The sequence below is a fragment of the Diadema setosum genome, chromosome 19, assembly GCF_964275005.1.
Source record: "Diadema setosum chromosome 19, eeDiaSeto1, whole genome shotgun sequence".
Taxonomy (NCBI): domain Eukaryota; kingdom Metazoa; phylum Echinodermata; class Echinoidea; order Diadematoida; family Diadematidae; genus Diadema; species Diadema setosum.
The window spans coordinates 380487-668844 of record NC_092703.1 but is presented as its reverse complement, the minus strand read 5'-3'; the positions used below and the strand labels follow the sequence as shown (position 1 = coordinate 668844).

At 38.3% G+C, this 288358-nt stretch overlaps 5 protein-coding genes across 8 annotated transcripts; 3 read left to right on the top strand and 2 right to left on the bottom strand.

The window, feature by feature from the left end:
- Positions 1-108090: 108090 nt before the first annotated feature.
- On the bottom strand, positions 108091-115945 carry LOC140242566 (c-Myc-binding protein-like). The gene is made up of 4 exons (XM_072322309.1): positions 115806-115945; positions 112612-112733; positions 111709-111838; positions 108091-110765 (listed from the first exon to the last, which is right to left on the bottom strand). The coding sequence occupies exons 1-4, from the start codon at positions 115821-115823 to the stop codon at positions 110718-110720; spliced, it is 318 nt and encodes a 105-aa protein (XP_072178410.1). The 5' UTR covers positions 115824-115945; the 3' UTR covers positions 108091-110717.
- Positions 115946-118603: 2658 nt separating this feature from the next.
- On the top strand, positions 118604-188793 carry LOC140242867 (serine-protein kinase ATM-like). Its single transcript, XM_072322613.1, has 56 exons — positions 118604-118824; positions 119411-119564; positions 120194-120277; positions 120785-120949; positions 121435-121600; positions 123534-123693; positions 124601-124705; positions 125353-125432; positions 126545-126605; positions 127856-128034; positions 128990-129097; positions 129515-129649; positions 130465-130593; positions 132091-132297; positions 133225-133480; positions 133880-134005; positions 134682-134921; positions 135383-135596; positions 136703-136896; positions 137647-137682; positions 138603-138685; positions 139279-139443; positions 140323-140550; positions 141666-141765; positions 142424-142594; positions 144275-144438; positions 145085-145334; positions 150589-150825; positions 151525-151836; positions 152804-153019; positions 153737-153884; positions 154500-154610; positions 155417-155597; positions 156321-156465; positions 157167-157355; positions 157911-158079; positions 158336-158423; positions 159655-159789; positions 161316-161516; positions 162993-163098; positions 163540-163691; positions 164190-164417; positions 166186-166408; positions 167421-167594; positions 168616-168738; positions 169839-170047; positions 171216-171696; positions 172252-172396; positions 172848-173071; positions 174158-174274; positions 176045-176203; positions 182069-182237; positions 182772-182858; positions 183861-183975; positions 187379-187442; positions 188247-188793. Exons 1-56 carry the CDS (start codon positions 118753-118755, stop codon positions 188586-188588), a joined length of 9282 nt encoding a protein of 3093 aa, XP_072178714.1. The 5' UTR covers positions 118604-118752; the 3' UTR covers positions 188589-188793.
- A 5026-nt stretch (positions 188794-193819) lies between these two features.
- LOC140243155 (kinesin-like protein KIF25) lies at positions 193820-214925 on the bottom strand. Its single transcript, XM_072322884.1, has 18 exons — positions 214814-214925; positions 214187-214252; positions 213430-213552; positions 210130-210271; positions 209056-209159; positions 208288-208379; positions 207479-207521; positions 206788-206855; positions 206106-206180; positions 205046-205204; positions 203870-204031; positions 203024-203173; positions 200156-200277; positions 199492-199647; positions 198675-198821; positions 197716-197781; positions 197396-197455; positions 193820-195756 (listed from the first exon to the last, which is right to left on the bottom strand). Exons 1-18 carry the CDS (start codon positions 214883-214885, stop codon positions 195683-195685), a joined length of 1881 nt encoding a protein of 626 aa, XP_072178985.1. The 5' UTR covers positions 214886-214925; the 3' UTR covers positions 193820-195682.
- Positions 214926-215300: 375 nt separating this feature from the next.
- LOC140242686 (cilia- and flagella-associated protein 298-like) lies at positions 215301-227814 on the top strand. 2 transcript variants are annotated; one of them, XM_072322446.1, is made up of 8 exons: positions 215301-215461; positions 218116-218301; positions 218803-218970; positions 220417-220484; positions 220985-221143; positions 222065-222196; positions 223255-223350; positions 227061-227814. In XM_072322446.1, exons 2-8 carry the CDS (start codon positions 218163-218165, stop codon positions 227169-227171), a joined length of 873 nt encoding a protein of 290 aa, XP_072178547.1. In that variant the 5' UTR covers positions 215301-215461; positions 218116-218162; the 3' UTR covers positions 227172-227814. The 2 variants fall into 2 exon arrangements, with proteins under 2 accessions (XP_072178547.1, XP_072178548.1); XM_072322447.1 differs by lacking the exon at positions 215301-215461 and adding an exon at positions 216068-216094.
- Positions 227815-245779: 17965 nt separating this feature from the next.
- Positions 245780-287521, top strand: LOC140242633 (E3 ubiquitin-protein ligase E3D-like). Of its 3 annotated transcripts, XM_072322387.1 has the most exons (9): positions 245780-245919; positions 247541-247870; positions 248995-249244; positions 249881-249947; positions 250421-250599; positions 251277-251479; positions 252295-252538; positions 253717-253836; positions 287328-287521. In XM_072322387.1, exons 1-7 carry the CDS (start codon positions 245798-245800, stop codon positions 252461-252463), a joined length of 1320 nt encoding a protein of 439 aa, XP_072178488.1. In that variant the 5' UTR covers positions 245780-245797; the 3' UTR covers positions 252464-252538; positions 253717-253836; positions 287328-287521. The 3 variants fall into 3 exon arrangements, with proteins under 3 accessions (XP_072178488.1, XP_072178487.1, XP_072178489.1); XM_072322386.1 differs by lacking the exon at positions 287328-287521 and having other exon boundaries at positions 253717-255294; XM_072322388.1 differs by lacking the exon at positions 287328-287521 and having other exon boundaries at positions 245784-245919; positions 247606-247870; positions 253717-255294.
- The last annotated feature ends 837 nt before the right edge of the window (positions 287522-288358 follow it).

The window sequence follows — 288358 nt, the reverse complement described above, 5'->3', positions numbered from 1 at the left end:
CTTGTAACGGCTTCGACAGATCAAAGACTGGAAACCTCGGCCGTTTTCTTTCTTGAACAGCCAAGAAATGTGGTTACTTCTCTCGGGGAGATTGTGAACTTTGCCTGTCTGGCTGGCAATGTCGATATCAGCCGTCATCGTATTAGATGGGACTCTGTGCAAAAGAAATGGCAAGGTCTCGAACAGAACACATTTACCGTCTGGAATACCAAAGAGAGGAGAACAGCCTACTCTACGCTGATAATTCCAAATATTTCAGAGGATCACCAAGGGTTGTATTTCTGCGAAGTCTATGATCATGAAACATTAATCAATTTTACAAGTGCTTCTCTGGCTTTACGAGCGGTGGAGAAAAATCTGACCTGCTCAGCATCTTCCCGACAGGGAAATGTTATTCGTCTGTATCCCGGACGTGCAGCTGAGTGGATCTCTTGTAAGATTCCCAGGGGTTTTGATGAACTGTCTTGGAATGCACTCCATTACACTTCAGACATCAACAGCAAGCTCAGTCACAACAGGTTTGATAGGAGTAAGTTTGTTCACACGAGAACATTCACACATACATTGTATTTGTGACCGTGCATCACAAAACGAACAAAACGTCGCACCCCTTGATTTTACAGGAGGACTCAAAAAGTGAAATGGGTCAACCGAGTCAATCTAGAGTTTTTCATATATTCTGAAAGAGCTATCCTTGTTCTACGTTATTCTTCAGTTTGGGATCATATATGAATGGGAAAGTGTGTTTTGAGCAGTTTTTCTACAACTTTTTTTTTTTTTGGGGGGGGGGGGAGTAAAATGATCACCTATGTATTAGAAGCCTCCTTTCATTTTTTTTAATCCTTTGCATACTCTTTACTTTCAAGTTTATAACGTTTAAAATCCTTTGCATACTCTTCACTTTCAAGTTTATAACTTTTAAAAGGATAATACTACTGTGTTTAAAGTTGGCATTAATTATAAACAGAATGTGTTAATAGAACATGCTCGATTTCAGCTTAATCTGATAATCCCTTCATTGTTGTTGGTCAGGTTGTTTACATCCTGTGTTCTGTCCCTCTCATCACACAGCTAGCACGGCTTGGTAAAGATTAAACGCTTAAATAGACCCTGTATTTCAGAGCCTCTTTTCTCAGTATACACTGTTCCAGAGTGTGTGTTTTCTTTTTAGTATTTAGATAGGTTAGGGAAGTCCATTTGAACTGAGTTATACATCATTTTAAAGCTTAGACTCTGCCATTACCTAAAAATTCATGTCTGGCAACTTTTTTGTGGTTTTGTGATACAGGGTCACATTTGTAATTACATCAGATCCCATTATTCAAGGTGTCTTTGAAGAAGTGAAAATTCACTCTAATTCTAAAAAATAATCACGACTACAGTATCTTATCCAGTATTGGCAATACTGTATATATTTTGATATCTATATTTGTTTTCAGATGGATACAGGCACAAAAACACAACGTTGTCGTGGGACCTGGAGCTTGACAATGTGATTCTTTACTGCACCGGGCTCAGCTTCAAAGAGTCTTTTCCCGCTAACCCGTGCGTTTTTGGATTGATTAAGGTTGTTCATTCTGCCAAGGTTAAACCAGCGACTCACTCTATCATCCTGGGATTGGTCAACTCCGCCGAATTCCTTTGTGAAGTTCGTGGATTGTCATCATCGTCCTGCTCCTACTCGTGGACTTGTGAACCTTTCTTTGACGGATGCCATAGTGATACCAACAAACTCAACTTGTACAATAACGCTTCAACACCTTTACCATTACAAGATGACCTGTTGAACATCACGTGTACAGCTGAGTGTGTCAAAGGCTACTTGACTTCATTTTCAGCAACATTAAACGTGCAAAGCTCTAACGAGTCTAAATCCTCAGGAGAACGTCCAACACCCGTGACTTTTTCTTCCGATGAATTTGGCTCACAGAATCTTTCGCTTTCTGGAATTTATGATGAACGTGGCGGTGTTCTTGCTTTCAAGTGTTCGTTCAATTCCGAAAACAGAGAAGAGCCGTTGCTCAGGTGGTACATAGATGGTGAGCTGCTTTCGGCTAACAGTGGAATTATTAAAGAAGACCAAAGGAATGCATCCATAATTTATGCATCATACCTTAATCACACAAATTTGATTGCTTGTGATGTGGTCATTGAAGCTGAAGTGTTAAGAGTGTGGGCGCACATTGATGAAGTGCATGTGACATCGAGCACGACAACTGAACCTTCTGGAATGACAATTAACAATCAAATGTCAACTACAGATTCCATACCACCTACACTATTTTCTACAGGTACCCGCACAACATCACACTTTATTCAGCTTATCAAAGATTCTTGGCAGGTTGTTGTCGTAGTGTGCTCTCTATGTTTGGTGTTTTTATTCGCCGTAATCGTATGTAATGTCATATTTCGTCGGTGTCGAAGCTCTGATGATATACGAGATGATAGAAATTCAATGAAGAACCAACGTCATCAGGAGCACGAAGAGAAAGAAGAATATGACGACGTATATTTAGAACCCGGTGAGGTAGGACATACAAGGGAAACGGATTTTTTATCGCATGCCGATTCTCCAGTTGAACATGATTACGCTGACTTAGATTATCAGAGTCCCTTCTATGTCACGGACCTCAGTAAGAACCGTGAAAACCCAGGTTCAACCTTTTTGTCAAATGTCGGGTCTTCAGATGCAACCGACTATGAATACGCCTTTAGTGGTTATCATGGCCCCATTTATGTCACAGATCTCAGTAAGAATCGAGGAAAATAGTCACGCTCAATACTCAAAAGAGTAGAAGAAGTGCCGATCGACGCATCGCCTTGCACTCTGAATAGCGAATGCAATCATGACCAATCCAGCCCTACTTCACCGACAATATGCGGAAGGATGCAACCCTTACAGTGGACACATCCGTCGTCCTCGGAATGACCTCCGTCCAATATTGTCCTGGAACTCCTCGTCGTCATTACCAGAACTAAATCTCCTCTACCCTTCGCTATATCTTAAGGGAGCTCAAGGGAGAGTTATTCGCTTACCTTCAAAGCTGTGGAAAATGCTTTAGATGAAGAGCTACTGACAGTTAAAGTCTCGGTGATCTTTACAAATCATGAATTCTATCTTCCTCGAATGGGGAAACTGCAAAGTCAGGTATCGACTAAAGTTGCATAACTGCATGGACCCCAACAGGAGATTAAATGTGAAACGATAAACCACGGAGTCCATGCAAACGAGACGGTTGCTTGGAGGGAAGAAAAGAGGATACCAAAACTCGCTTGATAAAAACTTTCTGTAGATCGATAAAAGGACAGAAACAAACCGTTGCAAACGTGGGAAAGAGTAAAATGAAATGTCGATTTGAGACAGCCTGTTCTCTGGTTAATTTGGTGCTTATTTTTTCCTTCGTGTGTTCCTCTGTTTATTTGTTGATTTTTTGTAGACTCAGAATTCGAAATAACCAGAAATAGGTATCGTTAATCATGTTTCAGTGTATATTGTCCTAGCGCGATTTTCTTCTTTCGAGCTTATAATCAAGAGTTAGTATAACAAGTATTTATTGATATAACACAAATGAAATTGGGGTATCAACTGCATAAAAATGAAAACACAATATCATATTCAGTAGCACATTCTTACTTACCCTCGGGCAAAGCCATGTATGTGCAGGTTTAGCTGTAAGAAACAATCTACAGCTACTGTCCGCATGATTCAATGTTCGGTATATAGTTTCCATATACATAGTAGAAAACGGTTGCTATAGGATGCAGAATTCGATGTTTGATACCAGACTATTTACATACTATGTATCGGTAGGTAAATGAGGGGACATAAGTGCATGCACACATACACATAGTTTTTGTGTGTGATGAAATAAAAAACGATACAAAATTGTATGTAGTTCCTATTACTGCAAAGCGATTTACCTTCTGATTACGGAATATACAGTAAGAGAGGGAGGAATAGGTTAGAGTAAGCATCTAGATTTCCCGTAATGTTTCCAAACTGGTAAACTTGGGACTTATTTACTTACAGTTTCACTTAATTCTATTGTATATAATGATATCTTATTTACTTGAAAATGTGTTTTTCAATGGGGCTCTGTTTAAGCAAACACTTGAACGCATACATACACTCCTCTTTGATTATTGATGCCCTTAGGTATGATAGAAGCTTAGCTTCTTAATGTTTTGGAAAGTAAAAAGTAAATTGTTACCGGAAATATTTCATCAACAGGAGTTTTCAGTTACTTGATATGTACAGTCTCCTCCACAAACATATTTTGTAATTATGTTTCTTTCTGCACTAAGGAGGAAAAGACTGGAATTATTATGGAAATCTGTTGAAAAGCCTGACAAGATATGTTGACATGATAGCAGCTCTAACTGCAGGTAATCTGAGTAATGTAAGTTAAATGTTCATTCATTATTTTTTTTTATTTTATTTATTTGGCAAAGTATAAAACAACATTCAACTTACAAGTCATTACAAAAAACGGATACTTGCCAGAACTCTTAAGAAGCAATTGTGCGCTTGTGGCTGGAGCCCTCAAACCAAAAAGATAGAATACAATACATACAATCACCCAAAACTTATTGTGACATGGACAAATACATACAGAAGATTAGTCTAAATTGAAATAACATATAACTATGTGTACTGAAGTCATCTGTTATCAAACACAAGAACATATCTGAGTTTAATTTGTGGTAGGCACACACACACGCACTCGCACACTCACACACATCCATCCTAAGTGTACGGAGAAAAAGAGATGAGAAAAAATAAGTTAGAGAAAAAAGGAAGTTAGTATAGTCAATCATGGATACCATTCATGGATTCATTTTTATAACCCATAACACATATCCTTCAACCATAACATTTGGTCTGAAATGAGGGAAGTCGAATAAATTATACTCTGTGGTCTTGTGCCATGGGTATGAGTACCATCGTAGTGAAGTAACTTGAAAGACACGTTTGTGCTATTTTTAAAAGCGAACAACAAAATGTAAATGCCCGGTGTGACATATAGGCCAGAATTCACGAAGGTGAATCATTGAAAGGCTCTGTCAATGGTTTGAATCATGGACAAAGACCGTAGTTTGTACGGTGCGCCAAGTGTCGTATGGCCTATTTCGTCGACGAAATGACCATTTCGTTGACGAAATTAACATTAACAGAAGGCAATACCAAACGTATCTTATGTATAAATTGATCAATGATATGGTGCCAGTGTATTTAAAAGAAATAGTTGTGTTTCGTAAAGTCAATTTGCGAACTCGATATGCACTCTCTTGCCCACTAAAAACCAATACACCCCGCACGGAATATTATAAGAGATTTCTGCATTATCAAGGGTTAAACCTTTGGAACAACTTACCTCGTTTTATGCAAGTTTTGTCATCTTTTCCTATATTTAAAAAACAGAGTAGAATCTTATCTCTCAAGTTTCGACCCTATTGCGATTTTTTACTAGGAAAAACAGAGTGCAGTACATAATATGTTTATTTCTGTGACACCGGGAACTGACATATCATTTGTTCTGTTGTTGTTGTTGTTGTTGTTGTTGTTGTTGTTGTTGGTATAGTTTTTTTTTAAACTCACGTTTCATATTCTCTCGCTTTCTTTTTTTTTTTCTTATTCATGCTGTATTTTAATCATAGCATACTTTTTGTTACACATATATATTTTTTCTTTGCTATCTGGTTGATGTGTTTATGTTTGTTTTGATCGTAACATTGTGCATTTGAATATATGTTTTTGTATCTTTTTACTGTGCAGGGCCCCTTGGTAGAGCAGTTTTTTTCACTGAAAGGGCTACCCTGTTGAAATAAAACGGAAATAAATAAATAAATAAATAAGATAAATAACATTTCCTCGACGAAATGACCGATTTCGTAACGAAATAGGCCATGCGACACTTAACACTTCATACAAACTATACGGTCTTTGTCCACGGTTTAAACTCACAAGTTTGATTTCTCTTGGATCCTGCTCCATTTAATTTTCGAATGGATTTGCAATTTTATGTGTGAAAAGTAACCGAAGATGAAGACACACGGTCGTATGCACGGTGGAAAATGGTATATACATGTATAAGGTATACGAGGTATTAAGAGGGCAGGTGGTAGCAGATAGCTACCTGCAATCATGATTAAAGTTACATCACTAGGAAGAATTAAAACGACGACACGAAATCTGATGAATTGGACGCGTTTTGTATATCACTGTTTGAAAGGTCCACATTACTCGGGGAGTTGCAAAAGAATCGTAAGCCCCTCCCTTGAGGGTTGTACTTTGGAAAGTTGAGCTGACACACACACTGTCATAAAGTTCCATTTTGCCTGATGTATACTAGTAGTTTTATTTCACCTAGAAAATATGAGGCACAGATAAATCATGAATTAAAAATCAATTGACAAAAACAATGTTGTATAAACAAGGTTTCATAAGGTAGAAGAATCCACTGTTCATGAAAGTCAGTCTTGATTATATTGATAATGTAAACGTGGTTGAGTGTATGTCCTGCTAAAGCTGACGTGGAACCTTCACATGGATGAAAAGAGCAAATTAAACACTCTTGACTATAAATGTTAGTGCATTTGTCATGTAAAGGCATTAACCAAATTGAACCAAAGGAGGCATCAATCCTTTGGGGAAATGATCGAGAGGTTAAGGACGACAAGAATTTCCGTGATGGAAGTGACAATCATAATGTCATCGGCGTTGGGAACAAAAAGATGAGATCCATTCGCATGGAATCAGAGCACAAAATTATATCAAGGATATATGACATATATGAATGATGTAATTCCTTGGTAATATAAAGAGTTTCCTTTACAGTCATGAAGAACCAGCAAGATGTCCTTAATATTTATCGCACAATACAGACTGTCTTAAAAGGAAATCAGAATGAGGCTGTGATTTATTTCGTACATAACTAGGACGGTGTTATTAATGTGGTATAAAACGGAAAAGATAAGATGTGGTATAAAACGGAAAAGATAAGATGTGATATATTCCAATGACTGAGATCGAAAGCACCAAATAATTCATCTTACCTATAAGAATAGAGCAAATGCTATGTAGAGGTGTCTTATCACTAATAAATGGTTGAACTTATATTGGCTTGTCTTTTTGGTGTTATCAATTGTATATAATTGAATGAGTTTTCAACCTTTTACCTCCAAGCGATGTTAGTGGCTATAGTCGCTGGTATTCTGGAGGTAAAAACCAGTAAAAACATATTGGTCTGCACATTAATTACCAAAACTTTACAGATGTTTTCTACAATTGATCGTTCATTTTAAGGTTGTATAGCACTGCGCATTAAGATTTTTTTTTTAACTATAGCCATTCGTATGTATGTGCAGAATTTAGAAAAAGGAAATACAGTTTTTGAAATTTTGCTTGTATGAAAACTCGAGTCAAAAGGGCCTGAGCTTTCAAACCTGGCAGAATCTTCGTCGGAGGCAAAATGACCCTCTGATGAAGATGAACGTATAAAGTCCATCCATACTGACAAGTTATAGGTTTTGGCTCATAGTGAGTTTATAACAACTGATTGAAAAATTGCCTTACATCGACGAAAAAAAGGATTTGATAAGCAGCGTTTTAGAAGTAGCCATGACAAAATAAATCACGGGCATACATTCTCGAACAGGAGTCGAACCTACGACCTTCTGATCACAGTACAGGCGTCTTATCCACTTGACCGACGAGCTTCAGCCCGACAGCCAGTGCTGGTTCTAATCCTTGCAGCGGATACTGGTCGTAGGCTCGAATCCTGCTCGAATACGTGTGCCCATTATTTCTTTTATCATGGCTACTATTAAAACACTGATCAATTCAGTGCTTATTTCCGCCGATATAGGGCAGTTTGTCAATCAGTTGCAATAAAACAACTAATGCAAGAATTTCATCAAGTTGATAATTAAATGCAATACCCGCTGCATGCTCCACGGATTAGAACCTGAACTGCTTGTCGGACAGAAGCTCGGTAGTCTAGTGGAGATGACGCCTGTCCGGTGATCAGGAGGTCACATAGGTTCGAATCCTGCTCGACTACGTATGCCCAAGATTTCTTTTGTCATGGCTACTACCTAAAAAAAAATGATCAGTTTAGCGCTTATTTGCGTCAATGTAGGGGACTTTGTCAATCAGTTGCAATAAAAACAACTCGACGCAAGAAATTCATCAATTTGAATTATAGTGAGTTTGTTTGACCAAGGAGGTTCAAGAGATTGAGTCAGTATTCTATGGATCCACAAAATAATTCCACTGGTGCATTTTTTTTTTTTTTTTTTTGTGCCTGGCCAATCGGGGTTCGATTTCGCAATCTTTCTGAGCAATCTCAAGATTCTTTTTTGACTCTAAAGTTAATAAGGTCAAAACTCGGAAAATGCTCAGCTATGCCCGAGCGATTCCCCGTGGACTTCCTGTCGGTTGCAAATTGAATTTAGGTCAAAACTTGGCAAAATCGCGGGATCTCCAGACGGCGTCCGGACAGTGACCAACATATGATTTACCACCTTTCACTGGCCGATATCTAAGAAATCGAAGAGTGGCCGGCCGGTCATCGGCTTAAAAAGATAGTTAATCAACATTAGGCGCTTTAAATCACCGACTTGCGCAATCATTCATTCATTCATTCATTCATTTTTCCATCTCCAACAGAACTTGTAAATACTTTTTTTTCACAACAAACAAAAGGACATGTATGTGTCAACATTACAAAATATGAAATGATTTTCACGGATAAACAAATCATAGGGTGAAAAAAAAAGCACAAAAACATTCTGACGTTTAGCAAGTGCAGGAGATGGAGAGGAATGCTGAAGAAGCAAAGCTTGTAGAGTGCATTCCCCCCACCCCCCAAAACGTAGTAAAGCATGTAAAACATGCTAAGCAATGACCGGAGGTTGTCTCGTGCGTAGGATGGGTGATGTTTGTTACCCGAAGTCTCGTTATTCCGAAACACCACAGCTTCTGTACATAATTTGTGCAGAGATGATCTTTAGGCTCTTGTCACTACTCCTAAAGTCGACGTGACTCAACAGCGGCCGGGCATCGAGGTACTTTTTTTTATTATTATTGTTATTTGGACGGGTTATGACTGCCGGTCGTCAGACATGCTGTTTTTCACGGTCCATCGTTTGGTCGCAAGGAGTTAAAATCTCGCTCAAAATACCCTCGGTGGTTTCCGCCCAGGCACCGGCCGAATACTACGGTTGTCGTCGAGCGATTTGAACTTGTGGTCTATGGATCTCGATAGCTGTTGTAGTCGTTTAGGTTGAATCAACGGCATCGTAGACCTCGTTGATCTCTCATCTACAGAGCAAAAATGAATCCGAACATTTGTGGTATTATTCTGAGAATCGTTTTTCCGACGGCTCGTTGATCAATGCATAAAATAATGGAGAAACAGGAAAAATTTAAAAAGAAGACATTTTAAACGCACTTCTCACACCAGCCCGACAAATAGATAACGTTAATGAAAGTCAAAGAGAATGAAGCAAACTCATTAGTCGATCAGATGCTCGACCTATGCTATTGCACTTTTTTTTTGCTTCCCTTCATTTTTTTCTGCTGTTGTCACAGGAAAGTTTCAGTTTTACAGGATACCTATTGTTATTGAACAGAACAATCGGCTATATACTTTAGCAGTTTAGTAGAAAAAGAAAAACACTATAGAATGTTACTCTTGTGCTCGGTGCTGCACATAGTTTCAAATCTTTTGAAGGTCGCGTGAGAGTACACAATAGAAGCTTAGACGCATAACAAAGACGAATCTTTAATGTTCAATAGGATATCAATTTGCATCGACGTTTGCTATAAGTTCAATTGCGACTGAGCTTCACCATCAATATTTGCCAACCTCCGGCTGGGTAGAACTCAATGCTCCGCTCACTGAGAATGGTATCTTCAAAGAGTGCTAAATCCAAGAGCACCGTTGGGAACGGCCAATTTTCACATAGTATGTCAAGTTTCTGCTGATTAAGAGGTGCTCTGTGGGTTGCATCTGTGTAACACTGCAACGCAAGACGGTTTATCCATCTCAGTCACACAGAGCAAGCGTTGTTTATCGTCAAGCGTAACACTCACAATATTTTAGTCCGTAGAATACTTGGTAATTAAAACAAGAGCAAAAAAGATGGCATTTAGAGCAGGTCTTTTATTTCTGAAATTTTTATACTTCTTTGATATTGTTACGGCTTCCTCGGATGAAAGATTGGAATCTTCGGCCGTTTCCTTTATTGAACAGCCAAGAAATGTAGTTGCTTCTCTTGGGGAAAATGTGGCGTTTGGTTGTCAGGCGTCAAACGTCAACATGGACAGTCATCGTATTAAATGGTACAACTCCATGCAGCAGGATAGATGGCAAGAATTCGAACAGTACACATCTGTCGTCTGGAATCACAAAAGGAGAACAGCTTACTCTTCGTTAACAATTCCAGATATTTCAAGGGATCTCTAAGGGCTGTATTTCTGCGAAGTCTATGACCATGAAACATTGATCAATTTCACTAGTGCTTCTCTGGCTTTGCGAGTGGTTGAACAGAATCTGACATGTTTGGCATCTTCCCGACAGGAAAATGTTATTCGTCTGTATCCCGGACGTGCAGCTGAGAGGATCTCTTGTAAAGTCCCGAGGAGCTTATTTGTTGAACCCGCTTGGAACGCTCTCCATGGCACTTTTGACATCACGGAGAAGTTTGGTTATAACGTCGAAGATAAGAGTAAGTTAGTTAAATTCACACAGACTTATTTTCACATCAAATGAAGATTAGCACGCACTATGCCTGTGTATGCGGAACTTTTTTTTTTCTTTCAAACTGGTCTGGTTGATTTTGCTTGTTGATCAAAGAAGAAAAAGACGGACATAAACGTCATGAGAAAGTCTGTCTTAGTTTACAATAACAGAGATATTGATCGGCCTTCATTATTTGTTTTCAAATGATCATTTAAAGTTGTTTGATAAATTTGAGGATGAATCATGATTTATACCCACTGAATATCGAAGAGTTTGTTAAAATTCTTTGCGTTGGAAGATATTTGAACGAACCTCAACACAAACAAATTTTCAAATTGGACCATAGGCATATACCTCTATTAAATAGTCCTAAGTAATGCTACAAAAATGCTAGATTATTTTGATACGCGTGATATGTTCTACACTGGCTAAACACGATCAAAGAGATAATGATATTTCAGTTTTTAAAAAAATGCTCTTGGAGACCTTTCTCTTTCTCTTTCTTTTTCTTTCTCCTTTTGCCACTAAATTTGTCTCCGGAACGTCCGGGCTAGGAGTCACTATCCTGGCTTTTCAGTGTTTGTTTTGTGATTTGTTTTGTTTTTGCATGTACAGTATGTATGTTGACCTTGTATTTGTCAGATGAAGTATAAATCTTAAAACTTCACCTTTAGCTATCAGTTCCAATAAACCTGTGCTCTACGTGAATAAAATAACTAAAGTTCATTTGTATATACCTCGACTGCGACAAATTCTTTAAGTAGTCATTTTATTAGCATGACTGGATTTTTAGTCAGATGACACACTAACAGATACATGTAGGTAATTCATAGCACATGCATACATGCGGTTTCTTCCGTGTAAGATTTTGTAAGATCCAATACAAGCAATTTTGTACATGTTTTGATTTCCACATTCATTTCAGATGGATACAGACATATAAACGCCATGTTGTCGTGGGACCTGGAACTAGACAATGTGATTCTTTATTGCACCGGACATAGTTTCACAAATTCTTTTCCCGCCAATCAGTGCGTTTTTGGATTGATCAAGGTTGTTCATTCTGCAAGAGTTAAACCAGAGACTCACTCTATCATCCAGGGACTGGTCAACTCTGCCGAATTCCTTTGTGAAGTTCGTGGATTGTCATCGTCGTCCTGCTCGTACTCGTGGACATGTGAACCTGAGGGTTTCATTCACGGCTGCCATAGTGACACCGACAAACTCAACTTGTACACTAACGCCTCGATGACTTTACCATCACAAGATAACCTGTTCAATATCACATGCAAAGCTGAATGTGATAATGACTACGTGACGTCTTATTCAGCAGCATTAAACGTCCAAAGCTCGGCAGGGTTTGAACCCTCAGAAGATCATTCAAGATCCGTGACTTTTTCTTCCGATACATTTGGCTCACAGAATCTTTCGCTTTCCGGAATTTATGATGAACATGAAGGTGCTCTTGCTTTCACGTGTTCGTTCGATTCCGAAAACTCAGAAGAGCCATTCTTCAGGTGGTACATAGATGGTGAGCAGCTTTCGGCTAACAGTGAAGTTAACAAGGAAGACTGGGGAAATGCATCCGTAATCTTTGTATCAGATTTTAATCACGCGAATTTGATTGCTTGTGATGTCATAATTGAAGCTGAAGTGCTAAGAGTGTGGGCTTCCGTTGATGAAGTGCATTTGACATCACACATGATAACTGACCTTTCTGGAATAACTGTTAGCAAACAAATGGCAAATGCACTTTCCATACCACCTACGCCATTCTCTACAAGTAAGTCCAAGACATCAAACTTTATTCAGTTTATCAAAGATTCTTGGCAGGTTGTCGTTGTCGTGTGCTGTCTTTGTCTGGTGTTTCTATTCGCCGTGATCGTATGTAATGTGATGATTCGTCGGTGCCGAAGCTCAGGTGATACGCGAAGTAATACAAATTCAGTCAAAAGCCAGCGTCATCAGCAGCACAAAGAGAAAGGAGACTATTATGACGTATATTTAGAGCCAATTGCGGCTGGACATACACGTGGTACGACCTCTCTCGCACATGCCGATTCTCCAGTTGACCATGATTACGCCTATGTTGATTATCAGAGCCCCTTCTATTTCACGGATCTCAGTAAGAATTATGAAAAGCCAGATTCTACTTACATGTCCAACTTTAATGATTCTTCAGTTGTATCCAACTATGAAAACGCCGATAGTGGTTATCGTGGTCCCATTTATGTCACAGATCTCATCAAAAATCAGGGTAAATAGTCACACTCAAGTTAAGAGAATGGAAGAGATGCCGCCAATCGCATTGTCTGGCACTCTGAATAACGAATGCAATCATCGCCGATCCAGCCCCGACTTTCACAGACAGTCATTGGAAGGATACGACCCTTACAGTGGACACACCCTTCCCTGAAATGACTTCCCTCCAATATCATCCCGCAACTCCTAGTCGTCATTACCAAAACTAAATTACCTCTACACTTCTCTATCCCTTACACTTCAAATGAGAGTGATCGACCCTTCAAAGCTGTGAAAAAAAGAAGATTTCAATGTCCAAGAGAGACTAACAGATAAGAAACGGCAACGTCAGGTATCGACTGAACTACTTGCAAGACTGCATTCACACCACCAGGAGATTTAAAGTGAAATGATAAATCACGGAGTCCATTCAAACGACTCGGACATAAAAGACATAAAAAACCTAAAGTCGCTTGATAATAACTTTCTGTAAGTTGATAAAAAGGACAGAGAAAAACCGTTGCAAACATTCGGAAAAATGAATAAGATTTCGATCTGCGACAGTCCATTCTCTGGGATAGTTGTTAGTTATTTTTCCTTTTTGTGTTTTTCTGCTACTTCATTGGAATTCTGCTGACTAAAAATTTTAAACAACTAGAACCAGGCATCGTATGTTTCAGTGCACATTCTTTTTTTATTTATTCTTCATTTGAGCTTATAACCAAGAGTTAACAAAACAATAACTATTGATAAAACAGAAATAAGATTGGGCATCTGTTGATAGCCCATCAATGAAAACACATATGAATTACAGGAATACATGTATGATTATTATCGGGCAAACCTACATAGTGTGCAGGCTTAGCTGTAAGAAACAAGTCTAGAGCTGCTTTCACTTCCGCATGATTTCATGATCACCATTAGTTTTTGTAAAAAGCGACTGCTGACAACGATGCTATTAAAATTGTTACTCTGTAACAATTTTTGTTGGAGAATTCGATGTAATCGATGCGGTTAAAATCAAAATGTTGACAATGACCTCATGTAAACTTTACGCGAGCGTTGAAAGTGATTCAGGTAATTTCAATGTTGATAAACAAGGATTCTGGAAACAAGTTTTATGGATTATGTTCTTACCTGAATATTTGCATAAAAATGTGTAGATATCCGTAGATAAGTGAGAGGAAATAATAAGTATGCATTTATATAAATACACACACACATACACATATTTTTCATGATAAAAAAAAACTGAAAAAACTATATACACTGAGAAGCACTTTAAAATCTTATTACGAAATGTACTGTGAGAATAAGAGGGATCCCATGTGTCATACGTCTCCAGCCTTGCCTTTATTGCATGTTTAGAAACTGATAAACGTGGGACTTATATTGCATTTCTCTTCCGTTGTAAAGTGGTACGTCATTCAGTTGAAAATGTGTTGTTCAATCTGGCTCTTATAAACAAAACACATACATACACTATACACTGTCTTTGATTATTGATGCCCCTATGTACGATACAAGCATAGCTTCTTAATCTTCGGAAAGATAAGACTGGATAGTTAAAAGAAACTTTTTATATACACGAGTTATCAGTATCATTACTCGACATCATGTACTGTTTTTACATGTAAGTTTTATAGCATGTTTCTTGATGCACTAATGAATAGAAAGCGGTGATTATAATTATGAACAGCTCCTGGATATCCAAATACTGTATGTCATTCCTGCTGGAAAAGAACGGTGTCCCACAGTATTGACAATGTATTTACAGTGTGTTCACATATTTTGCTATGTGATTTCTAATGCTCGAACAATTAAGTGTGAAGATGATTTCACACTGTGGTAAGTTTTTGGGGCATTTTTTTTTCAAAGAGATCCACATAGTACACGTGTAATAGTCTGTTTCACACAATGAATTGAGGATTCATAATGTGTTCACATTGCAACAGTGAAGAGATTTCACACTGCATGTTCCACATCGTAAAACCCGGGTTGTTCTTTGCCAGAGTGACTCGAGCCCACACGCGGTTACAGGTACACGTTCCATTTTGCCTGAAGTACACTGATGCTACTAGGTGTTTCAAAAAACATTTCCCACTTTTGATTCTTAATAATTCAAAAACTATGTATTAGATAACACTGTCATTGATATGAATGATAGCTGAATAGTGTACAATTAAAACAAGAGCAAAAAAAAAAGGTAGCTTAAATATGAAAGCATATATAAGTTTCATGAAATCCATGATTAATTTCAAAGTTAGGTTCCAGACTTTGCTCTATTTTCAACCCTCTGTACAAAATTTCACTTTGCACAGGGGTCAATGGGTGTGTATGGGAGTGTGTGGTTAACACTCTGACAATGGTCCTGAACAATGGCCAGGGTTTGAATGCTTCATTATTCATTCATGAGAAATTCCACTATCACAGTTAGGCTTTATTCAGCCTCTGGCAGTATCTGTCGATACTGTCGTTGAGTCGCGTCAGTGCTCTCCCTACTTCTGAAAAACAAAATTACGATGAATACCTTCTGTTCTATCGTAAACGTGGTGACAGGAAATAAAGAAAATCAGTTAGAGTATAATACACTTGTGTATATGGAGCCTTAAATAAATCTACTCTGAAACAAATCGCCCCAATGATAAATGCTGCTGAACTCTTTACCAAAAATGATTTCTTTTTATCGAAAAAGTGAAAAATTTGTCAGACTATTTAATTAGTAGACAGTTGTATTAAAATGAGGAACTTTTGATCATTCATGCTTATTTATATCCAAAATTTAGTGATATGTCAGAAGCAAAATTTGGAAATGATTGCCAACTGGAATGAAATGTGGTGTTTGCAAGCACTTTACCGTGCATGAATTCAGACTAGCAGTGCCCAGGGCAATCCACATGAATTATTGATTAAGCATTCATGTGCCAGGGAGCGCCAGACTGACTCCGAGTCAACAGGTGGTTCAGGCATGTCCATTGTTCAGGGCCATTGTCAGCACACACTCACATACACATCATTGGTTCCTGTGTGAAGTTCAATTTTTGTACAGAGGGTTAAAATTTGACCAAAATCTGAAACCTTACTTCAAAATCAATCTTAGATTTAATGAAACTGATTTATGCTTTCACGTGCAAATTACCTGCAACCAAATTGTACACTATCCAGCTATTACTCATATTAATGACAGTTTTATCGAATGGATAATTTTTGAAATATTTATGATCAAAAGTGGGAAATGTTTTTTGAAACACCTAGTATTTTAATTCACCTAGAAAATATGAGGCACAGAAGAATAGAACTAATTGAATAGCAATGTTAATGAAGTTGCATAAGGTAGAAGAATACACTGTTCATATGAAACTCTACTTTGTATTATACCAAATGTTAGTGTACAGATTCATGTGTCATTAAAAAAAATCCCTAAATTGAATTAAAGGAGACATTAGTCCTTGAGGAAGATAAGAGGTTGAGGGCGACGAGAATTTTTTCTTTTCTTTCTTGATGGTAGTATTTGGCGTTGCCACGGTCAATTGATTTTGGTCGTGTAAATGGAATGTATGAGCAACAAAACACGTGCGACTGAAACAAGGAAAAATCCCTTGTCTGATTTGAAAAAGAGCTAGTGAACAATTTTTTTTTTCGCAATGCAGTCTGTCAAAAAAAAAATAGCAGAAATTTGATTAAAGGCTTTGAATTTTTCAACATATCAGCACAAGGGTGATTCAAAAGTAAAGAGTCATAATATAGGTATTCGGATGATTGAAATCTGATGCACCAAATGATTCATCTTACCTATTAGAATAAAGTATGCTGTAGAATATGTCTGATCGCAAATAAATACTTAGAACTTATATCGGATTGTCATGTTATCCTTATCAGTTGTTGAGTGAGTTTTTAATTCAATACCTGCAGTCGTTGTTAATGACTGGATGAAAAATAATAGAAATTATACTATTCTCTTTCATAAAGCTCAAAACCTATAACCATCTGTCACATGGGCGGACTCAAATAATACTCAATCACACTCGTGCCATTCACTTCAATGTACAATTTAATATAAGCATTTGTGGAATATTTACAGGACTGAAATCAAGGAGTTGTGACCAACATAAAATGCAAAATCAAAATTCTTAGTGAGATAAATTAAATTACAATACTCTTATATTCGACAACCATGTGAACGGGACCCTGTCTTGGTCCGGTTCCACCTGTAATTTTGGCTTGACACTTGTTCAGAATAATTATGACAGCTTCACTATCAATTTGTTATCCCTGACAATACACTATCTGCTATCAAGCGCAACACTATTTGGTTCACACCACCGTAGTGCTGATCCTGAGATGACCAGCCTGCACGCACGACGGTTTACCGCGGTTAGAACACTTGTCTTCAATTACACTGCTTCCGTTTACCTCCGGGTTCTGTGCTAACCCGCAATTATCATGTAGTGTATAACTACCAATATTCGAATTATGTGCACATTATTTTCATCGTTTTACCAATTTAACCTGACCTTCATCTCTCTACTTCAGCGACACTTCCACGTCATAACCAATCATATCTACAGGGTGTCATGCACCCGCCAGGTTCATCGCTCACCTGCGTTGTCCACAGAGTCACCTTAATTGTCAAACTATTCGCTTCCAGAACATAACTGATTCGTGGGTGGAGCGTCCTTGTATGCGAGGTTGCTGTTCCAGCTCCAAAGTCTCGCGAGGGACCCGCGTTCCGTATTCTTTGGCGTCCAAAGTCCTCCCTAGCGAGGGGCGGACACAGTCGCTCTGCTGCGAATGCGTCGGCCTGGGAGTAGGCTCGTCCTCGGCCTCGGCGCCATCTACAAAATTATTTAAATGCAACATATACCAGTGGGGTGTGTTCTAATCACACACACACAAAGATTATCAGCTTAAAATCCTGACATCACAGTGGAAATTTGAGAACTGCATTATTATCCAATTAACATACAAAATTCACATAATAAAATGTTTCAAACATTGGAAATATAACAGTGCATAGCTTATCAAACATCACCGCATCGTTTTCGAAAACTGTACACCATTATAACATACTTGACCACTTATTCACGGGGTTCTCCGGGGCTATATGTGGTGCCCTGAAACACATTCATATCCTTTTACACGACAAAGCAGAAATCAAATCGCAATTTAACTTACCAATGACCGGTGTAATATAACCAAAATGCCTCTTCTTCTTGGCTACTGGAAGGCTGCAAAGGCTGTTGGAATACGCCTTCTGGCAGCAAACAAAATCTGAACTCTAATCAGCCAGTGTACAGGCTGACGGTAAGGTGGACGGGCGGCTCCTGGCCGCAAACGAAATTGGGCTTAGACACAAAATTATCTTGCCAACTGGCGCCTGAGTGTGGTAGGTTGGTTTTCTGCCATCACGGAGCTAACTCAATGTTCTCTCGGTGAAATCAAAATGGTGTCTGCCACGAAAAGATCCAACTCTACTGTTAAATTGCTACTCGACTACGACACTCCTTTTCGAGGCATTTGGAATATTTGATACAACTAAAAGGACTTGAACGAAAACACCTATACAGCACTCTCCCGGAACTGGAGCTATTTCCTGTCTTTTCTTTCTACATTAATTGACATGCAAAAATAAATGAACTCCTCTCGGTCATCGATGGCGCGACTTGTAAAACATTTACACCTGTCCTATCACTTTCTCTCTCTCGCTCTCGCTTTCTCTCTCGCTCCCTCACTCGCACTCTTTGTCTCGTTATCCCTACCCGTAAACATGTTTGTCTAGTTGAATGACCGATAGGTGATGTACATGAAACAACCTGGAAATGCATTTTCAATGTGACACCATCATATATCTCTAATTAACTTCTATATTGGCTCTGATGGAATTTCGACCTCGGGGAAAAGTTTACTAGACCATCAGAATGAAAGCATGATGAAAAGTCAGTGGAATGGACCACCATCGGAGACCATGTCTGATAATGGTATTATGCTTTGATTTCCCCCCTAACAAAGACAAAATGTTCTGAAATTACAATTAAAAAGGTTCCAAAAGGGAACAAACACTCAGAGCCACACAACACATTGCCGAACCGAAAAGGAAAAAAAATATCGATGATGTTTCACACTATTCATTTGCTATGTATGTATTTTTCATTTTATGCATGATGTATCATTTTCCTTGTACCTCATGTTGTCTTTTATATCTGTATGTATGTTTATGACGGAAATAAAACAAACAGACAAACTGATATTCTTTCAGTTTGGGCAATATTTTCTGGTATCTCCCTCGAGGCCAGTCAATATTATCTAATTATTTCTAGAAATATGAGGAACACTTTTTACAGAAACGTCATCAAAAACAATATTTGTTGGTATTTCGTAGGTTGCACCAACATGGTACATGTACCAGTGAAAGATAGAAGACTAGTGCACAATAATATTTCCTAATTAAGTGCACATTGTATTGATGGAGCCAGGAGAGAAGAACTTAAAAAAAAACTGTCCCCGGTAGGGATTGTTGCTCATCTGATAATATTTTACGGTACGATACATACGATTGTTTATTATTTTGTTGTTCTTGAAGTGTTTTCTTTGAAAATGTTTATAACAGACATGACAGACCCTCCAGATGTCCTTTGTCCCTTTTGATATTTTTTTTTTCTCTTAATTCTTTTATCCTGATCTTATTCAGTTCAGGTGGACAGGGATTGGAGTGTATAGCACAGACGGTTTGAAGAAAGTTTACCCTAACACACCATGTTTATACACAGTACAAGTACAATGGACTGTACAAATGAAACTGATAACAATTTCTTACACTGCATCACTATCAGTACAATGAATTTCTCTTTTATAAAAGTTTTGGAAAGAGGCTGTGCGAAAAGCGGTCTGTTCAGTTCTTCACTTGCGCTTTTTCTCATTTCTTGGCAGTTATGTATTCCTTCAATTTTTTGTGATAGTGAAGGGTAACAGTCGATATGATCGATATGAAATACACAAACAGAACAAACAACAATAATAAAACAATGTCATGATAATTCTTGCACACGCTTTTCACACTGATCATGTAAGTATAATATGAAATTGATGTTAAAAAGCATGAAGCAAGTTCATTGGACGTTCACAAAGACCTCTGCTACTGCTCTTTTACTTTTGTTTGTTTGGGTTTTCTGTTGTTGTCACATATGCTTTAGTTTTAATGGACAATTGAACAGAAAGGAAAACCTATGGGGCCTACTTCAGCAGTTTAGTGGGAAGAAAAAACCACTATTTTTATGTTGACATGGTTAACGTGGAAGCTCCTTTGATCATATCAAAAACAAGTCTTTCCAATTCAATAGGACACTATTTTGAATCGACATGTGCCATTAATACTGTGACTGAAACTCTTTTAAACATTTTACAGAGTTTCGCCATAAAAATGGGGCATCTTTGTTTTAATTGTGAGAATAAACCCTCGCTGAGAATGGTATGTTCAAGGAGAAAGCCTATCTAGAGTCACGGAAGGAACGAATTGTCCAATGATGTGAAAGAACTGTTGGGTTATAGTACATATACAATAAAGAGCCCTGAAGGCAAGACAGTTTATACTTACTATACGTATCTCTATCGCATAATTGAACAGCCAGTGGTGTTCATCGTCAAGCAATACATTTTGGCAGAATATTTTAGTTCATGTATAGAAAACTCGGTGATTACTACCAGTATAACCTGTATAACCGAAAATGCCGCTGAAAACAGGACTTCTACTTCTGAAATGTTTATATTTCTTTGGTCTTGTGATGGCTTCCGCTGCTCAAAGATCAGAATCTTCGTCTGTTTTCTTTATTGAAAGGCCAGGAAATGTGGTTGCTCCTCTCGGGGGACAAGTGACGTTTCTTTGTCAGGTTGGCAACGTCGACACGGTGCGTCATCGTATCGAATGGGACTCCATGCATCTCACAAATGTCGACTCGGTGCGCCAGGTCGACAGGTACTTTGTACATAAGAGTTGGAGTGATCTCGAACAGTATTCCTATGTCAACTGGAATAACAAGTGGAGAACAGCGTACTCCACGTTGGCGATTCATAATATCTCACGGGATCACGAAGGCCTGTATTTCTGCGAAGTCTATGACCATGAAACATTAATCAATTTCACAAGTGCTTCTCTGGCTTTAAAAGTGGTGGAGAAAAATGTGACATGCTCAGCATCTTCTAGACAGGGAAATGTTATTCGTCTGTATCCCGGACGTGCAGCTGAGTGGATATCTTGCAAGGTTCCCAGAGGCTTTTTTGACCTCATCTGGAGGGCTCTCCATTACACTTCAAACATCAATAGGAAGTTAGATCGCAACATATTTAACCTGAGTAAGTAAGTTTACAAGATAACGTTCACACAGATTTTGCATTCACATCATATTATGGCCTATGCTGTAATAATTACTAGTATTGCAGAACCTCTTTGAAGACGTAAATATGGACTGCAATTTTAAAATATATTTTGTTTTCAACCAGTGCTGTCATAATACCGATACGAATGATCTTTCCAAATTCGGGAGCTATCTTTATCTCCATGTCCGTTTATATGCTTTGCACTGGTTCTGTCAAAGTTCTTTTACAGGCTTTGACTATTTGTGTGTACGCTTTCTTCCTGTGTTGTTTATGTATTCTATGTTCTTTAATTATGTTGCCTAAAGTCTATGTTTTCGTGAATTTGCCTACTCGTTGTACTATCCGTGAACCCGGAATTGTCCGTGCATCTTTTGTGCCAAAAATTTTCATTCCTTTGCTAACTCGTCAGTTGACATGCCTTCATATACGTTATGCCTCTTTTTATGGCTAATCGACTTAATGTAGCATTTGATTCCCTAGATGATGATGAACTCTTTGATCTGTTTAGATGTTCCCCTTCGGAATTAAGTCGGAATAAGTCACAATCGTCTGCTTTTTTTGACGATCTTATTGTTAATAATGTAAACTCATCTTCAAAAGATATATATAATGATTTTGATTTTGAATATGACTCCCCTCAAATTCCTTCTAAATATGTAACTGTTGATCAGTTTAAAGATTATACAAAAAGTTTTTCACAAAGCATATTTTCTATGTTACATATAAATATAAGGAGTATTGATAAACATTTTGATGAGTTGCAGATATTATTAGATAATCAAAATAAACAACAAATTTCAGTAATAGGTTTAACTGAAACATGGTTATCATTTGACGTTAATTTGCCGTATGCATTAAATGGTTATGAGTTTATTGTTAATATCAGAGTAAACAGGACGGGTGGTGGAGTAGCTTTTTATTTATCTGAAAAATTTGAATTTAGTGTTTGTGATGAATTAAATGTAATGAATGAAATTGTAGAGACTTTGTTTGTGGAAATTTGTATTCCGCAAAGTAAGAATATTATAATTGGTATTGTTTATAGACCCCCAAGTCCTAGTTCCAAGGATTTTTTGAATTGTATGACAAATTTATTAAAAAGTCCTTTGTTTATCAATAAAAGCATTTTCATAATGGGTGATTTTAATATTGATTTGATTAGGAATGATGATATCACATCTCAAGAATTTCTTGAAATGTTTTTGTCAGCCTCTTTCTTGCCACTAATTTCAAAGCCAACTCGTGTTACAAATCACTCCGCAACCCTCCTTGATAATATTTTTTCTAATTCTGTGCAGATTTTAAATTCTGCTACAATTTTATCTGATATAACTGATCATTTCCCTATCATAACATGTTTTGATCTTAAACATTTGGTTAATAAGTTTCAATTTTCTTCATTTAGACGTAGAGCTTCACCGGAAAATTTGGCTAGCCTTGGTGCTTGCTTAGATAGGGCTGACTGGTCTAGTGTTTATGATAATGATGACGTAAATGCATCATTTGAAAATTTTTCAGGGATTATAAATAAATATTTAGATGAATATATTCCTAAAATAAAAGATAAGTTAGTTAATTATAAAACGTCTCCTAAACTTCCATGGATTTCAAAATCTGTTCTTCGTTCAATAAATAGGAAAAATAGATTATATTATAAATTCAAAATGAAATAAACTGAGAAGTCAAAAAATAAATACATTTCGTATAAAAATATCTTAACGAAGATTATACGGTTGGAAAAGAGGAAATATTATATGATTCAGTTACAGAAATATAAACATGATATAAAGAATACATGGAAGATATTGAAGCAGGCTATGAATATATCAAAAAAGAAATTAAATATTACAAAGTTAAAATATGATAATAAAATTGTTGAAGATCCTAATGATATAGTTAATATTTTTAACTCTTATTTTTCAATGATTGGGGAAAATCTGGCAGAAAAAGTACCACAGTCAAATATGCATTTTTCTACATTCTTAAGTCAACCTAATTCTAGTTCAATTTTTTTTTTTGTTCCAACTACCAAATATGAAATAATAGATATTGTTACTGCAATGAATAATAAACGAAGTGCCGGTTATGATGATATAAGTAATTTTATTTTAAAGGGAATTATATCATCAATTGCTGACCCACTTTCATATATTTTCAATAAATCTATACTAAGTGGTGTTTTTCCTGAAATTATGAAAATAGCTAAGGTTTTTCCTTTATTTAAAAAAGGAGATGAATTTGATGTAAGTAATTATAGACCCATTTCTTTGCTTTCATCCTTATCTAAAATTTTGGAAAAATTGGTGTTTGTAAGAACAATTAATTTTCTTAATTTTCATAATGTTTTTACAAATTCTCAATTTGGGTTTCGTCAGAAACACAGTACCATTCATGCCCTTTTGAAGTTTAGTGACCACGCCGCGCATACTATTGATAATCATTCTCATCTTATTGGTATCTTCCTGGACTTCTCCAAGGCCTTCGATACGATAAATCATGACATTTTATTATATAAATTGTCTCATTATGGAATACGGGGGAAGGCCTTGGAGTGGTTCAGGAGTTACCTACAAAATCGAAAACAATATGTATCTCTGAACGAGAATGACTCAAATCTAGAATTTACTAAATGTGGCGTCCCACAGGGTAGCTTATTAGGACCATTACTTTTTATTATTCATATTAATGACTTTTGTAGATCATCTTATATACTCTCATTTATACTTCTTGCTGATGATTCCAATGTTTTCTTTTCTCACTGAAATCCAGATACTCTCGTAAGCATTGTTAATTCTGAACTGAAAAAAGTTACTCAGTGGATAAGAGCTAATAAATTATCACTTAATCTCAAGAAAAATAAGTATATGCTTTTTAGCAATTCTGTAGAAGCTTTGCGCACAAATATCATTTTTGATGACACTCTGTTAGAACGTGTATCTCATATAAAATTCCTTGGTATCGCAGTGGATGATAAACTTTCATGGAGACCGCACAATATTAACATTAGTACAATCATTTCACGTAATATTGGTATCATAAATAGACTCAAGTCTCATATTCCAATGTCCTCTTTGTTGACCTTGTATTTTTCTCTGATTTTACCGTATCTTAATTACGGACTCCTAGCATGGGGTAGTGCCCATCAAACTTTATTAGATAAATTACTATTACTGCAAAAAAAAAAAGGTACTTCGTATCATATGCGGCGTCCCGCCACGTTCCCATTCAGAGCCATTGTTTACTAAATATAAGATTTTGAAAATCAAAGATTTGTATTTTTTTTCAGCTTGGTCAGTTTATGTTTAATTACAATGCAAATGCACTTCCCAGTATTTTCAATTCAATGTTTCCACGGAATCAGTTTTTTCATAATTATCCGACTAGACAATCTAATGAGTTTCATTTGCCCCTCCTGAGAACTTTATTAGCTCAGAGTACATTTATATACACCGGTCCTAGATTTTGGAATTCATTAAGCTGTGAAATAAAAAATTCCCCTTCTTTGCATTCTTTTAAGCGCAAGTTGAAATCATTTCTGTTAAATCCTCTTTGATATATTTCGTCATTAGTCAGATCTCATCAACCTCAGGGTTCATCATCCATCCACCAATCTTTCGTTTACTGACTTCATTATTACGTAATGGATTACATGGATTATCATGCAATAGCCATTAAATCCCTGCACAGCTGCGTGCGGTACCAGCCCTCTGAAGCACATTCTCAATCACCCCCTGTTCCATTTCCCTAGTTCAGCGTGTAGGCATTCTCTTATTCTCTTTCTCTTTTTTTCTTTTCCTTTCTCTCTCCCCATTCTTTCCGTCTTTTTTTGTCAAGTCGTGTCATGTCTTTTGTATTTCTCCTGTCTTGTTCCGTTCTGTCGTAAATTATAACTGTGATAAGTATTTGTAAATAAGTAATTCATAAGTTTTTTTTGAGTGGTTCACAACATACAAGCTCGCTTTTTAGTGGACCTCTCAGTTCTTTTTTTTTTCCTCAACTGAAGCATAACTTTGTACTTTTTTGCCAGTATGCATTCTTTTGTTTATTTGTATCATTTATCTTTTACAAAGTCGAATGTTTATGTTTATGATGTAATTCCAACTATATTATGCGTTATGTTTTGTTGAAAAAAATAAGAATGAAAAAATAAATGAATTGAAATTGAATTGAAAAATTGAAATTCATTGATTAATTAAGAAAACGATGGACCCAATGTTTTGGAAAACTTGCTGAAAACTCAGCGTGAAACGTGGTTTGTATCTGTTGAATATTGAAGACTTTTGCTAAATGTCTTTAGATTTCTAGGAAAAAGTGCTTTGTTCTTCAACCAAATTTGCCTCCGGAGCCTTAACCCTATTTTAACTGGGGAGGGGGGGGGTCAAATTGCCCCCCCCCCACCCTCGACATTTCGCCCCACGATTCCGCAACGCGCAATGATTTTGCCGCATCGTTTCATGACTTTTTTAATTGAAGTCTCCCACATAAATTATTTTGAGACCAAATTTGCGACGTCCGGGTACACCGTTCTGGTTACGTAATGTTTTACATAATTTATGCATGTCAACCCGAAAACAGCTCAAATTCATGATATCGTGTGCAAATTTAATGCAACTTGTGTTTTGTGGTTAAATTGATATAAATTAAATTATTTCAACTTTTAACCATTGAAATTAATCAATTTTAATGTAGATAAGATTGAAAAAGTGCCTGCTACAAATTTTAGTAAAAAACAATATAAAACGAAATGTCGAAAAAACATTAAGATACATAAGAAATTAAGAAAACAATAAAAAACCCAAAAAAACTGATTTTGATTGTGCTTTTTTTGCAAGAAAATTGTTCAATGTGTCTTGAGGAACTCAAAAAAATGAAGCAATCTTAAAATTAAGCAATCTTTCGGTCTTTTTAATAGTGAAAATATGACTTCATGCATAAATTTGCATTATCAATTTATCAAAAATAGAAAGCCAATATTTTTCGATTGTATGACCATGTAATCTTGTAATTGACATCCAGCTCTATCTTCAGGCAAAATTTCGCGGCGATCGCGGGATCGGCGGCCGAGATCTGAAGTGACCCCCCCCCCCCCGTAAAAACTTGGTCTGAAATAGCCCAGTTAAAATAGGATTAAGGCTACGAGCCACTTTCCTGTCTTTGAATTGACTTTATTTTTGTCAAAATAAGTGTGCAAAATTTCACAACAGACAATTTGTTCCAATAAACCTTGCGCTCTATATACAACTGTACGTTACTATTAGCTAAAGTGCATGTGTATTTGATATACCAAAACATGCCACAGTTCCTTTAAATAGTAATTCTGTAGGCAAAATTGGATTTCAATTTATGGAAAACACTGTCAGTAACTGTGTCAATTAATACATGGTATACAACAACAGCATTTTCTTCCATGTAAGCCTTTGACTGTGATTATCTTGTCTATTATAGGCACTATTGTGTATGATTTGATTTCTGTGTTCATTTCAGATGGATACAGATCTATAAATACGACGTTGTCGTGGGACCTGGAACTCGACAATGTGATTCTTTATTGCTCTGGGCTCAGCTTCATAGAGTCTTTTCCCGTCAATCCGTGCGTTTTTGGATTGATCAAGGTTGTTCACTCTGCCAGAGTTAAACCAGAGACTCACTCTATCATCCAAGGATTGGTCAACTCCGCCGAATTCCTTTGTGAAGTTCGTGGATTGTCATCGTCGTCCTGCTCGTACTCGTGGACATGTCAACCCGAGGGTTTCGTTCGCAATTGCCAAAGTGACACCGAAAAACTCATCTTGTACTATACAGACCTTACAACTTTACCATCACAAGATGAACTGTTCAATATCACGTGCAAAGCTGAATGTGGCAATGACTACGTGACTTCATCTTCAGCAACATTAAACGTGCAAAGCTCGGTCGAATTTGAACCGTCAGGAGAACATTCAAGATGCTCAACATTTTTTTCCGATAAATTTGGCTCAAAGAATCTTTCGCTTTTTGGAATTTATGATGAACATGCCGGTGTACTTACTGTCACGTGTTTATTTGATTCCGAAAACTCAGAAGAGCCGATCTTCAGTTGGTACGTAGATGGTGAGCAGCTTTCGGCTAACAGTGGAGTTAAGCAGGAAGACCACGGAAATACATCCGTAATTCATACATCAAGCCTTGGCAACACGAAATTGATCGCTTGTGATGTGGTCATTGATACTGAAATACTGAGAGTGTGGACTTCCATTGATGAAATTCCTTCACCATCAAACAGGACAACTGCATTTTCTGAAATTATTAGGCCTACCGTTAAAAGACGCATGTCAACTACTACTGATGCAAGTAGGCCCGAGGTATCAAATTCTATCATCAACCAGCTTTTCTCAAATTCTTGGCAAGTTTTTGTTGCAGTTTGTTGTTCGTGTCTTGTGTTTCTAACTGTCGTGATTGCATTTTATGCCATGTTCCGCTGGTACCGAAGCTCTGGTGATATACGAGATATCAGAAATTTATTAAAGATGCAGCCTTTACAGCAGGACAAAGAGCAAGATGATGATTATTTAGAACCAATGGCGGCAGAACATACACGGGAAACAACCTCTTTCTCACCTGCCAATTTTCCAGTTGACGCTGATTATGCTTACATAGATAATAACAGTCCGTGCTATATCACGGTTCTTGAGGAAAATCAGGAAACAGAGACACACTTAACTCTAGAAATAGGAAGATGTACCGATGCATCGCCTAACACTCTGAATAACGAATGTTATCATGACCGATCGAGCCCCGACTTTCACGGACAGTCATCGGAAGGGGACGATACTCACAGTGGACACACCCATCGGCCATCCTGGAGTGACCAACCACCCAGTTCGTCCTGGAACTCCTCGTCTTCATTACCAGAACTATATCATCACTACCTCTCTCTGTCTATCAGCAGCTCAAAGGAGAGCATCGCTCCACCTCAAAGCTGTCAAGAAGATATGTTGAATGGAGAGGCTATGAATTACGCATGCTCTTTATCACACCATCATAATCTTTCTCTTCCTTGCATGACAAAACATCGGCAGGAATGGACCGGACGGGCAAGGTCGCATTCACTGCCACAGGAGTTTACAACTGATCTAGTAGACCATGGAGTCTACACTAACGCTAGGGTTGTTTGGAAGGAAGAGAGGCGAAATGGGGGCCTTTGAACTGCTTGTATGGATAAAATTCCATTAGCTTGACAATAGTTGGGGGCCTAAGGGCTCAAAATGGGCTGTTTGGTTCAAATTCTTCCAAAAGCACCAAATTTGGCTCATAGGTCCCTTGTACCATACTCTTTCGATTTTTGATGGGCGCCAAGACTAAAAACCCTTGGGGCCGCCATACTGGTGAAATCCAATATGGCCGCCATCCGGGTTAAAGGTCAACTGCAGTTACAAATTGAAAAGGTTGATCAAAGTAATGAATCCTATGTGGAAGGGTTTACGGGGTTAGAGAATGTGATTCTAAATGTCACTTCTGCAATTCAAGGTCACTAAAATTACCTCTCAAGGTCACTTTCAAGGTCAAATAAGGGTCAAATCAGGCATTTCGGGCATTTTTGGAAATGGCGTCTGTGAGCATTCAACTGGAATTTACTGGTACACCTATTTTGTCCCACTTGTCATTTCTTCCATACTTCTTCAATGATCAATTAGGGCCAAGAGCGGTTCCATCCCCCTATATATCAATAATGATTATGACAAATAAATGAAAAATTTTATATGTAATATGTGTATATATATATATATATATATATAGTGAAAACTTTGAGCACAGAAAATGGGTTTCCATCGGTTTCGTTTTCTTTTCTCATTTTCTTTGCTCAAAGTTTCGCTATTTATCATTTGTTTCTGGTCAGTTTTCCCTTTCTTTGTTTCAATATATATATATATATATATATATATATGTATATATATATATATATATATGTATATATATATATATATGTATACATATATTTATATATATATACATATATATATATACATATACATATATATATATATATATATATAAATTATATATATGCTTAAATACGGCTGCCATCCTATTCCAAGGTGCTGAATCAGGGTGCAATGGCAAAGAGGGTAGTAAACACACCTAATCTTATTTTGTCTTCATTTTTCCTTCCGACGAAGATAGCTGGATAGCCCGTATGTAACTAGATGGTCTGTTTGTAAAGCTGGCCAGTTGTATGTGTACTTGGGGTGGACCACTTTACCGGTTTATGCACCTTGAGTTTTCCGATAACGGAATGCCGATTCGGGATCTTTTCATGTGTCTGGGTTTGTGATTCTTTCACACATGGGACTTCCACTTTTTATATCCAAGTGATGAGGTGCAAAGTGTTGTGCCTCTACTAGAGGGGACGGTATGACAACACACACCATTGCTTAGCTAGACTTGAGATAAGTGGGATTCGAACCCGCGCCGGGACACAAGTCCCTAGACCGCAAGCCATATGCTACTGACTGAGCCACCTCGTCACCTTTCATGGTCAATTATATAATTTTCCAGCTGGCAAGCGATATGATTCTCCTCCTGCTGAAATCGGTGTATGCCTGCTCTTCCTTGGCAAGACAGCGTCTGCTTCTTCAGTGAAGGAAGCAATGGCCGAAGCTTCCAGGGAATCGAGTTCCTCAATTCAGGTCAGACCAGTTTTCTAGGGGCAGTAAATTAAATTTGATCATGAAAGTCCTTTAATGGCAGTATCTTATCAGAGTAGGTTAAGACAATTCAGCTGAAGGTTTTTTCTTATTTTTTTTATTCTCTTTTTATCAATCGAAACTTTTTCTTAACTGAAAGCGCAAATGACTAGGGAAACGGAACACCTATTGATGTTGTATGGGATACTGATCCTGAAGAAAATAATCTTAAAATTTTTGCGCAGCAACACTGTGCAGTCCTCTGACAACAGATGGTGATGGCACCACTCAAATCTCAAATTATGATTGGAAGAGCGTAGGGGCTTGCTGAAAATTAAGATTGAAAAATAAAGAACTGCCCTCATTTATCAGCGCACAGATATCCAAGAATAAATGGGACAGACAACTCATCCTGAGCACCTGATTCGAGACGGAGATATCCGACAGGAATTGTGATCTCACAATCCTTCACCTTTCCAACAACTTAGATGCGATCTCCGCAAAGATATCCTTACAAAGGATGACATAATATTTTCTAAAAGCATTTTCTGAATACAGTATACAATCGCACGGATGAGCATAACATCACATTTTCGGTAGTGTGCTTTTTTAAATCCCTTTGATCTGAGGGAGTTACGGATGGGTTGTAGTATTGAAAAGATAAAGGCCTTTTCAGCTCTTTCCTGTACAGCATATCTCTCTTCCAGAGCCCAACATCAGGCACTGACAGGGTGCGACATTACTTCAGACTTGCTTTGATGTGGCATGCAAAATGCCTAAGTAGTATGGGTCAGCAAAGCAGAGCTCACTGACACATTAACTACTTTAATAATCGTGCTCATGTCCAGCAAGGACTGATGAGCAACAAGGTTTATGGGGCAGCCGGCGTCAACGAGGGTAGGCATCATCTCGTCATAACGTGGGAGCAGATCATCAGAAACTACCCTATCTGCTCAAGCGGCGCTGTATCAATATTTCGAAGATGAGTGCTGCTGCAAGTGAGTTTCTACTGGAATCATGACAGCATAGGTCATGGTGTGATCCCTGACTTCAGGGAGTGGAGTTGGAGGAAAGATGACACAGGTACATGGCAATTACTAGTACTATCAGCCACCCTCCTCAATGTTTCAGTCAGTACCAAATTTCATTCTTCTGCACCACAGCTGTTTCAAGGCATGCATTGGGAGGTGGAAAACATGGAAATGAAAAAAAAAATAATGAAATTAATGAATGAATGAATTAATGAATGGATGGATGGATGAATGAAGGTGAAAATGCACAATGTAGAGCAGGTGTCAGAGGAGTCATGGTCAGTAGTTTGATATTGCTGCAAAATTAAAGGGGGTGGGGGAGGGGATTGAGGACCTATCTTACGGGGGGAGACATTGTCGCAATGCCAGCGTCTCGAAGAAATTATTTTCGCTGTCAGCTAATGCAATTTCCAGGGCGACGTCCAGGACGTCTTCAAACAAAGGGTCAACTTATTTGCTTGGAAGTCACGGGGGTGTTGGCACGGGTTTTGCAGTCGCAGGGACTTATCAGAGACGTCTCTTCTCAGCGACTTCTCCCTTTCGTCGCCATTATGTTATTACTGTACGGTCTCCACAAGATGCGGGGACATCTCGAAGATGTTGCAGACAAATTTAGTCCCCACGACATGGCCACAGTGATGGAGACTTCGCAGAGACGTCTCGGTGACAAGCTGGAAGACGGAAATACTCTCTTAAAAAATCGAAAATGTTCGATTCTCCTGCGAATCGTGGAGATTGGGCTCGTCTCCAGGAGACGTGCGTCGTAGAGATGTTGCGGAGAGTAGAGTTGCAACCTAGTGTTCAGACCAACGAGAAACCAACTTATAACGTCTTGTGATATCATACCAATTTGCTTCCAAGCACTTTGGATACAATCTTAATAGGCCCTAGAAGGTGTCATTAAAATTATACTATAGCATATCTAATCGGTACCCTGTTAATGGTGTCACTGTGGCACCTGTGAAATATGCTTGTTCCCTACATGGCGTCACCAGGAGCGTCATGTTCTCTGAACGGCATATTTAGGGCTCACACCCGTAAATACAAGGGAATGCCCCAGGCCCCTTCACAAATTCGTACCAAAGATACCAAAATAAATGAAGAAAAAAATTAATTAAAAATCAATGATGTAGTTTGGCAAAAAACTGAATAGCTGTAGATATTGAGTATGAATTCCTCTACAAATTGCATTTTGGTTAGAAGATGAAAGCTTTTCTGGTGGAATTTGAGGGGACTATATTTCATTGGGTACGTGTACGGAAAATGGGTGACTTTTGAGTGACAAGAACTCGTAGTCTGGCTTTTCGGACCCCTGAACAGAATTTGAACTGAACTATCCAACCTGAGAATTTGATGGATGAAAGGGTACATCTAACTTATCCAGGTTAGTGAAGCTGAAACACCTCATTTCTCCCAGCTATTTTACAGAATTTTTTGAAATTTGATTTTTAACACACGTCCCTATGGGGAAATATTTATGGGTGTGAGCCCTATAGCTGTGGAGGCGCATAAAAATTCCTATAAGGACTTTAGAATCGAACTTTGATACACAAGTTCGAAAATAGCAAATTTATGTCAACCTGATGTACTAAAAACTCTCTTAAACACGACAGATTTTTTTTCTTTTTTTCATCCAGATTAGGAGTGATCTTCATAATCATTATTCCATTGAATTTAAATCTGAATTGTGAATATCTGCTGTGATTGAGGATCCCTGAACTGCAACAGAGAAATAAAAACACTTCTCTTTATAGTGGCAACGTCAAGGACGCTGGTAATATAGAGAGTAGCCCCCCCCCCCCCCCCATTGCTAAACTATTAATATATTCGATAGCAAGAGGATTCTATTTCTCAAATATGTATGTTTTTGATTGCATTCCTTGCAGATGAAGATGAAAAGAATAATCCAATAATCAAATCTTGAAAATTACCCATAATTCTAACTAGCTCTTTTGGCTGTCATTAAAGCAAATGCAAATATATTGAATTCCGCAAATATGACCAGTCGGCGAGGACATTTCCTCTTAGCGCCTGTAATGTAAAACTAATTAATGGAATGATTGTGACATGAACTATGATATTCCATAGGGAGACCTTATAAGAACCTTTAGGGAGACCTTATAAGGAAAAGTTGACATCAGACCATAAAAACAACTTCAGAATCGAATTCCTTGACCCATAAAACCTGTAAAGCTGACTTTTCAAATTATTGTAACACTTTAAAGGTTTTTAATACTGGCCTTTAAACGTAGGTGGCATCCATATTGGATTTTGCAAATATGCCGCCACGGAGGGCGCCCTTCACAAGAAATACGCCCTTTTTTTCAGCCGTCGACAACTGCAATTCTATTACTAAGGCTGGCATTCCTGGAATATTGTCTATGCATGGGCAAGCCATTTTTTCAATAAACTGTTATGAATACAATGGCTTGACCCCTAAATGACCTTAAGTTGACCTTGTAAGGAAAAATTGACTTCAGACCATAAAAACAACTTCAGATTCGAATTCCTTGACCCAGAAAATGTCTTAACCTGACTTTTTAAATGATTGTAACCCTTTTATGTTTTCAAATGCAAGTGACCTTTAAACCTATATGGCGGCCATATTGGATTTTGCCAATATGGCCGCCCCAGAGGGCGCCCTTCTTGGCGCCCATCAAAAATCGAAATAGTATGGTTTGGGCTACATGTGTGCCAAATTTTGGTGCTTTTGGAAAAATTTGAACCAAAAATCCCTTGCGCCACCCACTACAAATAAGAGTGATGAATTAGGGCGAAAAGCATGTTGAAAGAGGGTGTAAAGTGTGTAGATATGAGTATGATGAGGGATTTTAAAGTGTTTCTCTCGAGGTTTCATTTTGTCGTTGTGATAGGATGTCTGTTTAATCAGTCGTACATGCGAAAGAGTACAAGGGAGGGGTTCGCAGAAGATTTTCCAATCTAAATCATGAATTTAAGGGAACCCGAACCCAAAGAGCAATGTAGATTGAGTTCTAAAGCAGCAACATTAGTAGAGCACATCGGTGAAAGTTAGAAAAATCGGACATTCGATGCAAAAGTTATGAATTTTCTAGATTTTTATGACTACCATAGATTATAATGTATTTGTGGCCAACTATATGGTCTGAAGAAAATATAAAGAAATTTCCACAAAAAAAAAAAATCTTTTCAAGCATTATGAAGGAGCTAGCACTTGACTAACCGCTTTCAGAAAGTAGGGGAATAAATTGCTACCCTTTTCATGTCAATATCAGTCACTGTCAGTTAAGTTGATGGATTGTGTAACTGTTATGAAAGATGGATTTTGTGAAATTATCTTGGTATTTTCTTTATTATATCGTCATAACCTTTAGTAGTCTCTTCATCCATCGGTTCCAACATCAAAACTTTACAAATTCATAACTTTTTCATCGATCGTCCGATTTTTCCTCAGACTTTCACTGATATGTTTAAAATGTTACTGCTTTCACTCAATCAACATTGCTCTTTGGATTAAGGTTCCTTTTAATATCCTCTCCCATTCACAGAGTGTTTGTTTTCCTTATGGAGGTCGCAGTCCTCGCATAGCTGTCCCCATCGTTGTTAAGCCCCATCGCATGTAAACGCGGATTCTCCAGGATCTACATCCCCAGATCATGCGTGCGTATGGCAAGCCGTTTTTACATTTAAAGTTAATTTCTGATATCACAAATTCCATTTTGTGATATCAAAAAATCAAATTTTTGATATCAAGAATTCAATTTGTGATATCAAGAATTGAATTTGTGATATCACATAATCCCGTAAGTGTAGCACATGAACTTAATTTGTGATATCAAGATATCGAATTCGTGATATCACAAAATCCATTTTGGATATCACTAATTCAATTTGTGATATCAGAAATTCGAATTTGTGATATCTAAAATTCAATTTGAGATATCACTAAATGAATTTGTGATATCAGAAATTCGAATTTTTGATATCAAAAATAGGTTTCACGTGAAAAACCAATGGTAATTCGTGATATCACAAAATGATTTTTTGATATCACAAATTCGAATGTGTGATATCACTAATTTCAATTTGTGATATCAAGAATTCTTATTTGTGATATCACAAATGCGAATTTCTGATATCACAAATTCCATTTTGTGATATCACGAATTGAATTATTGATATCACAAAATCAACTGTGAATTCGAGCGTTAGTTGAGCAAAGAAATACACGGGGAATTCGAGCGTTAGTTTAGTGCAGTAAATCCCTGTGAATTCGAGCGTTAGTTGAGCGCAGAAATACAAAGTGAATTCGAGCGTTAGTTTTGCGCTGAAATTCAACTGTGATTTCGAGCGTTAGTTGAGCGCAGAAATACACAGGGAATTCGAGCGTTAGTTCAGTGCAGTAAATCCCTGTGAATTCGAGCGTTAGTTGAGCGCAGAAATACGAAGTGAATTCGAGCGTTAGTTTTGCGCTGAAATTCAACTGTGAATTCGAGCGTTAGTTGATCGCAGAAATACACAGGGATTTCGAGCGTTAGGTCAGTGCAGTAAATCCCTGTGAATTCGAGCGTTAGTTGAGCGCAGAAATACAAAGTGAATTCGAGCGTTAGTTTTGCGCTGAAATTCAACTGTGAAGTCGAGCGTTAGTTGATCGCAGAAATACACAGGGATTTCGAGCGTTAGTTCAGTGCAGAAAATCGCTGTGAATTCGAGCATTAGTTTAGCGCAGAAATACAAAGTGAATTCGAGCGTTAGTTGAGCGCTGAAATACACAGGGAGTTCGAGCGTCAGTTTAGTGTAGAAAATCGCTGTGAATTCGAGCATTAGTTTAGCGCAGAAATACAAAGGGAATTCGAGCGTTAGTTTTGCCCTGGAATTCAACTGTGAATTCGAGCGGTTTTGTTTGTTGTTGTTTGTTTAGCGCAGAAATACACAGGGAATTGGAACATTACTTTTGAGCTGATATTCAGATGGAAGATATACTACTGCTAACTTTTTTTAGAACAATATTCAAAATACCAATAACTATATATGAGAGATTTACCTATCCATCATTCCCTAAATGATCGTCAAGGTATATTCGATGAATTATTGATACAAATCAATTGTTTTGCAACATGTTATCATGAATTCAATGATACTATGTTCACTTAGGGCTTACATTTATTTCATCGTTTTGGTCCTCAAATTGTCATCTATTACTACATTATTGTTAATTATGATACATTTTTCATGTGGTAATCCCCTTTACAGTAGACTCTTCCACCAAATCGATGATAATTATGTGTGGTTGTATGTGTATGTGTGTTATAAAAGCATATACCATGTGTTTGTATTGCGGAGGACCGACCGAGGGCAATCAACCCTCTGGTCTGTGTATGTCAGCAGCGGAGAATAAGAGAGAGAGAGAGACTGTGAGTCATGCGGGGAGCGAGAGGGAGTCGTAAACTTGCCAATTCAATGTCCACCACTGGTGTCGGCTGGTGGTCACATAAAGCAACGTGTTTCTCCTAAAGACATTTTCTCACTCCTCAAAATCAGTCCTCCAGAAAAAAGGGGTGTATCCATTAAGACCAATTGTGTTGGGTGTACAGTTTGCCTGCCCCAGTATGTTTATGATTTTGTAAAATAAGTTAGAGTGTAATCATATAGGCAAGTTTATTCAAGAACCAAAACCGGGGAGAACAAAACTGGAACGCACAAGCCCAAAAGTCTTCAGACCAGATCAAGAAGAGTGAAGATATCCAGATCTTATGTGGAATATATGCAGCAGTATGCATGGCAAACAAACAGTTAGAATTTGTAATGAGAAAAAAACAGTGGTACGAAGGACTTCAATTTTGTTAATCTGCACAATGAGAAATCTCTCTTATTAACTCGGAGGAGTAACAGGGGGAGGTCGGGAGAGAGTATCTTTCACATGACAGAGTAAAGAGAAACGCAAACAAAAGTTGTAAGTCAACCAGTCTCTGCCAAATCAGTGGCGAGAAATGGAGGAAAAAAAGAATATAATAATGACTTTGAAGTAATTGACAACATATAAATAATGGCATTTTAGATATGTTGCTAAACGATTTATTTTCATCGATTCTTTTAAAACCGATTCCTAATCACTTTAAATAAAGACGAGTTGCCAAAGCTCTTCATTTAGGTTTTTATGTAACTATCGTTATATACTATGTAAAGATAACACCTGAAATTCCATAGGAATATCTGCGCTAAACTAATGCTCGAATTCCCTGTGTATTTCTGCGCTCAACTAACGCTCGAATTCACAGTTGGATTTCAGCGCAAAACTAATGCTCGAATTCCCTGTGTATTTCTGCGCTCAACTAACGCTCGAATTCACAACTGAATTTCAGCGCAAAACTAATGCTCGAATTCCCTGTGTATTTCTGCGCTCAACTAACGCTCGAATTCACAGTTGAATTTCAGCGCAAAACTAATGCTCGAATTCCTTGTGTATTTCTGCTCTCAACTAACGCTCGAATTCACAGCTGAATTTCAGCGCAAAACGAATGCTCGAATTCCGTATGTATTTCTGCGCTCAACTAACGCTCAAATTCCCGTTTGTTTTCTGCACTGAACTAAAGCTTGAATTCCCTGTGTATTTCTGCGCTCAACAAACGCTAGAATTTACGGTTGAATTTCAGCGCAAAACTAATGCTCGAAATCAAATTATTTCTTTGCGAAAGATATGTGCTGAAATTCAATGTAAATCAATGATATCACAAATTGGAATTAGTGATATCACAAAATGTATTTCTTGATATCAAGAATGTGAATTCGTGACATCTCGAATTGAATTCGTGATATCACGAATTGAATTTGTGATATCACTAATTCGATTTCGTGATATCAAAAATTGGTTTTACGTGATAAACCAATGGGTATTTGTGATATCAAAAATTGAATTTGTGATATCAGAAATTCGAATTTTTGATATCACGAAAGAATTCGTGATATCAGAAAATCTTTTTAAAAAGTAATATGGCTTGCCATACGTGCGATGGTCCGAGGAGATCCGGGATAGATTTGCCCCGAATGGAGCGTCGACGAGCATTTATGACTGTAAACACGGCATCAACACGGCACTTACACGGATGAGGCCGGACTAACACGGCATCTGCACGGCGCTAATATGGCCCATGCCGGACAAAACCGGCATCTACAACGGTCCATGTAGGCAGAGCAAGGCGTCTACATTTATCAACACGGCAGCAACACGGACTAACGCGGCATCATCACGGACCAACATGGCAGCAACATGGACTAACACGGCAGTAGCACGGACCAACACGTCCGACGTCCGACCAACAACTGTAGACGTAAAAGCGAGCAAATTTTGAATTCAGGATCACAGACTTCATTCATTTTTAACCAATTCAGAAAAAAAAATATCTTGTAGGAAAATGTAACTATCAATTAGTGATATTTTAAAGATTTTGTTTTCAAGATACATTTCAAAAGCAGAGTCTTTTTTTCTAAGTCACGTTAAAACCACATGTCAGATACGTTACCAGAAGGAGCATCTTAGAAAAATGTTGATTATATTCTTATTTCTTGATTTAAAATTTCAATGCTAATGTGAAAGTACAAGCCTAAACGTAAACAAATATGATGGAAACATTTTTAGGTAGCCTTGATCTAATCGGTAATAAAAATGATCGTGATTTATAAAGTGAAGGCTAACTAGAAATCAAGAACATAGTTTAATCTAAATCGGCTTAAAATGTGTTACCCTAATTTTACTTTTACCTGCATTTGAATTATATAAATAGTCGGATTATTTTGTAGAAAACATTATGAATAAGTATTACAGTTCTCATAAACAGAAAATGTCAGGTAACATCTCTGCTAGATTAAATACATATTGGCTCAGAAGGAGACCAGTGCCTTAACGTATCTGACGCATTAGAAGTTCCGTTAGCATACGTTTCAGACCCAACGCCAATCATGCCAATAAATTCATGTTAACTTGTAAGAACATCACAATGTGGCCATTTTAGTTAAAACACCGCACTTCTAATCGTTAAGAATGATCTCGTCACAGATAGAAGATTAGATAACTCTTCATTCATGTCACTAAAACTTTGAGATATACATAAGATACTACAACCAAACAAACATAAATTCACAATTTTTTTTATACTTCAAAAATTTTGTAATTACACGGAAGACGGTAAAAATAAATTGGAACCGTTTTATATGAAAAAAAAAATACAAATGAATTCGAATTGCCTTTGCTCCTGTCTCCTATATTAGATAAATGGTGGTAACGTATCTCACAAAGCATGGTGTTGAAATGTCCACCAATCTATAGGAAAGTCCAGTGGGACCATGTGATCTTGATGTTAAACAAAAGAGTGATGGACTGCCAAGGATATTCCCGGCACCGACACGGTCAACACGGACCTTCCCGGCATTTACACAGCAGCCACACGGACCACGGATTGCTCTGTAAACACGGCAATCCCCGGATGACGCCGGATGTTTTTGACATCCAAAAGTTGCCGTGCTGGCATCCCTGATGTCATCGGACATACACGGATGTCCCCGGCGCCAACACGGATCTCTCCCCGGATCACCCCGGATCAGATCCGGGGTGGTCCGGGGTAGTCCGGGATGTCTGTGTGACTTGGGCATTAGGGGCCTACATACTGGGGGTGTTTCATCATTTTTGTCAGCGCTGGCAAGTTGTCAACGCTGACAATTTCAGTCAAAACCTTGGTTTTGATTGGCTGAGAAGCTCTGGTCACTGACTGTTACTATGGTAATTGTCAGCGCTGACAACTTTCGTGAAACGGTGCACCGGTCTTTAGCCGAATTCCCCAATCACATAGACATCCCGGATCACCCCGGACCACCCCGGATCTGATCTGGGGTTATCCGGGAAGAGATCAGTGTTGATGCCTTGGACATCCTTTGACATCCGTGAAGATCTTGGGACATCCGGGAGGCCAACAAGGCAATTAACTTAGAGGTCAAAAAGATCCGGCGTCATACCGGGATTACTGTGCTGGCAAAGCAATCCGGGGTGGTCCGCGTGGCTGCCGTGTAGCTGCCGTGAAGCTGCCGTGAAGCTGCCGTGTTGATCCGTGTATATAATATAATATAGATGCCGTGTTTGTCTGTGTACATACGCCGCGCTCTTCTGGCCTTATCCGTGTAGCTGCCGTGTTGATACCGTATGTACAGTCATACCAACTCTCGTCGACACTCTATCGAGGTCGAAACCCATCCCGGATCTCCCCGTACCTCCCCAAGTCTCCCCGGGTCTCCCCGGATCACCGTGTAGATCCTTGAGCATCCGTGTTCATATGTAACTGGGAGATATGTCGTATGTAGTTATGATTTCGTTTGGCGTATGTTGCCAGTAATTTAACGAGTATACACTAGAACTGTAACATTATGTTAAGTGGTTTCATTTCAATTTTTTTTCGTTTCGTATGGAATGTAATTATCTGAAAGTGTATTTAAACTGTTATTCACAGGTTGTAACATCTTTGTTGGTAAAGCGCTTTGAGGACCTATTTGTGTTGAATTGCACTCTTATAGAAATATTGTATTGTATAATTATGTAGGCCTAAGTACCTATAAACGTTCACATATAATATATGTATCTTGTCAGCGGCGGATCCAGGAATTCCGTAAAGGGGAGGCGCCTTTGCAAAATTAAAGTGGGGTCACATACAACCCCCTCTCATTTTTCTTTTTATTTATTTTGTTTTAAACAAAAATAAAGAGGGGCGTGCCCCCGGTGCGCCCCCTCTGGATCCGCAGCTGCTTGTATAATTCTTGTCTTGCAAATCTTCTAATTACTCGTTATGTTCGAGCAGAAAATGTCGAAGAATATCAATATCATGAAAAGCCGCACGCAGACGAGGAATAGATTTTTTTTTTAATTGTAGAGGAGTACCATCTTTTCTCATCATGATTCTTCCTGCACTATATACCGTTGAACTAGTGCACGTATTTCGAAATATATAAGAGCAATAAACATCTAACAACTTGTCACTGTGTTTATCTTTATAGTAAGAGTACATCTTCAGTCAAGTACGAAACTGAACGCACGATCAAGCCAAAATCAATGATCAATCAAAGTTACAAATTACATGCATGTAAATCTAACTGAATATCTTGTTTTCACTAACCTATCATTTATACAGTGACTGGGCTGTGTATTGCATGTGTAGTTAGTTTCCAGTAAAAGCAGAAAACTTGATACAATGTAGGCCTATGTACATGTACAGTTTTATGATAAAGTATCAACAAGGTCACTGGCAACCATAGTCGTTGGTGGTAGTGCATTCTTGACCAAATGAATAATAATATTTTGTGGTGAACAAACTACTAAAGAGAGTTGTGAAAGTCAATATCCGCCTCATTTGCAATGCGGTTGCAGATACGTTTTTTGATATAGTAATGTCACTGTTTGGTGCAAGCATGAAAATCAATTTTGTCATACCATCAATTTTCAGGTTTGCTAAAATTGTTTTCGTGATAGTTTTCATGACAGTATAGCTGTGTCGTTTTGAAAGCCAAATCAACATTCAATTTGAAGTTTTACAACACAGTGACATTATTTGCAACATTACGTCAAGGCAGACGTCGAAGCGATGACGCCATTACCTCATACCAGTCCTCGCTGACTATGAGAGCGCTCCCATGGTAATGAACAGGGTGAAATCTCCTTACGATAAGTCAACATGCAAACCCATGGTGCCGGTTATAACCAAATTTCGATGAAATGAAACGAAGCTGCCGGTCCGGAGGACTTCGTTTTAATGGGAGTCACGACTGTAAAAAATCTTATCTGATTTTGAATTATCTGACAAACACAAGAGCAAGTTATCTATTGTATTTCCAATTTTACTTCTAATAGTTATGGTTGAAAAAGAAAAGAAAAGATAAACATTTTATCAAAATATCAATAACTTTGTCTGTTTGAAATTGACTGTTCACCAATGTCATTTCAGGAAATTATTGTATGTTTATTCATTTTCATTGTTCTCGGTGAATATTCCCAATAGACATTTATGATAACTAGAATTATAGATGGTCTCTCGGGCTTTGCTAAAGGTGTTGCAGGATTACAGAAACCTTTGTTTTTGATCTCTGATTATACAGTACATTCCTCATTTGTCAAAATCTCATAGTGTTTAAAAGTTAAACATTGCCTCAGTACAAAAGCATTAATTGCACCAGGCCCATTCTTTCATTTTGTGTTGTTTTCCATCCCACACTATGTATTGACCCAAAGTTCTCTCTAAGTCGATGTTTTTTTCCTGCATTCCTAAGAGATTCAACGTTAGCATTTAACTGTCTTGGTATATATATATATATATATATATATATATATATATGTATATATATATATATAGTTATATATATATTGTATATAACATTATATATAATACAGATATACATACATACATATACATACATGTAAGAACAAGAAATATTTGCATGTATTTTAACAGAACTGATGATTATGTAAATTATGATTTTTATTCATAGTAGAGTTATATGTTTGTTCCCTTTTGTTATTAAATTGTAAAGCACTTTAATTTGCTATCAAGAAGCAAGAATCTAAGCTGAGGGAATTTTATTCTTCATTGACAACAAAGCATTAAAGCACCATGGCTGAAATGATGTAATCTTTAGTGATGGGTACATACAGTACAGGAGTTTCCTTTTTTTCACTGCAAGTACAATAGTGCTCTGATGAATTATCTGCGGATGGGGTGAGGGATATTCGAATGTAGGTGTGTGTGTGTTAGTGCGTGTGTGTGTGTGTGTGTGTGTGTGGGTAATGTTCATAGAATATTGAAAAATCTAGCTGGAATAGAGGCTGAGTTAGACAATTACATGAATGTTCTCAAAGCTGGCAGCTGAGTAAGCTTTAAGATACAAAGGGAGGTGTCTGTCACGTTGTGGGCTCTTTGTACTTTGACCATTTTTTTTTCTCTGTCAAAAGAAAATTTGGTCATTGTAAGTTACTGCCACCACCCAACGCTATTTTATCGGTGCAGAGACTGGAAAAAAATCACAGGGAGTGTTGTGAGTTGACATGAAATTACTGGATGTGATGTCTGCAGTGGAGATGAGAATTGGTTACTAATGCCTTTATCCACAGATGTACAGTATATCTAGAGAGGAAGGAAAAGGTTAGGCATGTGTCGTAAGTCTCTATTTCCCATCATGCCCATAATGTTTCCAAAGTGGTAAATTTGGGACTTACTTACTTATCATTTCATTTAATTCTATTGTATTCAATGACATTTTATTTAGTTGAAAATGTACTTTTCAATGGAGCTCTGAGCAAACACATTCACTCTTGTTTGATTATTGATGCCCTTACGTACGATAGAAGCATAGTTTCGTATGAATCTTTTGGAGAGCAAAAACAATGAATAGTTATCGGAAACATTTTATCAACAAGATTTTTCAGTATCATCACTTGATATGTACAGTCTTTTGCAAAAGCATATTTTGTAATTATGTTTCTCTATGCACCAATGAACAGAAGACGGGGATTATAATATCAAAAGCTGCTGAAAAGCCTGACATCACTTATTTACATGGCAGTTCTTACTGCATGTAATCTGAATAATGTAAGTTAAATGCTTATTATAATTATGAATTACCCATATATCCTTCAACCATTGACATTCGGTCGAAAATGCCGGTAGTCGAAAAAAAAAATCATATTCTGTGGTTTTGTGCCATGGGTATGAATACCATCGTGGTGAAGTAACTTGAAAGACACGTTTGTACTATTTTTAAAAGGGAACAGCAAAATATTACTTGCCCGGTGTGACATATAGGCCAGAATTCACGTAGGTCATACAATCTTTGTCAATGCTTAAATCATGGACAACGACAGTAATTTGTATGGGGCGCCAAGTATCGCGTGGCCTATTTCGTCGACGAAATGAACATTTCCTCGACGAAACGACTGATTTCGTAACGAAATAGGTCATGCGACACGTAACACCCCATACAAACTATACGGTCTTTGTCCATGGTTTAAACTTACTAGTTTGACTTGTCTTGGATCCTGCTCCTATCAATTTTCGAATGGATTTGCGATTTTATAATTGAAAAGTAACCGAAGGTGAATAAACAAGATCGTATGCAAGGTGATAAATCAATTGAAAAAGCAACGTTGTAGAAACAAGGTTTCATAAGGTAGCAGAATTCACTGTTCATGAAAGTTATTCTTGATTACATTGATACTGTGTACGTGGTTGAGTGTATGTCCTGATAAAGCTGTCATGACACCTTCACATGGTTGAAAAGAGCAGATTAAACACTTTTAATTATAAATGTTAGTGCATGTATCATGTAAAGGCAAAGACAAAATTGAACCAAAGGAGGCATCAATTCTTTGGGGAGATGAGAATTTAAGCACGAGAAGGATTTTCATGATGGAAATTGACAACCATAATGTCATCGGCGTTTGGATCAAAAACATGAGGTCTGTATGCATCGAATCATACCTATAATAAGGATATATTACATATAAACGATGTAGTTCCTTGGTAACAAAAAGAGTTTCATTTACGGTTGTGAAGAACCAGCAAGGTGTACACAATAATTATCGCACTATGCAGACTGTCATAAAATGAAAACAAAATGAGGCTGTGATTTATGTCCTACATAATTAGGACGGTGTTTAATGTGATATAAAACGGAAAAACTAAGATGTAATATATTTGGATGACTGAGATCAGAAGCACCAAATATTCCATGTCACCTATAATAATAGAGTAAATATTATGTAGAAGTGTCTAATCACAAATAAATAACTGAACTTACATCGACTTGTCTCCTTGGTGTAATCAATTGCTGTTGAGTGACTTTTCAAACTTTTACCTCCAAGCGGTGCTAATGGCTGTAGTGCCTATATTCTGGAGGTAAAAACCATTACAACCATATTGGTCTGCACATTAATTACTAAAACTTTACAGATATTTTCTAAAATTGATCTTTCATTTTAAGGTTGTATAGCACTGTGCATTAAGATTTTTTGAAGCTATAGCCATCCGTGTGTATGAGCAGAATTTAGGAACGGAAATACGTAGTTTTTTGGAATTTTGTTTGAATGCAAGCTCGAGTCAAAAGGGGCCTGAGCTTTTGATCCTGGCAGAATCTTCCTCAGAGGCAAAATGGTCATTTTGTCTCTGACGAAGATGAACGTATAAGGTCCATCCACACTCACGAGTTATATGTTTTTTTACTCATAGTGCGTTTTTTACAACTGATTGACAAATTGCCCTACATCCATTGACATCGACGTAAAAAAACACTGAATGGATGATCAGTGTGTTAGAAGTAGCCATTGACAGAAGAAATCATGGGCATACACACTCGAGCAGGAGTCGAACCTACGACCTGCTGATCATAGGACAATCGTCTCAACCACTGCACTACCGAGCTTTATCCCGACAGCCAGTACTGGTTCTAATCCTTGTAACATGAGGCGGGTACTGGTCATATGTTCAAATCCTGGTCGGAGGTTCAAATCCTGCTCGAATTCGTATGCAAATGATTTATCTTGCCATGGCGACTACTATAACACCGATCAATTCAGTGCTTATTTCCGTCGATATAGGGCAGTTTGTCAATCAGTTGCAATAAAACAACTAATGCAAGAATGTCATCAAGTTGTATCTATACGCAATACCCGCTACACACTACAAGCAGTGACAAGGAGCTGGCTGTTGGACGGAAACTCGGACGCCCAATGGATGAGACGACTGTCCGATGATCAGGAGGTCATAGGCTCGAATCCTGTTCGACTACGTATGCCCATGATTTCTTTTGACATGGCTACTACCTAAAAAAAAACCCTGATCAGTTTAGTGCTTACTTGCGTCGATGTCGGGGACTTTGTCAATCACTTGCAATAAAAACAACTCGACGCAAAAATTTAATGAATTTCAATCATAGTGAGTTTGTTTGACCATGGAGGTTCAAGAGATTGAGTCAGTATGCTATAGATCCACACAATAATTCCACTGTTGCATTTTTTTTTTTGTGCCTGGCCAATCGGGGTTCGATTACGCCATATTTCTGAGCAATCTGAAGATTCATTTTGAACTCTAAAGCTAATAAGGTCATAACTCAGAGCCATGAACGGCCGATTTGAAGCTAAAGAAGGCGCCGCTAGAATTTAGGCATCGCCCAAGGATTTTTGTAGAAATCAAGCTGGCTGTTAAGGCCCGGCCGATGCCCTGCCGAGCGAAGCCCTGTCGACTTCCCTTTAGTTGCCAATCGAATTTCGGTCAAAACTTGTCAAAATCGGGGGATCTCAGTACGGCGTCCGGGCAGTGACCGAATGATTTCCCACCGTCTACTGGCCGAGTCTTAAGAAATCGATCAGTGGCCACGTCATCGGCTTAATAAGATAATCAATTAAAATTTGGCACATTAAATTACCGACCTGCTCATGCTTAACAATGACCGGTCAGTGACTCCGTGCAAGGGAGGGGTGATGTTCGTTTTCCGAGGGTTCCTTATTCCGAAATACCAGATTCTTTACGTAATTTGTGCCAAATCATATTTGAGCTGTAATCACAACCCGCAAAATCAACCTGCTCGACGGCCGGGCCGCGAGATTATGGCCAATTTCCCCTAGACCCTGACCGCAGGCCGCCGGGTACGCTGTTTTTCAGGGGCCTGTCGTTTGGTCGCCCTGAAATTTAACCACGGAGTTAAAATCTCGCTCCAAATACGCTTGATGGTTTCCGCAGGAGCACCGACCTAATAGAACGGTTGCCGATGAGCGATTTGGGTTTATGGTCTCTGCAGGATCTCGATAGCTGTCTTCGTTGTTCAGGTTGAATCAACGGCATCGCAGATCTCGTTGACCTCTCATCTACAGAGCAAAAAATATTGTGGTTGTTGGACACGGGGCAGTCATATTTTCCGCGATTTCCCTCAGAGACCGGCCTCCCGCAGCTGATTCACCCACGAACACCGTAGATGCCCCGCCAATTACCGGCCGACCGACCGCGATGCGGTTTTTTTTTTCCCCCACAAATCGCCCGGTGGCTGTTTGGAGATTGTCTAGTCAATAGTCATTGATAGGTCACTCATTCGGTTACTGCCCAGACGCAGGGCCGAGAAGACCTCCTGATTTCGCAAATCTTCGCAAATCGACAGTCGACCGCCGGGAAGTGACAGGGCATGCATCGCTTGGGCATCAGATCGCTTTGGCCCAAATTCCAGTGGGGGTCTGGCAGGCTGCAAATCGGCCGGTTGCCGCTCTGAGTTGTGCCCCAACCGTTCAGCCGAAAGAGAAAGAGGGCTCATGAATCCGAATATTGAGAATCATGTTTCCGACGCTTCGTTAATCCGAGCATAAAATAATGGAGAAACAGGAAAAAAAAAATTTTAAACGCACTTTTCACACCAGCCCGACAAATAAGTCGATCAGATGCTCGACCTATGCTATTGCACTTTTTCTTTTGCTTCCTTTTATTACTATTTTTTCTGCTGTTGTCACAAGAAAGTTTCAGTTTTACAGGATACCTATTGTTATTGAGCAGAACAATCGGCTATATACTTTAGCAGTTTAGTGGAAAAAAAGAAAACACTATAGAATGTTACTCTTGTGCTCGACGCGGCACATAGTTTCAAATCTTTTGAAGGTCGCGTGAGAGTATACAATAGAAGCTTAGACGCATAACAAAGACGAATCTTTCCTGTTTGATAGGATATTAATTTGCATCGACGTATGCTATCAGTTCAATTGCGACTGAGCTTTGCCATCAATATTTGCCAACCTCCGGCTGGGTAGAACTCAATGCTCCGCTCACTGAGAATGGTATCTTCAAAGAGTAATCCAAAAGTTCCGTAGCGACCAATTCCCACATAGTATGTCAAGTTTCTGCTGATTGAGAGGTGCTCTTTGGGCTGCATCTGTGTAACGCTGCAACGCAAGACGGTTTGGCCATAATAGTCTCTGTCACACAGAGTAAGTGTTGTTCATCTTCAAGCGTTACACTCAGAACATTTTAGTCTGTAGAATACTTGGTAATTAATACAAGAGCAAAAAAGATGGCATTTAGAGCAGGTCTTCTGCTCTTGAATTGTTTACATATCTTTGATATTGTTATGGCTTCCTTGGATGAAAGATTGGAATCTTCGGCCGTCTCCTTTATTGAACAGCCAAGAAATGTAGTTGCTTCTTTAGGGGAAAATGTGGCGTTTGGTTGTCAGGCCTCCAACGTCGACATGGACAGTCATCGTATGAAATGGTACATGTACTCCGTGCAGCAGGACAGATGGCAAGAATTCGAACAGTACACATCTGTCGTCTGGAATCACAAGAGGAGAACAGCGTACACTTCGTTAACAATTCCAGATATTTCAGAGGATCACCAAGGGCTGTATTTCTGCGAAGTCTATGACCATGACGAATTGATCAATTTCACAAGTGCTTCTCTGGCTTTACGAGTCGTTGAACAAAATCTGACATGTTTGGCATCTTCCAGACAAGGAAATATTATTCGTCTGTATCCCGGACGTGCAGCTGAGAAGATCTCTTGTAAAGTCCCTCGGAGCTTATTTGTTGAGCCCGCTTGGAACGCTTTCCATGGCACTTTTGACATCACGGAGAAGTTTGGTTATAACGTCGAAGATAAGAGTAAGTTAGTTAAATTCACACAGATATTTTCACATCAAGTGAAGATTAGCACGCAACGTGCCTGTGTATGCAGAACTTTTTTCAAACTGGTCTGGTTGAAAAAGACGGACATAAACGTCATGAGAAAGTCTGTCTCAGTTTACCATAACATAGATATTGATCGGCCTTAATTATTTGTTTTCAAATGATAATTTTAGTTGTTTTATATATTTGAGGATGAATCATGATTTATATCCGCTGAATATCGAAGGGTTTGCTAAACTTTTTTTAAAGCGTTGGAAGATATTACAACTACCCTCACAAGCAAATTTTCAAATTGAAATAATCCTAAGTATTACTACAAAAAATGCTAGATTACTTTCTATCCTGGCTTTTCAGTGTTTTTTGTTTTTGCATATTTGTATGTTGACCTTTTATTTGGCAGATGAAGTATAAATTATAAAACTTCACTTTTAAGTATCAGTTCCAATAAACCTGTGCTCTACGTGAATAGAATAACTAAAGTTCATGTGTATATACCTCGACTGTTACAAATTATTTAAGTAGTCATTTTATTAGCATGACTGGATTTTTAATAAGATGAAGACACACTAGCAGGTAGGTAATTCATAGTACATGCATACATGCGGTTTCTTCCGTGTAAGATTTTGGCTAATAACTTACCTTATCCAATACAAGCAATTTTGTACATGTTTTGATTTCCACATTCATTTCAGATGGATACAGACATATAAGCGCCATGTTGTCGTGGGACCTGGAACTAGACAATGTGATTTTTTATTGCACCGGACATAGTTTCACAAATTCTTTTCCCGCCAATCCGTGCGTTTTTGGATTGATCAAGGTTGTTCATTCTGCTAGAGTTAAACCAGCAACTCACTCTATCATCCAGGGATTGGTCAACTCCGCCGAATTCCATTGTGAAGTTCGTGGATTGTCATCGTCGTCCTGCTCGTACTCGTGGACATGTGAACCTGAGGGTTTTATTCACGGCTGCCATAGTGACACCGACAAACTGAACATGTACACTAACGCCTCGATGACTTTATCATCACAAGATAACCTGTTCAATATCACGTGCAAAGCTGAATGTGACAATGACTACGTGACTTCTTCTTCAGCAACATTAAACGTCCAAAGCTCACTCGAGTTTGAACACTCAGGAGAACATGCAGAATCCGTAACTTTTTCATCCGTTAAATTTGGCTTACAGAATCTTTCGCTTTCTGGAAATTATGATGAACATTCTGGTGTACTTACTGTCACGTGTTTATTTGATTCCGAAAACACAGAAGAGCCATTCTTCAGGTGGTACGTAGATGGTGAGCAGCTTTCGGCTAACAGTGAAGTTAAGCAGGAGGATAACGGAAATGCATCCGTAATTCATACATCAAGCCTTGGCAACACGAAATTGATCGCTTGTGATGTGGTAATTGATGCTGAAGTGCTGAGAGTGTGGGTTTTCGTTGATGATATGTATTTCACATCAAGCACGATAACTGAACTTTCTGGAATAACTGTTAGCAAACAAATGGCAAATGCACTTTCCATACCACCTACGCCATTCTCTATAAGTAAGTCCAAGACATCAAATTTTATTCAGTTTATCAAAGATTCTTGGCAGGTTGTCGTTGTCGTGTGCTGTCTTTGTCTGGTGTTTCTATTCGCCGTGATCGTATGTAATGTGATGATTCGTCGGTGCCGAAGCTCAGGTGATACGCGAAGTAATACAAATTCAGTCAAAAGCCAGCGTCATCAGCAGCACAAAGAGAAAGGAGACTATTATGACGTATATTTAGAGCCAATTGCGGCTGGACATACACGTGGTACGACCTCTCTCGCACATGCCGATTCTCCAGTTGACCATGATTACGCCTATGTTGATTATCAGAGCCCCTTCTATTTCACGGATCTCAGTAAGAATTATGAAAAGCCAGATTCTACTTACATGTCCAACTTTAATGATTCTTCAGTTGTATCCAACTATGAAAACGCCGATAGTGGTTATCGTGGTCCCATTTATGTCACAGATCTCATCAAAAATCAGGGTAAATAGTCACACTCAAGTTAAGAGAATGGAAGAGATGCCGCCAATCGCATTGTCTGGCACTCTGAATAACGAATGCAATCATCGCCGATCCAGCCCCGACTTTCACAGACAGTCATTGGAAGGATACGACCCTTACAGTGGACACACCCTTCCCTGAAATGACTTCCCTCCAATATCATCCCGCAACTCCTAGTCGTCATTACCAAAACTAAATTACCTCTACACTTCTCTATCCCTTACACTTCAAATGAGAGTGATCGACCCTTCAAAGCTGTGAAAAAAAGAAGATTTCAATAAAGAGAGACTAACAGATAAGAAACGGCAACGTAAAGTATGGACTGAACTACTTGCAAGACTGCATTCACACCAACAGGAGATTTAAAGTGAAATGATAAATCACGGAGTCCATTCAAACGACTCGGACATAAAAGACATAAGAAACCTAAAGTCGCTTGATAATAACTTTCTGTAAGTTGATAAAAAGGACAGAGAAAAACCGTTGCAAACATTCGGAAAATATGAATAAGATTTCGATCTGCGACAGTCCATTCTCTGGGATAGTTGTTAGTTATTTTTCCTTTTTGTGTTTTTCTGCTACTTCATTGGAATTCTGCTGACTAAAAATTTTAAACAACTAGAACCAGGCATTGTATGTTTCAGTGCACATTCTTTTTTATTTATTCTTCATCTGAGCTTATAACCAAGAGTTAACAAAACAATAACTATTGATAAAACAGAAATAAGATTGGGCATCTGTTGATAGCCCATCAATGAAAACACATATGAATTACAGGAATACATGTATGATTATCATCGGGCAAACCTACATAGTGTGCAGGCTTAGCTGTAAGAAACAAATCTAGAGCTGCTTTCACTTCCGCATGATTTCATGATCACCATTAATTTTTGTAAAAAGCGACTGCTGACAACGATGCTATTAAAATTCTTACTCTGTAACAATTTTTGTTGGAGAATTCGATGTAATCAATGCGGTTAAAATCAAAATGTTGACAATAACCTCACATAAACTTTACGCGAGCGTTGAAAGTGATTCAGGTAATTTCAATGTTGATAAACAAGGATTCTGGAAACAAGTTTTATGGATTATGTTCTTACCTGAATATTTGCATAAAATGTGTAGATATCCGTAGATAAGTGAGAGGAAATAATAAGTATGCATTTATATAAATACACACACACATACACATATTTTTCATGAAAAAAAAACTGAAAAAAAACTGTATACACTGAAGAGCACTTTAAAATCTGATTACGAAATGTATTGTGAGAGTAAGAGGGATCCCATGTGCCATACGTCTCCAGCCTTGCCTTTATTGCATGTTTAGAAACTGATAAACGTTTGACTTATATTGCATTTCTCTTCCGTTGTAAAGTGGTACGTCATTCAGTTGAAAACGTGTTGTTCAATCTGGCTCTTATAAACAAAACACATACATACACTATACACTGTCTTTGATTATTGATGCCCCTATGTACGATAGAAGCATAGCTTCTTAATCTTCGGAAAGATAAGACTGGATAGTTAAAAGAAACTCTTTATATTCACGAGTTATCAGTATCATTACTTGATATCATGTACTGTTTTTACATGTAAGTTTTATAGCATGTTTCTTGATGCACTAATGAATAGAAAGCGGTGATTATAATTATGAACAGCTCCTGGAAATCCAAATACTGTATGTCATTCCTGCTGGAAAAGAACGGTGTCCCACAGTATTGACAATGTATTTACAGTGTGTTCACATATTTTGCTATGTGATTTCTAATGCTCGAACGATTGAGTGTGAAGATGATTTCACACTGTGGTAAGTTTTTGGGGTATTTTTTTCAAAGAGATCCACATAGTACACGTGTAATAGTCTGTTTCACACAATGAATTGAGGATTCACAATGTGTTCACATTGCTAAAACCCTCGAATCAAACTGTGAAGAGATTTCACACTGCATGTTCCACATCGTAAAACCCGGGTTGTCCTTTGCCCACATGCGGTTACAGGTACACGTTCCATTTTGCCTGAAGTACACTGATGCTATCTTAATTCACCTAGAAAATATGAGGCACAGAAGAATAGAATTAACTGAATAGCAATGTTAATGAAGTTGCATAAGGTAGAAGAATACACTGTTCATATGAAACTCTACTTTGTATTATACCAAATGTTAGTGTACAGATTCATGTGTCATAAAAAAAAAATCCCTAAATTGAATTAAAGGAGACATTAGTCCTTGAGGAAGATAAGAGGTTGAGGGCGACGAGAATTTTTTCTTTTCTTTCTTGATGGTAGTATTTGGCGTTGCCACGGTCAATTGATTTTGGTCGTCTACATGGAATGTATGAGCAACAAAACACGCGCGACTGAAACAAGAAAAAAAATCCCTTGTCTGATTTGAAAAAGAGCTAGTGAACAAAATTTTGTTTTCGCAATGCAGTCTGTCAAAAAAAAAAAATAGCAGAAACTTTGATTAAAGGCTTTGAATTTTTCAACATATCAGCACAAGCGTGATTCAAAAGTAAAGAGTCATAATATAGGTATTCGGATGATTGAAATCTGATGCACCAAATAATTCATCTCACCTATTAAAATAAAGTATGCTGTAGAACATGTCTGATCGCAAATAAATACTTATAACTTATATCGGATTGTCATGTTGGCTTTATCAGTTGTTGAGTGAGTTTTTAATTCAATACCTGCTGTCGCTGTTAATGACTGGATGAACAATAATAGAAATTATAATATTCTCTTTCATAAAGCTCAAAACCTATCATATGTCTCTAATTAACTTCTATATTGGCTCTGATGGAATTTCGACCTCGGGGAAAAGTTTACTAGACCATCAGAATCAAACTATGATGAAAAGTCAGTGGAATGGACCACTATCGAATACCATGTCTGTATGATAATGGTGTATATCATTTGATTTGAGTCCTAACAGAGACAAAATGTTCTGAAATTACAATAGACAGATTCCACCTGACCATTATAAATTGTCTGGTTGTTTCTAATGGTACTGTCTGCTCCACAATCAGATTGTATTAGACCCACATAACCGTAAGTAAAGTTCTATGACTGGACCATTAGAAATTCTCTTATTATTTCTTTTGGAAAATCTCCTTCACCATAAGTATTAGGCCTATGACATACAGATACTATTATAGGACTCTAAAAAACAAGTTAGATTTTCCAACATCAGTAGGCATTATCTAGTGGTTTTTAAATTCATAAGCTCCTCAACCATTAGATACCATTAGATCAATGGAAGACAACAAAATCTTACTGAGCATTAGGAACTGCTTAATGGTGTTGGACGACGTGTTGGCATGACGTAAAATTTAAACGGTCTCAACCTAAAACATTAAGAATTTACAAAGGTCTTTACACAAACATTCGATTTCTTCTAATGGTTTCCATTTTCATTAGTTTTTCGACCTGGGTTGACGCTTAATATTTTTTTTGTGTGTGTGTACTTGATATGTAACATCATACGGAGTAAAATTCGTAAGTAGGAAGATGAATAATATTGTTGTTTTTCCAATTTCATTTTCCTCCACATCATCATAATCCATAACATAGGCACATTGTAGATGAAAGTGAACATAAATATCAACATAACTAATCAAAAAGAGAATGTATACATGAACGCAGTATACTTCAGAAGGGGATTGCAGAAATGTAGGCGTTACAGTGAGATATGATTGGAGAGTGGAGATGTGTTGGGGGACCCACTTTAAAGAGAAGATTGTAGATTGTGAGTCCGCCATTTACAATATACGATGTACATTTAAAAAAAAAAGAAATTCAAGGTCACCAAACCCATTTAATATTGCTTAACCAATAATGACCAAATTGAAATGTATTTACACTTTTCATGAAAGCGCATTTTGCCTTAAGATTTTGTATAATATTGCATTATAAATTAATACTTCATGAAACTGTTATAATTTTGGATATATATAATATGTAATCTTCTAGTCTTTTTTCTTATCTATACCTCTTTACAACTGGTCCCCTCTTTATTCTTTTATATGATCCCATACTCAGTGCAGGTGGACAGGAATTGGAGTGTATAGGACAGACAGTTTAAACAAAATTTACCCTAACACACCATGTACACAGTACAAGTACAATAGACTGTGCAAATAAAACTGATAACAATTTCTTTCACTGCATCACTATCAGTACAATGAATTTTTATTTTATAAAAGGTTTGGCAGGGGGCTGTGCGAAATTTGATCGAAAAGCAGTCATTTCAGTTCCTCACCTGTGCGTTTTCTCATTTTTGGCAGTTTTTCTCAACCGATAGACCTTGTAATCCTTTGTTTTCGTGATATTTCACACGCTTTTCATAACAACCATGTAAGTATAAAATGAAATTGATGTCAAAGAGAATGACGCAAGCTGTCGCTGTTGTCACATATTTGTTTCAGTTTTACTGGACAATTGAACTGAAAAGAAAAAATATAGGACCTACTTGAACAGTTTAGTGGGAAGAGAAAACCACTATCTTTATGTTGACATGACAAACGTTCAAGCTCCTTAAGAGCATATTAAAAACGAGTTTTTTATTTCAATAGGACCCTATTTTGAATCGACATTTGCCATCAAACCCATTTCATATTGCTTAACCAATAATGACCAAACTGAAATGTATTTGCACTTTTCATGAAAGCGTATTTTTGCCTTGAGATTTTGTATAATATTGCATTATAAATCAATACTTCATAAAACTGTTATAATTTTGTATATACACTCTTAAAACATCCGAGTCAGAACTGACCCGGAACTGGGTCCGTTGGGGTCACACACCGTTCCGGGTCAGAAATGACAAGGAATGGGGTCAGATATGACCCATTCAGAGTCATGAATTGGGTAAGGGTGACACCATTTGGGGTCTTCATGACCAAATTCCAAGTCATTTTGGACCCGGAACGGTGTATGACCCCAACGGACCCAGTTCCGGGTCATTTTTGACTCGGATGTTTTAAGAGTGTATAATATTATGTAATCTTCTAGTCTTTTTTCTTTGTTATCTATACCTCTTTACAACTGGTCCCCATGGAAGACCAGCGGCACCAGAAAAGTGCAGCTGATTATGGGCTATCCAGCCGTTATGTTCCTATAATCCTACATTCTATTCTTTCTGTATATCGATGATCGATGATGTGTAACACTATTCATTTGCTATGTATGTATGTTTCACTTTATGCAGGATGTATCATTTTCCTTGTACCTTATGTTGTCTTTTACATCTGTATGTATGTTTATGACGGAATTAAAGCAAACAAACATATACATATACATATACATAAATACATATACATATACATATACATAATTATACATATACATATACATATAGCTTTGAATTGTCTTTAGGGATTGATACAACTAAATACAGTGTATTAATCCAGCAGATTTGATGAGCGTTCCCCATAGCCAACAAACCGAAATGTAAATGAAGTAGAATCAGGGAGGAATACAGCATAAGTAATGAAATAATTGAAAAGTTTAACTCTGTTATTAACACCAATATAAATTTTGAAATATAATTTTGGAAATATTATCAAAATGACATCTCCAGGAGAGTTTATTATCAGTGATTATTTGTAGAAATATGAGGAACACTTTCAACAGAAATCTCATCAAAGAACAATATTTGTTGGTATTTGCATGCCAGGTTGCACCAACATGGTACATGTACCAGTGAAAAAATAGAAGACCGGATGCACAATATATTTCTTAGTTAAGTGCACAATGTATTGATGGAGCCAGGAGGGAGGAACTTAAAAAAAAGACTGTCCCCGGTAGGATTTGTTACCTCATCTGATAATACATGTATTTTACGGTACGACACATGCGGGTTGTTTAGTATTTTGTTGTTCAAGTATTTTCTGTGAAAATGTTTATAAGAGACATAACAGACCCTCGAGATATGCTTTGCGAGATATGATATGCTTTTACTATTTTTTCTCTTTATTCTTTTATCTGATCCCATAATCAGTGCAGGAGGACAGGAATTGGAGTGTATAGGACAGACAGTTTAAGCAAAAAATTACCCTAACACACCATGTACACAGTACAAGTACAATGGACTGTACAAATAAAACTGATTACAAACATTGCATTGCAATCAGTACAATAAATTTCTCTTTTACAAAAGGTTTGGCAGGAGGTTGTGCGAAAAGCGGTCTTTTCAGTTCTTCGCTTGCGCTTTTTCTCATTTTTTTTTGGCAGTTATTCTCAGCCGATAGACCATGTAATCCTTTGTTTCATAATAGTTCAAGAGTAACAGTCGATATAATCTATATAAAATTCACAAACAGAACAAACAAAAACAATAAAATATAATAAATCTTGCACACGCTTTTCACACTAACCATGTAAGTATAGAATATTGTAAGTATAGAAATTGATGTCAAAGAGAATGAAGCAGTTCATTGGACGTTCACATGACCTCTGCTATTGCTCTTTTACTTGTGTTTATTTGGATTTTTTCGCTGTTGTCACATATGTGTTTCAGTTTTACTGGACAATTGAACGGGGAAAAACAGGATGGGACCTACTTCAGTAGTTTAGTGGGAAGAGAAAACCACTATTGACATGGTTAACGTGCATCTTCTTAAGAGCATATGAAAAACAAGTCTCTCTGGTTCAATAGGACATTATTTTGAATTGACATGTGCCATTAATATCGTTACTTTAACTCTTTGAATATTTTACAGAGTTTTGCCATTATAATGGGGCATCTTTGTTTTAATTGTGCAAATAGACCCCCGCTGACAATGGTATCTTCAAGGAGCAAGCCTACTAAGCATCTATAAGAGTCACGGAAGGAACGAATTGTCCGATGATGGAAAGTACTCTTGGGTTATACAATAGTATAACAGTGATATGACTGGAGGCAAGACAGTTTGCTCATCACTATCCCATAACTGAGCAGCCAAGTGGTGTTTATCGTCAAGCGATACATTTTGTCAGAACTTCTTAGTTTGTAGAAAATTTGGTACAACTGTAATTACCACAAGTAACCAAAATGCCACTGAAAATAGGTTTCCTACTTCTGACATTCTCACATTTCTTTGATTTTGTGATGAGTTCCGCACATCCAAGATCGGAATCTTCTTCAGTTTTCTTTATTGAACAGCCAAGGAGTGTGGTTACTTCTCTAGGGGAATCTGTGACCTTTGGTTGTCAGATTGGCAACGTCGACATGGGTCGTCATCGTATCAAATGGGACTCCATGCATCGTACGAATGTGGACTCGGCGTCTTGGTTCGGATGGTACTTCGTGCACAGGAGTTGGAGTGATCTCCAAGACTATTCCTCTGTCGTCTGGAACAGCACTAACCGATCCGTGCACTCTTCGTTGACAATTACAAATATTTCACAGGACCACCTCGCGCTGTACTTCTGCGAAGTCTATGACCATGAATATAACGAAACACTGGTTAATTTTTCTAGTGCTTATCTAGCTTTAAAAACGGTCAATAAAAATCTTACATGCCTAACACCTAATTTCCGACAAGGAAATATCATACATGTGTATGAAGGGGGTAGAGATCTTTCAATCACTTGTAAGGCTCCGAAGGTAAGCCCTATTCCTGAACCCCGATGGAAAGCGCTGCACGGCAGAAGAAATCTTTCACACAAACTCCGGATGTTCTTTAAAAGTGATGAGGGTAAGTTATATATAAATGAACATCTTCCTTGGTTTTATGCTTATATTTAGGTAACATGTTATATATAGTTGGAATGTACGGGACCTTGATGAATAACAGCACTCACCTTCTGATCTTGTTATCCTGTCAAAATATGTTGAAAATGATAAAATTAAAAAAAATAGATTAATGGTTAAGGACCTTGTTTTTACTTCTTACTCAAAACAAGTCGACTTGCTGCGTTCCTATAACAACTCATTTTCTTGTCTTCTTGTCCTTAACAAACCGACTTGCCAGGTTCCGACAACTCGTCATCTTGTCATTTTGTCTCAAATAAGTCTACTTGCCGAGTTCAAACAATTCATCATCTGGTCTTTTTGTCCAGAACAAGTAGACTACCCGAGTTTCAACAACTCGTCATCTTGTCTTCTTGTCACAAACAACTAGACTAGCCGAGTTTCAACAACTCGTCATCTTGTCTTCTTGTACAAAATAAATCGACTTACCAAGTTTCGGCAACTCATCATCTAGTCTTCTTGTCCCAAACAAGTAGACAAGCCAAGTCCTAAAAACTCGTCATCTTGTCTTCATCTCGAAAACAAGTCGACTTTCCGAGATCCAACAACCCGTCATATTGTCTTATTGTCAACATCAAATCGACTTGCTGAGTTTCGACAAACTCATCATTTTGTCTTCTCGTCCAAAACAAAGCAATAACTCGGCTTCGTGTCTTCTTGACCCAAACAAGTCGACTTCTCGGTATTTAGCTTGTCTTCTCGTCTTCTTATCTCGTCATCTGGTTGGCACTTATAAGTTTCCGTATTCTGGACATAGTCATTGAAATACTAACACATAACTTACATGGCTACATCCATGCAAACATGCCATGTAAAAAGTCATTGTGAGGTTTCAAGGAAGTGTGTATGTGCGCGTGCACATGATAATTTAGTGTCCGTTTGTGCGTGTGTGTGTGTGTGTGTGTGTGTGTGTGATGGAGCGCTGCGCGTGTTGTGGGAATTGTGTCGCTTGAATGTTTCGTTCCTATCATCTCCTGCGTGCTAATGCAACAGTCACACAGTGCTTTACGATGGGTTACGTACGCCGCGGATAGATGCGGATGAGTGGACGCAGGGGGACGCAGCGTGGACGCAGGCATCCGCAGGGAAGTATGTAGACGTAACTGTCCGTAACTCGTCTGTAAAGAAACGTAAAATGAAGGCGGCAAACCTGCGAAATTTTGAAATGTTCAAATTTCGCAGAGGGACTCCACGGACGCAGACTTACGTAAGGTAACCGTAACCAAACGTAACTACCCGTAACTGAACGTAACTCTCCATAGCTTGAACGCAGACCATCCGCAAAACATTTTACCTCCCTTCCGTTTGCGTTCGTTTACGTCCACCGTAAGTATTCGAAATCAACCCCAAGTTCACGTATCACGACACTTTCGTCCGCTTACGGATATTTGCGGAGAGTTACGGATGCTGTACACGATTACGTCCTTCGAGGTTTTCTGTTTTCCACTCGCATGGGAGCACAGAGACGCGTGGGAAGCCACACAACTCGTGTTGCCAAGCTGCAGCGCATTTACCTGAAGGAATGCTACAACACACCCGCGGAGCGGTGGAGAGGCAGAACCGCAAAGTCAAGTTACTAAATTTCTCCCACATATAATATGGTCATTTTAGGTGGCACCCATATACGCATGACATCGCTTGACCATTGGTGCTGAACATTTTTCCTTGTACTATTTGAATGTATAGTTTTCGAAACTCGGAAAGCAAATTTTAGGTTGGGGATGAGGTGACAGCATTTTTTTCACTTTTCTGGCCGGGAAGGTGTGGGACAGCGATAGTATTTCCCTATAGTCTTACCCACTTTACGCTCCATGGATATTACATTTTTTGAATTGTATTTGGGTGTGGGAGGGGTGTCCGAATGTCCTAATGATTTTTTTTTTCTGGAAATGTAATAGGCTTTGCTTTATTATAACAATCTCCTTAACATAACCCAGAAAGTCAGGAATATCGCTGCACAATGACAGCGTAACCACAGTTTGTCTATTCCATGACTGTAAGTAATATTTTCTTACTCTGTTTAACTTATCGATCTAGACAGTATTCTATTTGTATGGTATGGTATGGTATGGTATTTATATCCGTATAAAAAATAAAAAACGGGTAGATTGCTCATATTCAGCGTTGCTAACATGGCAACGCTGTTCTTCCATGGGGTCCACATACAATGAGTACAATAATTATGGACACGTACACAACGAATTATACAAACATGCAGGTGGAAACACATACAGTAAAATGAGGGAGAGAAAAAAGAACAACCGATAATAGAAAAGTCTTAAAGGCAATTAGATATAGCAATGACCAAATCAGAATATGTTTAGATATAAAATGGAGTGTTTGAAAACAAAATTATCAAACATATCTATGCAGTGAAAGAAAAAAAAACAGATTGTTGTAAAATAATTACTTTGATAAATTTAGATAAAAATACGTAGTAACGAAACAAAAAGTAACTGGAGACTTGTGTAAAATGCTTAGATGAATCTATGACAATTTAAGAAAAGTAAAATTCGTGGCAAGTGATATGTCAATTACGGAAAACTAATGGTGAGGTATATAATGATTGTATCGAAATCAAAGAATAATAATTCAATGGATAAAAACAGGTACAATTTGTAAAAAGTTTGAAGAAATATTTTGAAATATGGAATAAGTTGGAAAGCTGATTCAAAATTTCAGATGTCATGAGTTGTTAGAAAAACGAAAATAATAAGATATTATTAACTGATATTGATTGCATATACTTAATTGCATGGGGTTAAAATCATAAGTAAATGATAAAAATTTAAAAGCAAATCCAAAGAATAGATAAAACAACTGAAAATTAATACTGGGCATGCTTAATCGCAACATTACGATGAAAAGAAACAAGTTCAGAAAATACAACACCAAAACAGATTATATCACATTATATATAACTTAATGAAAGACAGTTGAGTGAGATTTGAATAAAAAGTACGAAATATATATAAGAACAGTAAAAACACATTGAAATCAAAAGATAACTTCAAGAAAAGAATTGACTGAAACTTGAATAACAAGTATGACATAAATCTGAAAACAATAAAAAAAACGCAATTAGAAAATCAAACACGAGGATTGAATTACAATAATTGTTAGCTAGTAGGAAATATGCAGTGGTTATGGTGAAGATTTGCACAGTAGTTGAATAGCTTGAAAATTTTACCTCTTGGGCTGAAAGGATAATGACAAACAAACAAACATATGAACAAATTTAAATTCAACTCTAACGGATTTAATGCTATTTTGGATTTGAAAACATCAATTGTAGTAGAAGATTTCATATGAGAAGGTAAGGCGTTGTACGCCTTCGAGATTCTGTTCGTGGTTTCGGTAAAAGCAGTTTTTCGCCTAGTCGGGAAGAGTAGTGTTGGGGAGCAAAATCGAATTCACTACGTAAATACAAGGGAGTTAGTTCGTGCATAACTTTGTACATAAATATAACAGAATGATGTTGTCTTCTCTTTTCGAGGAAATTCCAGCCTTTACATTTGTGGTATAATTATGTTATATAGTCTTTACATTTATGATGTTTATCCATATTTGCGCTGCACAAATAAAATTTAAATTTCAAGTTCAAAATTTCATATATCTTTCATGACTGTAAAGCAAATTAAAAGAATGCGAAAACTTTTCACAACTTGTACGTAAATTCAATTTCAGTTTTCCCCAGTGTACAATGTAAGACAGTCCAATATGTGATAAATTTGCTGTCATAATACCTTGACTTGGCAGGGATCGTCATATTGTACATAATTTTTATAACAATCTGTAACTATCCGAAAATATCCGCAACTCTCCGTAAATAGTCGCAACTCTCCGCAAGTGTTCCGAACTATTCGGAAGTTTATGCAAGTTGAAAGAACAAAATTACGTGCCAATTCGTAAGAATATCCGCAAGTGGACGCAAGTATCCGCATTTGGTCGTATCTCTCCGTATCGCCCGCATATTTTTTCCCGTATGTTTTGTAAAAATACTCTGGCGACAGCAAGAGATCCCCGGGTGTCCGAAAAAAAAAATGACTTAATGGACGTAACGCCGGACGCAGAGCATTATATGACCGGGGCCTTACAATTGACACACGAACGCTCACACACAACACACATATTACGTAGGGCCTACGTAGCCCACGAACACCAAACCCCTCAGATATGATACTCATGCAGGCACAAAACTGCGCCCACAAACACGTACCATCACATACCCTTTGATATACACATACGCCACTATATACCACATACACACGTAAGCATACAGGTACACGAATACACACACACATACAAACAAACCACTACCACTATACAACCACCACACATGCACAGTTTCTACATATTGTATTATTGTACTCCAAACACACACACACACACACACACACACACACACAACGATACGGAAACCCATACACAAGTCACTTATTGTACGCACCTTCAAATCATACACATCAAATATCATGCAGCTCACAACAAATACACACACACACACACACACACACACACACACACGCATAACTTACCAGTCATACCCATCCCACCAAAGCTTAACACCGGAGGAACCACCCCGAGCCCGGGGCGACAATCCTTGACGGGGCGACAATCCGTGTCGCAACAAATTTTTTGCCATCATGGATCGTCGCCTTCGAGGTCAAAAACTGGGAACTGCACAAGCGTCACGGATTGTCGCCAGACGACAATCCGTGACGGGGGCGACAATCCGTGTCGCAACAAACCTCCTCCCACCCACGGAACTTTGGCATTTTTTAAACTGTTGCAGACCAGGTGCACACTTTAGATGAAACATTTTAAAATCTGTCAATCCAAAAAGCATGCATGTCTTTATTTAAAGACAGACAAGATGTTTGTGGATTTTGAGATTTGAATATGGCAGTAATCGTGTTTAATATCAAGAGTAAAAAAGGCTGTATACAGATTCATTCCTGCACATGCGGATGCATCCACCACAAGCAGTACAATAGGCACAGCACAATCAGTCATTGATACCAGGCACACAAGGCACGTCAACTTCTGTGAAACACGCGGGTGGGTGAAGGAATTGAAAACGGGTGGGACCCTCTTCTACTTGTACTTCGTTATTATTAATAGAATTCCAATTATACTTCACAATATTATTTGCATAATTTAAGAATTCTATTACATTACACTCGTACAAGTATTCCGAGGGTTAGCATGTTCGAAGCAATTGACAGAAGTTGATGTGAATGGATAAGACGTAATAACACAGACGCAAGACACGCCAGCTGTCTAATAAGTATACCTGTCTTTATTACAAAGATGCAGGACATTTTGTCCCTTGTAGTCTTTTGACTCAACATTATCCCAAATGATAATACAAAGGCAGTTATCATTAATATAATCTAGAATACATGCAAAAGAGTACTTCCTCTTTAAAATCATTTACTGGCGGTTCTAAAAAAAAAAAAATTGACATTTTGCCGCCAGAAAAACCACGACTGCCATCCTTCTACTACCTTCTCCTCTTAACAGTCGGACCGCTAGAGACGGTCGTCATCACCGAGAATTACGCAGTAGAATTAAGGACAGCCGAATGATAAGAATTGTCAACAATTGGTTTATGATAAAAATCTCTGAATGTAGTCACGCGAGACCAATTAGCGATTGACATTATATCCTTTAGGGTCGCCCCGTGAGCATAGGCGGATGAGGCTGATGCGCTTCGAAAACTATGCGCTTGAAATACTGAGGTATCTATTCCTGACAATTTTAGGATATCTTTCATCCAACGAGCCAAAGTACAGGTGGTCACTCGAGTGTGTGGCCTCCTGCTGGAAACAAAAAGCCTAGTCTCATTGTTATGTTCATGGAGAGGGGCGGTACGTCTAATGTACTCATTGAGGGTTCTTATCACACACATTTTTTTTTTTTTTGTTCGGAGTGTATAACGAAAACTTGACCGATTGACTTTTCAGAGTATTCTTAACCGAAGCAGTTTTTAACAAATCTGTCATGTAAAAAGTAGCGTGATCTTCAGAAATGGAACATGAAGAAATATCGAGATGAGACAAAGTTTGTGACCTCTGGGTGGAAACGAGCGCCATCAAAGACACTAATTTCTTACTCAATTGCAACAGGGACAAATCTTTATCATCTGGTAAACCAGCGATATAGTTTAGAACAATAGAAACGTCCCATGTGTTAAAGTATTTCGGTTTGGGTGGATTTTGATTGAAAATGCCTTTCATTAATCGAACAACATCGGGATGTTGGCCTATTGGCTGACCATTCATTCGTGGAATCGCAGATGATAAAACAGATCTGTAGGAATTAATTGTAGAGTAAGACTTGCCTTGGGAATGTTCAAAGGCAAGGAAATTAACAATGTCAGCTAAAGTAGGCGTGAGTGGATTGGCCTTTTGTTTATAAGACCAATCAGTCCACTGTTTCCAGGCTGAATCGTATTGCTTACTATAGTCCCGCTGCGCCAAGAGAGAGCGAGGAGATGGGAAGCTTCTCTCGAAAAACCTACTGCATCCCAGCGTCTGCTGAGATAGTCCATGCGGCTAGCCTCATTTTTGGTATCGGATGAACAACGGGGCGTAGGCAGTCCATCGGTAGAAGAAGGGGTGGGGCAATTGTCATGCGAAGAATGGCGGGGAACCAAGGTTGGGTTTTCCATATCGGGGCTATGATGAGAACAGTCAATTAAAAACTGAAAAAAAGGTTATACAATGGATATACGCAAATAAATTATCATTAAATATTCAAAAAACAAAAGTTATGCTTTTTAGTAATTCTTTAGATAGCCTCCTAGGCAAAATAACATTTGATACTGCTCCTTTAGAAGAAGTTTCTTTTTTTAAATTTCTTGGTGTTTGCGTCGATAACAAGCTTTCATGGAGGAATCATATTGATAACATATGTAAAATTATATCACGTAACATTGGCGTAATGAATAGATTAGAATATTATCTTCCTTCATCTGCATTATTAACTCTTTATTCTAGTTTGATACTACCTTATTTAAACTACGGGATTCTTGCTTGGGGTAATACATATCAGATGTACTTGATAAACTTCTTTTATTGCAAAAGAAAGCGCTTAGAATTGTTTTTAATTCACATACCCGAGAGCATACAGATGCTTTGTTTTCTGACCATAAAATATTAAAAGTAAACTAGAGATTGTAATTTGTCATCACTGACAAATTAAGGTGATCCGATCTTTTTTTTTTTAATCAATGATTCAAGTCCTGATCGCAATAGGCATGACCATGCAGGTTTCATCTGTGGTCAGAGACATTGGCCGTGTGATGTTTGGATTCTCATTTAGAAAAGGGAGTCATATCTGCTATCTTTGGTACCAAATCTGTATACACTATAACGAAGATACAACAACAAGTACATATGACCTTTGACCCCACTTTGCACAACCTAGATGGCATCTGAGCAAAAAGTGGTTATTTTGTGAAATGATTCTTGTAACATGATCTTTGCGTGTGCAAAATATGGGAAAGATAAGACATGTATTCACCAAGATACAGGATGAAACATTTGTGACCTTTGACCCTAATTTACATACCCAAGATGTTGTCCGATCAAGTAGTTGTTATTTTATGAAATAATGAACGTGACATGAACTAAACATGTGCAAAATATTGGAGTGATAGGGGCTGTTTTTCTTGAGTTATTGCAAAGAAAGTTGCAGAAACATAGAAATATCTCAATACATCGAAGATAAGCTTTAATTTCAACCAAGTTTTTTAACATGATTCCGACATTGTATGAAGAAAGGAAGGCACACATTCGATAGCGCACAGTCTCAGCTACAACATATTAAAATCGAGGAGAAATTCACCGAAGGGTAAGTGAGCTAGTGCTCGATAAAGACAATCATGTCAATTTTCACATTTAAAAAAATTCCCTCCCATAGAGATACCACGTCATAACGAAGATAAAGAAAGAAGTACATATGACCTTTGACCCAACTTTGCATAGACAAGATGGCATCTGAGCAAGAAGTAGTTATTTTGTGAAATTATCCTTGTAACATGGTCTTTACGTGTGCAAAATATGGGAAAGATAGGACATGTATTCACCAAGATACAGGACGAAACATTTATGACCTTTGACCCTAATTTACATACCCAAGATGGCGTCTGATCAAGTAGTTGTTATTTTATGAAATAATGTTCGTGACATGAACTAAACATGTGCAAAATATGGTGGTGATAGGGTATGTTTTTCTTGAGTTATTGCATACAAAGTTGCAAAAAGAAAGAAATATTTCAATACATCGAAGATAAACTTTAATTTCAACCAAGTTTTTTGACGTGATCCCGACATCGTATGAAAAAACGAAGGACACACTTACGATAGCCTAAAGTCTCAGCTACAACATATCAAAATCTTGTAGAAATTCACCGAAGCATAAGTGAGCTAGTGCTCGATAAAGATAGTAATGTCAATTTTCATTTCCAGAAAAACTGCACTGCCATAGAGATTACACGTAAACTGGTCAAATTTGACAAGGTTACTTTCAATCCATTTTTACGAGGTGATGCCGTCATTAAATCAAAATTGTGTTTTTACATTTATGAAAGAACATTTCATAAGCTACAACATATTGAAATTTGGGTGAAAAATGGCAAAGGATAAGTGAGATACGCTCGAGTAAACTTGGAATTTGATGACGTCATTTTGAAAATTTACTTTTTTGACTTTATTAAGAAATTTGATATCTTTTAATCATTTTGTAAGCATAGCCAACCCATGAAATAACATGTACAACTCATCAGCTTTCAGAATATGTCAAGAAAATGGGGGGTCACCGTCCATCCTGACGAGTAAAATCCGATTTAAAATTGGCGATTGTTTGGCATAGTTGCACTGTGTATCCCCATTGACGCACGCGCGGAATTTTGAGTTTGACGGGCCCGTATGACGTCATATTGAGTCGGATCGACTTGAAACTTGGTAGAAATATTCCTTGACATTTTGGACATCCCATCCGTGTAAAAAAACTGAAAATTTCTATTGCATACTAGCTGTGCGTGCGAATATGTGCGTGCGCGTACGCGTCCGTCCAATTTTTTCAATTTTTCAAAAAATGCTCCAAATGATCTGAAACGTGTGCAAAAAAATTTTGAGCTCGATTTGAGCATACAAATATTTTAACGCGCGCGTACGCGCGCGTTTTAAGATAAATATGAATTTTTGAGAAAATGAGTAGAACCCGCTTGACTTGAAATATATGTGACGTAATTTACATTAAAAAATTCCATTCCATTTATGAGATATGCATGAAAATGTGTTTTCATATAATGACGTCATAGTGACGTCACGGTCGACTGATCACTATGATTTTACTTGCGCTGTCGTCTTTGCGACATGATACATATATGGTATAAGTTTGACATTGATAGGCAATGCACTTTCTGAGCTAACTCTTGCACAACTTTTGCGGAGAAATAAAGAAATAAAGAAAGAAGAATAAAGAATCAGTACAGATACAGAAGGTGATCCGAGAGGATACTCGGATCACCTAATGATTCGTATGTGTTTCAACTTGGCCAGTTCATGTTTAATTACAACAGTAACTCTTTACCTAAAATATTCCACGATTCATTTCATCGAAACAGTCATGTTCATAACTATCCCATGCGACGATCCGACGAATTTCATCTTCCATTAATGAGAACCGCACATGCCCAAAATACATTTCTTTATACCGGACCCAGACTTTGGAATAATTTAGATAATAGTTTAAAAGATTCCCCCAAATTTGTTACATTTAAATACAAACTCAGAAAACATTTACTTTTTACTTATAAGCTTAGATAATTCAAATTGTTTCACATGCTTGAGCTTTCACCTGTCCTGATGTCGCAGCACTTGGCGTGTTCTGTGTGCAGACCTCTCTTCCTTCTTCTCTCCTCTTCCTTTCCTGTCTTTTGTTCTTCGTAGACCTGTATTGTTACCGTCTTTTGTTCTTCGTAGACTTGTATTGTTACCGTCTTCACTCCTCTCGGTACTGTCTCGCGTCTTACAGTGTATATACGTGTGGGTAATCGAATGTGTGTACGAACGTGTTGTCCTTGTCATATTTTCCCGGTACACGTGGTTCAGTGAGCAGTGTCCGGGCACTAGCGTTGGTATTCTATATTTTTTTCCCTACCGGTGTATCTCAAAATAATTACATGTATATTGTTATAGAATAGTATATCATTTACTCATTATTTATCTAGCGATCCACTTCCGACAAGTTATATGTTGTTCTATAATTTGTCTCGTATATATATTACATGAACCTTTTGCAAACGTTTGAACAATATCATTTCATCACATGTACACTTTGTACTATGTTTTTTGATTTTCGATGATTGGAAATAAACTATGATTGAATTGAATGAGTGCTATTCGTGTGTTGTCCGTTTGTAGCTTGTTGAGAACTCTAGAAACGAGGCAAAACGGGGGGAAAATGTACGGAGTTAGACATTTCCATGAGATTGAAAAAGCATCGATAACTTTTGCATTTGGATCATATTTCCACGACGCATACGATGGCAGTTGCTTATTACTACCAGACGCAAACAAATCGATGTCTGGGTCAAAGGTAGAGACAACCACGCGAGAACAGACATTTGGACGCAAACTTAATTCTTTATTTATGTCCCTTCTGGACAAAACATCCGCTTCTTCGTTTGCTTCACCGGCAACATGAGATGCCGAAATCCAAATTCTTCTTTCTGTACACCAAGACCAAATGCGGAATGCGATCTCATTAAGTTTCTGCACATTACCGCCCATCTTATTAATGTAGACCACTGACGTGGTATTGTCTGTTTGAATATGGATGTGTTTATTGCGGAACTCGCTACAAAGGGTAAGCAATGCCTGCTCTATTGCTAGAAGCTCAAGGGCATTAATATGCATGTACCTTAGCTCTGGGCGCCAGACGCCTTGAGAGAAAGAATTGTCATTATGACAAACGGCTCCCCAACCTGTGTTACTAGCATCTGTTGACCCTGTGATTGAGACCGGGGGTTCATGAATGGGGGTTGTAAAGTTCTCCGGTGATTGACGAAGCCACCATTCATTTTCCTCGCATAACATTGTATTAAGAGAAACAGAAGAACTATAATCGTCATTTGAATCGTAAAGAGCTTTTGTCTTTGCCCATTCGAGGGGTCTGAAGTGCATTTTCCCGTAGGGAAACGCTAAAAACGAAGAAATAAGTGAACCAATAAAGCTGGCAAGGTTGCGAATTGAAACTCGACCGGATTTTAGTAATTCGTCACCCTTGGATTGAATTTTTTGGACTTTTTCTGTTGGCAACTGAAAAGACATTTTGCGGGTATCGATTTGGAACCCGAGAAAGAGCGCCGTATTCGTCGGCGTCATGAATGACTTTTCACGGTTTACAATAAAACCTAAATTAGACAAAAGATGAAAAACATAGTTTGTGTGCTCCATGCTTTCTCGACGTGAGTGAGCAAGGATCAAAATATCGTTCAGGTAAATGATAATTCTAATTCCTCTGCTGCGAATAGCAGCAATCACAGGTTTCATTATTTTGGTAAAAACGCGGGGCGCCGAACTGAGACCAAATGGAAGACATTGGAAGGAATAAAATGTTCCCTCCCAGAAAAAGGATAAATATCCCCAGTGTTCAGGATGAATTGGGACCGAAAAATATGCGAAATCATTATGCTGAACCAAATCTTTAACAAACGTTTTATCTTCAATTTTAAAATGGTCATATTTTACAAAGACGTTCAAGTTTTGAGATTGATAACTGGTCTCAAATCTCCCGTTTTCTTCCGAATTGTGAAGATAGTGGAAACAAATTTGCAGTCTTCTCTTCGACTTTCTACTATTGCATTTTTTTTCCAGAAGCGTATTAATCTCTGTTGAAACAGCTTTCTTTTCGTCCGCACAAAGCGGTATATTATGTGGCATGGAAAATTGACAGGGTGTTCTTACAAAGTCAATTTTGTAACCCGAAATAGCATTTAGAATCCATGTATCGGATGTTATGTGAGACCAATTATCCACAAAAAACTTGAGTCTCTCGGCTTGGGTAATTAACTCACTCTTAGTTTTTTGCGTCAGGCTTGGCTGGGGTGTACGAGGCCCTATAGGGACGGGTGAAGGGTCGACCGTAGGCTGGGGCCTGGGTACCAGCTGGTGGCGGCCGAGAAACGGTCGCTGGAGGCCTGGGTCGTCGAAAAACATCCCTTCGCCACGCGGCTTCGCGTTGATAGGGGCGACTGGGCATCAGTGGCCCTTGCCCTTGGGGGAAGGGAGTTCCAGATCTCGTGGTCCACGCGCGGCACACAGGCTGCCGCGGCGTTGGCCGGAGGCTTGTATTTTTCTTGTATCTTCTGTATAGCGTCTTTCTTAGAGGGTAGAGTTACCGCCTTGGTGACTCGATCCGCTAAACCGTCATATACAGGCGGAGATACCTTGTTGGCCTCCTCATAAATCGTATCCACGTCCGCCTCCCAAAAATCAACCCCTCCTCCGGAGTTGGAAGCTAGAGTGGCTAGTGGGTTATACATCTGAGCCGCGGGGGCCTCCGACTGGGAGATAAAATCACTCCCTGCGATGATACTCAAGAAATCGTCGTCAGCCTCGTGGTCCGGGCCGGGAGAAGATATTGGATACCGGGTGCTCGGTTCGTGGCCATGCTGCTGGCCTTGGACTTGTGGACAGAGCCGGACTCTGCTAGGCGAGAAACTATCTCCGAGAGCCGCCTAATCTCCGCGGCTTGAGATGTTAGTTGGGTCTCTACGCCTTCTTTACTGGGTTGCTGCTCGTCGCTCGACATTCCTGTTACACTGCCGGTCACACATGAAAAAGATGAACACTCCTTACAAACCCATTCCTTTATAGCCGTGAACACCTCACACTCCACACACTGGAATCTTAACTACTTTGAATTTCCTTTGTGTGATGCACTGCATGAACATGTGGAATATGCTAACCCTCGGAATACTTGTACGAGTGTTATGTAATAAAATTGAAATTCAGCCATCTTTGGGTGAAATATTTCAACAGTTTTCTATCGCAAAAGTAAGAACATTTCCACATCTCGGAAGTTACGAGGAGGAGCAAAGTGATATGTTTGTCCCCAATACTTTTATGGGGGAACCAACCCCCCCCCCTCCCATCGACGCCTGTGCATATGAGGGACCTTTGTAAGTGAAAGATCTGCTGCACACTCTTTGATAAAATATCAGGAAATACGTCAATCTCCCAAGTGTACAAAGTCTATCGAAAGGGACCCTGTAGAGGAGCTTTTGCAGGGGCGTCACCAGCTTTTTTTCAAGGGGGGTGCGTTTTGACACAAAATGTTTACGAGATTTTTCGGACAGACATTTGGAATATAGGAAGCTCTCAATCCCTAGACTTTTACTGTTTTTTGAGGGAAACCAAGCGGGGAAAGGGCACCGGCGTAGCTAGGATTTCATATTGGGGGGGGGGGTTAGTATGCGAGGGAGCGAGCAAGGGTGGGGGGAGGGTGTGGAAGTGCCAGAGGAGGTTGTACTCCCTATAAATGGATTATGGAATGACGATGTGAAACGACAAATTACTGGCAGCGATATCAGGAGAATGGCATAACGACTACATGCGAGCGAGGGGACCGAGCGAGCTTGAAAATTTTGACATTTTACAGTCCAAAAACTGCCGTTTGTAGCCATACTTTTTTTTGCTTTGTTAATTAAGGGGGGCGCACCGGGCGCAACTGCTGGCAATTACTGGCAGCAACATCAGGAGAATTGCATAATGATTGAATGCGAGCGAGCAAAGAGAGCGAGCTTGGAAATTTTGACATTTTACAGTCCCAAAACTGCCATTTGGAGCCATATTTTTTCGCTTTGGAAATAAAGGAGGGGTGGGGCGCAACGGGCGCAACTGCCGGTAATTACTGGCCGCAACATCAGGAGAATTGCATAACAATTAAATGCGAGCGAGCGAGCGAGCGAGCTTGAAAATTTTGACATTTAACAGTCCCAAAACTGCCGTTTGTAGCCATATTTATTTGCTTTGGAAATTAAGGGGGGGGGGGGCACCGGGCGCAACTGCTGGCAATTACTGGCAGCAACATCAGGTGAATGGCATAGCAATTAAATGCGAGCGAGCGAAGAGAGCGAGCTTGAAAATGTTGACATTTTACAGTCCCAAAACTGCCATTTGGAGCCATATTTTTTCGCTTTGGAAATAAAGGAGGGGTAGGGGCGCACCGGGTGCAACTGCCGGCAATTACTGGCAGCAACATCAGGAGAATTGCATAACAATTAAATGCGAGCGAGCGAGCGAGCGAGCTTGAAAATTTTGACATTTTACAGTAAAAAAACAAACAAACTGCCGTTTGTAGCTATATTTCTTCGCTTTAGAATTTAGGGGGGCGCATCGGGCGCAACTGCTGGAAAATACAGGCAGCAATATCAGGAGAGTATAATGATTACATTTTACAGTCCAAAAACTGCCGTTCTTAGCCATATTTTTTCGCTGTGGAAATTAAGGGGGGAGGGGCACCGGGCGGAACTGCTGGCAATTACTGGCAGCAACATCAGGTAAATTGCATAACAATTAAATGCGAGCGAGCGAAGAGAGCGAGCTTGAAAATTAAATGCGAGCGAACGGAGCGAGCGAGTTTGAAAATTTTGACATTTTACAGTCCCCAAACTGCCGTTTGTAGCTATATTTTTTCGCTTTGGAAATTAAGGGGGGGGGGCGCACCAGGCGCAACTGCCGGCAATTACTGGCAGCAACTTCAGGAGAATGGCATTACGACTAAATGCGAGCGAGAGGAGCTAGCGAGCTTGAAAATTGTGACATTTTACTGTCCAAAAACTGCCGTTTGCAGCTATTTTTTTTTTCGCTTTGGAAATTAAAGGGGGGGGGGACGCCCGGTGCGCCCCTCCCCCTGGATCCGCCACTGGTAGTCAAGGGTGTGGGTTTGTGTTCATGACTGGGGGAGATATGACCAGCGAGGTGGCGTCGAAGTGACCAAGCGGGGAAAGGATGTCCCAAATTTGCACTGAGCATCCCCTAAACTAATTGTGCGTGTTTGTTTGTGTGTGTGTATTATATACATGGAAAAGTTAGGAATTAGCCCAGGTCAAGTCTTTTTATTGGCAATGCAAGACATTTTTATACAGACTAGTATGTAAGGCAACACTGCAAAATCAATGATCTAGCTTTGATATAACGAAGCGTAAGGTACAAAGGTGTACATTCTACGTCACATTGCGCAACATTGTAGCGACTCTTCGTTCGGATGTACTGAGTACACTGCGCACATCCTGCTTATAGGCAGAATGCCAACTAGGAATCACAATCTTTTGTCGGGTCCGGGCTTTGTGAACAATGTTTCACACTATATACCTATTTAATTATGGTTAAAAGAAATCATAGAAAAATATCTTATTTCTGGATCACCCTTTCACTCAAAAGCAGTTTACTAACACTTGAACTACTATTTCGGTAAATCTTTTTTTTTTTTCCTGCGGATTGGGAGGGGGCGCACCCCCCCCCCCCCCTCCGTAGGTACGCCACTGCTTTTGGGTGAAATAAGTGGACAGATTTCTTGAATTCTAACAAAAAAAGCAAGAAAATCTTTTCATCGCGGGAATTATGATTATGTGGGGTGGGGCAAATGGTGCGCTTGCCTTCCAATATTTTTATGGGGGCAACATTTTTGTTTTCTTTCAAAAGCAAAAAAAAAAAAGATCTTCTCATTTCGGGAATTGTTAATTATGGGGGGGGGCAAAGCTAAAATATGCTTGCCCCTCCATTTTTAAAAAAAAATTTTTAATGAGGCTAAGGCTCGCTCTTGGGCTGGCAATATGGATTGGTCAGAAGTAACGTACATAGACCCTACATACTTGTAAGTAGCACACGTACATGCAAACATGTATAAGTGCTCCGTATCGTACGGATGTACAGTACGGTCGATAAATAGTAAACACTGTAGATTACTAAATAGATATGTATAAAATCAGTGCTGCCAGAACCAGGGGTGCAAATTGTTTTTGCCGACGATTTTGTGTGTGTGTGGGTGTCCCTGGTGCAGACTGATTTTTTTTTTTTTTTAAGGATCTGAAGGGGGGTGCGTTCGCACCCAACGCACCCCCCCCCCCCCTGGTGACGCCCATGTTTTGCATGTTTATGATTGAGCAAATTCAACGATCCGGTGCAGAGTTCAGGCGGTATGAGAGATATGTCCTCATCTCGGAAATTGCTTGAGGGACAAATGATTTGTCTGCCCCAAACATTTCCGTAGGGGAGAGGCAAACGCCCCTTTGCCCCTTATTTCATTCCCGGGTATGCCCATAGATGTATCCTGACTGAGTCATAAGAGCCATCATCGTTTCAGGAATGATTCAGGAAATGGAGAGGGGGGGGGGGTCAATTATGGCGGAATAGTTTTTGTTATTGTTTGTTTGTTTGTATTCGTACATAAATTGCAGATGGTCCCGAAGTGCTCGCGTCATAGCATGTTTACGTAATAGTAGACCAGCCAAACCTAAAAAAGGCTCTAGATAAGGATTCGACGTCATTTTTTGTTAATGCTCCGTTCTCATACTGAAAGTCTTGCAAAAATATTGAGGAATAGCGTACGGCCGGATGTCAAGCGTACTTTTGCCGAAAAATGTCATTTTTAGCTCAAAATTCAGAAGCATGTCAAAAATCACGATTTTGATTTTTTGCTTGCATTCAATTCATATTTGAAAGATCATGAGTTTCAATTGTCCCTTTTAATGAAATTGCAATTTAAATGTGTTTCCTTAGCATTTTAAAAGGTCATTTTGTACAGCCATATATGGGGCTCTCAAATGTTTGGGTGTTATTTTCTCGAAATAATATTCACAGATTAATTAACGTTCTGTAAGGTTTGTTTTTTCCAAGCTAATTAGACGATCTTCCAAAAGTAATTTAATATTTTATAAAACTACAATGCTTCTTTAATTGAATGTGTCAATATCATTTCTAATTTTCTTGAAGAAATTTTTATTTTTAATAAAAACTCTGAACATGCAGGAACTCAGAAAATGCATTTTCGAGCATTTTCCAGTAGCCCCGCGCTGCTTGTGTGCGCGCTAATACTAGTACAGTGTGCGCGTACGTCTACAGGTTCCTAGTAACAACAAGGTATACTTGGGTGACCCGCACCTCGTCATAGTTAATGTTTGCGCATATTTGAATCACATTTCGCCACTGAAATTCTTTGAAATCCAACTCACATGCAGGAAAAATGCTGAAAATTCCAATGGAATCACAAGCTAACTGATCGATATCGAAAATTTGTAGCTATCGTCGTCAAACGCGAACGATGCGAAAAAGTTGCGCGCTTAGGAAGGGGCCCGCAACTCGTCACCCGCGCTCCCATAGACAAAGCACGTAAAAGACGTGTGCGGAAGAACGTGATGCTCCCATAGAAATACACGTAAAAGATGCGTGCGGGGACAGTGGTGATACTTATAACACGTAGGGTCCTATTGCGAAAAACTGTTCGATTTTAACCAAAATTTGCTTGGTTGTGGTAGCCCTGCCAAGTTTCAAGCGTACTGAACACAGTCCCGAGCATAAATTTTTGTTTAGTGCGCTTAAAACAATTTAAAGCGGGGTGACGGTATTCGGGCCCCTGACGAGGTGCGGGCACCTCACTAACACTACAATCTGTCGCGGGACTAGAGCTGCATGTTTCAGTCGAAAAAGGGACTATTTCCTTCGAATGTAAGTATAAATTAGTAAATAAATACATAGTTCTTTATTGCACTGCATAAGGGAACTTTAAAATCTGTTTTGATCTAACAGTTAGATTTACAACTTTGATCTGAGACTCGGTAAATATCAAGGTTCAAGCGCTAGCAGAATCTAACGTTAGGCCGATGTCTTATGACTGTATTTCGCACCGATCCCGTGGGCATGCCTACCAACCCCCGGGCCGCCGCCCGACCGTGCCGGCGGTGCTTGTTAGTGGAACACCGTCCGTAAGGCACGTCTTGACACGGTGCGAAAAGAGCCTAAGAGGCCTACATTTATAGGTCTACGTGTAGATTTAGGTGTCTTGTTCGTTCGATCTAGGTTTCTAATCTATGGCCTCATCACATGCAGTTAGACTGAATCCTAGTCTAACGTGAGGTCTAATCTATCTAACGGTTACTGTCGACATTTGCTATCGTTAGGGGTTACTGTTACGATGTAAACGGCTACGCCTGTTATGCCAAAACAATTATTCAATCGGGCTAGGCCCTAATCACAATAGCACTAGCACTAGCAGGTGTATAACGTAGATAGTTGTAGGATGAGCACCCCTGTGTGGAATAGCGGGGCGTACCATACACCCGCTATGGCTATAGCGGGGCACATCACACACCCGCTATGGCTTCCCATAGACCCCTTACGGGAGCCTACCCGTATATAAGGGGGCACATTTTCCGTCATCTGCATGCAGTTGGTGCTCAGGTTTTGATGATGAAAGGTTATGCAGTTTTGATACGGACAAACTACCAGTGCCAACTCAACTATATCACTGTTATCAGGGAGTGAAGGACAATCACAAACGGGTAAGTACATATTGTGGATGTGCGATTTACCTACCGGGACTCCACGTCCACAACATTGGCGTCACGGACATCTACCGGTACTTATTTCCGTGCTCCCCGTTGGGTTTCGGGAGATAATTCAGTGGATTTTTCCACCATTCGTGTGCTTACTCCGCTGCCACGAGGTTTTTGCCGACAGGCGTTGCGCTCCGATTCCGCACCGATACGCGAAGGGAGGAGTGATAAGCGACGGAGCCCAGGTAAAAGCAGGCCTAGTGAGAGGCTTTTGGCAGCGTCGAGTGAGCTTTTGAGCGGTTTTAAATCACTGTTCGTGAGTTTCTGTCCTTTATTCCGTTCTTGTAACGTCGTTTTTCGTTGTTTTGTCTGTGTATCGCGTGTTTGTTGCTGGCGTGTGATTTTGTAACTGTAGACCCTGCACTAGACCTGGCCCACCTGATCTTTTCACGGAGCTCTAAATTTCGAAACGTAAAAGAATACAAGTCGAAAAGGAAACCCTAACAAAAAAGTCCTGTGGTACTCCCTGTGGTACTTGTCGGTACCACACAATGTACCACACACTTGTAATGTTCCCACAGGAACTGTGTGGTACTGTACCACAGGCTTGTAGGGTACTCCCTGTAGTACTTGTCAGTACCACACAATGTACCACATAAATAAATGTTACCACAGGAACTGTGTGGTACTGTTTTACAGGCTCATGTGGTACTCCCTGTGGTATTAGTTGGTACCACACAATGTACCACACAAATATATGTTAACACAGCAACTGTGTGGTACTGTATCACAGGCTCGTGTGGTACTCTGGGATGTACCACAGGGCAGTACCACAGGACATTACCACAGGAAAGTACCACACGACAGTACCACAAGACAGTATACACACAAATTGTCCTGTGGTATTTTGGGACGTATACCACGGGACAGTACCACAGGACAGTACCACATGAATTGTCCTGTCGTATTTTGGGACGTACCACAGGAGAGTACAACAGGAAAGTACCACAGGATAGTACCACAGGACAGTACCACACGACTTGTTCTGTGGTATTTTAGGACGTACCACAGGACAGTACCACAGGGCAGTTCCACAGGACAGTACCACAGGAAAGTACCACAGGATAATACCACAGGACAGTACCACAGGACAGTACCACAGGATAGTACCACAGGACAGTACCTCACGACTTGTCCTGTGGTATTTTGGGACGTACCACAGGACGGTACCACAGGGCAGTACCACAGGACAGTACCACAGGACAGTACCACAGGAAAGTACCACAGTATAGTACCACACGACTTGTCCTGTGGTATTTTGGGACGTACCACAGGGCAGTACCACAGGACAGTACCACAGGAAAGTACCACAGGATAGTACCACAGGACAGTACCACACGACTTGTCCTGTAGTATTTTGGGACGTACCACAGGACAGTACCACAGGAAAGTACCACAGGATAGTACCACAGGACAGTACCACACGACTTGTCCTGTGGTATTTCGGGACATACCACAGGACAGTACCACAGGAATTGTCCTGTGGTATTTTGGGACGTACCACAGGACATGTCAGTACCACAGGACAGTACCACAGGATATTACCAAAGGACAGTACCTCACGACTTGTCCTGTGGTATTTTGGGACGTACCACAGGACAGTACCACAGGGCAATACCACAGGACAATACCACAGGGCAGTACCACAGGACAGTACCACAGGAAAGTACCACAGGATAGTACCACAGGACAGTACCACACGACTTGTCCTGTGGTATTTTGGGACGTACCACAGGGCAGTACCACAGGACAGTACCACACGACTTGTCCTGTGGTATTTTGGGGAGGGAGCATGGGAGGGTTACTCCCGACATGGTGGAAGCAGAAGAAGACTACGGGAGTAGGGATCTATACCAGAGGCTGGAATTCAGCCCAAGGGTAGAACCAGGGGATAAGTCAGCAGATGTTGAATCGCCCCTTGTGATACCCGAATCACCCCTTCAGGCATCTCCCGTTGTTACTCACCCTCCCGTTCAATAGCGGAAGAGGGAATTGGTCACGGTAAGCGTGATGAAACCTTTCGCACCCACTCTGAGGTGGGAGCAACAGTCATGAACCCCTCTACTAGAGGGGATGAGGGATTTGTGAATGCAGGTTTGTCTGCATACCCGCATGACTCATACCCTCCACCAGGGCATGGAAGAACAGAGACAAGGGATGGGAGAAGACAGGAAAGGAGAGATACTCCATCTAGTTATAGACCGCGGAGTAATCGCAGTCGAGGTGACATGGGACCTCCTGCGTATAACAGGCCGTGGAGTTCCCACAGTGGAGGGGATGTAGAACCTTCACGGTACAATGCCCCATATGTGGGGAACCAGAGTAGTGGGTGGTTCAGGAGGAATGGAGGAGTGAGGGAGTACAATATCCCTCAACGGGATGTGAGGGAAGAATACCCTCCTTTCCGACATCAGGCTGCACAGAGGCAGTATAGGGAGGAAGATAGTGAATCCTACTCCTCAGGTGTGGAACGACAAAATCCTCCAAAGCACCAGAACCCACCCAAGTCCATCACATTTAATGGTATGGGTAGTTGGCGGGCAATTTACCGCAAATTTGAAGCATTTGCTGCGGACAGGAGTTGGATCCTTCCGCAGTGCCGCAACCACTTGTGCTGGTGTCTGGAAGGCAAGGCGAGTGAGTACTTTGATTCACTATTTGATAGGGAGCCAAGGCTGACCTACTTTCAGGTGATATCACGTCTTGCTGAATGCTTTGGCCAAAGTGAACCACCGGAAGCAGTGCAAGTGGAGTTTGTGAGCGCAATTGAAGCAGGATGCGGAGGAATCCCTCGATGATTGGGCGGATAGGATGCGCGACCTATCTGCAAGGGCTGTTGAAGCTATCCGCTGGCATGCGCATTCACGTCAAGTCGTGTATGGGAAACCAAAGCACGCAAAAACCCTTACTGTATCTCCTGGGATAGTTGGGGAGTCACGGGTGTGCAAGGTGGACGTAGCACCTCACTCCTCCGATCGACCAGGAGAGTCAAATTTCTCCAGGTTGGAGCAACGAGTCGCTGACCTGGAAGGCCAAATGACCAAGCTCACCCATAGTATGAATACTGTGGGAGATAAGGTGAGTAGGTTAGCAGAGCAAGTGACATCCTTTATGCAAAAGGAGGCGCCCGTCACTCCCCCTGCAGTAACCTGCTATCACTGTGGGCAGCCTGGTCATTTCAAGAAGAATTGTCCACAGTTGCCGTCACCTTCGCATGATAAGAGGGTGTCCTTCGTGAGGGTAGATGGGGAGCCAAACTCCTCAGGGTCGGAGGATTAGGCCCTGCCCCGACCTGCACAACAGAGGGCCAACCGTCCGCTGATATCCAGGACAGTGCTGGAGATGAGGAGGGCAGTAGCCAGCCTGAATTTATCCCAGTACTTCCTGTATCGTCACAAGACGGCGTAAACCAGGTAGGGGGTACACCCTCTGGTCAGGAAGGAAATACTTCCAGAGTTGGAAATAAATCCGTTGGAGTAAGTCCATCGCGGGAATTGAAGATTCACGCACCCATAGATGAGGGGGCTGCATGCAGGGTGAGATCACCTGCCCTGTATGCAGTACCTGTAAGGGTGGGTAACCATTCTCTCATGGCAGTGGTGGACACTGCAGCGGAGGTATCGATCATATCCGACAAGGTGTATGAAGGGTTACAACCTCGTCCACGGAAGATTAGAGATGTAATTATCCCTGCAGGTGGCCGTGACCTGAGGAGGCCAGGTATAATTGTAGACCCCATTCGTATCAAGCTAGGGGGTTGTGACTTCTTGACAGAGGTTTATGTGGCCCCTATTGAAGGTGAGATGCTGTTGGGGGCAGATCTCCTCCGTAAGTATAGAGTTATTCTACACCTACAACAGTCACGGGTAAAAATTGGGAGTGTTCTCATTCCAATGAAACATGGTGAACCATCACCATGTGGGCGAGCCTCTTGCGCGTGCGTGTTGAAGCGCACAATCATTCCTCCAAACACCTTGAAGAGGATAACTGGTGTAATACACCGGCCAGCAAAGGAATAAACCCCCTTTAGATTTAGGGGAGTAGTCTACGGGTCTGGTTAATTCCATGAGCAAGGCCCACGAAACTGCTCGTGAGACCTCGTGATCCACGCAGAGGAGGAGGAAACGAGGTTACGATGTGCGTTCACATCGTAGACAATTCTCGGAATCTCCCAATATCTATCGTGTGGAATTAAGGAACATTGCCTCAACCAGACACCACAATTAGTCCATGGGCCAGGCCAGATATTGGTACCATCTGAGGTGGCAAAACCTTTTTGGTGTCATTTTGTTTGTCGGGCATAGATATGCTTATCAAGCTATGATAGCATTTCCAAATGAGTAGCTTAGTCATAGTAAATGAATTTTTAACCAATTTGGTCTCGCTGTTATATCCCTATACTTCTGAATCGAAACTAACCGCCATACAAAGAAGAGCACTGTCGTCTGTATGTTCCATAGAGCTGTAAAATGCAGCTCTATGGTATGTTCACAGGTGTTCTGTTGTAAACGCGGTGCGCTTAGTCTTTATTCAAGGCAGCGAAGGGGATATCCAAAGGTTATGATGTCCACAGCGCTTAGTCTTTATTCTAGACGGCGAAGGGAATGTCCAAAGCGTATGATACAGTGTATATCCCTTTATCTAAAAACAACAACGACAACAAAAGCAATTCCTCGTGAATTTTACCGTATCTTTCAATTATTTATCATTTTCCGGCGAAAACGCTACAGTGAAAACGCTGATACCACGCCAATGTCGCTTTATTTCCCTCCAACAATGAAAGATAATGCGAAAACAATGTGCCGGTACACTACAATACATTATAATAAATAACATTGTAAATGAACAGAGTGGTTTTTGTTTAAAACAGATATATTTGTTGATAGGGTGGTATAAAAACAGTATAGATAATCCCTTTTATGAGGAACTTTAGATATGATAACGGTACATTGGTCTAGATAAAGAACTAAGCACACCGCGTGACAGCTGTGGACATCATAACCCTTTGGATATTCCCTTCGCTGCCTTGAATAAAGACTAAGCGCACCGCGTTTACAACAGAAAACACCTGTGGACATACAGAAGGCAGTGCTCTTCTTTGTATAGCGGTTTAGTTTCGATTCAGAAGTATAGGGATATAAATACGAGACCAAATTGGTTAAAAATTCATTTATTATGACTAAGCTACTCATTTGGAAATGCTATCATAGCTTGATAAGCATATCTATGCCCGACAAACAAAATGACACCAAAGAGGTTGTGCCACCTCAGATGGTACCAACAACCCATTTTTCGGGTCTTGGCCCATGGACTAAATAGGTTGAAGCCCTGTAGGGACAGGGATATCCCTGCATGGTGTAGAAAGGACAGTCACCTTAGAGAGGATGCTCTCTATTGTATTTGTCATGGACGAGACGATGGTGCCTTCACAATACCATGTGATTATTGTGATGAGTGGTACCATGGTTCCTGTGTGGGAGTGACCCCACAGGAAGGGGAAGCCATGAACAAGTACAAGTGTCCCCCTTGTCAGCAAAGGAGTTTAGTTGAGTAGGATCCAATGCAGGGGGAGTAGTAATTGTCCTTTCTTTTCACTGGTAACAAGTGAGGTGGAAGCTTGGCAATGTGGGTTCCACAATGCCCACTTTGGGTTCATTTCCCGAGTAAGGTTTTGGCGCAAGCCAAAGGGAGGCATTGCGGAGGGTACCACTTGCTCATTTGCCGATGGATACTGATTCTCCACCCCTTCCTTCCAGTAGGGATTTACCCTACATGACCCCAGTCTCTTCAGGGAGGTAGCTGAGGTGTTGGGGAAGGAGATCAGTGTTACTCGCCTCCTGGAGGTGACGAGAGAGGATGCCCTTGAATTGTATGAAGATTATGCTCCATAATGAAGGTAATTCACCTCCTGGTGGTGAAGAGGGAAAATGCCCTCAAACTGTATGGGGGGTAACTCCATATGTATGGAGGGCAACCTCATATGTCTTCGCGGGGGTTTATTTATGTGTGTACCCGCGTTGCAGCCTTATATTTACTTTTATTATTGTTATTGGCACCCTAATCACCCATTTATTGCAGGTAGGCAGGGGTATTCTATTATGTTCAGGGACATTTTTACTCGTGCCTGCTGTACATAAATATCGGTTATATTTTTCAAAGTAAGGATTTCTATTTTAATATAACCGGTGTTTTTAATTGGAAGAGTGTTTTGCCAGTTGGCTGTTTTCATTGTTAAGTTCAGTTGTGTGTTTTTAGGCTGCTGTTTTGCTTATGGCAATTGTCAAAGTTTGATAAGTTTTTGTATTCAAAACAGTTTGCCAAATTGTTGCACAATAGGTGCGGTATAGTGTACATGACCATTTTGGTCATTGTGCTTGTATATTAGTAGTTATTCATCTTGCTTGGTTTTTGTTTTGATGCCAAGAGAGGTGTTCAATTTATATGTGATTGGGTGATTTGGAGTGATTTACTTGGGTTTTGTAAGATGGGCGCTTTCCCGTCCTATATGGTCCTTCATTTTTGTTTAATCCCAGCAGGGGGGTTGAGGGTCGTAGGGTTTTTCTCCCTCCCAATATCGACGGTCCCTCGCACCCCTATTCGGTACATGAGTGACCTAGGCGGTGGTCCCCTGAATCGTCCCTGGCAGACCCCCAGGGACGGGTCAGATTGTGCATTCAGACGGGTGGGGCTCTGCGAGATCCCCGGTTGTGCGGGATTTGGGAGTTCCCATCATTAGTTTTCTTTTGGTCTGGGGCCATTTATTTCTATTATGCCCCCAGTTTTTCAAAACGGGGGGGGGGGAGGGAGGGGGAGGGGGGAGTGTAGTAGGAGCACCCCTGTGGGGAATAGCGGGGCTTACCATACACCCGTTATGGCTATAGCGGGGCACATCACACACCCGCTATGGCTTCCCATAGACCCCTTACGGGAGCCTACCCGTATATAAGGGGGCACATTTTCCGTCATCTGCAGTTGGTGCTCAGGTTTTGATGATGAAAGGTTATGCAGTTTTGATACGGACAAACTACCAGTGCCAACTCAACTATATCACTGTTATCAGGGAGTGAAGGACAATCACAAACGGGTAAGTACATATCGTGGATGTGCGATTTACCTACCGGGACTCCACGTCCACAACACAGTACAGGCCCACTACTACTAAACGTTAATAGATATATTTGTAGGGCTAGAGCCAGGTCCAGGGCAAGGGACTGTAGTCTATACAGAAGGTGTAGGCTATATGTAGACTAGATCTACTAACGTTTAGAGTCTAATCATTAAATACTAGACCTGTATAAAATCTAGCGGGTCTGAAGTATAAATAGCTGGCGTCTAGAATTAGGATGTAACCTTAGTCAAGATCTGGGCCACTGATTCTACCCAACGTTAGAGGTTTCTAGTAACTTACTAGATAGCTAGGCAGTTTTGTTGTAAATACCCAGCTAACAAGGCCTAGCTAGACCTAAATTTAGACATCTAGAGGTTCTAAAATCTATACATATAATATCTAACATTAGGCTAACTTTTGATCTAAGTAAAAGTTCACGTTAGATCTATATAACATTTCTATCTTGATCTAACATTAGAATATCCTAACATTAGCTCTAACATTAGCACTAATACTAGTCTCTAGAGCAGAGGTCTAAGGTTAACTCCACTCTTTATGGTACTGTAGACCTACATGGGTTTAGAAAAAGAGTCTAGGATTTAGGCCTAGGTGTTTTATATATAAAAGCGAGTCTACAACCAAGTGATCTTGCCATTCGAATATGCCCGAAAGAGAGAGAGAGAGAAAGTGTTCAGTCCTGACTGCCAACCTCTCCTAATCTGGGAATCATTTACATGCACTCTTCTAGTTTACAAATAGATCTGGTCAAAAAGAAACTATTTAGAAATATCTTTACTCATAAGTACCAACTTCTCATGTTAATGTCTCATAGAATAAAGGTTCATTTGAAAAAAATGTAAATATTACATTTTTAATGGATCGTTTATACCGACTCACTGAAACCTGAATATCTTTCGTCTTATTTTTTAAATTTTCAAAAAGCTAAGAAAAAAAAATCACATCTCAATTAAAGAGATATATCTATAGTTATAATTGATTTGCATGGGGAATAAAGAAAATTATGTCAATGCCAAGATGCCTTTTCAAAACAGTCAAATTTCAAATCATTGTTGTTGTTTTTTTGTTCACTGTTAGCTTATAATGCTCTGCTTTAAAGATTAAAAAAAAATTATTTGAGTCATGTTGATTTCTGTTTTCAGCTAGATGTGTACTAACAAGTGGACAGACTGAGTCTTGTCTTCAAACTTCGCCAGAGAGAGACATATCATGACTTGCCAAAATCTAATTGTAAAGTCTGAGCTCTTTCTACCTGCAACAAAGTGCAGAACAACCAGAAGGTAAGAAACGGTAAATGTCTGAAATACATTAAAGCTGTCTAATTTCAAATATCTTTTGAATACTAAGTTACTGAGTGCTTGATTATGTTGAAAATAATGCCAAATCTAAATACATTCAGTATTAAATATTCCTATTCCATTTGAATAAGTTGCAACAAGCATGTTTTCACTTTGACAGTTGCATTACAATACAATGTATAGTACTTTGCAAACAAAGAGAGTTGAAGAATTTTATATCTCCATTTTAATATATACAAAGGGGAGCAAATCTATGATCAAATGTGTATTCTTGTTTTCTTGTAAATTCATTGCATGTTCTATTGTAGAGGATCATATGAAAGAATGGTATTCTATCCACTGAAGAGGAGATGATATAAAAATCAAACATAAATGTAATCAAGTAAGATATTACATGTATATGTAATGGAATATTTCTCAACCATGTCAATTGGAAATGGCGGTGGCACAAGTGTGTAATGTGTGCACAGATGACTGACAGATGCTGACAGTGACCTGAAGATCCAAAATCTCATACTAAGGGATTCATGAGATCATGGTGATTACTTCTAATTTATGATGAATGTGTTTTTTTTTTTGTTGCAGTATAAGTACATGTATCCTGTTTCACTCATAAAAATGATAACTTATTTAAGTTTTTGTTAATCATATTTTCGACCAGAATTAGCACAAAGTGGACAAAATGGACCCTGCAAACCACAGCCAACTACGGACAAGAGAGAAAAAGAAAGAGACAGATGTCCTGACTACCAACTTCTAATCTGTGCATCCTGTACTCTATTTCGAAATAGAATACGGGATGTAAGCAATAATGCATGTAAAATGTAAACCCCAAATAGGTTGGAATATTTTGTCAAGCCTTTGACATCTTGACCAAATTTTTGACTGTCGATCGTTCATTGGGCAGAAAATTAATGCATGTTTTGCTTAATGAATGCAGTACTGCATATGCATGTAGTCAATCACCCCAACAACCAAGATTCACATGAATTAACGCTGATTATTATTTTTTTGGAGCCTCTGTCAAAGGTGGTTGCAGGAGTCTTTATGTTGTTGCAGTCATCCATTCACACCGTGGCACATCTGTCCTATTCTCATCTTGCAATAACTTAACATGTACTCAGCAGATCATCTTCAAATCTGGTTTTATACAGAAGAGATGATTACCTGGGCCTTTTAGCATTTTAGTTTCTGTTGTGATTTTGCTGCTGATTGTAAATTACATGGAAACCCTGATTTCTATTGACTGTAGAGCATTGCTACCATGGTATTGTATTTACCTTTGGATGGCAAAGTTACCATAACCTCTAAGCAATTTGACTTTGATTAGTTATGAGGGTATTGATGTGAAAGGTCACGGGGTTATGATATGCACGAAAGTGTTGAATGAATCCAGTTGCAGTATCAGGCAAGCAGTACCTTGAAATTCTTCTGAATGGAATAAAAAGCTTAATGGAAAGAATTGGATATTTGGATCATGAAAGTTTCCTACATTTTATATTACAATTAGGATCTACTGTATAAGATATACTTTACCAATTTAAGGAAACACTACATATAGAGGAAATCAAGTCACCGTGTGTCTTTAGCGTATATGTCACTGTGTCTTCACCAAAGATTAAAATGCCCATGTCACTTTCCTCCTCAAGTAAAGACAGATACACCATTCTTTTCTTTTTTTTTCTCTCTCTCTCTCTCTCCAGAAACAACCCTGCCAGGCTATGCGGTCTGCATCCAGATTCCGTATGAAGGATGTCATTAGAACCTGATCTTACATGTGGAATGCATCCATCTAAACTTCTCAAATGCAATCACAATGTGCTTTCAGGACTATTATAGAAGTTGAATACAGCTGTATATATATATATATATATATATATATATATATATATATGAAAGACTTGTGTATATATTAGGAATTTCTACTAATCCAGATTAAATGCTTCTTTTCTAATCTTTTTGTTCTTTTTTTCTTTAGTGATGAGGTAAAACAAAAAAGGTCTGATATCAAAATGTGCACAACACTACTTGGCAAACAGAATTTACAATATGATTTGATATAGATCTACTTCCAATTTTGATTGCAGCATTATAGGGATGAGGGATGGTCTACTTTTGGTTGAGATGGGGGCTGAGATGGAGATTTTGTGAAATAATGAGAACCCTGTTATGAAATATTAAAGAGTAAACAGTACCAAGAGGAATTCTAAATTTATTTGTTAAAAATTGGTTTTGAAAAGGCTGAGATGTACAAAAACAAAGAGGTCCTAATAAAAGGTGGCACCCACTTTTGATTATAATCATTCTGTGTCACTTATTTAAAAATTTCCCGGCCGTTTCAAAACCAACAACTTTAATCAAACAAACCTCAAATTACTCTAAGAATTTTATGTTCTTTCATATTTCATAAGTTGTTTTTAATTTGCTTGCAAAAAGTTAAAGTCTGAATCTCCATCTCAACCAAAACTATACCATGCCTTTGAGACTAACAGTTACAAGCCGCATACTAGTAGTTCATGAAAATTATGGAAATCCTGGAAATGGAAATCCTGTTATTTCCTTTGACGCCCAAACGCCAACATTTTAATCCTGTCAGATTGGAATGTCTTTTATTCTTGTTTTTATGGGGAGGGGGTCAACAAAAGGGAAGTGAACTTTGCCTTTCTTCATCAGATGGAGGAAAATATATGACATGTTGGTCAGGAAAAAAAAACTGCACGTTGAAGTGCTTAAAAAGAGAAAACTTCACAAAGGAACAGTTGGTGAATATCACAGAGCATGTCTTTTTCTAGTTTAAGATATAACAGACATAAGTAAACGGTTCCAATCCAAACACCAAGTACAAGAAGTAGTGAAAAGAATATGATCTGGTCAAGATGTATGTTTTGCCAGTTTTTTTTTTTTTTTTTCACATGTGCCATAATTGTCATGATGTTGGTAATACTGTAATATATGTTAGCTATTCAGGGCCCCAGCAATGTATTCTGGTACTTGGAATAAGGGAAAGTATTAGAAGGAAGCATTACCCACGCGTTTTGGAGAGGTGATTTCTTTTTTTCTTCACCGAGAGATGAATACTCAGTACAGATATCTTATCACACTGGTCTGCAGAACACAAAAATAATATCAGACTAAAAGTAGAATTTAAAAAATTTGGCAGTCACCATTCTAATTTAGTTGTACAGTGACGAAAGTTCAATGCAACAGCGTATATGCAGTCATAATTAGCTAGGATATGTAACCACAAACTGTGAAAAAGATAGAGATATTGAAATATTGCCTAAAGAAAAAAATTGTGTTTTTCCAGCTGGTGTAACGTTTGTGATGGTGGACACATAGTATGTGTCACATAAAAAAAAAAATGAGTTTATCAATGCAGTTAATGTAGTCAGCGCAATATGTATTGTTGATTTTCAAAGTCTTTGGATGTATGTCACCATGGTCACAGAGATTTATTCATGATAAAAATTTTCACTGAGGACTCATTCTTTTTTAATGCTTTTAATCATTTTAGAAGATTGCTTTCGGATGGAATTTTTGTTTTTGTTTTAAGATGTCCACAAATCGAGACTGAGGTTCTTTACCTTTCAAAACGAAATAGTGTTGAAGACAAATAATTATTTATGTTTTGCAGGATTCAAGCATGTTCTTACTGTGTATGGTAGGCCTATTTTATCAGCATTTTGGTAACCAGCAACATAGATGTCAAGATCTGTTATTGTAGTAAATGTACGCTAATGGCAAATCATTATTTAAAAAAAGAGAAATTGCCTCGTTTACTGTTTACTGTATTTCATTGTATGTTGATATAGTCCGTGAACGCTGTTTGAAACGGTGGTTGCGGGCGTGTGCACATTGTGTAGTACGTTTTGTTGGTTGACTGGGAATTTAGAGTGTTGGTGATAACTGAAATGATTTTTTTTTTTTTTACAAAGATGTGATTATATAGAACAAAAAAAAAAATCGAATTGCAAACAAACAATTTGTTACATGTCTGCTCCAAGGACATAGAACTTGGCCAAGGATAAATATAATCTGCACTGTAGAATCGATGATTTAACCGACTTAATGATGGGAAGGGGAAATGAGGCTGTTGTTGCATTGTACGCATTTCAATTCTACTTCCTTTTTACTTCTTGTTTTCTTTTTTGAGGGTGATATTTGCCTTACTTTTTCCACACAAATATCTGGGATGTATAATATTCTGATGTCGCCGAATAAGTGTGCGTTCCAAACAACGTTCATGTAAACAATCAACCATCATAAAAGAAACATTTAGTAAGTCTTCTGCGGGAGGATGGATCAAAATAAAATGCTAACACCTTACCTTAGAACATTACAAAAGTAAAAGTGATTTCGTGCCTATCCCTTGCAGGGCTGCGTTTCAGGGCCTGAGAATGCAAACTATAGCATTGTATCGATAACCATGAATTTCCAAGCATTCTCGGGGGAAGGGGTGAGTATGCAGGATGGGAGATTTGGTATCGTAATTTTTCCCAGTAAAACGTGATTTGTTATCACGGTTTCCATGACAACCATTTCCAAACATAGTAAACAATTTATATATAACTCTTAAGTTTCATTGTTAAACATAGATTAGTTAGATTGATACATTTTTCACACACAAAAAGCATGTTTCAACACTTGTACGTTTTACAATTATGAATATTTGAAATTTTCAGGGAGTGACCTAATAATGATCAGTTGCCATGGTAACAACACTACTGACCACCCCTCTTTGTATTTTTTTTTTTTTTTGGGGGGGGGGCCAATAAGCGCATTTCAGTCATATCAAGGTGCCACAAAAAATACATCGTCCCATGTAGCATAACATAAAACGAGTTATCTTTCGCCTTATGTTATAATTTTTTTGCTGCATAAGATATCAGGACATATATTTCGAAAAAATAAAAACTTTTGAATAGATTGATTTAGGTAGCTTAAAAAAACTTTTAAATATTGGTAGATTTTACAAAGTACAATTTTGAGTAAATCACGGTTTTATGTTTCATTGCGCCATATATGTGCGTGTAAATTCTACATTCAAATGTATATTAGGTTCTAAACTTGAAATGGAAGATAACACATTTCTAGTTTGAAAGGTACTTATCAACCATTACTTATTTCGAGAAAAAAAATAAAAATCGTGATTTTTACATTCTTTCAAATTTTGGGCTAAAAAGGCATTTTTCGGCAAAAACGCGCTTGACATCCGGCCGTACGCTAAACTTCAGTATTTTTACAAAACTTTCAGCTGGGAAACTTAGCATTAACAAATTTTGCCGTCCAAAGTAAAAAAAAAAAAAAAAAAAAACCGTCTTGGCTGGCCTACTATAATAGGCCTAATTACTATTTGATGTTGTCAACGTCTGGACCATACCTTATGTCAATATTACTTTCTTCGCGAGCGAGCACTTGAGAAAATTATGTATACATTATCCCACAAGACAGATTACTGTTCAGCTCTGTTACCTGTCTGAAGGCGGGCGTACGAACGTCATGCAATATGCCAAAATTGATACAATCACATTTCTGCTTTGTCCCTTTTTGTTTTCTCAAATTTCAGGGGGATAATTGTACAGGCCACCCCCTCCCCCTCCTCCATTTCGGGGGGGGGGGGGGGATGTATCCCCCATCCCCCGGGATTTACGCCCATGCATGTATTACAATCATATACAGTACAGCACTTTAAATCTTCTGCCCATCATTCAAAGGATACAAACTTCCAATTCTCTGATCAGAAATTCAAGACGTAAGCTCCAGAATCTCATTCACCAAGACAAAGTAAAGTAAATAGAATATACAAATTAACTTAATGTGGCGTACAATAATAATCTCTAAGCATCTTATTGCCACTAACAGTACATTAAGACAGTACTCACATTCAACTTAATTCAAATCTTCACATGATAAATTCAATCTCTTATCCTTGCTTCTGGTCCTAATATTCCAATTTAAAGACACCAAATAATCTCTGACTAATCTAAACGAAAACCGAAAACTCGCTGACTACATCTCAAAATAGTCAACCCACTTGGCTTGACCTCAACAAAATAAAACATATTATAGACTATACTTTCTTCATATTGATGACAAACTGATACATTACACTCATATCTTATACTTGCATAAGCCAAATTTGACAGAGGATTGCAGGAATTAGAATCAAATCTATCTCTCTTCACAAAAAGTCACTGCAAATACCCTATGATTGCGTGCCACACGATCACTCCTAACACGAAGCGACTGAGTTTCCGACCAGCAACCACCTGCGCTCACAGGATGAATTGTTGCAGACTGCCGAATCAATCTTGATCTCTACCTTTACATTTCTAACCCTACAAAATAGTCTCCAATTAACTTGGGGGTAATCCGCTGCGTTCACAATTTACTCTAAACAATTCACTCTGAAACTGCTGAGATCTCAACTGCATGCTAAACAATATTATGAAAATGGAACTACTAAGTCAAAAGTCTTATCTTCCTAAATACATGTACGTGGTTGCACTACCAGTGCATGCCAACTCAGAAAAAGAGACTGCCACTTGTTTCAAACAATACGGCAATTCACCCAAGGGGACCAGCATCTTGCCACACCCCTTTCTTGCCCCACTTTTTCCTCAATACGTGTTTAAAACTAAAGAAATTTCAAAGGGCACTGTACTGGGGAGTCATTACGTAAGCTAACTTATCTTCTACAAAATCAAATCAAGAAGCAACATTTTTTTTCCTCGACATAATTATATAATACGAAGAAATTGTCAGAAAGATTGTTACATTTGGTTTGATTTTCAATCTGCTTTCAGATGGATACAGACAGATTACTACAAACCTCTCATGGGACCCGCACCTTAATGGCGTGATTATATTCTGCTATGGGGCGTCATATTTTGAGGCACTCCCAGCTAACCCGTGTGTCCTGGGATTGATTAAGGTTGTTCACTCTGCAAGAGTTAAACCAGCGACTCACTCTATCGTCCAGGGATTGGTCAACTCCGCCGAATTCCTTTGCGAAGTTCGTGGATTGTCATCTTCGTCCTGCTCGTACTCGTGGACATGTGAACCTGAGGGTTTTATTCACGGCTGCCACAGTGACACCGACAAACTCAACTTGTACACTAACGCCTCAATACCTTTACCATCACAAGATAAACTGTTCAACATCACGTGTAAAGCGGAATGTGGCAATGACTACGTGATTCCATCTTCAGCGACATTAAACGTGCAAAACTCTATCGAGTGTGAACCCACAGGAAAATATGCAAAATCCAAGACTTTTTCTTCTGATACATTTGGCTCGCAGAATCTTTCCCTTTCAGGAATTTATGATGAAAATGACCGTATTTTTGCTTTCACGTGTTTATTCCATTCCGCAGAAAACTGCACAGAAGAGCCGTTGTTTAGATGGTATATAGATGGTGTGCAGCTTTCGGCTACAAGTGATATTAAGCAAAAAGATCTTGGAAATACGTCCGTAATTCATACATCCGATCTTAACAACACGAATGTGATTGCTTGTGATGTTATCATTGATGCTGAAATGCTGAGAGTGTGGACTTTTCTTGATGAACTTCCTTCGACATGTTCGACATTTGTACGTTCTGAAATTACTGTAAAAAAAAGCATGTCAACGACCGATGTCGCACTACCTACGACATTCTCTACAAGTAGGGCTTCTGTTGATGAAGTTAATTCCACATCAGGCACAACTGTACTTCCTGAAATTACTAATAAAAAACGCATGTCAACGGCCCATGTCGTGCTACCTACGACATTTTGGGCAAGTAGGGCTTCTGTTGATGAAATTCATTCGACATCTGGCACAACTGTTCTTTCTGAAATTACTGATAAAAAACGCATGTCAACGACCGATGTCGTACTACCTACCACATTCTCTACAAATAAGGTTTCCACTGATGAAATTCATCCGACATCTAGAACGATAAATGTACTTTCTGAAATTAGTATTACAAAACGCATGTCAACTGCAGATGTCATACCACACACAACATTTTCTGCAAGTAGGCCTGAGGTATTTAACGACAATCAGCTTTTCTCAAATTCTTGGCAAGTTGTTGTTGCAGTTTGTTGTCTCTGTCTCGTGTTTCTAACCGCCGTAATTGCATGTAATTCCATGTTCCGTCGGTGCCGGAGCTCTGGTGATATACGAGATATCAGAAATTTATTAAGGATGCAGCGTCTACAGCAGGACAAAGAGCAAGATGATTCATATTTAGAACCAATGGCGGCAAGACATACACGGGAAACAACCTCTTTCCCACCTGCCGATTTTCTAGTTGACGATGATTACGCCTACATAGATTATAACTGTCCGCGCTATGACACGGATCTAGGGGAAAATCGGGAAAGAGACACACACTTAACTTTAGAAACAGGAAGATGTGCCGACGCATCGCCTAACACTCTGAATAACGAATGCAGTCATCACCGATCCAGCCCCGACTTGAACCGACAGCCACTAGTGGAAGGACACGATCCTCACAGTGGACAAATGGACACCCATCGTCCTTTCTGGAGTAACAACCCTCCAATTTCGTCCTGGAACCCCTCGTCTTCATTACCAGAACTAAATCACCACTACCTCTCTCTGTCTATTAGCAGCTCAAAGGAGAGCATCGCTCCCCCTCAAAGCTGTCAAAATGATACGTTGACTGGAGAGACTGAGAATTATAGATACGCATGTTCTTTATCACACCATCATCTTTCTCTTCCTAGCATGATAAAACATCGGCAGGAATGGACCGGACTAGCAAGGTCGCATTCACTGCCACAGGAGTTTAAAACTGATTTGATAGACGATGGAGTCTACGCTAACGCCAGGGTTGCTTGGAAGGAAGAGAGGCGAAAAGTAGGCCTTTGAACTGCTTGTATGGATAAAAACTTTCCGTAGCTTGACAAATAAGAGTGATGAATAATAGCGAAAAGTATGTTGGAAGAGGATGTCAAGTGTGTAGTAAGTATGATGATGGACTTTGTCTAAGTGTTTCTCTCTTGGTTTTATTTTGTCGTTCTGACAGGATGTCTTTTTAATCAGTCGTACATGCGAAAGAGTCAAAAGGAAGGGTTCGCTGTGAATTTGCCAATCTAAATCGTAAATTTAAAGGAACCCAAACCCAGAGAGCAATGTGCATTGAGTGAACGCAGCAACATTAGTAGCACACAGTAGCATACATTGAAAGTTTGGGAGGGGGGGGGGGAGGAATCGGACAATCGATGCAAAAGTTATAAATTGTTAAAGTTTTGGTGTTGAAACCGCTGGATGAGGAGACTACTAGACGTTATGATGTATTTGTGGACAATAATATAAGGAAAATATAAAGAAAATTCCACAAAAAAAAATCACTTTTCTAGCATTATGAAAGAGCACTTGACTAACTGCTTTCAGAAAGCAGGAGGAATAATTATTGCTACCCTTTTCATGTCAGTATCAAGTTGATTGAATGTGTAATTTTCATGAAAAATTAATTTTTGTGGAATTTTCTCTGTATTTTCTTTTTGTCTACAAATATACCATAACATCTAGCAGTCTCATCATCCAGCGGTTCCAACACCGCTCCCGGGTTTTTTTTTTTTTTTTTCATCCTTATGGAGGTCAGTCCTCAGCCCCCATCGATGTGAGGGTCTATGCACACTGGTATTTGGCCTTAGTAGTTACAATGTCATTACGTTTGGCCTACATTGCCAGTAATTTTACGAGTACACTACAACTATTCCGTTATGTCAGTGGTTTCATTCAGTTTCCGATTTTGTATGTAATATATCTGACACGTCTGAAGTGTATCTAAACTGTTATTCACAGGTTGATGTGTATTTCTTGTTTGTAAAGCGCTTTGAGAACCTATTTGTGTTGAATTGCGCTTTATTGAAATATTTTATTGTGCTTATTTCTTTTCGTATCATAATTATGTAGGCCTAAGTTTTGTACCTATATAAACGTGTATATGCATCTTGTACAATTCCTGTCTTGTTGATATTCCGATAACTCGCTGTGTTCGACCACAGAATGTCGAAGAAAACTAACATAATCAAAAACACGCACAGATAAGAAAAAAAAAGCACGAGTAAGAGTAAGAAAATTTGTATAGGAGTACCAGCCTTTCTCATATGATTCTTCCTGCATTATACACTTGAGTGCACGTACTTCGAAATATACAGGAGCAATCTTAATTACTTTATAAACATCTCGCAACTTGTAACTGTGGTTTATCTTAATAGTACTGTCCATTAGTCAAGCACGAAACTGAACGCACGATCAAGCTAAAAATTAAATGCATTCGACCTGTTTCAACAAGGACCTGCAAAACAGTATACGGTAAAAATTAATAACCCCCACCCCATTGTTCAAGTCATATCGTCTCTCATTAATCTAATTGAATGTCTCGTTTTCACTTAACTGTCATTTTTACAGCGACTGGGCTGTGTATAGCAAGTTTTCACTGAAAGCAGAAAACTTGATACAATGTATGTAGGCCTACAGTACTGTTGTATGAGAAAAAAATTAACATTACACTGGCGAGTATTGGTGGGGGGGGGGAGGAGTCCGTTTGTACAGCTGCATTGTTGACCAAAATAATGACATTTTGGTGAACAAACTTCTAAAGAGAGTTGCGAGTGTCAATGTCCTCCTCATTTGCAATGTGTTTGGAAATAAGCCTCTAGTAATTAACGTCACGGTTTGATGCAAACATGAAAATCAATATTCGTCCTACAATCAATTTTCAAGTTTACCAAAATTGTTTTAGTGATATTTTTTTTCTAATGACAGTTATGCCTGTGTCACTGTGAAAACCAAATTGTCATTCAATTTCAAGTTTTTTAATACAGTCACATCATTTGCAACAATGGAGCAAAGCAGACAAAGTGATGACGTCATTACCTCATACAAGTCGTAACTGACAGTGAGGGCGCTCCAACCGCAACGAACAAGGTTATTAAATAAGTAAACATGCAAGCCTTTGGTGCCAATTCCCTTTGGTTATGACCAAATTTCGATGAAATGAAACAAACTGCCGGTCCAGAGGACTTCGTTCTGATGGGAGTTGATTGTACAAAAATATTCACTGATTTTTAATTATCTGATATAGTATATTAAAACACACAACACCAAAGCAAGTTATCATTTGTGTGTATTTCCCATTTTACTTCTTAAAGTCATGGTTGAAAAGAGAGAAAAAAAATTCTCAAAATATCACTAACTTTGCCTGTTTGACTGGTCACCAATGTCACTTCAGGCAGCAATTGCATGCTTATTAATTTTATTCTTCTCGGTGAATATTCCCACTGGACATTTACAATATAGAATAGATGGACACTCGGGCTTTGCTGAAGGTGTGGCAGGATAACAGTAACCTTTGACTTTGACCTCTGGTTATACAGTACATCCAGCATTTGTCAAAATCTCAAGTGTATTAACGTAAACATCGCCTCAGAAAAAGCATTAATTGTACCAGGCCCATTCTTTTATTTTTTTGTTGTTTTCCATTCCACATAAACCAAAGTTTCTCTCTAAGTCGATGTTTTTTCCTGCAATCCCAAGAGATTCAACATAAGCACTTAAATGTCTTGGTGTATTATATAATTATATATATATAATTATATATATTTATATATATACACCAAGACAGTTAACTGCTTACGTTGATATATATATATATATATATATATATATATATGTATACACCAAGACAGTTAACTGCTTACTTGAATCTCTTGGGAATGCAGGAAAAAACATCTGCTTATATGTTTGTTCTCTTTTGTTAATTGTAAAGCACTTTAATTTGCAATCAAAAAGCAAGAATCTGAGCTAAGGGAATTTTATTTTTCATTGACAACAAAGCATTAAAGTACCACTGGCTGAAATGATGTCATCTTTAGTGATGGGTACATTCAGTACAGGAGTTTCCTTTTTTCACTGCAAGTACAATAGTGCTCTGATGATTTATCTCTGGGTGGGGTGAGGGATATTTAAATGTAGGTGTGTGTGTGTGTGTGTGTGTGTATAATGTATGTGTGTGTGTGTTTGTTTGTTTGTTTCATGTATGCATTATTTGGAAGTCGTTTTCATTAGGAAGGTGGTATCGCGTCGGATGTGTTTGTGTGTGGGGTGTACTGGTGTATGTGTGTATGTGTGTTTTTGGTGTTGGTGTGTATGTGTGTTGGTGTTTGGGGTGTATGTGTGTGGTGGTTGTGGATGTATGTGTTTTGGAGTTGTGGTGGGGGTGTGGGATAGGTTTGAGTGCATCGGGGTTGGTGGGGATGGGGATTTGATTTTCAATGAAATGATTTCATTCTAGTTTTGTATAACGTATTTTTGTTGCTTTTTTATGTATATACCCTTGTATATGTATACCCTTATATACTCGATTTATAATCGAGTTGTTATATTGAAGAGAGATGATTGGCAGTATAAGTATACCATAGTCAAAGATATATATATATATATATATATATATATATATATATATATATACCGGGTGTCCCAAAAAAAGCGGAACGGTGGATTTTCAGTATCTTGCGTTCTAAAAGTAATATATTTTTTGACATCATTAGAAAGAGCATCTTCCGCAGAAGACCATGACACCAGAATCATTAAATTTGGTTGAGCACTTTTTATTCTACGCTAATTTCTGTAAATGCAGTCATTTTCATTTTTTTTTTGCGACTTATGTGATAATAATTTGGGTGCGACACGAGTTCCATACGGTGAATTGTGTAAGCTCGTTGATCCATGTCAACAAAAGATAACGCTTTCATATTGGAAGCGCACACACACACACGCACACACACACACACACACACTGTTTTTTCCTGGCCCGTGCCCAATGTGAAAGCTGTATCATTTGTTGACATGGATCACCGAGCTTACACAATATTCACCGTATGGATCGCGTGTAGCACTCAAATTATTATCTCATAAGTCGCAAAAATCCGGCGAAATTTGACAATGACTGCATTTTCAGAAATTGGCGTGGAATAAAAAATACTGAACCAAATTAAATGATTTTAGTATCATAGTCTTCTGCGGAAGATGCTCTTTCTAATGATGTCAAAAGATATATGACTTTTAGAGCGCAAGGTACTGAAAATCCACCGTTCCGTTTTTTGGGGGGACACCCGGTATATATATATATATATATATATATATATATATATATATATATATATATATATATATATGTATATACACTCAGCAAAAAAAGAAAGTAAACGTTTTTTTCAGGTTTAGATTTCTAGTTGAATATTTGGCTGAAAGTTAATGTATTATATACCATATTGAAGGTAATTTAATTGGCTATCAACCTGGTAGGTCAACAAGAAGGGAAACCTAACGCATGAGTGAACACCAGCGTTTTTCTCTTCCAGGACACAAAAGTAAAAATTGCACAACTGAACAAGTTGCCATTCATGCGTATGTGCTCTTCCATAGAACAATAAGAACAAACAACAAATATCACACAAAAAGAAACATGAATTAAGTTGCAAAAACAAACCTTTGATCTCTACGATATAAAAGACCAATGAAGGCTAAAAATAATGGAGGAAAATAAAGCATCTTATGTCAAATCTAAATTCAAATGAAATAAGAGAAGTAATAATTAACCAAAAAGGTACTAATTTGAGCTTTTTTTCTTCAAATGAGGACATTTTAGATAATGTCAGGTTCTTGAAATTGTCTCATGGATTTTAAAAGATAATAAAGAAATGTAACCATCTTTATGCTTTTTATTACCTATGTCATTTGAAGTTCGACTGGACAGAAAATTCTTATTTTTCCCCTTTAGTTTCCCACTTTATTTTTCTTAGAGGTTATAAAGAGATAAAGAGAACAAAAACTTACTTTTCTTATTTCATTCATGTCTCTCATTGTTGTCAATGTTATTATGAAGGGCATTTGCAAATGAAAGAGAACAGGTCAATTTTTGCAATTTTTAATTTTGTGCCTTGGAGGACAAAAACGAATGTGCTCACCCATACGTAAAATTTTCTTTTTAATTAACCTATGAACGTAACAGCCAATTAAATTACCTTTAATATGGTATATAATACATTGATTTTCATAAAAATCTTCTATGAAAAGTATGACCTCGAAAAAGTGTTTACTTTCTTTTTTTTTTGCCGAGTGTATATATATATATATATATATCTATATATATATATATATATATATATACAGTGAAACCCCGTTATAACGAGGTCCGTCGGACCGGCAATATTACCTCGTTATAACCGGTACCTCGTTATAACCGTACGCATCAAAAACAAAGAAAAACATAAGCACGACGTCATAATGCTATTATACCCAACAATGAAAGTTAAGAACATCCTTTGCTCTGTTATTACACAATTATGGATCATTATTATCGATAGAATAAAGGGAAATTATTTGTGAATTATATTTATAGGCGAAAAAGCCGGGGTTGAAATAGGTTAATTCTTTAATTTTCTTCCGAAAATCTCTTCGCATAATAGTGCACGTTATGTTCTTGAGAAGTATAGGCCTATATTATATTAAAATCACATTGTATAAAATGCGTTATTTACCGTAACTTGCGAGGTATTTTACGCTGTTGGTGTCAAGCGGGAATGCTGCGATAATTTCATGAATCATTTCGGCTGTATTCTTATACAATGTATGATCGTTGCGCCCGAAAGGGTTAAAATGCGTTGTTTATTTTCTTCCGAAAATCTCTTCGCGTTTTGTACATCCGTTCTTGAAAAATAAGCGACAGGATTGAATTTAGAAGGTTGTGATCCTTTTTACGCAGATTTGTTCCTCATAGACCATTCTGGAAGAAAGAAAATCTTCACTGTGAAATGCGTTGTTAAGATTGTGATAATGAACAAACCCAGATCTATTCAAATTGTTAAATGCGTTTGTTTCTTTTTCTGAACACCGACTAAGTAGCTTAACATGCGTTATTCAACTATTTTTACGCTACTGTCAACCGTCGAGATCGCGATGATTTCAGAGTAACATTTGTGTGTCGTTTGGCGTAACTTGCGGGGTATTTTTACGCTGTTGGTGCCCAGCGGGAATGCGATGATTTCATGAATCATTTCGGCTGTAATCTTATACAAAGTATGTTCGTTGCACCCGAAGGGATTAAAGATGCGTTGTTCATTTTCTTCCGAAAATCTCTTCGCGTTTTGTACATCCGTGCTTGAAAAATAAGCGACAGGATTGAGTTTAGAAGGTTGTGATCTTTTTACGCAAATCTGTTACTCGTAGACCATTTTGAAAGAAAGAAAAATCTTCATTGTGAAATGCGTTGTTAAAATTGTGATAATGAACAAACCCAGATCTATTCAAATTGTTAAATACGTTTGTTTCTTCTGAACACCGATTAAGTAGCTAAACATGCGTTATTCAACTATTTTTACGCTACTGTCATCCGGCGAGATCGCGATGATTTCAGAATAACATTCGTGCGTCGTTTACCGTAACTTGCGAGGTTATTTTACGCTGTTGGTGCCCAGCGGGAATGCGATGATTTCATGAATCATTTCGGCTGTAATCTCATACAATGTATTATCGTTGCGCCCGAAAGGATTAAAGATGCATTCTTTATCATCTGCCGAAAATCCCTTCGCATTGTATACATCCGTTCTTAAAAAAATTGCGACAGGATTGCATTATTCAACTATTTTTACGCTACTGTCACCAGGCGAGATCGCGATTTCATTGATTATTTCGGCTATAATCATACACTCGTATTTGCTGATCAGCACAAGAACTGGAAGTCGGGACTACAAATGGAAAGGATATAGACCGGGGGCCCAGAAGATTTATTCAGCTGAAAAGGGTCACACTTTTTAATGGTCTCATCATATAGGGATGTGTCCAAGGGTCAATAAAATGCATTGCTGGCAAGTCACATCCTGTACCGTAAGCCTAGGGACCACAAAAAGGGACCCCGAAAAATGGATTTATTCAGCCGAAGGGGGTCACGGACAAAAGTTGGTGGATATTGTTCCTTTGGGTGTACTTATCATGAAAACAGCAATGCCAGCTATTTTATCCTGTACGGGGCCCAAGACAGTAGCCCCAAAGGGCCCCAGAAATATGGTGTTATTCAGCTGAAAAGGGTCACGGCTAATTTCTTTTGCAATGGAAGTAGTTCCCATCAGAGATATCCAAAACACCAATACCAGCTATTTTATCCTGTACGGGGCCCTAGACAGTAGCCCCAAAGGGCCCCACCCCCCATAGGCCTACGTACAAACACACACAAACATTGATTTTATTCAGTTGAAAAGAGTCACGGCTAATTTCTTTTGCAATTGAAGTAGTTCCCATCAGAGATATTCAAAACACCAATACCAGCTATTTTATCCTGTACGGGGCCCCAGACAGTAGCCCCAAAGTGCCCCACCCCCCATAGGCCATACGTACAAACACACACAAACATTGATTTCATTCGTGCAGCTGAGAAGAGTCACGGCTAATTTCATTTGCAATGGAAGGAGTACCCATCAGAGATATCAAAAACACCAAAGTCAGCTATGTTATCCAGTACGGGGCCCCGGACAGTAGCCCCAAAGGAGCTTCCCCCCCCCCCCCCGACACACACACCCACACTAGTTTCATTCAGCTGAAAAGAGTCACGGCTAATTTCTTTTGCAATGGAAGTAGTACCCATCAGAGATATCCAAAATACCAAAGCCAGCTATTTTATCCTGCACGGGGCCCCAGTCAGTAGCCCCAAATTGCTCCCTCCCCCCCCCCCCCCCCACACACACACACATTGATTTTGTTCAGCTGAAAGGGTCATGGCTACTTTCTTTTGCAATTGGTAGTAGGCATACTCATCAGAGATATCCAAAACACTAAAGCCAGTTATTTTATCCTGTACGGGGTCCCAGACAGTAGCACCGAAGTGCACCCCCAACACACACACACACACACACACACACACACACGCGCACACACACACACACACACACACGCGCACACACACACACACACATTAGTTTCATTCAGCCAAAATGGGTCACGGCTAATTTCTTTTGCAATGGAAGTATACCCATCAGAGATATCCAAAGCACCAAAGCCAGTTATTTTATCCTGAACGGGGCCCCAGACAGTAGCCCCAAAGTGCCCCCCCCCTCTCCACACACACACACACACACACACACACACACACACACACACTAGTTTCATTCAGCTGAAAAGGGTCACGGCTAATTTCTTTTGCAATGGAAGTAGTACCCATCAGAGACATCCAAAATACCAAAGCCAGTTATTTTATCCTGTATGGGGCCCCATGCACACAGTATAGCCCCAAACACGGGTAATTTCTTTTGCACTGGAAGAAGTACCTATCAGAGATATTCAACACACCAAGGCTAGTTATTTCATCCTGCACAGAGCCCTAGACAGTAGCTCCACAGTGTCCCATCCATTATACATGTACTGTGAATCAGCTGAAAATGGTGTTACAAATTCTTTTGTAACGTTAATATCAGGGCCTACTGAACAGAGATATCACAAACACTAAAGCAAGTCATCTTATCCTGTTGACGGAGTCCCATAGGTTACAGTAGCAAAACACTCAAGAAATTTGCAAAGGAAGCATACTTCTGTATAGTGCACAACCAAGATGACCATATTACGAAAACCAGTCATTTTTCATCTTGTACTGGGCCCAGGTTACAGTAGCCATAAAGTGCCCCTCCCCCACATAATTATTATGACATCATGTAGCTGAAAAGAGTCATAGTTGTTTTTCTTTTACAATCGAAGTAGGCCTTAGTTTACATCATAGATACCCAAAACATCAAAGCCAGTTAGGTTTTCCCAGCCAATTTCGCACTTTTGTTGGTTCATTAATTTTGATAGAAGGTTCGAATTCGTAAAATGGGTATTCAAATTGGCTGGTACCCTACGTTCATTCAAATTCGCCTTGACTTGCCGAAAAGTGTATTTCAGTCATTAAATTTCGCGAAAGACAGTCAAATTCCAAACGTGTTCATTCAAATTCAAATCATGCTATTTCTTTGTTTCAGATCTTTTTAACATGTCTTTCTATGTGTGTTTTCGTTTCATCTATAAATTACTGTTATAAAGCAGTAAAAGTGTCATATTTCTTATCTAGTATAACTGGATTTGGTTGTTCTCTAACCAGACTGGTAACGCTCCTTCTCTTTCATATACATGTCATTATAGGCCTATACGTGTACCAGTAATGCAGCTTAACTTCATTTTTTATAGTCATGACAGCACAATATATACAGACGTATATCTCTAGAAGACATAGAAAGAATTAAAAAAAAAATTGAGGATCATAACCATGACTTCTTGTAACTGGCCGACCGCTCGTAATAAAGCGCTCGTAACGGCCAGATAATTTGTGGCTTCTTACTTCTTTGGATTCAAAAAGCACGTTAAAAAATGGTGTCAAAGTCTCTTAAACGAATACGAAAACATGAAATGCCATGATGCTTACAAAACAATAACTACGACGAAAGAAAATAAGGAAAGAGGCCAAGCATGAACATATCTGTTTAATTGACTGCAGAACATGTTAAATTAGATGGCCAGAAATCAATTTGAGTGAACGAGCGCAGCATGTAATCACGTGACTATATCATTATAAATTTATGAATGAACGGATAGTGGAATGGTACTTGTCTTATATATGGATTTCAGCTGAAAAAGTGTTATTTAGAATAAGGTTAGAGGTAATGTGAATGTTTCAAAATAAATTTGAATGAAGAGATTAATATGACATTGAACTACCATGTCATCTAGGCGAAATTTTTGCTAAATTTAATTCAACATTAAAGAATTCGATTAAAAGAGGTGCGATATTGGCCCGGATGCAGGGCCCTTGACAGGTATAGCCCCAAGGTATTCCCACCCCATATGAATTAATTGTTTTTAGGTGAAAACAGTCATGTATGCCTATTTTCCTTGGCAGTGGAATTAACAGCTGAGATACGTAAAACACAAACCCATCCAGTTAAGGGGCCCCCAGCCAGTAGCTGGAAAGTGCTCCCGTATTATTTTATTCTATGTGAAAAGAATCATTGCTATAATTTCTTTTGCAATGGAAGTAGTACTCAAGGAGGTATCAAAAACACCGAAACCAGTTATATAGCTGTACGGGGCCCCACGGAGTGTTCCTAAAGTGTCCCCACATGTAATTCCACTATCAAGATCTGCATACCGATCTATTCAATCTGTCAGATCGGGAGAGAGCGGCAAAAGTGTACGGGGACCGGGAGCATCGTAGCAGCAGCGTTTGGGTGATGGGGTTGGATCTGGCAATTTTACAGATCGGGAAGAAATTTTGAACTGGTTCAAAATTTCTTCCTCATCTCCCCACCAAGATTGACCTATTTTGAATCGTAGCTCAAACGGGGAGAGAGCAGTGACAGTGTAAATACCGCGGGATGAGCGTAACAATTCCAGGTTTTTCTGACCGTAGTAAGAGCGGCACAAGAACGGGAAATATAGTCTAAACTAGACACCGACGACATGGTCCCGCTGCTACGCCGCTTTCTTGATCAAAGCACGACCTTCCCGCTTTAACGACGCTCTCACTAAGTTGTCTACTCTCGTATAAAATCAAGGCCTGTTCCTACGACGCTTCATTCCTGCTTCGATAACGCTGTTGGCCGCTTTAGCTACGCTGTTCCTACGCTTTCCCAGACTCAATTATCCAAGTCTTCCGCTCTCGCCGCTCTAAAATCGAACGTAGCCGATACGCTGGAAAATGTTTGCCAGAACAGCAAAACTGATGATGATGAGGAGGGCGCGTTGTCGTTGTCGCGAAAATGAAGACGAAGGAGCGCATATTTAAGAAGAAGAGATGCACACAATAAAGAGAATAAAGCAAAACACTTTGGAGCTACTGTACGGGACCCCGTACAGGATAAGATATCTGACTTTGGTATTTTGATATCCGATGGATACTACTTCCATTGCATAAGAAATTAGCCGTGACCCTTTTCGGCTGAATGAAACCAATATATATATATATGTGTGTGTGTGTGTGTGTGTGTGTGTGTGTGTGTAGGGGGCACTTTGGGGCTACTGTCTGGGGCCCCGTACAGGATAACATAACTGGCTTTAGTGCTTTGGATATCTCTGATGAGTACTACTTCCGATTGCAAAGAAAGTAGCCGTGACCCTTTTCAGCTGAATAAAATCAATGTGTGTGTTGGGGGGGGGGGGGGGGGAGGGGGGAGGGGGTAAGGGGACAATTTGGGGCTACTGTCTGGGGCTACTGTCTGGGGCCCCATGCAGGATTAAATAACTGGCTTTGGTATTTTGGATTTCTCTGATGGGTACTAATTCCATTGCAAAAGAAATTAGCCGTGACCCTTTTTCAGGTGAATGAAACTATTGTGTGAGTATGTGTGTTGGGGGGGGGGGGGCACTTTGGGGCTACTGTCCGGGGCCCCGTACAGGACAAAATAACTGGCTTTGGTGTTTTGTATGACTCTGATGGGTACTACTTCCATTGCAAATGAAATTAGCCGTTACTCTTATCAGCTGAATAAAGTCAATGTGTGTGTGTGTGTGTTTGTACGTAGGGCTTATGGGGGTGGGGCACTTTGGGGCTACTGTCTGGGGCCCCGTGCAGGATAAAATAGCTGGCTTTGGTGTTTTGGATATCTCTGATTGGTACTCCTTCCATTGCAAAAGAAATTAGCCCTGACTCTTTTTAATTGAATAAAATCAATGTTTGTGTGTGTTTGTACGTAGGCCTATGGGGGTGGGGCCCTTTGGGGCTACTGTCTAGGGCCCCGTACAGGATAAAATAGCTGGCATTGGTGTTTTGGATATCTCTGATGGGAACTACTTCCATTGCAAAAGAAATTAGCCGTGACCCTTTTCAGCTGAATAACACCATATTTCTGGGGCCCTTTGGGGCTACTGTCTGGGGCCCCGTACAGGATAAAATAGCTGGCATTGCTGTTTTCATGATAAGGACACCCAAAGGAACAATATCCACCAACTTTTGTCCGTGACCCCCTTCGGCTGAATAAATCCATTTTTCGGGGTCCCTTTTTGTGGTCCCTAGGCTTACGGTACAGGATGTGACTTGCCAGCAATTCATTTTATTGACCCTTGGCCACATCCTTACATGATGAGACCATCAAAAAGTGTGACCCTTTTCAGCTGAATAAATGCTCTGGGCCCCCGGTCTAATATAATGTTGAGTTGCACACGCATTCCAATTTCCATATTTGCCACGAGTGTCGCTACATGAAATGTTTTTGAGTGCGTTATATTTTTTCCCTTGTTGCGCTGTGGTCTGACCTATAACATAACGCGCGCTTGTGATCTCGCGAAAAAGAAAATCGAGTGATTATGTTTAATAATTTAGAGGAACATCGAATGGTATTAATGTGGTGTTTTTTGGGGTTTTTTTTGCGTGGTTTAAAAGAAAACATTGAAGGAACCGTTCTCTGCAAAACGGGAAAAAGGCATGGATAGCGTGAATTCGATTTTCAATGTTTCATTTGTCTCGTGTTTGAAAAGCGGCAAGTCAAGAAGTGGTACCTCGTTATATCCGATCAAATTTCTTATGTTTTTCTTTATCATGATGCGCCAAAAATGTCCTCGTTATAACCGGAATCTCGTTATAGCCGAACTCGTTATAACCGATTCGTTTTGCCATAGGTTTACACGCAAAGGAAAACGGGACCGACGCGATCACCTCGTTATAAGCGGTTCCTCGTTATAACCGAACTCGTTATAACGGGGTTTCACTGTATATATATATATATATATATATATATATTTTTTTTTTTTTTTGTACATGTCAATACTTTCTCGTGAAGAAATGGTCAGTAGGATTGATTTATAATCGAGTTGTTATGTTGAAGGGAGATGATTGGCAGTATAAGTTGGTAATGGATTTGTCTTTTGAATGGCATTTGTACCGTTTTATTATGTTCATGTTACACCCAGAATGGGTTGATTTATGATTGACTTGAATGAAATCAATAAAATATCACTGAAAAAAAAAAATATTCCTCACAATCCAAAAACCCATTCCTCTGCACTGGCCTACAAAGGGAACCTCATTATGATGAGGCTGGATACACTGCAAAGAGAAATGTACCGAGGACTCCCATTATAACAAATCCCTCGAACCGGCAGTTATCTTTCATTCTGTACACGTGTATCGAAATTTCGTCATAACTGAACAAATAAGCAATAAAAAGCACAGAGTGGATAACGTTGCGGCCCGAATTTTTACTTCATTATAACGGGGAATTTCGTTATATCCGTGTTCGTTATAATGGGAGTACACTGTACACGTACATGCCCCTGATACAGTGTACAATGAGGTAATTTTGTAAGTCCCATTTGTTTTTATGCCAGATAAATCATAACAAGATACGGCTGTACTGCATATTATGAGGAAATTTTAGTACAATGCAGTCCTATACAACTTGTTCTCATGAAGTTCCCCTGTACATGTAAGCTGTTCATGCTGTACACAATTGTATTCATATTCAAACAAGTAACATCATAGTATGACACAAACAATGCACAGATGAGCTTAGACATTTTTCAGCTTATATTTAAAAACTTATTTAGGAAACAAATCTTGGTGCAAGTAAAGGAGTAAGACATTCAAGAATTGACATGGGATGCATTGTACACAACACAGAAAGTGAATGCAATAAATATACATACATATAAAGATCTTCTTTTTTTTTTTAATTGTGGAAAATTGATGACCAACGATAAAGTACACAGGGCATATACACCAGTACCATTTCAAATGCATATGCAGGATCCAGGCAACATGTAATGTAAATGACTGCAGACATTAATAGAAAATATGAGCTTCAACTGTGAGCATATAAAAAAAAAAGGATTAAAAAAAAAATGTGATGGATATCAATAAAACCATAGTACATGTAGCAGACACACATATAGGCTTGAGCATGGTCATATACAAGACTTTAGTCTAGATGTATTGTACATACAGTGCACTCCCGTTATAACGAAATGCTCGGGACCGGCAGTTTTCTTTCGTTATAATGAAATTTCGTTATAACCGAACAAATACAATATATAACGAAAACAAGGAACCACGTATATTATGTTTGCTGAATACTCATCATACACTGCAAAGCTATGTGAAATGTGATGGGATAACTGTATTACAATAATAAACGCAAGTTCCCCTCAGAAACTGTGTGTGACACAAGGAGCGAACACACAGTGGTGTGAAGCGTTCACCCATGCAGAGACACTATAAATGCTTGTTCCGCTACGTATTTTCGAAAGCAATTCGTATTTCGTTATAACAGAGTACATTTCTGTTGTTTTTCTTTGTCTGTGGCGCTCGGAAAAGACTTCGTTATAACGGAAATTTCGCTATAACCGTGTTCGTTATAAGCGAATTTTGTACCATAGACTTTAATGGTGATAATTTTGGGACCAGAAGATTTACTTCGTTATAACGAAATTTCGTTATAACCGTGTTCGTTGTAACGGGAGTGCACTGTATAGGAATCAAGACACTTGCCAGCAAAGCTTTCAATATACTGTTGATAAAGGTCATATCACAATCATCTGGCAGAAAATCTTCTACCTTTACTTGTAGCATGAATGCAAAGATTAAAACAGTCTTTTGCATTTGTGTCACACAAACACCTTCCACTGTCCAGATTGGAAAGCAATATGATTAAATTTATAGTATCTTGTTACTGCATTTTGAGCAGACCTACAAACAAAAAACAAAAATGTGAAAGTAGATACTGGTCATACATTTAAGGAATGAGTCAGAGGAGTGACAATACCTGTAGAAAAACTTTTGGGAAAAAAATTAGATTTTTTTTTTTTTTCAAGCCAACTCTTAAGTGCATTAAACTGTGAACATTTTCTATTACAGTGTACATGTATTTCAACTGCTAGAAAGTCTGAAAAGTGGGTTTTGAGCAGAGTAAAAAAAAAAAAATCTGACATGAGATTAAACTCTGAACTTTCACATACCTGATGAGTGACAGGTGACATCCAAGCAATGTTACAAACTAGATCCAGAGACAATTCTTTTTTTTTTTTTTTTTTAGATTCTCAATGCATGTCATGCCAGACTTTGCAACTTGAAACAGTCTACACTTTCCTCACACTTCATTAAAACTTTTACTGAACTAATCATTTTACACTGCATAAACAAGACAGAAGATTCTCTCTCTGAGTGGTTAGTTTTCCATAAGACAATCTTGTGGTGGGCCATCATCTTCAAGTATGTATAACATTAACTTCTTTTGGAACATGACATTTGTAAGTGGTGCTATCCTAGGTTTAGTTTCAATCTCTCCATTCACAAAATATGTACAGCAATAGAGAGAAAGAATTCACTTTTGTTGCCTCACAGATATTCACATAGTGTGAAAAACTACAGGAAATATGACATAATAAATTAGAATGGAGACTTTTACTCCTATTGAAAGTGAATCCATAAAGGAAGACATGCATAAAGTACAAGTAACTAATATCAGTCCACTATCAGCTAATTCAATGCCTAACCCTTTGCTGAGGTGTTTAGATAATCTGCATTAACATGGTGTCAAAAATCATTGTACATTAGCAACATCGTGACATTCGTATGGCACCTACAAAGGTCACCCATGAGCTCAGCTTTCTTGTTTTTGTTTTTTTAGTGAATGGAATGTCACCTCTGCCTCCAGTCAAAGCAAAGGAAATCTCTAAAAATGTCTGTTGATTGATGTGCTTTTCTGCTCACTGATAGCTGTTTGCTACACGTGATAAACTATTCCTGCATGAAACCCAAAAGAAAAAGGATACACTACAGCCAGCCCATACCCTGGACATGCTGTTCCATCACAATTTTGAGTTTTCAAGTTTACGTGGTAGCAATGAGATTTAGCAGGCAGTGCATCTACAAAGACTTGGAACAAGATATTGTAAGGTATTGCACCAACTTCATAACATCTATACTGCAGAGTATTCATTCAGAGATATCTATATCACATTGAACATTGACAGCAGATGTCTTTTGATGCTTAGGTGTCGGCTGAAAGTAGTAAGAGGGATTGAAGGTGAACATAATAAACATTTTAACACACTCTATTTGGTTAAGGCAAACATGATAGCTTTACACCTGCTTCCATCCCATATGTACACTAAAGACCAGCTTCCCTCTCCACTAATTTTCTCCTCCTCCTTGCTCCATTTCCGGATTTTCTTGTTGAATCTGTTGATGAAAAAACAAATTGAGGAAAAGCGATTAAAAAACACACAGAATCTTGCCTCCTGGACAATCAGAATGGTTCATCTGTTCTACCATAGCAGCATAAAAAGTACAATCGTACATGAAAGATGGCTCCTAGAAATAGCTAACATTTAATTGTAGCTCCACCATACCAATACATCAGTGTGTACTGCTGGCAAGATAAAGCATAAACGAACGTTATCTATCATGAAGCTATGAGAAAAACAGTAGTAAAATATTCTGGGTGGGGGAATACGGAATGTTCTTTAAAATCATGTTTTCCAGTGTCACAATGGCTATATATTTAACATACTATGGAAAACAAATGAACAGTGAGTCTGGGAAGACTGCATGGATGCATGTACATTGTACTACTATTGTATACCATGGAGCTTGTATGTGTTCATAATATCAAAACCCTACACAGAAGGTCTGCATGGAGTGCTGTACAGAACTCTGCTATCAAACACAAACACTATTAACACCACCACTATCTAAACTCACTTTTGATAAGTAATAGAAGAGTAAAAAGGAAAAAGTATACTCTTATTTTTGAGCAGATCCTTGGACCACAGTCATTACATTACATTAAATAGTACAATACAGTGCACTCCTGTTATAACAAAGTCCTTTGGACCGGCAGTTTTATCATACCAAAATCTTGTCATTGCTGAATGATGAAGTATATAAAGATATATATTGATGATAAATTTGGGACATACATTTTTATTGCATTGGAACAAGAATTTTGTTATAGCCATGCTTGCTATAACAGGAATGCACTGTAGCCACATAGCCACACGTAGAGCATATTTGCATTCCACTTTATTCATGCAAGCATGATTATTTACATTAATATTTGTGTACTGTTTTGTGAACATAATCTCCTAATTCCATGACATAAATGCTCAGAATGGTTGCTGACCTTTGCCCTCAGTTCCTTGTTTTCATCCTGCAGCTGCTCCACCTTTTGTTGCAGTTCACTGACCTGAAGACGGAGAGCCTCTACATCAGCAGTGTCTGGGCCTGCTGTGCCCATGTGCTGCTTCAGAAAGCTGGAATCAGACATCCAAGTTAAGGCAAACTTCTGTATGCAGGAAAACCCCCTTGTAATAAACTCACTTATGAGGTACAAATGTACTGCTTCGACCAAGGTAAACGTAGCAGTCCAAATGTTCTGTATATATTAATCTATGACAAAGAGAATGTAATAAGGTTTGTGATTGCGGTGACAACTGACTAAGGATTGATTTGGGTATGAGATTTATGCTTGCGCTGCACTCTGCTATACAATGTACTGTAGAAACGTAGAGACACTCAAGATTAGTTTAAACACCAGTTTTCACAAAACATTAAGAGATAAAACAGAAATTTCAATTGGTTTATTTTACTAAAGAAGTAGTAAATTACAATAACTGGAACTTTGTGGGGTCATCAATGTAACAGTGGAACAACAAACATACAGCACACATATAAATGCCTTCATATACAGTACTACGAAAAAAAAAAATGACATTTCAGCTCTACATTGTTTCTTCCTTGTAGAATAAACACATTACAAATGCAAGAAATCTGCAACATTCCTTGTTACCCATTCCTCAATGAAACTCACAAGTGAACCTGCAAGTAAGGAGAAATATTCAAATCAGTATGACCCATGCTATTGTACAATTGTAGATCACTGCTTTGAAAACAACAGTGGGAAGAATTGTGGTTCTATTCCATTCGATGGAGATACATGTTCCCTGGTACCAATTGCAGATAATTCATAAAACACAAGAAGGAAGGGGCAAGAAAAATTCTAAGAAATGAAGTGATTAAAGGATACTCCAGTGCATCATTTGGTTTCTCAGGCTCTTCGTACAGGGCTACAAGAATCTTGGTGAGGGCATCCAAAACTCCTGCCTTCTCGAGATACTTGCGGAATTCCTCACGCTTTGAATCTCCTGGCTAGAAAGTCAAAACATGAGAGATCAGATTTAGAGACAAGAGGTGCAACAAGCAATAGAAATTTGTCACTTTAAGACTCTGAGTCAACAGCTCTAAACCTCATTAGTTGTGCAGGGTACCTGGTCACTGCACAACTAGTACATACTGTAGTTACCTAGTACAATATGCCGTGCAAATACATTTAACTCAGCATGAGTTGCAAATACATGGACCATATTTTACATCTTAATTTTGAAGCCAGAGTAAATTAAAGATTTTCCACCATGACTTCAGCTTGATACAGAATTTCTGCCAAATTCAAGTTGCAGAGTCAAGTTTCAGATAAGCCAGTGGGAAAATCACTTCGCTTTACTCAAAATAGAAGGGAAATTCGTCATCATGTCAGCTGAACTGCAAATCTGTATCTTCATGTCGATTGTTATATCACGAAAGAAAGCTCCCATTTACAAAGTACTTGAAAGTTATGGTCTGAAAGATACCAAGCCCTAATAGATATAGTCCCCTACTTTTTTTTTTTTGCCTTAAATTAGATGGCTAAATTCAGTTTCAGATTGAGCAGTGTGAGTGCATGAAGCAAGAATGTTTTTAATGACATGAAAGTTGATGCTGATATCAACACTTCTGGACAACCATTTTGTTTCACACCCAACTTGATGTGATTGGAATTTAATAAAGATAAGCAAGCCGAGAGATCTTTTCTCTAATGATATGTCTTGTATTTTCTGTCATTTTGGAAGAATTTGGGTCACTTACTTAATGAATTTGAAATACATCACATGTATAGTGAGGTGCCCGCACCTCGTCAGGGGCCCGAATACCGTCACCCCGCTTAAAATTGTCACAAGCGCGTCCGGGACTATGTTCAGTACGCTTGAAACTTGACAGGGCTACCACAAGTCCACAACCAAGCAAATTGTTTTTCATTTCATTTCATTTATTTTCACTTAATAAAACATGCATACATAAAATGTGACAACTGTATAACATGACAATGTGACAAACAAACAAACAAACAAAGCAAACAAACAACCAAATATATCAAGTGAAGGGGTTAGTGAGAAGGCAATGGGCCTTATTTAAAACTAACCCCGGAAAAGTAAATACGGCATAAATACAGAGAAAAACGTTGACACACACACACACTCACACATACACACACGTGCATACACAGAAAAAAAACATACACCAGCACATTAACAATACACACAAGATGCCATTTTCACAAACACACCCCATCTTGGTAGCTAGTCTCTTATAAATTCAGAAAATGATATTGGTAACTTCCAGAATACCTTTCAATTAAAATACGCTTGAAAGCTTTCTTAAAACCTTGTACCGTTTTCTTGCATTTCACATCAGAGTGGATGGAATTCTAGATTTGAGGGCCTTGAAAAAATATTGACTTTTTGTAGGAGGATGTTTGAATTTGAGGCAAGTAAAAATTTCCACAATTTCTTGTGCCATAATTATGATTATCTTTATTCAGTTTAAGATAATCAAGTAATGATACAGGTACAAAATACCATTATAACATAAGAACATATATACTGCACTCTGTAATAAAAATATATCATACACAGTTAAAATCGACAAGGTAGAAAATATTGGCAAAGAAGGCGCCCTAAACGGTGAATGCGAGACTATTCTAATAGCTCCCTTTTGCAATTTAAACGGTCTCTGCATATTATACTCACTAGATTTCCCCCATGCTAAAATACAATAATTCAAATGTGGTAAAATAAGGGCATTATATAATAGTAATAACAAAGATATAGAGTAGGACCGTAGTCTGTTTAAGATCCTGATACTTTTTTGATATTGTGGTGAAAACCGAACAGTTTTTCGCGAAAATCTGAAATTTTATGAGGAATACGTATTATAAGTATCATCACGGTCACCCGCACGCATCTTTTACGTGTACAGTATGTCTACGGGAGCATCACGGTCACCCGCACACGTCTTTTACGTGCTTTGTCTATGGCAGCACCGGTGACGAGTTGCGGGCCCCTTCCTTAGCGCACAACTATTCCGAATCGTTCACGTTTGGCGACGATAACTGCAAAATTTCCATATCGATCAGTGAACTTGTGAGTCCATTAGAATCTTCAGCATTTTCCCTGTATGTGAGTGGGATTTCATAGAATTTCAGTGACGAAATGTGATTCAAATTTGCACAAACATTAACTATGACGAGGTGCGGGTCACCCAAGTATACAGTACAGACGCATTCGAAGCAGTTGTCTTAGACTGTAACAATTTAAGAGTGCGTACACATGTAAGTTACCTAACTATAAGTAAAACTGCATTTGATCTGCAATAGACCCTACGCACTTGTGAATTGAGATTTTCTTTAACGTTAAATCACATGTGCAGTGAGTAAAATTTCGGCCAAAATTTCAAGCGTGTGGTGAGATATAATTTAAGTTTCTTTTGATAGAAAAACATTAACGTTAGGCATGTTAGGGTGTCGGAGTATAGGACATCCAACCATCTGCCAACCATACTTGTTAATGTGATCTATGCGACGGCAATCGAACCCACGATATTTAGCAGCTGAAATTTTTCGTGCATTGGACATCTAACGTTGTTGTTAGTCTAGCTTTTGGTTTTGTTGAGACGACAGCGCAGCGCCCAGTTGCAGCAGCGTTTTTAGCTGCTTCGCGGCTATTATCAATCATCATGCATTGCCATTCAAGAACTGTAAAGATACCTAAACTAGACAAGAACTTTCGGGCATTCACGCGCATGCATGATCTTGGCGTTCGCGAATCTTGGCTATCGAGAAATTTAATAGAAGTCTAACGGTTAGCTCAGTCACCATCGGCAGTAGACGGTCGCTGCACTAGCGTACTGTGTAGGCCTGTTTCTGTGTTAGTATACTGCAGAGAGTCGGGCAACGGGACGCCGGAACACCGGACAAGGGCAGATAGTGCAGTGAAACACAGGGGCAGGCACGTCGTGGAAGCTGGAAGCAGCAAGGCATGACGCCGGCCGCCCGCGGCATGCATTTAATCAAGATATGAGTCATATACATTCAGAAACTGGTAAACGAAATAGAATTTGGGTTCATACCCTATATGCAGTTGTCATTGTGGTTGGTTCTCAAATGAAGGTCCGAAATATTTAAATTGGGTAGATGATTCCGCTGGCAGAAATTACGTACACTTCGATCGGCGGTCGCAAACACAACTTTACAGCGGGTTGCTAGCAGTGATCTGCGCATGCGCTAGAGCTCCGAAGGCATACTGATCATCTGTGCAAAATGGATATGAACCTCATTGAAATTCCCCAATGATAATATTTAGCATAAATAATTATTATCTAAGGCAATGACATTTTTATTCATAAAAGTTGACGATAGCAATAATAAACTTTTACTAGTTTTTCATCTAAATATACTACATTCTTTTGGTCGAGGAGCAGTACCTTCAGTGGGGAATTTGACGTGAACTTCTATTACACACACTACGTACAGCTGTATGCGTTACACACATCGAACGCACGGCGGAGAATGCCCACGACGGGCTTGGAATGAATGTCTGAATTATGCTGGTAATTGACTGAGTTTATCGTTTGTTTATTGTAACGTTTAATATCAGTTTCTTGATTGCATTACCGTCATATCATGATTGTGTAACCACTAACTGTTACATGATGTTTGTATAAATATTAGTTCCTCTGTTTTCTTGATACTGTACGTCGTCGTCGCGCAGGTGTGCGGGACGCGGGACTGTGCGCCTGGCTAGCTGTGCTGTGCCTGCCTGCCGTGGCTTTCCATTGATCATGTGCATGTTGACATTGTATTTGTATTGCAAACCACATGTGACATGAACCATAGATTGTCATCATTCATAAATTATTAGTAACACTAAAACAGGTTACTCGCACAGTGCAGTAAGTAGCAAGGATCGCGAGTGGAGCTGAGGAGTCACACACCTCCCTGGTGTAGTAGCACATGTAAAATTATCTTGTTGCCACTGAATGTTAGGCCTAACAAGCCTAGTTATTTACTGTAGGGACATGTTCCTTTATTTTGGAGACTAGTCTAGACCCTTTTAAGGTATAGGGTCCTACATCTCGTCTGGCCGGTCTGTGGTAGTGTGCCTGGCTACACAGATTTTTTTACGGAATGAGGGCCGTAAAAGTCCGTCCCCCCCCCCCCCCCCGCCCAAAACCCCCCCAAAAAAACAACAAAAAACAACAACAACAACAACAACAAAACAAAACAAACAAACAAACAAACAATGAATAATTAAATGAAATAAATAAAAATGAATAAATAAATAAATGAAATAGACCTCTAAAATGAAATTTAAAAAACTCCTCCGGACCACACTGCGGACAGACAGGATGGATTTTTTTTTCTTTCTACTTCAAGTTCATGGGACTGTACAGTACTGGTTGAGGTGGGGATTCATGTTATGAACATTCCTAAGTGAGATAATCAGAAACCTCTAATATGACAGAGCATTCAATTTTAAGAAGGATTAAACATTAAAACTTATTTGATGAAAATTGGTTTTAGAATGGCTGACATATCTAAAAAAGTGATAATAAAAGATGACAGGCCACGGCTTTAGGGTCTCTGTGTTTCACCTTGTTTTTGGATATCTCGGCCATTTCAAAACCGATTTTCATCAAATAAACTTTTGATACCCCTAGAATTGCATGCTCTTTGACATCTCATAGAGTGGTTTCTGAATACGGTATCTCACAAAACAAAAGCTAAATCCTCACCTCAACCGGGGGGTTGTTTCATCAATTTAGTCAGCGCTGACAGTTTCAGCAAAATCCTCGGTTTTGATTGGCTGAGAAGCTCTTGTCACTGACTGTTACCATGGTAATTGTCAGTGACTGACAACTTGTCAGGGCTGACAACTTTCATGAAACGGTCCCCAGAACTGTACACACCCTTTAAACTTATTTACAGAATCTACCAACCATATTATATGCGAAAAATGGCCGTCAGTGAAAGTCATCCTGGAGCTTGACTGTCTCGTCTATGGATGATATTGTACGAAATAGTAGACAGTCATCCACAAACAGGTTGATGGTAGAGTTTTTTTTTTGTCCCCGATGTCATTGATGACGACTGGTACTACCAGTAGGTTCTAGAATCCATTTTGTTTTCACAGCTGTCACTTTTAATTACACCAGAATAAAAAACATTCGCAAGGTTTGTCATCAAGGCCATAGCTTATAGTTTTAGATAGGGGATTTACCCACTTTTCAGAATGTAGACCTAAATGACTTCATATTTTTCTGTAAATCAAAGGCAAAAGCCTAAATATGAATAGTTGAAGGTGCTTTGTGACATGGTAAATGCAGAAAGTCATTTGAGGAGATTCAGACTCTGTATTTTGCTGTTGTTTAGTGACAGTAGACATGGGTACAGTTGAGAATACAGTATGAATTTGTAACGAGATTATAGATTGTAAAGTACTTGTCACCACCGGCGCCACATTTTCAAAAGGGGAGGGGGGCTCACTTTGGTTTTCATGAACTAACAAGCAAAAAAAAAAAAAAAAAAAAAAAGGTCTTCATCTCATCTTTCTCATTCCACTTCTGGGTTCCCTTTGTATGGTGCCAGAAAAAAAAAAAGTGGGGGCTATGCCCAGCCCCCCAGTTCCGCCGGCCCTACTTGTATGAGCAAATGGTAATTCCATTGATATTATTGCCAGCAGGCAGTGTACTAATAGTATTTTTTAATTGACACACAACAGTGAATGTTAAAAACTAAATTTGTAATGCAGCTTCAACAAAGAAGTTAACTGAAAGTGATAGAGTGATATTGGTCTCTTCTTTTTTGCTTTGACAGTGGGTTATTATAGGTAGGAATTTTATTTTTTGTTTGAATCTTAGAAATAAACAACATTCATGTCAGCCCTTAGATATATGCAGAATGTGACTGTTTACCTTTTACACATATTTTTTTTTTTTTTTAAATACCATATATATTTCATGTGCATGGAGATCTGAGGAGAGAGAATAGGTCTGAGTGTTCTACATTATAGCAGTGATGGCTGGAGTGCTGGCTGCCTTGTACACCGCTTGCTCCTTTGTAACCAGTGACAAGATCTCTGAGAGGAAGGTAATCCCTTTTCTTTGATTTTCTAGAAATTGTCGAACAAAAAGTTTTGAATGTTTCAATGTTTGCAGAAGAATTTTGTTTTTAAGGAAAGTTAAGTTTTAAACTGCACAGAAATTTTCTCGGCTCACAATGGCTGTCAGATGGCCCTGAGAGTGACGCCCAATTTCAGGTCCGGGTTTTTGTTTTGCCAACTCTCGTTCTGCTAATCGTCATCACCAACTATGGACCAACATAGACCATGATCAGAATGAATCATGTTCCATTATGATAACGTCGGAGAACTCTTGTCTAACTTGTCTAACTTAAGTATATAAGTCAGTATAAAATTTTCAAAGGAAGATTAATATAGTTGACACTTCATTGCTTGTTATGCTCCAATATTTGGTTGCTATCATTTTTCTTTTTATGCTGGAAATGCATGAAATAAGTATGAAGGTTCATTAGTGTGAAAATGTTCTGACATTGAAGAAATAAATGTATGTTATGTTAATACATTTCATTACAATATAGATAGCACTAAAATCACTTTTTACAATGGTGACACTTGAAGGCTGTGTGCATTTCCTTTAAAATTTGGCATCTCCAGAAACAAATTGAGGCTGTGAAGAAGGAGCTGAACAACAGACATGTCCTTAGAGAGCTGGACAGCAAGAAAAATGGCTGGGATCACATCTTTAACTCTGTCTGGGGATATATTCAAAAAGAACTTGAGCTGCTAGAGAAGGGGGCACGAGAAAAGAGTAAGTGCAGTCCTTTCAAGTCGGTACATGTACAACTGTATGTATCTGTAGAAAAAGAAGTGATAATCTATTAAAAAAAGAAATGCCTTGGAGATAGAAATTCTATCATATCATGATGGTCACTGCTTATTATCAGTGTTAGTAGTAATTTTGTTATCATCAGTATTATCATTATATTGATGTGTTATTTTAAGTTGTTGTTTTCATTGTTGCCATAATGGTTATCACTGACTTTGTTTTCAATGTTCCTTATGATTGTATTGATATCAATAGTGGCATTACCCAGTACTAATTACAGTAGCAGTTGAAATAGTTACAGGAATCGGTGTGTGATCTTTTCCTCAAGCATTTGATCAGACCCTTAAAAACATCTACAGAATGAACTACATGTACTTCAAAGAGATGCTAGCAATTTATGTTGACCTTGATGTTTTGATGTATGAGACCCATTTCAAGATTGGTAGAAAGTATGTTTATATGTAAATAGCCTGGAATAGAAGAGAACAAAAATCAGGGAAGCGCTATGCAAAGCAAATAGCTTTTTCTGCATACATTGTATAAAGCTATTCGTATAGAGGTATAGATTAGCCAAACTTCAACTTTTCCTTATTTATTTTTGTGTCTTTCAGGTGGGAGGGCCAGCACAACAAACAGTCAACGAAAAGGAGATATCCAATCAAAGCTAAGATGGATCATTGCTGTTGCCAATGCACGTAAGTCAGTTCAGAAGTTCATTATGATAACTTACAATAAGTTTCTCTTCACTCTAGACATGGCCACATAAATCTGAGCCTGGAAGCAAATTAAGATTGTTATGTTTTTTCATCAAGCTATTCCCACAAACTTTGCTGTGGTTTGATGCAAACAACCTAGTGTTGGGATCGATAATTTTGATCGGTATCGTTGCTTTAGTCTGACCATTGGTGTTGGAGCTCATTGTATGGCAGTTGTTACTGAGAGTTAGCACAAGCACTGCACCAAATTTGAAATCGCTCTTTGTTATTGGCTGTCTTATTTCTGCCAAATAATGTCCATTTAAGATCTGAAATGATTTAGGCACATACTGCATGAGGCAAATCATCAATGGCAGTTTTGTGACTTCAGACAAGAAATACAAGCTTCATGATGCACCTGTAAGTGTGAATATGTTTTGTGCTAAACATTCATTGTCTTTCAGGTGATCAATGGTTCTTGTGGTCTTTGCTCATTTCTCTTTGAAGGTGGACCTCAGCTGCACTGTGCAACCATGGTGAAGGCCCTTCTCTCCTTGCTAAACAATGAGTATAGGTGTGCAGAGTTTGGAGGAGACTGCTGTGCTGTACTGACCAAGGAGGTGCTGGGATGCCAGAGGTACTGGTGTGAACTGAGCCAAGATGACTGGCAGGGTAGGCTTTACATCACTGGACACTCAGCCAGACTGTTCAATTTGCCAATGTGATAGATTCACATCTCTGTGCAGTTATATCAAATCGTTTCAAAACTTTGTGGAAATGTTACATAAACTCAGCACAGACTATAAAGCTCCCCTGTTCGATACAGTTTGTGGATAATTTTCGGTATTACGTGTAAATGTTTTGAGGTTGTATAGTACTGGGAAAGAAAACTTTTCCACTTTACTTTTCAGTTTGTTTGTTTTTTGTTTTTTTTTTTTTCATTTTTACTTTTACTATATTGATTTTGTGATATTGTTCATGTCATTTATGTCATTTATTCCTTTTCATTAAAAAAAAAAAAAAAAAATGAGTGTAGGAACTGTAGCCATTACAGACGTCAGCAAACAGGAAATCACAAGTAGACAGTGGTATCTATTTCTTTGAAATCATATGAAGAATTGCTTTTTATTCTCCACATCTTGTTCCCTATAAAATAGACCTTCTCAAAGCAGTAACACTTGCTTTGCACAAAAGCCCTTCAGGAACAACCTCAGACTCACATGCCAAGGCTGTGCAATGTCTTGTTGCCGGGGCAACCATCCAAGGAAGGGTACCCACAGGACACATGTTCAAGTTCTTCAGCAGAATGCTTCAAAGGATGAAGTAAGTTTAGAATACAGGGCTGTAGATGATGTGGCATCATGCAATCTGTCTCTCATAGATTTATATGATGTGCATATCACACAGATTGTTGAAGAGGGTTGAAGTAGCACACATTGTATCATAAAGAGAGTTTAAAGCTAAAATACAGTTCCGATACAGGCTCAAAATTCATCTTCCAGCATTCATTTTTGTCTCGCCCACCGGAGGTGAAGGCGAGACTAAGGGATCCAAATGGCGTCCGTCGTCCGTCGTCCGTCACAAATGTTAAAGTTTACCTGCAAGACTCTCTTATGCTGCATTACTTGGCAACTGTTACAGCAATGGCAGCCACACTTGTGTGATAGAAGCACTAGGGGTATCTTCATGTTATGGTTTTGTCGGAGGTCATGTGATGATGTCAAAGGTCATTTGAGGTCATATATTAAAGAGTATGTTGAAGACTCTCTTTTCTATGTTAAAGTTTACCTGCACGACTCTCTTTTGACAAATAACTTCACATAAGTTGCTTGGATTACAACCTACAACCTCCATGTTATGGTGCTGTTGGAGGTCACAGGATAAGGTCAAAGGTCATTTGAGGTCATACGTTAAAGTTTACTTGCAAGACTCTCTTATCACACGTAACTCGACACATGTTGCTACAATGGCAATCAAACATGGGTGATGGATGCACTTGGGGTACCTTCATGTTTTGGTGCCGTAAGAGGTCACATGATAAGGTCAAAGGTCATTTGAGGTCATACGTTAAAGTTTACTTGCAAGACTCTCTTATCACACGTAACTCAGCACATGTTGCTACAATGGCAATCAAACTTGGGTGATGGTAGATGTCTCTTGGGAAGTTGAAGGTAACCAACCACAAGGTCAAAGGTCACAGACAGGGGTCAATGAACTTTTAGGGCCCAATGTTAAGTCTTTAGGGCGCATTTCGTTTATGGCTCACAACTTTTGATCCCTTTGTCCGTTTGTGACCAAACTTAGATGGAAGGTTATCAAAGGTCACAGACAGGGGTCAACAAACTTTCAGGGCCCAATGTTATGTTTTTAGGGCGCGCTTTGATTGTGGCTCATAACTTTTGATCCCTATGTCCGTTTGTGACCAAACTTGGACGGTAGATGTCCCTTGGGAAGTTAAAGGTTATCACAAGGTCAAAGGTCACAGAAAGGGGTCAACAAATTTTTAGGGCCCAATATTAAGTTTTTATGGCGCGTTTCGATTATGGCTCATTACTTTGATCCCTTTGTCCGTTTGTGACCAAACTTGGATGGTAAATGTCCCTTGGGGTGTTGAAGGTCACCACAAGGTCAAAGGTCATAAGCAGGTCAATTAACTTCTGGGAGTTATAAAAAAAATTGATTCCTTGTACGCGAATGGGCGAGACACAATTTGGCACTTGCCTTGTTGGAATTTGCCTGCAATTATGTCAAAATGGTCTACAAAGAAACTTGTCTGGCTGGCACCGTTTTCCAGGACAACAATTGTTTTTAGATCAGAATAAAAAGAATTTCAATTGTAGTACAGTACACAACTTTTATTCTTGAAGTGCCCTCCCCATTCATTACTGGGTGGAGAGATTATGAGGTGATTAATATTGTTTCCTAGCAATATTATTAGTAGTTCCCAACAAGCTGCATGTCATCCACTCTTTTGAGGAAGATCAATGGATACTGCAATGGCCTGATTTCTTGATTATTGATAATCAATTTCAAAACATTGTGTACCACATTGGATATATTTACAGACTGCAGTACTAATGGCATACCTTTTTTTTTTTTTTTGCTGATATTTTGCATTTTCGTTGTTACCCAACTGAAATCTTGTTATTACAGCATTATCTCACACATTTCATTTGCATATGTGTCCATTTTAGAGCAAAAATCAATAGTCTCTGCTGGCATATGAAAACCATGTTTTACCTTTGATATCTCATAGGTCAGAGAAGAGTGTGACTGTAGTTTCCTGCATCCTATCAGCACTGAACTCCCTTTCTCTCTGGGCTGCCCCAGACTGCCGACATCAGCTGGCTAAACTTGGTGAGGATTCCTTTAACTGCCTCATTGGCACGTGGAAGACCAACTCGACTGTCATAAAGGTATGTGAATGTTTAGAATTCACATTGTCAGTCTTCGTATTACTGAATGCTAAGGGTCAGTGCTACCATACGCCTTCATACCACTAAAACGTTAAAATGGCTTTTGTCTTATTCGCTGCTTCCTTTGTCCGTCCAGTGTTTTGAATGACATGCATAGGTGCACAATTTGGAGTAAAATGCTCTATAACCTGTTGAGGATAAAGTGATTTTGCTATAACACATGTTTCCCATAGACACCTGTCTGAGTATACTCAGGACTAGTCTTCAGTGGGTGAACATACCATAGTACATTATACTAGTACTTAGGTAATTCCCTCTGTGAGTGAGTATACTGCTATACAACATACCTAATCTATGTTTGTCTATTCTTTGTCACAAATCTGAAAGCCCCCCTTCCCCTCCCCCAACAGACACACTTGCCTATTGAAGTTGCATTCAACATAAGGATGACATCCCCTGTGATTTTGACTCGATTTTGTTTTCTACTCATTTTGTAGTGTGGGTGAGCTTCAAATGGCATTAATTTGTTTCAAATATAAGCTGTATATGGTCATGCAGTTACAGGAACACAGGGCAAAAAAAGAAGAAATGTACAGCTGGCTTGATTCTTTGCAACTATTAAAGATGGTCCTCAATCTTTAGGTGCTTCTGAAGTGTAGGATGCCATGAATTAGGGTTAATGACGTTTCAGATATTCTAACTTACTGTTAATGAGTTCATTATCAATTATTTGAGAATTTTACATTTTTGTTTTTTCATTTGGTAGTGTTCTCATTGAGGACGGGCTGATTTTGCTATAGCACGCATTTCCCATTGACACCTGCGTGAGTCTACTTGGGACTCATCCCCAGTGGGTAAAATGATATGTTTTAATTTTCTTTTCTTTGTTCTATTCCATTGTATTCAGGATGAACTTGTGAAGTTTTTTCAGTACCAGATGATGATTCACCATCCTAATGGAGTCACTGCAGAAAAGGAGGGAGTTTATGCCACTGACTGTGACTTGTGGAAAGTGAGCTTTAAAAAAACAAAACATTTCTCTCCAAAAAAAGAAACAGATTTCAGCTTGCAGCGTAAGTGTGTACCAGCAAATAAAGACATTTCTGAGAACCAGGTTTTCTCAGAAATCTAAACCAAACCTATGTCATAATTCTGCTGAAGTTGTTACAGTCACGTATGGCCACATTTACTCTGTTCCTTGTTTGCAGTTGGCCTGAAATCACACCATTCTGTGTCGTAAAGATATGCTAAAGTTAAACAATCATTACACTGCTGCAAGACCAAGTCTTGTAAATGATAAGAAATGTCATATCCTTTGATGGAGAGTTATGTTCTTTGTCTTTATTGGTATCAACATCAGTCTACTTTTGATTGCTGAAAAAAGAGTTTCTATTGCGGAGTCTGTGAGAATGAGACTTAGAGTACACCCTTCTTGGGAACAGTTTTGTCCCAAGGTTTGACGTGTGCTACATCTAAATATTGTTGCCATGAATACAATGAAATTAATTTTTTCAGCACGACAGCATGGCATTCTCCAAGCAGTTTAAAAAAAAACAAAAGTTACTCACTTTGATGCTTCTTAAACAAGAAAACGTTAGTGTACCCTTTTAGATTGTTGCTGCTGCATGCATTACATTGTGATCTCATTCTGTGCTGTAGGAATGTCTGAATACCTTGTGTGAGGAATTGATGAAGGAGTGGAAACAGCAAGCAGCAAAGCTGAAACTGAAGACTTCAGGGTAAACTTTATTCTTCCTTTATCTTTAAAGGGGAAGGCTAGTAACTGATCAGTGGGAATCAGTGGAAATGCTGGGAGATGATTGTTCCAATCCTTATGGGATTCATTCAAGAGTTCATTGTATATCTATTGATGTGTGAAAATGATTTGCTTCAGAATGGTCTCATATTCAAGTAATGTGCAGTTTAATGCTTCCAGGTTAGCGTCCCTGGTCAGTGACGGAGCATTAATCTGCACATTACTTGAATATGAGGCCATTCGGAAGCAAATCATTTTCACACAAGAATAGATATACAATGAACTCTTGAATGAATCCCATAAGGATTGGAACAATCATCTCCCAGCATTTCCACTGATTCCCACTGATCAGCTACTAGCCTTCCCCTTTAAAAAACTTCCTCATATCATTCACATCAGTGAAACATTGCTTTAAACAATTTTTGCTCAGCTGAAAGATGTTGGTTTTGGCTTCTTGTATAACTCAAATATTTGAAGCACCACTAGCAGGAGTCATATCACATAATATTCCACATGGCATGCTACATGAACACATGCCACCTGTGTGTCATATGATATGTGTTTTATTCTGAGCACCAACACACTGCCAGTCATATGCAGCTGACTCAGTAATATATTATGTGAGACGTGAAAATGTTTTACAAGTTGAGACCATAATATACTGTATCTACCAAAAAAACTTGCTTATTACTACTAGGTAACACAAGGACAGTGTCTGTTGAATGTCATTTTATGCCTACTGTCAGGAGTTAAAGCCAAAATGGAATTTTGATAGTGATATTCTCAAGAGATCCTTGTTTCTTCGTAAACATAGAGAAGAGTAATCATTTGAGTACTAAATGCAAGGATACAGAGGTGGCAAAAATATCTGATTTGTATTCCCTGCATGTTAAGTACCAAAGGATAGTGATTATAGGTTGAGGAAATGCCTTGGGTTGAATGTTGCAGGATGATATCTTAATTTGGAATCTTTTCATATTTCCTTCTTTTAAAATTTGTGGATACATGCAGACGGACAGAAAGTTTTCAAGATTGCTTTCTAGGCTTATGACGATGTCTGTGTTTTTCTGTTGTTAATGTTTGTTTGCCATACAGGAAGGAAGAAGTCTTGTTTAGTCAAGACATAGTGGACCTAGCTGCTGATGTCTGTCACCAGGTATTGAAACATAGACTATTATCTTATCTTTTCGAGGTCTTGTTTTGTGATCTGCACATCCACTGCCATACTTCTGCTCTTCCTTCTCCAACCAATCAGTCCCTCTTAATTTTCTAGTGGCCTCCTTGAGAGCCTCTCAAATTATCTGAGTCTATTTCTATTGTAAAACATGGCTGACTTTGGGCAACAAAATGCAAGTGAAAAGCTTCGCCATGTTAGAGCCATTGCGTGCATGGGCGTATGAAAGTGAATTAGTTTCCAACCCATTTGCTATTATATAGCCACTTGAGATGTGAACAAATTTCATTTTGAGAGCCACTTATTGGAAGGACAGCCAAGTGCTGATTGGTTAATATCCTTGTGAAAGATACTCCACAAAATATATTCTACAAAGGATTTTCTACAAAATCCCCCACATGATAAGGGTGAATGAAAACCAAAACAAACTTTCCACTAATTGCCAGGACTGTATGTAAAACTGCCTGACATTGATGATAAAGGCCATAGTGGTGTGCTATTAGCTGGCCTTAGGGAGACAAGAATATATTGATGTGATATTACAAGGGCAATATAATTGTGTCCTCTGAATGTGTCTAGCCTGTATTTTATTATCAATATTATTGTCTATAGATGAAATAATCTACTATTTACCTCTGAATATCATTCCCTTCTACTCTGTGCGTAAATGCATGTCTTGAACTATTGGTGTTTACAGATTAGCAGAATACATGATGCTATGCACATACACCCTTTGTATTATGATGATGATGGAGGGTCACATGTGATAATGATGGTGTTGCTCACAAGTTGTACAGTGAGTCTGCATATTTCGTAAGGAAGAATGGAAGTCCTTACATAATCTTGCAATGTTTAGGGACGAGATATGGGTGCTATGACTGGCAAATTTGTAGAGCGCAGTAGTACAAAAACTATTACAAATTACTCCCAGTACTAGAGCAATATAGTATGGTATGGTCTTTGTGTAGTCTATCCTTCTAGATAAAAAAAATGGTTAGTATTCAAAGTAAAATGTTTGTTGGTATTTTACCTGTACAATGCATCTTTAAGATAATTGTGTATATACATACCTACCTACCTACCTACCTACCTACCTACATACATACATACATACAGTTTGTACATACATACATACATACATACATTGTACAGTGTATGTATAGGTCCACAGGTCTTAGTCTGTAATTATTTGTTTGATATCTAGCTCCCTTTTGTTTATCTTTATACTTAAGGTATTCAGAGCAGGATCCATGCCTTTTGAAGCAACCCAGATGGGTACCCAACCAATGTCCACTAGCAGAATGTCTAGTCAAGCCACCACTCCGGCCAAGAGAAGACGACTGGACACGGGATGGGAGCTCCTGAGGGAACACATAGGCAAACCTTCCCAGCACACTTCCCTTGTTCCCTGGTCAGTGCTATTTCATAATCTGTTGATCTAGCATGAAAATCAGAAAACACAAATTTATAGGGAGATTGGTAAAGTTTGTACAGAAAGACTTCCATTAGTCATAATTGTTATGGATGGGTGAAGTTCACTGAAATGTGAAAGTGTCAATTTCTAGATCACAATATTTCAGAATTATTTTCATTTGAATGAGAGTTGGAGGATTGATGGAGAGCACAGCACCACTTTTTGGAATCATAGTCAGGTAATGAGAAAGTGACATACATGGTAAAGTTACCATAGGATACAGATATATCCCATGCAATGAGATGCTGTAATTCAATCATGGATCCTGAGGTGGCAGAAAGAACACTATTTTCTGAGGGGCACCATGAAGTCAGTAATGGCTTGAAACGGTGTATGGTATATTTATATTTGTTTAGTATCCCCTCCCGCAAATCTTAACAACAACAACAACAAACAAAAACAAAACAAAGCAAAACAAAGTTGTTCAGATGAAAATGTAGAAAACATATTGATGTGCAAGACAATCGGTTTGAGCTGACGACGTGATTATACACAGTAGTCTGTAAGACCAATACCAAAAGCAATTTCACACACTATTGATGAGAAACCATTGATCAATGGCATATCTATGATGTAATATTTATGGCATAGTACACAATGCCATATCAAATTTCATCATAGTATTGTACAGTTATCTCCATCGGTATTTTGTCTCCAACATCATTTTCAGTATCGTAGCAATGTTATGTTTGGTGAGATGATTCTATGTAGGCCAATCACTGAACAGGATTCCATTAAAATAAAGGAAGGATAAAGTACTTTCTAACAATGGTATTGTAATAGCAATTTAAGCATAGGATAGCACTGTAGGCAAAGGATGTCACTTTTAAATACATCTTAAACAACAGATAAATGTTACTAATGATTTGATGTGATTGATGTCTACCTGCAGGCTGCAGCTAATACTTACCATTCTCACCAAGTACCCAGAGGACCTCCCAGAACAAGAGTTTCATCCCTACCTCATGGCTCTACATCAACTCCAGGCACAGAGCAAAAGGTCTGTGGTACAGAAAAGAACAAATGTTGAGTTACTAGTATATTTTGGAAAATGAAAGGGATTGATGTACAGTAAACTGTTGTATATATGATGTATGGTATAGTAGGTTGATTTCATTTATGATATTGTATTATGTGCAATGGTACTACTCGTAAGCATGATGGGAAGGAAGGGGGGGGGGGGTGAAGTCCCTAAACTAACCCTAACCCCCCCCCCCCCCCCCAAAAAAAAAAAAAAAAAAAAAGTCATAATTTACCTGGGGGTCTCCAAAGATACTTCCAGTCGGGGGAGAAGGGTTGGGACTTGCCTCTTTTCCTTGTCCTAATGGACCCCAAGAATACTGATATCCTCTTTGTAATACGAATGTCACAGTACAATACATCTTTGGCACTATACTTTTCTTTTATTTCCAACCAGAGGCAAGCTTCAGATCTGGGTGCTGAAGTGTCTTCAGGCATTCGTGTCCAGCCAGAAGGTCAGGGAAGATCTGTCCTTGCTCACCAAGGAGAATTTGGGAAGAGCCTGGACCAAGATATGGGCAGCTACCATGAGGTACGTATGAGTCTTTGGATTCTTGATAGCCGTATCATGTAGCACGTATTGTATATGTAAACTCTTTGTTTGTGTATATTTTTGTGTTTGTATGTTTATGCATTGTATGTGTAACATGAAATGATTAATATAGAATTTGTTCAGTAAACATGAAGAGAGAGAGAGAGAGAAAAAAAAAGAGGGGGGTGGTTCCCACTTGTAGAGTTGAGTGGACATGATAATCAACAAATTTGAAAGTCAGCATGACCTGTCCTTGAACCCTATTCCCCCTCATTATGGCTTATAGGTCAACCTCCAGTTTTCTGTTGCACACTTCCGTATCGTCGCATATTACTGGGTTTACTGCTAGTGCTGCATGTATGTATTTATTCCAGTTCTGTGGTTTTATTGCTTGAAAATTCATTTTTTAAGAGTTCTTGTAGGTGTTGCATGTACACGCATCATAGTTTAAAACTGCAAGCTAATAATTGAGGTCTTAAACTTCAAAGATTACAAATTCATTACAAATTTCCGGGTCAACTTTCAGTGCATGTTGTACATAGTGTATTGTGGCACAGTATTGTGTTTATTGCGAGTGCTGCATGTGCACTGGACTTGCACTGTCAGTGCCTGGTAATTTGTATATATTTTATCTCCTGTGGTGACCAGGGATGGCATCTCATAGCATTTTGTATCCAGTGGAAAAGGCACTCTAAAATGTCTACTATTATATTATATGTATTTTTTCCGGTTCTGTAGTTGAAATGCTTGAAAATCATATTTCAAGAGTTGTGTTGATAATGTCTTGCTTTTTCCCTCCACCTCGCCCTGACTAGAACCATCTGTCTTCACTCAGCAGAAGATGAAGGTTTTGACCTTTTGACCTCTCTCCTTCGTCACTCAATTGTGAAACCTGACAGGGAGGTGTGGAAGCTGTTCTTGCCAGAAGTCACCAAACCATCAACGTGAGTAAACTATTGTGGCATTTGTGTCTTGATATAGGCGGCCTGTCTATGTACCATCAACGTGAGTAAACTATTGTGGCATTTGTGTCTTGATATAGGCGGCCTGTCTATGTACAAGCATTTCAGTATAGTTCAATCTTTTTTTAACAAGCATTTATAACTTAATCATTCCTCGATTGGTTCCCCCCCCCCCCCTCAAAAAACAAAACAAAACAAATGAAGAAAAACAATGAACACAAAAAAATATATAATACCCTTAACATCACTTCTGTTATTACTTGTTTCAATAAATAAATAATCCTTTTTATTGGGTTATGATTATTTTCTGTGGTGCATTCCAGTTCATGATCAAAATGAATGAGGAGATGATTATGTCAGCACACCTCCCAACCATTCTGAATTTGGAGGAAAGAATCTGAATTTTGACCATTCCCACTTATTGTTTCTGTAGGATTTTCCTGTTTTTCTTGATAATTTTACTACATACTCCTATGGATATTGCTCTTTCTTTCCTACTTTTGAGCCAAATCATCCCTGTTTTTCAGTCAGAAAGGTTGGGAGGTCTGTGTCAGGCATTTAATGAACTGTGTTCCCTGAAGTCAATGTAAGCTTTCTCTGTTTACTGCCAAGCAACCTGCAACAAGTATTTCTACAACATAGTTCATATTAATACTTCAACTAGGCCTATTCAACTGTTTCTAGGGAGTTTGTCACTGTAAATTAGAAGAAGTTGTGATACCTTTGGTACTATAATTGCCACCATCAAAACAACTTTAATATCATATTTCCAAAACTACTGCTGCTCGTACAATTCTTATGTTGCTACTTTGGGCTTGCACTGCAACTACCACAGATACTATTACTTCGACTGTCACCTTCACTTACTACATAACCAGGGGCGCATCAAGGATTTCCGTAAAGGGGAGGCACCTCTACAAAATTAAAGGGGGTGCACGCCCCCTATTTATTGTTTTTATTTCTCTTGTTTTGACAAAAAGATAAAGAGGGGGCACGCACCCAGTGCACCCCCCTCTGGATCCGCCACTGACATAATTACTATTCAATGACATCGCCACTACAATGTATGAACTAAACTACTCTTGGCACTACCATCATGGCTACTGCTGCTACTGTGAGCTTCTATTACAACTTTTACTACAACCATTACTGCAGCTACTACTCCCCTCCTGCTACTAATGTAAACACCAAGACTGCCAGTATTATGTTGATTACTGCTACAGTGCACTCCCGTTAGAACAAACATAGTTATAACAAAATTCTGGTTACAATGAAGTAAAAATTCCGGCCTCAACATTATCAACTCTATATGTTTTTGTTGTTTATTTGTTCGGTTATACCAAAATTTTGATATGAGGAAAGGAAACTGCCAGTCCGGAGAACTTCGTTATAACATAACGGGAGTCCACCCAGTATTACCAGCATTACTAATGTTCAGTTTGCCACAACTACTCCCAATGCAATATTTGCACCCCTCAGCTGCTCTGTGAGGTTCCTGGCCGCACTCCTTCATCTAAACCCTGTGCCTGAGAATCATGTGTGCGAAGTGGGTCTCCTAGCCTCCATGACAGGAGTTCTAAAGGGTCAGCACCCTCTACGACACCAGCTCCTGAACTGGTTGCTGCCTGCTGAGGAGGTGGAGGAGGCTGGAGAGAGACTAGTGGTGATCCCAAAGATTTTACAAAGGTAAAAGTTTGCAACACATCCATGACACTTAACTCACTTATAAAGAATAGTGACTCTGTGGTTGATACCTGCTTGTGCAAATTTCTTGAGCAAGAATTTTTGCAATAACTTTCAATTTCTAGGAGCTTTCATCTGTTATAAGTGATGTGTGGTGTTATGAATTCAGAGTAACTGTTTTCCTTTTTGGGCTGGAGCAAATTAAAGTTACCTCTTCTTTGCCTACTGTAAAAGTGGATATTTTCGCGCGACTAATTTTTCACGCTAGGCCGGGTCAGAAGAGTTTCGCGTGTTTTTAATTCCGCGGAATCAAGACATCACGCACAGGAACGTATGGCAAGCAAAAATATTCGCGTGTTTTATTTTCGCGCTAGTTTCTGGTTGCGCGAAATGCGCGAAAATTTCAACACCGCGAAAATTTCCACTTTTACAGTATCTGTTTTACCTTGACACACTCTGAACTCACTCAGATTAGAGGTCCTGTTTACCTTTGGGAGCAGTGATTTTAAAAATGTTAAAGATATCACATTTTATGCATATGTGTACATCAGTTGTATCATAAAACATCCTACCATGTAAAACTTGCAATAAAGCCTAAAATATAGGGAGATATCACTGTTTTCCTCATTAAACCATAGCTGTGGATGGTGTAGTCTGGAAACATTTTTATTGTAACTGTTGTTCACATTTTGTATATTTAACAATACTAGATATCGATTATACTGATTCAGATTTTTACATTGGTTGTTTCTATCCCTAACTTTCATTTTAGAACTATTTTGAAGCACTAATGCTGGGTTTTTGTTTCATTTGCAAATAGTAAATTTTGCCTTTAATTGTAATACTGAGTACACCTTACACTTCCCTCAGTGTATCATCCGACACCCTTGCGCATGTACTGACTGTACTGATGGCTAAAAACTGCTGCAGCCTGCAGCCACCAGACAACATCGACTTTCTTGGCTGCACTCGGAGTGTAACGCAGTCCAGACTGAGCACCATCGCAGATCTCTACCTCAGGTCGGGATTTCACCTGCCACTAGCCAGACCAGCTGGAGGCTGTTTGAGGGGCGGGGATACAGCCACACCCTCGTCTGTGGGTGTGGTGATAACCTCCATGGTGGACAGCATACTGGAGAGGATAAGTTTTGTGACTACACAGCTACAGGACACTCAGTCCAAGGAGGTGAATGTCATCAAGATACTATCAAGTACTCTAGGGAACCACTTTTTGCTCTGGTTTTGACTTTTTATTGGATTCATCATTGTCATTGCAGAAAAATTCATACTTGTATGTCAAGGGTTACTTGTGAAGAACTTGTTGACAGCATTAAAGTATGCCATTTGGAATGATGCTGTTCTGATGTACAACAACAAAATATCAAATTCTTAACTGAAGTCATTTATTCAAATTAATAATTCTTGCATCAAGTTAGTTTTATTACAACTCATATTCACTCCATTATTCCACACTGCAACAAAATTTACTGATGTCCATATCACTCACACCATAATTGGCTTTTTCTCCTTCATCTTTTTCTGAATTTTCTGCTTCCTCTTATCCTCCTTTCTTCTCCCTGTGCAGGTCGACCACTATGAATCGGTTGGTCATCTGGCCAGACTGCAGGTGGCTGTGATGACCGGTGTATCCAACCATTTTCCAGAGGCATTAAAGGGAGCTCTGATGGATACTCTGACCAAGCACATCAAGGTAACTGACCAGTTCATCCAATCTGGACGTGAGGGTGTTGCCATGGCAAAGACTAACATCTCTCTCTCTTGTATCAACCTGACTCATAGAATTTGATTTAGTTATCCAGAAAATCTTCTGTGCACTTTCAGATAAACCCAAAGTTTTCAGAGCCTATCAAATATGAAAATGATATTTATAGTCTGCTGATTCAATACTTGTTGTTGTCAACCAATATGTTTAAGTAAAATATAATTATTATATGGGATAGTGGGTTGGGGGGGGGGGACTGAAGATTGACAGTTGCTATCAATAGCGGAAACTTTTGTTACAGCACAGGGTATCAGCAGCTGTACTTCAAACCAATCCTTTCATCACCTACCCTTTTTTTTTTTTAAACCACCCTTACGAAATGAAGTGGAAGAAGGATAGATAATGTCCAATGAATGTTGGTACCCACATCTACTTCCAGATGAAATGACAAATTCTTTCATCTTCCATTTGTTTGCATTGTGTGATTATCTTTTCATGTAGATGATAAAAAATGTAACAGGCAGGGTGATAAGTGTTAGGTCATTTTGGTAACTATGTGGGTAACTACCAAAATACGATGAAGAACTTGTCCTGAAAAATGTGTTTGATTACAATGAAGTCATTTTTCATGTATTTTTCTTTTTGAAAAAAAAAAAATCTAAAGGTGCTCCTCAAAAGACTAAGCGCTGGTTTGAAGGAAATGTGCACTCCCAGGACAGACTCCACCACAGACAGTGCCAAGAATCAAACACACTCCCTTCTCACCCTCACATCAGTGCTTCTGTCTCTGTACGAGTGTCAGGGAACAAACCAGAGGGAGGGTGACTGCATGGTGGCACATCTACTGAGGTCACTGACCCCCTCTGAGCTACTTGACAATCTTTTGAACTTAGTCCACAATAAGGTGAGATCTACAGATACAAGGAAGGTGCACAAGTATTGAAATGTAAAATATTGGCACTTTTATAGTGCATGTAGTTTACTTGGTGAAAACTTATACCCAGCTATCTTTTGACAAGCATGTGAAATACCCGTAGATATGATATTGGAAATGTAGAATCAAAATAAAATTCAAACAAAATGAAATGATGTTTGAAAGGAGCAAATAAATAGTGGAGCAACATGAAGAACAGTTCTTGGTGCTCATGTTGAAACCAGGCAGTCAATATTTGTTATCATTTATAAATACTGTATGTTAAACAATATGAGAATATTAAATGATTATCAGAAAATAAAATGAATGAGAAAAAAGTGATATCAAATAACTACATATGTACCAACTCTTATACATCAATATTTGCAGTCGTGTGTGCATCAGAAAGCACAATAATGCAAATGTTATGCGTCTTCAACAATCCTCTTCAGGGTTCACGCATCAGGCAGGGTTCAAAGGTCAGTGGTCGTGACCTCTTTGGTGATGCCATGGACCAAGGCTCAGACGATGAATTCCCCAGCACCCAGACACAGCGAGATCTTGATGATGAGTTTGGAGATGTCTCGACATCCACGTCGGTGATGAGGAGCACCTCAAACTCGTCTTCAGGCAGGATGGAGAAAGATCACAGTGGGACTTCCTCTGGTCAGTTTAACCCATTGAACACTAGTCCTGAGTATTGTCATGAATATGCATTTATGCAAAGTGAAAAAAAACAAACAAACTGTTCAGCCCACGTTGGGGCAGAGGATGGATCAAAACTGGGGACGATAGCGCTTGAGGCGAGTGAGGAATAAAGATTAAGTCTCGTATGGTGGTGGTGTTTCCACCATACTAAACTTTATAAGTAACAACTTCGTTTGTTTTGTTTTGTTATTTGTTTGCTGTCAGAAAAAATATGTGTGACATGTTGTGCCACCAATATTTTCCTCCCCTCCGGAATGGTATACTTGGGCTCGTCTCTATAGGAAACGTGTGATCTAGCAAAATCAGGTTGTCCTCGATGGGTCAAGCATTGTCATGTATTACTGTACACCAATGCAGTTTTCTAAAAAAAAAAGAGGCTCTGTTGAGGATTAGGATGTGACCAATACCAACTTCTGTTGAACCATGTCTAGAATTACTGTGTGTGTGTGTGTTTTTTTTTTTTTTTTTTTTTTTTTTTTGGGGGGGGGGGGTTAGAGGAGGGGAGGGGGCTTGTTAAGGCTTCTTTGCTTCGCAATGTATACATATATGCCTGTTGCACAATACTTTACAAAGCATATTGAATAAAGTTTGATGAGATAAACAAAACGTTGGCAAATCTGGAATACAGTGCACTCCTAGTATAATGAACATGGTTGTAACCAAATTTTGCTACAGTGAAGTACAAATTAAGCTTCAGGTCCCAAAAGTTATCTATGTGTCTGTATATACTTGATTTGTTTGGCTTTAACAAAATTTCCGTATAGCAAAAGAAAACTGGCAGTCCTGAGGACTTTAGGGAGTCACACGTAATATGTCATCTTTATAACCCTAATACCACTATTCCAATAACTAATCAAGAATTCATGATTGGATACCAACCATGTGTTTTGTTTTGTTTTTCAGTGTGGAACCAGGATATTAGAATGTTGCCAGAGTACTATCCATGATGTAGAAATATACCAGAAGTGACATTTCTTCCTGCTCCTCTCATATTTCTTCATAGAGTCATACATGGTTGCCTTATTTCAAGATTCTTACATTTTCTATTTTGCAATGAATGACAGGTACCCACAGTTTACTGAGTGTGGACAGACTAAGTCCAGAGGAGCAGCTGGCCATCCGATGTGCATCCCTGCTGTCAGCCTGGTGCTGGTCACCTGATACTTCTACCTCTGGTCAGCTGACCACTGCTGCTGGTAGCCGAGGGGTTAACAGAGATGTTGTCACCAAAAAAATCCTTGAAGAGCTTGATGAAGAGGTAACGTAGATTGTAATGTGAGGAAATTGTTTTTATGTAGGAGAGATGAAATTTCATGCCTAACAAGGTATTGCTTTGATGCATTGTACATTATACTGATCAAAATCTTGATTTATCCCTTTTTTGGGGGGGGGGGGTGGGGGTGTTATTTGAGATGACTATAACATTTTGATAAGGAAATCAAGTATTTTGTCTTTATTGTACTAGGACCACAGTGAAACTTAAGTTTGGTATGGAACGAGGAGAGGTATTGATGTAATTGTTAGCGTGATGGCTAACAATCTGTTGCTGAAACTTTGTGTTTAAACGCAATTCCAGAAATTAAAAAAAAAAAATCCTCATATTGCATGCAACTTTGCATTTAAACATAAGTGCCTTTGCTGACAAAGAATTTGCATTTTATTTTTGAGTGCAGACCTGAAAAATGCAACTGTCCTAAGTTAAGCGCGAAGTTGTGTTTAATTTATCCAGGCCAAGGCCATTTAAGGAAAAATAAATGCATTGTCACCACCGTTATGCTAGTATTTTGTATATAATCCAAGACAGCACAAATCCCTTGTAAGGAATGTTCATTGACTGCTAAGGTTTGTGATGAATTAGTTGCTACTTGCACAGATTCACAATAAAGTAAATACATTGCAGTGTTTGCATTAGATCTCCACGTTCATTCAAATGGATTGACTTTGATTCCTTTAATAATTTTTGTTGTTGAGTAAAGTGTTACTTATTGCTACTTGTTTTTGTTTGCAGAAATGGGATGAATCCAGTCCATATGGAATTCAGCTGGTGAGAAAAGTATTACATTTTATTGTTGAACTTGTACAACTAATAACTATACCATCTTGTGTTAGAAACCTCCGTTAGTTGTCCACAAAGTTGATGTGGTTGACATGCGTGTATTCTACAATGCTGACTAGATAGGAGAAGTGAAACCTGAACAAGCTTGAACATTGATTTCCCCTTAGTTCATAGTGATAGTCTTTTTCTTTGTAGGAGATGTTGCGTGTTGACCCATTTACTGCACATCATGAATATTGAGACAATGTGTGGTTAAAAAAAAGGAAAAAAATAAGGGATGTTTATGGACTGCAAGCCATTAATAGCAGATAAAGCCAGAATTGACTCTATTCAAGAGATGACAGTTTTGATGTTCAAACCATGTCAGAGTCAGCAGTTGTTGTCACCATAATGTACACTTGTGGTTTCAGTGGGCTAAGATGACTTTACTCCTGCACGCTACTTCATATACAGGATAGTAAGCAAGTTATCAGTTTATTTTCTTAATTCTGTTTGTTTAGTAAAACAAGCTTATAGAGAGTAGCTGATACTGCTTCTATGAAACCATGTGACTTTGCTGCATTCAAGTCTTGTTTTAGACTATGTAAGACAAATGTAAAAAAACAAAAACAAACTTCAATTGTTTATTCAGATAAGCAACTATATATGTATAAGATTCAAGATTCAAGATATATAAGATTCAAGAATATTTATATATTGCTGTACTGTATTGACCTGTGCATCACAGGAAGATTGTAACATGCTAACATGGTTTACTGTGTGTGTGAGTGAAGCAGTACGTGAATTTAATATGACTTGACTCCTGATGAGCATCTCACTGTAATTCTATAGGACTGATATTGAGGGATAGTGGAAAACTGCATTTATGTGTTGAGGATAAGCTTGATGAATATGAAACCCTCTTGCAGTTCTTTGCAGTGGCAGCAAATGTTGCATTGGACTGGACCAGAGTGGAGGATTCAGAGCTTTTGTCTGTTTTAAACGCCTGGAGGTGAGGTTGCCTCTTTCTGTGTAATATATTTGATTCGCAGTGTCTAAAGATGATGAATTCGTAAAGATAAAATTTGTGTTTACTTCAAATCTCTTGGCCACTATCCTGTGATTACTATTGTCATTATTTCGATTATGATTATGATTATATCACTATATTTGTTATGACTAATAATCATAATTATTCAATCACTTCATTATCTGTTTATACATTGAGTATTTTATTTTTTTATGCATGTACAGCTGTATTTCTATACTGATTAGTTGAAATTAGGCAACTGCAAATTAAACATACAACAAAATGTTGACTTTATGTTTGAGGAATCAAACATGTGCTTCAAAGGATGACCTTTTTATTATTGAATGTGACGAAGAGTTAGGCATGGGTCGAGATGACCACTGGCCATTTTATTAGACAGTTGGACAATCAGAAGACTTCACAGTAAATTATGAGTCATCACATGATATCCAAACTCTGTGATGGTGATGTAATCTTCTTCAAGTTACCATGATGTTGACTGACAGATGCTGGATTCAGCCATTTTGTCTTGCAGTGCAAGTAGAATCAGCCATTGTCCTCCAAATATCCCACAGAGCCCTCGTCTCAGCCAACCGCAAGGTCCAAGAGGTGTGTATGGAGGCTCTCAAGTTCCTTCACGCTGTCAGTCCTCGCCTCTCGTCCACATCAGATGATGACATGATCTCATCAGACGTCCAGGAATCTCGAGACGTGGCCGTATTCATCTTGAACGCATTCTGGTCTCTTCTCTTTCTCCTTCGTGTCTTGTTACTGTATAAGTTGTTATTTTCGCATGGGGTTAATTTCCCAAATTTCCCAAATCACAGTTTGATTGCGAATGTAACAACACATGAAAATGTTGCCATGCACTTGGGGAGTAGTGCAGCTATCATAGTGTCAGTGTAAATTCGCGAAAACAACATCTCGCTAAAATGTCTGTGACCTCATTCACCGAAAAAAAATATCTGTGTGCGAAAATAACAGCTCATACAGTACTTGTCGCACCAGAAAGATCTGCTTGTCTGTTTGTTTGTTCAATGGTTAGAAAAATTAGAAATGAATAATATGTTGTTTGTTATGCTCTTCATCTCTAAGAGTAGGAAAAGAATGTTTACTCCTATAGTATTCATCTACTAGCCTTTTATCAATCCGTGCACAGAAGACAAACCTAAGCACCTTCATGATAAAACCTCCAAGCAACTTCGCCTTGATGTAAAAGTAGGATGTTTTGATATACCCTATTCAGGTAAAGGGTACAGGTGATTGCCATGATCATGTTACAACAAAGATTGTTCAGAATGCGCAATTTAATATTCCTTGACTGCTTGGTTCAATATGTGCACTTTGTGGTAAAGAACAAATTTTTGCTGGGCAACTTGATGAAAAGTCAAAAAATCATGGTTAGGTTCTTGCAACATATTTGCCATTTCAACTACTACAACAAAAACTGCACATAGGGATGCAGGCACTGTGGATGCTAGAATGTGTCTGCCTCATATCTAAGAGTGTGTCCTCTTGATTTGTAGAATTTCTTTTTTTCATCAATGCATGTCTCGGTTTGAATCGATGCTTTGGAGTATAATACAACTCTACTTCCTGCTGTATATGTACATCTTAAGGCAACTAAAGTCATCCTACTCATCCCCTGTGAAACGCCAACTGGCTGTGTGCATAGAAGCTTTCATCAGGGCTGACCCTGAAGGTGAATGGACTATAATGAGGTCAAAGGGCAGAGAGAAAGGTCAAGGAGACTCTGATGAGAGGTCAAAGGTCAAGACAAAGTTCCCAAGCCTCCTGCGGGATGGTGCCCATGAGATTCGTATGCACATGACGTCAGCTGTGGGCTGGTAAGTCTTCTGGCAAACCTATTTGTTATGACAATGTTCAGAGAGCTGAGATGAAAACAGCTGCTGTGTTTTCATACCCTTACTTTTCACATCCTCTCTAGTTTCTGTTTGCAGTCGTGATGAATTCTTTTGCTTCATTCTCACTGTGTGGGGTTAGTTTTGAGTGAGTAGCTATAGAAGCTCACCACATCCTGTTAGTTCTGTACCATTGTTTGTGTGTGTGTTTTGTGCCCTAAATCTAAAGTTACAACTACAGAAATAAACCGGTTTGTTCAAGATGTAGGGATGATGCAAGGGAAGTGAAAATGAAAGCTTAAAATGCAAAAGACTTCGAACCTAGTGAGCCCCATTCTTGTTTCACACACAAGAAAAACACAAACAAACAAACAACAACATGCAGTTAATTCTGCTTACATTAAATCTCTTAAGACTAAAAAAAGAAACTTTTGACTTTTGATTGGGAAAATTTGACTTATGCAGGATAAACAAACAAAAAAAAAAAAACAGAAGAAAAATAAAGGATGAGTCCGGAAAAGATGTTTGACCTAGGCGATATTTGACTAATGAATGTTACTTTAACTTAAGCAGAGTTTAGTGTAATAATATCTCTTGTATGTTGAATGTGTAAGAAGGATGAAGCAGTGACTTCAGTCAAGCTGTGGTAGGTATATTTAGTGAGATGAACTGCTGGAGTCTTATTTAACCATGGCAGACAGGAAAGGGTGATGTTAGGAAAAATGGAAATGATATACTGTATTCAACATAATATTATATTTTGCAAGGTTCTTAATATTTTCATGATTTTTTGCAAGTTGGGTGCCATTTGCAAATTTAACAACAAGCAAAATTATCACCCTATAACTCTCTACATGAATGTGATGTGCATGTGTACATTTCTGTGGTCATTACTGTACTCCACGATCACAAATCTAACCACCCACGAAATTGTAAGTCCATATTTGTGAAAAAAAAAAAATAGACTTGCTAGATATATGGCATATACAGTACACTTGGGTAGCCGCATTAGCCTTAAATTGGAAAGAAGCCATGCTGTTGAATGAGATGAATTTACAGGTCTGCTACATGGAGTTTTTAATGTCACTGTTGTTTTCCAGCCTCTTCTATAGAAGTCCTGCTCATCCTCACAAGTCAGACATCCAGAATCAGGTGTTTGATACTATCTACCAGACACTGCAGGAGGCTATGGAAATTCCTGTAAGTCTGTGATTTCTTTTGATTTCTTATCAAACTCTTACCTATGAAGGAAACGGTTGTGTCAGGATTATTTCTTGCATGAAATGTGTAATTCATGTGTGTAATGTATTTGCAGGTCTTGCTGTCATTTGATGTGCATGATGGCAGGCCCACATGCACTCACTGAACTACAATAGTGAGTTTATCACCATGCTTGTATTCAATTTGATATTCCATGGCAGGTTTACTTCCCTTTGCAGGTTTTTTTAAAAAAAAAAATTTAAATGATGTTTGAGCTATACATACAGTAGTATCACCTTACTCAGTGAAACTTTTCACTCTTAATTGATATTGTATTATATGTTACATTAAATTATGTATATGTTCTCCATTTTTATGTATTCTTCTGTATTCTTAAGTGTTTTAACTTTGTAATCTTCTATACTCTGATCGTTTTATGTATACGCCGGTCCCTTAGTAGAATCATTGACAAACTGTAAGGACTACCCTGCTAGAACATTGAATGAATAAATAAATGAATAAGTTATCTCTCTCATCTCTTGTAAACAATTGTGTATTGCATTGTGTGGTCATACTGTGTAAATGTCTTTTTTTCTTTATAGTATCTTATTCACAAACCATCACTCTTTGTCTTTCTCCTCCCGTGTGTCATTTCTAGGATGGCCTCACTGGATCAGAAGCGAGGGAGGAGGCTACAAATCGCAGGGCCAGTCTCTTGCTGACCCTGGCTAACATTGTGGTCGTGAGTCCAGTTTGTGAGAAGAAGGCCATCTTTGCCCTGCTCCAAACCACTCAGATCAACCAAATGTCCACTTCTCTACTGGCCAAGGTCAGTGGGAATCAAAAAAAAATTTAAATCAACAATGACAGCAAAACAATCCAATATACAAACTAAGCCCTGTTTTAAGGAGCCCAATGAAAAAAAATGAAAAAAATAACTAGTTAAAAAGGTAGTTTCACTTCTGACAGCTGAAACTGATTATATTTACATAGTACTACTCGATGTCTTTCATGTACGAGGGGTTATTATCTTCAAATATGAGGGTATGAGGGTATATCCTTGGGGGATGATACTTTGTGTGGATTTTAGGGTCACAGGGTGAAAGGTCACAGGTTATTTTATGAAAAAAAAAATTGAAATTTCATGTTTTTCTCCATATCTCGCAAATGGTTCAAGGTATCTTCATGGAACTTAGTATATATGCTTGTACCGATGGGCAGTGATTATCTAGGGAAGTTGGGGGTCATGGGTCAAAGGTCAGGGGTCAAAGGTCAAGGTCAACTCCTCAAAATATAACTACTTTCCTTATATTTATGCAATGCCTGAAGGATTTTTTTAAAACTTGATCTATGCATGTATAACCCAATATATATTCTGTGGGAAGTTTCTTGCCAAAAGGTCAAAGGTCAAAGGTCAAGTGAAAGTGCTAAATTGCACTTTTTCCTCCATATCTCAAGAATAACTCAAGGTATTGTCATGAAACTTACATATTTATGCATGTTCTACCTAACAGTGATTCTCTTTGGAACTGTGGGGTCAAAGGTCAAAGGCCAGGTTTCGATAATACTATTTTACCATTTGATACTGAAATTATACTTTTTCTCAATACCTTGAAAATTGCTCAATGCATAAACTTGTATAAGGGTCAAAAGTCAAGTGAAAATCATCAGTTCCCCCAAATACCTGCACTCTGACGTTTTAATCATTCATCCAATTGAACCTAGTTCTAGGAAAGTGAACATTCAGCACATTTGTGGCAAACCTGTCATTTTAATATTTTGCCAATTGTGTGAAACTGTCATCACACATTGTCAAGACATTGTACTATAGACCTATTAGGAGAACCATGTATTATGGCGGAGGCATACACCAGTCGCCGTAGCGACATTTCTAGTTCATATCAAGTATTTGTCATATAAAAGCTGACAGTGTTGAAATAAGTAGGATTCAAAGAAATAAATTTAAATCATATGTGTGGCAAGTGCCCCATTATTAGATAATAATATATGTGACCCGCTACAACAAAAGGATCCTAAAGTCGCTGACGGGTGAGCCGAGAAAATAGAGTTTGAAGTCAGATCACCAAAATCTGTCAAAACGTTCGGATTTCTGTTATTAACATACTTTTGCAGTCTAATGTATCTTCTATCATCTGCCGAAATTTCAAAGATAAATGATCAAAGGAAAGGCCTGAAAATAACATTTTTCTGGGCCATGCTTGGCTCGCCCGTCTGCGACTTTAGGATCCTTTTATTGTAGTGGGTCACATTTTGTCTTCATTTTTTGTTTTATTGAGGTCAACATAAACTTGATAGTATAAAGTGGTTATTTTTTGTATGAAATGTGTTGGTTAATAGATTCAGTACATTAAACCAGTAATTGTTGTGTTAAAAAATACCACAAATAAACAATGGGACCCTATTAGTAAATAATTTGGCCCAAAATTTGTCTCAACCAGTAACTAGTTTAATTTTATTTTGCCTTGTGTCACATTTCTTCTTGTTGAAGGTGTTAGACTGTATAGCCCAAAGCATACCATCCTGTGAGTCTGGGCTGGAACTCACCAAACTGAACCTCAGCTACCTGGTACATCAGTGGCTGCAGGAAAATTATGTCATTGGGAAATTTCCTTACGCCCTTCTAGGATGTTCCTCCACCAAAGACTTCTTAAGGTGAGGTGTTTGATGGCATAGCAACAGCTTCAAAGTATTCTCTTTGTTAAACCATTCTGGAGTTGAGTACACACTGTGACATTTGTGGTCATAGAGGGCAGTTTGCCATCAGAGAATTGCAAACTTTTCTTAATACAAACCTACCTATACTCATCAAAGCATAACCAGGGACTTGCTTTACAGCTCTGATAGCTTGTACTCCAACAAGTGTTGATATACTTTTATTTTGATATGTGTTCACCAGAACTATGTATATTGTCACGTTTACTTTCATACCTCCTTTTCGTGGTACCAGAAGAATATGTATTTCACATTCACCTGTTCATTATGTACTGTATGTTTGTTTCTTGATTCCAGAGTGATGTTAGAATGATGTCAAGAATCTCAATTCTAGCTGTTTGACATCTACATGACATTGTGACTGTACGTAGTAGTAGTTCATAGGAATGCAGTCATAATGACCCTTTTGCCCTCAAGAAAAAAAAAAGGTAGAAACCTACTTGTGCAACTGCACATTACAACATATGAATCATGCTTATTATATTTGTTCAATTTTTGATGTCAGGAGAATCTCTTCATTATACAAGACAGCTATCTTGAGTCTTAACAAGCCAAAATTTTCTTTGCTTTGAATTAAATATTCCAGGAAGCATCACACGACTATAGTACCACACCTCGCCACAAGGAAAGAATTTGATGTTATACAGTCCATCGCAGAGGATCTAAACATGGAGCTAGCTTCACTCCTGAGGGCGTCCTTCCCTCGGACCATTGCTAGCCTCCTACCCCTACTGGCTCACAGTGATGAGAGTGAAGAAGACAAGGGAAAACAAGAAGAGAGAGCTGCTTGGGCCGTGCTGTGTCTTGGAGAGCTAGAGACGGCTATCGGGAAAGATGTGAGTTTGTTCTCTGTGCTCAATGTATTCATCTGTGTATACGTGCAGGAGATATCGTTGTCCCTATGGAATACAACACTTGTGATATGTATACAATGTTTCATATTTATACAGCGATTCTTATGCTACTGAATTTACCTGAAAATGTACTCCTTTTCTAAAGTGATAATTTTGCTATGTGTGTAATTTCTTGGTAATTTATTCTTGGCAAAGGAATTTCAATCAAAGTGCCATTTGGGTTATAGTGCTCAAGCACAGAAGTGTTTTTCAAAAAAATGGTGAGATTCAATTTTTGCATGGTACATGTATCGCTTGATACCCACAAGTTTCAGTATGCTGTTCATGCATATATCAGGTTCTAGGAACAGTACCCCCTGGGCAACCACCCTCCGGATAACTACCACCCGGATAATTACCCCCCAGGAAAATTCCCCCCTAGGGCAACTACCCCCCGGACAGCTACCCTCCAAGGGCAATTACCCTCCAGGGTAATTACCCCCTAGGACAACTACCCCCCGGACAACTACCCTCCTAGGGCAATCACCCCCCAGGGCTATTTCCCCTTAGGAAAACTACCCCCTGGATAACAACCCCTCGGATAACTACCCCTGGATAACTACCCCCTCGGATAACTACCCCCTGGATAACTACCCCCCGGAGAACTACCCCCTGGGTAACTACCCCTCGGAGAACTACCCTCTGGATAACTACCCCCCGGAGTACTACCCCCTGGGTAACTACCCCCCGGAGAACTACCCCCTGGATAACTACCCCCGGATAACTACCCCCGGATAACTACCCCCCGGATAACTACCCCCCGGATAATTACCCCCCGGATAATTACCCTCCGGATAACTACCCCCCACATGATTACCACCAGTATAATTATCCCCAGGTTAACTACCCCTTCCTCCGATAACTAGACCCCATATAACTTCCACCCGATAACTACCCCCTCCGATAACTTCCCGTGGATGATTACCCCGGATAAGTAGGCCTATAACTCCCCCTCCCCTATATAACTATCAAAAGGAAAATTACCCCCAGGACAGTGCACCAATCAATTACCTCCTGGATAACTACCTCCCGGGTCATTGCCCCCCCCCCCCCCCAAGTTTTACTTTTAATAAAAAGAATATTGTTAGTACAGGAAACGAAGTTCTTTGTATCATTTGCCAGGAATCACGGAGATGCCATACTGATACTTCATCTTATGAAAACAACATCTTAAGGATTTACGATATGTATCGTTTGCATTTAGGACGATTTATGTACAAGCTTAATTCCTCCCTTCTGTATTTTGACTCTATGTTCATCAAAAACGAAACTGTCCCTGCATATCCTACCCGGTAATCCAGTAAATGTCAATGCCTTTAACCAAAACTATTTTCGCTAAATCTGTATTTTCTTTTATTGTTCCGAAATTTCGGATTTCTCTTGATAGTAGTATAAAAGAAGTTTTAAGTTTGAATGCCTTTACCATTGAACTAAAGACATTTTGAAGAAATGTTACACTTCACTTTTAGCATTTTTTTTAAACCACAATCGTCTATCGTTTACCACAACTCCATGTAGCACTTCTTTATTTTGAGGAGCTTATATCTCATACCTCACGTGCCCTGGTTTTGACCCATCATCTTCATCTTCCCTCTCGCTTTTCTCTGTCCATGTACCGTGAAGGTAGTCTATTCCTGTCATTCATTACTCACCTTTCCTCTTTCTCTCATTACAAGGGATGTATCTCGTGTGTGTTCATGTGCAGTGCACTCCCGTTAGGACGAAATGCCCAGGACCGACAGTTGTTTGTTTGTTTGTTTGTTTGTTTGTTTGGGTTTTTTTTTCGTTTTAGCGAAATATCGTTATAATAATATGCAATGTATAACGAAAAGAAGGAAACCACGCATAAAAATAAATTTCTGTTTGTTGAATCCTCATCATACGCTGGAAAGCTATGTGAAATGGGAGAGTACCTTTTTAATTTCGTTTAAATATTACATTTTAAAAAGAGCATAAAGTTGTTTGTGTCACACATGTGTAGAAAATGACGGTGTAGGATTTGGTTACAGTTCGATATTCCAAAGGTTATTTATTATTTTTTTTTTTACTTAACTACGTTACTCCGAAGGCTCCTTATTCCGAAGTTTTGCCATTCCCGGGATTCCGATGGTTTGTTTATCTGAAAGTTCGCATTTCCGAAGAATCATTATTCCGAAAGTTCATAATTTAAGTTAAAATTATATATTGTTCATTTTCCGAAGGTTCGTTGATCTGAAAATGAAATGAGGTTCGTCATTCTGAAGGTTAACTATAAATTAAAAAAAAAAAATGAGAAAGGTTCACTATTCAGAAAGTTCGTTGTTCCGAAGGCTTTTTCATCCGAAATGAAATAAGGTTCGTTATTCCGAAGAAAGTTTGTTAATGAAAAAAAAAATAGACAGGTTAGTTATTTCGAAGATTTATTTATCTCAAGACGATTATAAGGATTGCAATTCTTAAGTTTTGTTAGTGTACTCACCTTTTTCCACCATGGATTAACGATTCTTTTTGTAATGTTCCGATTAACGAACGTTTAGAATTCCTATCATTTTCGGACTAACGAACCGTATAAGAATAAGAATAAGAACCATATTTTATCATGGGATTAACGAACCTTTGGAATAACGCCAAAATGTGCTTAATATTTCATTTCCGAACTATTACGGACATTTAGTTGTATCAAAATCTGTGTGTTTTGTATCAAAGGACTTCGGAACAATGAAACAAACCTTATCTGAATTCAGATTATTGTATTACAATAACGCAAGTTCCCCTCGGAAACTGTGCGTGATACACGGAGTGAACATACAATGATGTGAAGCGTTCGCTCACGCATGCAGAGACGCTATAAAAATGCTTGTTCCGCTACGCATTTTCGAATGCGATCCGCATTTCGTTGTAAAGGAGCACATTTCTTTTGTTTTTCTTTGTCAGTGGCGCTCAGAAAAGACTGCGTGGTAACGAAAATTTGGTTATAACCGTCTTCGTTATAAGCGAATTTTGTACCATAGACTTTAATGGCGATAATTTTGGGACCAGAAGTTTTGCTTCGTTATAACGAAATTTCGTTATAACCGTGTTCGTTGTAACGGGAGTTCACTGTATCTTTATTTGTGTACTTCGTCTCTGTCTTAATTTGCTTTCTTTGCATTGTTTCATCAATTTTGTAACTATTTTACTGTTATACCGTTAACGCTCATTTCAGAATTGCCCTACTGCATCATTGGGCATTAACAACTAGTACTTATCAAGGATGTGGGAAGAGATTGTCACCTCCTTGGTATGATCACCGCGGAGCATTACCTCCCTTGACAATTACTCCTTATTAAAATTAGGCTCCAACCAATCACCCCTCTTACAGTAACTCTCCCCCAGAAAATTACGTCTCTCATTTTTATTTTCGAACAACGTTTGCTATTTGAATTGGAAAAAAAAAACCAACATTTTTTCATATCGTCTGGTTTTAGTCGAGACCTAACTTCAGGTTTTAAACATCTTTTGGGTGAGATAATTAGAAACCCCTTACAAAATATTAAAGAGCATGTTATTCCAAGAAGGTTTCATATTTTTGTGAAAAAAAAAGCCCTCTTGAAATGGCCGGGATAAAACAGAGCAGCCGTATAATGCAAAAAGGATTCTGTCAACTACAACTCTCTATAGATCTATTCAAAAAGAGGGTGCAGGACAAAAGACTTCGTTAACAACTAGGGGAGTTTTGTAAAAAAAAAAAAAACCAAACAAACAAACAAACAAAAAATACCGTTAAACTCGTAATATTTTACTCTTTCTAATCAGACTAACTTATATTTGAACTTGATTTCAGTGTCGAGAACATTTAATTTGAAAACTAGCACAATTCTACTTGTATGTAAAACAAGCTGTAATTTTACTCTTATGACAGATTAGGGCACCGTTTGATAAAAGTTGCCAGTTATGACATCTTGTTAGTCTCTAATAATTTCAATAAAACCATGGGTTCTGCTTGATTGATAAGCTCAAGTCACTGACTTGTTACCATGGACCTGCTTTGATCGACCTACAACGAGTGGTAATTGTGTGGAACTGACAGCTTATCAGGACTGATAACTTTTATAAAACCGTGCCCGGATCCTATCAGAAATTATGGCTTTAATCGAAGGGTCCCTCGCTAATGTTAAGGGAATATGAATTGCAGTGCAATCAACTCTCCTTTTCTTATGTTTATCGTCTAATGTGTTATAACGGTAGAAAATGACAAGCCAAAAGAGTAAATGATGACAGTGTAAGAGAAAGGTGCATCTTCTGATATGGTGTTATGAACTTATGGAAAAATTACAACGGGTGGTAACTTTCGGGGGCGGGGTTCGGGGTATGGTTAAGGGGGGGGGGTAGTAATCTGGGTGGTATTTATCCTGGGGGTAGTTATCCGGGGAGTAATTATCCGGGTGGTAGTTATCCGGGGGGTAATTATCCGGGGGTAGTTATCCGGGGGTAGTTATCCGGGTGGTAGTTATCCAGGGGGTAGTTATCCGGGGGGTAGTTACCCAGGGGGTAGTTATCCGGGGGGTAGTTATCCAGGGGGTAGTTATCCGGGGGGTAGTTATCCAGGGGGTATACATCCGGGTGGTAGTTATCTGGGGGGTAGTTATCCGGGGGGTAGTCATCCAGGGGGTAGTTACCAAGGGGGTAATTATCTGGGGGGTAGATGTCCTAGGGGTAATTGCCATTGGGGGTAGTTGCCCTAGGAGGGTAGATGACCGGGTGGTAGTTGTCCTAGGGGGTAATGGCCCTAGAGGGTGATTGTCCTAGGAGGGTAGTTGTCCGGGGGGTAGTTGCCCTAAGGGGGAATAGACCTGGTGGGTAATTATCCGGGTGGTAGTTATCCGGATGGTGGTTGCCCAGGGGGTAAGTGCCCGGATACGATATATCATGCTGGCAACCCAGCCAGTAAATCTTATATATTTCTGACATGGCATGCAGTCAAATTTCTCTTGAGCTGAATTATGAAGCAGTCAATATTTGTTTTATATGCCAATCAATGGTAAGCCATCACCAAGACCTCTGTATGGTTCCAGACTGGCTACAGTCTAACTGCATCATTAGGCCTTTACACAAACTTATTATCTCTTCCTTGAGCTATTAAAGTCACACTGTACAGTAAGCAGAGTATATTGGTGACATTTTATCTTTGTTTTAGATGCTGTTTTAGTCTAAGAGTTTTCTTTTGATTTACTCCCAGACTCGTGATGCTTGGATCCACGCCCACCTAGACTCCATTGTGGTCGAGCTTCTCACGATGCTTCGAGAGCCCTGTGGTAGATCCAGCGAGTCTTCCAGATTTACCACTGACTGTGACCCTGAGCCACACCCTCCCTATTTCTCCACCTATGTCATCCAAGCTACCCTTGACTACCTGACAAAGTGCCATGCTGGAGGAAGTTCACTCACCCTTATCTCACTCCTCTCTAAAAGCCATGTGAGTTGGATGACCTCAGTTTGCTGGACATAAACTTAGCCGGGGGGTGTTTCATAAAGCTGTTCTTAAAGTTACAAACAACTTAAGAATGACTGGTGATCAGTTTTTGTGCTGATTTACTGAAATTCTGATAAGTATAGTATATCAGATCTGATCACCAGTCGTTCGGAAGTCGTTCGTAACTTTAAGAACAGCTTTATGAAACACCCCCAGTATGCATAACCAATGACGACTGGTGACTTTCATGACTTATAAATGTGATGCATAGTTATTAATTGATGGTATGTGGAAGCAAACTTGTAAATTTGGTTTAATTTGGTGCAAAACACACAAGGCATACTACACTGAGTGTATTTTAAACTGAGTGTATTTCAAGCTTGCCTATGCAAAGAAAAATTTAGCACAGCTCTAATAAATAATGACATGCATGCTCAACTCTCTTGTGGCTATTATACAATGTACATTGTAGTAGGTATATCTACAACTAACTTGTGGCTATAGTAAGTTTATTTACAACTAACTTGTGACTGTCTTGACTGACCACTTCACCAAGTTCATGTTTCATAAATTGAAAGCATAGTCACATGATGTGAATGCACACTTGTCATTGGCTGCCTTCTTGAACTTGTCCAGTGATATTGCATAGCATGTGTAATGATATGATCCTTGAGTTTTTATCAATTTCTCATCACCCTACAGGACAGCATTCAGAAAGTACTTCTAGAGCTTCACATCCGCATGGCCAAGTCCTGTCAACCCCATGAACATCACAGGCTCCTCCTGGCTTACCGCCTCTTTGCTCTTCTCCTGGTGCGAGAGCTGGGTACCACTCTGGGTGGTTCCTGGGTCTTTGTGCTGCAGGACCTGGTCTACACGTTAGTTCACACCATTACCAGGAGTCAGACTGGGAGCCTTGAAGGTTTAGGGGTGGGGCAGGTTTCGAGCCTGGTCCCACCCTGTCTAGACCTCCTGCATCGTCTCAGTGAGGTCGCCATGGAGAAGTGCACTGATGTAAGCATGCATAGTTGTTGGAGATGGGGGACAGATGAACTGTAGTTTCCCTCTCTGTTTCTCTCTAAAAAAAAGACTGATATACTCAAATTTTTCTTTCCTTAAGGCCATTTGCATACTACAAGTTCCTGGGACAAAGCTTAGGCAGGTGTATGAAATCTGATGTGGTAAAATTTTGTCTTTCACTATCTGCACAATTACAGTTCATGTTCTGGTTGACTTTTCTAAACAACATCAAGTTATTCAAATTCATGAAATTCTTCCGTCGAGATGTTTTCATTGCAACTGATTGCCAAATTGCCCGACATCGACGTAAATAATTTACGTCGATGTAGGGCAATTTGGCAATCAGTTGCAATGAAAACATCAAGTTATATGGTGAGGCAAAACAAAATTGTTTCATCAAATTGAATGTGTAATGAAATGGTATGAATTTCCAAAGTTTCATTTATTTTCCCCCTGAAGAATGATATTCCCACATACATTGTATTCAAGGTAGATGAGGAGATGATATCCTCACCCTGCAATTCTGCTATTGGTTGCTTGCAAAAAATACTCTGACAATGAATTTTTTGTTTTTGTCAATGATATAGCAGCTATGACCCCTCCAAAGGATACCATTGCTGGGTGATTACAACACTTGATATTAAGCCAAGGATTACATTGTTTTTTATGTTTCATTTCACAAAAGGAAATTATGTATGAATACTTGTGTTGAAGTCAGTGGGAGATTTATTCATTGATGGTTGCAAAGTAAGCTAGGCATGAGAAGTAAGTATGAATTTATTTTAAAAGGTAACAGGAGAATCAGAAGAATGCTGATGCAAATTGATGAGTCATTTCGATTAAATCTGTGACATTTTGTAGGATTTCATGTGATACAACCTTCATGTATTGGTTACCATTGTAAGTTTCTCACAAAACCAGGCCTAGAAGTCCATTTTCCGTGATGTTTGTTTCATGACAGGAATTCACCAATCATGTCAGTGTCATTCTGAGGGCTGTCGTGCCATTGGTGGATTGTAGTAATGATGTCATCAGCAGAGAAGCGAGTTCATTGGTCCAATTACTCATTGAGAAGAGCAGCCGCACACAACGTGCAATGCTGCAGTATACCAACCCTCTCCCTGCCAAGATGCGCAAAGCAAGGGCGCTTCTTGCTCAGTCGTCCCGGGATTCTGAGGTACTTGATACTTCTGTAACTGGAACTTTAGTGAACTCAGATAGTTATCGACTGAATTGACTTGAAGTCTTCTTGGGTGTGCTCTCTTATTCTGCCTCAAGAATAAGTTGTCCCATCAACTATTTTGTTTTGTTATGACAGAATTTTATTTGTGTATTTGTTACATGTAACATCATAACTTAGAAGAAAGTAATGTGCACCCTGACATGATAATTCTGTGTATTCCTACATGTAGTTCTGACTTGCGAAGCCGTTTTTTAAGCAGTTTGTTGAAATACCAGTGTGAGAACAAATGAATGAATAAAAGATTGAATAATGATATGACACTATGATATTTATTAATGAATGAGTAAATGAGTGGGTGATAAATAATGGCAAAAAAAATGACCAAAAAGTGTTGCAAAAGTCAGTCAATATTTATGCAGTGATGCTCCAGTCAAACACCAAGGCTATTGTGTGATACAAATGGAAATAGGAGTATTCACTGACAGTTAGTTCTATGTTCTGTCTGTTGACTGTTGAAGGAAACCAGGATATATGATGTCAGCGAACAAAGCATAATGACCGTTAAAACACCATTTCTAATGGCTTTGATATGATTTGTTTCTCTCTCATGCTTGTTATTGCCATGTATAATAATTATAGATATCATTTACAAAGCGCCTATAACTAAAGTTTCTATTTACATGTATGTACCATTGACTCTTGCTTCGATAGAATTGTGACTTCAGTCAGGAGGTCAGCTATTTTCTGAGGAGTGGCGGTCAGCAGGGTAAGGGTCATACCCCAGAAGGACTGGACAGACTCCGTGGTCACCTTGCCTCCAGGAAGGCCGAACTGGCCGAGCTGCTCACTAAATATGCAGGTAGTTTTACACTAGACAGTCCCATAAACAGAGTCTATACACAGAACAATAGTATATTTTATTTCGGGAGTCTCGAAAGAGACTACAATGAATAATGAGTAATAATAGGAGAGCCCGCACGCACATCCAGCAATACGTTCGCCTTTCGTTCCAGCCGACAGATTAATCGCCAGAATTTACCTTCTCGCGAGGTAATTTTGCTTCACCGGTCACTGATTTTGCTACAACACACATTTCCCATGGACACCTGCCCAAAGTATACTCGGTACTCGTCTTCAACGGGTTAATAATGGCTGATCCAACTTGGAGATAAATGTGAGGATCACAGAAGTGATGCAGCTCTTTGAATACATGTATGTAATAAACACAAACAAAGGGAAACTGACCAGAAATGTATGTAATTCATATGTGAAAAATTGAGCAAAGAGAATGGAATTCCATTGGGATTTAAACCGAAGATATCTGGATGCTAGCCCAGTGCTCTACCAACTGAGCTGTAGAAAGCCCTTGTACAATGTGCAATGTTTATTCCTATGTAGTACTGTCGATATACTTTCTTGCCTTTATTGTAACTTTGTGTAATATATACAAGTGTACCATCACTTTCACCTCCAGGGGATTCCAGCACCAGTCTGCTGCCAAGGCTCATCTGTGAACTGGTGTCAATTTGTGGCAGTTGCCATGACAGCCCAGATAAAGAAGCACGGATGCTGATAAGTGGAGCTGGTAATAAGAATATTTCTCTGTGTGTTACATTAGATATAGTGGGAAGTAAAATTATTGTTCATCAAACACATGCAAGTGCATTGCACTCTACTTAGTGACAGATTTGTCATCATTCAAATTGAAAGTTTTTTTTTTCTCCTCCGTGTGAATATCAAAGTGAGGATTATGTACCCATACAAAGTGATGAGATTGATGTTCTGAGGTGGCAATGGAGATGATGGTGTCGAGGCAAGACCTACCCTGTACTCCTTTCAAGCAGGCATTCCTCCACATAGCAATTGATAAAGAAGCTGTGTACAATAAATAGAATAATGTTGAAATACCTGTTGCAGATAAAGTTGTTACACTATACTTCTGGTTAATAGTAAACCTACATTTCTCATTAATACTATACCAGTCAATAAACCATTGATCATTTTGGAGTAGAAGTGATTTATGATACTGTTATAATCTTTGTTTTATAGATATAATTTTCTTTTTAAAAATGCCCCATAGAGTTGCACATCAAACACAAATGGCTCATAAGACATTCAACTAAGTCAGCACATACATGTCAATACATACACAAAAGAGGCATGGAGAATTTAAATGATGAGATGAAATGCCAGTACCAGTTTATGCATGAGACGCATTATTTGTATTTCTTTGTGAATAAAGAAAGAGACTTTACTTTGGGGTTAGGTGATGCAAAAGGACAAATTTGTGTTTTGGCCTGACCTTTACCCTCTGTGTTAGCCTAGGAATACATTAGATGTGAAGGAGACACTATGTCCTTAGATACTTTCCATTTGTCCATCCCAATGCAGCCAAGTGTCTAGGTGAGATAGGAGCACCAGATTTATCCATGATAGCCATCAAGACCGGTCAGCAGGAGGACAATGCCAGCTATGGGCCAGCGGTCAAGGCCTTCCGTGAGGCTGGAGACACCGTCGGAGCAAGGAATGCCGTCATTCTTCACCTCTTGAAGGATTACCTCACTGACCCATGGTGAGAATGATGGCCACATGATGAGATGTTTGCACAGATTCATTTGCTTCAGTATAAATTGGTTCAGACAGCATACTCCTCCATTCTCTTGATGAACTTCCAACTCTTCCCAGACCCATCTCAAACCTAAGGCTAACACAAAAACATTTGTATGATGTATTTTTTTTTGTGTGTATGATGACTGATATTGATAACTGCTGGACTTTTTAACTTCCCTTTATGTACATCATTGTTCTACATGATTTTTACTTGCATTCACCTACAGTAGTTTCAAGATTTACACATGATGTTAGCCTGTACAGCAAAGGTCTAAGATAAACTGATAGTGCACAAGACTGCCATAAAGAGGCCCTGTATGGACCCTGACCAGTAGTCAAAGAGTATGGAAGCACATTGCCACTTTTTGCTGATACAGGGATCTATAGGATTTCATTTAATGACTTGATTCTCTTTTTTGAGTAAATGTACATATATAAGCAAGCAAACAAACACATTATTACAAAGTGAGTTAAAACAAAGAATATGAACCTTAAAATGTAGGATTTACTGGATAGGATTAAGTTGTGTTTAATACATTGATGCGCAGATTTGTTTAGCATTTAAAGTAATCAATACAGCGTAAATGTCATAGAATATGTCGCAGATAGTGAATAGACTTTCTCTGATTGCATATATAAAAAGAAAATAACAGACAGTATACATGTAATTTTGTAATTTTCAAAGTGTGGACACCATAGAAGCATCAGCTAGCTGTCTGAAGAGTATCTTTGCTACACCAAGTGGTCGCCAGTTCTATGAGAAGTACAAGGACCTTCAAATCGACCACCTCTTGGCTTACTTGCACCCCTTTAAGACCCCCAAGAAGAAGGTGAGAAATGCACAATAAAATCTTTCATCTTACCCTTTTGTAGCCCTACAGATTGTCCTTTTTGTTTTTTTTTTTTTTGAAGTCTTCATACTCCACTCCTGTAGTCTAACAGGATTTGCACTGTGCCTTTAACCCATTGAGGACGAGTCTTGAGCATACTCGGGCAGGGCTCTATGGGAAATGCGTGTTGTAGCAAAATCAATCCGTCCTATGATAAAAGTGTGCAGATACCTGCTGTGGCATAATACAGTATCCCTTTGACACTTTATGATGCTGTTTCAGAGTGTTTTGATATTTGCCATACAAAAATTCACTGCGTTAGATTTAGCATTATTGCACCAGACTATCATTTTGTTACCTCATTTTGTGTCATTTTTAAAGTAAGGCTTTCTCATTCATAGGTAACACTATCCCATGATTCACAAAGTAGGTTGTTACAGCAAGAGTCCACCCAGTAACCTTGAGGCAGTAGTGAGATGATTTAGCCCTCTAATTCTTTCTCTGAAGATTGAGTGGGATGTAGCAATGCCCTTTGGCAAGTGCACACTGTACCTGAGACAATGACATTCACCAGTATTTTTTTTTCATGGACTAGCACATGTCATCTTTTGTAAGGCGCAAGTAAACTTTCTTCTGCCCATGTTGTCATTTGTTTCCTCTTGATGCACATACAATTTATAAGTCTTTCGCTACAACCACAGGCTGCAGCTCTCCCTTCTCTAGACACCAGTGATGAGGCATTCATCCACAGTATCTGTGAGGAGTTGCTATGGCAACCAGCTGATGGTAGCCATGAGCAGTGGTTGAGGAATCTGACGGTTGCTCTGCTGCGAAGCGGAGGAGTGAGGGATGAAATTCTGAGGCTATTAGAGCCAGTGTGTGTTGCCAAAGTAAGTTGGGATCTTGAAATACTTACACTGTATGATGTAATGGATGATACAATGTCAGTCACATGATCTGTACAAAAGCATCACATGATCTATACAAAAGCATTACTTGACTTCCACTCCTCATGATTTGATGAAAGAAATGTATCATTGACAATACCTCATATCTTTTTGAGTTATACAGTAAGCTCTTGAATGACAATTTGGCATGAGAAGGTAATTTAACTGTGGCTTATTACATTCTATGTTGTTTTTTTTTTCCCTTATGCTGCTGCTGTGAGTAATTCACAGTCCACTAGTCATTCCAAAATCAAGTAGACATTCATTTATGGGGAGAAATCTAATTAAACCATCAGAAAAAAAAAATAGTTTTACCATAATATAGATATAGAAATTTGAGTTTGGTATTTCTGTCACAGAACAGTTGTAATGTTTATTGCAACCACACTATGCAAGTAGATATAGTGATGATGTAAATGTTGATTATTATTGTGCAAAGTGTTTCAAATCTATAGCATGATATATAATGTTCCCTGTGTGTCTCTCCTTTGACAATAGGTGGAGTTTGCTGAGAGGGTATTCCCTTTCCTCATCCACGACATTCTAGCAGTCAACAACATCGTCTATCGCCAGATTCTATCAGAGCAAGTCAAAGCAGTCTTTGCTTGCTTCACTGAGTCGTCCTGTACCCGTGGCCGCTCTGTGACCCCCATGCCAAGCTCACAAGGTACTGTATATGAACATGTGATCTACTTCTTCCTTTGTTAAGTATAAGGAATTCATATTCTGATTCCAGTAGTAATGATGGCGATGATCGGGATTTAATGTGATAGATATATTAGCGCATATGAAATGCAGAATCCTCAATTGTGGATGTGGTCAGCTCAGTAATGAAATTCAACAGATAATGAAGTGTATGTTGTGTAGTTTGCATATCTATCCTAATACCAGGGACCTGTGTTGCTTTCCATTCTGATTTTCAGACTATAGAGGGCAGCCTTTGGGTCAAAGGTCAATCAAGACTCTTCTTGATATGATTCATTATTTGAGAAATCAGCAGAGGAAGAGTGGGTGAGTGTTCATCCTTCTATGTATTTTCCTTTTTTTGCTCTGTGTATCTATCTTTCTGTCTGCTTGTATTTCTCTTGGTTCTACTCTTTATCTACACTAGCAAGACTTACTGTTTATCAGTGTGTTATATTTATTTGTCATCATTGGGGCAGGAGAGAGAGAAGGGAAAAAAAAGAAAGAAAGATGGTAGTCCTGAGGGGATTTGAGGAAGAAACAGTTATCTTGTAATTATAGTTTGTGACGTGGTATGTCAGTCACAAAGTCAAGTACAGTTCAACCTCAATTATCCGGCCTTGTCGGGATCGGCACCCATCCGGATAAGCAAATTGGGCGGATATGGGAGACACAATGTTAATGTATATAGCTTCCATCCGAGATGCCATCCCAGTGCACTGGGATCTATGCTAGCCTGCACCGTGATTTACTGACAAGTTTTCCATCCATGTTCTTATGGTGAATTTATAGATCATGACTGCTTACTTTTACGATGATAATGTGGTGTGAATTTATGTTAGTTCTGTCGGGAATATTGTAGGTAAATCGTGTGAGTTTTGTTGAAATTTTAATTGAGTATAAAGTCACTGTTTTTTCTTAGTTTTTGTATGAAAAAAAAAAGTCCATCACTGCATGAAAGTGTCTGGATAATAGAGATTTCCAGATAAAAGGAGGCCAGATAATTGAGGTCGAACTGTACAAGTAGGCTCGAATGCTATGAGAGATAAATAGCGTTCCTTAGGGATATGTTTTTAAACAATATAGAAAGTACCAAGAGTGGAAGGAGTTGTTATATTTCACGTTTAATTTGAATTCATAGTAATTATAGCAATTGTATTAACAGTGATGATGATTATTACTATAAGTACTATAATCATCAACACTGCCTCTAGTTAGTGGTACTTCAGTCTGATACAATTACTACTGGTACTACTAGCACTACTATTACACTGCTACTACTACAGTTACTACTACTACTACTACTACTACTACTACTGCTACTACTACTACTACTACTACTACTACTACTACTACTGCTACTACTACTACTACTACTACTACTACTACTACTACTACTACTACTACTACTACTACTAGTACTACTACTACTACTACTACTACTACTACTACTACTACAACTACTACTAGTACTACTACTTCTACTACTACTACTTCAATGTACTACTATTACTACTATAACAACATCCTTATTGTTGTTGCTTTCGATATTTTGCAGTCAAAAGCGTTTCACTCCATGGGATAACAACTTCTGGCTAGATGTGGACTATCTGGTTGTAGCCAAGGCAGCCCAGATGTGTCAGGCCCATTTCACCTGTTTACTCTACGCTGAGATGTGGTGCAATGCTCAGAGGTAAAGATACTGACATTGGTCTTAGGTAATGTGCACAGCCTCGTGCTGCCATTGCTCTTCCAGAGGGGTTTGCTATTAGTATCCCCCCCCCCCTACCATTGAAAGGTTTTCCCTTTTTAAGTTGGCTGAAGGGGAACAATGTAGATGAAACATTTTTTTGTTTAACCCTATTCTAACTGGGGGGGGTCAAATTGACCCCCCCCCCCCTCGACGTTTTGCGCCATGATTCCGCAACGCGCAAAGATTTTGCCGTGTCGTTTCGTGACTTTTTTCATTCGAGTCTCCCGCATATTTTGAGACCAAATTTGCGACGTCCGGGTACACCGTTCTGAAGTTATGCAATGTTTTGCATATGCATGTCAACACAAAAAATGCTTGAATTCATGATTTCGTGTGCAAATCCAATGCAAACTGTGTTTTTTTGTTTAATTGATATAAATTAGATTATTTCAACTTTTAACCATTGAAATAAATCAATTCTAATGTAGATAAGCTTGAAAAAGTGCCTCCAACAAATTTTGGCAAAAAAACAATAGAAAACAAAAGATCGAAAAAACAATAAAATACATAAGAAATTAACAAAACAATAAAAAACAAAAGAAAATGATTTTGATTGCGCTATTTTTTTACTAGAAAATTGTTTGATGTGTCTTGAGGAACTCTGACACAAAAATCTAATAATTCTTCAGTCTTTTTGATGGAGTTATAGGTGAAAATATGATTTCATGCGTTAATTTGCATAATTAATTTATTAAAAAAATATGAAATCAAAATTTTTCTATTGTATGACCATGTAATCTTGTAGTTGACATCCGGCTCTATGTTCAGGCAAAATTTTGCGGCGATCGCGTGATCGGCGGCCGAGATCTGAAGGGGGGTCAAATTGACCCCCCCCCCCCCCCAGTAAAAACTTGGTCTCAAATAGCCCAGTTAGAATAGGGTTAAGGATGCATGCACTGGGCAGGAAATGAACTGAATATCTCCTTTTCCATAGCTGTTACTTGTAGCTGTATTCAGTATATCACAGTTTTGCTATGGCTTCTGATCATGACTGTCAAGTTTGTTTTAAATGGTTCTTTTTAAGTGAAATGGTCCAAATTGTAGAATACCAGGATGAGAAATGAAGGAAAGCATTTGAGATAATTGTTCTTGAATCAAATTTACTAATTTTACGTTTATAAAACAACTCAACTTTAGTAGTGGATAGGAAAGCATTTAACATTGATCCCTTTATAAATGCGGGGTAAAGTCGAGATTTTGACATTTTTTTTTTCAGATAGATGACTTAAAGCTGCCATTGCCTTGTGAAGAGTGTAAAAAGAAGACTGCAGAATCATTTTCTCCATTTAGTGTCTTATCTTGGGTAGCTTTGGCAAAGGAGGGTTTTTTATTGTTGCTATTGCTTTGCTTGACATTACTACACATATCAGACTCAGCAGTTAAAGAAAATAAAATGACACATTTCATCTCACAGCTGAACATTTTAAACATATCAGGTGAAAATAAGATGATGATTTTCCCCACAGGATGGAGGGGTCATTGTCCACCAACCCAGTGACCATCGAACCCTTCAGCCAGGACTCTGGGGACTCCGTCTCACTGGGGTCCCTGGCCGGAGAAACGGGCATCAACGTCCAGAGCCTACTGATGGAGGCATTTGGGAGCATCGGTGAGCCTGACAGTATGTACGGCTGTGGCGCTGGCCGACTGGTCAATACGGATGCAAGGTGCGTGTGTCTCATGGTTTATGTGTATTCATTGCCACGGCAACAGTGTGTTAATTCTCTATGTACTAGAGGTGGATGTTCCATGCATAAAATTTGTGACCCGCTACAACAAAAGGATCCTAAAGTCACTGACGGTTGAGCCGAGAAAATCGAGTTTGAAGTCACATCATCAAACTTGGTCAAAACAATCGGATTTCTGTTTTTGGCATAATTCTGTACTCTAATGTTTTGTTTATCATCTGCTGAAATTTCGAAGCTAAATGATCAAGGGAAAGGCAAGAAATCAGCTTTTTTCTGGGCCATGATTATCCGACTTTGCAAGTAATAGAAACATGTCCGAAGATTTGGATTTAGCGCCGCAGCTACACGTAGACTCCGCCTCTAGCAACGAGGAAGTGATCTTATTGGTCAGTGCGTGGCATCCTGATTACTGATTGGTCGTGCGTAGACAGCTGGCGGTAAAACAGACAATTATGTGTCACCTCCATTCAACAAAGATTGAAATGGAGATAATATTATAAAATGCCTTGCGTGTGTTATCCAAGAATACAAGATTGTAAAGATTAAAGTCATGAGTGACTGAACATGTCATTCATATAAAAACTGTTATTCTCAGGTGTACATAATTGAGTAAATTATTATTTTATTGACATAATGGTATACAATTTGAATTAAATTTTATGGACGGTATCCCTGTATTGTAATGAGTAATGGTGTGTTTCAAACCCAACATAAAAATAAAACAGCACATTTTTATGCCACAACAATCTGATATCAGGGACATTTTTTTGGCCTACAACAGTACAAGCAAACAAATGACAGTAGCGAGCTTTTGATATACGATGTGAACAGTAAAAGTGACAGTATTAGGCTAAAAATGGTGTTCTGCACATGTTCGAGACAGCTGTTTCCATTGTCGAACCAGGAAGGCTGGGTCATCTTTAGCGTTTGTGTCGCAGATCTAAAGTTCGCTCTTTTCTCCACAAGGTGTGTAGTTTTTTCAGTAAAGAGCATCATTGTATTGAAGTTAACCCATTGAGGACGAGTCCTGAGTATACTCAGGCAGGTGTCCATGGAAAATGCGTGTTGTAGCAAAATCAGTCCGTCCTCAACGGGTTAAGAATCCTGGCTTATATTTTTCATTGTAAATTTGTTGCTTTGATTTGCTCTCTGAACTTCAGATAAAAGTAGAAACATGAAACAAAAGCATGAGTGAGAAATCAAGGAAAATAACTGCCACTTCAAGAACAGTGGATACTACTAACTACTCATGATATGTCAAAATGAAGTACACTGTGTGTTATCTGGTCTTCGTGTACCTCATGAGAGAAGATGGACTACAATACATCAGTTTGCTGTAGCATTTTATTATTCAGTTAGAATGTCCATCATATCTTCGTTTCCCAGGATACACACCTTTGAACATGTAGCATTTTATCATTCAGCTAGAATGTCCATCATATCTTGGTTTCCTAGGATACATACCTATGAACATGAGAGAGAGTGGGGAAAGGCGCTAGCAGCCTACGACCTCCAGATGAAATCTTCAGCCAATGAGAACTCCCAGCTTGGTCTCCTTCAGGTAGGTTTGTTTCATTTCCTACCCACATTGAGGCAAGATTTCTCAGTTTAAACTGTCCCAGTGATTACTGATATAAAGTCTAGTTTTCCATATTGCTTCATTGTAATCAAAGGGATAGGACCACATAAGAAAATGGCTAGCCATACTCAAATCACTGGCAGTAATGTTGTTAACATAGAGGGCTTGGATAAGTCACCGGAAGCTCCTAGTTAGTTCTTTCTTTTTTTTGTATTACAATTTGTAGACATACTATCACAACAGAAGCTGTATGAGCTGGAAGAGTACACTTTTGCCAATATTTGCTTGCATTTCAAATGAATAATATGCTTGTTAGCATTAATGTTTATGCAAGAATTTAAAGAAGTGTATAATAATAACTTGTGTGCAAGATAAAGTTTGATGTCAATTTTCACATCTCCTTGTGTTTGTGTGTGTCCACAGGCCATGCAGAACTTTGGTTTGACTAACATCATGCAGACTTACTTAGAAGGTCAGAAGTCTGTTGGGGGTCAGGACTACGACCCCGCCCTGGCTGAGTATCAGTTTGAGGCTGCCTGGAGAAACTCTGTATGGGACCTTGACATTGAGGAGAGGTAATACTTTGTTGGTACAGGGTTAGTAAGTTTCATCTATTTACACATTCATTCATGTCTTCATTTACTTCCAACAACTTTATTTGTCTCTGTATGTTATAAGGGGAAATGATAAAGTGCTCAGCTCTGTAAGCATAATGTAACATTAAAATGTTTTTATAGTTGAGAGAATGTGAGACTTGTAGACAGCACACTCCTCATAAAAATATGAAAATAGATGGAGAGACAGAGAGGCATATTTAAGAAAGCATGAGAAAACTGTAAGTCGCTCAAAGACCTGTTTCTGATAACTAGAGACAGAACTGGAACAAACAAGAAGGCGATAGTGTTCAGAGCAAACATGGAGGCACAGACAGGAGAGCTGGAGTGCTATCCCTCAGGACAAACAAATCTACATCTTCCAATATCTGCCACCCCCCATATTTCTGTGAGGTTTGCTTGCCATTTCGCTTTCTCATTTCCTCATCAACCCTCTCCTCCTGTGTCCACCTCTCCCAGCCCTGCTGACAAAGATTCCCGTAGCTACCACCACAACATCTTCTCAGCCCTGAGCAGCCTCAAAAGTCGGGACAAGACCTCATTTGACCGGTCAGTAGAGAGGGCATCATTGGGTCTGGCCCACCAACTGGCTGAGGCCAGTATGGAGAGTGTCCAGCACATCTACCCAGTGCTGGCCAGACTTCAGGGGCTGGTGGAACTCCAGGATTGGGCTCCTGTGGTCTTGAGGTAAGATGCAGGAATTCTTCATTCACGCATCCCATCAGTTACTGTATACGTCGAATATTTCGCGAGGTTTTTATTTTCGTGAATTTCGCGAGTTCGGTGCTATTTGCGAAATTAAAGACACGCGAGAATATTGACTCTGATCCCGATGTGAATGTGACGTACGCATTGACACTTCTCTGTTCAGTACAGGACTCCCCGATCACGAATTTAACCACTCGCGAAATCGTCGGGAGTTGCCGATTCGCGAAAATTTAGACTCGCGAAACATATGGCGTATACAGTAATAGGGCTTGATATTCCATGCAGCTCATACCCACCTTTCCTTGTGTGTGTTTACATGTTATCATGTTATAGTGTTTTCTCTTTCTTTAGTATAGCACAGTGTTTTTATTGCCTCCGCCACGAAGTGTCACCAGAGGCATTATGTTTTCGGGTTGTCCGTCCGTCCGTAATGAATTTTGTGGACAGCGTAACTGAAACCTGTTTATGGTATCCTAATGAGACTTGGTATGTAAATGCATGAGTGGATGAAGTTGTGCCTATCAACTTTTGGGGGCACATGCTCAAGGTCAAAGGTCAAGGTCAAATGCTCAAAATTTCACTATTTCCCCCATATTTATACAATCCCTGGAGGTTTTTTCTTGAAACTTGGTGTATACATGTAATACTAAAAAAAATTATTCTCCAGAGAGAGTTTCGAGTCATGACATCAAAGGTCAAAGGTCAGAGGTCAAGTGAAAATGTTAAGATATCACTTTTTTCTCCAAATATTTTGGAAATGGTTCAAGCTATCTTCATGAACTTAGTACATATGCTTGCACTGACTAGCAATGATTATCTAGGGAATGTGGGGGTCATGAGTCAAAGGTCATGGGTCAAAAATCAAGGTCATCTTCTCATAATTTCACTTTTTCCCTCATATTTAAATGCAATATTTGCCCAATTTTTCTTGAAACTTGATATATACATGTATAACCCCATAGAGATTCTCTTGGAAGTTTCTTGCCCAAAGGTCAAAGGTCAAGTGAAAGTGCTAAATATAATTTCTTGGTCCATATCTCGAAAGTTACTCACGGTACACAGTGTACATGTATCATCATGAAACTTAGTACTATATCTATGCATGTTCTACCTGACAGTGATTCTCTTGGGAATTTTAGGGTCATAGGGTCAAAGGTCCAGGGTCAAAGGCCAAGTGAAGATGCAAAAAAATTACTATTTGATAGTGAAATTACATTTTTTCCCATACCTTAGAAGTTAAATCATTGTGCAGAACTTATAAAAAAAGGGCCAAAAGTGAAGTAAAAATCCTCAAATCCCCAAATACCTGCACTCTTGGACAATATATCCATCCATCCAATTAAACCTACATCTAGTTCAAGGAAAGTGAACATTCAACACATTTGTGACAAACCTGTCATTTTAATATTTTACCAATGTGAAACTCATCACACATTGTCAAGACATTGTACTATAGACCTATTAGGAGAACCATGCATTAAGGCGGAGGCATACCAGTCGCCATAGCAACATTTGTAGTTTATATATCTTTCTTATCTGCACCTTCTGCAGGCAACTTTGAACATCATTGAAGAATGGTTTCACATAATTATTTCTGTTGCTACTGTTGATGTCATTGTTCATGTTAATTATTATCATTATTGATATTATTATTGTCATAATCATCATCATCATCACTGTCATCACTATCATCACTTAAATTACTCTCATTTTATTATCAATGTTATTTTTGTTGATCTTGTCACAGTGGAGATGTTGACCCACAGCCAGTCTTGGATAAGTGGAGATCCCAGCTAGTCCTCATGGCCAATGAGTTTGACTTCAGTGAGCCTATCCTGACCCTGAGATCCACTCTCCTACACATGGTTCCCCAGGGTGGAGACAGAGATAGGCAGCAGGCAATGCATGATGGGATAGCTGGTCACCTCAAGACTCAGATACAGTGGGCAAGGGATGCCAGCAGATTTCAGGTCTGCTTTTAAAGACTATTATACATCTTTCTTTGTTTACTGTGCTCGATTCTACAAGATTCTTCTCTTATGGGATTGAATTGATGGGATGTAAATAAAGATAAGCACATGATCCTTGCCTACAACTTTATTTTCTTATTTGACCAGTAAACTCGACAATATATCAACCAATCACAGGGATAGACTAGACAATAATGGAATGTGAGTGTGTCAGGGGATAGGGATGGGACAGATTACAGCTGTATAAAGTGTAAATGAGTATATTAAGTGGATTTCGTTTCTACTCATATTTTCATTGCAGGTGTACTGGTATATTTAGGAACTTTGTTCTTATTGTCTTTTTTTAAACGGTAAACTGCAACTTTTTCTATGTTCAGAGTGTTTCTCTTGTGTTTGTTTTGGTGTTTCTTCAGTTAAAGAAAAAAAAAATAATGTCATATAGGCCCTAATTAACCAGCTTTCAAGTAGGTGGAAATGCCTTATTTAGTAAAGATCACATCTTAATCATCACCTGATCATGCTACTAGTGCACATAGGTTTAAAGGGTGTGTACAGTTCTGGTCGAGGTGAAGATTTAGCTTTTAACGTTTGGCGAGATATTCAGAAACCATTCTATAAGATGTCAGAGAGCATGCAGTTCTAAGGGGTATCAAAAGTTTATTAGATGAAAATCGGTTTTGAAATGGCTGAGATATCCAAAGACAAGGTGAAACAAAGAGATCCTAATAAAGTTGTGGCATGTCGCCTTTTATTATTAGCACTTTTTTTGGATATCTCAGCCATTTGAAAACCAATTTTCATCAAATAAACGTTGAATCCTTCTTAAAATTCCATGCTCTTTTATATTTCATAAGAGGCTTTTCATTACCTCACTTAGGAATGTTCAAAGCATGAATCCCTACCTCAACCAGTACTGTACAGTCCCTTTAAGAAAAAATGCTAGTACATCAAAAAAGTTTTCGCAGACTCGCTTTTCATTTGAATGCACCGATTGCTATTTTTATCCTGTCAGGTGGCTGAGAGGGCACTGCTTAAACTCAAGGAGCTGGAAGAGAAATTAGAGGACCGGTCCACTTCTTCAGAGGGGTGTTCAAGTGCATTGGAGGAGGCACAACTTTTCTGGGCTAAAAATGAGAGGACGACAGCACTTCACCTGATGAAAGCTGTCACCAATCAATTATCAAAAGTCAGTTCTCGTTGTTTAGGTGCTTTTCACTGAGGTAGTTTTGACTCAATTCAATGGTTGTGTGTTCTTTTGGAAACAACAGGAATGAAAGCATATGTCATGGTAATTTCTTCAAAATTAGAGGGGGAGATTAAGTGAGAAATTAGATTTGAAGCTAGGGTTGTATTTGCAATTTGTAAATTTGATTTGAACAATCAGTGTTGATTTTTGTGCTGTTTCTTATTTTGGGTGATTTTTGTGGTAACGCTGAGGCATTAAACGGATATTTTTTTTCCCATTTCCTACAGACTGGTTATCATGTATGTATTTTTAACCTGTTGAAGACAAGTCCCGAGTATACTCAGGCAAGGGTTTATGGGAAATGCGTTTTGTAACAAAATCAGCCCATCCCCAACGGGTTAGAATATAATGTATTATATGATAATATATTGGTAATATCTTTGCTCATTATTCCCAATGCAGATATGGCAGGTTATTACGTATCCGGGCAATTACCCCCCGGGTAAATACTGGTTAGTGATAAGGTTAGAGTAAAGATTAGGGTTAGGGTTAGGAGTTTGGGTTAGGGTTAGGATTAGGTTCAGGATTAGGATTAGGATTAGGGCCAGGGGAAGGGTCCGGGGTAATTGCCCAGGGGGTAATTGCCCTAGACCCAGATTATTATACCAGTATGTCCCTGACTGAGATAATTGTTGAGTAAATTCCTGGCATATCACAAAACCGTGAATTATTTTGAGCAACTGAATGGCTCCAATGTGCTGTTAAGGCCCGTCACCATCTAAAGTTACCATCGGGTCAACAATTACCATTTCACAGAGTGGTCTTACTCCATCATTAGAACTGAAATTGAAAGTAACTTTGTGCATCATGCTTCAGATCACACTCCTCTACTTGTATATGCAGCTTGCCGTAAGTTGATTATCACAGCACAGTTATATGTCCAAAGTTTCCAGTGTTAACAAGAGATAATCTTGAATAGTCCTTGCAATGATCAGTGGCAATGTTTTCACACTCCCTTTAGGCACACTCATCAAACCCAGCGAGGTACAGGACATACGCTGCAACTCTTAGTCTCCATGGCAACTGGTTGGCTGAGACGAGGTCACAGAGTCCCAACGTCATCCTAGAGGAATATCTGGAGAAGGTACTGGAGGAGATTTTGAAACGAAAAGTCTGCTTGTATTTTACAAGATCCTTTTCCACAAACTGAATGTCATGTAGTATGCATGTTAACCCATATCGGGCCAACGCACTTGTGTAAACAAACACCGCAGTGGCCCAGCACCATTTGCACCCACACTCCGACAGGCAGACCACTCTCCAAACAATCACTCTTCATTAGCAAACAATGAACAAAACATAGATAAGTTATATATCATTTGAAAGAGGATAAAATTCCCTTTAAAATGGTATATGACAAGCTGCCATTCAATTCACAGTGCAGTCATAGTATTCAGCAGACGTGATGTACAGTAATCCAAAAGTTACGAAATCAGTTTGTTTGCTTTCATTCATGGATTAAAAATAGCAAATGTTATAATTTTGCACATCCAGTACCGGAAATGAAATGATCAGAGTGTCAACTTTCTAGACATATAAATATCATGACCATTGTTACAATAATTGCAGGTTTATGTTTATGTTTATGACAATGAAGCCATTGCGAGTGCACAGGAAATCGACAGTATAATGTGTGCATCCTATGGTTTGTTGAAGCGAAACTCGTCACAATAGATACAGCTACAGCTTTTCAGTACATAGCACCCACTGACGCTTCATGGTTATTCGCGTTATTCCATGTAAACGCACATTTTTTCGATGATTTTTACGATATTGTTGGCGTTCCACTGACAAAACCTTCTTGAATTATTGCTGACAGTGTAGCAAAGCATTCTGGGATATGTTGTCAAAGGTTAGAAGGTGAAAGAACTTTGGAATGGCGTCGTTTATATGTCATTTCATTCGCTATGGGATATTCCGTATGTGGCCCCTGCGGCGTTTGAACGAACTACGGAATATCCCGTAGTTGGCCCGATATTGTTAATAGATTGGGTGGATATATGCGATCCAGAATATATCAGCTGCATTAGGCAATAAGCCAAATTATGCAGTAATTTGAAGGCTGCAGTCAACCAAAAGAAGTACATGTAGTCTGATGATGCTATGAAATAATAGTTGATTTTGCACAGGTTGTGCTCCTGACAGTGTGGTTTATCTCATGTCATCTCACACAATTTTCTGTAGTCTGCCAACATTTTTGATGACAACAACGACACTAGTCAGCCAGCCATTGCAGCCTACCACACCCTGGCCCGCTTCGCAGACAACCAGTACCAGCGGCTGGTAGACTACATGAAGTCTAAGGAATATGAAGCAAAGAGAGCACTCTTGAAGAGTTCCCAGTCCAAGGTGGAGAAACTGAGTGTACTTGGTCTCGCCAACACCAGTGACAAGTGAGTATAATTTAGTTAGTTCATCTCGTTGACTGCTGCACTTTACCTCCCCACGTAGTTCAACTATGGCCATGTCACAGTAGGTGATCTATCACTTGGTCTACTCCCACTTCGTCCAATAGCCATTTAGTCTCAACTCACATGGTCTAGTCCCGTTTCGTCTAAACCCAGTTCGTCTAATGACCATTTAGTCCACTTGCTACTTAGCCTCATTACCAGTTGGTCTAATTCCAGATGGGCTATGCCCATTTCGTCTAATACCCACAGTATATTAGAAATTTATTAAGACTTTATATTATTAAAAATCCCAAGAAGACAAAATTGCGATAGACCATCTGGTTCTTAGACGAAATGACCAGTAGCCAAACTGGGCATTAGACTAAGTGAGGATTAGACCAAATGGGCATGAGATGAAATTGACAGTAGACCAAATGAGTTTAGCCGTAGTAGTGTTTTTGTTTTGTTTTGTTATGCCTCCGCCACGTAGTGGTGCCGGAGGCATTATTTTTCTTTGTTTTTTACTTGTAACTGACACCTAATTCTAGTCCTGCATAGTCTCATTGTACGCTGACATCAATGTGTCTTTACAGTTGTACATCACAAATTCAGGATTTGTTTGATTGAAATGTGTAGCAAATGCTGTGAGTCATTGAATTTGTTGTATTTTCTGCATCCGCCAAGCTTTACCCCTCAAAAGCAACTATCTTCACTTTCATGATATCATCAAAAGTAAATTCAGATGAAATAAGCACAATCATCTGACATCTTACATTTCTCGTAGTCAAGAAGACCGTTGGGGGCGCCATAGAAAACTTCACAGCCAGTTTCCTCCATCCCTCCCTCTCCTCTGCCTTCCTTTATGGCTCTCTCAACTTTAGGCCTGTCCAGTCTCGTATGTTGTCTTCCTATTTCTTCTTAGGTCTTCCTCTTGCCCTCTTAAGATTGTTTTGGCCAGTCCTGATGATCTCTTCATGATACATTTTTCATTGGACAGTTCCCAAATTTGTGATTTGTTTACCAGTTCACATGAGAAAATAATTTACATGTGATGGGTGTCAGAGGTCTTCATCATGGTGATATTCATTTGATCATTATTCTCTTTTTGTCAATGTTAATGTTTTCATGAAAGTCCTCTAAGATGAATTCCCTCCAATCATTCCTCCCTCAGATATTTCCGCATCCTTCAGAAGCAGTCAGTCATTGACAAGCAGGAGGTAGACTCACTGTGTGAAGACCGAGATCGTTTTCTGTACCGGTCCATGGACTGCTACCTACGATGTCTGGAGTCCTCTGAGGAGACACAGGACATCCGTGTCTTCCGGGTTTGCTCTCTCTGGTTTGAGAACACCACCGATGATGAGATCAATCGCCTTCTGGAGGAGAGTTTGACCAGGGTGGAGAGTCGCCGGTTCCTGCCCATGATGTACCAGCTGGCCGCCCGGATGACCACCAAGACGCAGGGCAAGGAGCGTTTCCATGGTAACCTGACTGGCCTGATGAGGAGGATAGGGGCAGATCATCCTCACCACGCCCTGCCAGTCATCCTGGCCCTGGCTAATGCTGACAAGGATAGCGTCATCACAGCTTCGAGTCGACCTCTCTTGGCCAGGAGCAACAGTGGGGTCAATGAACTATCCAACTCTGACAAAGTAAAGTCCTACATTAACTGTTATCCAGGATTGTCCATGCATTACTAGCTTCTGTCAGTAGGTTTCTTTGACGTTACCTCTATCAATCTAATTTTTTAAGCTTAACAATGTTAAGCAAAGAGAGGAGATTGTATTGTCGGAATGTTGTGTCAGAAGACACTGGTCCTTCACCAATATTTGGAAGAATTAGACTGAGTCATGTTGGTGTTGATGTGAGAAAATAGCATGTCAATGGGAAACATCTGAGATACGGCATCATCACAAATCTGATTTGCATGATGTGGCAGTAAATGATATCAATGTTTTTTGAGAACCTGTGCAACTTCAAAATTCTGTAAATGTATGAATTTCTTTTAAGTTTGTTTTTCATAAAACTGCTCTCGCTTTGCTTCGTGTCTTTTTTAAGTCAACTGTGACATGGAGTAGAAAATTGCATGTAGTCTGTGTCAATGAAATAGCATAGTACGTAAGTATCTGATATGTGGTGTGACATGGCAAGGTTTTTAAGGAAAGCAAACAATCATTTGTCAGTTGTGCATCTTTGTTGGTTTGAAGGATCGGATGCAGGCAGCCAGGGATGTGTGTAGTCATCTTCAAAAGACATCGCCATGCAAAGAGATCATTGACTCCATGAACAAGCTGTCTGATGCCTACGTACGCCTGGCCTACTGGGATGTGAAACAGTTCAAGAAAGAGACAAGTAAGAAGCAAGGGTCATTTCCCAAGTTATATTGAATTAGCACAATTTATGATCAACAGTGGAACAGAGTATTTAGTGTGTGCTCACTTATTCCAATGCTGCACACTGGCGCTTGTCTGACGGTCCCTTACCAGTAAAAATAACTGTTGAATCAGTAACTTTTTCAGGAATTTACCAATAGAAAATTGAAAAACTGGATAGGTACAGACAGATCAGTCCAGTAGAAAAAATGGGTTAGTGTGCAGCCTTGCTTATTCATAGGTCATACTGTGTTTATGATAAAGTTTGTGGTAGGTTATGAACCTCTGGATGCAGGAGACTAGTCTGTGAGTTGTGTCAGGCTCTTTGATGAGAAAAAAAAAACCATGAAAGATTGATGATCTATCAGTGAAGCTGACAATTTCTTTCATTTTTTTTTTCGTGATCTATTGTCCATTCCATGGACTTTTAGGACCGATCCGAATCCCCACCAACCAGCCCCTCCTCCAGATGCAGTCCCTCCATCATGTCGCCCTGCCCACCCTGGAGCTGGAAGTGGACCCGTCATGTCGCTATGACAACATGGTATATGTGGAAGGTTTTGAGCCGACGTTCAAACTGGCGGGGGGCTTGAACCTACCCAAGATTATTTCCTGCATGGGATCTGATGGGGTGAAAAGGAGGCAGCTTGTGAAGGTATGACATCATCCAACACAGGGAGGCAATTCTGGAAATTATCAGTTTCCATGGAAACAGGACACTCCTTCAGTACACTTATAACAAACCAACCATGATGTTGTAGGGTGAAGGAATGCAGAGCATCATAATTCAATCTTATTATTTTGTAGCTTTCCATCAGATACTTTTTAGACTAAGATTTATTAAGTTTATATTCATTCGGAGGAAAATACAATTAGAATACCAACATTGGCCTATTGCACTGAAAACTCAGACAAGACCTTTTTTTGTGTGCAGTATGTTATAATTGAAGCTTTCACGACAAGCACTCCAACCACTTAATTCTGGTTGACTCTTTGTGATTTCGTGTGTGAGATGTGGAACAATGAAATGGCTGTTTTTTTCCTTGTAAACTGGCTTTGACTATTGCTCAGGGCACTTGAATGTGAAGGTGATTTAAAGGCCTTTTATTTTGTAGGCATGTCCATTTTATTAAACTATCAAAATAAAAAATAAATTATGCTCAATCTTTTCTTTCAGATATTGTGTAGTTTTGTGTATCTCATGAAGATAAAAATTTTACCCACATCAGGTTGACTGTAAAAGTGGATATTCTTGCGTGAGTGTTTTTTATTTCAGTTTTTTGCAGGCGACTGGGTAAGATTAGTTTTGCGTGTTTTCAATTCCGCGGAATCAAGACATGAACTACTGCAACATATAGGAAGCAAAGATATTTGCATGCTTTTTATATTTGCGATACGTAGTTTCTGGTTGCGCGATATGAGCAAAAATTTTGACACTGCAAAAATTTCCACTTTTACAGTAATGTCTTACATTGAGGACATCATTGTCTGCTGACCTTACTTTCTGTTCTTTTCTATTATAAAGCAAGATTGCATAGTTAAGTATCTGAATACAGATCAAAGCCTTGGAGTAATTTGGCCAAGATATTCTCTGGCAGATGAGGTTTTGCTTAATTTTCTTCTGAATGTTTGATTTGTATTTTTCATTCCATTTCCATACATTTGTGTTGGTCTCATAGGGATACTTTTCTCATCTCCACTGAGAATTAATTTGTAATTTTAATATTTTGTCCCTTGTTAGGGCAATGATGACTTGCGACAAGATGCAGTCATGCAACAAGTGTTTGGATTGGTCAACCAGCTCCTGAGGAGGAACACAGAAACCAATCGTAGGAAGCTACAAATAAGGCGCTACAAGGTGAGCTTAATGATCATCTCATGATCAGGGGATGTCATGTACAATCATGTACATGTACATGTTGACATGTACAAAATAACAATAATCAGTAAAATGACATAAGTACACATAATTATTGTAAGTGTGGTGTCAAAAGGGGCCTGAGCTTTGGATCCTAGCAGAATCTTTGTCAGAGGTAAAATAAAAAACATGTAAGGACAACAATCACATGAAATGCCTTTTGTCTTTCATCCCCTTGCATTAATCCCCCATTCTTCACCCCCTTGCATTAATCCCCCATTCTTCACCCCCTTGCATTAATCCCCCATCCTTCACCCCCTTGCATTAATCCCCCATCCTTCACCCCCTTGCATTAATCCCCCATCCTTCACCCCCTTGCATTAATCCCCCATTCTTCACCCCCTTGCATTAATCCCCCATCCTTCACCCCCTTGCATTAATCCCCCATCCTTCACCCCCTTGCATTAATCCCCCATCCTTCACCCCCTTGCATTTATCCCCCATTCTTCACCCCCTTGCATTAATCCCCCATCCTTCACCCCCTTGCATTAATCCCCCATCCTTCACCCCCTTGCATTAATCCCCCATCCTTCACCCCCTTGCATTAATCCCCCATTCTTCACCCCCTTGCATTAATCCCCCATCCTTCACCCCCTTGCATTAATCCCCCATCCTTCACCCCCTTGCATTAATCCCCCATCCTTCACCCCCTTGCATTAATCCCCCATTCTTCACCCCCTTGCATTAATCCCCCATCCTTCACCCCCTTGCATTAATCCCCCATCCTTCACCCCCTTGCATTAATCCCCCATTCTTCACCCCCTTGCATTAATCCCCCATCCTTCACCCCCTTGCATTAATCCCCCATCCTTCATCCCCTTGCATTAATCCCCCATCCTTCATCCCCTTGCATTAATCCCCCCCCCCCCCCTTCACCTGTTGGGCTCCTTGCCTGTGACCTCCAACCCTCCCCTTTTGTTTTCATTGTTCTGTGTCCCTAGCCCTCCCCAGACTGTGCCTGTTGTGTGCAGTCCTTATATGTGATTGCTTTCCCTGCCTGTTTGTCATTTTGCCTCTGACGAAGATTCTGCTAGGATCAAAAGCTCAGGCCCCTTTTGACACCATTTTACTCCATTGGCCCGCCACTATTGGATAAGCAGTTTTGAGCATTTTTTTTTTTCTGCTATTAACATGTCTTAACACATGACTGCCCATCAAGAAGATGTAAACTTTTTAAACATCCATTCAAAAGAGAGAAAAGACTTGGCTGATCTTGTAGTGTAATCCAACTGTAATATTCCATGTGCATGTATGTTCCAAGCTGCACAAGTGACATTCCGTTTGAAATTTATTATCAGTTACAACTTCACATTTTGTTGTGTTGTCTTGGTATGAACCATTCTAAAGCTACAAAGTGCCACATGATGTGTGCAGTAGGACTGTCATTATATCATTTTACCCAGATAAATTCAAAGCATTTCACAGGCACCATTGGCATCCCTATATGATTTTCACAATTTTGAGTATTGTAATGATCGTAGTAAGGAATTGTGCGTTATCTCCTCATAACTTTGAAAGAGAAGTCTCTATGCAGAGAGTTGACAGGAAAAAAAAGTGAAGGATAGTGCATATGAACTGAAGAGTAGGGCATACTAGTAATGTGTGCAAGATGCCTTTTTAACATTGTTTATATCTTTTTACAGAATGTTGTTTAATGCACCTTTAATAAGACCTTTGGTTAAGGATTTGCCTACATGTGGTTCTTAACAGGTGGTGCCACTCTGCCAAAAGAGTGGTCTCCTGGAATGGTGTGAAGGCACTATGCCTCTAGGACTCTACCTGGTGGGAGACTTACGCACTGAAATTGGGGCTCACAAACGCTACAGGCCCAATGACTGGTCGGCTACGCAGTGTAGAGGCAAAATGGCTGTAAGTCAATGTGAATGAAGACTGCATGTGTACACACCTGTTCGTATAAGTTTGATGGGTCTAGGACTTGTCCCCCGGAGGACAACTCCCCCGGGGACTACTCCCACCTGACAACTCCCCCGGAGGACGTCTCCCCCGGAGGACTACTCCCCCGGAGGATGTCTCCCCCGGAGGACGACTCCCCCGGAGGACAACTCCCCCGGGGGACAACTGGCCCGGGGGACAACTCCCCCGGGGGACAACTCCCCCGGGGGACAACTCCCCCGGAGGACAACTCCCCCCGGGGACCACTCCCCCGGAGGACCACTCCCCCGGGGGACCACTCCCCCGGGGGACCACTCCCCCGGGGGACCACTCCCCCGGGGGACCACTCCCCCGGAGGACCACTCCCCCGGAGGACCACTGCCCCGGGGACGCCTCCTGGGGGACAATCCCATACTGAACAGAGATTTTTTTGTGTGTGTGTGTGTGTGTCCTAGAAATTAGAAATAAATTCATCTGTGTAAAAACAGTATTCTTTTTAAATAAAATGTAAATTAAAGTTGGCGTTACCTAAGACACGTCCATCTTTATAACAAAGTTTTTGAAATCTCAGTACAAAGTTTTTACCATTGTACACGCTACATGCAATGTCGAAAAAAGTAGAAACGCAGGTCCATTTTATCACTGAAAATTATTGGTCAAGAGATAAACACATTGACGGATACACGCTTTTGAGGGGAGAGTTCATTCCTTAGCATGTACCTGTTATTCTTCATTATTTTATAATATTTTAAGAAGTCCACTCTTTGATGATTTTCTTTTTCTTTTTGCAATTCATGATTATGATAAGGAATATGTTAAATGAAAGAAAGATATCATTCAGAGGGGTGAAGGTTCAAGTTTTTGAGTTTCTTCAGTTTGTCTCCCTCTACAAAGGAATATGTTGTTAGAAATACCCTTTTAATGGGGTTATGATTTTTATCTTAGATTCTTATGATAGTTACTATCCTGTATGTCACTGTCAGTAATTTCATTGTGCAATTTTCGTTTGTTATGTTGACTGTGAATTTATCTGAACATCATTACAATTCTTAATGTCGGAGAAATAATTGACAGAAAAAAAATATGAATATTCTGTTCCTGAAAAGACTTGAACGTGTAAAAAGGTAATATCTTCCAACCGGCATTAGGCACTATAATGCAGAAACAGTATTAGCACTGGTTGCACAGTTACCATGCATCCTGAATGCACCAGCCACATACCGGTATCTGCATGACACACGTATAACATAACCCTTGCTGTACTATTGTTGGTAGAAAACACCAGATTGATAGCTAGAACTTGTTATTAAGAGTATGGTAGTCAATACTACTTGAAAAAATACAGAAAAAATGCAAAAAAATGGCAGTTGGGGTAGGGGTAAAAGGCAAGGAAATGTTATGCCTAAATATGGGCAAAAGGTTAGTATCATGTGGAAGATTAGGTTTTACACTAAAATTATCATTATAATCCATTTCCTTGACCCCCAAAACATGGGGTTAGACACCAAAACCATCACAATTGACCAAAAAATAGCCTAGTTATAACCAGAAATGTATTTTTAAAGCCGAAACGGCGACCAGCTTTTCGGCCGGGGCACCCTGGATTTCGCATTTTTCGTTCTTTTTTTTTTTTCAAAAATGGTGTCAGTAGGCACAAAGTCATCAAACTAAGGTGTGATGAGCATGTTCTGAAAATGTCATCCTCTTTAGCCCATCTCTAAGAGATATCAAGGGATGACGACTGTAATATTTAGCCTGTTATTTAGAGAGTTCCTTAGTTGTTTCCTTTAATCAGTCAGAATAAGCACACGATCTTGGCAGTAATTTATTGTATTACAATCATGACGAGTTTGAACAATGCAAATGCTTTAGCGATATCGATTGCATTGGATGCCCAAGGGAAGAAACGGACACTGGTCAAAAAGAATATGTGCACATTTTGTTAACACGCAGGTGATAGGTTGATATGTTTTTATTCTTCTAGGTCTTGGGTGCAAGTAAGGAAGTTTGCTGAGGTAGTACATCTACCTCGGGGGTTTCTCGAGAGGGGTAACTATAGAGCATAGCAACAGCATCATCTCTGTGGGGATTGGTTGGTGCTGCATAGCTAGGCACTAGTCTCTGCGTTCAAACTGTACTAATTTCAAACATTTGGCATCTCTCTGTTTTTAGAAAAGTAAAGTTTCTCTTTTTCACACAGATTTTTTCATTTATCAACTACCACTGAAACTTGATTAATAAGCCATTGTCTTTTTAGGATTATCATGGCAATTATTTGATACGTTGTTCACACAATATACTTGTCCTATTTGAGTAATAATGGAAATACGTCTTGTATGGGCGTGTTTGACTTGCCATATCTTATATCTTACATTCAACTTTACTACATGTGTAATCATAGCAACACATCTTATAAACACAAACATTACTGATACTTGTAAAGTGAGTAACACTTCACTTCAATATTGAGATATCACGGCTTTGTATGACACATTACAACGCACTCTTATAACGACGTAAGTTCAATCCCGCTCTTCACACTTGGAGGAATACTTGTGATTGTTTTGTAAACTGTACTTTTGTTCACTTTTAGAAATGTGTTATTTTTGTCTTTGAAGAAACGTTAATCATTGTTTCTCTTATAATAATCGACAAAGCTGTTACTTTTGATAAGTTAGATGAAACACTTTTATTGCACTCAAAATGTAACCAACTCTACTCTCCAGATGAATAGTTCAACATCTAAACATTATCACAATCCCGTGATCATTGTCATTTCATTTCCCGTCAAATTCCGGTATCTATCCTATAAAATAGATAAGTTTTTACACTGGTCCATATTTTTGACCTGATCTTGTGATACGATATTATGTTGAGTCATCTAGCTTTGTTGCATTAAGGATTGTTTTCCGCTCTACCTCTTCTGAAGTCAATAAACTTATTCTGTTTTGACAGGAGCATTTTTCCTTCACATTCCACTATGCAACTTCTTGGAAACTTTGTCTTTGAAACAACAACGCTTTTCGCTTTGATCAAAGTAATTTTACTGCACTTTTGTTTCTTGGTCAGCTTTGTTTACACATTCTTTATTACTTTTGGTTTCAGCAGCTGACTAGCTGTTGGCAGGGTGGTCCTTGTCCTCCTCTGCATCAACAATTGTGCAGGACTAGCATCCAGCCCATCGATCGGTGTGTTCCGATAGTCAAGAAATGCCAAACCTGGATCTGTTCCATCTCTCATTGCCTTTTTCATTAGACATTGCGATTTGTACTGTCTTTTCAACTTTCCCATTGCTATGTAGAAAGTGATGAAGACGTGACATGCTTGAATTGGTACTGACAAGCAAACTCTTTGAACTGGTCACTTGTAAACTGTGTACCATTATCTGATACCACAATCTCCGGTATACCATTACGTGCAAAAGTGTTGTTTGCATACTAACTTCAATTACTCTTACGCTAGACATTTTTTTCTTTGTTTTCCATGTTCAAACGTTATCGAATAAAACTGTGTGAAACAAAACTCAATTTTCAATTAATTGAAACTCGAATCATCCCATCTTTGTGGTTGAGAGATTTGTGTTGGTCGTGCGGGTGTGCTTTCCCAGGGCTGTTGGAAGATATTACCTTTTTACAAGTCTTTCAAGTCTTTTCAGGCACAGAATATTCATATTTTTTTCTGTCAATTATTTCTCCGACATTATTTCTCCGACATTAAGAATTGTAATGATGTTCAGATAAATTCACAGTCAACATAACAAACGAAAATTGCACAATAAAGTATTACTGACAGTGACATATAGGATAGTAACTACCATAAGAATCTAAGATGAAAATCATAACCCCTTTAAAAGGGTATTTCTAACAACATATTCCTTTGTAGAGGGAGACAAACTGAAGAAACTAAAAAATTTGAGCCTTCACCCCTCTGAATAATATCTTTCTTTCATTTAACATATTCCTTATCATAATCATGAATTGCAAAAAGAAAAGGAAAATCATCAAAGAATGGACTTCTTAAAATATTATAAAATAATGAAGAATAACAGGTACATGCTAAGGAATGAACTCTCCCCTCAAAAGCGTGTTTCCGTCAATGTGTTTATCTCTTGACCAACTTTCAGTGATAAAATGGACCTGCGTTTCTACTTTTTTCGACATTACATGTAGCGTGTACAAAAGTAAATACTTTGTGCTGAGATTTCAAAAACTTTGTTATAAAGATGGACGTGTCTTAGGTAACGTTAACTTTAATTTAAATTCTGTATAAAAAGAATACTGTTTTTACACAGATGAATTCAATTTTAATTTCTAGGACACGAATAAGAAACATCTCTGTTCAGTTATGGGATTGTCCCCAAGGAGACGTCCCCGGGGCAGTTGTCAGGTGGGAGTTGTCCCCCGGGGGAGTTGCCCCCCGGGGGATGGTCCTCCGGGGGAGTGGTCCTCCGGGGGAGTGGTCCCCCGGGGGAGTGGTCCCCCGGGGGAGTGGTCCTCCGCGGGAGTGGTCCCTCGGGGGGGGTTGTCCCCCGGGGGAGTTGTCCTCCGGGGGAGTAGTCCCCCGGGGGAGTTGTCCCCCGGGGGAGACGTCCTCCGGGGGAGTAGTCCTCCGGGGGAGACGTCCTCCGGGGGAGTGGTCCTCCGGGGGAGCTGTCAGGTGGGAGTAGTCCCCGGGGGACTAGTCCTCCGGGGGAGTTGTCCTGATACGAAGTTTGATGTGTCGTAGACCTCATAAATAGATATTTAAAGGGAAGAATAGCTTGCGCTGGTCAATTCTGTTTGGGCTGAGGCATAATCAAATATAACTGGAAAAAATATGAATTCATTTGTAGTTGATTTTGAATGTCTTCCTTGCAAAGTGAAATTGAAGATTACAAGCGTTTCTACTTTTGTCACAGTGCCCAACCCCCCCCCCGACATTTTTTGAGATCATTTTAACATGCAAAATTTTTTTGCGCTGAAATTGCATGACTTTTTTCTTTCATATTTTGTGCACATACATGTAAGTACGTAAGAAATTGAAAAAAACATAAAATGCATAAGAAATTCATTTTGATACTGCAGTTATTTTCTCCTAAATTTTTTATGATACTATAAGGAATATTTGAACAAAAATTAGCCCATTTGAAGCTTTATTCAGGGTTTAAGAACTTAAAAGATAAAAAATAAAAATGTAATGCATGAATTAGCATAATTATCATAATTTAGAGAAAATGACTGTGTTTTAGGAAAAATTAAAGATTCATTCTTGGACATCACATAGTGGGCAATGTGAGTGCCAATTTTTGCCACGATTGCTTGATCAACGGCAGAGATTTTTTTTTTTTTTTTTTTTTTTTTGGGGGGGGGGTTGGGGCAAATAAGCCAGCCCCCCCCCCCCCCCCGTACAATTTCAAAATAGCCGAGGCGTTATAGTTTTTACGTATGCCCCATGTTGCTTGCTTTGCGCATGTGACTTTTCGTAATGAGACATTTTTACCATAATTTTTTACAGTCACATTCAACTTACCATAAATGTGAAGATGTTTGTGACTCTGAAAGTAGATCTTATGGCTGTTTCATATTTATTCACAAATGTGAAGGTACTCCAGAATGGAGGTGTAAGCACCACTGTAGTGATTCCACATCTTTAATCTCCTTGTTATTGTTACGACCTTCGAAGACTTATTTCTGATGTCAGTGACAATGTGTCCTTAATGAGGACAAGCAGTTTGGCCAAATCACCTTTATTTTCTTAAGTTTTTATTCTTTCTTTGTCTTTGCAATGTTCCTGCATTTTGCTTCAGCTGTGAATGAGCCACATGTTTGATTTCTGTACCAAATCATCTTCCCAATGTTTTAGGCTGCTCATCAGGCAGGTGACTATAGTACCAAGTATCGGGAATTCTCAAAGGTGTGCAAATATTTCCAACCTGTCTTTCACCATTTCTTCCTGGAGCGTTTCCTTGACCCGGCCGACTGGTTTGAGAAACGTCTCAGCTACACACGCAGCGTTGCAACAGGATCTATAGGTATGAGAGGAGAACTAAGGATATATGGAAACAGTGTTATAGTTTAATTAGAAGTGTAACATGTACAAATTATTTGATATGCTGTTCTAAGGAAATAAACTTGTGAAATTCATGGTAACAGAGACTTTTTTTTTTTCTCCGGTGTATTTAGTCATTTCCGTCTTGTCTTTCTTGTCAGTTTCTGGCCTTTTCCCCTTCAGCCTACCTGTATGAATTTGTCTTTCTGCTGTTCTGTTCATTTCAGTTTTTGTCTTCTTCATCTCCTTATTTACTCCTTTTCTATTGCCTGTTTTTCTCTCTTGCTCCTTTTCTAACTATCTCTTTTTTGACTGAGATTAGCTGCTTTGTGAAAAGGGATGTTTTGCAATGAGTTGTAATAGATATCTGACGACAATACACTAGCCGTGCCACTCATGTGACTATTTCTCATTATGATAAGTTATCCAAATGTCTGAATATTATACATGCAGTATACAGGAGTGGAGATAATGACTCAAAACAGTCACACTGTTCTATTCTCCTTTGCGTTGACAGTGGGCTATGTTGTTGGGCTTGGTGACAGACACGTACAGAACATTTTGATTGACTGCAAGACAGCGGAACTGGTGCACATAGACCTGGGTAAGAAAGTTTGGAAGTTTGTGAGTGACTAGAACCAAAATGAAGCCATTCACATTAAAAAGAATAAATGGTCATGATATTGAGATGTATAATCGTATCCAATAAGTCTATAGAACTGACAGTGTGACGTTATGTTTCTGTATTGTTTATTTTATGTGCAGATTTTAAATGATCTGGTTGTTAGGGTTGAATCAGTTTATTGTGTCTTGCTACGTGGGTAAATTTCATCCAAAGAGTTCAATCCAGTGTACCAAGATTAAATATTCAGTTATAGTCATCTGTTTGATACTAATACACTGTAGCTCTCAGAACTACTTGTACATTGTACACTGTATATACTGTGAGACATCAAATTCTAACATTTATAGCTTTGACTCTTTCGCCTTTACTAATACAAGCAAGTTGTGTGGCCTCGTCGTGATCTATGATCATCAAATTCAAAACAGAGCCCTGTTGCATAGAAATTAAAATCAGAATGTAAATCAAATCAATCAACGCAAATCAATCACAAGCCTCTGAATACTCAGTTGTGATTGGCTAATGCTCGACTTACATTTCATTTTCTGGCGTATGATCAATTTCATTTTTTTTTTTTATGCTATAGGGTCCAGAATTGTCTGATACAGCTCAGCTTCAGTGATGTAGACAGTCGGGAATGATTGTTTGCATATACTCCTTCCTTCAAACTTCATACCTCTCCCTTAACCCATTGAGGATGAGTCCCGAGTGTACTCGTGCAAGCGTCTATGGGAAGTGTGTGTTGTAGCAAAATCAGTCCGTCCTCAGCGGGCTAAACCAAGAAAAATGTTTCTCTGAGATAGCAGATATTCAGCCTCCCCATCATTAAAGGTTGAAATAGTTTTTTGAATGGGGAAAAAAAAAATACAAATCAGTCTGATTGAAAAACCCTGTCTTTAATTTTATTTCATATTCTCTGTGATATTTACAAACTGACAGTGATTTGATGCAAGATGTAACTGTCCTCCTCTTTATACTGTGCAGGAATTGCCTTTGAGCAGGGTCGCAATCTGCCCACTCCTGAGACGGTTCCGTTTCGTCTGACGAGAGATCTTGTAGATGCCATGGGAGTGGCCGGTGTGGAGGGTGTCTTCAGGAGGTTAGTCTCAGATTCTACCCTGATGGGTGCATTACCAGTGGTGGATCCAGCTGGGGGCGCATTGGGCACACACCCCCTCTTTATTTTTGTTGAAACATAGAAATAAAAAGGAAAAAAAGGGGGCATGTGCCTCCCCTTGGGGACTGTACAGTACTGCTTGAGGTGAGGATTCAGCTTGTAACGTTTTGCAAGATATTTAGAAACCACTCTATGAAATGTTAAAGAGCATAGAATTCTATGGGGAATCAAACAAGAAGATCCTAATGAAAGTTGTGGCCTGTGAGTTATATTAGGATCGCTTTTTGTCTCGCCCACCGGAGGTGAAGGCGAGACTAAGGGATCCAAATGGCGTCCGTCCGTCGTCCGTCCGTCGTCCGTCGACGTCACAAATGTTAAAGTTTACCTGCAAGACTCTCTTTATGATCCATAACTTGGCAACTGTTATAGCAATGGCAGCCACACTTGGGTGATAGAAGCACTAGGGGTATCTTCATGTTATGGTGTTGTCGGAGGCCATGTGATGATGTCAAAGGTCATTTGAGGTCATATATTAAAGAGAATGTGCAAGATTCTCTTTTCTATGTTAAAGTTTACCTGCAAGACTCTCTTTTGACAAATAACTTCACATAGGTTGCTTGGATTACAACCTAACTTGGGTCATAGATGCACTGGGGGTACCTTCATGTTATGGTGCCGTTGGAGGTCACAGGATAAGGTCAAAGGTCATTTGAGGTCATACGTTAAAGTTTACCTGCAAGACTCTCTTTTGACAAATAACTTCACATAGGTTGCTTGGATTACAACCTAATTTGGGTCATAGATGCACTGGGGGTACCTTCATGTTATGGTGCCGTTGGAGGTCACAGGATAAGGTCAAAGGTCATTTGAGGTCATACGTTAAAGTTTACCTGCAAGACTCTCTTTTGACAAATAACTTCACATAGGTTGCTTGGATTACAACCTAATTTGGGTCATAGATGCACTGGGGGTACCTTCATGTTATGGTGCCGTTGGAGGTCACAGGATAAGGTCAAAGGTCATTTGAGGTCATACGTTAAAGTTTACCTGCAAGACTCACTTTTGACAAATAACTTCACATAGGTTGCTTGGATTACAACCTAACTTGGGTCATAGATGCACTGGGGGTACCTTCATGTTATGGTGCCGTTGGAGGTCACAGGATAAGGTCAAAGGTCATTTGAGGTCATACGTTAAAGTTTACTTGCAAGACTCTCTTATCACACGTAACTCGACACATGTTGCTACAATGGCAATCAAACTTGGGTGATGGATGCACTGGGGACACCTGCATGTTATGGTGCTGTAAGAGGTCACAGGATAAGGTCAAAGGTCATTTGAGGTCATACATTAAAGTTTACTTTCAAGACTCTTGGTGAAGGCTTCCTAACTTGTGCACAGAATTGTGTGAGCATGTGTGAGCATTACTGATGTAGATTTATGCAAACATAACTCATGCACATTTATGCAAATTTATTAAAAGTCACTATTTTGCACCTGATTTTGATGTTGTCTGTTTAAAGTGGCTTATTTGTTTGTTTCAGTTTTTCACAGGTTTTACAGGCAGGCACTACCTCTTAGGCAACAAAGGAGCCCATTTATTTTATGGCAATATGGCGTATACATGTAATAGATGTGGAAAGTCATTCCAGTTGAGAGCGAACCTCCAGAAACATTCATGTAATATTTGCTGCAAATGTGGGAAGCAGTTTACCAGGAAACAAATGTTGCATTCACATTCTTGTATAGGTGGTTATTTTCGCAAGTGGGCGAGACACAATATTGCTAATGCCTTGTTTTGATATCTCAGCCATTTCAAGGCCAGTTTTCATCAAATTAACATTGAATCCTTCTTGAAATTACTGGTACATGCTCTTTCATATTTCATAAGAGGTTTCTCATTATCTCACCCCCCCCCCAAAAAAAAAAAAATGTTATAAACCTGAATCCTCACCTCAACCAGTGCTGTACAGTCCCTTTAATTTTGTAAAGGCACCTCCCCTTTACGGAATTTGTGGATACGCCTCTGTTGATTGCGTGGAGTTCATGTGTAATGAGTCTATGCACAGAGCAATAATGTGTCAATCTGTTTTCCCTGTTCCTAATGTACAGAAGACAAAACCATGCGTGTGAAAAAAAGGGGGGGGGGGGGTTCAGTTCAGACCAACAGTGGGTGTGGTATATGGTGCGTCATCACATTGCCCTTCAGAGATTATGAAAAGTATACACAAATCAATATTTGATTTCAAGCTTGGCACCTGGTGAATTCATGTCTGTTAACCCTATTCTAACTGGGCTATTTGAGACCAAGTTTTTACTGAGGGGGGGTCAATTTGACCCCCCCCCCCCCCCCCTTCAGATCTCGGCCGCCGATCGTGCGATCGCCGCGAAATTTTGCCTGAAGATAGAGCTGGATGTAAACTACAAGATAACATGGTCATACAATAGAAAAATATTGCCTTTCTATTTTTAATAAATTAATTATGCAAATTTGTGCATGAAATCATATTTTCACCTATAACTCCATTAAAAAGACTGGATTATTGCTAAATTTTTGTGTCAGAATTCCTCAAGACACATCAAACAATTTTCTTGAAAAAAATTAGCACAATCGAAATCAATTTCTTTTGTTTTTTATTGTTTTGTTCATTTCTTATGTGTTTTATTGTTTTTTCGACCTTTTGTTTTCTATTGTTTTTTTTTTGCCAAAATCTGTTGCAGGCACTTTTTCAGGCTTATCTTCACTAGAATTGATTAATTTCAATGGTTAAAAGTTGAAATAATCTAATTTATATCAATTTAACCAAAAAACACAATTTGCATTGGATTTGCACACGATATCATGAATTTGAGCTGTTTTTTGGTTGACATGCATATGCAAAACATTACGTAACTTCAGAACGGTGTACCCGGACGTCGCAAATTTGGTCTCAAAATATGCGGGAGACTTCAATGAAAAAAGTCTTGAAACGACGCGGCAAAATCTTTGCGCGTTGCGAAATTGTGGCGCGAAACGTCGAGGAGGGGTCAATTTGACCCCCCCAGTTAGAATAGGGTTAAACCCTCCCCCAAAATATTTGCCCCACATGAGATGTTTGTTGTGATGATGTAGCACATAATGATTCTACAAGTAATATACACATAGAGGCAAAAGTTGGTTGGTTAGAACTAGAAACATTTTTTCTTTTCTTTTCAAATTGCTTTGTTAGTTTATGAGAGTTTGATTATTTCAGCATGTGAATCAAGCATTGATGCCTAACCTTGTGATGCCAGTTTGTTTGGTGTTACCAAATCACGACCCTTGGTACAATCTCCTCTTTTGGCTCCTTTTCTGACTCCTGACTCTTTTTTTATACTACTTTTTCACTCTTTCTCTGTCACACAGGTGTAGTGAGAAGACAATGGAAGTGATGCACAATTCCAGGGAAGCACTGTTGACAGTGGTAGAGGTGTGTACACTGTATATCCATTGCCAGTCTTGTATTGTACAAGTTCACACTTTTTATGTGCAGGGTCAGTTATAGTGATCTTTCATTGTTCATGATTTTGTTTGATAATGAAAGTGTATCTAGACGTACTTTTATGCATTTCCCAAGGTATCCACTTCAGTTCTTTGTACTAATTAAATGTAACATGCAAAATGTAAGAATTGCCATGATAGAGTAGTACACTGTAAATATCCCGCATGGATGGCCTTCACTCCCTGCTTCAGTCTTTATCATTCTGGTACAAAGGAAAAAAACCGACAAAAACTTTTGGGTTTGTCATGAATACAGTGGACTCCCATTATAACGAAGTCTTCGGGACCCGCAGTTTTCTTCCGTTATATCGCAATTTCGTTATAACCAAACAAACAAACAATAAAAATACATAGAGTGGACAATGTTGCAGCCTGAATTTTGACTTCGTTGTAACTGGAATGTCGTTATAACCATGTTCGTCATAATGGGAGTGCACTGTATAAAGATTGGTGTTTGCCTCATCGTGATTCTGAATATCATTCAGATTATTACACGTGAAAACAAAGGTAAGCATGTACTTTTGTGTGCACTCCTCATACCAAATTTATGAATATAAAAACATTACAAATTTTGTGAAAATTACAGAGCACTTCACCTGCACAAGTGTTTCTAGTATTGTGTGTGTGCATCGTTTCTTTTGTGTGTATGAAACAGAGTTTTGATATCTTTTCTACACATTAGAACACTTTAGCCACGAACACTAACAACTCTTGGTCCCTCTCCTTTCATCAGGTGTTGCTGTACGATCCTCTCTACACCTGGACCATGTCCCCCTCCCGGGCCCTAGCCTTACAAGCCTTGGACCGCAACGAGGCTGGAGAGGCCTCAGAGCTCAACGCCACCGGGGCCGACACCCACGACGTTCTCCCCGACGATGATGACGGCGCAGGAAATGGCCGAGAGGACGTGAATCAAGTCGCTGAGCGAGTCTTGATGAGATTGAGACAGAAGCTTGGCGGGCTGGAGGATGGAGTGGCCCTGAGTGTGGAGGGCCAGGTTAGTCTCTTGATCCAGGAGGCTAGGGATCCTAAAAACCTGTCCAGACTCTTCCCTGGCTGGCAGCCGTGGATCTAACTTGACAAGCACACAAAGTAGATGTGCCAAAGCGGACATGCTGTCCATTTAAAGAGTATATGTGACCCGCTACAATGAAAGGATCCAAAAGTCGGGGGAGGACGATTTTCTGAAAATGACATGACTTTATTCCCTTACTCTTCAGCTTTAATTTCATATATAACACTTCTCATAAACATACTCGGTTGCGGAGATATTGGGGATTTTAGGAGACCATGTCGAGTGGTCTAGAAAATCAGCGTTTCGAGAAAACCGCCTCCAAGTTTTCTTTCCGACGCAATCGTGATCAAGGGGAAGTACGACAGTTTTCACCTCTTGACAATAGAAGGTCTGCTCATAGCAACCTCAGCGATGTTCATTCAAGCTTAGCGCCAGCGGTCTACCCATGACCAATCATCAACCAGGGTGCCACGCTCTGACCAATGAGATCACTCCCTCATTGCTAGGGGCGGAGTCTATCTGCGGCGGTAAATCCAACTCTTCGGACACGTTTCTGTTCCATTGAAAGTCACAAAATCATGGCCCAGAAAAACCTAAATTTCTTGCCTTTCCTTTAATCATTTAGCTTCAAAATTTCGGCAGATGATAGACAAAACATTACACTGAAAAATCATGCCAAAAATAGAAATTCGGTGGTTTTGACCGATTTTGATGATCTGACTTCAAACTCAATTTTCTCAGCTTAGCCGTCAGCGACTTTAGGATCCTTTTGTTTTGGCGGGTCACATATGTGTTTTTCCATTTCTGACAATCCAGACTTCATTGTTGTGCATTATATGTTTCCTTTCTAGAGAACTAAGATATCACTTATCTGTATGCATAATGATATGAATTTGTTTTAACTCATGTGAATGTACAAGTATTCAGACATGCTGATACAATGTACTATTTTACAGGATAGTATTATTTTTTGCCAAAAATGCTGCAATACCTTTTTCCTTTTTTTTTCTCTCTTTTTGCTATACATTGCTATACATGTGTCTTGCAGTGAAGGTAAAAACACTATTTTTCAGCAAAATAAAAACAAAGAAACAACAAATATGTATATGCCTTTTCAGCCCTATGGATGCTGCACTGGTAAGGTTGGCATCCCCATGTATTAATAGTGAGGCAGTCATTTTTCAGACATTAAACCTATACAGCAGCCACCTTAACATCTTCCAAGTTTGTTGAAACACAAAGTGAACACCATTTTGCCATAATATACATGTTTGTTTGGCTGCAGTCACAAGACAGTGATTCTCTGTTTTTCCACACTGGAGTAAATCAGTCGAATGAATTTATGAGCCTCAATATACAAAGGTACCAAGGTAGTTTTAAGTCAAATCCATGGTTAAAGACACACTCCTCTATGACGAAAACTTTACACTTTGTCCATCGATTGACGATTTAAACAACGGATGAGCAAAATATCGCCTGTTTTTTGTACAGTGGGCCTATCCAGCAAAGTGTGACAGGGGCATAAAGGAGGCAGTAAAACTGAAAACATCCCCAGTGAACAAGGCATGAGAAAGCCTCAGCTATCTGTAGCAGTGAACAGTGAAAGTGATAATGTTTTTGTGAATGTTTTGTCTACACACTAACCCATTGAGGACGGGCTTATTTTGCTATAGACATCTGCCCGAGTATACTCGGGACTCGTCTTCAATGGGTTAATTGCATATAGTGTACTATTAGCGAGTATGGTGTATGGTTGTGCATATACATTGTAAAGGGTCTAAGGCAATTACCCCCTGGGCAATTACCCCAGACCTCACCTGGCCCTAATCCTAATCCTAATCTTGAACCTAATCCTAACCCTAACCCAAATCCTAACCCTAACCCTAATCTTTACTCTAACCTTACCACAAACCAGTATTTAGCGGGGGGGGGGGTAATTGCCCTCTGGGGGTAATTGCCCTGATACGATTGTAACATTCACAACTGCCAATACATTACTGTAAAAGTGGAAATTTTCACAATGTTGACATTTTTGCGCATTTCGCGCAACCAGAAACCAGCGCGAAAATAAAATCACGCGACTACTTTTGCTTGACATATGTTACACCTAGTTGACATCTTGATTCTGCGGAATTAAAAACGTGAAAATCTTCTTGCCCGGCTGAGTGCGAAAAATTAGTCACTCGAAAATATCCACTTTTACAGTGTTTGCAAATATTGTACTATTAGCAAGCATGGCCATGCATATAACATTGGTTCACAACTGTCAGTCTAGAAGAAGTACAAGTATCATGTACATTGTGCATGTATTGTTGATAATTATGTTGACAGCTAAAGCACTGTGTAATAGGGCTACTTTGTATGGTACCTTGTCAATAGCTCATGGTATTTTTTTTTACTTATGTGACTTTGTAACAAATATGAACATGTCAGGTCCTAGACCAAACCATCCTTTGATTTCTTTTGTATTCCAAAGCAATAGCTAAGAGATATCAGACATTTTATGAATTAAGTTTTAACACAGTACTACTGATTTACTTGTAATTTCTAATGTATATTTTACTGAACAAGTCTTCCTTGCCTGAGATGATAAAGTACGTATACTCCTTTTTTTCTTTTGTTTTTGTTGTTCACCATTCTGCCTGTAGGTTGTGCTAAGAGATTTATTTTGATGTTGTATCAAAAGTTTGTCTTTCCAGACATGTTTAGTATACTAGTTCGCACAGATATCAGCATCACCGTTGGGCAATAGTTTACATCTATGTCAGGATACTCAGTCATACAGTTGAACCTCTCTTATCCGGCCTCCCTTTATCCGGATCTCTCTATTATACGGACGCAATGTCGCCGTGATTTTTTTTTTTTTTTTTTTTTTATAATTACGGGAGGAAAGGGGGATTCCCAACTCCTTGAGAACTCCTACACAAACACACATGAATTACATATTACTTCCAACATTAACATATACCTCTATTTTGGGGTCTGTTACTGAGTGTAACAATGAAAAGGTTGCAGTATACACATTACTACTTGTGGTACTACAATGGGCTACATCAGTACATGTGTATGTATATGTACATGTATAAAGCATTGAGTCTCCCGTATCCGGCCAAATCCCTTATCTGGATGAGCCCCGGTCCCGACTTGTCCGGATATGAGAGGTTCAACTGTACATTGTATGTCATGTCTTTGAGTAGTCATCAACTTTCATATCAAACTTCAAGGTACACTATCAAAGTAGATGTACTTTCTCATGCTTATTTTCATTAGACTGTAATGTACAAATTAATGCACATTGTATATGTACATTCTAGAATATCATAATGCAGATGATGTACGTATGTTGTGGTAGATTATTAACCAAGTGACTGAGTGTACACAGGTATAAAGTGAATCTTTCTTTCTTGGCTAGTCTCCTAGGCAGGTTTTGGAGGAACATGCCTACATTGACTGTATATGAATGATATGATACAGGGGAATGAGGACCTGAAAGCCATGTCCAATACCTTGCCATATCGGGTTCCTCCCTGTATCAGGATGCAAAAACAAAGAAATATTAAGAGTTGGGACCGACAAAGTCACCTTGTTTCAAGAGGATTTCATTATATCCAACCTCTTCATTATGAGGTGCCACAGTGAATTCTAGCTGGTGAAGCAAAATACAGCATACATCTTTGTAGCAAGGATTTGGTGTTCATTCAATACCTGGTATGTCACAGTGCCCATGTAGTCTTATACATATTCCAGGACTGTTGTAGAATGTGAGTTTCCCTCTGATTAAAGGGACATGAAATACATTTGAGCGGTGTAAATTTTGGTCAGTGGCTGAAAAGTTGAATCTGGTGTTTGTAAATTCTCGACTTTGTAGACTAGCAGAACTCAAAATAACCAAAGCTTGATGTCAGTGAAGTCAGTGTCTGCTGAAAAGTGCATGCATACATGTGTGTGGAGAACGAAAAACACTTAGCTCTCCCAACAAGGAATTTGTGTAAACTCGTCATCACATTTACCTTCCAGTGATTGTTTGTCCTCTTAGACCAAAGATAGAATAACATTTTTGTGTAAGAAAGGCAAGATATCACTTTTGTCTTGATGATGATGATGATGGTTGTGGTGGTGGTGGTGGTGGTGATGATGATGATGTTGATGATGATGATATGCAAAAGTTATAACCCACTTCTTGATATTGTACTCTTCAAGTCTTCACTTTCCTGCAATTTTAAGAATGATTCAGATTTAGTATGTAAGCAGTCATTCCTATGCTCCCCTTCTCTCGTTTATAGCTAGAATCTCTTCCATCTTTCATTTGTGTTTGTTTGGCTTTTTTTTTTCTGTGACCTCAATTCTGGCCAAATATTTAGTGCAACTGATAAGAACACTTTGTAGAAAACCATCTTTTAATAATGTTCACTTGAAAATAAAGCTTCAGTATGAGTCAAGCATGGAAAGTATTTTAGCTCCAGTCATATATTGAGTCATGAAAATACATGTAAAAGCAAAAAGTTGCTTCAATTCTGCTTGTATGTTGATTAGCTGCTCAAAATGGCTTAAGGTCAATTAAGATAAAACCATCAAACATCTCAGACTTTGCGATATTATGAACATGTGTTTTCAACTTTGAGAAATTTGCCTCAGATGTCATTGACTTTTTGCTGTCAAATAGAATTCTTTTTGTGACCCAATCTGCTTTGTTGTAAACTAGAGTGATGTTAGTCTACATTAGTGTACATTTTTCATTTGTTGCAGCCACAAGCACCTATTGTAACTACACAGAGTACTGAAATGTTGTGAGGAGCTTTATGCTACAGTACATTCCTACCACAATGAGCACTTTATGATAGAAGAGTTGTCATGTGAAAGTACATTGAACTCATTTTCTCTTCAACATACCGATTTGAAATCAGGTTTCTCACCTGTCGAGAAGTATGACGAGTCATTCTAAAATGTTGAACACTCTTTAAATTCTAAAATTTGTTAACTATCGGCTGATCTCTGTAATGTCTTGATCACTGGAAGTCAGATACACTATTCAGCAGAAAATACATTGTAAGTATCACTGTAATACATGTAGGCCTACGCTGTATCCTCGATCACCTAAATTGTGTTCTGTTTTCTGTCATAAAAGCTTTAAAGCAGTGTTTTTAGTGTAGGTGCACTGTGCCTAGTTGTACAGTTCATGTGTAACATATGGGCTGTACAGAAAATATTGCATTTTGATGAAATACTGTTCCTTGATGTAACCATGAATGCATTCTACATGTATTTGAGAAATGTAGTCACCATTCAGCATATCAAATTCACATTTTATTCTTTACAAGCATTTTCATATCCATGGCTCTTTCATCAAAGGATGGTAGGATCCACACTGATAGTTTGACATCCTAGGACAAGTTGAGAATCAGTCTTGTAGCCCAATGACAGTTTGTTAGAGAGATTAGCATATTAACTGGCTTTCTTTCTGTGCAGATCAACACATGTCCTGAAACTCAATAAAATTGGCGTTGAGTAATTCTCCATAATATCCATTTTGTGTAAAAGTTGCTTGCCTTTTATTGGACTTTGACATTGTTGAGTTGCCTATTGTATTAATGCACAGTTGTACAGTGTATTGTGTTTTACAGGGTCTCAACAGATGCACATGGCTTGGAAAGTTGTGTTTTTGTGTAGGAGTACTGGTACATCACAGATTAAGCTATCCAGAATAATTCACAAAATATTTGAGTCACTAACAAAATACATGTACCTTCAAATGCTAGACAAATATTTCCATTGGCATTTTCTCTACAACTTTGCTCATTACATGTCCAAGGTAACAACAATCTATAAAAGTTACAGATTTGAAAAACAGAATACAGTTTCCCAAATCATAACTTTGTATGTTGTTGTTTCAGAATAATGTGGCACACAGGGGGTTTAGACCATGGCACATAAAGAGTTAGAGAAAATTGATAATTTTACAAGGAAACTGTGTTTTGCCCTCTGTTTGTGACGATTTGTCTAATCACCCACACGGAAAAGCAAAACTGGCATTAATTACAGATATTAATATTATGCTATAAATTTCTTGTTTATAGGGAAAGTTGATGCACATTTCTTGTTGGCCCTGTCACGAGTCAAAATTTACTTTTCATTCATTAGTCCAAGAATGCTTGTGCAATACTTTCAACACACACAACTACTTATACACACATGTACTGTTTACTAATAAACACATTTATTCCTTTATCATGAAATAAATAGTAAAGAGCAGTTATGGAATGAATACAGTACTATCATTACATGAAAATGAATCCATAAATCTGTCAAACGAATTCATGCCTAGATTATGAAGTGTAAACTACTTTCACACAGCAATACAGACACAAAACAATGGCCCAACTTTAAACAACATACAATGATAATTAACCTGTATGCCACTCCTGCTAAGAACCTCATATCAAACAAAACAACAACAACAACAAAAACAACAACAACAAAAAGGGGGAAAGAAAGCAGGTCACATATACACAACACAATAACTGGTATGGTCTCTAAGTGCTAGGTCTCTTGATATCACTGATCATGTCACTACACAACACTGATTAGGCCATCATGGCAGTTTGTCAAATAGTGTGGTCAACTCTGTTAAAAAGATGTTGGTGCATGTGTAGCACTATAAATCTTAATTCTGATGCTTGGTGTTGTAAACATACAGCAGGCATCTGGATATACCTACCAGTTTACAGCAGGGTAACATGGGGTTTTAGTGGCTTTCTAAAACTGGTATCAAATTGGCTTTGCAAAAATATATATTGTTGTCTTTATTTCATTTTCTATTTCTCTGACAGGAAATAAGCAACAACTAATTAAAGAGCTCAAGGAGCCCATAAAAGTCTACTCAAAGTGTTCAATCCAATGGTTGTGTCCTTCGGTAAGGCACTTTATCCTCCTAGTATTGTCCTTTGGAGGACTCAAGTTTTCAATCCAGTGCTTGCTTGCTTACATGCATTTAGCTGCTTCCTCATCAACCACATAAAATGAAAAATAAATAAACTCAGACTAAAAAACAATGCGTTTCTAGCTTGGCAAGTTGTGGCTACATGAATGGGCAGTAGAGGAATGTTTAACTTGAGGTTTGAAGCTTGAGGTTTGAAGTTTGCGTTCCCAGAGGCATCTCATCTTGGTCTAGCAGGCGACACCCTTCCACTCCTGTGGTAAGACTGATGATAGCTTTCCATGCTGCTACTTCCTGCTCAAGAAAACCAGGGAAACACAGGAAAAAGATATTCCCTTGAAAACCATGGCATAACTTGGCTGACAAAAACATATATGGATGAGGTTGCCTTAGAATCTGTTCCCTGCTTAGCTGCGCACAATTTCCCATATTACAGACTGCTTACAACCTGCTTGGACTATCAAAAGCTTCTGAAAAGTTTGTGAACACCATGCCAATAACAGACTGCCTACACAAAATGCATACATAGGTCTACAACAAACAAAAACTTTGAGAGTTGGTAAATGAATAAATTTAGAATGAATACAGTTAAACTCGCCTAAGTCGACGTCGCATATGTCGAATAATCGCGTAAGTCGATGATTTTAAAAAGTCCCGATTTTTCCCCATTGACTTACGTGTATTAATTCACTCACAAGTCGAATTTTGTAAGTCGAATACTCGCCTAAGTCGATGAAATTCCAAGGACACTTTCACGGAAAAACCATTGAATTCACTGTGCCTAAGTCGAATAAGATTTTATCGTGTGATAAATCACTGTCATTTATTATTCATTATTTATTACTCATTGTTATTTTGTTTGTCAGATGAGTTTGAGCTGACAAAAAAAAAGATCTAAAGTATCAAAATTCAAAGCGATCACACCGCATGCGATCGTTGAACTCTCTTCGTGTTTGGAGGTCTGCTGGTACAGCCCTGTCAGCTGTCGCGCTACGTACGTACGTACAGCGACTGGGCTGTGTATTGCTCCACTCGCAGTAAGGCGTTCTACAGTACACATGCGTTCATTTACATGTACAGTATAGTATTGAGCTTTGCAGTGTAGCTTGGCATTTGCAGCGCTGTGCAGTGGAGTGGTATGGATGAAGCTGCTGAATTTTCAAAGCGGAAAGTAGGGGGAAAGTTACGGGCACGGGTAAATCAGAATTGCACCTCTACACGCATTTCAAGCCACGGTATGGTAAACTGGAATCAATCACTGCTCAAATGTCGTTCATATTCACTTCCCCAAGGTTTAACAAGGGTGTAAAGTAATCGGACCTGTGCCAATACTAATGCACTGTCCATACAAAGTTAGCCGGGGCCCTGCCGGGCGACCCGTGCTGCGGCACACCGCTCCAACTCTCGGCTTCTGAGTAGACAACATACATGTACATCATACATAAATATGTACGTGTGGTGTAACTGTAAGCAGGGAGGTGAGACACCTCCCTGCTGTAAGTCGATTTTTTTCGACTTACGCACAAGTCGAAAATCGCCTAAGTCGATGTGTTTTGCTCAGTCCCGAGAAGATCGACTTATGCGAGTTTAACTGTAGTAGGCCAGCAACAGTTATCCGTTCTATGCTTGATAAATGCAGAACCAAACTACATGTATTCCTGTTTCTACTTTGCAGTAAACTTATAAGAATATCTGACTTTTGAAAAGTAACATCTTGCATTAATATATTCCATTGATATAGAATTAACATCACATAAGACAGAAAAAAATATTGCAAGATGACCTAGGGTACAGAATGGGCGCCAAGATTTCTTCACATGAAATTCATCATATGCAGAGCGCATTTTTTATGCAGAGCGCAAAAAAAAAAAAAAAAAAAAAAATTCATGCGACAATATCCACTTTTACAGTACATCTTATATAGTGTACTCACTCCTCTGGGTGATGTGGGAAGTTCTTGTCTTTGGAACTGGAATGGATGATTCTATGGAAGCTTTGAAGAGAAAAAAAAGAGAGGAGAATTAAACACAAAAATAAATCTACAGGTAGAAAACATGAATATGAGACAGTGAAAATATCTCACAGTTCATCCTAAAGCTCCTTGAAGCTTTCTAGAAGGTATTTTGCACCATGTCAAAATGGTAAGAGAAACAATCATGACAAATGCCAAACTTCATGATAAATAGGTTTAAAAAGGAACAATGAATGACCTCAACAAACTTGGTATTAAAATGTCTTGGTTTGTCTGCTCACCTGGTATGCTGTGTCTCTGTGTCTGCCTGCCTCTTGGAGCTATCACTGGTGACTGGTCGCCACTCCCTTTAATATGTGAGTAACATTTAAAGGAGTGAATAGAACAGGCTTTATCATCAACAAAAACAGACCCCAATGAAATGTTCACATCACTTTCAGTAATGATAATTCATGCTAGAATGATCTGATATAACAACAAAACAGACATAGAACTTTTCTGTGGTCCAAATGAATGCATTGTTGTTTTCTATCTCATCTGATTACTGATATTACAAAGTACGTACTCCACACAATGAACACACTTTTTAAAATATGTGACCCTTGGACCTCTGAAAACCAAGTTTCCTTTATTTGGTGTACAGACATGATAAGGAAGAACTAAATTTTTTGTTGTTACAATAAAATTCCTACTTGATAAAAGAATATGTTACTAGCTAACATGAGGGCCAGTTCAATATTTCAAAACTGACCTTTATCTGTGTCAAAGACAATGAACTGTTTCTTGCCCTGCTATCAAGATTCCATTCAAATTACAATGAATACAACCAAATTTAGCTCCTTGTTCCTTACATTATACTTAATAGTTTGACATTATGACTGCAAAAACCCATATTTTCTACAATGCCTGCCACATCTTTTAGAAAGTCAACCTGTATCAGATAGAAATGGATGGTACCTAATACAGACAATAATCATACACACAAGTCTGCTACCTCTCCAGAGATAACACAGTGAATGCATAAAGCTATCTCCTTTTGTGAAAATAGAGATCACTTTATAGGAAGGTGACTAAATGCTTAATAAAGCTGGAGATGCATTCTAAAGTTCAATAGATTTTGTTTAGAAGACCTTGAAATTTGATAAGCACACAAAAATAAGGCTCAGCTCAAGACCTAAGTGATATTCCTACAATGAATTAAAAAAAAAAAAAGGAAAAGAGAGGAAGTAATGAAATATACCTGAGAGAACACTGCCTTGTCTCTTCTTGACAGGTCCTCTCTGAATTTGCCTGGCCCTAGAACCAAAGCCAAGGCACTGAAGAGTTTCTGTCAGGTAGCGATGGGTTGGGGACACACAGCACACCACTAACAGCTTGGCATCACCTCCTGTTCATATCATGGGTTAATAAATATTCACTCGGGTAAGCTCTTCCACTAGGTCCTACCATTACTCCAACACTGTCTGGTGTAGCTATCTACACACCGGGGCTAGAAGGGGGTCAGGGGAAAACTTTTTTCCCAAAGATGCTTATACCAGGCAAGAATCAAACTCAGGAACTCTTGTCAAAGAGTTTAGAGCTTTATCCAGTATGCACAACCTTCTCAAGAATCTACATCACTCAGTACAGTAAGAGATGATTAAGCTCACTTTATGGGATTATTTATCAAGAAATTTCAACTTCTACAGAGGTGTTAGGAAGCAAGTACATTATTGGCAGTGCAGGGCAGACAGGGGAAGGGGGAGGGTACGAGGAGGAAGTATCAACAATATCAATGAATGAGGAGCAAAACATGTATCACTAAAAAACTTGAACATGGTAAACTCTAGCATCAAAGTCAAAATTTGGCAATGGTAATGTAGGTTAAAATGATGAGTTAAAGCTTAGAAATATATCATCAACAATTATCTATTTTTTTTTTGCCAAAATGTTTTTGTGAATGCAAGATGTTGATAGAAAGAAGAGAAAGTGCAATCATTCTACAAAAACTGGAAAGTATTACAGTGGAGGCAAGCTGTGGAATAAACAAAGTTTGTCTGGAGGACTTGATGTGTTACCTATAGAGTCCTGAAGAAGGTGAGTGAGCCTGGAGTTCCTGTAAGGCACGTGACCTCTGCCCTCTGCCAAGGCTGCTAGGACATCAGCCAACGCTGAGAGGCTTCTATTGATATGAGACGTCTCTCGGAGGGCAGATCCCTTCACTCCAGACATTCCTATGATGAGAACAAAGCTTGGCTTAGTCCATTCAAACCTACAGTACATATTACTGCAAGCTGTTATTTTTGCATAAATATATTAATGAGGTTCATTTTTGCGAGATGTTGTTTTCATGAATTGACACAAGGCTATCGTAAGTGCTCTATTCTCCTAACGCATGGTGACATTTTCATGTGTTGTTAAATTTGCGGTCCAACAGTAATTCGCGAAATTCCTGAAAATTAAATCCTTGCAGAAAACAGCAGCTTATACAGTATACTAGGGCTGCAAATGTACACTATGTTCTGAATTTATCCATACTGTCTTCACACTGTAACACACAAAAAACATTTATGCACTATTAGAGCACAGATTCTTATGATGATGATTTTGTTTAGCATTGTACAAACAAATGCAATTTTGACAATGTTATGTGGAGCTATAATGCTGTGACAAATGAAAAGGCTCACAGACAAGTCTGTGTAAACATAATGTCCCCCAAGACAGATGATTGTGGAAGCTTACCGACACACTCGCTGCCAGCGAGATCCACCAGCTGAAGCTTGGTTCGTATGACCTCTGACCTCTGCTCCTCATGAAGAGATGATGAGAGAGATGGAGACTGACTCCGGGATCTTGTGCCTGGTCTAAAGATAGATAAGAATTTAAGGAAAGGGGGATCACTGCACATTGATTGGGCCAGTTATGTGTATTACATACAAATTCATGATACTGGCATGAATTGACTGCACACCATAAAGACTTTACAGTGACATTTCATGTACACTGAAAAAACAATCCTGCCATCTATATAGCTTAAATGCAAATACTTTGTGAACATTGAATGATCTGCAAAGTGTAATGGACAAAACCCTGACAGAGTGTTTATTTCACTTATAGTAACACTGTTGTAAATCATTAAATTGCGAAGAAATTCCTATACTGTGCCAGTAAAACATACAACTTAGCAAACATTATTCTCAACTTTTTCAATCTCTTCTTATATGTATGCATTCTATGTATGCACAATATTGTACCTACGTGTTCTATACATGCTTGCAAACAAAACTAATTTTCAGAAAAGGACAGTAACATTGAAATAACTGATTGATTGATTGATAAAGAGCCTTGCAATGTACTTAATTGAATTTGCAGGTCTACAGTCTGTTTGTTGAAATGGTCCTCTCATGCTAACCTTGTTTGATGACCCTCACTCATATCATTAAGGTCAATCTTCCTTGACCGGTTTTCATCTTCATTTTCTCCAAATCTTTCTTTGAATGTAGCAGAGAACTCACTAAATTCTCACTAAATCAACCAAGTTTAAACAATACTCTGGTCCGTACCATGTTTGCTGGTTAATTGCTATCCAAATGAGAGTAATATCAATAGGACGCATTTCTCCACATTTGCAATTAAACATATCAACGAATGGCACCCTTGGAATGCTGTTGGTCATCCTGCTTTCCTCACAGTATTAAACTGGACAACAAAGTGACCTTTACTTCAGTCTCAGACATCTACATCTAGATTCTTCAGTCTCAGACATCTACATCTAGATTTATTTATATCCCTCACAAAATGCATCTCGTCCTCTGATTGGTCGAGAGCACTGTAAACAACAAAACATAATTCTACCATACAAGTGCGCGAAAAAGACTATACTCCCTAGGGAAATGGTAAAAACTATACCACGCTGGTGATTTTCGCGCCTTTTTTGCTTCGCGTCGCGATGCGAAATATTTCACGTGTAAATGAATGGGCATCGCAGCACCTTCGCTTCGCGAGAGATTTCATGTACAAATGAATGGGTATCGCGGCGCCTTAGATCACTGCACTTCGCGAGAACCACAAGGCACGCATACACTCGAGCAATGCGACACGGGTTACGTTAGAGAGACTCAGACTCAGACTCTTATAAAGCCCTCATTCTACGTTACAACAGAGTAGGCGATATCGTAGATCTATAATTAGACAACAATAAGCAAGCTAGGGTTCTTCGACGTACCGTAGGCCTTTCGGGAGTTCATGCTTCGCCGTTTGAAAGTTGGTCTCGCAGTTCACTACTGTATTAAACTCGAGCGACCCACCCAAAAGATGTTGACAAACGAAACTGCAGTAGATAGTAGGCCTGCTCTAACGTTATATAGCGCTAGTTAAGCCTGTTAAACGTTAGTTCTACCTGTCTAACAGTAGGCCCTATTTCCCGTAATCTCATTCCTATTTAATTTTTAGAGTGTCTAACGAGTAAGTTTAGAGTCTAACTTGTTCACTGTTTACGTTAGAACACCGTACGAATCACACAAATTTACAGTGGCACTCGATGCTTTAATTGCTAGAATTTTTCCAGTGCCTAATCTAACCTTATACACTGTTACTGAATGCTACCCAAATTTACAATGTATACTTGCATTTTAACAGGAAATGATAGTCCATATTCATGTACAGACATGACAGCTAGGTAGAAAGACGACAGAAAACACAATCAACTGCAGCTCACTGTCACATCGTTGATCAGCTCGAGCACGCACATCATCACCGCACTGTGGCAACCGAACGTACTTGTTGACAGATCGGATAGGCGTATTGCATGTATGAAGCGCGTAGTGAGTTTGCAGTTTGCGCATGTTTACCAGTACGTTGTACAGCAATGCACCGAGTACACTTCAGCGGCTGAGCGCGCAGTGGTCTCTTCATAGTACGCGTATGCGCTGCCCTCCTGCTGAGCTGCTTTCCCGAGCGTGAATGACTAGTCAATCTTCTTGAAAAGTAAAGCAAGATGCCCTTAAAAAAAGAGGTAAATTACAGAATACCAGCAGTCGAATACTCTTAAATTCATTGGGAGGGATATAAAACAAATATACCAGGCCAATTTTTCGAGGCACCGGTTGAAACTATGTGCCTTCGGTGACTTCAGTAGCACTATTTTCTTCGGGGCTGCGCCCCTCAGAAAATAGTGCTACTGAAGTCACCTCATGCGCATAGTTTCAACCAGAGCCTCTCAGGCCTGGTATATTTGTATACTATGCACCCTCTGGCCTGAATTCATGAAGGCGGTACAATCTTGTCAATGGTTTAAACCATGGGCAAAGACCATGGGGCGCCAAGTGTCTCACTGGAATATTTCGTTACAAAATCAGTAATTTCGTCGACAAAATGACCATTTCGTTAACAAAATTATCATTTCGTCAACAAAATGTTCATTTCATTACAAAATGTTGTCTTTTCGTTACAAAATTATCATTTCATTGACAAAATGACTGATTTTGTAACAAAAAATTCCATGCAACACTTGGCGCTCCATGGTCTTTGTCCGTGGTTTAAACCATGGACAAGATTGTACCACCTTCATGAATTCGGGCCTCTGTGTCTGAATCTCCCTGACAGCCTCACCTGTGTGACGGGGACTGAATGATGGTGACCGTCAGAGTGACCACCAGGTGGGACCGGCTGGAGTGGGCATGGACTTGAGTAGCATCTTCATGGCGGTGAGTCAGTCCATGCCGGACGAGGTCAACAATCTCTACAGCCGTTGTGACAGGCCTTAAAATAATGAGCAGAAAAAAAGAGTCTACATGTTCTTTCCAGTGTGCTTCTATCTGCATTCACACTCCATACTCTGTAATAATTGTTTCATTCCTATGAAGGAAATTGTCTTCAAACCAGCTGACTATGAAAGCACTAATTTTGCAAATGACCTCTTGTTCAACATCCAGTTAAGAGGTAAATATCTTGTCCTCCAACAATCAGTCTCTCATTACAACTTTTTACATACCTGTATCTTCGCAGAAGTACAGTAATTACCTTATTTACCATGACAGTGGATAGTTGTTACAAAGAACATTACGCCACATGGTTTGTAACAAAACAGATTTACTAGTCTAATCTACAACATCAGATTTCCTCGTAACTCTGTTTTCTCATACTTTGACATGCTTTCTATGAGCAATCAACTTAAGCATACAAATTACATTGTACCTCAACAAACAATATCTTTTAAAAAAGTCATTTTCTGGCTCATAATCGTGTATAATCAAATCATTGGAAAAACATAAGCAAAATATTGTACTTCAAAATTATAATTAATTCCATTTAATAGATGGTTGTAAAGTTTCACAATCTGATGTAAAGACAAATATAAATGACGTATTCATAAATTGCCCTACAGGAATTGTCTAAATGTCACAATACACAACCTTATAGAGTCAGCTGTGCTCATCTGTGTAACATAAATCTCACCTTTGTGTCAAGGAAGGGACTTCCATGGATCCATCGTCTCCTGTGTAGATTCCATGCCTTGAGCTCGTTGAGTTCAGGGCCAAAAGGTCACGGATGTCATTGTTGTAGACTTCTACCACTGAGACTTCAACTTGGTGTGAATTAGGCTTTTCTCTCAGCAGTCTACACATACGCAAACAAATCAGCAACAAAACAAAATGATGAACACAAAATAAGTACATTGAAGAGTTTGTTTGCAAAAACCGATAAGTCCATTTTTGCCAAATGGAGATATTTGCGATTAAAGGTCGAGAAAAATAAAGCGAATAATAAGAAAATTTTTGCTTCTTTTGACCATAACTTCAAAAATGTACCTTTATATGTAGTGACCAATATATCATTTAAAAGGTATTATTTTGTATTTTATGACAGAGACCCTACTTCAAAATCTTCAAAAATGGACTTATCGGTTTTTGCGAACAAACTCTTCATATATATATATATATATATATATATATATATATATATATATATATATATATATATATATATATTATACAGGGTGACAATCACATTATTGTCATTGGTATGCACACAAACTGCCTTACAGAGTGCAATATCATAGCAGATGAACAATTAGCACTATTCTTGTGTGAATACAACTGCATATGGATTTTGATTCATGTTATATCTTTGAACATGGATATTTAATGAATCATTTCAACTGTCATTTACCCATTGTGTAGCTGCAAACTGTGAATCTCAGCATTCTACTGGCACTAGTTATCTCCCCCCTCTTTCCACATTGACATCAGTGTGATATTAAAGACAAGCTACTTATCAATATCACATTGAGAAAGTAAATGTGACATTACAATGTAATGGGTAGGGCCTATTAACATGATTACTGGATATTTGTTCATTAAAAGCCATCTATGACAATTGGTAGTAAGGGTTGAAGACAGCATGTTGATAGGAAGACACAACATTTGCTCCTGTGACAACAGCTCCAGTTTTCTTTTCTCTAAGGACTTTGGGTTAGGGTTGTGATAGGGTTTTAGATTTAGTTTGATGTGAAGATTAGGGTTAGGGTTATGTTTGTGGGTAGTTTTTATGTTTGGCTTAGCTTGCAGATATTTCTTGGGAGCAATTGTCCCAGAAACAAATGTCACAGAACCATGGAGAGAAATGGCTTGCCTGAAAAGCTCCCTGGCAGCCCTTGGTACCACTCCATCCTCCTTGTTCTCATCAAGGATGGTACGAGATGAGGTCGGGTCGTGAGTATAGCGCCCTCCTAGCATGGTGTGAGTCTTACCACTGCCTGTCTGTCCGTAAGCCATGATGCATACGTTGTATCTGAACAATTACACAGTGAAAGTAATGACATTTTACCACAGCGTACTTGTAACAGTTATTATTTTCAAGATTCACATTTTAGATTATAGAAAAAACAAAAAACAAGCAAACTATTGAATAAAAAACCAGAACAAAAAGAACAAAAGGTGTTTTAAAAAGTTTGCATCATGTAACATTAAAAACAATTACTGGTATCTGACATACAAACAATGTTGGTTTGGTTTGAATTGGGACCATCACAAACTGCACATGAAAGAAGGCTTGCTTTTACATCATATTTCCCAATCCTCTATTTATATTACCAAAATGTACAGAAACCTCAACATAGTGTCATAATGCATACATGTATATTCTATACATAGTTAATATACATATAGCCATTGAAGATAAAGAGAATAAATCAGAGTGCTGACAAGAATTTCAGTTGAGAGAAAGAAAGAAAAAGGAAATGTAACATTATTGACAGACATCCCTATCCCACCTCTGCAAATCAAAGCTGGGAATGCATTGTTTTATTCTGTGTTGGTACATTGACTAATCCAACTTGAAGGCACATTCCTACATCGTGACCAGCTCACACCTATAGCAATATCCATCATGCATTCACCATACATGTGCGCATGCAGAACACCAAAGTAATGACAGATGTGCTACCATGTCAGATCTGTGTACAGGATTTGCTGGCTCACAGAATTGATGTGTACTGTATAATTGCAGAATGATAGATATCACTTACAGTGAGCTATCAGAGGAATTACTATTCATATAGTATGCTTGTAAATTATTACCAAAATTTTGAATGGGTTTGAATTATAACCATGTCAAAATTTTGCGCTTTGCTTATGAAGTGTTGATTGTAACAAAATAAAGTAAAACATAGAATGGATGTCCTCTCACTTACCCATCAATGAGTGATGTGAGTAGAGGCTTCACTTCACTGAATACATCATCTTGGTCTTCAGTCTGGCTGTAAACCCTGTACAGTGTGAGGACAGTACAGCACATCTCATTTGGGTGGAAAAGGCTGTCATCTTTGGTTTTGTATACATATCTAGTAAACAACAAACTTTACAAAAACATGTTATTAAACATTACTTTAAAAGGGCACATAATACTGAAACCAAGAATTCAACTTTCATCAAACTGGTGCAACACATTCACAGTATAAAGGTAGTGAAAATTATAGCCACAAATGACCAAGTGCAAGAAAACTGACTGATTAACTTCCGTGGGCATCTCTCCCTTCTGACTAGGGTGTTTGGATGGCTAATGCGCCTTGAGAGCTTGGAAATTCAAAGGCATTTTTCCTCATCATCATAATTCAAAGAGTAGATTTCATAGAACAGTGGTCTCATAATGCTGAATTCAGTTACCATCAAATAATGTAAGGGAATAGAAGGGCTCTTGAAGAGAGAAGGGCTACCACAATTGCCAGAATGAAACTCTTGCATCTATATTGGCTAATGTTAGCGTTTACAACAAATTGATTTATTCACAAAAGAAATTCTTTGTAATGCAAAAATCTACTATAATAATTTCTTTCACATTCTAGATCCCTACACTTACAGGCTGTATGATCTAACCTTTCAAACTCAAATGTCCTGTTTATCTGGGGATGGCCAGGTCGACTACAAATCACTCCCATACTTTCCTGCACAAAGAAATAATAAAACCCTTGTTCAATACACATAAAATATTATACAGCGTACGATTTGATATTCCTTTCTTGGAATTTGGAATAATCCATAAATTATTAATGATGACATGGGTTCTTCATGAGTCTGGAGAACGTGATGTGTGCTGTTTGAGAATGTGATGTGCTTCCAAATGTTTTGGGGATTTGGAAATGGCACAAACAATTCATTGGCATTTAGTATTTATCTCTGATTACGGGTGGCACATCTTTTAAAGCTTTACATGGCTAATGATCCTGAGAAAAAGAGAAGTATACATTGACTACAATGCTCATTTCAATTTTCAATCATGCTCTTCCAACAATTTACATAATTCCTCCAATACACAACTGTCAACGCCATTTGATATTTACAAAAAAATCACATCAAATCAAGCTGCACTGAGCTTTTATACTCCTTTCCAATATATAGGCACCAAGCAAAGTATAAGAGTACATGTATATTGTACAAGTACTGTACAAAAGAACACAAGTTTTGCATAGCTAAAGAAATTGTACCATTATTCCCTGACGATTCATTGTTGAATAGAATCTATAATCTTTCTCTCAGTGATTTTGCTTAAAAATATGTTTGTACCTACCTCATCAATCACATACACCACCTCTTCTGCAGTATCCCCCTGCCTGGATATGGGCAAACATTCAAGAGTCATTATAAACATACACTGATTAATTGAAAGAATAAAGACTGGGAAGATATACACTGGAGATCTTAACATGATGGAGAGAGGGAAAAAGTCAGGGAAAAAGAACAATTGTTTCTACATTTGTGGCAAACTTCTAATGATACATGTAGTATTCAGAGTTCATACTTAGTATTGTCTGCCATAATCACAGGTACAGCTGTCCTACATTAACACATAACACATCCAACACATCTTTACACATTAAGCAATCCCTGTCACATAGCTCATTACATAGAAAGAAAGAATCAAAATCCTATATTCGTAATTAGTCCATTATGAAGCAGAGTGCTCAATTACCCTATGTGTGTGTGTCTCTCTCTCTCTGTTTGTTTGCATGCTTTTTTTTTTTTCAGGGCATGCATGGAGTGTGTGAGTGTGTTTGTGTGTGTTGACAAGATTTCTTGTCTCACATCATCACTGGGGTGACAAGACCTCATATCTACAAAATGTCAAATGTTCAGGATAGCAAAAAAACATGGTAGCCAAAGCATTATAACAAATGGGATTCTCTTTCCTTTGACATGCCATGGTGGCTTTATTTCAGAGGAAAGACAGCGACACGCAGGACTTGGACAGGACATCACTTCACTGATTATCTGACCATTAATCCAAAAAGTCATTTTCACCCAAATTTGAGATACAAGGTCTTGTCACCCCAGCTACAACATACTCTTTTTGAATGAATCTGCTACTTTAATTCCCACCTGTTACTCAGTGTACTGGAGCCCATATGTTCAAGGTCATAATCCAGGACTGGTCTTACTCGGCAGTGCACTCTGATGTTACCCCTCAGCTCCTGTGTAAAAGGGAAATATAACAAGCTTAATTCCTTTGATACACCACACCTCTGTCACTCACACTACATACACCTATTGTATCATTCAATAATCATTTCAGATCTACAAGCTTAAAATGCCATTGTATTGATGTTGGGCTTGAACAGATTACTACTGCTAGTAGCAGAGTTACACCACTGAAAGCAATTTTTATTGGTATATTTAGTTTTGTGGTCAACATACTACTGAACATGAAATTAATTTTGTTGTTTCTTGGGACACTGGAGTGGCATAGAATACAGTAGAAGAGAACTGTAGTTACTTGTTTTACCCTGCAGTCATTGAAAATCATAAATTTTATGAAATTAGTGACACATTTGTTAAAGAACCATATGCCACACATGAAATAGGATTCCATTACACTATTCATGGGGATTCAAGGTAACACCTCAGTGAAGCAGTATACAAGACACAATTATACACAAGTCTCTAAAGCAGAAACAAACTACAGTACACTCTTAATGAATCTCATATTAACCATTAATTTGCCTACAGAATTGTTGTAGGTCCTGTTTAAGGTCTTTGAAAATAGGGATTTTGTAGAGAAAGGATTAAACCTTGAAGACACATAAATTGACAATAGAGTGCACATTGATGAAAGGCTAATAGAGAATGGTATCAGTATTTGAAACTCACAACAATAGCATTGTGAAGTTCTCTTCTCCTTCCCTTCTCCTTCATGTATCTCTCCTGGGCCAGAGTCAGATTCTTCTCCAAGGTTCTCACTTCTTGCTGTAGCACTGTCAAGACAAGGACATACAGCAAGCAACTTTGAAATTTATAATCTTCACTGAGCACTCACTTCCAAGATTAGTTTTCTGTAGTAGGAGCCATGTGTCAAGACTTAACCTCAACACAATGAGATACAACAAAACAAGCTGGCATATGAAGCATACATACACAATATACTCTTACACTCTCCAACAGAGATGAAGTCATTCCTAAAGAATCTTGGCTCAGGGCTTTGAGGCTCTGTGTACACAGTTTGATGGAAATATGTCACAAACTTGAAAGGGATGGTACAGTATTGGTGGAGATGAGAATTGGGCTTTTTAATTTTTTGCGAGATACCAAGAAAACACTTATGATATGCAGTAGTACAGAGCATACCATTTTAAGAGGAATTCAAAGTTTATTTGATGAAAATCGGGTTTGGAATGACTGAAACATCCAAAAACAAAGTAAAATGAAGTGATCGTAATAAAGTGAGGGTCCCACACTTTATTAGAATTACTCTTTTTTGGATATCTCAGCCATTTCAAAACCAATTTTCATCAAATAAACATTGAATTCCTCATAGAATTACATGCTCTTTCATATTTCATAAGAGGTTTCTCATTATCTCACCAAAAATGTTAGAAACCTGAAATTAGGTCTCAACCAAAACTGTACGATCCCTTGAACTTCATTATACAAATGCACAAACACAGGCAGTTCAGAATTTGACCTAGATCTAGGTTGGATTTTTCTGTCCTTGAAGCAATGCATGACAATAAAGACCAAAGTGTCTTTCTCAATCAATTCTCATACAGAAACAATAAATGGATCCGTATAAAGAACACGATGAATCACCTATATTTTTGCCATGTCTCATTAATCTTTATCACTTTCTTTTTCTTGTGTGTGATCATGGTCTAAAGCCATGGTAGTTGTCTTTCAAACCATTAATAAATCAATCGATAAAATTAAAAATAAATAAATTATCCTTACATCTGAAATCCATCTTATCTGCTTGCATTGAGTCTGTCAAGGTGTTCACTCTGTACATGGCCCAGTCAGAAATATCCTGCATCGCTGTCGTTGTCATGGTAACAGCAGAAGATCTCAGCATCCTCAGTTCACCTTTGATGTCCTTGGATTCCACAGAGCAAATCATAATTTTTTTTTTTTTTTTTTAGATAGACATACATATTACGATGCAGACGCGGATAAAGACAATTTAAACAGCAAACTAGAAATGTCGCTAAGGCGACTGGTATGCCTCCGCCATAATGCATGATTCTCCTAATAGGTCTATAGTACATGTGGACAATGTGTGATTACATTTTCACAAAATTGGCAAAATATCAAAATGACAAGTTTGTCACAAATGTGTTGAATGTTCACCTTCCTTGACCTAGGTTTAATTGGATGAATAGGAGAGCATGTATTTGGGGATTTAAAGGGAAGATAAACCCCAAGAACAATGTGGATTGAGTGAAAGCAGCAACATTAGTAGAACACATCAATGAAAGTTTGAAGAAAATCGGACAATCGATGCAAAAGTTATGAATTTTTAAAGTTTTGGTGTTGGAACCGCTGGATGAGGAGACTACTAGAGGTTATGACGTATGAGTGGACTACAATATCAAGAAAATATAAAGAAAATTCTACAAAAATCCATTTTTCATGAAAATTACAAATTCCATCAACTTGATATTGACATATGTTAAGGGTAGCAAAATTCCCCCTGCTTTCTGAAAGCGGTTGGTCCACTGCTCTTTCATAATTCTAGAAAAATGAATTTTTGTTGAATATCCTTTACATTTTCTTTGAATTGTTGTCCACTCATACGTCATATCCTCTAGTAGTCTCCTCATCCAGCGGTTCCAACACCAAAACTTTAAAAATTCATAACTTTTGCATCGATTGTCCGATTTTTCTCAAACTTTCACTGATGTGTTCTACTAATGTTGCTGCTTTCACTCAATCCACATTGCTCTTTGGGTTTACCTTCCCTTTAAGGACTTTAACTTGACTTTTACCCATTCATACGTTTATGCATTGAGTAATTTTCAAGGTATGGAGAAAAAGTGCAATTTCTGTATTGAAAAGTACATTGTTACCATTTTCATCTGGCCTTTGACCCTAAAATTCATAGGATAATCACTGTCAGGCAGAACATGCATAAATATGTAGTAAGTTTCAAGATAACTTGAGCCACTTCAGAGATATGGAGGAAAAAGTTAGTTCAGCACTTTCCCTTGATCTTTGACCTTTTGACCTTTGAGGCAAACAAAAAAAGAAAAAAAAAGAAAGTTTCCAGAGAATCTCTATTAGGTTATACATGCATACACCAAGTGTAAAAAAAAAAATAATCCTGTTGGCACTGCATAAATATGATGGAAATAGTAAAATTTTGAAGTGTTGCCCTTGATCTTTGTTCCCTGACCTTTGACCCCATGAACCCTAAATTCTATAGATAATCACTGCCAGTCAGTACATGTTATGTTCCATGAAGATAGCTTGAACAATTTCCAAGGTAAGGAGAAAAAAGTGAAGTTTTAATATTTCCACTCGACCTTTTGACCTTTGACCTCATGACCCCAAGCTTTCACCAGAGAATCTTAATTGGGTAATACATGTATACACTAAGTTTCAAGAAAATATCTTCAGGCATTGCATAGATACGGTGGAAATAGTGAAATTTTACGAATTTGACCTTGACCTTTTGACCTTTGACCTTGAGCATGTGCACCCAAAAGTTAATAGGCACAACTTCACCCCCTAATACACATACATGCCAAGTTTCATTAGGATACCTCAAATGGTTTTTTAGTTACGATGTCCACAAAATTCATTACGGACGGACGGAAGGACGGACGGACGGACGGAAGGACGGACGGAAGGACAGACGGACGGACAACCGAAAACATAATGCCTCCGGCACCACTTTGTGGCGGAGGCATAAAAAATAGGTGCAGATAGAAATGACGGTCAATATTTTGTGACCCACGTGTGATGCAACAAATGTCAAAATGGAACATACTCCAAAGCCCTATATAATATCAAATCCCTGAGTTACTCATATCTTCCATGTCAGTTCACTTGTTCTATGTAAAAACATACAGAAACATCAAGTTTTTGTGCTCTTTTTATGCCTCCGCCAACGAAGTGGCCGGAGGCATTATGTTTTCGGTCGTCCGTCCGTCCGTACGTCCGTACGTCTGTACGTCCGTACGTCCGTCCGTCCCGTTTTGTTTTTGTCGATATCTCAAGAACCGTGTGGTGGTTTTGCATCAAACTTGGTATGAGGGTATATCCTTGGGGGATGATACTTTGTGTGGATTTTAGGGTCACAGGGTCAAAGGTCAAAGGTCACAGGTTATTTTGTGAAAAAAAAATTGAAATTTCATGTTTTTCTCCATATCTCCGCAAATGGTTCAAGGTATCTTCATGGAACTTAGTATATATGCTTGTACCGATGGGCAGTGATTATCTAGGGAAGTTGGGGTTCATGGGTCAAAGGTCAGGGGTCAAAGGTCAAGGTCAACTCCTCAAAATATAACTACTTTCCTTATATTTATGCAGTGCCTGAAGGATTTTTTTAAAACTTGATGTATGCATGTATAACCCAATATATATTCTGTGGGAAGTTTCTTGCCAAAAGGTCAAAGGTCAAAAGGTCAAAGGTCAAGTGAAAGTGCTAAATTGCACTTTTTCCTCCATATCTCAAAAATAACTCAAGGTATTGTCATGAAACTTACATATTTATGCATGTTCTACCTAACAGTGATTCTCTTTGGAACTGTGGGGTCAAAGGTCAAAGGCCAGGTTTCGATAATACTATTTTACCATTTGATACTGAAATTATACTTTTTCTCAATACCTTGAAAATTACTCAATGCATAAACTTGTAAAAGGGTCAAAAGTCAAGTGAAAATCATCAGTTCCCCCAAATACCTGCACTCTTGATGTTTTAATCATTCATCCAATTGAACCTAGTTCTAGGAAAGTGAACATTCAGCACATTTGTGGCAAACCTGTCATTTTAATATTTTGCCAATTGTGTGAAACTGTCATCACACATTGTCAAGACATTGTACTATAGACCTATTAGGAGAACCATGTATTATGGCGGAGGCATACACCAGTCGCCGTAGCGACATTTCTAGTTTCTTAATATTCCAATGTCTACAACCATCTTCATGACAAGGCATTTTTTTTCACATTTTTTAATTTAGTTCTCATATATCTCATTGGATTTTTGCCATTAAAACAGGGAAGAAATCAGTGATTTTAAGCACTTACTCTGATCTGAGACAGAAGAAATCTCAGGTTTTCTGATCGATGTGACTCTCTTTGTCGGGCTGTGATGAGAGAAGTTTGAATGTTACATTCATCCTGCTTTTGTCTCTCCAACTGTCCTTGCAGCTTTAGTCAAACAAGAAGAAATAAAGGCAGTGAATGCAAAGGTAAGTACACATTATCACAAATACACAATTATTTCACAAAAATGTGGAGTATTATCCATAATAATGTCATTTACTCTGACTAAATTATGATTTTTGTTAGAAAGTTATAACTGATCTCATGACAATGAATATGATGATATTGATTGACGCTGTCACTATAAATGTCAGTTTTCTTCACAATGCATTGAGCTTATTTTCACTCACTCGGTCACCCTTTAACCCGTTGTGGATGGGCTGATTTTGCTACAACACACATTTCTCATAGACACTTGCCCGAGTATACTCGGGACTCGTCCTCAACAGGTCAAGGAAGGCTGTTTGATAATTATTTTGTGAAACTTTGATCTCAGCAGTTCCAACCTTACATGTCTAATGACCAAACAAATAGAACAAACAGGTTCTGCACAATGCTCATCCACGGTCATTACTTGCCGACTTCTATTCATGCAACAGTTAAAACCTTCTCAAATGCACCACAAGTCTAAATCAACATAGCATTGTAGACCATTAAGCACTGTGTGACAGATACAGCCACAAAAAGGGTGGAGCTCAACATTTTATTACGTGACAGTCTGAAACTGAAAGAGACATACCTGGGCAAGTCTGAGGTACAGCATGGAGTTTTCAGTTTCCAGTGCTATAATTCTTTCATCTTTTTCCTACAGTAACAAATCAACAAAGAAGAGCAAATCAGAGAGCAGTAAAAAGGAAGAACCAATGCAAAAATACAACTGCATTCAGTTAGTTTGTCTCTTAGCATAATGACAGCTTTGTAGAAGTCCTTAGAGGTCTATCTAAAAAAAAAAAAAAAAAAAACAAATGAGAAAAGTTTGCTTATTAGACTGAGTGGCTGCACAATCCATGCTGCAAGCATTAAAATAATAATCAATTCATCATCTGTCCAGTCGATTCTTTGTTGGTAATGCAAAACTTGTACTCGATCCCTTTTGATTTCAGTTTAATGCAAGCCGCCCATAATTCCACTAGCGTTCTATCATTGTTACAGAATTTGTCTAGAAACCCATCTAACGTTAGGCGGTCTAACGACAAGTCATGTAATGTTGTCTAACATATTGTATTTGTAACATGACACCAGTCCCAGAGCGTGGGACTAACGCACTGAACCTCGACTAAAACTTCAAGACTGAAAAGTGATGCATTCATCAACAAAAGATCGTAACTGTAAACGTAAATATCCCCCATATCGATATCAATCCTACCTGCAGTTGTCTGTCACACTGCTTGACTTTTTCTGGTATAGCACTCCTAAATAAATCAAAACCAAGCGGCATTTTGACACAAACTAGACGGCTACAACCGTCTCTCTAGTTCAGTGATTAGGCTTCCGATGCGACAGAACTAGTGCCAATCTAAGGAGAGTGGGGGAGTCCAAAACAAGATACATATCAGAATTATAAGTTGACTATTTTGAGTTTTTTTATTAAATTAAATCAAAAACATATAAATTTATATTTAATTTACCAGTTAAAGACTAATTGACATTTTAGATGAGTTTTTGTACCATTTGCAACTTCACGTCTGTCAGCTTTAAATTGGCAAAGTATTTTGGCAAGACATTTTGTTTTTTTTTTTTGTATCGTTTTTTAGCAGATCTTTAAAGTACTAGCTAACTTCAGTTAAGCTCGGGATTGATTCGCGATTCAAGCTTCCGTGGAAACGCTGCGCGCTACGCTACGAGTTGTCATGTTACGGTGCATTCACATGTATTTTATCTCTAAAATCTAGGCCTCTTATGTCCCTCGACCGCCGAATGAGCTGAGGTACTAGGTGCAGTGACCTGTGTTCTGATTTTACGAAGCCGAAGGGAGAAAGTTGCGGGGCTGCATCCCTAAATCAGTAAATATCATGTAAGTATCAGACACAGCTGTACTAGTCACAGTAACGTTAGTTTACAGTCAATTGAATTAGCAGTGCAGTGTCACAGCGCACCGCACCAAGCCAACGGGCTGTAGTAGTGGTCACCACAAATATAAATAGGTAGATTGATCAAGCCTATTCACAACCCACGCGTAGCTTTATAGCCAGTTGCGCGCACATTACATGCCGCCATTTTGATTAGTCTTTTGTTACGTCACGGCTTGCGATGAGCAGGGGGAGGTAAAAAAGAAGAAAAAAAAGTCAGCGTAGGCCTGCGCTATGCTGCAACTCCGCAAACCCTGTTCTGCGCACGCTAGCCGTGACGTAACAAAAGACTAACCAAAATGGCGGAGATCGCGTGCGCTGGCTATGCTTTCATACCCCACTTGATCATTCTACCTATATAGTTCTGTGGTGGTCACCGACACCGGTCCCGCTACAGCGGCGCGGAATTTCAATTAGTATCGATAGCAACACGTTCGTTTCGGCCCGGGGGTTAACAGCAGAACGCTAACCGTTAGAACCAAGCCGGGCCGGTCTCCGGCTTCGCGCTTCCACAGCTCTTGGATCTTGGATGAGTAACCAGCTAGACCTCCTTAACATCTCCTGTGGAGTTTTAACTGGTATGACTGGAGGTTGCGTAGAGGATGGACTTTCAGAAAAAGGATGAGAAGGAAGGGTCCTCATCAAAAAGAGCGGGGCCGCGGGGAGCTGCTGAGTGTAACCAGTGCAGTAACAGACTAACACTAACACTACTAACAGCGCCCTGGCCCCGACTACTTGTAAATTATGTAATTTAGTGAAGTAATCAACACAAGTGCATTGCAATGCTCGCAATTCAGTAAACAACTCATCGTTTTTAAACAAAACTTGGATTCGCAACGAAAAGCCACATGTAATAGGGTCCTACCATATTTGCCATAGATTGTTGAATGTTATACAACCCAGGCAACAATGTATCCCTCACTACCTCCGAAAACAAGATTAATCGTCATCATCTTTGTTTTGAGACCATCTCCACGAGATGCGGATCCGCCATTTTGAACAAATCACATAAATAAAGTGATCTGAGCATGCGCGAATGAATATTCATTTCAATTCTCAGCGAGCCGTCCTGGTTTTTTTTTTTCCCCACACGCATTTGTGTATTAAATAATATTATAATATGTGCTACGTTTTATCCATACCCGATCAACAGCAAGGCTGATAGCGCATGCGCTTTGTAAAGGTGTACTGTAAGTTGTACTATGATACAAAGTGCGGATTGGACTAAAACCTCGGATAAAATCTGTCACTAGGCTCTTAAAACAGATCGTATTGTAAATCAATTTCTGCGCCTCTGATTGTAAGTATCTTATCTAACAGTATGGCTGCGAATTTCAGAGTAAAACCCTGTATTTTGGTCTCTGGTCACCAAAATACTAAGCCATATCAGGTGGTACATCATCAATAGCCATAGGGCTGCAATGCGACCCTGACTCGGTACGGGTTGGGGTCGCTGGTGCGGTTAGTTTGAACCTAAAAATGGGGTCCTTTTGGGAAATGGTGGAATAGAAGATGGAGCCAAGTTGTTCCATGCTTTTGAGTTTTACAGTGCGTGGAAAAAAGAAAACTTATAGACATCAGATGAAGTTTGATCTATCACAAACTATTTGGTATGTCCCCTTCTTTCTCTTGTGAACTTGTTTCTGAGTCACTTATGCTATTGTACTCTATATCCAGGTGGCCATGGAGGATCTTGTACAGACATGTGAGTCGATGTGCCTCTCGTCTGTCTTTCAGAGGGATCGAAGATGTGTCACACATCTTCACACAAAGCTAAAGCTATGAAAAAAAGGCAAACCCTGACCTAGCACTAGCAGTGATATACAATTTGTATATACAGGTATGGTATTACCGGACAGCATGGTAATTCCAGACATGCACATTTTTGCGTACTGATGACATTCAGTACACGTATCTACACGCGAGACTTCGTAGATAAGCCTCACAGAACATCGTGTGGACCAAAATCACAAAAAAAAAAAAAAAAAAAATGCGACATAAAAATGTAAAAAAGCGAAGAAATTCACATTTTGGTACTTTCGGTGTAGGTAAATATTAGTAATCCCAATTGCAGCTCCAAGGAAGCTATATTGGGATGCAAATTGTGTCATTTTCATGCCAATGCATGGAGGTGCCAAAGACAGAGTGTCAAGGTTGTGCATGGCTCTCCTACATTGTATGTACCATAAAAGCGAGGGTGTCATGTGCAACTACAAGTAAACATTGGTCCCTTTCTACAGTATGCGGAACCCTAACTATACACAGCCCAGTCGCTGTACGTAGGTACGTCGCACAGCGTACTTACAGCGTTTGGTCGGGCTAGCGGAACCCAGGACAGGTTGCATCTACAGGATGAAGGGCAGTGCAACCTCTCTGATTGAAATGAATGTCTTGAGAGTCAAAGCTATTTTTTTTTTTTTTTTTTTTTTTTGGGGGGGGGGGTTCAAGGCTCAATGGCTATCCCCAATTCCACCCCTCCCCCCCCCCCATTCCATGGCCCATGTAATGTATGATCTTATGTATTCTTCTTTTTTTGTATTACTATTCATGACCAGTGCTCACTCTCAGTTTCCTCCCAAATCTCTACATGTTTCCACAGAAAATCAAGAATCAGGAGAGGGTGACACCATAGTGAATAACACCAAGATGGTGAAGCTACACATAAAAAAGGGAGAAGAGAGTCAGTTTATGTATGAGACAACGGTTCAGATGCCTGTTGAAGATGTCATGAAAGAACTCCTGGAAATCTACAATGGCAGACTCAAGGTTGAGAGAATTTGCTCAGGTAAAATGTCTATTTTATCAATCTTGAAGTCAACAGATTGATGTAGGAATGTATTTATTTATATTGAAAGTGGGGTAATACTCCTAGTGTTTCAGATGTCAAATGATGAATGAAACAAAATACTTCTAGGTAATTGTAAACCAGGGTGTGCTTTGAAGGGCCATTGAATACTGCAGCAGGTCATCTTATGCAGATCCATTCTGTGATCTAATTTTTTTTCTTGATGGTATCTATTAAACTAGAAACCAAACTCTATCATAATGGTAATAGCTTATTGATTTAATCTTGTCAAACCATAGATACCTTCTAGTATGTAGGAAAAGACCTTTATGGCCAGCATACTCAAGTTATTTCATGTTCATGCTAGATAGTGATTACATTCCAAATATCCTGTATTTTTTTTTTATTTCAAAGGTTTTACAGCAATATGGTACAGTACTTCAAATAGTAACATTATCATTTGTCACACTAACATAATCTTTGCTTGTCTCAACTTTTCAGAAATTGGTGAACTTGCTGAACATGGAACATCCCTTCCTCCAAACATGCAGGGATTGACTGATGACCAGATCCAAGACCTTAAGTTGGTAGATGAATGGGGGCAAAAGTGTGAGCCAAGTGGTGGTGCTATTGACTGCAAAGATCCTATTGGGAGACGGAATGGCAAAGGTAATCAAGCTGTGATCTACTTACTTTTATGTTGCATAATTACCTCCGCCAAGGAAGGAGGTAATGTGTTCATCAGCTTTGGTTGGCTTTTCTGTTTGCAAAATAACTCCAAATGTTGTTTACTGATTTGAATGAAACTTGCAGGAAAAGTTGATTAATGACGCAAGGAATAGATAATTAAATTTTGGTAGTGATGCTGGAATTTTCGTCGATTAAGGATATTTGATCATTTGGCAGATAGGGTCAATGAACTTGGGAGTTCAAGCTGTGCCTATTTGAGATTTGTATACGCGCTCTATATTGCATGCTCTGCTGGGGCAAGGCATCGCGTAGCTGGAAGCTGATGACATAAACAAAAGACTTCTATACATAAATTGCCTTTGTCTACAGTCAAAAGGAATTTTGTTTGGGAGCATTGAAGGTTCTCAGAGAATTGCAGAAGGAACAGGCTTCAAGGAATGGTATATACTGTAGTATTGGTGGAGATGAGAATTGAGCTTTTAACTTTTTGTGAGATACTAAGAAACCACTTTATGGAATGTCACAGAGCATACCAGTATGGTATGCTCTGTAACATTAAAGAGGAATTCAAAGTTTATATGAAGATAGTCAGTTTTGAAATGATAAGTAAATTTATATTCTAGTTTATGCAGGAAATCATAGTTTTTGGTTATTTCTCACTGACTAAAGTTTTAGGGATAGCAAGTTTTTGGTACAAATGTATTTTATAACTTCCTTATCAATTCCTGGGAAAAAAAAATGAGTTGTGATCTTTATTTCTTATGTAGTTTATTGATTTCCAATTTTCTTATGTATTTCCATGTTTGTTCAACTTTTTTAGCTGTGTATAGTATGTCTATGTGTGAGAGGGTGTGTGTTGTATTTGTTGTACACTATTTTGCAAAGTTCTGATACTTTCTAAAAGTATCTACTTAAAAGAAAAGTTTCTGATTTTGTCCATAGGTTTGTACACAGTCATATGTAGAAATAATGAAGTTTCAGTGGTATGTGTTCAGTTTTAACAATTTGACGCCCTTACCGTAGGTCCGATTGCCATGAATTTGGTGTCAAAACATGCAGGAAGGATCACAGAAAAAAAGGTTGTGGTATTTTGTTTCGAAATATTAAAGCGTTAGGAAGCACTGACAAAAATTGGACAGGGGAAAGCCATAATATCCCCCCCCCCCCCCCCCCCCGTAGTGTTAGGGTTAAAAGACCTTCACATGCATTTTACAGAATTATATTGACTAACTTCAGTCTTGTTTATTGTGACTTATTTGAATGATTTGGGGATTACGTCTCACCAGTGCAGCTATTTTCCTTGTGGATTTTTTTTTTATTTACACACATTGAACTTGTTATTACTTGATTAATTTTTGCATGCTGCATGAAGATGACGCTATTATATGTAGTCCACCATATTTCTTTTGATTCATGTTATTTCAGCCCCAAATGAGAAGATGAAGGAAGTTCTTACCAAGACAGTAAGCGAAGCAAAGAAGATTATATCCAAAGTAAGTAATTTCTGTAATGTATGATGTGATACAATTTGTATTCCTTTGTGTGATTATATGAGCAACCCTTTGGTCTCACAAATGAGCATACCACGCATCACCCTCTGTATTAATTTTGTACCCTAAAAATTATTCTGCAGTCCACAAAGATACTAGTCTCCACAGATATATAGTACATTTCTGGTTTTGAGAGTTAGTGACGCCAGTGACATATAAACAAATTTGATTTTAGATTATATTAAATATTTTGTAGATAAAACTTGAGGCAGCATACAGCATTAGTGATGTGTCATTTTAATCTTTCTCCCCAATATAGGCTGTTAAATGTGTATACAATACTGTAGCTCCAGTTATCATTTTCTCAATTCTGTATTCACTGTATCATTTCTTCTTTGCTTTCATCATCGTGGTATGGTTTAACTAGGTTGCTGCAAGTCGGTCTAAATGATACATACCAAGGCAGACTTTTGATCATTTGATGAAATCTGTTATATCTACAGAACCAGGTGTCTGCTAATGTCTGTGTCACAGCACCAATGGTAAAAGATGCCTTGGATCAGCTTCGGGGTGCTGTCACTATTGTCTATCCTATGGGACTACCACCACATGACCCTATCAGGATGGAATTTGAGGGTCTAGAAGAACTGGAAGGTACACAGGTAAGATCTCTTTAACCCATTCCATACTGAATTCTGAAATGCCCATAGACTTAATACGCAGGTCACTAGGTTCCCGCACAGACCGGGTTAATACTCAACTTGCAATGTGAAGCCTAAGTAGGATTTGGCCATACCACAGTCTACACTTTGTTTTCATTGATTCTGTGAACACAGATGAGAGTCCTTGTGAATTCCATAGGATTATTGTATTAAAAGTGTTTTGATTTCCTTTGAAATAATGGTATTTTTACAATTCCATTCTTAGCTTTCAACACTTTATTCTTTGGTTCATTGCATCTTTGCCATGTGGCTATAGATTTTTCCATATTTAGTTACTAAACATTCACTGACATGGCATATAGAAAAAAGTATGTTTTGTGATATGGAATATTTGGTAGTTTTGCTGAGCCAAGGAATTTGTACCACTTGGGACTTGATATCCAACTCCTGGTGTTTGAAGTCTAAGTGGAGTCAGAATCTCACATTTAAAAAGCATTTCTGCATTCTTACAAGACCCATTCGTTACTGTAATTGGTTAGAAGCATTCTCTAACTTCTGTAGTGAGAATAAACAGATGAATAGAATTATAGACTGTCAGGCTGCCGAGGACGGTGGGCAGAAGAAACGGAGGCAGGGTCACTGTAGAACATGACCCTCATGTTGTACAAGACACACACAAAAAAGAAGGAATCTTTACTATGTTCAGTGGTATAAACATAATATCTATTACTGCAGCAAAAAAAAAAGATGCCAGGCCTGATAAACTGTCATCACTCATTTTAATTATGAAAACTGTGTTTACTTTGTACTGTGTTTAAGTGTGCATTACAGTAGTCTGCATCCTGAGTTTGTAGAGTTTAATACTGGTATATACATTGTACAATGAAAGCTCTAAATTCAATCTTTGTTCCATGTGTCTAGGCATCACTCTCTGTTCTAGAGGAGTCCAATGCCTCACTGTGGTTTTCTGGCAAAGAAATGCACCGAGGCAAGAAGCTCTGTGACTACCTGGGAAAGAATGAAAAGACAAAAATCATTGCCAAACTACAAAAGGTAAGTACTAGATATAGTGTGGCAGATATTGATGACTTGGTGTATATACAACCAGTAGTACTGGGATTGAATAGAGACAATTTTTTAAACTTCAATCACCATCTTGTTTTCAGAGTAGAAATGAATGTCTCGTTTAATTACAAAGCTACAGTGTAGTTGCTAAGACTGGTAGAGAGAAAAGAAAAAAAATGTTAAGAGTAAGCTTGATTGTCATATAGGCTTGAAGATTAACATGATCATCATTGGTGTACTACTGGAGATAGATTATTACTGGTAATTTACAAATTACAAAGTCATCATGCAAGTGAAGACCATTTATTACATTTTCACTGATATCACTTGAAAAGCTGATTATGCCATGCACTTGAGGCTACATATTTAGCTGTATGTTTGGTGTGTAGCTCTTTCTAAGGTGTGTGGTAGCTCTGTGTTAGGTGTGTGGTGACTCTGTGTTAGGTGTGTGGTGACTCTGTGTTAGGTGTATGGTCACTCTGTGTTAGGTGTGTGGTAGCTTTGTGTTAGGTGTGTGGTAGCTCTGTGCTAGGTGTGTGGTGGCTCTGTGTTAGGTATGTGGTGGCTCTGTGTTAGGTGTGTGGTGGCTCTGTGTTAGGTGTGTGGTAGCTTTGTGTTAGGTGTGTGGTGTCTCTGTGTTAGGTGTGTGGTCGCTCTGTGTTAGGTGTGTGGTGACTCTGTGTTAGGTGTGTGGTGACTCTGTGTTAGGTGTGTGGTGACTCTGTGTTAGGTGTGTTGTCGCTCTGTGTTAGGTGTGTGGTGGCTCTGTGTTGGATGAGTGGCTCTCGTCTGTGAGGTATGTGGCTCTATTTTAGGTGTGTGGGCAAGTTTTGCAATTTTGAATTATTACCTTCCCGTTAGGGATGAATTTATTGGTTTGGTTGTTTTGTTGTTATTCACAGTTGGTCAGATTGATCTAATATCAGTTGTAGTTATCTCGGTCCATGTTTCTTGTGAATAAATGTCATGATGTGAGATAGGTATACAACCTGATGATACAGAGGTTAGTATTGCATCACATTTTCATTGTTTATTTAATGTGACAGAAAGGCCAGGGGGCCCCAGGGAGGGAACCAGTTTTCAATGAGGATGAAAGGAAACAGATGATGCTCCATGCTTACCGTAAACAGGAAGAATGGAAGGTAAGGAGGTCGTACCTCTTTCTTTCTTGAGTTTTACTTTCCCACCTTAGACCCACATACTGGCCAGCCAGGGCCCCGTTTCATAAAAAGTTGACACGATAGCAACTCCTGCTGGAATGGCAATTGTCATGGTAACAACAAGAATCCAGCCTCCTGTCATTCCAGCAAGAGTTGCTATCCTAACATCTTTTATGAAATGGGGTCCAGGATAAATAGTATCACATTGCATAGTGTACACACTGCTTGAAGATTATAACAAAGTTGTGTGCTTTCATTTATCAATAAACATGCAAAGTCCTAATGCCACAAACTTGTGTAAAGCTACTCCTACAGCTGTATGTGTACTTCTAACTGATAATCTTTCATACAGAGAAGCTTTTGTCACCTTGCACCTCAAAACCATTAAAAAGTCTCCCTGGTTGATTTGTGGGTGAGATCTAAAATACAAATTTTGCATCAACAAGGCACATGTTTAATGTCTTCTGGAAAAATCATTTAGCTGTCTGAATCTGATAAAGTTTAGAATAATAAAGGCCACCCCATCAGGTTCATACCTAACAATAAAGTCCTTTTTGGCAGGGTAGCATACATTATGTATGTGGAGGTTAGATTTCTGTCACTTATTTCAGTGTTCAGTGTTTTGATCTTAGGTATTCAAGGTCATGATTGGTATCTAAGTCATGTGTGGATTGTAATCCTTTGTTCCCCAGACTGCTACAGCAAAACTTTTTTTGATTGATACTCACAAAGGAAATTAGAGATTGAAAAAAAAAAAAAATTGAAAAAGAATTGAAAGAATAGGTACAGTGAAACCCCGTTATTACGAGGTCCGTGGGACCGGCGATATTACCTCGTTATAACCGGTACCTCGTTATAACCGTACACATCAAAAACAAAGAAAAACATAAGCACAAAATCATACCCGTCAATCAAATTTATAAGAACATCCTTTGCGTTGTTATTACACAATTATGGATCGTTATTATTGAGACAATAAAGGGAAATTATTTGTGAATTGATACATGAAAAAGACGGAAAAGTGGGGGTTGAAATGCGTTAATTCTTTATTTTTCTTCCAAAAATCTCTTCTCATAATAGTTCACATTAAGTTTTTGAGAAGTAGGCCTACTCGGCAAGATCATGATTCGTGATTCTTTCTACACCTATCTCTTCCTCTTGTATCGAACCATTCTGAAAGAATTTTTTTTTTTTTCGTTTTGTGAAATACAGTGAACATCGTAAAATGACAATTAACAAAATCATATTGTATAGAATACGTTTGTTAAGTTTTTCTAAACACCAGCGCAAAATGAGTAACATACGTGCGTTGTTTATCGTAACTTACGAGGTATGTTACGCTGTTGGTGCCCAGCGGGAATGCGATGATTTCATGAATCATTTCCGCTGTAATCCTATACAATGTATGATCGTTGCGTTCGAAGGGATTAAAAAAAATTCGTTCTTTATTTTCTTCCAAAAATCTTTTCGCGTTTTGTACACCCGTTCTTGAAAAATACGCGACAAGGTTGAATTTGGAATGTTGTGATCATTTTGCGCAAATCTGTACCTCATAGACCATTCTGAAAGAAAGAAATTCTTCATTGTGAAATGCAGTTTTAAATGATAATGAACAAACGCAGATCTATTCAAACTGTTAAATGCGTTTGTTTCTTTTTCTGAACACCAACTCAATTAAGTAGATGAACATGCGCTATTCAACTATTTTTACGCTACTGTCACTCGGCGGGATTGCGATGATTTTATTAATTATTTCGGTTTTAATCATACACACTCATATCTATGTAATCATTTGTTATTCAACTATTTTTACGCTACTGTCACTCGGCGGGATTGCGATGATTTCATTAATTATTTCGGTTTTAATCATACACACTCATATCTATATAATCATTTGTTACATGATAATGAACTATCCCAGATCTATTCAAACTGTTAAATGTGTTTGTTTCTTTTTCCAAACAAGGACTCAAGTAGATTAACATGCGCTGTTCAACTATCAGTACGTGACTATTTTTACGCTACTGTCACTCGGCGGGATTGCGATTTCGGTTTTAATCATGCACACTCATATTTATATAATCATTTGTTACATGATAATGAACAAACGCAGATCTATTCAAACTGTTAAATGCGTTTGTTTCTTTTTCTGAACACCAACTCAATGAAGTAGATTAACATGCGATATTCAACTATTTTTACGCTTCTGTCGCCCAGCGGGATTGCTATTTCATTAATTATTTCGGCTTTAATCATTATACATTCATAATAGTTACTTGCCAGCAAAACAACTGAAAGTCGGAACTAGAAATGGAAAGGGTATAATGATGAGTTGCACACGCATTTCAATATTATTGTCCATTCTGGCCACGAGTGTTGCTACATGAAAAGTCTTTGAATGCGTTATATTTTTTTTTTTCTCTCGTTGCGCTGTGGTCTGACCTATCACGCACGCGTATATCTCGCGAAAAACAAAATCGAATGATTTTATTCAATAACTTAGTAGGAACATCGGAAGGTGTTTCTGTGTCTTATAGCGTGGTTAAGAAGAAAACATGAACTACGTGTACTCTGCAAAACGGGAAAGAGACATGGACAGCGTGAATTCGGTTTTCAATGTTCCGTTTGTCGCGTGTTTGAAAGCGGCAAGTCAGGAAATGGAACCTCGCAAAAAAGAAAATGGAATGATTATGATATGTTATGTGGTTTAACATGGAAAGAACGGTAGGCCCTACTCGGTTATTCGTCCCTGATAATGGATGGTCAAGAAGGATAACGGTGGGACTGAAACATGTTTGTTTCCGAGTCTTCATGCTTCAGATAGTACATGTAGATATCGAGACGGGACGGGCACTTGTGCAGTGCGTTACTGCGTTCTATACACATACGTAAAACGGAGATCGTAAAAGTGAAATCGCTTTTCAATGTATCGTTCGTGGCGTGATTGAAAGCGGCAGGTCAAGAAATGGAACCTCGTTATATCCGATCAAATTACTTATGTTTTTCTTTATCATGATGCACCGAAATTGTCCTCGTTATAACCGGAATCTCGTTATAACCGAACTCGTTATAACCGGTTCGTTCTGCCATAGGTTTACACGCAAAGGAAAACGGGACCGACGCTATCACCTCGTTATAAGCGGTTCCTCGTTATAACCGAACTCGTTATAACGGGGTTTCACTGTATAAGGGCAAATAGAATTGAACAAAAATGAAAGTGATGATGATTCAGAAATCTGCCATAACTTGTGTAATATTTGTAATTTTTTTGTTATCATTGTGACCTATCGGCCCAATCATAACATCTACTTCTGTGACCGTACTATTATGTCATTTGCATACACTGTACACCCTTTGTTTTGTTTGTAAAGAAGGACAAAACTTTAAATTTATCTCCTAGCATGACTACATGTCCCCTATCTTAGATGCAGTGTAAGAGTGCCTCATCGTGTGTAATTCCATAAAAGATATTAAGTTAATATTTGTGAAAAGGAATAAAGAATAAGGGCAGTTATATTCATCAAAAAGAGTTATTTTGACAGTTTCTGTAAGCACAACATCATTTGCTATTATTTTTGTTAGTGTTTAGGTTATAAAAGTGTTGACTGAAGTTCACCAAGAGATTGTGATTTATCTTGATTCACTGCATCTTAACATTCAAATATCATCTGTCAATTACTTGCACTGACTAGAAAATGGAAGAAGACAGTGAGGATGTGTACCTGAACTCTGCCTGGGCAGATTCTGGCCAGCTTAAGAAGCAGCTACAAGGCATGAACAACGTCAAGTGGGGACCACGGTGATACCTAGGATGTGGACCATGAACAAGCCTGGAGAAGGGAGGGTCCATTCACAGGATTCAGTGATACTGATTTTTTCATGGTCGTGTATGACTTGTTTGAACATACAGAAATTACAAGATCATTGGTAAAGACAAGCTGTTGAACCAGAGAAAGTGCTGATAAGGCTGTTAAGTGCTTCACAAGTCATAAGGTGTAGGTCTGTGTCATTACTTCATGTATCTGTTAATGCTGTTTACTGGTTTTGATGCAATTATCACACATTTGGACCCTGTAGCACTCCTAGAGGTATCTAGCCTTCCGAAAAGGTTCTCTCATTCGTGTTAGAGTAACAGCAGTGATTAAAGTAAGCCAAAAACTGAGATCATCAGTGTGATAACCTTGTGAGATCTGATTATTACTGTTATTATTAGTTAAAAGCTAGGATAAAATGGTTAATGCAACACAGCACTCCTATGATGTGATTTAGCCCCTGAATTATTTGGTAAAATTGATCAATGCAATGGAATTGCTTGATTCCTCCGTAGGCAGAAATTTAAAAATTTAGATTTAGTTTCCAACCATTCTCACCCTAGGGCCTGCCTCTTGCTGCTGGCTAGTCATTGTGATGATCCCCTGCTTACTTCTTTTACATTTACTACAGCAAGAGGGTGTTGGACAAAGGCTGAGAGGTATTTTGAAATATCTACCCCCAACAAAGCAGTACATTTCACTCCATTTTGCATGGATGTAGACTATTGCTTTAAGAATGAGAGTAAATTGCCGAGTAGGTGTTATGAACTTGACAAAAAAAACACATTTGCACACTCTACACTGCAGCAGTGAGTTCAGTAATTGATTGGTGTGTCTTGATGATTAACCCGTTGAAGACGGTTTGATTTTGTTACAACACGCATTTCCCATAGACGTTTGCCCGTCCTCAACGGGTTAAGCTACAAAGCTAACATGGGGTTTTGAGCTTTAATACTGACACACCTTAATGAAACACATGTCTGTTGATGACTGTTCATTCCAATAAATTGCCCCCACAGCTGTCTTTAGATGCATATTTTTTATGCCTCCGCCACGAAGTGGTGCCGGAGGCATTATGTTTTCGGGTTGTCCGTCCGTCCTTCCGTCCGTCCGTAATGAATTTTGTGGACAGAGTAACTAAAAAACCTTTTGAGGTATCCTAGTGAAACTTGGCATGTATGTGTATTAAGGGGTGAAGTTGTGCCTATTAACTTTTGGGTGCACATGCTCAAGGTCAAAGGTCAAGGTCAAATGCTTAAAATTTCACTATTTCCCCCATATCTATGCAATGCCTGAAGATATTTTCTTGAAACTTAGTGTATACATGTATTACCCAATTAAGATTCTCTGGTGAAAGTTTGGGGTCATGAGGTCAAAAGGTCAAAGGTCAAAAGGTCAAGTAAAATGTTAAAATTTCACTTTTTTCTCTGTATCTTGGAAATTGTTCAAGGTATCTTCATAGAACATAGTATATATGTATGTACTGACTGGCAGTGGTTATCTAGGGAATTTGGGGTTCATGGGGTCAAAGGTCAAAGGTCAAAAGATCAAAGATCAAGTGAAAGTGCTGAACTTACTTCTTTCTCCATATCTTGAAACTTAGTACATGTTTATGTATGTTCTGCCTGACTGTGATTCTCTTATAAATCAAAGGCCAGATGAAAATGATAACAATTTACTGTTCAATACAGAAATTGCGCTTTTTCTACATACCTTGAAAATTACTCAGAGCATAAACTTATGAAAGGGTCAAAGTCAAGTTAAAGTTCTTAAATCCCCAAATACATGCTCTCCTATTCATCCAATTAAACATAGGTCAAGGAAGGTGAACATTCAGTACATTTGTGACAAACATTTCATTTTAATATTTTGCCAATTTTATGAAAATATAATCACACATTGTCCACATGTACTATAGACCTATTAGGAGAATCATGCATTATGGCGGAGGCATACCAGTCGCCATAGCGACATTTCTAGTTTTTTTCTGGCAAAGGGGAGTTACTTCGTATAAGTGGTAATCTTACATACCTCTTAGCACCGAGTGTGATACAAGTTATGCCAATGCATGTCCATAACATGCTGAGAAGTATGATAGCAGGATGATAGGGTACACTGATGAAACAAAACTTTTGTTTGCTTACAACAGTTTATATATTAAGATATTATTAGTGCCATTGATCTTGTTTTGGGTCTTCGCTATGAAAATAGATGAAAAATCACATTTTGTGCCTGCTTTAAGCTTCACTGGGATCAAATGTGGGGACGTATTCAAATTTGCTGTAAAAAGAAAAAAAAAGTGGAGCATATCAAAGACAAATTTTCCAGAATGTTTGACTTTTTGGGAATGTTCACTTGTTCATTTTCCATCAGACACTTTTGGGTTTGTTTAAGTTGTTCAATGAAACTTTCTAATCCTTGAAATAATTTTGCTCCATCATGATAACTACATCACCTTGAATTAATATGCCATTGTGGCACATTGACAGTTACTGAAAAAATAAATAAATTTGCTGTTAAATGTTATAAGTGTTAATATAATTCATATAATTGTTTTATATGTTTTGTGCATATGTTTGTGTGTCTTTGTGTCTTTAGAACTCAGGCTATGCAATTACAGTGCTTTCTTTCATTTGTTTTTAATCATTAACATCCATGGGATAATTTTCTAATTTTTTATTTCCCTCCTGGATATATGGTCCATTGAGAAAAGTGGTACATTATTTATTTCTCTTATGGGCACATGGTAGAGTTCAAGAAAAGTATCATTTGAAGAGTTTTATCACAAAGTGAGCTAACTCCATTCTTGTTACGTTGGCAGAGATATTCATGATTAAAGCTGCTAAAAAAATGAAGAACATAATAATATACAGGATTTTTTAATCATAACTTTTAGAATATTCCTTGTTATGTCACAAGTGAGGTATTACTGGAAAGATTTAATTTTGTTCTATCTGATGATGGACTTACTTTGAAATGTTTAAAAATGGTGCTTAGCTCATTTTGCAATAAAACTCTTCATTTGTATTTGATAGCGTGTCAGCTGCACCTCTAAATTCTGACTAATATAATTTACAGGGAAATAATCAGTTATGTTACTCTTTTCTGTAGAAAAGGAATTGCATTTTTCCTTCAGATCATGTCATTCTGTAGTACATGTATTCAGACTTTCATATTCATGTCAAGTACGTGCTGAAGGAAATAATGAACCCTGTGTTTCATTTCTAAAGCTCAGACTCATGATTTTGAATTGAGCCCAAAACATTGTAAACTCAATTCAGGTATGAAGATTCTCAGTGGAAATAACTGCTGTTTTTTGAGCCAAACATCAGAGCTACAATTTGCATAAAGTCTATATCAGTCTTATCATTAGGAAGCTACTGATAACTTTTCTGATCACAGGGCATATTACAGCTTCCATGTAGGTATATACTTAGTAATAAATCACAGACAAAAGTGTGCATTAAACTTATCTTAAATCATCAATATTACTCTGATCATATATGCCAGTCAAATGTCCTGTGTGTGGGTTCAGCATGACAAAAAGACATTGTCACACCGGTTTTGTGTTAAAAAGCGGTATTTCTACTGTATGCATTGTAGTACTCATGTTTCAGGGTTAGTTTTCACGTAGATAGTACCATCATAAGTATGCACAGTGCCCTACAGCTTGGTGAAAACTAAACATCAACCTTCCATTCAGAACCTCTTCAAATTAGTCAGGTAATTTCATATACTGCCTCACATCCTCCAGAAAATGATTACCAACTTTTGCATGTCTGCTCAGGAAATTATTTTCCAGACTACCTGCTGTAAACATCAAGTGTGTTTTATGCACAAAATTTTCTGGTTCTGTGTGCAGTATTCATTGCATCCCTACATTATAGGGTCATACTACCAATAAACCTGTGGGGCTGATACACTTGCAATACAACACTTCCTGAAAACATATGTTAATACTTTGTAGAAAGCTCATTTATATATCTCACATATTGCCACATTCAGACTTTGCTAGATATTAGTTTGACCTGGTGATTTGACTTCATCTCAACATTTCTTCAGTTAAAGGTATAATTTACCATTTGCAGATAAAAGAAAAAGCCAGCATTAGTGCTTCAAGATATTTCTAAAATGTGAGTTAGGGATAAAACAACCAATGTAAACATTTGATCCAGTATAATTGATGATAAGTACTATTAAATATACAAAATGTGAACAATAGTTTTAATAAGAACGTTTCCAGACTAGACCATCTACAGTTATGGTTTAATGAGAAAAATAGTAATTTCTTCTTATATTTTAGGCTTTACTGCAACAAATTTTTATGGTAGGATGTTTTGTGATACAACTGACCTACACATATGCATCAAAAGTGATATCTCGAACATTTTTTAAATTACTGCTCTCAAAGGTAAAGAATAATGGCATTGACTTCGAAGAGGAGTAAGACAAAGAAAAAAATGGTGTAAATTTTTGTGAAGTATTGTTAGCTTTCAAGCGGCAGTTATTGTCAGGGGTTTTTCTCAGAGTTGGACAGCTGGATGGAAAGGTGAGACTATTTTTCATGGTCAAGTATCAGAAACTATGCCACCCTGTTAGAATTTCAAAATACTTGTAGTCTAGTGAGTGTGATATTCCTTGGCTGAACACTCCTGATTTCCTTGCTACACATTTGTAGACTATTTATAATAAGCTCATAAAATCAGATCTTTGTGGACTTTTAGTAAAGGATCATCTGTCATGCATACTTGAAAATGAAAGATATCTTTATCAAAGTCTTTGAGAGAATGATGAATTAAACTTTCATTTGTCAATCAAATTAAAGCATAGGAGTATATGAATTAAATGTATAGAATAATGTCACAATGACATGTTAATTCCACCAACTATCTGGTCTCTCTCGAACCAAAAAAAAAAAGTGATATGAAGTGATATAGAGCCAAAGTAAGATCAGAGTGATTCAAACTCCTGTGGTTTCATGACTCCAATATTGTCCACTGGTTGGTCTAGAGATTTTGGGGGTTGTTCTTTGATGATGAAATCTTGGTACCAAGAACAGCCTCTTTGTTTACTGTTAACTGTTTATGTACAGTATACATAATGCATTATTTTTTGATTTTTACAGTGATAAAGTCTTTAAAAAAATACTGTGTACAGTGTATGTAAAATTGTGTTTGTCTCGTCTTTGAGGGTACAGTGAGAGAAAGTTTAGAGATTCTGATATGGAGTGAAAAGTGGCGTGATTTGTCAGGCTTGGGAAATGAATAATTAACTGACATAACATCTACAGGTAGGCCTTCAATTTAGCTATGGAAAGGGGATAACCTATTTGGTCATTATACAACATTGCCCAGTGTACAAAATAATGAATAGGCACCAAATTTGGTGCTTCAGTTGAAATAACACTCAAGTACGGTGCCTAAAGAGGAAATCCAGTCCAATTATAAGTTAGTCTAATAAAAACCAGTAAAATTTTATGAGTTCAATGGTCAAAATTTGACTGAAATCGGATGAAAAATAGGGAAGTTATGAAAGTTATGAAGATTTGATAATTTCTCCAAAACAGTTCTTGTACAGTGGTATGAATATGCAAATGAGTAACCTAACCATGTCATACCCTCAATTTTATATTGATCGTGTATAAAAAAAAAAATAAATAAAAAAAAAATCAATGTTTCTGTCATTGAAATCTGAAACATGTTATTCCTGGTTGAATAACTTCAGAATAGTGATCAGTTAGATATACAGGTACAAAGATTTGAGCCTCTGGCATAATTGCGTTTGAATGAAAAACTGAAAATTTCAAAATTTTATGTAGAAACTATATGGTAAGTTGTGAGGGAATGACATGCCCACTTCGTATTTGCATATTTATTATTCATAATGACTGTTCAAGAACTGTTTCCCCCCAAAATAGCGAAACTTCAAATTGTCATAACTTCCTTATTTTTCATTCGATCAAAATTATACTGTTGAACTCATAATATTTTACTCTTTTTTTATCAGACTAACTTACAGTGTATATTTGGAATGGATTTCTCCTTTAAGCACCAAACTTGAAACCACCTTTATTATACCAACATGTATGTGTTTACAAAGCAATGTGCATTTTGCACCTCATTGAAGATCTTCAAGTAGAAGGTTCAACCATAGGTTCAAGTAGAAAGTTCTGATGAGCTCCTGCCTGTGTCTTAAATAGCTGCACATTAGAGAAAATTTGACAAGCTCAGGGTATACAATAGGTGGACTAGACAGCAAGAAAAAAAAAAAAAAAAAAAAAAAACGCTGACAAACATACATGTACAAGTACTTACGTACATGCAGGCATAAATTCATTGCATACACACGTGTAGGAGTCCTACATTTTGTACTTACGCACATGTACATTGTATTACATAGCAGTACATTTCACACACACACACACACACACACACACACACACACACACACACACACACACACATACATACACGCATATACAAAATTCATAATACACGGTGTAGCATGCTATTATAATTATTTATACGTATATCATGTAACACACAAACATGCATTACATGTATACATTGTACATGCAAATATATAGCAAGAAAAGCTGGACCGCTTAGTCAAAGGAGAACCAGTTGAAAATTGCAATGAATGGTGAGTCTGTCAGCCTTAAATGTGGAAAATAACGCATGGGCGGACGGGGGAGATAATACACACTTTGTACTCACAGCTTAGCGGTTGAAGTTTGTGCGTGTGCATTAACATGTTTAGCATAATTTTGCCCGTATGGATAGACTCAAAATAATTATATATCATCCATTTTGGCTTCAAAGACGGGAAAAGCCTACTTACATTAGGCATATAGATATCAAATTACGAAAGACCATATCTTGTCCTTTTTAAACAGTTGGCAACGCGTTGTCCAAAGTGTCGTGTTGTTTGTTTGTTTGTTTGTTTGTCTCATTTTGTGAATTGTCTCCCCCTGATCGACACTCCCACACACACCTGTCAAGTTGACGGCAGTGGGGTAGTCTGGAAATTCAGACTTCATTACTCTTAAGCCAACCTTGAACACAGGTCGAAAATCTTAGTATCGAGGATCGAATGTGACAAAGATGGGAAATTCACGGATGTGGGAGAACTAGCCTATATCGGAACATGGTTAACTCGGCAGCATGATAGCACTCACTGTTTTGAAAAGCTGTGAATAGAAAGTCGGCATTCACTTTGTGTACCGTATCTGGATAGATGAAAACAAATACTAATACAGTGTACAACAAAACTTTACATTTGAATTTTATGTCTGGAGAAGATAAGGATATTGCCAAGATAAGTAGCATGAAATTTTATAATGCTTTATAGTAAACGATTATTCTGTTTTCTCATTCCTCCTCCTCCTGTACTGCCTGGCATGAAGACTAATATAATAGGCCTATCACACAATACTTCCCTGCATTAGCAGTAAGGACAGCATTCGTCGTTAGGGACCGGGCGTTGTTATGACGTAACATCACTAGGCTGATCAGTATAGTTAACCCGTGCACAAAGAACGATCAAAACAAAGGAGCTCCGTGAGTGCTCTTCACTCAATCACTCGGCGAGACTCTATTTACAATCCTGTACGGTCATAAAAAGTTTTATCCCTCTAACTCTCAAATCAAATAGACCAATAATGCTACGGTTCGCCATTCACATGCCTAGCCTTTCTGTAGGCCTACTTTGTCTGTAAACTGACTGGGTCTAAACCCTTAACTTCCAGACAGGATTTTTTATGTGTCATCAAAGGGAAAACGATAATTTTCTAATTCGATCAATAATTTTTTTTTTTTGATCAGATAGATAATTTTCCCTCTAAATCTTTTGAATTAATCTATATCACTCTCATAAGAACATAGAAAACAATAGTATGAACCAACCCTGGCATAAACGATTTAATTTCATTGCATAGGGCCTAATTGCACTGTTTTTCGGCAATTTTTTAATGATACACGCAAGTGCATGAATAACATAATTATGTTCCATCCACGTGTTCACGCACGACGTTATACGCATGCACGCTCAAACACTCGCTCTCTGTTTCTCACACACAAACACACACGCACACACGCACGCACGCACACACACACACACACACACACAAACAAACAAACAAACAAACATGCACACACACTAGATTCAAGTATTAGCTAACATGTTTCGTTAATATTCTGTCCAAATGTTTGCACTCAACCGAAAATCAGGACGCCTTTATACAAAGTGTTCTGCTTTAAGTCGTCCATGTTTCAAAAGAATTATCTCAAGTTAAGTGTGTAAAGCCGGTCATTATCAATTTTAGTCAGAAACGATTTTTTTGAAATTTGAAAGCCTATTCGCATTTGTCTATCCTGAAAAGGGAATAAAAAAAAGCCTGTCCATTGTACCCTGTCTTGGAATTCCTTCCCTGCCTTTGGAATACGTCTCATAAAGGGATCATTATTGTAATTCGTTCCTATGCTACATTATTATCATATTTCCTAATAGCAATGTATATATATATATATATATATATATATATATATATATATATATATATATATATATATATATATTATAGATATAAAATGAATAGGCCTACACTTCCTGAATTCAATATCCACATAAAACACGCACGAACTCATAAAATATTATACGCACTCCTGATTACACGCAAAAACAGTCCACTTTTCTCGTTCGGCATCATTATATTTTATGCGTTAATGGATTATTTATAGAGTCGACTATAATACCGTCGTAACGAAATACTCGGGACCGGCAGTTTTCTTTCGTTATATTGAAATTTCGTTGTAACCGAACAAATAAACAATAAAAGAACATATACAGCGGATAATAAATTATGATAGGCCGGTCTTAACTTTTACTTCATTGTTATCGGAATTTTGTTATAGCCGTGTTTGTTATAACGGGAGTGCACTGTACGCATATTATCTCAAATGAAATGAATTATTCTTCATCCATTTGAATGCACATCTAGTGTGCTTTGATCTCCACATTCCATTCAGTGACATACATTCCACTGAAATGTATAAACACAGCATAACACATACCTTTACACACACGCACATGTACACACACACACACACACACACCCACACACACATATATTATATATATATATATATATATATATATATATATATATATATATATATATATTATATATATATATATATATATATATATATATATATATATATATATATATATATATACACACACTCATGCACATTCATTCGAGGGTAGCGCAAGTACAACAATGATGTTATAGCTTTTTTAAATATTTTTACATGTATTGTAATGTACAGTTTTAATACTTCAGATATAATCATATACATTAATTGGAATGCATGATACACATTATATATACACTTTTCGTCATGGAAGAATATGGCATATTACAAAACACGTGAAATGATAATTCAAGGTGATGTCTGCGCAAAAGAAATAAGATGAAATTGATGAGTACAGTCTGTCGCATGTAACGCTCGGCTTGACAGGACATCTTAGTGTTCAAGCATTTCCAATTATTGCGTCTAAAAAAATGTGTACACAGAATTATCTTCTCCCCTGTCTCTCCCTCCGTCTCTCTCTCTCTCTCTATCTGTCTTTCTGAGTTCCTCTCTACTCATTTCCACTATAGTCGCGTTAGAAAATGCAGAAAAAAAAGAAGAAAATGGTATTTAAAGATATCACTTTCTAATGTTGTATTTTTTCTGTATTCCCTGTACAAGTCATCATCTTTCCACCGCATCAATCCAATGCATTTTGGCTATAGTAAAGGGGGCTCTGTATATTCATTTGAACCTCATTTAAAAAGAAAGAAAGGAAAAGAGAAAATGACGAACGGCGCTCAGCGCATTCCAAAATGCATTGGGAAGTTGACAGTCTCAGATTTTTTTCTTTTTTTTTTCTTTTTCATTTTTTTTTAACATTTGGATTTCTACACCAATGCGGGCGTTTCATTGCGCCTTAGTTAAAATCACATTATAAGGCATTTTTGCACTTTCATTTACTGATGCGTATCGGATAACTCTATGAGTTTAAGACTATAAAAGAGCATTCACTGAATGTGCATAAAGACCACTGAAAGAAGAACAACGATTTCTGATCAAGCACACAACAGATAGTTGATGGGAAATGTCAGTGATCACGTTTCGATGCTACAGAGTTGGCTAGAAAACAGTAGTGTCACTACCATAATTGCCCCATAATAATAAACAATCCAAGAATATAGACGAATAACAAAGCAACGTGAAGTGAGAAAACTCCAAGGTAAATACAGGTATACATAATCGGTTACCACATTTATCCAACAGTATGGTCGAATGAGATTTTCTAAACGAAATAATCAATTACATTTGTACACATGGGACATTGCTTATCTGTCTCATATTTACGTCCCCGCTTATATGATCACAAAACTTGTAGACACTGGCAGATAGAACGCAGTCTTAATAACAGAGTTAAGGGAGATGCTTGAATAATCCATCTCATTGGCTCCTCTCGGACCTTATAGCGCATAGTACCACTCCACCGCCCATCCTTGTACATCTTCCTTGGGCTCCAGATAGTTTGCTGATTTCCTTGTCTTTCGTTAAGATCTTTTTAGTTTGTTTCATTAATCGTGAGTTGAATCCTGATCATTCCTCGACTGGAGCAGGCGCCTCCTCCTCTGCAGCTGGAGCTTCCTCCGCGGCGGGTTCTTCTGCCACTTGTTGCGTCTCTTCGGCCTGGGCTGGTGCCTCGGGTGCGCTTTCAGCAGGAGCAGGTTCTGCCGCTTCCTCCGCCGCCGTGGGTTCAGGTGCAGGAGCTTCTTCTGCCGGTGCCGTCTCCTCCACTTTGGCCGGCTCTTCAGGCTTGGTTTCCTCGACTTGGGCTGGCTGCTCTTCAGGTTCGGGAGCTGCTTTGGTATCAGTCTCCTTACTTTCTGCCTGTTCAGCTGGAGCTTCGCTGCTCTCGGCAGGTGCTGGTGTGTCCTCTTGTGCTGGTTCCTGCTTAACTTCCTTCTCAGTCTCCTTGCTTTCACTCTCTTCAATCTTCGGAGTTTTCTCTGATTGTTTATCCTTGGGAGGGGCATCTCCATTTGGGCCACCTGCACGTGATTGAAACAAGAAGTCATGTGTGTCAAAATGGACCACAGTTTTAGGCGATGTTAGGCGTAGGCGTTAGGCGATTTGCCGAATAATAGAACAGAAAAACGAAAAATCACCCCAAACTGCGATATGAGATTATAGTCCATATCATTATTATGTTTGTGAAAAGTGTGAGATCTGAAGAAAAAGAGAACAGTGCGTAGGTTTGAAATTATTATTTATCTTATACTGTTCCTCCTTATTTTTGTGAGAAAAGTGCACAAGTTGAAAAAAAATATATTTATAATAGGTAGGCCTATATCTTATAGATTGAGGGTTCGAGATGTGTAAGAGAAACACCAAAAAGAAAGGGTGTCGATTGGCACTAGAAAGAATTCTACATTGTGCTTATAAGAAATACTGGCTTTAGTATCGATAGGATAGCCTAATAAGGTTAAACAAATGGATGATCGGAGATTCACCATAATCTGACCAGGTCCTATTAAGATATGGACTCCTTAAAGTGTCAAGTTTGTTTGGGTTATTTTTTTTTAACAAATCATTGATACAAGCCAGACATACAAATTCGATGAAATAATGTGTGATGTTATGACCCAAGTCCACAACTAACCTAGAGACCCCCAAATAAACAAACACACGCCCATAATATTATACAAGTTTCTCAAGTTTTGTTTTTTAACATGTGTATTTTCCTCTCTCGATTGCATGTGTGCCAAAAAGGCAGTAAAGATAGCTTTATCAGTGTTTACAATGGGCTAAAGGATACTTAGTTGCTATGACTTACAGGCATGTTATCATGTATGCATATTTGCATACATACATAAAGTTCGCATAAATTATTTCAATAGTTGCAATGTGACTGACTGACAAAATTATTATCTACTTAATGTCTTATCATACACAATAAACACAAATATTATGTATTTGTATATATTAATTACATAAAATAACACATTGTGTAGGTAATGATCATGTTTGTTTGTGTGTATCTATCTGTCTGTCTGTGATGCCTGTCTGTGTGTTTGTGTGTCTGTGTTATGATAGTAGTGATGATGAAATACTATTATGCCTGTACTCACCTGCGACCACGGTGTCTGTTGATTTGCTGGTATTGCAACCCATGGTTTTGATTCTTATGTCAAAGACAGTCTTCTTCGTTTAGTCTGAATAGCGAAGAGTATAAAGAGAAGAATAGTGACATATGTGAGTTACTTTATGGACGACACCAAAATATGTAGGCAGAGAACACCCTCGCATTAAAATTGAGTGATTTATTGTTTTCAATAACAAAGCTATTGTCATAATGATTCAACATCACAGCTATGACACTAACAAGAAATAACTGATTCAGAGGTTTTAACATTGGGTCATGACTCCTAAATCATGGACAAAACTAATAAAACCACTGTCAATAGATTTTTCGAATTTGTTTAGGTTGAAAAACTAACGGAATTCTGATGAATTAAGTTTTCCGGTTATTATAGTCGCAGAATATTTTCATTTAAACAAATCGTCCACAGAGTACTCGTGCAGTTTTAAGTTCTCATCCGTGTATTTTGGGTGTTTAAACTCACTTTGATAATTACCCTCATGATATTATAACAGATGAAACTTAAAAGACCGTAGATTTTGCTGTGACCATCATATACGATATATACCATATACTATAGGGACTGATAAAATTTGAATGCAAACAAAATATGTCTACCACGAATATACACTGTACCCATTATGACGTGTATCATGCCACCTGATGTGACGGAGATTTGGTCAGATATAGCGACCCATACCAATACTGTATAATGAACTACAACAAAATGTTCTATGTCGTTGATATTATGACAAACGTAATAGTTTACATCTGGTTTTTTTTCCATTCTTCTAATACACAGAAAAAATGGTTGGATTCCTAGTGAAAATAACATATTCTACGAATGGCAGTCAAGAACAATTTGATAATCACAGATTAATTACCTTTTCCTTCGTCTGCTGGATCAGTTGCTAACAACTGAGATATCCTGGACTCTCGTGGACTGACGGTTCTCAAGTCTAGCCACTCCTACAATGATTGTCCCAGTTCGATGATATGGAGTATTATTTCCTTTACTGTCAGGCGATCACTGTAGTTTGGGTACACACAAGTCTTGTCTCCTAGGGACCATGTATTGATGGGCATCCGTGCGTTACCAGTGAACCCATTCATTCATTGCCACTTCATTGATGACTGTCCTTTTGTGATGTTTGTTGCGATGCATTGTTTGGTCTAGTACCCATCTCTATAGCATCCGTATTGTGTCATATCCTCGTAGTCTAAGTAGGCGTAGTGCCTATACATCATCGTTCCCTAATTTAAAGTTAGCCCAACTATAGACAGTAGGAAAATGTGGGCTAAATTTTCCTTTTCCGAAACAATGGTAATGGCAACGGGATTTTTTTCTCTTTCTCTCTGACTAGCATATGAAAGACATTTGACTGCAGTGCTTATAGTTGTTGTAATAAAATTTTTGTCGATACACCATCCCATCAATGTGCAATCTTCGAGGAGTAAAAGCGCGATGAAAAATTGTGATGATAATAACCATGATAACAAACTATGGTGTCAACTTCAAAACGTTCTACAGTTTTTCTTTTCCTACATGGTTAAAAACTTGAAAATCATTTAGATGATATATCACACGTTAGTTATTAGACTTGAATAACGAATCACTGAGTGACTGTAAGAACTAAAAACGCATTAGTGCGATGTAATAGAACTAAATTCCATCTCCCGTCAATGCGATGTAGGGCCTAACTGAAGTCTTGCCAGAGACTAAGAAGCCTATAACAGCTGATATAATAGTATAAACGCGGCGAAACGTGACGGTTGTCATACAATGTCCATAGACTCCCAGACACAGGTCAACACTAGTGACCTAGGGGAGTAACCTCTCGCATGCATGGCTTCAACAGGATTTTAGAATTGTAGAGGTGGAGTAATTCATAGCTTTGTTCAGACTCTTAGAAGTGCGGCATACGCATAGAGCTGTATTTACGTATAATAGAGCTCTATGGGCATACGTAAACATTATAACACGTCCTCAACATGGCCGCCATGGTTTCTGTAAAGAACAATCATTATTTTCAAAAGATCGAGATCGATGAAAGTGTGATATCGGGACTTAAATTATCTCCACTTGACTTGCACCACAAATCAGATCATAATAGCAAATCCTGAATTATCATTTTTGTGGAAGACGCGTTGTCATGAAAAAAGGTGAATCAAGAGCATCATTAAAGAATTGACGAGTGAAAGATTGATTGTCCATCATAATAATATACACTCAAGAAGAGAAACGTTCGGGGACGGCGGCGGCGCCAACTGTGTGACAGTTAAAGGACAAGTCCATCCCATGGGTTGAGTGAATGCATCAATATATAGTAGACAGTGGCGTATCTAGGGGGGGGGGGGGGCAAGGGGGGCACGTGCCCCGGGCGCCACTCCTTGGGGGCGCAAAAAAAAAAAGAAAAAAAACGGGAAAAAAAAGAAGACGAAAAAGAAAAAAAACGAAGAAGAAGAAAAAAGAAAAAAGAAAAGAAGAAGAAGAAGAAGAAGAAAAAAAAAAAAACTCGCCCGGAAAGGGGGGGGGAGGGAGAATGTAGTGGGGGGGGGGGGGGCAGAAAACCGAATCAAACAAGATAAAAACAAAACATGATGATGACGCAGACAAAATGACAATGTTTATTGTGTTCACACAAGAATTCCATGTTCTGTCAGATGAAATACAAAAATTTTCGGCTCGCTCCCTGCGTTCGCTCGCCAAAATTTATATAAATAAAGAAGATAAGAACAAAACGTGATGATGGCGCGGACAAAATGACAATGTCTTGTGTTCACACATGTCATTTTATATTTAGCAAGCAAAATGTTTCACGGAGCAGCGGCTGCAATTTCTTTCGTTCTGAAGCGATCGCCAATTGGATCAAAAGAATGCGCCAACGGTTTTTGAACATACGGGGGGGAGGGGGAGGGGGCGCAAAAAAATCAAGCAAGATAAGAACAAAACGTAATGATGACGAGGAAATACGCAAATTTCGGCTCACTCGCTCGTACAATTTAGAGTATTTTTTTCAAGTCCACAGTTTGTTGGTATAAATTGTTATCTATAAGGCCGTCACTATTACCTTGATTAGGATTGTAAGATTAAATAAGCAAAAAATGACAAGAATTCAATGTTTTGTAAGCTGAAATACAATTTTTTTCGGCTCACTCGCTGCGCTCGCTCGCCAAAATTTATCCCCCCCCCCCAAAAAAAAAAGAAAAGAAGAAGATAAGAACAAAACGTGACGATGACGCGCACAAAATGACAATGTCTATTGTGTTCACACATGTCATTTTATATTAAGCAGGAAAAATGTTACACGGAGCAGCGGCTTCAATTTCATTCGTTCTGAAGCGATCGCCGATTGGATCAAGAGAGGACGCCAACGGTTTCGAACATGGGGGGGGGGGGGCGCAAAAAAAAAACCAAATCAAAAAAGATAAGAACAAAACGTAATGATCACGCGGAAATATGCAAATGTCGGCTCACTCGCTCGTACTAATTTAGAGTACTAGTGTTATAAGTCCTCAGTTTGCTGGTATAAATCGTTATCTATAAGGTCGTCACTACATCTTGATTAGAATTGTAAGATTTAATAAGCAAAAAATGACAAGAATTCCATGTTTTGTAAGCTGAAATACAAAAATTTTCGGCTCGCTCGCTGCGCTCGCTCGCCAAAATTTCTCAAAAAAAAAAGAAAAAGAAAAAAGAGATAAGAACAAAACGTGATGATGACGTGGAAATATACAAATTTCGGCTAACTCGCGCGTACTAATTTAGAATACTTTTGAAATTCCTAATTCCTAATGCAGTTTGTTGGTATAAATCGTTATCTATAAGGCCGTCACTATATCTTGATTGGAATTGTAAGATTTAATAAGCAAAAAATGACAAGAATTCCATGTTTTGTAAGCTGAAATACAAAAATTTTCGGCTCGCTCGCTGCGCTCGCTCGCCAAAATTTCTCAAAAAAAAAAGAAAAAGAAAAAAGAGATAAGAACAAAACGTGATGATGACGTGGAAATATACAAATTTCGGCTAACTCGCGCGTACTAATTTAGAATACTTTTGAAATTCCTAATTCCTAATGCAGTTTGTTGGTATAAATCGTTATCTATAAGGCCGTCACTATATCTTGATTGGAATTGTAAGATTTGATTAGCAAAAAATGACAAAAATTCCATGTTTTGTAAGCTGAAATATCAAAATTTTCGGCTCGCTCGATGCGCTCGCTCGCCAAAATTCATAAAAATTCATTACATTTAAATCACCCTCAAAAGACCCCTTTAAAGTGCTTGAAAAAGCATATCATGTGGACTTGGTCTAAAGTCCCTACCGGGATGGGGTTGGGGTTGAACACTTTTTCAGAAATTAGGGGCGCAATTTTCGCGCTTGCCCCGGGCGCCGTTTTCCCTAGATACGCCACTGATAGTAGAACACATTAGTGAGAGTTTGGGGAAAATCCGACCATTCGTTCAAAAGTTATGGAATTTTAAAGTATCTGTGAAGTCACTGCTGGATAAGAAGACTACTTCAGTGTATGATGTCACATGCGTACAACGAAATAAGGAAAATAAAAGGCAAATTTCACAAAACTTTACTTTTTGAATAAAGTGCACATTTCTTCGACTTAATGTTAAGGATAATATGAAGAGTTTGTTTGCAAAAACCGATAAGTCCATATTTGCCAAATGGAGATATTTACGATTAATGATCAAGAAAAATAAAGAGAATGATAAGAAAAATTTTGCTTCTTTTGCCCATAACTTTGTACCTTTTTTGTAGTGAGCGATATATCATTCAAAAGGTATTATTTTGTACTGACAGAGACCGTACTTCAAAATCTTCACAAATGGACTTATCGGTTTTTGCGAACAAACTCTTCATAATATTCCCCCTGCCTTCTGAAAGAGAGAAGTCAAATGTTCTTTTGTTATGGGAGAAAAGTGAAAATATGTTGAATTTTCTTTATTCTTTCTTTATATCGTTGTACACAATGTCATGTGACATCACAAGCTATAGTAGTCTTCTCACCCAGCCTTTAGTGAGCAGAAACTTCAAAAATTCATAACTTTTGAACGGATTGTCCAATTTTCTTCAAACTCTCACTGATGTGTTCTACTAATATTGCTGCATTCACTCAACCCACATGTCTATGAAGGTAAACTTGTCCTTTAAGGTATGGAAGTCGGGATAAATTATATCACAGAGAGATATAGAGAAACAGAGATAGAGAGAGTGAGAAGTAGAGAGAGGTATATACTGTCACAATGATGTATGAGATGTCGATTAGCCATCCCAACTTGTTGTTGTTGTTTTTGTCTTTTTAATGAGGTAAACTCTCTTTTGTTTCGATATCCTTTCTGGCTTCATTTGCAAATTGTTCCATAGATACAATTCTGTCGTTTTCGAATGAACTCTTGATCATTGTGTTTAACAGCATTTATAAGTATCGGACATATTAGTTAATCTTTCGAAAGAGGCGTCTGTCTTTGAACAGTGAGCACAGGCTACATTTTATTGGTGCAGCAATCCAAATGACTTTTCATCTGCAAATTAGAGTCTTGCATATATGCCTTGACAGTCCATAATTCATTCGAACTTTGATTCAACATGACTTTGCCTTTCATCAGTCTAAATCCTGCACTAACACGGCGAAAGGAAGCACAATAACGAAAGAAATCTAGTTATCAAAATCCATGAGTTTAGTTTGGACTTGCCATATTCTATACTTAAATGATCAATTTTGAGCAGAAACACGTATCGAAGTAGTCCTATGTAATTAAGTGAAGTAGTGTATCATCATGCACTGATGTCTCTGTAAATGACGAATACTGTGTACTTTGATAAAGAAATAAAATTCTTTCATTTGCTTCTTTTAGTAAAAGTTGTGGAGTTGATGTGGTGATTAGTTGCAACAGCAGCAGCATGCAGTAAATTGCAGGTACTCTGAAAAATGCTAGAACAGTCTTCTGGGGCCATAGGGGCGTTTCATCTCAAGCGTTTTGCCATATTTTTTTTCTGACAAAATAGTTTGCTCTCAGCCAATCAGATACAGAAGTTTCAGTAGCTTCCAGTAGTTTGTGATAAAAAAAAAATCTTGAAATCTGAAAATAATATTGATGAAAATTTATCAAAATGCTCCTCAGTCCAACCTAGCCAGCGCCGTGACTCTAGCTAGCCTCTTGATGCCGCCCTCTCTTGTCGGCTTCCTAGCGCACCATAGAGCTGTACAGCTCTATGGCATGCACACACTGCACGCGTCATACTAGTAATCCTTTGATGCAGCATCGAATCCTCGCAGCCTATTCTGCTAGCGGAGCGGGCAGCGCGACAAATCAGCCTGCCGCCCCGGCCCCATCTTACCCGCGGCGGCCCGGCGGCACGTGCGTTAGATCTACGTATAATCTTCGGCGGCGATATGGGAGACCCAGTATTCTATGGCGAATTCCGAAAGCAGCTAAAAGCTGCCCAAATTTCTGTTATGTTTGGGAGTATGTTGACGTTTCCAAACAACATAAAATTGAAAGAGGATGGTGGAAGGTAAGTTAGTGTCATTAGAGTTAAAGAGGAATGAACGGAAAAGAATCCCGACAAGTCGGTGCAGTGTAACGTTCCATCGCTCGTAGTCCCGTATATTCAAAAAATATGAAGTAAACCAATTCTCTGAACTAGAATAAAGCGAAGCGAAACTCGTGTCATCTTACTGTAGGCACACCTCTCTGTAAAGCTGTGTTAAGTGGACGTCATGAGGAACAGGTCGCATAAAGGCGCTTTACGTTAGGGCCTGTTTAATGGATCCAGTCTGTACAACAGCAACTAAAGAGATGAACTTGTATGTGTCGTCTACTGTTGATGCATTCCAGTGCAGTGCAAGTGGTCATGGTGATGTCCCTAGTACTAAGTAGTAGTAACGTTATAGTAGTACACTAGAGTAGTAACTGTGTTGTTAGAGGGAGAGAGTGCAGTGTCAAGTGTTTGTAACATGCTAGAAGTGTATTCAATCATTATTACACGATTAACCGAGAAGCCTGCTCAACGTTGCCAAGCCGATTTTGCAAATCTTGTACGAGGTGTTCTTTTCTGTGTCAACCGTATGTTTAGGCATTCAATACTCCATCGGACCATAGATAGACAGATTGCTCCCCGTGCCCAATTACTACAGTGCACTCACTCCCGTTATATAGATCACGGTTAAAAGGAAATCCCGGCTACAACAAAGTAAAATTTCAGGCCGTAAAATTATCCACTCTTAGTTATTCTTTATTGTTTATTTGTTTCTTTGATAGTGAAAGCTTGATAATGAAAGCTGAGACAATTGCCAGTCCTGAGGACTTCGTTATAATGGGAGCCGGGAGTCCTTCCACTGTAACATAATTATTAATATTTTACTTAGTTGTCAAGCAGTGGAATATCTATTTTTTCCTTCGTTCCGAAAATAATTGTCTGAGTGTGAATCTCTTTATACCAGGTATGAGATAAAGTCGTGAATATTCAATACTGAATCAAGCGCCTTTAAGCACCACCCACAACAACGACTCTATTGACTAATCTATAGTAGAGGTCTATGGGATTTGTATTGGTCCTGTTGGGTGTGTTGGTTGGTTGGTTGGTCTGTGTGTCTTGTTGGATTTGTTGGTACATCTACCATATATTGAAATTGAGTGTGATAGCTGTTGGTTTCTGTTGCAAGTGTAGGACTTGCTATTTGGGATCTGATCCATGATGTTTGCAATGTGTTCTAATCTACATTGTAAATGGGAATCTTTTGACTGTTGATTGGTTTTTCTGTTTAGTCACAACATTATACCAACAGAAACCAATACTGTAAAGCAAGATCACTTGCAGTACATGCTTTACATTGGTTTATAGGTAACCTTCACATTAGTTTGTCTTTATGTCTTATTGGCCGTGATGGTTAAACTAGCACAGATTAAATCAAATTTCTATTCATGTCCTCTGGGATCATACATGTGTACAGTTAACAAGTTATACAAATGGGTCTTGTATTATGCTTTTGTGGGCAAGATTCTCCTACCATGTCTCTTCATGATGAAAGCAATTATTTACTTTTATCTTTAGCACTGATCAGCTCGTGACCAACCCTCAGTCTAACAGAGTGTATTTTCAGCACTATTTTTGATTAAATCTTTCTTTGCTGTAGGGAGAAATTAGATGGAAAGTGTGGAATTGAAATCAATCCACATTCTATACGACTTTCTCTTGGAGGACTCTCAACTGCCTGGACATATATTCTACCAGCTGGCATCAGGGCTCTGCCAGGTACTTGCAGTGGTCTGGAAATGATCCAGGGAGATGGCATACAAATGAGGATTCAACTTGAGATGCCAGAGGAGTGTGAAGCTGCAGAGTCAAGGGAAAGAATGGAATCCACAGGGAATGAGACTGGTGACCAAATCTTAAGAGCTTTGACCCATCCTGATTGTGAAGTAATGTGTGCAAGATGTGATGCAGTTCTCATCTCTCCTTCTGGGTAAGCCAACTTCTTTAACCCTTTGAGGATGAGTCCTAAGTGTACCCGTGCAGGTGTTTATGGGAAATGCGTGTTTTAGCAAAATTAAATAAGAAGAAGAAAAAAAAAAGCGAACTCCACAAATTCTTGAAGTCATAATTATGTTTCTTTTTAGTCTTTTTTTAAAAACATTTTCAGAGAGGTGTCAGAAGAAATGGAATATCTGGCTATATGTTTTAAATAAGATAAAAATATTTTATACAATGTACCTCATAGATGTGGTTGAGTGAAATGATACTAGTGGAATTAGTACAGCAGGGAAAGGGCAAGATAACTGTATATTGGCCTGAAACAGTCACTATACCTGTGATTGATTGTCTGGTACTTTCAACCTGAAATGAAAATAATCATTTAGTTGCTATTTGCTTGTGACACTATACAAAAGCATTAATTGCTTGCATTGTGTATGTGATAGCATTGAATAAACATAGCTGGAGAAGAGTTGACAAGATTCATCTTTATATATATATATGTATCATATGTAATATATTATATGATATGCTGAAAATTTTCCAACATATTATCTGTTGCAGAAAACAGTGTGGTGCAAGTTGCTCTGTAGATAAGTGCAGTCGTGATGAATGATTTGAGCACCTTTGACCACCCTGTTAGCTGACTTGCTTGGACTTTGTACAACTGTTTTAACCTGAATATTTGTCCAACTTCAAGTACAATTTCCATATTCTGTTCCATTTGCTTTACAGTAATTAAGGGCATTAATTTTTTTTTTTTTGTCAATCATCGATACTTATGTACATGTATGCTACTGGTTTTGTGAAGGCATATGTAGTCAAGTTTCTGCATTCATAATATAACAAACAAGTAAGACAAATTCATTACACATTCAATAACTTGTAAGCCTTTTCATGGAAGATTGTAGAGCATTGCCTTTTCCTAATACCATTATGAAAATGTTTATGTTTTTTTATTACTTTGAGCATAATCAATTTATCAAAAGTACTCTGTGTTAAAGGCTCTGTCAAAGCAGTATTCTGCCATAAGTAGTAAGTACAAGAAATATGTTTATTTGTACACAAAGCCTGTGATAAGTGTTTCTGTAAATTTGTGTTTTTCCTTCATGTCAGAGGCTTCCAAAAAGTACTCCCTCTTCCAGAAGGAGATTGGACTGATTTGGCAGGGGACATGTGGTGTTGCAAGAGTAAAGTGATAGCAGAAAAAAGAGGCAAGATGGCAAGTCTCCATCTATCTCCAGACCAAGGGACAGTCTTGGTCGATGACCTCCACTTCATCATTCATTCTGCATCCTTGAGGAAGGGATCGGTTGCTATGGAGAAGAAGAGACCAGGCAGACATCGGCAGACTTCACAGCCACTTGTGAGTAGCAGTCAATGACACCACATAGTATGATGTCTCACTCCTCTATTATGACTACAGTGCAACTCACATTAACCATTGTATTTATATCATCAAAAATGAAAAAAAAAAAAGAAGAAGATTGGATTGCATGGTGCCTGAGACTCATTGGTGTCATCATAATTTGTGTATTTGGGTAGTTAGTAAAATTACAGATTTGTAATTTCATATTATGCAGTAAATACATGTATCATAAGAAGGTAAAATGGGTATAAGTCATTTACAGACAAGCTACAGGAAGGGCCTGTACTGGCATAGCTTCCTGAGCAGTTCCTGTGCATTCAATCTCCATTTTGAGAGAGACAGAGAAGTAAAAGTATTTGCTATCATTTCATGATTAGATTTCATGTGAAAATGCTTTCAATATTTCTTTCACTGTTTTTTTTTTTTTTTTGTTGTAATAAAATGCAATTGTAGTATTAAGTTATGGATAGGGCAAATCTGACTGTAACAGGTTTGATTGTAATTTCATAAATTGCAAATAACTGGCAAGTGAAATGAAATGAAATATCATTTGATAGTTTTCTGTTTCTCATGAGAAAACTATTCAACCATGTATTTTTGTAAAGCAAACTATCCTTGTTTCCTTTCTCACAGGCTCCAAAGTCTTTCTGTGTGATATGCCAAAGGTGTAAGTGCATCGTAGGCTCCATAGACAATCAGGGTAAGAGTTTCTTTCTTCCTATATATATATATATATATATATTTTTTTTTTTTTAATAACCGGTGCACACCGGGCTCAACCAGTGCACACCCCCCTTATTTTTTGTTAAAAACAAAAGAAATAAAAACTTTTAAAAAATGAAATAAACCCAGAAGCGGCACCAGAAATATTAAATTGTGCCCCTCCGGGATCCCCCCTTTACAGAATTCCTAGATCCGCCCCTGCATTATTTCACTTCACTAAATCCTATAATTCATTGAGTGAGAACAAACCAGGAGCTTAAGTTTACAATGAGAATTATGTCTGTCTACATAGAGTAAAGTACTCTGTGGGCATTCGAATCAAAGAGGAGGCTGGCAAGTGTGATGATGTTTCAAAAGCTGAAATTGGTGACTCCCTTAGTTTGTAAAGCTTTCTGGTGGTGTAAAATAACTGGTCCTCACTTCCATTGCCTGAACTTTTTCCATCAACAGATGGCAGCAGTCAGCTAGAGACAACCAAACTCTACCGGTATGCAGTACGAGTCTCCTGTCATTCCAGATCAAATCCATTGGAACAGACTTTTTCTTCCCTGTTGGTGACACAGTTTAAACATCAGATGACCTTTAAATACATTGTTGAGGACGATGAAGAACACAGACCAAGGCTTCTGGTAAGACTTTAATAATTCAACTTTTATAAGTATTAAAAGTGACTGTTAGATCAGCATAAGTTGGTTCTGAACAGAAAAATTCTACTGAATTAGTTGCATTTTATTATTATTATTATTTTATTTATTTTTTTTTTTGCAGTATTTTAAAGCTGATCAACTGGAACAATAGTATGAAATACTTTTGCGCAATGTCTTGTTGGTAGTCCTTTCTGGAAATTGAGTTGATGACAACTGGATTATATTCATGATCTCTAGCCATGTCCAAAGGGGTAAGGCACACAAAATTTAAAGTTCAAAATTTTTGTGAGGTTTATCCTTTTAAAAATATTTGTTTTGTTTACATATTGAATGAATAAGTATGTAAACTTTAGGCCTTTAGGGCAATCCCCCCCCCCCCCCCGATATATACTAATGTAATGATACTGCTAAAGATTACTTTACTGACTAAAATGATCATTTAGAATTCTCATCACTAGCCAGGATGAAAGGTCCTCATTCTTGACCAAAGGTACTGATGACACAAACAGTAGGTGATTCTCCCTTTTTACCTTATCACAGGACTATGAATGCTAGAAATGCAAGGATAAGGAGAAGTACACACAAGAGTAATAAACCTTTCATTCATTTCTGTCGAGGAATGCTGAGGTATATAGGTACATGTCTGAAAATTATTACAGGTCTGGCTACTGGGAATTGACACACAGTTACTACATTCAGGAGCGCCCTCTTTCAACAAAACACTGCCAGGTAGCTACTGTTCAGCCTCCATCTCAGTTTGTCATGATGCTGCTCAGAGAGATGCTGAGAGAGAAGTGAAGTTGGAAAGTCAAAGAGTGATCAAGGTTCTTTACCAAACTTGCCAGTGTGAGACAGGACAGAGGTTGGTATTTCACCCATGCTGGCTGACAAAATGTTACTTCTTTAGTAATTCAGCTCTACAAATCAAAGTAGCTCTATGCTTCCTACAGTTGTAATAAGAGATATAGATTCTTGGTGGCTGTTTGTCTGACACATGAAGCCTGGAATTCAGTAGATCTCTGAAGTTTTTCTGTAGATATTAGCATTTCAATAATTCTGCAATTCTAACTTGATATGTGTTAAGCTATTCAACTTCATTCCAGACTATTGTGTTCATTCTTTTAGAAGTAATAGATTTATGATGCAGTGAACTATATTCATCTTAAGAAGATACAAAGTTATGCAAAATGAAATGCAGATGTTTTTTATGTCTGGCTATGCATTCATAAAAGACTGCAAGGACACTTCTATTAGTGGCAGAAAAATAAATGACGTAGCCTCAACGATAACACTGTTTTCAAAATGTTAGTATTTTTTGTTTTCAGATTTAATTGTGTTGTTAACTTTGCATATTTAAATGTCGTGGACAGTAGAAATAAAATGTACTGTAGATGGTAGCCATTCAAAGGATGGATCTTCATAGCCCATGGTGGTGACATAGCTGTAAATCATTATATCATTGTAATCTTTTTTCAGTTATATAGTAAGATAATATCACTGATGTCCTTACCCTTTCACCTCATGACGCAATGTATGATCATGTACATTTTCCTTTAAAACATTTTTACTGGCCTGTCTTAAAATATTTGCTGTTAGTATAAAATATGTTTTAAACCTCTGTTTATATATGATTTCTCATAGCACTGTATCCCAACATCCTATCTCTAAATTTACCAGATTGGCTGAGGAATGGAATCGTGACTTAATGGTGCATGGCGTCACACTGACCACCGATGCATGTCTAGAGCTGGGTTTGATTCTAGCAAGGAGCACCTTGAATGCCCCACCCGCCATGAGACACAGGAATGGGTTCAAGGTTGGATCACTGAGGTTTGAAGACAGGTGACTACTGGCTGAGAAGTAGAAGACTTTGATTCAACCTGTAGCAGCCAACAAGGACACTAGGTCCACGGCACACTTGGTGAGTCCAGTGACATGTGGACAATACATTTCTGACCATTTCCAATATATTTTCTTTTTCGTGTTAGCCTTGAAACTCCTCGTTTACCAGAGCTCAGTCATGTGTACATCCTTTTTCCTTGCAAATTATTTGCACAAAATACTTTATCAGCGACTAACTAGTATACCAAAGTGGTAGACCAAGATGGTTGATTACAGTTTTTTCCACAATTGCTTGACACCACTACAGGCATCATTAACTAATAGATCCAGATTATGACAGACCTTAAATTGTGTTGGATAGTGTTCATATCCTTTTTGTTTCTGGGTAAAGAAAAACTAAAGTGAGAAAGATTGTTCCTTGAGTATACTTTGATAGAGCTGGTCTGGGGAACAAAGTTTTTCTTTGACTCATTTCCTGGTTGTAACTTAAACTTTGCAAGGACTTGGGAGAGAGACTCTAGGACTTTTATGTGTGACTCAAGGCCTTTAGATCCTGCTAGCAGTAATGACCATACATGTTGAAAGTGCATACTGTTCATACAAAGTAGAGTGTACCTACCAGTGAAAGTATGATGTCATTCAGTTTGTTAATGATGCTGCAGATGTGCTCACATCTTAGAATTACTGTAAAAGTGGATATTTTTGCGCAAGTAATTTTTCGCATCCAGCCAAGTGAGACGAATTTCGCATGTTTTTAATTCTGCAGAATCACGACAAACTACTGGAACATATAGCGAGCAAAAATATTTGTGTGCTTTTATTTTCACACTGGTTTCTGGTTGCGCGAAATGTGAAAAACTTTCAATGCTGTGAAAATTTCCACTTTTACAGTATCAGAAGTATGTGTTTTTCTTGCTTACTAACTTACATTGGTAGCAACTCTTGTATTAACTATGGAAATGAACTTGCATAACATCTGACCGTAGTCTGCTGCAAAATGATACCCTCCATCTGTGGGCAGATTTCAGATTTATTTTTGTGGTAACTGCCAAGAATTCCTCAAGAAATTGATCAAAAGGAGCAGAAAAGCCACCTGCAGATCCTTTAATACACTTTAAGAAGCTTCTTGACCCTTTCAAACATCACCCCCTTTGTCCAGAAGTCTAACAGTAGTGACACATTGAGTCTTTTATTTGTGTATGTTGCTGGAGACATCATTCTGTAAGTATGATTTTCATTCATTTTCTTTCATTTCAGACATTTGATGGGAAGGATCAGCTGTGATTGATTACCAGCTAGTCCTCACAGCTACATGTAGTCTGACAAGTTTTGCTGCCATCATTATTCCTAGTACACACCTGGATTCCATAACTGAAGGTTTGTTTGTTTTTTCTGGAATATGGATCAGAGAATACGAAGTTTGTCTCAGTTTGATTTTCATTCCACAACAATGCCTATCAGAAAATGTATGGTACAATTTCCTGGAAGTTCCAAACATAACAGAGTTAGCTTCCGTCGTTTTTCTACTGATTGCTTGATTACTGTAACAGAATGTTAACTCATTGTGGATCCATGCAGTCCATTCAACATTGATCCATTTGGAATCTTCTCATAAATACAAGAAATAACTAATGTAATATCAGTTCAGTCAACAGTCTGCAGTATATTATTTTAGCACACATGTGACATATCATCCCCCTCAAAATCTTCCTAACCAGTAATCGTCCTTTTGATATGTTTTACAGTATTTCTAATCACGAATTTTTCAAATGAATTAGAATGATGTCAAGAATTACTCATATCAGCAGAGACTGGTGTTCATGTTCGCAGTTTTGTGTGTTTGTTTATTTTTTTTTAACCATGATCCTAAGCTTTGCATTTCTGATACTTATCCTTATAATGAAGGAAACCTGATTAAAAAAATGGTATGAATAAATTATAGTCTACTATTTCTTTTTTTTAAATGTATGAAGAAGACAAAAAGTAGATGTTGGAGATGAAAATACAATGTACTAGTACATTGTACTGTATGGAATTGATGTGCATATTTGTCATTGTATTCTCTTGATAAAGTAGACTTTCACAAGTCCAAACATGTGTTTCTGACTGAAGTCTCTAGATTTTATTAAAAAAAAAATGGTATTTCTTGCCATCAGTGAAATTAATAATTACAATGTACTAAAATGACCTGTTTTTAGAATAGATTGCAAGGAAATGAGTCTTTCTCTTTCATTTCATATTTTTTTGCAGACCAATCCATGTAAGTTTTAATGAAATCTTAGCCAAATATGAACAAATCTACAGCTGGAGTGTTTTGCACAATTTTGGTAAAAGAACCTGATACTAAATAAATTTGATTCATGCATATCAATAGCTCAGCACAAGAAATGATAAAGCATATCAATAGCTCAGCACAAGAAATGATAAAGCCACCACCACTCATGTTGGCACAATGAAGGGTATTTCTGGTGTCTGTTTTGATAGGGCTACTGTACAAGAGATGCACTGATATATGGCTTTGATGGTCAAACTGCAAATTGCTGGGTTTAGATGAGCAATGTTCATTTGAGTGATTTCAAACAAACTATCTTTTCGACTAGTTTCTTTACATACGCTCTACTTGGTAAATACATTTACTATGAATGAATGCACAAATAGATAATGAAACAAATGCACATATAGGTAAATAAATGCATGAACAAATAAAAAAGAGATGAATTATTAGATGAATATATAAATAATGGGAAGAGCTGAATAACTACATGAATACATGGTAGCTTGTGGAAAAGGAAGTTATTAATGTAATGTACTTGACAGACAGAAATAAAATGATATAAAGACTGCAATTGCCCATATTTTCTTACATGGTTTCTGTCAGATCTCGTGTGAAAGGATGCCTTGTTTTGTGACTGAGTTCATTCATGGAGTGAGCGATCATACAACAGTGTTAAAAAGGGTTACATATTAATTATGGTTCTAATCAAGTTCATGATTGGTTCCATCAATGTGAACCTCCAGTAAAAGATGTACCGCTGTGTAGGACAGTACAGTGAACTCTGTATAGCACTGTTGGGATGTTCTCAACTAAATCATGTGCATTGTGGTCATGTGTAAAACTGAAAAGAATTTTCCTCTTTACTTTTGGGGTATGAAAATCATACATTCACCCCCCCCCCAAAAAAAAAAAAAAACATACATATATTCGTATATACATTGTATACGTATGTACATTGTATATATGAAGAGTTTGTTCGCAAAAAACGATAAATCCATATTTGCCAAATGGAGATATATTTGCGATTAAAGGTGAAGAAAAATAAAAAAATTTACCTTTATATGTAGTGACCAATATAATCATTATCATTTAAAAGGTATTATTTTGTATTTTATGACAGAGACCATACTTCAAAATCTTCAAAATCTTCAAAAATGGACATACAGTGTATCGGTTTTTGCGAACAAACTCTATATGTATGTATATATACACCCACACACACATATACACTACATGTACATTTTAAATGTATATTTTCCATGGGGGGGGGGGAAATGAATGTCTTATTTTAATCCAGGGAATGCTTGATGACAGCAGTTAACAGTGCGTACCCATTTTCTCTAACAGGCCACACGAGTTGATGCTTTGAGCTAGAGTTACTTAGTGCATGTATACGACATAACAGAAATGTATGGACAAAGTAATGAGTAGCGTGATTAAAGGTGTTTGTGCAAGCTTCAATCTGAAATGGGCTAAATAGGAGTAAATTGGATGAAATGAAATTGTAATTGAAATTTTGATGAACAATGAGTCATGGTAGTTAGTGCGATGATACACGGTGTACATATATTTTGGACCATGTATAACTCATTGAAAGAAAACAGCAGCAGAATGAAATGCCCCAGTGCATGCAAGAGTGTTTCCTACTTTTATCAAACTCCAAGTCATTCTCTGCTATCAGGCATGCATAGTTATATGTAGCTCAGGTCAGCTGTACTCATCCAGTCTACCTTCGATTCTAAGGCACGTTAAGAGGAAATTATCCTCCAGGTTGATTTTACATCAACTGAATTTAGCTCGAATTGATTTGCGCTTTGGAGATATTCAATGAATTGGAACATACAAAGGTGTATGTAGTATGCCATCCTCTTTCTACGGTTAGCATATATACGATTAGTGCCTATTTTATGGGCAGGTCAGTGTTTTATCTTTACAGAGGTGGTGTCAATCCGTGTTTACATGATAATCATTATGCCATCAAGTTAATGCACTTATTTGGCTGATTCCAACAGAATTAATGTTTGTGCAAATCACTCTTCAGGTGTATATTCTAGTATGAATCATAAAAGTATTCCATTGAATTTCATTCCATTCCATTGATATATTCTAATTGTGCACTTTTGTGATAAAAATTAAAGTGCAACCCTGATAGTATTGAATGATTGCATGTTGTCAGGAAAACGTTTCTAATTTCTCGTGAACTTTAAATCGTAGACCTATTTCTAGCCGTGATCCATTGCTAACCTGTAAGTCACGTCACCGCGCCATCTGTCGACGAGACCTTGCCATCTACATGACGTTTGCCGTGCGAAATGGCGATAGCGTGATACACTAATATAGTACAATATATCCCATCTAGAATCGCGTACAGACTTTATATCAACAGAAGACCGGGTCGAGAAGTTAATCGTTGCTGAAAACACGACTACAACAGAAAGACGTGCGGACTGTAGTTTGCGAAACACAAGGCCACACGCTGTAAAATAAAAACGGGTCTTTAACAGGAAAAATGATGAAACCTGCAACCCTTCAAGTTTACAGTGATAAACAAAACTTGCATAATTTGCACCCATCAGTCATTTGGTGTATTTCTTTTTATTTAATACAATAGTCGAGATTATCCTCCTCAAAACAGAGAACAGCAAAAACAAACAAACAAAAACAAACAAACAAACAAAAAACAACAACAAAAACGAAACAAACAGGAGCTACAGACGACACACGCCAAAATGCGATGAAAGACAATTAAACCCCGAGACAAGAAGCTGCCTTGCTACGTCGGCCTTTCTGTTGTTATGCTTGACATACACCCAACAAATCTTGATAACACATTGCATGAAATATCCTCGGACGTTTCCGTTTAAAAACATCGCACACTTACGGATGGATGAGATTTATTGTGAACATGTACACTGTATTCAACTGAAGAAAACCTCGTTTGTAAATGCATTTAGAGGGGGGGGGGGACAAAGACAGCTGAGTCTATGTGCTAGGGGATGGTGCTTGTTTGTTTTCATTAAAAAGAAATAATACGTAATTAAACAAGTTTGTTTGTTTGTTTGTTTTTTTTTTCAACAGAATATTAGGGGCATAGCCTGATCGTTAATGTTTGCCAGAGGGGAAAAAACACGATGATACTAAGAAGTGAATGGACGAATAATCAGACATTGTGTATAGATGCCTTGCCAAACCTTGACCACTTGACCAGCGCATACCGGCGTATCAACATTTATTTAAAACGCTGAAATATGCAGGTCTTTTTTCTTCTTTCTTTCTTTTTCTTTTAATTTGTGGGATCTTAGGCGTAATCATAGCATATTCATATTGAGTTGGATGTAAATCTAACTATAAAGGGGGCCGTAACTTGTAAGAACATTTCGAAAACTTATCAAAGATGATTTATATTAAGGGCTTATCATGTTGAAGCGGTTCACATCTTCATAAGATCGTGAAACTTCAAATTACAGCAGTACCTTATAAAATCAAAGATGAAAAGTATGAGGATAATCTATAGCGCTTGGCAAAGCCCCTTCTGTGACAGGCAGCTCGGAGAGAGGTGAGGAAGAGTTAGAATTTACACTTAAACAGAGACTGAAAAACGGTAAAGAAGAAAATACATGCATTAATTTCAGAGAAAAAAAAATATTTCAATGATTCGCACACAGTGGGTGTGGATATACGGTTTCTGTCAAGGAGGAAGAACAAATGGAATATGAGGGGAATGTTATTTAAAGCCATCCTTGCATGAAAATGTTTATCTACGTACATTTTGTATTGTACTTCACGAATTCTGTAAAAATTACGTCAGATAAAAAGTTTTGATTGCCACTTTATGGATAACTTTTACTTCTCACTCATGCAAAATCAGAGAGAAGAGAAGTTTAAAAAGTAAAGTGTTTCCGTTCCTCAGCGATAAAAGTTACACAATGGAAAACAATCAACCCACTCGTGCTGTTCGAAAAAAGAGGCACAGGATTGGTAAGATGTCCCACATAACGTTTCTTGGCTCTTCCGCCGCCCGTGCTACTTACCGATTTTCTGCATACATTCAAAAATAACGTGATTTCATGCACTGACATGACGATCACGTACTAGGTCGTGTAGTAAATGTACATTGCTCCCTCCGAGCCACACACTCCTCTCGGCTTCCCCCTTTTTGTCCTGGCTTGAATAAGTGAGTGAATGAGTGAATATCTGTGTGTGTGTTGAGAGGGATGAGGGAGGGGTCTGAAACAAGCACGTGGATGTAGACCGGCATACAAACTTGGATGAGCGTGATTTTAACCCTAAAACGGCCGGGGGAGGCCGGGAGTTGAATCAACCCCCTGGACATTTTCCACGACCATTCCGCCGCTCAATTTTTTTACCTCGCCGCCCTCTGTTTTGTTTCAACTCTTGCACATTTTTATGATTCCATTTTCGCAAAAATCGCATATATCGTTTCGAAGCTGCATTACCTTTTTTTCATGCTCGTCAGACCAAAAATGGCTCAGAAACGTGATTTTGTGTACAAAGTCAATGCAAATGGATTTTTCTCTTCTTATTGGTTTAAATTATATCATTTTAGCATAATTATGCTTGCAAAAGGTTCTGTGATAAATATTGAGGAAAACATTAAAAAAGGTCACAACAAGGAAATATAAACAAAGAAATTCATGAAGCAATAAACTACATCAGAAAGTAAATTAGATACCATATTTTTATTTCAAGTACATTGTTATGAATGCTTCAAAGAATATTTACACCAGGAATTAGGATTCTAGGTTTTTCCTTTTTGTGATATAGAGGAAAATGTATAACTTCATGTGTATACACGTATAAATTGTATTAGCATTATTTAAGTTTGCGAAATAAGATCATAAGGATGATTGATAAACGGATAAAGAGTTTTCTAACCCAAATCATCCGTTGCCGTAGCCATCGTTTAAGAAAGATGATAACCGTCGTCGAAACTGTCACAGGTAAATGCAACTTTTCAATGTGTTTAGAAACTCTTATCTATAAGATTTCAATTTCTTTTCTTTTCTTTTTTTTTATAATTTGGCAGGTTACGCCGCAGGTAACGTTTGTGCCAATTTTCATGGCGATTGCGTGATTAATGGCCGAGAGCTCTGGGGGTGGGGGGTTGATTCAACCCTCCCCCGGCCTAAGAACAGCCCCAAAAGCCCGGCCAGGTTGGGGTTTAACGAGACAAATATTGTCATAACATCCATTGTGCTGACTTGATTTCTTTGGTGAAACTTGAAAACATCACGGTATTCGACTGAATTGTATTGACAGAAATATCTAAATACGTATCACTGTTGTGTGTGTATCTGTTTGTAGGTGTCCTAGTGTGTGTGAGTGAGTGTGTGTGAGTGTGATTGTAGGAGTTTGTGGGTGTATGCATGGGTGTTTGTGTATAGATATATACATATTTAACAGTATACATATTATGTGTGTTTGTGGATATGTATTCAACTTGACTGAATTGCCTATTTCTTGTGTATTTATCGATTTCATCACGATGTTTGGCACATCTTTTTTTTCCTCCTGATACAAAGTTTGTATCCTAAAAATGAAAATTGGAAAATGAGAAGTTGTAGAAAATACATTTATTCAACATATACACAATGCAATATTCTATGTATGTATTGCATAGTGTCAGCAATAAGAGTTGATATGAATTAATGTTTTCACCTTAAGTTAGTCGCTTCCATTTCGTTATACAATGTATAAACTCTGTCTGAATTAGATTTTGTCAGAAACTTTCTTTTGTTTGAATGATTCGCCTTAAAAATGATTGAATTGTATTCGTATAACCTTAAAGGTATACTGTTTAAAATTGGGAGCTGAGATTTAGAAAATGATCGAGTTATCACATTTGATGCATATATCTAGGACAGTTGTATCACAAATATCCTACCATGTCAAACATATTAAGCCTAAAATATAAGGAGATATCTCTATTTTTCTTTTGTTATAACTATTGTTCAAATTTTGTATATTCAGCCATACTGAACATTGATGAAACTGATGAACATTTTTGCATTTAACATAATTATCGCTATAAAGCCTAAAAGCCTTGGTTGTTTCTATCCTTCACTCAGATTTTAGAACTATTTTGAAGCATTAAATCTTTTTTTTTTGGGGGGGGGGTTTCATCTGCAAATGGTAAATAATGCCTATATAGGAAAATGCATTTATATCAAATATTTCATTTTCAAATCTTAGAGAGAGAATAGAAAGAGAAAAAGAAATAGGATGAGAGAGGAAGGGGGGTGGAGGAAGAACCCCCCGATTTGCCTCAATACCCATGATTGATTGCCTATGAGCTTCAATCCAACGTCAACTCCCCAAACGGCACTGATGTCATGTATAAAACATCAAACTAGTGAAATGGGCATTAGTTCCTGAATAAAGCCGAGAAAGTTACGACCCTGACACAGAAAATGGACGAAACTGATCTCGTGATCATACACTTTCATTTCCTCTGTCAGGTTGACGATGTGATGTAACTAATTTGAAATGTTATCCTCAGTTGTTCATTCTAGGGATTAACAAGGAAATACGTTTCAGTTTTATTAATATTTTTTCATAGTCTTGCATTCTTGACACTCGATACCTTTTGATGATACAAGGTATCTTAAAAACAAACTAGATTTCGCTGTTATTTGCACTTAATCGTTTCGAAAATACACTGTCATCTGCAACGATAATCTTACTGACCTTAAGTGAAATGCACTCCATGTTTAATTTCCTTTGTTTCATAGGATACGGCTCCAATGGCTACGATACAGACATTTCTTATCGCCGCATATACAGAACAAAAAATTATAATGTTTCACACGAAGTCCACCAAATCTCGTCACAAAACGCTGATATGCATTAGCTCCTTTTATACTGACTTTATTTTGACGAACAAGTGGGGGGGGGGGGTGGGAGGGGAGGGGGACTCTAACAGCGTACATGTTCGAACCCTACGTTCAGCTTCAAACCAAACAAACAAACAAAAACCTACAAAAGAAATCCAGCCCATCTATGATGTATTATGGAGTGAATGAGCCCATTATTATTATATTTTAAAGCACAGTAATATGATTAGATGTTCAAAGCTATGAATCTTGAACCTTGAGAAACAGACACAGGCTCACTGCGTGTGAGTTTCACCCCGTCACCACTTGTCTAACCCTCCTGGATTTACTCTACCAGGTAGAGAGCCTAGAGGCCAGTCGACCTGGGATTAAGACTTCACTGTCGCTGGACCGATGGGAGCTTTGATAGGCTCTCATGTATGGAGCAGCACGTTTGTAGCTACCAGTTGTCTGACCGGAATATTTTGCCTTCGGAATACACACGAACGTGTCAGCTGCTTTACATGTCACCTACGAACGACCAAAGACTAGGAAGGAGAAAAACAAAGGAGAAAAAAGAAAAAAAAAGAGAAGCTTTAAGACCATTACCTTGGTTTTGATAGTCCTATACGCCCTAGATAATGAAACATAAGTATAAAACTCTCTATTTAAGACAGCTTCAAATTTGTTGCACGTTGATATTACTTTCAGTTGAATTCAGTTAGGTTTTCATTTTTTACACAACTGAAACGTTTAAAGGGTCGACCATAAGCAGATTTTCAGAGGAATGATTCACATTTATTTCAAAGTGATAACAAGAGCCTGGCCTTCATTCTTTCATTTGTATCAAAGTATAACATTAACGGAATTATGAAGGTCATTAAATTATTTGTTAATGGAATATCTATCATACAAATGGCATGCCTGAGAAGGACTACTCCGGGTTTCCAATGCATTCCATAAACCGATATTTTAATAAACAAACCATTCCATCTGTTCATTCTGAGTGAGTTGGTCTAACGCTCAATGATCGACAGCTCTATCTATGGGGTCATCCTACGAGACCGACACCCACGAGTCATACAGCCCACAAGTTCGACATTGAAAACAGGACCATGATTCATACAGCTCGCGAGTCATACAGCCCTTGGGTTCGACAATAGGCAAATAAAGCGCATGAGTTCGAAATTAGGTAAAAACAGCCCACGAGTTCGACAGATACAACACGGGGCTTAATGTGTCGGTCTCGTGGGCCTTGTTAATTACTTAGTGTCGAACTTATTGGCTGTATGACTCGTGGGTGTCGGTCTCGTGATGTGCACCCCTATCTATCACGGATCAGTCTCTTCAGGCTATAGTTGTTTAGAAGTTGTATGGTATATACGATCTTTATATATTTGGTAGTTAACTTTATTCACGGGAAATCTAAAGAGGTTGTCCCTGCGTTTCAAACTTATTGTAATAAAAACCAAATACGGTTGTTATTTCTTTCAAATTCGTGAGGACTTTGATCACCGCATTTTGTTCAATGATGAAATTATCGAACTTGTATTTTAACTCATGGCTTCACACAAAATTAATGGAGATTTTCTTCCATGCCCCTGCAATATTTGTAGATAAAAATTGCGATTTCTTGGGCACGAAAATACTGTCTGCATGCAGTAACTATCGAGAAAAAAAAAATGATAGAATTTTTCTTCAATTATCCATACTACAGTATGAGAGCCACAATGCCAGTATACATACTTATTGGATTACATTTGCTGAACCAGCACCAGCTCGATCATCCAAGTGTCATAATAGAAGTCACGTGACAGGCGTAGGACAATGTCATTGGATAAAGCACACGATGCAAATGAGACTATGTGTAGGGTCGAAATAGGATGACCTAGTTTTCCCCAAATTCTGCGATTTATGAAAGACAATTCTCAACCTTGAACTAGACATGTAATATTCGACGCACGCAGGTGTGAATCTGTTTAGAGTGTCACCGTCTCCCTCAATCAAGTTCACCTGTATCTCACAGATAATCATTTATGAATTTGGAAAACAAGGGACACGTTTCCGCAATACTTACCTTGTTTTCTCATCAGTTATGACTTTTACATATTTACCAACATGGTTCACAGAGCACGCTATAGTTTATCACAACTGTCAACTTTGAACACTGTTGGATGCGTCAAGTATGTGTGATGAAAAATGAGTGAGTTTCATAAATAAGTATGACGAGTTTAATTTACTTATGACGGTCGCTAGGCTACTGCACACATTAATTTGATTCATTCTGAAAACGATGTCCTTGGTAGACCTGCGTGGAGTACAAATACTACTACACACTCCTGAAATCAAAATCGAGTTACACAGCCAGAGGTAATGAGAAATGAGAGAAGAATATCAACCAACATGCCATCATTGCACCTGAGCACTGTGTATGTCGTCAGTAAAATTTGTTAGTTTTAGATATCTGCTTCAATTTCCAGTTAGCGCTGGAACGTTCTTATGACTTTGTGTGCATTAAAACACGATGTTGCTCCACTGAATGAAACACTGTAGAGTAAATATACTGATTTTATTGTCAGTAACAGCCAGAAGGGATGATAATATACACAATAATTTTTATTGAAGAAGTGAGCCTCGATCATTACCAGTGGCGGATCCAGGGGAAAGGGGAGGGGGCGCACTGGGCGCACGCCCCTCTTTATTTATTGTTAAAACAAAAGAAATTTTAAAAATGAGATGAAACCCGGAAGTAGCACCAGAAATATTGTGTCCCCCCCCCCCCTTTACGGGATTCCTGGATCCGCCCCTGATTACAACAACGTAGTTTTTATTTGAAGTCTACTCATACACACTGAATCAATCTTTCAGTCATATTAAAAGCTATCTTGCGAATTTAGAGTGCCGTTGTAAGTCACTGTATGAATGGCTAACAAGGTCTTGTATTGACTTTGTCGAACAGAGTCAAGTATGTAGTAGCTTGTAGCATTGACACCGAGCCGTGTAGTTGCATAATCCTCAAGTCGTCTTTATCCCCATCCAAAACATGAGAGAGACCCAATATAGCGCTGCTTTCGTATCGGGGGCTAAAATGTCACTTCAGAAGGCTCCTCAGTTAAGTCTATTTTTTACCATAGTCAAGCCCTGCTGGGGTTCCTATGGTTTAACGTGTCCATCGCTGCATTTCTAAACAGGAAAAGCAAACCCAAATCCTGACACATTCGCCAACGTATGACTTCGACGGCAATCTATTAGGATTGTAGTAGCTATGACAGTTTTCATGGCCCTGGTGCGGTTTTGTTCGTTACTGCCTTGTGCACTAATATCAGTAGGCCTACTCATGATCCGTGCAGTCTTATTTATCGTCCACTGGATTATTTTGTTGCATAAGGTTTTTGCATGTCTTCCAGCCCACACCTGTTAAATGTCTAGAGGCGGTTTCGTGTATACAAAGTAAAATTAGAGTATGAGATGAAGTGTCACGGCCATGTTTGCTTATCACTTTTCACCTTAATCTCGTTGATATCCTCAGATATTTTAGACTTCTGTATCTGTCTGGGGTTTTTTTTTTTTTTGTCTTTGCCATGTATATCTTTGTATAAATGCGTGTTAAATTGTAATAAATCTATTATTGTAGCCTGTGTATATAGGCCACCGAATACTGACATTTCTTGTTTTACTGATAAATTGAATGATGTTTTTGAATTATTGCAAAGTGAGAAAAAAGATATGTATCTTTTAGGGGATTTTAACATTGATTTGTTGAATTACGGTTCTCACAGCAAAACAAATGAGTTTGTAGATATGATGTTTTCTTATTGTATGTACCCATTGATAGACAAACCAACTCGTATTTCAGTAAATAGAGCCTCTTTAATATATATACAAATAGATTTGAAAAGCAATTTCACTCTGGTATAGTTTATGATGATCTATCAGATCATTTCCCAATATTTTGTCTGTCTGAAGAGAAATTTCAGTGTAACAATAGATCATGTAAGTCTGAAAGATATAAAAAACGAATAGTCACTGAAGCTAATATGTTATTGTTTAAACAGGCATTGGAATCAACTGAGTGGTTTGATAGTTCTGAATGTTCCCAGTATAATGTTAGTTATGATATTTTTATTGATAAGTTTTGTGTATTATATATGATAAATATTTTCCATTGCAAAGGATTCAACACAGGAAAAGTGTTAAGTTAAAGCGACCTTGGATTACAAGTGGTATCGTTAAATCCATTAATCATAAGAATAGATTGTATAAAAAAAAAAAAACTCTGGGAAGCCACAAGTCTCGGTTTATTCAGAAATACAAATATTATAAGAATAAGCTTGTTAATATTATTCGTAAATCAAAACAAATATGTTATAAGAATTTATTTTCTTCACTGAAAGGCAATATGCAAAAAACTTGGAAAGAAATTAACACCATATTGGGCACTAAAAAACAACACAAATTTCCGAACCATGTACATTGACAATATAAAATGTACATCAAAAGAAGATATAGCCATGCAATTCAATAATTATTTTGTAAATGTAGGTCAAAAATTAGCAGAAGCAATATCAATCTCGTCAAGTTAATTTAAAAATTATATTTCTTCAGGAAATGTTTCCTCCTTTTTTATTTCACCAACTTCTATTCACGAAATAATTGAAATAGCTTCTTCGTTAGATACATCAAAAGCATCTGGGCCAGATGATATACCCCGAGTAGTCAAGGAATGTATTCATTATTTTGCCAAACCTTTGTGTGATATTTGTCAATGCATCATTTAGCTGTGGTTTCTTTCCAGAAAAATTGAAGACTGCAAAAATTATTCCATTATTTAAAAAGGGTAAGCCTGAGTATATTTCAAATTACAGACCTGTTGCAATTATTTTAGTTTTTGCCAAGCTGTTAGAAAAAAATTCTGTATAAGAGACTTTATACCTTTCTGACAAAGAACAATTTTTTAATTCCTGAACAGTTTGGATTTAGGAAAACTTATTCCATCTCATTGAGTATTATTCATCTCGCTGACTATATATTACAGGAATTTGAAATAGGAAACCTTTGTTGTGGAATATTTATGGATCTATCTAAAGCATTCGACACCATCGACCACCACATCTTATTAAAAAAAATTGCATTATATGGTTTAAGAGGAGTGGCATTACAGTGGTTTCAAAGTTATTTACATAACCGGAAGCAGTATGTGGTGGTCGATGGTGTTGAATCTTAATGCCTCAGTGTGAACATTGGTGTACCACAAGGCTCAGTTCTAGGAACTCTATTATTCTTGTTGTATGTGAATGATATTGTGAATTCCTCAAAGATCTTAAAATTCTCATTATTTGCTGATGACACTGTTGTGCTTTTCTCTCACAAAGATATATCCTCATTAATTTCCACAATGAATAGTGAACTTGAAATATTAAGTGAATGGTACAAGAGTAATAAACTTTTTTTGAATTTTAGTAAAACAAAATATATGATATTTCATCCGAGAGGTAAAAAACTGTTGTTTCACGACCAAATTTAATGTTATGATTGATAATATTTCCATAGAGAGAACTGAGTCGATATTTTTCTAGGCGTATTCATTCATGAATCCCTTGACTGGAAGTATCATGTTGCAAATATTTGTTCTAAATTGTCAAGAAATGTAGGTGTTTTATCCAAACCAAAAAGTGTATTACCTTCTAATATCTTGGTAAATATTTATAATGCAATAATTTTGCCTCATCTTAATTATTGCAATGAAGTATGGGGAAACACATACAGAGTACACATTAACAGATTATACATGCTTCAAAAACGAGCTTTACGTAGTATAAGCAATAGTCATTTTATTTGTCCAAGTTCACCACTCTTTGTACAATTTCGGATACACTGTACTTCCAATTTTTGATCTGGTCAAGCTGAATGTTTTGTTATTCATGTTTAAGTATCACCAAAATATGTTGCCCGATGTGTTCAAAAACATGTTCCATATGAATTCCTCATTCCACTCATATCCCACCCGGTACCGCTACAATTTTCGTAAACCTTTTACTTATTCCACTCTAAGATTGCAATCCATACGTTTTACAGGTGTCAAGGAATGGAATTCTATCGATGGTGACCTTAAATCTAGCACTACATTTTCCAGATTTAAAGTATTATATAAACAGAGTGTATTTAGACAGATGGTATCCATGACTGACTAAACCTCCTTTCTTCCTCTACCTTTCTTTTTCTCATCTCTTTTTCTCTGTATACTAAGGATGAATGTGCGAGTGTGTGCGTGTGTGTACTATGTCTGCCAACAAATTAAGCAAAGATATGTTTTTGTGTCAATAACAGATGACTTGAGTACACATTGTGTTATTTCAATTTGGACTAATCTTCTGTGTGTATTAGTCCATATCACAAAAAGTGCTGGTTGATTGTATGTACAGTATTTTATCCTTTTGGTTTGAGGGCTCCAACCACAAGCATAAATTTGCTTCTTAGGAGACCTGGCATGTATTTGTTTCTTGTTTCTTGTACATTGTTTTATATTCTGCCAAATAAAATGAAATGAAATGTGTGTGTGTGTGTGTGTGTGTGTGTGTGTGTGTGTGTGCATATGTGTGCCTCATGAATGTGTGTGTGTTTTGTTTTGTGTATGTGTAGGTGCAGTGTGTACATTTGTGAAGTCTGTCTTTCCCTTCGTAACTTTATCAGTGTGTATACTCGCTGTGTCAGTCTGGTCTTCGCATACAATCATATCAGACAGACAGCCCAATACGTCATGTCATTTTCTAGGTCGACATCGAGCGAATGAATCTTTAGATACCATCGCTTGAATGAAGGCAGTTAACACTTCACCGCGCTCACCCTAGCCCTCTACAGATTAAAAATAGACAACATCCATTAGTTCAGACCTAAGACTGTTGGGTGCATGCAGTATGCAATCCGAGTTTCTCCTTCCTTCTCATCATCTGTGGTGGCGCGGAGGAAACACCTCGGGTCCTTCTTTTCTCTTTTCACACTTTCTCGTTGTAACAATCAATAGGGCCGACCATCATCTGCGTACAGGAGAGTCTTTCTGATTAAACAAATGCTGCTTCAGGAATCGCATCAAACCAAACCGACAATGATGTCTTTAGTGTGACACACAATTCCGAAATGACAGGAAGTGAAACAATGAGGCCGGCAACAAAAACTGAGAGCATTCTGCTTTGGCAACCACAGATAGATAGAGAGAGAGATAGAGAGAGAGATAGAGATCGAAGACACACAAAGATTAAGAGATAAGAGAGGGAGAGAAGGAAAAATGGAATCCCAAAGACAAAATTTCAAAATTCCGCGCTATCTTTGAGGGCTACGTATTACAAGCATGACTTAACTTTTTAACTTTTCTTATGAAGTGATAGCCCGTATCCAGAATGCATCTATTCAATTTTTATATATATTTATATATACAATACTTCGTTTTTATCACAATCCTATCCTTAAACCCAATGATTATTTTGATTCGGCTTGAAAATGGTCAAGATAATTAATGGATCTATAGTCATTTTCTTCATTCCTTTCCCATCTTTCACGTGTGAGCCCAAGCCAAATGTGAAAGCCTCATCTCATACGTTCCCGTGATCATTACATTTCGCTATGTCATTTCTTTTCATGAGAATCCTTCGCTGCGACAACGTCATCAATCAAGGTGCTTTCTTTTCATTAATATTAATGGTGCTCAAATTGTGCGTTTGACTGCCTCATATCATTTGTATATAGAGCCTCAGGAGAAAAGCTCCATGTAGGTATGTGCCACGGCCGCTGAGCTATTTTCCGGTGGTTGCCACATTTGTCACATTTGAACCAGACCACATCCTTCGGGACCCCATTTTCAACAGGAAACAAAGACAAAACATCTCTAAAAACATAAAGAGTGTACCTGGGACTTACACAATCAATTATCAAATGAAACTGAAACGTCATGATACCTTAAGCATACTTTCATGCTGCAGACATACCAAGGCTCAACATTGGTGTTCCGGTGGCCACTAAAAATAGATGCTGGGCCAACACTTTTAAAGAAAGAATATGCTTTTACTCGTGCCGATAATAAACTACTTCCTCCATGAAACGTCAAAACTAAATCGTTACCAATAAAATGTAACAAATTTCATTTACTTTTAAGGTCGGGACTTATGATTTACCCCAGACATAATCAGGTAGTGATCATTAGGTAGCAGCTTGTATTGATACACATTACAACAGACCGTTGAAACACGGTTTAGTTTATTTGTTTATTTATTTATTCATTCATTCATTTATGCATTCATTCATTCATTTATTCATTCATTCATTTATTCATTCATTCACAGAATGTATTAGCACACGTTTGATAAATGTTTGCTTAGAACACCCTTTTAATATCGGATTTTTATTTCAAATCTGAAAGCAAGTAAGCATACGAGAAGAAAGTAACACGTAACTCGAAATCGAGAAAACCCATTTCGTACAAAGTGATATCACATAATATCCCCTCGTCCTGGTTTTGTTCCAATTCAGCTGGCTTTCTCTGTAGAGCTCGCTAAAGCAGATTTGAATTGCGAAGCTTGCTATAGTCTTTTAATTCAAATCGATAAGCTACCCACACCCATTATCTCCTCATCATTCAGTAATCTCTCTCACATTTATCATTTAGTTCTGGTGATATTTCTATATAGAGAGATAAAAACGATCTTATATTTACCAAAAACACGCATTCCCAATTTGGCATTTCATCAAATTTAAACTATATTGCTCTCCCGTTCTTCTTCCTTCAATCAGTCGAGTACTACATTATTTTCTAACAAACAAGGTTTTTGCACACACATGTGATGCAATCACGAGGATAAAAACGGATTTCTTTCCCTCTTATTTTGTCTTTCTATCATAAGACGTATACAGCATTTGGTTTCATTACTAATGATACATGCATATGGGTACAGTATGGAATATCGAGTGAACATTTTCAACGCTGATTGGAAGACAATCTTGGATCTTCTTCATCTTGACATTAATACCTCTAGGTTTGAGTCCTAGCTGAACGGCATGGCATTTTGGAATGAACGCCGAAAAGAGGAACCCAGAGAGAAAATAATTCTTAGGAATTCATGAATAATATGCTTCCATTTTAGTGGAGTCATATTTCATCATACATCCACCTGATAGAACAAATTTCGAATGACGGATTGGAACGCCCAAACACCTCATCACACGCGAATGCCCCGAATATAAATGTATAAACGCCAAATGGTTGGAGAACTCAGTTAAAACAAGATTTATGATTGATGATGATGATGATTACTGTATTATTATTATTATTATTATTATTATTATTATTATTATTATTATTATTATTATTATTATCATCATTATTAGTACTATTATCATTATTATTATTTGTAGTAGTAGTAGTAATAGTAGTAGTAGTAGTAGTAGTAGCAGTATCATTATTATTATTATTATCATTGTTGTTGTTATAGCTTTCATTCACACGAATTCTCTTTATATATCAGCTTTATCTGAAGATATCGTTACTTTTCCTTTTCAACCTCTCTTTTATAGGAACATTCTTTTGCTCATTTATGTACAAATTATGCAAGTTCTAAAATTCAGCAAAGTTACTTTGTCTTTGTCTTTGTCTATAATATGAAATACTGAATCTTCGGAATAAAGCTCCAAATGTTCGGATTAACGCACCCTTTTTTATTTTCGGATAAACGAACAACTTTGGTATACGAAATTTGTGTGTTCTGGAATAAAGAACGTTCGGATTAACGAACCCTCGGAATAACGAACATCATTACTAACACTTTCGATTCGATGGATCAAAAAAGAAAAAAAAAAAGGTAGCAGCTTGCAGACTATGAATCCCTTTGTAGTCTCATCTCTTTCACTAAGAAGCAAAGGCAGCTACGAACACGGTCAAGGAGAAACATTTTTATTTTATCAACGTGGTCATGGTTGCTACATCCACGTCTGTGAGTGAACACAATATTCTTCAATAATTGATGGTTATGAAACGTAATCGAATACGTGCTGTCTATTTTATTGATTCATATTTTATTTCGATCTTCACAAAGAAATAAATTTTCTATCTACCTAGGGGATACTGTTACAGTCAATATGTAGTAAGCTTTCAACGCGATCCCAAAGGGTAACAAACCTAATCAGGCTTTTGAAGGTAGGAGATATGTATTATTGCCGTTTGGTCCACAATAAGACTTCAATAAAACAGAATTAAATTCATAATTGAAGCAGAAGAGTAACATTTGAAACGCCTTCGACATAAATTTCGCTGTTATTTCCCATGACCGCCAACCGCTCGTGTCTCGCCTTACGCAGGTCCTCATTTCCAGGTTGCGGTGTAAGTGATAGGAGACGTGCTGCATCTATGCATTCATTTAGGCTCTTGGCGGGGCAAAAGGAATCATTTGTGGTTGTCTGTGTAAGTCGTCTTTCGATTAGAAGGACTGCATTCGACACACAGGCCTTTCATTATTCATTGCTGTATTTGATAAAGGCCCGACAGCAGCTAGACTGATATCTCAATCTTAGTCAGCAGAAATCTTGCTGTGCCTTTTCGCTGAATATGTATATTGACCGTGATATGCCCTGCTTTGGGGCAGTGCATGCTATATGGTGTATGCTTCCTAACAGTATATCCAACACGTTCAAGAAGGTCACGTATGTTCATCGTCTTCATCTTATCTCATGAGCACGTATGATATAATCATGCTGTACATGATAATATAAGGAACACTGAAAGGCACTTTCTTGTGTGTTTTTTCTCTCACTGTTATCCTGCATTTCTCGTACAGTAACACCATCTCAAAAGAATTCGGGGCTTTATTGTTCGTACCATTTTTTTTTTTGGGGGGGGGGGGGGTGGAGGTGGAATGGGTGTAGTACCTCAGGAGTTGCTCGTATTTTCTAGATTCAGTTGTTACCATTCCGTCATGGTAAAGGTACACAATTAAGATTTCTCTTTTAACTTCGCCCCTCTTTCACTTCAAGGTAGGATGTAAGCAAAATTAGCGCAGCTCTGCCTTGAGAAAACGATCATCCTGTGTTTTTTGTCTTGTCTATCACATAGCTTAGCTCAAGCAGTCTCTGTGTGTAATTAATGTCTTTGAGTATTCTTCGGTCACAGACGTACATATTATCATGTTAAAAGTCGCTTCCTCTTCATTACATTTATCACCCTTGTCATTGCACGGACACACAAACACACGCACACGCACACACACACACACACACGCACACACACGCACACACACGCGCGCACACACACACACACACACACACACACACAAGAAAACATTGGTTCTACGAGTGCCTCCTTCCAATAATGAAATGTAAATAAAATAATTTACATAAGCCTTAAATTAGACTTATTGCTGAACATAGCTGCAAGTGTTTGATATCATTCGATAGTGACATTCCATTGCATTTATTCGAACAGATTGGTAAAAACGACCCTTTAATACCCCCTTTGAAAGAAAAAAAAACCCGTGAGGCGAGATAGGCACTGTCTTACAAAGCAGGATAAAAGAAAGAAAGAAAAGACGCCATTCTTGGAAGAAGCAGTGCAGAATAGAAATGGGGATACATTAATTATCGGCCTCTAAATCGATGAGGTGACATTAAAACCGTGTTGTAAGGCAGACAGAGAGAGAATGTTTTGAAGTTACTATGTCCTTCAGAACATGTCTATGAAAGAAGGAAAGGATATATGAAGAACTGACGTGGGAATTCGTCCATCTCTCGTTGCATGTCAAACTAGTCAAGGGAAAGTCCTGAATATTACAAATGCGCCTGTGCATTTTACTGCGTCTCCAGGCAGTCCTTGACAACTCTCTTGTCAAGCCTGGAAATTGTGAAACACAAAATAATTTCTCTTTCTGTACCAGACAGCTCGAAGAGTGACCGACGCTGCTTCACAATTTACTGTCTTCTGGGAGAAAATCGGCAAATGAACAGAAATTATTAAAATTCTGATCGCTGGAAGTCCACTCGAGAACGGAAGTTAGAGTTGTACATGCGCACTAAATGAATGACTGAAATATTTGAGAGAATAAAAAAAGCCTCCAGATTCACTGCCATATCCTTGATTGCTAAAGCACAGCTTCCTGCTAGAAAAGCGCTGATCACTGGTACCCTGCCTCCTTCTTGTTAACAATTACCACCCAAGTAGGACAGGCTAATCTACAGCCATTGCACAGTGTTGTAAGGAGAGAAGATTGTAGATTATCTAGGATAGGCCGAAGTTCAAATTATACTGAATTTATGATGGATATGACATAATTATTTTCAATACGATACTGCGCCTATCGTTCCTTACTTATCAAGATTGCGAGATGTACTGCAAGATATTCAAGATCTTGTAGATTTTTATTTTGATCTTGTTTCATCCGGACAGGGGACATTTTAGGAGATTGGGGGGGGGGGGGAAGGGGGGACACTCTTTGTGCCCAAATTTCGCTGATGCTTTTAAAGATTATTTGTTTTACAAGGTGAGCTAGAGTTTGAATCACGTTTGTCCTATGAATATACTTAATGGGCTTCATCGGCGATGATTTAAGAGAAAATAACTTTAGTTCTCAGGGTGTATCACGGTATAAGACATGACAGTATTGAGATATTTATGTTTGATGGTGGAGTGGCGTCATCTTAAGGTTCTAGTGTAGAGATGCACACTAACAAAATAATATATATTTATTTCCCTCTATGTCTGTCTGTCTATTGTGTGTGTGTGGGGGGGGGGGGTGGTGGTTGGACAGAAGTATTGAAAGTATAGCCAGGGGAGAAAAAACAAATCTTACAAAGCGGACTTCTCTACACCCCACCCAGTTGGGGGGGGGGGGGTGAGTTGGGTGGGGGGGGGACTTCTCGTCGTAGGTTGAAGGATTCTTTTGCATCCAATAACGTTCTTTCTTTTCCTTATTCTTTTTTATTTTGGTCTGCGTGGCTTTGTCTTGCTTCAAGGAGGTACTGAAGGATTGATTTACGTTGAATATCTTCTCTCATTTGACATTCTGAGCATTTTAAATCATTTTTCAGGTTGGAGCAATTACGGATTTTATGCTGAATACGATTCACGTGCTCTTGCAGATAAGAATTGTACGTGGTAGCCTACAACAATCATGTACAATATCAGAATATACATTTGTCTTGTTTAGTTTCTTTTCATATTCATTCTGATATACACATAATTCAATAAATGCAATATCATTAGACAATTGTTAGGAACAAACTGAATCGTGCAAACGGTTAAAGCTCAGATAAGGAGGTAGTGTGCATTGTGGAAAAATGCGTAAAGGTCTCGAATTTGAGGTTTACCATGTTTGTAGACCTGAGAAAATATTTGTTCGTGTATATATGAGGCCCAAGAAAATAATAAAGGCGAGAGAAGACGAAAATTAGAAGAAAAGCAGAGAGGAAAAGAGAAAGGAGTAAAAAGTAGGATGAAGGGAAGGAAACGAGGAAGAAATGAAGGAGGTAAAGCATGTTGGATAGAGAAAAGGCAGAGTGAGAAAAAAATTTGAGAAGAAAGGATCGATTAGAAGAGGTAGAAGTAGAAGTAGTCATCCAGCGAAGACTAGAGAGTGTTCATTCCTGAGGAGTCTCGAAAAAGACTTTGGTGGAAGAGAGGAAATAGAGAAGAGATCTCGACATTTCGGATATCCGTCTTGTAGAGTGTTTAACTTAAAGGGATAGTATAGTTTTGGTTGAGATTGAGGATTCAGATTTTAACTTATTGCTGTAGAATCGAAACTACTTATGAAATATCAAAGGGCATACATTTCTAAAAGGAATTGAAAGTGTATCCGATAAAAATGGGTTTTTAATAGCTGAGATATCAAAAAACAAAGTAAAGCAAAGAGGTCCTAATAAAAGGTGGGTCCCATCTCCTTTTTTTTTAGGACCTCTGTTTTTTCGGATAATATTATGTCAGCCATTTCAAAAGCTATTTTTATTAGATATAATTTGAAATCTTCTTAGAATTGTATGCTCTTTTATTTTTCTTAACAGATTTCTTATTACCTCACAAAAGTTGCAAGCCTGAATCCAACTCTCAACCAAAACTATATATACCATCCCTTTAACGCTTTGGCAGACAAAATGTTTAATATAGACAAACACTCAAGTATGCAGGTTTAATGTAATTAAACAAAAGAAAATTAGCGTGCTTACTTTTCAGTGGTGTAGTGATAGCAGGAATTCATCTGAACAGAATGGAACAATGTACATATAAGAAGAAATCTGAAAAATGCATAACACGATAATCAGTCGATTTCTTGATGGAATAGACATCATAAATAGTGAAATGTCACCCAACCAATACAGACAATGAGATTGTAACATATAAGATCACATTGAACTCTGATCTGTTGCGGCGGAAATCTAATGAAAAAAAAAAGGTCGGTTTTGCAAAATTTGGGAGCAGGATTGCAGAACAAGGAGAGGTCTTGAATAGGATAATTATACACAGGACACGGGAGCAATAAGGGCAAAGCAGAGCAGTGCGACCAGTGTCAAATGAACATGAATAGAACATGGCCTTCTTAGAACACGAGACTAAGCAAACAGGACGGTCATGCCTATGATGTCATCCTAAAGCGAATTCACGTATCGATTGCTAAATGGGCAACCCTGCCCTCAGGATGGACGATTAACGCATCTTATACCAACAAGAAGGGACAAAATAAGATTCTCACCAGACTTACCTCATAACACGGTGGCGTATTCGTGATCTATGCCAATTTGAAGCAGAAGAAGAAAAAAAGTCTCTCGTTTCACCAAATTTCAAAGCTGACGTACTGTACTTATTTAAAGCAAAATCTCAGAATATTGACGTTTGTATTACCCATGTAGCATATATTATATTGTTTGGAAATGAAAATAAAACTTGAATGAATGAATGAATAAATGAATATTGCCATTGTGTTTAATGACAACTGATCGACCATGCCTTCATAATATCACACATCTTTCAGGTTTACTAATCAAGCAATTCACTTTCATTACATGGCATATTGGCATTTAAAGGATAGCATGATTTCAATGCTAAATGAGCTTTCAAAAGTCTACAAACGTAATAGAGACGTTATGATACTGTACTACGTGATTGAAGGAGGATGAGTGGAATGAACTTGAATGAAGGAGCCTGAAATGAAACAGCAGTATTGGATAAAGATTGGCATTACTCAACGTGTTCCCTTCCTCAGAGTCCTGTCAGTGTCTGTCAAACTGCTCATAGGGAGACCAACCATTACATTAGTGGGTGCTTGATTGGCATCCTGGTGGTAGATAAACATTCTAAAGTGGCTCGTCTTCCTGTCTGCCAACGATGGGGATGACGACTACCAGCTGTTGGGATGAATCCTTCGATGAGCGATTACTTTAGATGGAATTTTAGCAGACATAGGAAGAGATGATCTACAGAAGTCATCTATGGTATCTCAGCATGTATGCCAAAAAGAGGTTGTGGACTACTTACTCATACACGCATTGTGACGCTCCTTCAAAATTTAGTAAATGACATTCTTCTGCAGATGTACATGGTAGCTGTTATGATGTTATATGAGAATGTAGATATTATACGACAATGTATGAGAATGAAATATTTAATAGTTTTATGCAATTTCTTATGACAGAATTCTGATATTCACACAAACTGTAGACATAATAAATGCGTCCATGGGAACATTGTTTGGCAGACCTCATGATGAGCAATCCCACAATGAGCTTAATATATTCTTTAACGATTCTCAATACAGTATAGAGCTTTACAAGGTTTAGTACAAGTTGTAGTAATTACAATATTTTTCATCTTCAGTCTCACAAGTGGCTACGTTAAGTTACAATATTTCTCTGAGATCGTAGGGTCAGAGGAATTACAAATCTGATCTTGATAGTCTCTTCTTACACACACATACTTTATACGCAGTGAGGCACATGCGGCAAGAGGCTTATATGACCTTTACTTTGATACAAAAAGACATTTGTTAGAGTAGCGAAACACATTCTGCGAATGGGAATCACTAAAACTCCGCCATAATCCCGTTGTGGCTGTGATCACCTCATGTTATTAGGCTTCTGCAGTAACCTGTAAACATTGTGACCTTGTAATGCCTGAATGTCAGCAAAGTGCATTGAAATTCAAGGAAGTTGAACTCTGGTCATATATAAGTTGATATACATTGTGCTCTAACTTTGCACAGAGATGGCATAATTAATGATAAATGTGAATGAGTGTACACGTTTTTCCACAACATCTTCGATTTCTCAGAAACACGACGGCACCATCATGACATCATATTTGCCTTGTCATTTCATGAAGTAAATGTCAATTCATCTGTGAAATATACTGTAATCAAAATTGCTTTGGTTCTCATTTGCTTGTGTTAGTTTCTTTACAATTCAAGAGTTAGCACTATAAAAAAAATACATACACATTGCTCTGTCTTTGTAACTCTTTCACAGGAAAAAAGGCCATCTTAAGCAAGCCCTAAGCCTTCTTATTGAAGAGGTCATTCTTCTTTCGACGACTTCACAGCTATCGAATACATTATCAAAGAGGCTAAATCTATTGAATCATTCAGTCTTGATAACAAAGCCTAATTATTCATTCGCTTTTAGGGAAAATGTTTGCTACACTTACTGTCCCACAACAGAAAGTGATGATGCTTAAAACACGCCCTTATCACAAGCTTGATCACTAGAAATAAAATAGGAGAGCAAGCAAACAAAATCGTCATAGAGAGATTAAAAAAAAAATAATGCAAAATGATAATTCACTCAACATGTCCCAGAGATTCAGACTTCCTGAGTGCTATAAATCTCTTTCTGGATTCTAAACTTTCATGGGACATAAAACAAGTTGCTCATTAACTTTTTAACCTCCATCCTAAACGGAGCATGTATATCTTATTGACAACTAGTATCCCGCCTGGAGCCTCTAGCTTCATTAACTGAAGAAAGGGAATAAAGTCAGATGTAATACCAATACATCATGTTAACCCGCCATCTCTAGCCCTTTGATATCACAACAAGGAGGAAAAAACGAAGAGTAACACGAAGACACAGAAATAGAATCGATTAAAAGCGAGATGGAAGATTGAGTACATTTCTTATGTTCACTCTTCTTTATTGTTCTCCATCTTTTTTTTAACTCGTTTGTTTCTCCTTCCTTCTGCATGTCTCTCTTTTTATTGGTCTTTTTGTTTTTCTTCTTTTTTGCATCATTATATTGACTAACATCTGCTTCAGCGCTTCTCTTGCTAGTATTTCTTTCTCTTTGTCTTCTTGTCTGGTTCGTGTCATCATCATCTTGCTCCTTCTGAGTTGCTACTTTGTTATCTTCCACTTCACTCCTCATTTTCCTCTTTGATGTAATAATTGTATCATAATTCAAAGCATTTCAGTCCACTTGTCAAAGACTGCCTATAGCTCCCCCACCCCTTGTCCCAATGGTTGTCTCAGTTCGAGGCACTGGGTGATATGAGAGCATCAGGCCAAGAATCGCATCAGTGTTCGTCGTGTCTGCCGAGATGACTTCCTTCTCCTCATTCTTTCTCCTCAGCCTTCCTACCCAGACAGCTTGGCGACCACTGGACTAGAGAAATATAGGGGTTCTACTCTAGTTGTCTTTACACCTCCTGTCTCCTCCTGTCCGGAGGAAGGAGGGGGGGGGGGTTGTTGATTCCTGTATTTGGAAAAATGTTGGCCGATTCTTATGTCAGTTGCAGTTTGAATCTTAAGATTTCCTACTTATATTAGCCTTTGTGTTCTTACTAATCTTCAAAATTAAAAATACCTTTAAAGAGACTGACATGGCAGCGATGCAACCAGGTGATGTTAATTGTGAAATGATTAAGCTATGTCACTTCACATAAGTCATGATAATAATAATAAGTATGTGAATCAGATCATGACAACAGATGTTAATCAATATAATCATTACAATTATTATGACAAAAAGAAAGAAAAAGAAGCAGTCGAAGACGACAACCCCAAAACAGCAAAATAATACTCTTAATGAATGTCATAGGCTCCAATCGGATGTGAAATTCGGGATGGGGGGGGGGTCGATGCCAGATTGTTTATTTTAAATTTCGACATTTATATTCTTCCAAATCATCTCTACACTATCGATGAATCAAGCATTCCGACATTTTAGATTTATATTTCCAGATGTTACGAAAATCAGGATGATTTGTCAACCACCAAGTCTACTCTCGACACACAATGGCCCGAATTCACGAAGATGATACAAATGAAACCATGGTTTTAACCATGGACAAAAACCATGGAGCGCCAAGTGTCGCACGGAATATTTCGTTACGAAATTGGTCATTTCGTCGACAAATAACCGTTTCGTTAACAAAATTATCATTTCCAGGACGAAATGTTAATCTACTTACAAAATGTTGTCATTTTGTTACAAAAAAAAATCATTTCATCGATGAATTCGGGCCAACGAGTCTATAGAACAGAGAAGGAGCTGGCTCTGAGATGAAATAAATACCCTCATACATTATAATATAATTATGCCTCTGCTTTACTATCATCAGATTCACTTGGCGATAAGACTAGTAAGACTATAAAAACAATGCTATATGAATTGCAAATGTCATTTTTATTAAATACACAGTCTTACATATTTGAGTGAAGAAAACGCTTTCATGTTTATCTATGATTTGCAAAGAAATGTCTTGTAGCACATGTAAACGCAAACCAAAACCAAGCTCCTGATAACGTAAATATGCAGTTACTACAATGTACTTCATTGACATATTGTTTGCATCACAATCACGGCGCATATTCCTTACCCATCGCATTGTACTTGAATTGTATCATTTTTTTTTTTTGACAGATAAACAACAAGATGTATAATTTTGTGGCATTGAATGGAATGCCGAATGAAAATAAACATTTCTTCTTTGTATTGCGATACAGCTGTGTTAAAAAAAACAAACAAACCAATATCTATGTCCTTTAAACATGGATTGACGAACTGTGCTAAAATGGAAGCTAGCCAAAGATTAGAGCCATGACTTCGCTGTACAGTAGAGATACGACACACGGTGATAGATTGCACCTTTAACGCACTCTCGTAATCCAGCGAAAATCCCATCACAGTACTGCCGTTTTTATTCGATTATACCCCTTAATGGTGTCCCATGGATCAATAGCATGCACCAGGGACTCGACCGTGAAAGCGGGCTGTTTGACTCCGACGGTCAAAAAGCAGTGAACCTTTCACTCTTCCACAGATTAAGTAGTGTTTGATATACTTTGGCGCGTTTAAGGTACCAGCCTCTTTACGAATCTGCCTATGGTGTCCTCAAGACATCGATTGAATGTTGCAAAAGTAGAAGAATCGCGCGTGATAAACAGTGCACTAACCTGTTTTCAGAATTTTTGACGAAAGATATTCTCCTTCAGACTTTCATTTACTTCCTTACTTTTAAGTCATCCCCAATTTCAATACTGTTATGACCTGGAAGTAACTCAACTTCCATGTTCCTTATTTGCCAAACAAAACGAGTTTATCCTGGAATTTGAAGAAAAAAACAGGTAGACGCAGAACAAATATCAGGAATATTTAAGTGGCATTGTTGCAATATTTTTATGTCTACATTTCGTTTACCGAATGAAACGTATAAGATATGCCAAGAATTATGTATTCTGCCCTACTCTCGCCATTTATTCTACAGGATTAATGACCTTTAAAAAATCATCATAATCTAGTCGCTGTAGCGGGAGAACAAGATGGATTGTCCTGATGAAAGCTGTGGTAACGATAACGTTTAACGAAAAATAATTTTAAAGCTTGTTCATTAGTATAGTAATGATGAAGGCGTGATAAGATCAAAATTGATATCGCCAATACTGGATGATAATGGTTATTGGCCTTTCACATTGATAACATACCTACATAATCATATACATTGATCATGACTGTTTATTGGGTTCCCTAAATAGAGAGCTTGCAAGCCATTATAACTACATAGAGCAGAAAAAAGGTGCATGTGGGTGCGTAGACTAGTACAACAATTTATTGTTCAGAAAGAGGTTAGGCTATCACAAAGTTTCCTAGCACAAAAACATGTACGCTGCAAGAAACCCTTATAAGGAAAAGGCAAACAAATCTAGACGTAAGGAAAACGTTTCCTGCACATAGTGAGACGGTTAGAACTGAGTGGTCATACTCAAAGCTGATGTTGTCTTCTTGAGATCTCACACAAAAATCCTATGTCAAGATTAAACAGGCGTGTCAAGAGAAGTGTCATGGGTTGAATGCTCAGGACAATGTTCTCTCTATCAACTAAGAATATTGATCTTTCCTAATAGTGATGGCAAAACAACATCTCATTCATGTGGAATCAATCAGACTTGTCAGAAGAAAGAATTGTATTCTTGTTTGTGTCGCTTTAATTTTTTTTCATTTCATTTCATTTCATTTCATTTATTTCCACTTTCATAATTGGTTTACAAACTTTGCATTAAAGACAAACAGACAGACAAACAAACAAACAAAAATACATGGTGTCAAATATGATAGTGGTGGAATCATGAAAAGCACAAAGTAGGCTTATTGAAAATGATCCCTTAAGAAATATTGTGATGTAAATATATGTAATCATTTATAATCATTGATTTGTAACTGAATTGAAACAAACATGAATTTTTTCGTATTTTGAGCAGAAATTTGACCATCCCTCTCTGAATTAAGATGCGAAAAATGTGAACTCAAGACTAGTGACGACAATACTGTCATTTGTATACAAATACTCAACAAAAACGTAATGTATAGTGTTCATTTTTGCTTCATACAGCTTTCTTTTTGAGCCGCTATGGACTACATGATACTACTACACGTAATACATTGCGTGTCTGGGACAGACAGCATCTTACACTTTAAATATTGTTTCTCGCTCACCGAACAGGTCCCTACTTTACAAATGGTTCAATTTGGAGAAAGGTGGTGGTGCTCCTCGCGTTGACGTGTTCAAGCGTTGAACCAGTGCAAAAAGAATTAAATTGACCGTTGTGGAGCATTGACCAGCATAGAAAAAAAAAAAAAAAACAAGCTTGGCGTAAATTGATGAAGAACTTCCTGTGACATGTCTCTTAGTGATATGAAAAAGTGGTCAATGGATGCTTTATTACTTTTCGGATAGGAAAGAAGGCACAGTGACCTTTTATCTCATGAAAATGAGTAGGCCTACTCCCATATAGGAACAAGTTAGGATACTACCGTCATTATTATTAAGTGCAAACCAGTAATGCTATATGCAATAGAGATAAATTCATTTAATGTATGCCTTCTTACTCTGAAAAAAAAAAAGATTCAATGATATCAATAACTGGATTATCCACGTAGGTTTCGCACTTGTATTTTAATTAGTCCGGCCCAAACACTGGGGTTTTAGGATATAACGTTGCGCTTTTTTTCCTGCTGGAAGAAAGAATAAAAAAAAAGAAAAGAAAAGAAATGGTTGAATACCAATGAAAAACAAAATAATGCACAGATTAAAAAAATGCTCACAAGTCTATTATTGCTATCATTTTACTTGATAGAATAAATTCTAAGGAACTGATTGTTTCATTTTTTTTTTCTTATAGCTCTCTAAACCGCCAGCAAGTTTGAACACATCGATCGGACTCAATGTGACTTGTTAAATCAGCGACAGTGGGCTATATTATAGTTATCTGGTTAAGTGTTTTAGATTGGTTTAATGATATGTGTTCTAATGTCTGGTGGGTCGTTTAATAACACTCCTGACTAATTCAATAAGATCTAAATTTTGACGAACTGACTTTTCTAATATCTTGCATTATTAGTGAAGCTTGGTGTCAGTTGACGGAACTACGCGTGTTGTTGTTTTGTTTGTTCTTTATTTCGCTTCAAATTTGACCAGGGGTTGAAAAATGATGTATTTTGCACATGTCCGAAGTGCAGGACACACACATGGTCAACGGACGGAAACCAATTTACACATCGATGATAAAACAGTCTCACCACACCCTTGATGATGTCCAGAATCAAATTTGTATAAACAAGAGCAGCTTTACAGCAAATTCAAAAGAGCTTTATTTCACCAAAAGAATGGTCATCTCAGATAATGGATGAAAAGAGTGTTGAGGAGAAAAAAGGGAGGCAAGGGAAAAAGTCGAATAGAATCGTCTATCTTCACGTGCATGATACGTAGGTGTTGAAGAAGACTCCTCCTTGTTTACCAGCAATCCAGAAAACCACTTTGGAGACATGAGAAAAGGCATCTAATTAATTAGTCATGAGGGAGACAGGTTCTTCTGTTAATGCCATCTCTTCTTTTCTAGTGCTCCTTATTACTTCACTCATGGAGATCATTGGACACTATCGTTTGAAAATATTGTCCGGTCAAGGAAAATCTAACGACTGAGAGTAAGATGGCTATATCGCTTAAGTATTCGTTCTCTGATATCTCCAACCGATAATGAAATGTTTGCTGAGTGTATGCATAACACATACATAGTGGCTATCTAATTCATTATACATTGTCTGCTAATACGCTTATCATCTTCTCTTGCCACACCATAAAGGCGTCTTTCCCGTAATTTAAATTCCATAGATAACAGAAATGATTTACGCATGTGTCACACAAATTTCTCAGTTTTATCAGCTCTATCATAACCACGTCACGAATTTGGAAAATTTCTTGTCGAGAAGCCATTAGAAAGTATATTCACTTTTCTTAATTTGTTTTGACCTTACAAATCTCTATTAGAGAAATGACTTATACTTGTACAATGTTACTAAGCCGACTACTATACTGAACACTGCGCAAATGTAGAATATAGTGAGGAAAAGAGAAAGCATGGAGCTATTCTTGCAGTGATATTCATGCCTGCTTGTCAGTGTTGCAAACAGGCAAAGGCTACTGTAGCCTCGTTTCAGGCTCACGTATAGATCACACATATGGGAAGTAAAAGACATAGGCCTACCATCGTTCACTCTGTCCTGAATGCCTGACTATAATTACGTCTCTTAGAATAACGTGTAGGCCTACCTGACCAACTCCATTATAACACCAATCACTTCAGGAACTGACGTATGAAGCAAAGCTGTCATGCTATATGTGACAAACACTCATTCTCATTGTATACTAATTACTGATAAAAGTGAGCGGATATCGATCAATCAGAAGTACTTTCAAATGTCTTAAAGCAGGTTTTCGAATCATGTGACAACAAAGATTATCTATAACTGGGTTAGAATCAACCGTCCATCCGTTATACACAGTAGGCCTACATGATAATGATGGCGTAACTAGGGGGGGGGGGCACGTGCCCCCCCCCCCCCCCAATCCGCTGGTAAAAAGAAAAAAAAAGAAAAAAAGAAAAAACCCTACCAAAATGGTAATTCAAGGGTTAGTAAACTGCTTTTGAAATCGACATGAAAGGATGATCAAGAAAAAAGATATTTTTCTAAGATTTCTTTTAACCATATAATTAAAGAGGTATTATAGTGAAACATTGTTCAAAAAGCCCGGAGACGACAAAAGATTGTGATTCAGTGTGATTCCTGGTTGGCATTTTGAATACAAGCAGGATGTGCGCAGTGTACTCAGAACATCGGAATGGCAAAAAGAGTCGCTGCAATGTTGCGCAATGTGATGTTTGATAGGTTGTACACATTTGCTATCAAAGATTGATCATTGATTTTGCAGTGTTGCTTTACATACTAGTCTATATTAAAATGCCTTGCATTGCCAATAATAAGACTTGACCTTGGCTATTTCCTAACTTTTCCATCTATATGAAACACACACTCACAAACACAAACAAATTAGGGGATCCCCTATATAAAGTGCAGATTTTGGACATCCTTCTCCCGCTTGGTTACTTCGACGCCCCCTCGCTGGTCATACCTCCCCCAATCATGAACATAAACCGACACCCTTGACTACCAGTGACGGATGTGCGCCCCCTCCCTCCAAAGCAAAAAATATACATGTAGCTACAAACGACAGTTTTTGGACTGTAAAATGTCAAAATTTTCAAGCTCGCTCGCTCGCATTTAATCGTTATGCAATTCTCCTGATGTTGCTGTCAGTAATTGTCAGCAGTTGCGCCCGGTGCGCCCCTCTCCTTAATTTCCAAAGCGAAAAAATATAGCTACAAACGGCAGTTTGGGGACTGTAAAATGTCAAAATTTTCAAGCTCGCTCGCTTCGCTCGCTCGCATTTAATCGCTATGCAATTCTCCTGATGTTGCTGTCAGTAATTGCGAGCAGTTGCGCCCGATGCGCCCCCTCCCCTTAATTTCCAAAGCGGAAAAATATACCTAAAAACGGCAGTTTTGGGAACATAAAATGTCAAAATTTTCAAGCTCGCTCGCTTCGCTCGCTCGCATTTAACCGTTATATGTCATTCTCCTGATATTACTGCCAGTAATTGCCAGCAGTTGCACCCGGTGCGCCCCCCCCCCCCGAGTTTCCAAAGCGAAAAAATATAGCTACAAACGGCAGTTCGGGGACTGTAAAATGTCAAAATTTTGAAGCTCGCTCGCTTCGCTCGCTCGCATTTAATCGTTATGCCATTCTCGTGATGTTACTGCCAGCAACTGCCAGCAGTTGCGCCCGGTGCAACCCCCTTAATTCCCAAAGCAAATATATATATGTATATATATATATATATATATATATATATATATATATATATATATATATATGTATGTATATATATATATACACATACATATATTATTATATGTAGCTACAAACGGCAGTTTGGGGACTGTAAAATGTCAAAAAATTCAAGCTCGCTCGCTCCGCTCGCTCGCATTTAATTGTTACGTTATGCAATTCTGATGTTGCTGCCATGAGGTGCCCCCCCCCCCAAGGTCTTGACCCACGGTACGCCACTGATGATGTATAGTGTGTACATCAAGCGCAGTTATGGCTAATGAGTCAAAATCTCTTACACAGAAAGTCAGTATTATACGTTTATTCCACAAACGTAGGATGAGATGGAACAGCAGATATGTGGCATTAGTGGTCAATTGCTTCTCTGTAGCAAAGACCATTTCGCCTCGATAAAGGCAGAAAGAAAGAAAGAAAAGTGGTCGGATTGATATTCACCTTGTTCAGCTCCTAAAAAAGACACAAATATTCTCAAGAAACATCTATCAGTCAATATTATACATGAATAGTCCCAATTAATCTTCATCATGCTGTCTTGGATTGTAGCAGTCTTCAGTTTGAATAGCGCCAATGAATCCTCATTGCGCTATCTTGACATTCAGTCATCTGAATTTTCAGTGTGAATAGCCCCAATGAATCCTCATTCCGCTCACTTGACATTAAGTCATCATCAGTGTGAATAACCCCAATGAATCTGATCAACCTCTCTTGACGTTCAGCCATTTCAGTGTGAATAACCCCTATAAATCCTCATTCCGCTCACTTGATAATCGGCCATCTTCAGTGTGAATAGTTTCAAGGAATCCTCACTGAGCTCTATTGACATTCAGCCGTCTCCAGTGTGAATAACCCCAATTAATTCTCATCGAATTCTCTTGACGTTCAGTCATTTACAGTGTGAATAACCCCAATGAATCCTTAATGCGCTCATCGGACATTCAGTGACTGATTACTTCCTGTATATTTCCTTCTTACACTTTATCTTTGTTTACATTAATCGAGCTCTATGAGACGTTTCCTCCTCAAAGGAACATCATTTTCGTTCTCTTTTTGATTAATTACCCAGGACTGACAAACATCGAAATCTTTGGAGTAAACCATCTTCAATCTACCGTTTGAATCACAATGAAAGAAGCGAAGAGGGACACATCGAACATGGATACTTGAATCATTGCTTGCTGACATCAGGATAGAAAGGTGTTACTTCACTTCAGGCATCTATTAATAGTCGATATCTCTGTCTCAATCACATAAACCTACTTTCTCTGCTAATCTCTACGTAAATACAAACTTTATTTTATATTTCAAATCAGGAGACATGTTAAGGTGGTTTTGATATACCATGAGCTCTTGTCGTCCAACCGAATATCTCCCCATTGCACTTAATGCTTAGTTCTGAATGGAGATCGACACAGATCATCATAACAGAATTCAATGCTTTCAAATAAGTGTAAGGCCTGTAATCAATATTGTTTAACAATGTGTAGGTATATTAAGGGGTAAATATAGAAGAAAGTATAATTATTTGCAACTTACAGGTTACTTAGGCACCCTTTTCATGGACTGTCACTTTCTTTTTCTTGTATTATTCAAGTTTGGCGTAAATTATATCATAAATTTTCATTTCTTTCGGAACAAGATCTGTGTACCAGCAATATAAACCGACTATTGGCAACCTACATGTGCACACCTCGACATTTAGATGTCAAGTGGTTATAAGATATCTCTATTTTAATGGTACATCTTGGTTTCCCATTCATTCATATAGCATCGAATTACGCCTCTCGGGAGAGAACGCGTACTTTACAACTGCCTTCCTGTTTTGATCAATATGATGCATGTAATTAATCAAAAGATGAAATTGTTTTTATTCTACATTTGAACATCACTTCACATGGAAATGAGTCTATCGTGTGTCTATAAGTCTTTAGCCATCTAACACGTCGTGAGCATCGGATTCGTTATGGGCAAAATCTTCCCGGACGCTTGGTTTTGATTGTGTGTGTGTGTGTGTGTGTGTGTGTGTGTGTGTGTGTGTGTGTGTGTGTGTGGCTATGTTTGTGTCATGTTCCCATTAATATGATGTATTTTTGTATT

What these genes read in the sequence shown, in the direction of transcription:
- LOC140242867 (XM_072322613.1), top strand. Translation starts at nt 118,753, where the DNA reads ATGGCTGGAGTGCTGGCTGCCTTGTACACCGCTTGCTCCTTTGTAACC. An exon ending in CACTCCTCTCTAAAAGCCAT is followed by an intron (nt 150,826 to 151,524) that starts GTGAGTTGGATG and finishes ATCACCCTACAG; the next exon opens with GACAGCATTCAGAAAGTACT. An exon ending in TCACCAATCAATTATCAAAA is followed by an intron (nt 167,595 to 168,615) that starts GTCAGTTCTCGT and finishes CACTCCCTTTAG; the next exon opens with GCACACTCATCAAACCCAGC.
- LOC140242633 (XM_072322387.1), top strand. Translation starts at nt 245,798, where the DNA reads ATGGGAGACCCAGTATTCTATGGCGAATTCCGAAAGCAGCTAAAAGCT. An exon ending in GGCAGACTTCACAGCCACTT is followed by an intron (nt 249,245 to 249,880) that starts GTGAGTAGCAGT and finishes CCTTTCTCACAG; the next exon opens with GCTCCAAAGTCTTTCTGTGT. An exon ending in AACACAGACCAAGGCTTCTG is followed by an intron (nt 250,600 to 251,276) that starts GTAAGACTTTAA and finishes AAATTATTACAG; the next exon opens with GTCTGGCTACTGGGAATTGA.
- LOC140242686 (XM_072322446.1), top strand. Translation starts at nt 218,163, where the DNA reads ATGGTGAAGCTACACATAAAAAAGGGAGAAGAGAGTCAGTTTATGTAT. An exon ending in CAAAGAAGATTATATCCAAA is followed by an intron (nt 220,485 to 220,984) that starts GTAAGTAATTTC and finishes TTATATCTACAG; the next exon opens with AACCAGGTGTCTGCTAATGT. An exon ending in AAGAACTGGAAGGTACACAG is followed by an intron (nt 221,144 to 222,064) that starts GTAAGATCTCTT and finishes CCATGTGTCTAG; the next exon opens with GCATCACTCTCTGTTCTAGA.
- LOC140242566 (XM_072322309.1), bottom strand. An exon ending in AAACCAAATGATGCACTGGA is followed by an intron (nt 111,839 to 112,611) that starts GTATCCTTTAAT and finishes GTCTGATTCCAG; the next exon opens with CTTTCTGAAGCAGCACATGG. An exon ending in ACAAGGAACTGAGGGCAAAG is followed by an intron (nt 110,766 to 111,708) that starts GTCAGCAACCAT and finishes TTTCATCAACAG; the next exon opens with ATTCAACAAGAAAATCCGGA.
- LOC140243155 (XM_072322884.1), bottom strand. Translation starts at nt 214,885, where the DNA reads ATGCCGCTTGGTTTTGATTTATTTAGGAGTGCTATACCAGAAAAAGTC. An exon ending in TTCTTCTGTCTCAGATCAGA is followed by an intron (nt 210,272 to 213,429) that starts GTAAGTGCTTAA and finishes GTGGAATCCAAG; the next exon opens with GACATCAAAGGTGAACTGAG. An exon ending in AACTTCACAATGCTATTGTT is followed by an intron (nt 208,380 to 209,055) that starts GTGAGTTTCAAA and finishes CCTTTTACACAG; the next exon opens with GAGCTGAGGGGTAACATCAG.